The following is a 288,358-nucleotide window of genomic DNA, read 5'->3' as shown; positions in this document are numbered from 1 at the left end:
ACAGCAGTGCAAAGATGAAAAAGAGGACTTATGGCAGTCATACACAGAACCACAGGCTTGTTCTATCAACACCAACGAAACACACAACAAGGCTGGCAGCGATGGCAGCTGTCACTGGAAATCCAGTCCCAGCAGCAGGCCAGCAAAGCCTCCTCCTGCAGGGGATGGAAGACGAGACAGCCATGATACTGTGGGACATCAGTTGAAAGAGCAGGATCAGTCTGGCTGTTTTCCTGTCAGTCCTGACCAGATGAAGACAAAGGAGGTTGAATATTTACAGGCTGAAATCGCCACAATGGATGGGGCAACTGAGATAAAAGAAAGGGAAGGAATGACAGGTTTTGAAGAGGAAATAAGAACTGGTGAGCACGAGAAACAACCAGAAAACTCACCGGACTTTGAGCGAAAACTGCTGCAACAAAAAGAAAAATACACAGAAGACGCAACTGAAATGTCAACTGGTGATTCCATCAGTGACGGGACAGAGGGCAAAATAAGTGAATATGACCACAAATTAACACATGTTGATGACGCATTGAAACATAATCTTGGAGTTTTGTCTGATCACCCATACAATGCTGTAATTGTAGCAATGGAAGGGACAGCAGAGGAAAAGGAAAGAGAAGAAAGTGATGTGCATGGTGACTCAGAGATATTAGTGAAATCAGAGGTGGATCATCAGCAGCAAAGTCAGCAGAAGGAAGACATGCCTGAGGAATGTGTCAGTGAACACACAGGGGGAAACGTGAGTATAAGTGGCCACAAGTTAACCCTCGTGAGTCACCATGAGCAAGAAAACAAGCTCAGTTGTTTCTCTGATTCAACATTCATGGTTGATAATAAAGATGAGCGTTTGGCCTTCACTGACTTCACTTTCAACGGCCGTATGCCAGGGGGGTTCGACACTTTCGAAAGGATCCAACTCTCACTGGATGGTGATGAAGACGGCCTGAGCAGCAGCCCTCTCCTCACCAGCCTCCCCGGGCAGCTGCTGAAATCACCCCAGCAACAACTTCACCACTCTGTGCGGGAGGCAGAGAGCAGTGAGCATGAGGAGGTTCCACAAGAGGAGGAGGAGGAAAGATGTGTTCGTGACACTGAGAACATGGCAAAGGGCTTTTCCAGCAGCGATACCAGCAGTAATGAAGTCCCCAACTTTATCTCAGCCACAGCAGATGACATTGCTCTCGGACGGCCAGAGCAACAGCCTAACTGTGAATCAGAGTATAATTCCTCTGAGTGCTTCCACACACAGTCAGCCTGCAATGTCCCTTCTCACGGTGACTGTCCAGCCTCTGATGTGAACGACAGCCCTAAGTTTGAGAAGAAAAAACTATTCGACATGGTGTTGAAAGAGCTGAACCTGTTTTTTGGGGTCAGTATAAGTGATTTCACAGGAGACAGTAGAGCATCGTCGCCTGAGCAGTGTGTTGATGTAGCTGAAGCCTTGGATGGAGACACTTTGAACTGCAAAGAAAATCTCAGCAGCCCAAAACTAGGATGCTATAGAGACACATTGTCAGGTAACAGTATGCATTATTTCATTTACAATATGAAAATGATGATTTATGGACAGGTTCCAGTATTGACAGCACCCATGAGCTACAGCTGCAGCAGTAAGCACCATTAGAAACAGGCTCACCTTGAACAGTGCCTTAGGGCCCCTCCCTCTCCTAAGTCAATCCTTTACAAATTGTTTAATTTATTAGTGGTTATCAAATGACAACAAAGACCAAAGTAATTGTGTTAGGAGATGGCTCCCTCCATAGCTACTGCCATCCTCAGCTCTGGAAAAAAACCGTGTTCAATTCTCTTCTTTACTAGCCCGACAGGACATTTGACTGGCCCCACTTCAGCGGGCAGTCCTTATTGGTGAGCCCTGTGAGTGTCTTCAGTGAACTCAAAGTGTAACTTAGGTATTCTTTTAACCTGGACCCTATTTTCCAATAGGAACAACAATTATTATTATTATTGGCAGTAACAATTACAATCAATCCTCTTAATCGACACCACGGTGCTCAAACAAGGATGCTAGAAAAACATGAAAACATGTCCTGATACATTCCGACTGCCCCGTGTTGCATGTCTGTTGTTTAGATGATGCTGATGACGACCCCAGCCTGGATCCAGCGGCTTCTTGTACCTCTGGGGGTGCTGACGGCGAGCAGGAGGTGCCCCATCTGTGCCAGGAAACATCCACGTGCACTGAAGAGAGACACAAAGGTTGGTTTTCTTTTTCTAAAAGGGTATTATTTCTTCAGGAAGAAAGAACCAAATATCAATAAGTATTTCAGTAATCACTGTTTATAGCAAGGGTGAAACTAAATAGTACTAAAAAGTAAAATAACGGTTTGCTCCACCAGAAAACTTCCTTTGAAGCACATTTTCAACAGTTAAATTAAAGTCTGAAATACATGACATAATAGTTTAATTAGAGCAAGCTGTTGTGTTGTTTGTTCCGTTGTTTTCAGTGTTGGGTGATAAAGGGTCAGCTAGGTTAAGTCACTGACGAAATACAAATGTTTGTATTGATTTATCTTTTTTAATTGACACAGCTTGCTGTAATGGATGTTCCGATATTCATTTCCCTTCCTCAATGAGCTGCAGTGGAACGATGAATGCAGAAGCCTTGTTTAAGCGTAAACGGAGCAGCCAATGAGACAGAATGAGCCGTCTCTAACTGTCAGTCTGTTCCTCCCAGAGCCCCCGCACACGGAGCACAAAAGGACACTATGGTCTCCGTCCTTTGAGGGTCCACCACTCTTGGAACAACTGAGCTACAGTGAGTTGTGATCATAGTGGCAGACAGCAAGATAAAAAGAGCATTTGATTGATATTTGATTTGTTTCAACGACTGAAAGAAAGGACACTTAAAAGATGTATTTTAATGTCCGTACACATTGTCATGATTGGTGCACACTGGGTCTAGTGATTTATTTTAGAGTAATTGTAAATCATTTGGACTTTATTTTCTACCATATAGTGAGATAAAAGCAAACCGAAGATGGCATAGAAAGACAGAAACACGTCCTAAAGAGAAACATGTGCATGAAGCACAGAAGCTCGTCTCCACTGCATGAGGAACCCAGGTGTCTGCTGGGAGTTAAGTGGGCCGGCCTCTGAATATTTAAGAGCAGAGTCGGTCTAACAACCTGCAAACCTGGAGATGCAATGTGTTCCCCTGTCAGTTTGAGGGGACACATCTGTCTAATAGCATGCATACTCTGTCGAGCACATTGAGAAGCACTTTGTTACTCTTGTCAGCTTTAAGAGAGCTGAAAGCATCAGGAAAGGCAGTACGTCCATTTGGTTTTCTTTCAACCATTAATAGAAAACAAAAGCCAGAATGTGCTGCGTGGCTTTGTGTCTAACCAAATGAAGACTGTTTTATTTTCACATTGTTGTGTTTGTGTGTTTGCAGGACAGCCGGAGCAAACCAGGCGACTGGAGCCTCTGCGAACATGCACACGACCGATCCGGGTCGGACTGTCAAAGAGAGCCAAGACCAAACACCTACACCTTCCACACCCCTACAAATGAACCAACGGCTTGGGGCTTAGAAGCCTTCTTTGTTGCCATGTCCAATAACTGTTGGTGCGTTTCTTGTTCTTCTACGCGTTCTTGTTGTCTGCGAGTGGTTCTGGTTCCTGTACATGTGTACAGCTGCTTCTTTACAATGCCTCGTCACCTTCGTCCATCTTCTTACGGAGCTTCCCGTTTGATCACAGTCTCCTGCTGTTTGTCCACTGAGCAGCTGGGGAGTGAGTGCCTTGCCCAACGACAAACCTGCTTCCTGTCCATATATACCCTGCTGAAAATAATATTCTAGTTTTAAAAATATATTCCCCAATTTTTATGCACTGATCAATCTATTTATATATTTGCTTCTTTCCAACCCAGATTAGGGTTTTAAAAAATGTATTTATGTATAACCTTGCTATGTATTTATACACTACATATTTAATATTTATATGAACTAGTTTTAACATGATTGTGTGTTTGTTCCATGTGATTGTTTCTGCTGTTCCTCACTGTGCGTGTGTTGACACAGTGCTACTTGTTCCTGTAAGGTGTGGGCGCCTGCAGTCTGAATGAGCTGAGGATGCTCTGATGCTGTTGTCTCACGTGTACTCTCTGCAACACGTCCTTGAGCACTTCTGTGGGAGGTTAGCTGGAGTTTAACTGTTAACTGTTCCCCATTGAATTCAATAATATAATTGCATATAAAAATGTGTTTGTCATGTATATGCATGACTCTTCCTTAAGACAAAACATAGATCCAAGCTCTTTATTTTGACAAACGAGGAGAATTTACTCAACACAGATCTTTCCTTCCACAGCTGAACTTATTGTTTGTTCTAACTCATAAATAGATTTACTCTTTTTCAACAACTTGTTCAGCTAAATGTACTCTTTGTTATCGTAGCAGACGAACACATTCCAATTTTAATAGCTGATCATCTGTAAACTGGCTGTGTTCGGTTAGTAGCTGAAGAGCTACCAGTGGAGTATAAATGGAGTTCAGCTCACGAGATGCTGAGCTGAGTTCCCAGATGCAACAGATAGAGAGCTGCTGAACTGGCTGTAGACAGTGGAAGTGATGAGAGTGCCGTTTGGGTTTGTTTACCACCCACGGCTCCCGAAATGTGAAGGGAAGAGGTTTGTTCTTTATTCTGTTTGTTCTCGTGCATGTAGGGAGCGATCTAGTGACAGTAACGAGGAAACCCACAAGACAACTTGACTGCAGCTGTTTAAATGAATAATTCAGCCTTATTGCCAGTGTTTACTTTCACTATCGTATTCAATGCAGCATTGCTCCTAACTGATCAAACAGAAGGTAGCCTGCTGCCGACACCGCCCTGGTTCATTGCCTGGAAGTCCTCTTTGTAAAGGAGCAGAATGAAGATGTTGAAATGACATCACACGTTCTGTTGTTTAACTGGACTAATTAGGAGATTCGTTCCTCTTAAATCTGGCTCCAATTGTTCCCTTTTTGTTCTTCAGTGTATTTTATCAAAGCAATTTGATTTTGTTGTATTCCCTGATGTTTTTCAGGGCTTTGGAATAACACTTGTATTTTATGTCCTGATCACATCTCTGAATTAAAATGGGAGGATTTGTTGTTTGTAAATATCAGCGTTTGTTTGTGGAGCGTGTGGTTTGAATGAGTGAGGTGCCTCAGCTGGCAGTCAAATCAAAAGGAAACAACGCCACGGCATGGCTTTCCAAAAATAATTGGATTCAAATGCTTCACATTCAATCTGCCTTTTTAATCGGGCACAGTGAGGCCGGGGAGTGGAATTACATTGGTTCCCAGTTGATAATGACTTTGTCAGTGCTAGTTTTGTTTCCCCAGTTTGTTTGTGATGCTGATTGTTGCAGTGCTTAATCTTCACGAGGTTATGATATTTTTACCCCTTTAGCTGAAAACATATTTCATTCAGCCATTGGTAGTGACAGTTTATTATTACTACAACAATTTATATTATTCTAACAACGTAATGTTCCATTTATTGTCTTTAACAAGATCAGATTTCCATCTGGAACAGTATTTCATCCTTTTTTTTATTTCTTACTGATTACACACAGGCCAGTAATCTTCTGGTGTTAGTTACACTTCACTTGAAGTGCAGTGGAGTGTGTTACCGATGCACCATTCTTACATAATTGTCACATTTCCAAATGAATTCCAGACAGTTTTACAGTTAATGAACCACACTATTATTAAGAGGAAGCCTCTTCTGTCCTTGGCCTACTTACTGTAGGTATACGTGAAAGTAGACTGCTGCAGCTAATGAAGAAAGATTTGTCTATGATAGAATTAATGGCATTGAATATATGATTGTTTTACAAAGTTGTTTTATATATATATATATATATATAGCATATTATTAACGGTTATTACCATGTGCTCATCAAATGTTGATGATGCTTTCAAATCTTTTGAACTCTTTTTTAGACCCTCATACGATCCCATTCCCAAAGATTGATCCGTTTTTTCGGTTCATGTATGATCTGAATTTCCCCAGAAAACAGGGTGAAATATATTTCCCCTACAACACAGTTCATGCAGTAAAGGGTTCATTTTCTTTTCCCATTAATGTCAGATGTGATGTTGAACTGGTATCTGCTGTCTTTATGTAACATGAAAGACACGTTACAGCTTTAGAAACGGAGGAAACGTCAAAGCTTCCAGTGGAGCCAGAAGTTCTCTCTTCTTTCTTTTAAGTTCTTACTAAATGACTCTTTCATCCTTTTTACAAATGCTTCACTGTATAATTCACTTACCTCTAATTATGATCTCCCAGCATAACCCAGGGATTCAAGATGGAGAACAATAGCAGAAAGGAAACCTGGCAGTGACTTACACTCGGCGGAAGAGAACAGGAGCGTTATCCCAGCATGAGATTCCAAGTAATGTTGTTCTGCTCACGGAGAGACCTTGAAGATGTATTTCCCTCCCTTTATGCCCGTTGAATCATTTGCATGGCTCCTCTGTGTAGGAAGAACCACTGTGGCCTATACTTAGAAAGCTTATTACTGGAAAGCTGCAGGATAATTAATGGGTATCAGCCAATTTGCCTTCAATATTTCAACAGCTAGCAGGAGCAGTTATTATACAGCTTTAAATATCTAGTTCTTCTTTGGCCCGGGCGTCTTGCAGAGTGTGAATACAAAGCAAACAATTCTATCATATATGATGTCTTGTTTCTCCTGTGCAAGGAAAACACAACAGCTTTATCGTCTTCTTTCTGCTGTTACATCCACACCAAAGCTTTAAGGTGTCTGTCTGCATCAAGACGTTGTTTACATTGACGCTGAAGCATCTTTGTGTTTTTATCAAAGGAGAAGCTGTGGTAGGAACCTGTCTGCAGCAGACTACAGCATCTCCACAGCAAACAAGCAGGGCTTAAGCTAAGAGTGTGCCTCTCACACATTACAGCACTGTATGTATACTTGCTCACACACACAAACTAAGCCTGCATTTGCTGCCTTTTCCAGATCAATAGCAATCACCGGGCCACAGCAGAATCAGAGGATCGACCCAGAGACTAAAAATACACCGGGATGTCCATCGCCTCCGCACACTGCTGAGCTAGCTGCTGGATCGTAAAGCCATGAAAGTGACCAGGACTAAAACACTTTTGATTGTACAAATGTCATTCCATGGATACTTTTGTCATAAGTGCATGATACGCTGCCTTATCAATCTGTGGGGATATCGCCAAAAAGCAGCTCTGGCAGAGAGCCTGATGTGGACCAGGACAAAAATAGTGCACAGTGGGGGCTGCATGAATCTAAAGTTGTTGAATCACACTTGATTTATCTCACCCAGCAACTAAAAAGCCCTCAAAAGTGGACAATTTGTGAGCACTCAAAATGTATCGCACTGCTGTGTCGCTCAGGTCTGCAGTAATCTCTACTCTGGTACAGAGAAGGAAGGGCAGCGGGCCGAGAGAAAGGACAATAAGAGGATCTCACAGTCCAGTGTTTTGACACAACTTTGCATTATTGTTCTGCCTGTTCCTGAAAAGCTCTAATTAAATGGACAGGAGACTTGTCTGAGCGCCACAGACAGCAGTGGCAGTGGAACGCACGGGATCCTCGCTGAGTCACGACAGAGCCTCGATCAACTAGAGCAGCGGTTCTTAACCTTTTTGACCTCGGGGCCCAACTTTTCAAGTACAAAGTGTCCCGGGGCCCATTCAAATATGAACACTATTAGTTTAACTAATTGATCTCACTCTTGGTTTGATTTGTATTCAATAACTATATTGTTACCTGTTCAACTCCACCCCTATTTTGGAGCAAAACCGCCTAAAATGACATACCCAAATTAAAATGGCTGTAGCTTCTGAACCACTGTGACTATATGCATCAAAAGTGTCAGAAAACCTGTAGGTCATACAGAAACAGAGCAGTGGGCCTTTGGAGTCAGTAAAAATTGAAGATTTTTGTCCGCATAAAATAAAAAAGTATCTTTCAGTATAAATAACTGCCTGTGGCTGTATCTGTACAGGTATAGGACAGTATAGAGCTGTAACTACACTATCAGTGAACAACTGCCTCAGATTTGAAGAAGATTGGACAAAGTTTGACCATTCTACAGTGTTTCTTCCATGAAGAGATCCAGGCGGAGCTCTAAAAGGATATTTGGAGACCCAAATGGACACATGGTAACCAAATGATATTCTGACACACTAAAGGTGTTTCTCCCTTTATATTTTGATATTATAGTATTTTCCTTTTATTTTTAGCCTTTGCAAATTGCAAAAACTATATATATATGGTCGAAGACGTGGTATGTAAGTAGCGGACTTACTGTGCGTAATGGCTGCGGCCGAGCGCACGATCGAGCATGCGGGTAGCTCAGTTACGCAAGGTTATACGTTGGTTGACGGCTTATAGAAGAGGATGATAAGGTTTGTACTATAAGTACTAGTGTTTTCTGAAGCCACTAGCTCCATGGTAACATCCGCTAGCACATTGTCGGGTCTGTAATGTGTCTTTTTCAGTCTAAATGCTGCAAGATCCGACTTGCAGCGGTTATGGCGACTTTGGACAGTGTGTGTTTGGGCTCCTTTTGTGAAACATCCATAAGAAATTAAAGAAAATCGATGATTTCTTTGCAAAGATGAGGGTTTTGGGCATGCTGGGATACCAAACACGGCCATGTTTTGTGACGTAGTTTGCGCAAGCAAGCTGTAGGAACGGAAGGGGAGGGGATCGAGGACGCCGGCGTCCTCGCGGAGTTGAACAGGCAAAACCCTTGTCAAATAAATGAGATGATACAATGTGATGATCACAAAGACATTTATTTATCATGTGTATGTAAACCTGCATACACAACAAGAAGCCCAACAGGCTTTCCCACGAGCGTTGGATGTTTCGTCGCTAGGTGTCGCTTTATTTTTGAAGGCTTCAGTGCTTCGTTTGATAGCATTAGCCCACATTCCACACACTGAGCCCTCGGCTCTGCCTCGTTGCCTCCGTTCACAAAGCCGTACTTAAGAAAGTCAGGATTGTACTTGCGCACACATTTAGACTTTTGGGGGGGTATGGCACCACTGTGGTCTTCATTTTTTCTTTTTAAAAACGTATCCATAACTTCCGCTACAGGCTGAGTGTCTTCTTCTGCTTATTGGAGCTTGTTAAACAACTGACTGACGCATTACCGCCACCAGGTGGTGGGAAGCTATATTGTAACTGAGCATCTCATGGATAACAGTAATATCTCTGGTGTCTTCAATTGATAACCTATGCGGTCCCGCGGCCCTCGCGGCCCACAGGTGCAAAACTGAAAGTTTTTTGCGGCCCTCTAGGTGGCGGTCGCGGCCCAATCGTGGGCTTCTGATAAAGACAAACATGCCGATGCAGTTTACACTTCACACCAGATGCTGCCCGTTAGATTTAAGAGATTACCGTAACCTTTGAACTCGGCGTGAACTATGGCACTAAACTGTGTCCAAAATCACTGCTTTGCTCAGTCAGTACTGTAGGGTTGCCCCCCCGAAACCCGGTTCTAAACTGGAATCGGTTCCAAATTAGTAAAAGGTCTGAAGTCAACGGTACAGAGTGAGATGAGATCTCAATGGAAAATAACAGCGTCACAAACCTCTCTCTGTCTCTGCACGAGGGTCAGAGTCGTGCTTTACTCTGACACACACTCACCGACTCCGGCTCAGTACAGCGTGAGACACACGTCATGGCAGAAAGAAGACGAAGATCCAAAGTGTGGCTACATTTTACTCCAGTAGATGCTGAGATCTCTCGTTGTCACAAACACAATAAAACCCTCACAAGTAAGGGAGGAAACAGCAGCAGTTTATCACAACATGTGACCAACAAGCAGAACATCAATCCGCACAAATCAGTTCTCTTCTGTTTGGGGAGCTGCCGTCCGTCCTCGTCCACTGCAGGCAACGTTAGTATGGGTGGGGGGGAAAATCGATACAGCATAGTATCGCGATATTTTGTGTGGCGATATTGTATCGATACACGGTACGCCAAGTATCGATCTTTTATTATATAAACTATAAAAAAAAAAAATCAAATCAATTGCTTTTTCAGTCCACTAGATGGTGCTGAGTTGTTTTCTGGTGAGGTCAGCAAAGGTCCCGGGTCAGCGTGATTGGTAGGAAGTTGGTCAAAACAAAGATAGAGACTTCTGGCCTCACAACGGGGTTAAATCTGCCAACAGTAGCCAGGCTCATGGGGAGAGTGCAGCGCATAACTGTCTCTCTGCCTCGACGTCCACGCATCGCAAGTTATACTGAGTTATATAACTCTTATATCCTACTTATATAAGTTATAGTTCATATACTGAGTCCACACGTTTGCATTCAGTTAAGTTGGACTATGTAGTAATACAAACAGTTCAGTTTGTCAGGTGCAACATTTATGACATTGTTGGTCAGTCTGTCTGCTTGACAATCTTATTTTGCTGCAATAAAAATGATTGAAGTGAGATGAACAGACTGAAAACTTTATCTTATTAGATAAAACATGTTGACACAGTTTTCCTTTGGGGACATAATTTTGAAGTTGAAAAAGTAATAAATCGCAATATAGGCCTATGTTATCGCAATACCAATATTGTGATAATATCGCAGTATCGTGATAATATCGTATCGTGACCTAAGTATCGTGATAATATCGTATCGCGGGACCTCTGGTGATTCCCACCCCTAAACGTTAGTGATGTCATATGGAGTTGGATCATAGGAATAAGCTAATAGATGAAAGATAAACACTTAGCTAATTGTTTAGCTTCTTGTATTGCTGCTCAAGAAAGACTATTTGTTTACATACAAGAATAACAAAGCAATGTTGATTATTTTCTTAATTAATTGTCTTTTTTTCTCACAATATAATAAAAAATAACCAATAAGAGGATTGATAAGAGGATTGACTGCAGCGAGTGTGAGCAGAGCACACACACACACACACACACACACTGCCCCGCTGTCGCACATTGACGAAACTCATCAATACGTCTCTTGTTAAAACACTGTCATTCTTAAAGTATCAGTACTAACAAAATGGGGTGTTGTACTATTTTGATTGGGTATTGTAACACTTTTCTAGTACCGGTATACCGTGCAACACTAATACAGTAATAATAATTTAACAAGTTCATCGCATGTCACACTGCAAGATGGCTCTAATCTAATCAAGTCTTGGTCGTAATCTGTGTCCGACTGTACATTATGAATTTGGAGGCATGTCAGATTTGGCCTGTTAATAGCTGAAAGTGAAATGCTTTTTTAGCAATGGCATTACGCTAGTTTAACATTGTATTCTGTGTCATATCAGGTCATATTCTGAGTTGTTGTTGTTCTGTGATCCAACCCTATCGTCCACACTCACAGACTCACAGACTTTGAGACGCATTCCCGTTAAATCTGTGAGGGCTTTGGCCTGTCCTACAAGGGGCTTTAAAATCGGTACAGCAAATGACAAGCCCTATCGACCCTCGATTCGGATAGGGACCCCCCCCCCCAACAAAATAAAAAAACCTTTAATGTGTGCTTTTATAACACAATGCTTTAAAATTCCCTATAGACCCTAGAGCCCTTGCTGTGGTTTGGTGTTCCTAGTTGTTAATACGATTTGAATATTGACATGGGCACTATTGATTTGTGGGAAACTAGTGACAATGATAACTCCAATACGCCGTGAACATAAGGCCACGTCTCACATTAGTTCTTACCCATCATACCATTAAGTGAGCCCTCCTGCCCCGGATGGAAGCATCTTCATTCTTTGTTTTTCGTATTTCTTAATTGAATGAAGTATCTGTATGAAGTTGTGTTATTCAGGAGACAAGTTTGCAAACCATGCAAGCAGCTGCATCTGATTACACATGACAATGATTCAACTTCTACCAGAGGCTGCATCTGAAAGATGTGCAGTAGACCTGCAAAAGTGTATTTTCACCTCTACACACCTGTCAAAAACCCTTTCATGCAGCACCTACCATATACTGCTTCTTCTGCCAACTCACTGCTTGAGTGGCTTAAATGTCAAAAGGCCACATGTGTTACAATTTCCTTCTGTACAGTTAATATTACTGCTATAACTGCTTTTAAGTCATAGGTGGCTTTGGATGGATGGAGTTAAATTATGGATTATTTCTCACAGTAACAGTGTTTTGGCTTTGTAGGTCAGAACCGGGTGGCTCCTGCCACACCATAAATCATCATTAGGTTGCTTAACATCGAATGCTGTTGTGGGCATCAGTGGAATGTGCTGCTGAGCGATGAGGCGGCTGGTTATTTCAGTGAGGCGAAGTCCAGTTGAGTGTGTGGAGCCTGAATCAGGGCCAGGGCCGAAAGAACGTAGGCGGGGCCATTTAGTAATGGCCTGAATTAACAAGTGCCAGAATCTCTCATAATCCATTATGGTACTTCATTACGTGTATGCTGCAGTACCATTCCAACCCACCCACACTCTGAACACTGGCCTTCTGAATCCCAGCTGTCTCCAGAGTTCAGGTTTCAAGCTAAACGCTGTACATTGCTATTCAGATATGCAAAATACAAGAATCATTTATGCAGTTATACATTATGCATTCGTGCGGCTTTTTCCAAGAAGGCTTTGATTGGCACATAAGGTCTCCAAATTCAATACAGATTTTATAACACGCTCACATTGGGCCGATTAAACTAGAAGATATTTAAAGTGTGTGTTATTGCTAAAGCACAGTCGCTGAGCTGACATGAAAATGAGGCTCTGTCATGAATCCAGCGCTCCCAGTGACTAATGGCTGTCTGCCTCTCAGCTAACCCCACAGGCATGATGGGAGAGGGCATTCATCTGAGGACCAGCAGGGGAATTTGTTCCCTCGTTTTAAATGACTGCGGTTTGTGCCGTTAATCTGTTTGAAAACAGCGAGCACTTTAACGAGCTACTAATATTAAATGATGTCACGATATTAAAAGACGAGTCACTTGTAATAAAACAGTCAGGGTAGATCCTGGAGAGGGAATCTGTGCTGGAACAGCTCCTGCAGACTGACTGCCATAGAAAGGTTCTAATGTTCTAAATAGGATGAGCGTTGCTCGTTCTGGAGAAACTGCTATAAAGCTGGAACGTGCAGCACAACCGTGAGCAGATATGCCATCTTTCTCAACCTCGCGCTCCGGAGCAATTCACATTTTCAAGACAGTGTTTTATTTCGTTATATAACGCGGCTGCCACGTCACTGCACCAGTCAAATGACAACTGATCTGTTGATTGTCGTTCTGAGACTATAGGTTCACCAGTGAGAAAACGAAGCTTAGCGGTGCGAGCAAAGTGAAAAGATGAGTTATTTTCTTTCAGAATATAATCTGATTTATGCTTCTTCTCCTCAGACACTGTGAAGCATTATTTTTTTCAAGTGGATACTCTCTGAAATGGCTCGGCACTGTCCTCATTAATATGCCAGGCATGCACCTCATTTCTGCAGGATAATGTTTTGCTTATGAACAGCCCTCGACTCTGTTCTGTGGTGGAGGAAATTACTGGCTCCATCATTGGGTCAAAGTTTCATTTTGTTCAGTATTGTTACCAAATACCTGCAAAACTAATGACATCAGCGTCAGCTGTACGTCTTGTTTAATGCTTATTAGCAAATGTTAGCATGCTAATGCACTTATTTGAGATGGTGAACATGGTCAACACTGTACCTGCGAAGCTGCCTTCACGTCCTGGTGGCCTTAATTACAACACCCTGACTGCCAAGTGGTAATATTGTAATATTTACCTTGATTTAATCGGATTATGAGGCACGAGTGTGGATTTAATATTAGATTAGATGACAGTTAATGTATGACCAAATGTTTTGTCTTGTTGGGTTAATGCAAAGCCCAAATCCAAACAACAGACATTTTGACATGTAACAGCTGGAAAAGCACAGGTGTAAATGATCAAATGAATGATGACTGAATTATATTTATTTGTTTCAGGGCCCTTGTATATATATACATATATATACAGTATGTATATCCAGCTAAATGCATGAAGAAACAGGTTGTTATAGTAGAAAATGTCCTATATTCAGAGGTATGATGTATATGAAAGTGTATGAATAGGATTAATTGGTGAATGACTGTAAAAGTGTTACATAATGTTTCTGGAAGAGGCCGCTGCTGATAGGCTGACAGGACACGCTGCTTATTTAGAAGCACAGTCGATTTCTTTCTGCCATCAGAGGCGATGCATGAGTCAGATCAAAGGAAAGTTACCTTCTATGATCTTCAGTAACATCAGGGATGCCAAAGATCATGCAAGAATCACATATCACGCCATCATGTCAGGCTTCAAGCGACGCGTTTATGTCCGAGCTACTGGCAGCTAGGGGTGGCTGTGAGTGTGTGAGAGGACACGGAGAGGCGACTGTTTGTTCTGAGCAACAATGGCCACTACTGAAGCGGTTAGCATAGATGCTACAGTAGCATAAGTCATATCAGAACTGGAGAGTGTTTCTTCATTTACAGAAGAGCAAAGAACGACTGAAGGCTTTTCTCCATGGCAACGATGTGTTCGATCTTCTCCAGACTCGCTTCCAGTTTAATTGACAGATGGTTCATCCAATTACCTGCCAAGTATTTTTTAAAAGAGCCTGATTTTTACCAAACAGTTTCTAATGACGCCGTTTCAGATGGTTCTGTGTCACAAAACAGGACCGGTTATGCTGAGATGGCACAAGTAAGAAAGACGTGCTAAGAAGCGCAGCATCGATCTGCATCACTGATGTGTGATTTGTTCAGAGCTACACTACACACATTCCCTCATTGATCTCCAGGGTGCTGTTCCACAAAAGTCACGACGAAACGGTTCTGGACGCTGCTTTTAATACATGTGATGATAAAACGGAGCCTCGTGTTTCTTATTTTATTGGTATCCTAAAGTATAGGATAATAAGACGGTGAGAGACAGCGGCAGTAGAACACGAGTTAGTCTGCGGGGTCCTAGAGCCACCCGTTTACACAGCCAACTGGGTTTAGTTTTTGTTTAGTTTAGTTTTATTTAGTTTAGTTTTTATTTGTTTTGTTTAGTTTGTACGGAGCTGGACCCAGCCGCGGAGCAGACTGGACACAGAGAGGTCAGCCCGCATGTCAAGCTACGGCAACCGCAAGGTCGGCGGTTCAATCCTTGGCTGCTACGAGTCCTGTGCCGAAGTGTCCCTGAGCAAGACACTGAACCCCTAACTGCTCCCCGGGCGCTTCTCAGCAGCCCACTGCTCCCAATAAACTAGGGATGGGTTAAATGCAGAAGTTACTCTTGCAGAGAAGAAATGGATACCAGCAAAAGCAACCGAACTACGATACACAGCGGACACAAAGTACAACAGAGCCTGCGACTGTGGCTAAGTAGAGAGCAGGGCCGTCCTTCAATCAGAGGGTCGGCGGTTCGATTCTCGGCTCTGGTGCCGCATTGTGTCCTTGAGCAAGACACTTAACCCCAAAATTACGCCCGTAGCTGTGCCTACGGTGTATGAATGTGATAGATTCTGAATTGTAAGTCGCTTTGCCTATTGACCGTACTAAAGATATAACAAACAGAAATGATGGATGTAAATTGAAGGTGCCTCCCATACAGATGGTTGATTTGGGGTGGCAAGCGGAGACAGACGAGATACAGTGGAAAGGTAGAAATGATGGAATAAATTATTAATATTGCTGCTGAGAAATTTTTGTCGGCCACCAAGAATAAATCTGTGCACTGAGTGGATAATTTAACAATTGCACTTCAGAATGTAAAGCTGAAGTGTTATCTCTGGCTGCTGCAGCCTTTTATTTGAGGGACAGACTCTTTAACACTTCTCTGCTGCCTACCACATAACAGCTATTTCACTCAAATCCCAAAGGTTGAAGCTGCTCCAAATGGTCTGACCCAGTCTGTCCACTGTCTGGTAATTAACGACACAGCACTTTGCAGCTTCATGATAGCATAGAACCAACCTCAGGACATGTAGGCCCATTTCAGTCACAGGCTGAGGCTGTTTGGTTCAGTGTCCAGTTTGGATCATTCAGCTGTATTTGCATGACATATTTTATTCTTTTGATGTGTATTGGAATGGATACAGTATTTTATGGTACAAAGTAATTAGCATAAAAGTATTCAGCAAAGGTAATCAAAAAACAAATACAAGTTGTATTTTAAGTTAAGAGTAATAGCAGCCAATATGCAGAGTGGAAGTCTGGGGTCTCTATGAATGCTCAGTTAAGTGCCTTAAGTGGAGCTGAAACCAGGAGACGATTATCTTAGCTTAGCATAAGTGAGGGAAGGGGCAGCCCGTTAGTGTGGCTCTGCCGAAAGATAAAAAGTCCAACAACCAAGAAAGCTCAATGATTAACACTTTATATAAAAAGAAATGAACTATAAAACCGACAATTAGCTGCAGACTAAATGTGAAGCTAGATACACTTAGTTTAGTATATTCATATAAAACTTAATTGATTGGCGAGCTTGAGAGGAGTTTTGTTTGAGCTTTGGACAGAGCCAAGCTAGCTGTTTTCATTACTTCCTGTCTTTATGCTAAGCTAGGCTAACTACCTCCTAGCTCTATAGCTCTGCACTTTATTCACAGACATGATAGTGGTATCTTCTCATGTGACTCCTGGCAAAAATAACAAATCAGTGTATTTCCCAAACTGGCAAATCATTACTTTAATAAATACCGTACAAATATATTTGTGTATACTGTAAAATAATTAAAAGTCAAGGCCCCAATTAGACGCGAGTCCATTTTACTCTCCGGGAGTGGCGACATGTTTTGACAAATAAACACAGGTCTCAGACGCCAAGTAACTTTTGTCAATATGGATATAGTACACATCCTTAGAGCAGTGGTTCTCAACTGGTTTGGCTGCGGGACCCACCATCACCCCGTGACCCACGACCCAAATTATTTATATATATATATATATAATTTGGGTATATCTATATTCAAGAAGTCTAGCAGTAGTAACGTCTCTGTGTAGTAAACAACTGCCAAATCAAATAAAGAAAGTACACATCAATTATATTTGAACAAATATTAGTCTCATTTTTCAAATTTAACTGGATGGATTATGAATAATACATAGAAATACATAAATAAATGTTCTTCTCATTTCAAGTAAAATAACAGCTGGATTAAAAAATAATTATAATAATAACGAAATTCATTTTAGAAAAGTTATTTTCACTGAAATGCCCTGCAGCTTTACATTCAGTTCATTCAGGGTGAAGTGAAAAAGCCACAATATTATATTTTTCTCATCTACTAAAAAGAGAAATTAGTGTTGGAAGAATTCACCTCTATGAGTCTGTCCAGTCAGAGTCTAATGACTCTGGTCTCTCTGGCAATTCTTCTCTTTTGGAAATCGTCCTATGATTTGACTTCACAACCCACACTTCAATAGTCCTGCTCTGCTCTCTGTATCCTCGTCTCTCCCCTTGTGTCACGGTGTGTGTACATCTCACTCAAGTCAGGAAACTTGTCAGAATACCCATATTTGATTGGCTGAGCTGCATCACCTGATGTGATTCACAACGCATTGGTCGGTGTTTTTCCTGCACTGCTGAACAAGTGCCGTCAATGCTGGAATAATTCCGCTGCATAAAAAATGCCCTTCAAAATAAAATCACAACTTTTTTTTTTTTTGTCAGGCAAAGCCCCGCGACCCACTGAAAACGGATCCGCGACCCATCAGTTGAGAATCACTGCCTTAGATCACTCTAAGAAATGGGGAAATGGGATTTACGGTTCTGTTGGATTACTGCTCGTCTGCCTTGTTAATACCTTTGTGTCGGAGAGCAAACAGTTTTTTTGTTTTTGAAAGTTCAAACACCAACTAATATGGATTGAAGCATCAATATTAGGTTTGATACTGGCGACCGAGACAATTACAGAGACTGTGACTGAGTTCCACTTCACTCGCTGTGTGTGAGCGAGAGAGAAAAGGTTTAGGCTGCTATTAAATGCAATGTTTCTGTAAGTTATTGATAGTAATGATTTGTACATCAACATTATAAATGAAGCTTTGAAACAAATCAGTACAACAAAAAGTAAGCAAGAGAGACAAAAAAAAGTGGTGACTCACTACATTTGAAGCAGTCATCAGGTCCGAACATGTGTCCATTCCTCGATTATTTCTTCTCCTGTAGTCCGTAAGGGTCCACCGATCAAGAATCAAAAGAGCTCTTCATAGAAATCAATCCATGTCGTGGATATTGTCATGTCATTGTTTGTCAAACGAAGACAGCACTTCAACTGACATGAACAATATTTTCTCTTCTTCCTGCACCATGTAGTTGGGTATGCTTGGGTAGGCTTGTTTCCGTGCCTCCACCTGTCTCTGTTTAGTATTCACCCCTTTTCCTTTTCGCTATGCCAAGTAGGCTCGTTGCTGACGGGCAGGTGGGTTTGAAGAAGATAAAGTGCTGTTAACTGTCCCTGAGCTAGATCTTAATGGAACAAATGGAAGCCCGGGCTAATAATTGCAATTTTATATTATAATACAAAACAATGGAACTATATGAAAAGTATTTCAATCTGATGGCTATTGCAACCAAAAGGCTCTGCTTGTATGTGCACACTGATCAGCTACATGCGTTCCTCTTCATTAACCTTTTAAGTGCGACAGCTCCCTAGCCCTATTTTTAGCCCTCTGCTCGAAAATTGCATACCCATACTCAAGAGAGTCTCCAGCTCTAACTACAAGGTCTATTTTAATAATTTTGATGCTAGAATACTGGTAACACTTGTGAGATGTGTTGAATTGTGTAAATATTTTGTATATGTTACTGGTTAATATAGGAAAATAAGACATTACACAGCTGAAATTGAAAATATTCAGCTTCGCCTGGAAAAAATGCACTTTCATTGATAAAAGGTTATTGAAATAATGCAGCTTGATCCCTAAAACTTTCCCAAGTCATAGCATAACTGATCAGTAGTTATTAAAAAAAGGTTAAAGTGGAATAAAGTGGAATAAAGTGAATAATAAGAGGTTTTAGTACAAAGCGGTCAGGCGAGGTCATCATTTTCGAACCAGCTGTTGCAGCTCTTACATTGTACTTTTATACACTATATAACTATATATTTCACTTTCTTTATCACTCATATGATTCAATACATCCAAATACAGATAATAGGAATCATATTCATATTCATAACATCATCAGAGCCAGTTTTGGCTGTCATCTGTAGGATTTTCTCATTTCATGTGTGTGTATGTGGCTTGCCAAAAAAACAGAATCTAATTTAGTCCCGTGGGTGCAGGAAAGAAAGACTCAGATTTGTGCTTTGTTGTCTTCTCCTGTTCTCCGTTCCCGCGGTCCCCTGCATGTTGTCCTAAGGGACCGCACAAGTGTGAAAAGGTTTGACCTCTCTCTGCAGGAGCGTTTGTCAATACTCTGACCCAAGATCACGCCTCCTCAATCAGCCGTCTCACACAGCTCTACGGGGATTAGCTGATTTGGGACAGGAAAAAAAGAGGATCGGGTCAGGTCATCTGTCTAAATCCTCAAGAAGCAGGCAACACCTTCCACAGAATAATATTGATGTTTTTAGAATCGATGTCCATCTCGCCACAGAGGCTAATAAATTGCTTGGATCTGGTCAGAGAAATGAAATGCCAGGGGAAATAGGGGCATTACTGCTACTGACAAAATAATATGTTGAATTAGGGGGAGTTTATTAAAGTGTTATGGATTGTAAGGTGGAAGATTTAAAAAAAGATGGTCGATAGATGAGCAGAGAAAGTCTTTTTCAACCCATTGAGAATAAAATAAAATCTTCTCAACATTTGAATGTCTTCAAAAAAAACAGATCAATCCAGCTGAGAGGGCAATGTGTTGGAGAGGTGTGTTTTAATGCAGGGAGTTCAACTGAGATTTAGACTGCCCTGTTTTCTTTTTTTTTTACTCTCCCTCCTTTCCAGACGGAGGACCATGAGGGAACCACTGCTGCAATGCAGCAAAACAAATCGCGGGAATCTATTAAGCATTTGTGATTGCGAGACATTGCCTCTCCCTTGTTTCACTTTCTTACTTCACTTTGCTCTCTCTGCGGTCAGACATTACAATGAATGAACACTCAGGCATGCAAGAAGATTGTAAGATAAAATAAAAACAACATGCAGTGTATTCTCACTTGTAGATTGTAATTGATTTTAAAACACTTGATAGAAAATCCATTTTTGCCACTGCATGAAAACACGTGTCTTTGTTTCTTGTTTTCTTCCTGTTGTAAAAGGAACTGAAGGCCATTATTGAATAGTCCTGGACACCATTTCAAATCAGTGCACTGTTGCCTCAGCTGCAGTATAGATCAAGGTTAACCTTTGCTCCCTTCAAGGTTCAAGGTTCACATCTGCCAAACACCTACAGTATTCACTTCTAGAGTTGTTGTGCAACCACACTTCTTCGCAGCTTTCAAATACACACTGTGCATACAAATTTATGAAAAACGCTGTATACAATGCTCAGACAGAGAAAGCTGTGACATACTGGAAAGAGAGAATAAAGAAAATATACCGCGCACACCACAGTATCCTTTATCCGCAAGGTTTCCACAAGAGATGTCACGATAACAATGATGGAAAGCTGCGCTGCGCTCAGCTCCAGATCTTGAATAGTCTATCTGGTGCAGGGTCGTGGCAAGGATCAAATAAACAAAATAAAGAGTCTTCTTATTTATTGCAAAACCGAACATGTTTCAGCTAGAGGCCAATGCCATCCTAGTGTATGTCTGTTTTCTATAATATCTCCAATAAACATGTCACACTAAAATAAAAGGGATAAACAAACACGAACATAAACTCACAAATAAAAACTCTAGTTCTACTACTCAATCCTCCACCAGTAAACATGTGAGCTTGCTAGCGACTTCAATCGGCGGACATTTCCAGCAGTTAACCCTTAGATGCATAAGTGGGTCAAAAATGACCCGGTGAGGTTGTTTTCTTGAAATATCTTCGTAATGAAAAATTGTTATCATTTCATATTCCAGGTATTCCTCAAAAAACATGTTTTTGATATAATTCCATTTACATTTTTAACTTACCTTTTATACATTTTAAGAAATTGTAGTTTTTGTATTACTACCCCAAGCTTCCATAAGTGGGTCAAAAATGACCCGCATGCATTTTCTATGGAATCCAATGGGAACCTTTGATTCTTATCAACTGTGGCTGTCAAGAATAAATTAACTGTGGACCACACAGACTATATCAGAAGTGTCACCCCTCAGGAAGATTATTTTACACAGCAAGAGCTGATACGTGTAAGTATTATCTTCATATAATATTGTGTGTGTGTCTTTCATGACTGTTGTTATTATTATTTATCAATAAATTAGCCTACTTTATAACTAGCTAACACTAGCTAGCTAACTAAGATAGCTAACATTACTATACGTATTGTGTGTGTGTGTGTGTGCGTGTCATTCATGATTGTTGTGTGAAAGAGTGTTATTATTTATCAACAAATTAGCCTACTTTATAACTAGCTAACACTAGCTAGCTAACTAAGATAGCTAACATTACTATATGTATTGTGTGTGTGCGTATCATTCATGATTGTTGTGTGAAAGAGTATGTTATTATTATGTATCAACAAATTAGCCTACTTTATAACTAGCTAACACTAGCTAGCTAACTAAGATAGCTAACATTACTACATGTATTGTGTGTGTGCGTGTCATTCATGATTGTTGTGTGAAAGAGTATGTTATTATTATGTATCAACAAATTAGCCTACTTTATAACTAGCTAACACTAGCTAGCTAACTAAGATAGCTAACATTACTATATGTATTGTGTGTGTGCGTGTCATTCATGATTGTTGTGTGAAAGAGTATGTTATTATTATGTATCAACAAATTAGCCTACTTTATAACTAGCTAACACTAGCTAGCTAACTAAGTTAGCTAACATTACTATATGTAGTGTGTGTGTGTGTGTATTTATTTATATAGCTACATATTGATCTATTGAAAACATTACTGTTATATTTCCTCATCCAAGGTGTCATCGCTGCTAGATACACAGCTGAAATGGTCCTACAGATGCTGGATGATGGAGAGGCAGTAACGGGGTTGGACTCCGAGTCTGAAATTTCTGATGATGAGGACCCAGACTATTGTCCAGGTGGCAGTGGCAGTTGTCCACCTGGAAATCCAACTGAACAGGATCAATCTGACTCAGGATGTTCACATTTTTCTATTGCTGTTCTGGGTAATTTTGCTTTTTCAAAAATGTTAAAAAGTGAAAAATAAAGATATTTCAAACATGAAATCATCCTTGTGTGGTCCTAAATATAATACTAAATATTATACAAGTGATTATTCTTAACCAAAATGACAAAAATGGCATAAAAACACATTGATTCTAATATGGGTCATTTTTGACCCACTTATGGAAGAGTGTAGGGTCCAGTCACTCGTGCATCTAAGGGTTAAGAAGGCGGTAGGAATACTCAATATTTCCCTTCTCCTGCTCTGCGCTCACTGTGGCATCCGTCCACACGGTGATGGAGAGCAAAGATGAGAACATAGAGATAGAATAGGAGTAGAACGGACATTGAACCGTTTTTTCCATGGAAATAAGCTTAATTGCTTTCTTGCCGAAATAACAAATGACAAAGTGTGTCTGCCTCCCGGACTGAAACTGGAAGCTGGTTCCAGAGAAGAGGAGCTTGATAACTGAAGGCTCTGGCTCCCATCCTACTTTTTAAGGCTCTAGGAACCACAAGTAACCCTGAATTAATGGAGCGCAGTTCTCTAGTAGGGCAGTATGGTACTATAAGCTCTTTAAGATATGATGGTGCCTGACCAATTAGGGCTTTGGAGGTGAGGAGAATGATTTTGAGGGCGACTGAGGGCGACTGTGGCTAAGTGGAGAGCAGGGCTGTCCTTCAATCAGAGGATCGGCGGTTCGTTCCCTGGCTCTGCCAGTCGCATGTCGATGTGTTCTTGAGCAAGACACTTAACCCCGTAGCTGTGCCTACGGTGTATGAATGTGATAGAATCTGAATTATAAGTCGCTTTGGATAAAAGTGACTTTGCTAAATGACTGTAATGTAATGTAATGTACTTTTAAATTCTATTCTAGATGTTACAGGGAGCCACTGCAGAGAAGCTAATACAGGAGTAATGTGATCTCTTTTCTTAGTTCTTGTTAGTACACGAGCTGCAGCATTCTGGATCAACTGGAGAGATTTAAGAGACTTATTAGAGCAGCCTGATAATAAGGAATCTAGTCTAGAGGCAACAAATGCATGAACTCATTTCTCTGCATCGCTTTGAGACAGGATGTGCCTGACTTTTGAAATATTACGTAAGTTTGTTTTATCTGAGAGTTAAAAGACAAATCCTGATCAAAGATAACTCCAAGATTCTTTACGGTGCTGCTGGATGCAGCGCAATGCCATCGAGAGAAACTATATCATCATACATCATTTTTCCAAATCAACGATGATCTTTATATTAACCCAGAAATATCAGCACATCACACTGCGGCAGCGTAAAACATGACATGTTCTAAACTTTATAAACCACACCAGCTATGCCTGTTTAACTTGTAACATAACTTTGCTGGAAGTGCCTCCATATAAATTAAAATGTGTTCATCTTTTTCTTTATCATGTCTTTTTGAACATCATGAATATCGGGTAGGTTGCTTATAGTAGCCTTAGGGAGCAGATCAAAGTGTCAATGCCTTCAAAGGAAGGTGTTCCGGTACTGTAGGTCCCATAGTTCCCTTGAAACTCTTCCCATACATTCAAGAGTGTGATCTCTACAAGGTGGTTGTATGTCATGCCTTGTTTACACCGGCCACCCGAGACACAATGATTACCAGCGATTACTGCGAGCCCACATTAACTGGCACAGTTTCTGTACACCACATCCAATCACATCCATCCTGTTGAAATTAGCGGCGCTTCCCTCGAAGGCCATTAGAGACAAACAGGCAAAATAATCTACAAACCGCACTGTGATCATTCACTCAGTGGGGAAATAAGCATCCAGCTCTGGGCTGCGGTTCAGCTCGGCCCTGTCTGATCCCCGTGTCAACACGTGTGTTTGGTTTGCTGGGAGAGGGTGAGAAAGAGAGACACCGTGGCAGATAACAAGGGAGAGATGGATAGAGAGTGAGGCAAGCAGACACACGGAGGGATTGTTAATTTGAGGATGTTGAAAATTCAACATCCAAAGGGTGTTAACTCTCAGACAGCAGCGCTGACGGAGAAAGAAACCAGTGTCATCTCCCTTAGATGAGGGTGGCTGTGGCACTGGAGGAGGAAAGGAAGAAGAGAGAGAGAGAGAGAGGAGGTGGAGATGGAAGGTGGTGTGGCACATGGCCTGTTACCATGGCAATGAGTCCCATGTTGACCTGCAGAACATAAATTAATTCCAGTTTCTCTTCCGTTCTTGACATGGAAATTCCTCTCGCTCACTTTCTTTCGCGGATTTATGCAGCCAAATAACAACCCTCTGAGATCTGCTGTTTGCTGTGCGCTGACACTGAGATAATGCTTAGTCATAGCACTCACTTCTATTCATACTGCTGTAACTTATGCTCGTGGAGGCAAAGTAGGATCCTGCGCTGTTGAACCGACCTCGTTTTGGCTCCATTAAACAACCTGCTGACATAATTTGCCCTTCCATAACACGCCCACCGCGATGTGTCTGACAGGTCGATGGCTGTGATTAATGAGAAGAATCGATGCTGATGTTGAGGAGATGAAAGACCTCTGCAGGCGGCGAGGAACAGAGGAGAAGAACAAAAGAGGGACAGAGAGGCAGAACACTGTTTCGTGGTGTGTTGGCTTCCCATTTGTATGTGTGTGTGCGTGACTAGCTACTGTCCACAACGCTTGCAGGTTATTGAACAACAGCAAAGACAGGTAATGATGTTCCTTCAGTTTATATGTTAATAATATTAATAATGAGACAATCTGCAGCTCCCCTCGGCTTCATGGAGCTGTATAGTGAGTTTCAGCTCGTTGTTCAGCTGTTCTGATTCACTCTCACGGTCTCATTGCACCGCTTTCCTTTGCAGCAAGCAGCTGTCCACTAACCTGTTCAGCACAAGACAGCTAGCTGGTGAACATAGTGGAGCATAGCAGCTAAAGAGACACACATTTCACTCGGAAGTTGGTAGAGACCAAAAACAGTAAGTAGATGTTGGACTTACATTTAGGTGGCCAGAAACACAAGTCACAATAAATACTAGAGTAGTTCTACTTTGTAACCACTGGATGTGGTGATAGACTGTGATATGTGTAGATAATACAATAAATATATTACCGCAACAAGCTTAGTCTTCAAGCTCTGCAGGCATTATCTATAGCAGGGATTCCCAAAGTGTGGTGCGCGCACCCCTGGGGGTGCGCGAGCTGCCTCCAGGGGGTGCGCGAGAAGAAAAATGTAATGGTGGTCTAATGGTGTAATAATTGATATTAAATATAATTTTAAAAAATTTAAGTGGGATTTTTCACAAAAACATGAATTATAAAAATTCCCTTTGTAACATTTAAATTAAAAAACTTACAATTTAACAAATATATGCACTTCTGCTCCTGCCGCCAGACTGTCTTTTACGTACACACTAGCTAGCCTAGCTTGTGCAGCTAACGTCAGCTAACAGCTAACTTCATTCATTCAGCAACGTTCATGCAAATATGCTAAATTGGCTGAAATCTGGGAAACTGTCAGGTGGGACATCTGAAGCTGTCAGTCATAAAAGAGGAGAGGGACAGAGAGAGAGAGAGAGAGAGAGAGAGAGAGAGAGAGAGAGAGAGAGAGAGAGAGAGAGAGGAATCGGAGGCGAGAGGAACGGAGAGGTGCGTTGGGGAGAGACCGGGAGAAGAAATCAAACGGGAGTCAGAGGAAGATGAGACGGAGGAGACCGAAAAGGAGGAAGGGATAGCACAGACAAATCGGGAGCACATAGGCCCATCGCGGAGTCAAGGTGAAAAAAGAGGAAACGAGAGTGAGCATCAGACTGGGGAAAAAAAGAGGAAATATGATGAAAGGTATCTGGGTCTGGGCTTCACTTGGATTGTAATGCAGATTGCCCAAAGCCACAGTGCGTGGTGTGCAGTGAGGTTCTGGCTAACAGCTGTCTGAAGCCCTCTTATTTACGTCGCCACCTGAACACCAAGCATGCCAGTGCAAGTCAAAAGCCCCTTACATTGTTTATATCGAAATTGGAGGAGTTACAAAACAGCCCAAAACAACTGCAGTCTCATTCATGTGTTGGGTCTATAAAACACGCACTACGGGCTTCATATCTGGTCAGTTACAGAATAGCAAGAAAGGGGCTACCTCACACTATCGCCGAAGACGTGTGCTTGCCAGCTGCCAAAGAGCTGGTGGAATGTATGATTGGAGAGAGTAACTTTATGTGTGGTTAATTGTAAATTAAATGTGATGCAATCTGCCTCTGAGCCTGTGCGTGTGTCCTCGCCATCCTTATTGCTCTTTAAAAGTGACGCCTTGTGTAACTGAAATGTATTGAAACTTTGTTGCAGTGTTTCAGGGCGTTTTCACACCCGTAGTTCGTTTGCTTTGTTCCGATTCAGGGATTAATATGATACAATGTTGCAGTTGCCCCTTTGTTCGGTTTGTGTTCACACTGCAACATTTAACAGCGGACTAAATCTTGTAAACAAACGCCACGCGCGAGCAAACTGTTCTCTCATTGGTCCGATTGTTATGCGGCTATAAATAGGCTCTGTTGCTTTTTTTTTTTTTTTTTTAAGGTGTGGGGGATTGGGGGTGCGTGAACCCGGTTGGGATGTAGAAGGGGGTGCGTGGCCTAAAAAGTTTGGGAACCGCTGATCTATAGTATTAATGATCTAAAAGGAAATACAAATATTTTCAATACAGAATGTAGGCCTGGTAATCATTTCTGATACAATATATTTTCACGATATATATGTTCATATGGGGAATACTGGCACCAAGGACTGTGTCGGACTACAGGTCTGAGACAAAAGAAATGACTCATGTGCCCTTGTTGTAAAATGTAACATCTGATTCAAGGTGAACCAGCAGAAGGAGAGCTTGTTGAACACAAACATCACTGTAGTGCTAGTGCTCACAGCATTATTAGCAGACTGTAACAAAGTGCATATTGCTGCGAAAAGGAACACAATCAACACATCGCCTAACAATCAAGCAAAATGATTGAAAGACAACTTAATGACAGCAAGTAAAACGTAACTTCCCACTGAGCGCCCTGATGGATCTATTAGCATTTAAAAATAGAACAGTGAATCACTTGATCCTTCACTTACTGCAGCTTCAAAAGCTTTGACACACTAAGCAAGTAAAAACAACAGCACTTCCAGTCGAAAGAAATATTGACACCTGCTTCAAAATAACTGCAAACAATGAACGTGGTCGCAAATAGATCTTTGCCCCTCTGCTTTGCCTGGAACTCTCTAGCTGCTGTTGACTCTGAGGATATTCAGCAGCTGAAACAAAAACCCCATTTGCAGCGAACGTACACAGAGAGTGAGCAGCTATATAAATCCTGTGCTACAGATCCAGCCACAAGCAAGTCCAATTGATTCCAGATTGCATTTACCAAAGGATCCTTTCAAGTCCATCGACAGATTGACTTGGTGCATACACACCCACTGCAGTGGTGTTAATGTTGTACTGGGGGAAGGTCACACCAGATAAAAGCACCACTTGAATGCCTGCATTTTAAAATGTGGCTCTTCTATTATACACTCATATTTTTGTGGCAAAAATTATTCTCTGAACAAGTTAGTTAACCTGGCTAGCAAGTTTTGTTGGCTTGTTTTTTATAATGGCAGAAGGAAATATGAGTGTCTCTCAATATGTACAGTCACCCACTTATTGGGACGGCAGGTGTTACTTGAGAAAGTTAACATGAACCAATGGGACCATAACGCTCAGCAGCTCCTGCCTGCTGAGGTGTTCCCCCAGAGCTCTACGATACCTCATGTTAGTAGAGACCGGACAGAACTATGTGTTTAAATGTATGTGTACAAACCACATGGTACAAACAATGAAAAAGACGCTGCCGTAGTTACGTCTAGATGACAATATTTTGAATGTTGATGGAGCTGCTACAAGGATAGCATAGCCTTGCACGATCCGAGCTCCATTTAGAAAACAAGGATTTCATAAGTTATTTGCTTGTCCTCTTGCGTAGAGAACTAACAAAACATGAATTCTTACAATTTTTACAAATCGGCATTATTATGTAGTTATTTCAGCTTCTCCCTTCATGTCCGTTTATTGCAATTAAATCACAGCAAAATCCACGAAGCTCCTCCGGATGATGTTATGAACCAGTGGCGGGCTGTGCATTTTATACCTGGCCCTTCACTGCTGTCCTGCAGCTGAATAATCTCATTATGACGCCACAGCTACGGTTATTATTTCTTTCGTGTAAGAATGAAGCTCAACACCTACAAATACATTAACTGCAGAGTGCAGATACATGAATATGCCGAGAGTGTGTCTCCTCTCTGCTCTGACTGCAGCTGGGACTGCTGCGCGAGGCTGCTGTGAGAGTAGCCGCCTGTGAGTGCTTTGGGGCGGCTCACGGCAGCACCCGCTGCTCGTTCACGACAGTGCAGAACGGTAACGTCAGAGTCAAAACACTAGAAAAGTCTCCAACAACACCAGAACAAGTCGCTAGATTTGTCGCTAGTAGCTTTTGACAAAAAAAGTCTCCATGAGGGTTTGGAAAGTCACCAGATTTAGTGAGAAAGTCGCCAAGTTGGCAACACTGTCACCGACTAAATGTGTCCCCAGAGCAACATTGGACGTAACAATGGTTCCTATCACATATGACAAAACAAACAAAAATCCATCTTCATCCCCATTCACTTAAACTGCAAAGGGATTCACTTGTGAGTCTGCAGGCCTCGGGCCTCTGTTCTTACCTAGAGACACAGAGGTGAAATCTTATTGGATAAAAGCTCTACTTAAAACAAGCTGCACTGGAAGCAGAGCAACTGAGGAAGACAGTAGCTGTGCAATGAGAAAATAAGATAATGGGAAAAAATGATAATACATGTAGTGTATTTGTGAAAAATTATAAAATTATAAAATAGCTATAAGTTTGTGATTCTGTCTAGGCCAGCAGAGAAGGCCTTCAGGCCCTGACGGCCCACCACTGTTATGGACCCAGACAAGACAGCGTTTAGTTTCCCGGGATGTCTGGGACTTCCACTTCCATGGTTGATGGCGTAAATAAATGGCTTAGTTGTCAACGGTTTCCATGGAGATAAGCCACTCCTCCTCTCCGGCACTTAGCACGAATGAAGCAAATAAACACAAATGTGCTGATGTGAACGCAGCATAAGAATCCAGCTTTCTGCTGGTTGGCTTCCTGGTTCTGCCATGCTTTAGTGCGGTATTGCAGAGGATGAGCCCAACAGCATCTCTTCATCCCTCTAATAGTTTAGCCTGCAGCGGTCTAGCAGCTGTGACGGCTGAGGATAGCAGAAGGCTACGCTAAACTATTCGTGACATTTTCTCTCCATTTCTGAAACGCTTCAATGAGATTGTAGCTTGCTAGAGCCTCCAATCACAGTTTATCATCTCAAATGTACAGAATATCAATTCAGGCACCCAACAACATGTAAGATGACATTTGAGATGTGGAACTTTAGCCCACTACTAAAGGTGAGGTGATTAGTGTTTGCCTCCAGTCTTTTCTTTGTTTTGCCTCCTGCTAACATTGTAACGTAATCATGACGTCTGCTGTAAAAGAGTCCATACATTTCCTCAGCTGAATTTCCAAAGGCAAAGAAAGTTTCTTCCTCTGGTATACTATGTCTAGTTTGCTGTACAGAGATAACCCACTTCATGCGTTCCTTACATTTCTCTCTTAATGGAAACTCACATACCAGAAGAGACAGCTATAAGTGAGTAAGCGAGTCCTCTGGTCCATCTGCTCAACAACACGCTTATAGTCAAATCTCAAGGGGCCCGCGTGTTATTGAACAAGCGCTCGGCTTAACTCGAGAGGAAGGGAAGAGGGAGGGATGAAGAGAAAGAGTCGGAGGAAGAGAGAAGAGTCAGAGAGAGGAACGTTTGTATTTTGGGTCACCGGTGGCATGCAGGCAGGCAGCTTAGAGCCCCCGTCAAGCTTGCTCCGAGACACAATGAAACTTTAATGAAGTTATGCTGCTGCTGCATGGTAATGCACAGTCTCAGGGGCCGTGGAGATAAGGATTGGCTGGAGCACGCCCAGGGGTGCGTGTTTCAACTGTCACTCAGCTAACGTGGAAACAGCAGAGAAGCGAGTCCGTGGTCATATTGTTTAAAGTGCTGCCTTCAGCAGCCAGTGTAGTTCAAGTCCAGACCAAGGAGCTGCTTCCTGACGGAGCTGAAGATGAGGGAAAGGTGTCATGTCAGATTTAGTCCCCATCCTAAATTTACTGATGAGCTTCTCAGGTGCTGGTTAAATAATTTAGTGAGGGACAGAGAGGAAGAGCAGCGTACTGTTAACCTCTGTCTTCTGCAAAGCTCCAGGAGCTGTGAGCCTTTAACTTAGAGAGTAAGATGGGACCTTTGTTAAGTAGCTGGTGAAGTACAGTAAGCTACTTCTGCTAATTGAAAATGTCACTTCCACTTAATTAGCATTTCATTTATTTCGCTGCTCATGACTTTTTCGGGTTGTAGGTACAGATTGTGAACATTAATTAAGCTGCGACTAAAAACTTCTCAGCCAAGGGGAGGTGATTGAAAGTGTTCCAGTTGTAGTCATTTTAGCATTTGTAGCCAACTTGAAAGGTAAAAAAAAATGCTAAAAGAGATTTTAAATTATTCTGATTTGATAAGTGGATGCTATCAAACTCCATCCCAAATTCACAGTCTTGACATTGCTGACCTTTAAAGGATCAGACAGACTGGAGAGTACATAATAGAGGAACCTATTATAGCCTATTGGGCAGTGGCGGCTGGTCAATAGAGGGCGCTAGGGCACCGCCCCCCCTTGAGCCACAAAAAAAAATAATAAATTATACAAATTCTCAATATTTGTGATTTTGAAATATGGAATGCACCCAGTAATATGTGTAAAATATGATATCTGCACAAAATATATTCTTTTCGTGCACGTCCTCTCCGCCTGTCTGCATGTCTCAGCAGCAAGGCGGGTCTATGAAGCAGTTTAGCCAATTGCTGATTAAAGATATAAATGTGTGACATACAATTTAGCCAATCAGCGCCCTCAAATAGATTCAGCCATGGGCAGAATCGGTTTTGCCCTAAATTGCGCGTCCTCGTCAGAACTAGTCTATACAGGCCAGCGCGAGCACTACTCCTCCAAGTCTCGTTTGAGAGGAGAACTTTGGCGGAGATTCTGCAGGCCAAAGGAGCTGATCCCAGATCAGCCTGACCTCACAATCAGACAGCAGACTAGCAGGAAAGGGAAGCAGTACATGCGAAGCTTCTCTACTAGCTGTACACAGACAGGTTTGGCTAGCTGGATGACGTCATGCTAATAACTTATTTAGCTTTTTAAAACAACGGGGACAGATCCAGCATGACAGTTAGGGAGTGAGGGATGAGGAGGTAAGGAAACATGAGAACACCAGGACACACATGGAGAACTCTGTCAAGCTACATATTAGGCGTTCATATTTAGTGAACATCTTCTCTTCTACATAGTTGTCCTCAGTCTCGTCTGCTTAACTTGGTCATGGAGGCATCAACATTTAACTGAGATGGTAAATTAACAGTGAAAACTCATCATAGCTTATATCTATATATGCATGTGTGTTTTATATTATACTGAATATTATTATATGATATATATATTATTATATTATACTGAGCTGCCTGTGAGGGTGACAACAATAAGATGTCCTGACGTGTTTGTCAAAGTGTTATTTACTGCTTTTTTTTCGTGTTGGAATAAATGTTAAATATTTAACTGCAAAGTAGTAATGCGTCTTTGATACCTTAATTTGTTTGCATTAAATCAAACTGGGATGTTTGCTGAAATTGATTTGGATGTGGCACAGCCCTACCAGCCGCCACTGCCATTGGGGTACCGTAACATTCATAGTTACATAACCTTATACTGAGTATAAGGAGACAAGACTTCACTTTAGGTTGAACATGCTGAATAAAGTGTGTTAACGTATTATTGGTTAGCCACTGTGCTAACATTTAGCAAGCCAGCTATCTTAGAACAGCACTAGTATTTTCCCTGCTGATTAGCGTGTTAGCTCAGCGCTACAGTAGCACACTAAGGAGCCCACCATTAGTCTCTACACGGCTCTCCCTCATTCACTAAGTCACTGCTCTCTTTAGAGTACTTCAGGGACGACGTGTTTTTGCAGGCCAATCCAGAAGTTAGCATCGCACTGGTTCCCTCGAGAAAAAAACACAGTGGGATGGTTTCCATAAGATTTTGGATTATTGCAGAAAGGTTTATGATACTTACAAGATTTGTTCATTAATATAATCTTCACAAATGAACACCACCTTTATGATTTTTGAAGCATGACTGCAATCGGCAGCAGTAAAAAGCTAACGTTAGACCAACCATCAACCGAAAATACCCTTTATTTTGATATGAGGAAACCAGAAGTGAAAACTCGTTTCATTCATACAAATCTGTTTCGTGCCAACGTCATGATTGCGTCACGGTGTTAGCTGGAGGCAAAACAAAGGAAAGACTGGAGGCAAACATGAACCACCTCAAAGTAGTCAGTCAGGTGTGTTAATCTTCACATTGAGTCAGAAAGTAGGGGTTGGACAATATGCTCTTGGTGGTTAATGTTGACTTTCTTAAGTAACACTGGAGGTCCCAGAATGTGAGTACCTTTAGACTACATATTCAGAATACAATTAAAAAACTTGCTAATCATGGTTATCTAATGTGTTCAGAGAATTATTCTTCCTCCACCTACACTCCATCCACAAAAATATGTCATTGTGTTCCCTCAGTAGTCTGTAGTGAGAAGTAAATTGAGATGGTGGACATACAGTATGTCAATCATTGTCCTTTAGCGTCAACACATCTGGCATATGTGTAATTTTTACATCTGCATACATTTAGAATTTGGACACTAAAATCAAATGACGGTATATATTGAGCACTATATAATAAATCATTAGTGATTTGAAGCACAGCCCGGGCCAGAAAATGTCTTCGGAAAGATGGAGGGAAGGATGGTTGGGTCATACCTGAAAGTGTATGAATTTGACGAGGGAGGTTGCCATCTTTAGGATGCTAGACTCTTAGCGGTGAGGTTAAAGGGGACTTCTTTGAATGTCATCCTTTACATTATTGCTGAAAGGTCTTGACTAAAGTATTCCCCTCTTAGAATGATGTGGAGAGTGATTGTAGGGTCTAAAGTCTTTGACAGCTGTTTTCTCCTCTTCATTACCCCCCTTTGTGCTCCTCTCTCTTCCACTCTCTTAGCTCTGTCTGTATTTCTCTTTTACTTTTTTTCCTGTAAGGGTATTCTTGGTTTGTACTCAGAGGTCACCTCTTGATCTGTTTCTAAGAGTCGACTAACCATCGATCTGTCCCGCTCTTGCTCGCTCTCTCTTCTTCACTCTCTTCCATCAATCCCCTGGGCCTGAAAAACACCGTCAGTCAGCTCGCAGCCCATCCTAAAGAAGCACAATCGCCTTGAATCTGGAGTCTCTGAACTTGGGCCAGACCTGTGGGCAAATGTTAGAAGCCCTAAGATGTACACTTGTTGGGGAGAAAAGGAGCTGATGGTCAGAGAAAACGTTTTCAGGGTTGTTTTTGCTATTTTTTAGAAAGAGTTTTGTAACTTCAGTGTAAAACTCAAATTCCCTTTTTCAGTGATATATGCAAGTAAGGGTGAACTATTGCATTTTTTCAGACAGAATGACTCGTCTGTCCATTTTAAAAGTAAATAAAGAATCTGCAGGTGTGTCAGTAGTCAGAATGTCCACACAGCGTTTTTAAACCATGGAATTTCCTACGGATGAAGCTGCTTTTACTCACGTGATATTATCATGCTTCTATAAACGTTTTTACAGCCCACGTCATTAAAGATATGCATTCACATGTAGACAACGGAGGTGACGTTTTGTCCCAGCCATCCTGATGAGTTAACAAGCTTTAAACATTAAATTCAAACTGTTACCAGCATCAGAATGTTTGGTTGTTGCATGTTCGGTTGTCATAATCAATATTCCAACAGCGGACTCAAGTTCTACAGAAAGACGACAGGATCCCGATCGTTTCAGAGCAACGGGTGTTTCAGTTTAACGAGTGACCGTGTTAACTGGTGACATCTAGTAGCTTGTCATTTCTATCTTGGTGTAATGTTACACGCTAGGTTTCTCCACTAAATACATGTATGTATTAAATATATGGCCATTAAATATATCAAAATGAAATCAAAAACAACGGTCAATTTTTAGTGCCCTACACAGTAGCTGCTGTCAAAAGGTTTAAACTCACAGTTAATAGGTTTTACTCTCCAGACTGCTGCCATCACTCTGCCATGTAGGACTCAGTTGAATTTAGGAATAAAAAAGTTATATTTAATTTCAAACAAATAATATAAGCCATGACAGATGTAAGTATTATATGTTTAAACAGAAACTAAAAACGTGTCCCTTGTACTTCTAGTCTCGAGGAGTAGAAGATTGATACCACTCTCACGTCTGAGCCAAGAGCATTAGTTTAGCTGAAAGATTGGAAGCAGGGTCAAGGTCTCTTGGCTCTGATTTGTCCCTCTTTTGGTCCATCTTGACCCTCACTTATAAGTTTATAATCTCTTACTCTAGCATCATCACACTGTGAGTGCAAATAGTTTTGATATGAAGTTAATGGCTATGGGAAAGACATTACTTCCAGATAACGGTATAGCTGGCTAGGACATATTTTATATTTTGTTTTGTTGAAGACTGATTACAGTGTAATGGCAGCCAGACGGAGCCAGGATAAGTAAATCATACCCAAAAACACAGCAGCATTTTAAAAAGGTTGTAGAGCGGTTGCCATGGATCCCACACCCCATCTGGGTGAGGCAGCCATTAATCTTGACGGCTGACAGTCGCACAGTAGCGTCACAAACAATGTACACGTTGGCACTGTGGCTGTATTTGTGATCTCTGTGGGCTTTTACTACTTAGAGGTTGTTATCTCTGCTTTTTGTGAGGCGGTGCACTGAGGAGCAGGTTCTACTTTCACCATTGGTGGGCCGTCAGGGCCAGCAAGGCCTTCTCTGCTGGCCTAGACAGAATCACAAACTTATAGCTATTTTATAATTTTATAATTTTTCATAAATACACTACATGTATTATCATTTTTTCCCATTATCTTATTTTCTCATTGCACAGCTACTGTCTTCCTCAGTTGCTCTGCTTCCAGTGCAGCTTGTTTTAAGTGGAGCTTTTATCCAATCAGATGTCACCTCTGTGTCTCTATGTAAGAAGAGAGGCCCGAGGCCTGCAGACTCACAAATGAATCCCTTTGCACTTTAAGTGAATGGGGACGATATTGTTGATTGTCATAGTGTTTAACCAATCAGATCTTTAGTTTGACATGTTGGGCGTATTCGTTGACGTGCCAGAGCCTGCTAGCTGGTCTACAAGTATGTGATTGGTCAGTGGGCTAGCGTGACATGTTGGGCGGTGACAATCCCAATATATGCTGCCTCTGTGGAGCGGACATTTTCAGCCTCAAACGCATTAAAACGTATTCAAGAAATACAACTGGGGAGGCTCGACTGTCTTGACTGGCGTCCATGAATCGAGAAGGACTTCTTACTGGAACTAAAACGCACGGATGTACTGAACAACCGTGAGATTAAACTCTTTGTTAAAGAAAGGAGGATGCACTTTGTCTTTAAATAGTGAACAGCAGCTCTGGTAAGTTAAATGCGTTTGTTTTTACATCTGCAGTAGCTTTAATATGCTTGTTTATATATTATTATTTGTACAACTTGTTTTTATGAAGATGGATTTTTGTTTGGTTTTATATGTGATAGGAACCATTGTTACGTCCGATGTTGCTCTGGGGACACATTTAGTCAGTGCCAGTGTTGCCAAATTGGCGACTTTCTCACTAAATCTGGCGACTTTCCAAACCCTCATGGAGACTTTTTTTCATCAAAAGCTACTAGCGACAAATCTAGCGACTTTTTCTGGTGTTGGAGACCTTTGTGGTGTTTTGACTCTGACGTGAAAGCACGTACAGTTCTGCACTGTCGTGAACGAGCAGCGGGTGCTGCCGTGAGCCGCCTCAAAGCATTCACAGGCGGACTCTGTCGTTTACGGTAAATGTGAGGGGAGAACCATATGGTGGGCTTCTGCGACAACCGCGTGCATCGGGACGAGGTTAACAGCAGCGGCAATTAGCTAGCAAGTGGGACTCAATCACTAAGACTAACGTGCACTAAAAGGTAAGCGCAGTCAGCCCGGCTATGTAAACAAAGCACAGAGAAACCACAATGATTACAACACACAGAGGGGGAGGGACTTCATTCTCTGCTCAAGTAGACATTACTACTATTTAAGATATCATGATTCAAATGTGCTGTTTGTGAGGCGCCCTGCTGGCCAAGAGGCTAAAGCTCTGATCATAAATTACAATCTCCCCAAATTTCTTTTTTTTTACTATCTTTTTCATCTTTCTTGTTTTTGAATATAAAGACATTTTTCAACATTAGTTAACTGATGATCAACTTTAAATACAGTAATGGTAATGAAGAAACTGTTTCATACAAATTGGATCTTACTTTTTATGGTTTATGGCGATATCATTATAAAAAACATTGTAGTCAGCAAAGAAATTGCAAAAATGTTCAACAACTGAACTATTAGTTATATACATTCGGTAACGATATTTCCTGTAGAGATTATGGACAAAGCCACAAAAATTAGGGCCAAGTTGTACTAAACTGAAATTTTCTTGGAACTTTGAATTTGTTTGCAGTATGAGATGAGCATCCCTTATAAGCTTTGTTTAGCGGCGCAAACCACATTTGAGTGCCCTGAAAGACAGAGACCAATGAGAAAAGCTGCTCTTCCAAAGTTTTATTTTACAGCAAATAACCTCACACACGGAAACAAATACACACTCAAACCTACAGACGGCTAAGTAAACAGATGTATAGATTTCACTGCAGAGACAGGAGGGCCCCAAAGCAAATTATGAGTCCACCAGTGTTGACACTGCTGGTGAAGATTTATGGCAGCCGAGCAGACAAACTTCTTTTGTGCCTTCTGTTTTCCTCTCAAAGCGTAAAATCCCTCTTCAGTGCTCGGAGTAGGACAGTTTTCTCTTTGGCGTGCCGTGACTTTTTGTTACGCACCGGCACTTCTCAAAAGCTGCCGGTATTCCTTTTTACCCTCACTTTATCAGCTTCTCTGGGCAATTCATAATCATTCGGCACAGCACCAGCAACATGTGAAGAGCATCTGGACGAGCTGACACACGGCTTGGCACTCGGGAGGGGGAGGGGAACAAGGGTTTTGTGTTTTACCGATACAATATTTACGTCCTTTTTGTAAAATAACTGTTGAACTCTTACTGATAACTTTTTTATTTGGAACAAAAAAGGATGTTATTGAGTTTTAAGAGTTTTTCTCTTTTGATGTAGGGAGTATGATTTTACAGGGCAAACATTTCCCATAGAATTAAATGTCCAGATGAAGGCTGAGATATGTCTAAATAATAAAATAATTATTTAACTATAGCAAGTTTAGTCTTAAGGTTTTTTGGGAAGTTATCTATGATAGTATAAATTGGTCCAAAGTGATGTGAAATTGATTAGTTTTAAGTCAAAGACCTTAAATTTCCTTCAGGGAGGAACCCCAAAACCCAATATCTCCTCAAATATTTTAGTAATAGTCGTATATTCAGAATGTATTGATGTTATGCAGATACTGACCGATACGCGACAACATGTGAATAAGGGGAGTACTGGCACTTGTACTTTTTCCTCTTTAAGCACTGCCTCTGGTCCATGTTTTGGCAGCAGGTGTGTTTCCATCAGATCTAGCAGTGAATGTGTGGGTGCTGTTGTGGGCGGCAGTCTGCTGGCCTGCTAGGCCTAGCACCTTCCCTCACTTACAGCCTCAGATTAAAGATCTATCAGAGGAAGGTGACAGAACTGAACTGGATACAAATACTCAGACATCTGTCGACAAATCATGACATGGTAGACAAAGATTTTCAAATTAAAAGACTTAAATACCTGGCAAAAGTCATTTCTTCTGAGTATGGGAATATTACTAATCTGGATGAAATGCGAGCACAGTTTGCAAACCGCTCTGACATCATTACTCATGTGATTAAAGCAGGAATATCTCCTGGGACCACTCAATTAAGAGTGCACTAATGGTAATCAATAGGAGGAATTTGTGTGAGAAATCAATAAATCATTCAGGCCCTCCAGCATGGCCCCCGGTGCCATCTCCACCAAAGGCTAAAGCATGCACACTTTACGACAAACTTCATTAAGGATGAACTCATCTGCCACCGCTCATACGTTTGCTTTTAGTTACAGCTCACATCCTGATGAGATTTTAATGATCAGTAATGATGTTGTTGGAAATACGGGCTTCGCTAGTGGATGTCAAACGCATAAACACCGTGTTGGATGCTGATAACTAAAGCTCATATGAGTGTTTGATCTGAGCTGGGATCAGCTCCCAAAAGAGTTCAAACATTGTGAATTTCAAAGGCTCATACTAAGATAATTCTAGCCCAAAGTTGCGGATTGCAAATATGCTTTAGTATCTTTAAAATGGACGGTTTATAAGCCATTACCAAGTGTTACTGTAATAACTGTTTATTGGAGCCATGTCATGTTTATTAACAGTGGGAACTTGAGCAGCCTAATGTTCCCCATAATTACTGTGATATATTAAACATAATCAGATGTGTTGATGAGGCCTTTAATTGCACAAATTAGTGCAATAATTACCTCTATCTCTATGTCCTGGTTACCCTGTATAATCCACAAACCTTTCTGTGATTCATTTTTACTGACTAACCAATAAAATGCGTTGTTGCTTTATACGTTTATTTTGCTGGGCCCAGGCGGCACGTGGTTTTTGGCACTTTGATTAATTGCTAATTTGTTGCAGAATAAATATCAAGAATGCAGAATGTTGAATTCATTAATCATGGCCTTAAAGCTGCACTGATCAATATTTTGATGGATTAAATAACTGCGTAACAATGTGTTACTTAAAAGGAGTTGCTTATAGTTAAAAACCCACTTTGAGTCTGAAGGGTGTTTAGCATCTTTCAGCTCATTTTTTTGGTTTCACAGCACGCAACTTTGGTTCAGTCTCACAGCTCTCATCAACCTCATTTCCTACCGTAAAAGCCCACTGTACTGTACTGCCCAGCACCAAAACATCAGACAGACACAGTTCGTGACTGGCTGGTGAACATAACGCAGCATTAGTGGGTAAAGAGTCGGATATGTTTCTGAGGCGATGGTAGGGACCAAAACAGAGCTAAAAGGAAAGTGAATATTTGTCTTGCATTCATCAGGTCAACTCAAACCCTCCTCCAAATGAATGCTAATGTTGCTGTGTGTTGCTCATGTTGTTCATTTAGTAAATGATGGTCCATTTAGAGTAAAATAAGTGCTTTATGGCGGGGCTACTGTGATTGACAGGTCGCTACCACAGCGTCGTCCGGTCTGGGAGTTGTCAGGTCCTGTGTCTACCTTTGATTAAAATGTAGATTGCGCATATTTCTAAATACATTTCTGTAACAAAATAACCACCATCACAGTGTCAATAATTCACTCCTTAGTGGGTTAAACATGCTAATGTGTGCTGTAGATGACAGAAACTCTAATTTTGAAAAGAACTGCTGAATTCTTTAATGTAACTTTTCAATCCCGAGAGCACCACAAACCCTACATTGTATCAGGGCGGAGACAGACATCTCAAAGACAGACGTCTCAATACTTACGCAAATAAAACCCAAACCATCATTTATAGCTGGATATCACTCGGGATAAGTGACAGAATATGTTATAGTTGGTCGTGTAGTTAACAATCATGAATGAAATTGTTTTTAAATGTCTAATCCCGCCCTTTCCCCTTTTCCAGACTGTCTTATACTATAGAGGCAAAAGGCCCAAATAGCAATACTAATACGTTTCATGCCTGCGTCTGATTGGCCGCAGTTCACTATTTCAGCCTGTTCTCATGTCCTTCTCTCGAGGGGTATTATACAGGCTTAGCATAATACCTTTACATGGATTCTGCAGTCATTTATATTCTGAGCCGCTCCACTGAATATTACTGCATAAAACTCAGCTGGGGCTTTTTCTTCTTAAGGGAAATCACGTTAGAGTCCAATAACAATGCAACAGATTTTCAGCCCATTTTGCACAATCAAAGGGGAAATTTTAGATTTGGACGCCCGAAGGCCAAAACAAACCGTCATCGGACATGAATAGCATTCAATGGACTATAGATGAAAAAACAAAGAAATAAATAAGGCTAAGGGCCAAATATATATGGAAATTCTTTTTTAGGAATAACCCCTTGAGATGTACCATCTCGTTTTCACGGGGGTGTATTATACAATTATACAAAACAAGCAAAATTAGACAAAACATTTAACAAAAACAAAAATAACAACAAGATAATTAAACAACAATATGACAAAAATGTAATAAAATAATAGCAAAATATGAAATAATAAGACAAAAATCAGGAGTTCAGGAGGGCATGAAAATGTATCATTCTTTCATAGGTTATACAAAAGCATTAATGTCAGTGATAGCATGAAGTAATAAAGTCATAAGATATAATTATAGAGATGTCATTATGGACATGCACAACTGATCTTATAATAAGAAGAAGACTTTTGAACAGGTGGTTATATGATATGGATCGAATATTTACAGGACGTTTATTCCATTTATAGAATATAATACAATGTGATAAGACTGGTATCATCGGACTGACTGAGTGAGTGGAGTTCTCTTCAGGACTTTGCAGAGAGCCAAGCTGTGGTCTGGATATTTAGCGAGATACGATCACACACACACACGTACACACACATTGAGGAGAGTCTCAGTAAGGTACGGTGTGGAGGTGCTGGAGTGCTGAACTCAGCGGACGAGACTTTGAAGTGAGGAATCTCTCAGGCTACCGATGCAGCCGCTCCCTGCTCGTTTAAGCCGAGTTACTGAAGTTGGAGAAACAGAGCTCTGCAGTGAGGGAATAACAGCATATGTTATGTGTTATGCATTTTATATTGTACTTTCAAATATATAAAAACAGATGAATAAACTGCATCATGTTAACCCAGAGCTGATGACGACGACTCAGGGTTGCAGATTGTCATAGCAATATTAATATAGTTTTCCAGATATATAGATATATATATATATACTGTATATAGAAAATAAGTTCGAAAGACATCTTGAGACAAACCTGAGGCATTAGCTAACAAATATGTTGAATGTTTCAAAGACAGGCCAATGAAAACCACCATCAATCATGGGGGAAAGGGTCACTTTAAAGGGGCGCCGTGGTAGCATTTAGGGGGATGTAGCTGTTGTTTTCATTAGTGTATAATCACCTGAAACAAAGAATGGCATTTTCCTGAACCATACTAAAGCAGACTTAGAATTTGGGACGGTCCAGTGGAAGCAGACAGTGTTCAGACAACGACACAGACTGAGAAAACCCTCTGGTGAACAGGAGGGCTGACATAAGGAGGGGGAGAGACAGCACTGTGTGTGAGAGGACGGGGATATTGATGAGACAGGCAAAAACAATCTTCATATACAAATTGTTCAAAATGATATCAAGGCCATGAGGTATTTCTCTAATGTATTGTCTTATTGAATCCCCCCACTCACATAAATCTAAGCATTGGCATGTACTCTGTTGTCCTCTCTTGCTCCTGGCCCTCCTGAGCTGCTTTCACAATAAGAGCATAGCAGCCTGTAGCTCCAGTAAGGATCTACTCACCCTCCCCTCCACCCCCCACCCCCCGTTCACATTCTTCATGTAAATGTATGGCTGTGATGTTTTTTACCCACTCCGGTCCGTGTTGCGTTTTGTATTGAATGCGTCGTGTTCAATGAATATTAATGATCAGGAGATCTTGGTGCGATTGCTGCTGTTATGAGAGGTAATTTCCACCCCGGCAACATCAGCAGCCCTCTCAGCCACCTCTCCATCGCTTCCCACCAACAGCCCTACAAGTACTAAAAATCACAGGGCCCTGCCAATTACATACAAAGGCGTCTTGGAGAAAACAGAGAGGCGATGCATAAACAAACAGTGTTTAGAGAGAATGCGCCTCTTCAAGGCATTGCAACGCCCACCTCCAAAAAAGAATGCAAGGTGCTGCTTTTGTTTTATTTTGGGCAGGAATAAGCCCAAGGATTTAAAGTGTTTGGATCTCAGAAAAAGAAGTTTAGTCTGACTTTAACTTGCCTCCACTAAAAGTCTATTAGAAGGTAGGTGTGCGACAATTGTCAACATCGATACTGTTAGAGCCAAATATGGTGTTGTAAATACAAATGTTATTCTCTGTGTATAGTATACATTGGGTGGCGCTGTACTAATGTCCTGGGCTCAGGTATATAAATAGGTCTTGAAATCACCGTAGTTGTCAGGTAACAGTTTCATGTGTTTATGCAAATGCTGCGTTTAATGTCGGTGGAAAGAACTGGACTGGTTTTACGTTGTTCCACGCTGAAGGAAATAAACGGACTCTCATTCTACAAACTTGTCTGTGGATGATGTACCTAATGCAACGCACATCAATTGTAACTAAAGTAATTAGACATACAACCAGCGCGTGAACCAGGTCACTCCAGAGGGAACGACGCCTCATTAGCTTACAGTTCAAGACTGGGCTTCTTTAACAGATACCGTATAGACGACATCATCTTTAAAATACACTTCTATTTTGAAATACCCTTGGCACGTCTGTTTCACCGTTTCTGTCATAGCGCCTGCTTCTGAAACATTGAAACAGTGCTAGCAGTGCTAGCGGCATGATGTTAGCCAGCTTGCGGTTTGAGAGAGAACCAGAGACAACTGTTCAAGACCCAGGCCAAGTTCCAACGTTGTTGTCCATGATCACTGTAGCGGATGCCCTCGCTGGTATTATCTTTATTTTGTGCTCCTGTTACAATCAAAATCATGCTCCGGTAATGGGCTTTGTAATCACTTATGAGCAAACTGTCAGGAAGACTGTTTAGAAGAAAGACAGTGTGAATGAACCCAACAGCAGGTGGAACAGTAAGTGTTCCCTATGTGGCACTGAGTCCTTATTTGTTAGGCTTTACAATGCTGCAGCAGAATTATCCTAAACGTAAAAAGGCAAAATGATAAACCATTTATGGTGTAAAAACAAATTACAGCAAATACATGTGAATCTAAAAGTGTTTAAACACTGCTAGACCAAAGCAGATGGATGTAGATATCGCACACAGAACTACCTCTGCAACCCAGCAGAACTGAGTCATCACTGCATAGATTTTTCTGTTAAATGTCAGTCTCAGTATTTCACCCTGGGTGCTGCAGCTATGAGTCTAAAAACAAACCCCACAGCACCAATAAGAACGTGTTCCTCACTGACTCATCTGTTTGAGCAACTTAAATCAGCTTTAAAACTGCCACCCACTGGTGGGCTGCTTTATCAGCGGTGCCGGACTCCTGGGTGTCTGCGACTGTAGCCTCTTCAGAATAAACTGTGTGTATCATTAAAGGGGTCAAATCGATGAGAGCTATTTTGGATGTGCCTTGTCTACAAAGAGTGCCCTACAGAGTGGCCTTCAGACTGAGGTTAGGTATTGTTGCAGAGCCAGGTAAGGGGACAAGTTTTAACGCTGAAACAAGTCTTGATGCATTCGGCTCATTAACTTATGTTTAAGGATGTGAGCAGACGATGTCTGTCAGTAAGGCCACCAAAGACAAGTGCAAAACAAAGGGTTAATCCATCTCTTGATCTCAAAGCTAGGGTTGGTAATCTTGAGAAACTACCACGACTACGCTAGATTTGACTAAAAAAGTAGCTAGCAGCACTAGCTTTAAAAGGTGTTAAATCTAGCAAGGAAGTCACCAAGTCATCAACACTGACAGTCCCTCTTAGCCACTCCCCCAAAATTATCATATTGAAGGTAAACTGAATGCTGTCGGGATGTAATAAGAATTTAAACAAACATAGCATACATGTTTTTGAACATTACCAACCCTGCCTTTAATCTGTTTCTCCTAAAAAAGTTTCCCTCTGGTCGTATGTTATTTTAGTTTTGGTGCCGTTGACTACATGACCTTTTTAATACTATCTGAAATATTTTTAATTCTGTTGATCAATAACAGATGTGCTGAAGTTAGTTATATTCATTTTCAATGATGCATGTAATATAGCCTAACATTGACCTCAGCTGGCATGTTGTGCATCAAATATATCGGGCTGTACTCAAGGACAGCGGTGCTAACCTCACCCAGCTAACATGCTCACAATGGCAATGTTAAAATACTGACGTTTGGAAGTAAATGTTGTCCATGCTCAACATCTTCATTTAGCTTGTTAGCGGGCTAACATTGGCTAATTAGCAAACAAAGTACAGCTGAGGCTGATGGGAATGGCGTTGGACCTACTGGTGGCGCTAGATATCAAGTCGGGGGGGCACCAAAGAAATGACAGTTCATCCTGTGGGGACTATGTCACAGGAAGTCATCCAATAGTTGTTGAAGCCTGACACTCACTGTCCCTCACAAACAAGGCAGTGATCTTCATCATTTCCTCTAGAACTGGAGGATTTGGACGAAACATGCTGTTGGTGACACTTCAAGTACTATGGAATATGGAGTGAAAGACAAGGGAATAAAAGCAGGACATTCATTTACTTATATGGTTACAGAAACTCCAACAATTCCACAGGGATTATTATTATTATATATACATTTGAGTTCATTTGATTTTCCTCTTAATGAACTCATCCCAGTCAAAAAGTAGGATGTTCTTCTGAACTCTAAAACTTGGTATAAAACTGATCCATCATCAGTCTAAAAATCTCACTGTTGATCCATCAAGCTGCTGCTGATCCTGACTTGTTTTAATAGGGCACCCCATCAACAACAAAGACAAACCTCCCATTAAAAAGATTTCATGATGCATCACACCAGTTTTCATTTGTGGAGTTTGGCTTGAATATCTTTCCTCACATCTCACTTGTACAAAGTCTTAACTCGGATTATAAAGGTTCTTTGGTTAATGCGTACAATTGATCCTTTTCATATAGTTAATTCTAACATCTTATACCAGTCTGAGCTACAGAAAATAAATCTTCTATTGATTACCTCTTCACACTTGTTGGGTGTACAATAGTACACTGTTGACATTTCTTAGTCTTTAATTGCAACTTTATACTCAATCATCTCCACATCTGTCTCAAAAGAAGAAATGTCATATTTCATAGTTCTTAAACGTTATATAACTGACAGCAAGAGCAGCTGGTTATGTGGGGAACATGAATCGTGTACTGTAGAGCTTTTAAACGGCATGTAACTGCATTCATACAGACCTGTCAGGTTGTTAAAAAACTCTGGAAGATAAATCTTTAAATAGGTTTTCAGCTCCAGTTGAAGCTTTTAACAAACCAAACCAATTTAGGGGAAGTTATGTCAGAGAAACTTTGATTCCAATGATGTTATTTCTATACTTTCTTCCTAATAAGTTCAGGTTTGTATCTACCACTCATTTGCATTATATATTCATTTGTTAATATTCTTTATTATGTTATGTTTTGGGGTTGTGCGTCTGTTCAGTCCATTCTCAGGAACACCTTGAGGAGTTTCTTATACTTTGGCACAAACATCCACCTGGACCCAATCATTAACTGATTATATTTTAGAGGTGAACGGTGACTGTGACCTCACGACCGTCCCAATCTCGTGATATCTTGAGCAAATTTCTTCAGATTTGGCACAAACATCCACCCGGGCTCAAGGATGAACAGATTTTGGGGGACATAGGTCACTGTGACCTCACGAAGCACCTTTTTGGCCATAACTCAATAATTCATATGCTAATTATAACAATTGCACACACATGTCTGAAAGGATATGAAATGAAACATGAACATGTGATGACATTTTGGACAGACGTGGATGTAAACTGCAACAGGACGTGTTGGCGGAGACATACAACCATGAGGCGTTCATAGTTTATCATTCAGACTGTAAACTTTTATTTTGAAATGTTGAGGCATTCTCAGACTTTGCCGAGCATGACCAGCATCCAAAAGTATGTCATTTAATTAACAATGGAATATATCAATAATGAAATAAATAAATTGAGTCAAACCAAATCTGGTGTTAAGTGTTCTACCTGTAATAATCTGTATAAACTGGCTGTGCCTAGTATTCCAGCTGGAGGCCTGCCTAACATGCATGTGTTTGACCCACATGTTGCTCTCTTAGCACACTGGGCTCATTACTAACGTGAAGTGGAGAAAATGTGGAGAAGACTAGCGAACCATGCTGAGCAGAAAATCAGGACACCAAACCATCTGAGACGTTATATGTCGAAGCATTTTAGATTTGTCATTATAGATGGAAAATCATGGAGGAAGGCAGGGCTGTTTTCTGAACTTTGTAAAACGCAACTGCACTACGGTAACGTCAGCTTGTCTTTCCAGAGAATCGGTGGAGGCCCAGAACTAATGCAATATGGTGAGACATAATTTACTTGCATGCTAAGGCAAAAAAAACAAAAACAGTTGGGATAGGAAGTAAAGTTTACAGTAAGGTTGTAAAAATCAATTGAGAGAGCTATCATGGATAGCGCGCTAAAAAACAATATTCCACAAGTTGAAGAATGATACAGCTTTTTAACAAGCACTGTATTATCTTCATGTCATTAACTTTGATGAATGTCCTTGTTCACTCACTACGGCTTTGCCTTTTACAAGAGTCCTGCACAATTCCCCACATAAGTACCTTTCTTTATCTCTCTGTGTCAAACACAGATCACACATACATTTAACAATCAACAACCCTTTGTGTTGGCCACACATAGCCGTGCATGCTGAGAAGGCCAGGCGTCACTCTGATTGATCCTGACAGCTAGTGTGTGCTGCGCCACACCGCCACATTGCCAGATCTAATCCCACACGAGTCTAATTTGACGAGGAAATGTGAATAAGGGCTCTCATGAGAGTCGGTCCCCCTGAGAGCCTGCCTGGCTGCTGTAATGGCAGCCAGACAAAAAGAACTAGAGGTGGCTGGTGATATCTAGACATCATGTTCACTTCATGCAAATGCACCATTCATCCATCGTTACTACATTGAATTGTATATTGGGTACATATATATGAAATATAACCTCTGCATTTAACCCATCCCTAGCATATTGGGAGCAGTGGGTTGCTGAGAAGCGGATGACCCTCTCTACCCCATGAGCCACGGCCGCCCCTATTGACCCTTCACTAAGTCCCGCCCTCGGACGCACTTAGTGGGTTTGGAGCTCGTCATGGTTAATAAACATTGTGTAATAGTGATACTCGTTACACAGAGAGGTTGGAAGGAGATATATGTTTCTAAAAAATTACGTTTCTACATGAAAACCTGTGGAGCTAACGTTAGCAGAGTGTGTTAGCAAATCCTTAACGCCATGCTTTGCTAACTACTCAAGGTATACTGAATGTATACACGTGCTGCTTTAGCTTTTTAATGATTTCCAATATGTCAATTGTCATTGTCATCATCCTTTTTCCTGCTGGTATGATTTAGAAGAAAGCCAGACATACTGCCATTTAAACATTTAACAGCGTCACTGCTCATCGCTTTGATGTGAATTGACTGTGAACCTTCTTGAAATAAAACTTCACACAATCTCACATTGGTATGCTTTCTTTTCATAATCCTAGTATAGACAGTGGAATATGGAGTCAGATCCATCTCAATACTACTCAATGCACACAGAAGGATTCACAAATGTATTTTTGGATTTATATATAGATAACTATTATTGTGTCCATTGAAAAATGTTCTTGTGTAGAGTTATAAATGTATATATTGCTGTATATAAATAAAAAAGAAGAATAATAGTAAGGTTCACAAATATATTTCTAATGCAAACTGTTGAACCTGCATTTGTTAACTGCTTGTGATGTGTGAACTTAATCGCATTTGAGTGTAGTTTTTTTTAACTAACCTGACGTCACACGACACTTACAAATACAGGCTGATCATGTCTCCTCCAGGCGGCAGCCTCCAGGTCTGAAAAGTGAAGACAATGCTTCAAGTCTTAAAGCTGCATTCTCTCTACTGACCACCAGGGGGCGACTCCTCTGGTTGTATAGAAGTCTATGAGAAAATGACTCTACTTCTCTCTTGATTTATTACCTCAGTAAACATTGTAAACATGAGTTTATGGTCTCAATCTCTAGTTTCAAGTCTTCTTCAATACAGCATGATGTTCATTTAGTAAACTATGCTCCATTTAGAGTCAAACAGACCATAAAGCAGGGTATGCTTTTGATATTGGCGTTTGTCAGTTGAACAAGCTAGTCTGGTATTCTGTATAACATCTGAGGGTAACAGCACTCTAGCATTCAGGACAGAGTCACAAATATCACCTTGCAAACAAACACATAGCTAACATTAGAGCAGAGGTAGCCAACACGGTGCCCGCGGGCAGGGACCATGTGAGTCGCCCGCAAGGCATGTTAGAAAAATAGCACTAGTCACCATGGAGCTCCGTCTAAAAATTTTAGTTGCTGTTCATTTTTAATCAAAAATGCTTGCATTATTGTAGATTTTAAAATGACAATATTTCTTGTCGTAAGAGAGTTGGGTACCCAGAGGCGCACGGCGGACAGCCAGGAAGAGGCTGCCGTACCGCACTAGGTTTTCAGGTTACGAATGGCGGGCGCTTCCGTTGGCGCCAGACGCGCGCCGCGAGCGCACCCCATCGTCAGGTCCGTAAATCCTCGGAACAGGCCGTGGGGAAACAACTCTTGGGTGGCGGAGGTAGAGGCGAGGCAACGCAATCCGACTGAAAAGGCCCAGACTAGAGGTGTGAACGCGGGCGCCCGAAGATACTAGTTTCTTCGTGGAGAAAAAGGTACCATTAGAAATGGTGTCGGTGACAACAAACGGGGCTCCCGCCATGACGGGCCGGCATGCAGGCTTCATTGCGCAATGTAAAGGTGACCCAGACTTCCCAAAATTTCTACATTACCACTGCATCATTCACCAACAGGCGCTATGTGCAAAAGTAACCGGCTTTGATCATGTGATGACTCCTGTCGTGAAGATCATAAATGGCATCCGCTCCAAAGCCAAACAACACAGGATATTCATAACTGATCATTTGTATAAACATGTGACAGAGTTGATTTGTTGATCATGATTTGTTCAAAAATGTTACAAAAGTGGTGGTTAGTACAAACGAGACATGATTTGAAGATATGACAGTTAATGATTTCATAGAAAATGTTAGAAGTGATCATTTTTACAAAAATATAACAGGTATAAATACAAATGTGCTTATTCATACAAAACTGTCAAGAAAGATATTTACTAAAATATCAGAGATGTGATACTTCTGACTTTCAAATGTTGAAACAGAATAACAGAAATAAATGTTTAAATATATCTGTGTTTCCTACCATCATGTTGTGGAAATCATTGTTAATAATTATTCTGAGGAATAATTAACATTGACATGTGATCAGACAGTCTCTTCACACATATTATTATTATTATTATAAGGTGATCTATGCAACTTTGTTATTCATGAAGTTTGTATCAAACAAGTAGCCCTTCGTACTACTCGGTACCCTTGAAGTAGCTCTCAGTTTCAAAAAGGTTGGTGCCCCCTGCATTAGAGTTAGCCAAAGTCCGTTAGAAATATTTGTGTTTGAATCAGAAATATATTTGTGAACCTTGTTTTTCTATATCTGGATTCTTTTTTATTTTACATTTATACACTGCAATAAATATTTGTGTGTGTATTAAAATAGTTTTTGTGCAAAGAGTAATTTATATAAACCACTAAATACATTTGTGAATCCTTCTGTGTGTTACATTAAAAGTCAAACGTTTTGCTTCCCTTCTCCTTTCGGCAAAGAGGGATCACAGACCGTGTGCTGTTTTTCTTCTAACTGTAAGAGAAATGTGAAATGTATAATGTGTTTGCTGACATGAATATGGTTTAGTGGAGCTGTTAAACTGTCAGCAGTCCAAATCTTCCTTCACAGCTGTTTGCTGATACAGTTGTTTTATTCATTTCAATTATTTGGCATTTAGCATATTTGTCAAGAATTGCTAATGAGATATAAATATTATTTGAGCTGCAGAAGCTATATATGAATAACTGTGTGTATTCATGGGCAAACTCAATGATAGCCTTCTTTTAGATCTTCCTCCTGGGCAGCTTTGGAAACTGCAAATATTCTCTTATAGAAGGCCGATCTTTAATGGATGAAATAGATCAACATTAAAGAACCCCTCCGGCTGCAGGCCAGTGCACCATTTATTTTCATTACCGCTGTGTGTGTGTGTGTGTGTGTGTGTGTGTGTGTATATGAGTGCATGCATCTATTACCCCATGCATGTGTGTAGGCAGTAACGAACCGAGTGACCGCAGAGCAGAGCAGCAGAAAGTCTAGCCACCAGTGGTTTTGATTGCCGGACCCCCATCCCTCTCAGACCTCCCTCCATTACACCAGACAACAACAAACACACACTCCCTCTCTATATACCAGAGGGTGGTGTATATACTGTGTATATATCTCTTCATTTGAGGTTCATGGCAGTAACAAAAAGGCACGCTTGAATAGCATAGAATGGAACGGATGTGTTAACACCCTGCAGCAGAGTTAGCGTTGCATCTGTTCTCTTCCCCCTCCCTCGTCCTTTCTCTTCGCTGCTCATATTAAAATCCTGAGCAAGCCTCTCCGTGTGATGGTTTATTTTCAGCACAGGGAACAGAAGGACACACACACACACACTCACTGCAATAAGGAAAAAAAACTGTTCTTCCACTCAGCAGCTCGCTTGGTGCTGAGCGTCAAAGCGAAATGCCACAGAGGAGCGCCTTGTCACTCCAGTCCCTGCAAAGTGGAGGGACATGACGGCTGCCTACACAGAAACTTGAGGGATGAAATCATGTTTCTGCTTTCCGGAGATAAAACTTGACAGGCGCGTTCGGGCTAATGAAACAACTCGCTACTGCAGACGTAATGGGCGTTGACGACACATTTCTGCATACACCATGCCTCTTTTAAGAAGGTGCTTCACCTTTACCTCTATGTATTTAAGGAAAGAAATGATCCCTGGGTGCTCTTAACGGCTATGATTCATCAATCTGTGATGCTCAAGTCACTTAGGTAGGTGGAGGGAGTGATAGCAGGAGCATAGTAACAGCATTTGTTTTCCTGAAGAGTGAAATAAATGTTGTGGCTGCATTGAATTTACATCTATTTCGACTTGCACAGCGCAGAAATTGGTTTCTCTCACTCCTCTGCTGTGAATATAATCATGCTTGTGGCAAACAGATGTAGAAGCCCTTTATCTTGGATTCTGAGGGACTGACATCAAAATCCGACGTTTATTGATTGTTTCGATGCCAAACAAATACTGTCATGTCAAAATGAATTGATGCTTCCAACAGCATCATGTCTATCTTTGGCAAGATATCCACCAGAAGATTAGAAACATAAAAAAAAAAACATTATCAAAATAAAAGTTGTTTAGGTGGAGTATATTAACACTAACTGCTGCGTCGCCACCATGAATACAGAGTAAGATGAAAAGATAGAGGCCACTCACATGTATGGAGCAGACGAGGATGCAGTTAGCCTAGCTTAGCATAAAGAGCGGAAGCAGAGTACTCCAGTGGTACAAAATGTGCCCACCAGTACCTCTGAAGCTCACAAATGAATTATGATATATAAAAAGAAAACAATTTGTCGTTTCAGAACAATTTCGTGACGAACAACAATGTATCCATCCACCAAGCTAATTTATAATAATTCTATTTAGTGTCAGATGTGGTTGATGAGCACAGGTTTTAGTAAAAGTCTTTGTCCAGGCTTAACGAAAAACCTGCCAAAACCTGCCAATTCCACTGCACTCCATGAAGTCACTTGACCCAGTGCTTTGTCGCTAACATCTTCTTTCAGCACATCCATCAACTCCCATCATTTTTGCATTTTTGTTTCGACATATTAAATAAACGAGAAACAGCATATTAATTAGTGAGCTTAAAAGTTGTTGTTCGCGGTATTTTTTAACCTTGGAGAGAGCTCGAATTTTCCTTCTGCTTCCAGTCTTTATGCTAAGCTAAGCTAATTGCCTCTTGACTCCAGTCTCGTACTTACCACACACATATGAGAGCAAAATCAATCTTCTCATCGAACTCTCGAAAGAAAATCTTGTATACATATTACCTTAAATGTTGGATTTCATTTAATTTTGTGATATTTTTAACAAGGAGAAGAAAGAACAATAACTGACAGCTCAGTGGGCAAAAAGTTGAGGTATTAATGAGCTTGTAGGCTGAAATGTAAGATGGGGAGCATTGTTCGAAGACTGACTTTGTTATCGTTATGGCCGTTTCACACAGTCAAGGTGGGAAATTGTACCAAAAGAAATGACAAGGCTTGGGTTTAGCAGGGGACTCAGTCAGCTTCTAAAGGTTTACTCTGGTCTGAGTTTTTGGTGGGAATGCCTATCATGGTAACCGAACAGAACCGGGCTTTGCTGACTCTTTGAAGGGATTTCAAACCTTGAGTGTTCCTCTCATGACCGCGCATATCCCCTTTCAAGCTACGTACGCCAACACCCCAACTGGTATTTTCTTAGCACAACACAAAGCATGTTTAACATAATACCCACTTCAATACAAACTGCTCTTTTGTTTCTTCAGAAATGGAATTTGAAATGACTCTGTGTCATGTGCAGCTGCTACATGCCAGTTGTTTTCATTATGCTAATGCTGTATCATTATTCTGCAGCACCACTACAGACCTCCTGCGCTCTGGTTGACTAAGCTGCTGCCCCTTTAAGTTGTAGCTTCCCTGAGCTTGTTGGGAGCAGGTAGCTCATTTACAAGTCAGAAGAATCCCCTGACATATTCTAGTGGGAAAAAAAAGAAGTAAATATGCAGAATGTATTCCTCTGTTTGGGTGCTGTTGGTTTGGCATTTATCAGCAGTGCACAGGGTTTTTTTCTGAACCACTGAAGGTTTCACAGATACCGTAGAAGCACATTGAAGGAGGAACATCTCACAGACCTGTATTACTTTGAATACATGAGAGTGGCGTATTTCTTTATTGATTTAGGTGTAAAGAAATGTTAAGATGAAGTAAAAGCTGCACTAATCTCCATACTTTTTTTCACCACCATCCCGATTTTATTGTGTTTCTTTGTTATTGTGGTTATTTGCATAGAAACACGCAATTCAAATGAGTAGGAACTAAAAGATTGCATTTCTATTGATAAAAACATCTTGTCATGATTAGTTTTAATGATATATAATAGGCTGCTTAGATCTAGTGTTAAGAAGTTAAATATTCATCTTTTATATCTATTTTATATTAATGTGAAAACATCTCCTTCAAACAACTGAATTTATTTTACATAATGCAAGTCAATGCAACCTCCATTAACGTTAGCTGTTAGCTGGTCACCAGTCATGGCCGATCAGTCGATGTGTGCGTCCCTCCCTACTAAAGTGGACAGTGTGTTACACTGCCCACTACACGGCAGAAAACAAACCAATGAAAATCACTTAATGCAGCCTTAATAGAGTTCTGGCGTCGACTTTTTTACACTTCCATCCAGAGTGACCATCTATCACTCATTGAACAGTAACTTAATGAGATGATTAAAAGTACAGCAGCAGATTTTGGTCTAATGTTCACCCACCAAACAACAAACAAACCCGATAAGAACAGAGCAGGAAACAAACTTGTGCCAACGCTCATCACCAGTTGTGTGCGGTTGTCAAAGTCAAAACAGAGCTCCCTCTTTCACTTTCCTGTTATCGCCAGTTTCAGCCATATTACTTATAGATGACAAATGTGACACCACATTCTTATTTTAAATGATTTATTACACTTTTAAATGCAATTATCTTTCTGAGTTGGAGTTTCTCTGTTCAGTGGCAGCAGGAATATGAATGTGCTTTTTCCTGAGGCTTTGGCCTGAATGGAAAGATGTGTGACAGTCTTATGTAACTCTGCACTGATGCTGCAGTTACTTTAGTGCTGCATTATTACTCTCTGCTGTGCAGTCAACTACAGTCACTTCTGCTCTCCGCCAGGAGAACATCAAGAGTAGCCGACCTCTTGTATTTAGCCCGTCTCTGTCCCTGTCAGTCATTTTATTGGACTTCCTCTCATTCTCTCCGACCCTCTCAATCTCATTCTCTGCATCCTATCCATCAATTTTTCTGCCAGTCTCACTTTTTCACATTTCATTTTCTTCTCCTTCATTCTTTCTGTCCTTCTTGCTCTCTTTTTTTTTAACAACAGTAGATTGCCTTTGACAAGATGGGAATAAGGGTGTATTTCACTGGATGGAACGCACACAGACACACGCACACACTGTACACACGTTTATGACATTGTATACCCGCAGAGGAAGGGATAAATAATGAACACTGTCAATGCCACTGTGTGTTGATATCTCGTCCTGTCCTTTCCCCGCAGGAAAGCGACAGGTTTTAACATTTTCCAACACAAAGCTAGATGCTGTGCTGACAGCTGGATTACACAGCTGGAAGGGTCCAGTGTGAGCTCAGCAGGCGATGACCTGCAGCAGGGTGACGCTGTACAGGTCGACATAAGAAGTCAACTTCCACCGCTTGTTGCTGGTCCGTGACTCACTCGCCGCTTTGCTCGCTGGCTCACACACTCCCTTCCTTTTCTGTTCCTGTTGTTGCCTCTCCTCGCTGGCTCACTTGTTAAGTCATTTATTAACTCGTTCACTTTCCGAACCCTTTCTACAATATTTTCAAATACATCAGATTGACCTTTATTTTTTATCTTCCCTTGCTTAAATAGAAGTTTTCTTAAAATGTGTCAGTTTGTGCTGTTCTTTGTTCTGCTGGCACTTAATCTGTCTCCATAAATACAGGACAAGGTAAATGTCCTCAACGTCATCTCCATCAGTAGGCAAGGCTGCATTATTTGTCTGCCACATTTTCATTCACATTCAAAGTGCTTTACTGAATAAAAAAAAGACAGTACAGGATTTTTAATTATAAAGTACAGACAAGAAATACAAAAGGACAGAACCTCATCATCCAGTAAATATGATAATTTGAAGCCATTATAGGGTAGAGTAGGCCGTGTAACATAGAAAGGTTTCAGCTTTGGGTTGGGGCTTGTCTTATATAATGTAGGAGGTTATTCCAGGTCTGTGCTGCATGATAACAGAACGCTGCTGCAGCGCGTTTTCTGCTAACTCTTGGTACAGCCAGTGCACATGATGTCCTGAGGACCCTACAGCAGGGGTCTTCAACGTTTTTTCAGGCCAAGGACCCCCAAACTGATAGAGAGATGGAGCAGGGACCCCCGACTATATATATTGTATAAAATTGTGTTTTATATTAAACTGGGCCTGGTGCCATGTATAAACATACCTCTTTATTGTGCATTCAATACTAAGCTATTCAAATAATACACAGGTTCATATGTTCATGTTTTTATTTTAAACATGTGCAAGGTACAGTGAGTAGGGAGGCCGTGCCACTGCCATTTATAAACATACCTTGTCAGCTGATACCAATGCCAATATCAACATTGTCTGTCAATTACATGATAATCATGCATACAAGCTATTCAAATTTATGTTTTTATTTTAAACATAAATGTGGAAACGAAAATGATTGATGGCCTATTAGTGGCACTGCCATGCATAAACATACCTGTTATCCTGCATACAATACTGAACTATTAAAATAATGGACAGATTCATGTTTTTTTTAAACATAATGGGGGACAGTGAATCCTCAAGCCATGTGGATGGCACACATGGGCCTATTCCCACATTAGTGAGATGTCTGACCCTGATGAGCAGCACACAACTTATCTATCCTTGGATGGACGGAGGGTGCCAGGCAGAGGGTCGTATCAGCCTCAGGCTGCAGTCTTGACCTGTATTTGTTTTTCAGGTAGGTGAGTGAGGAAAATCCACTTTCGCAAAGATATGTTGTTACAAAAGGCAAAAGGCTCATCATAGCTTTTGCTGCCAATTGTGGAAGGTTTTTCTGGCAAGAGATCCAGAACTGGGTGAGTGTTTTAGTTTGATATATGTTTCTGAACGTGCTGTCAGTGGATAGTTTGATGAGCTGATCCTCCTCTGTCACTGTCAGGAATGCGTCGTCTGCTTCGTTGTCTCTGAATGAAAACTCTATCCATGTCTTGTCCCTGCGCCAGGAGTCAGCCTCAGAAAAGTAGTTCCTAAATTGACCGTTGAGCGCCTCCAAGTGCACAAGAATTGCACGTGTTATGGGAGGAGAGAGCACAGCAGGATATCCCAGCTCATCCACTGATGGAAACATGGAAAATATTCCCTCCCCGACGTGCTCCCTCCATCTTCTGATTTTTTTGAGAAAGCCTTCCATTCTGTCATACAGCTGAATGGCATGTGTATTGCGACCTTTCATATAACTGTTAAGTTTGTTTAGCTCAGCAAAAATGTCAGTAAGATATGTAAGTTTGGTCACCCAGACATTGTCACTGAAAAGTGCAGCCAGCTCTGTGCGCTTTTGGAGAAGTAAAAACTCCCGAATAGACGTGCGCAGTTCCAACACACATAACAACACTGTTCCACGTGAAAGCCATCGAACCTCAGAATGGTACAGTAGCGCAGTGTGTTCTTCTCTCTCAGCAGCACAGAGATTAGAGAAGAGATGCATTTGCAAAGCACTCTTCTTGACTATATTGACAACTTTCACGACCGAGTCCATGACATCTGACAATTCAGCACTCATGTCTTTGGCAACAAGTGACTCCCTGTGTAGCATGCAGTACGTCCAAATCACTTGTGGAGCCACATCCTCTACAAGCGTGATTAGTCCACTTTTTAAACCAGCCATGGCTCTTGCACCGTCGGTGCACAGCACAATACATTTTGTCCAATGGAATGCAATTTTCTCTGTAAAAAACATCAATCACTTTGAAGATTCAGGAAGCCGCTTACAAAACAAAAATTCCTCCTGCATTTAATTTTGATCGAGAAAGCGCACAAACGCCAGAAGCTGGGCGTCCTTTGACACATCTGTTGATTCATCCAATTGTAATGCAAATGCATCTGCCAACCTCAGCTTCTCTATCAGTTGCACCCTCACATCAGATGCCATCTCGTCAATACGGCGAGCAATGGTTGTGTCCGACACCGGAATAGTTTTTATTAATGTCAATATCATTCCCATACATTGTTTTACACACGTCAACTGCTGAAGGCAATATTAAATCCTCTCCAAGTGTGTATGGCTGTTTCTTGTGGGCAATCCGAAGAGCAACTTGATAAGAGTATTTCAAAGCTAGCTCACCAACTTTGGCTGATTTTCTCATCGATGTCTCGTCTGTTGACCTTGGAGGGATTTGAGACTTGGAAGTATTCAACAGGTTTGTCTTTGAAGTGGCTGTGGGTTGTCTCCAAGTGACGATGCAGCTTTGATGGCTTCATAGATTCGTTTGACAGCATAGCAGAGCAAATGACACACATTGGTAATTCAATGCCATCTGTCTCCTTGAAGGTAAATCCAAACTTCAGATAATTATCTGTATATTTTCGGGTCTTCTCTCGTTTGGGCTTACCCATATCAGCTGCTACATCAGCAGCAGGTGTCGCCTTGCCACTTGTATTTTCAACGGTGGTTTCTGAGGTGGAGGGTATCTCTCTTGTGCTCGAGTTACAAAACGTTCCATTTTCACTCATAACAATGTCCATACACTTGGCATGATAATATACTGGTCTCAGTAGTTGGCTGTTGTGGATAGGAGCTGCAGTGTTTTAGCCAGGAATATCTTGTTTATGATTATGAAATCAGTTCTCTGAGGTACTGGTAGCCAGTGTAAGGGTTTTATAACTGGTGTGATAGGGTTATATTTCCTGGTTTTCATCTGGACCGTGACAGCAGCGTTCTGAATCAGCTGGAGTTGCTGAAGAGCTTTTTTTGGACAGACTATTGCAGTAATCCAATCTAGTGGAAATAAAGAGGCAGGAAAGCCTGATGAGGTCTTGTTTGGACATTATTCCTCTGACTTTTTTAGTCTTTTTGGACATTTTTTAGGTGGGGGTAAGCTGATGATGCTCAGGATTTGAAATTTAAATCTGGGTCCAGGGCAACACCAAGCTTTCTGGCTTGATTCTTAGTTATGAGAGACAGGGATCAAGGTGAGAGACGATCCTGTCTGTGTTTCTCTCTGTGCTCCAAAGACAATCATCTCGGTCTCCTCTCTGTTTAGTTTCCTCCATCACTCATGCCTCTGCTGTAGGCTTCTCTATGCTTGTCTTCTGCCATCACACTCCATCCATAATCATTAGCGCTGCCGCACACAGTGCTCAGAGCTCAACTTCAAGGCTCCCACGGCTCCGACAAGTTGTCATGAAAGAAATTCTGTGCTGTTATTGATTGCCGTATTACAAGATGGAGTTGTCTTATCACTAACTGGTGAAATGTTTTCTCCACCAAAACCTCAAAGAGGGCTAATTAAGACGTGAAGTCACTTCTGTGAGTCCGACACATGAAACAGCAGCAATGTAACGCTAATGAGGAAACTCCTGAAACTCTCACTCCACCAATCTGTAGCTACAGTTTGGATCATGTCACAAATACTCCATCAGAATCTGTGTGAAAAGTTCTAGAAATCAGCAGACGCATACACAGAGAGCCTTGGTTGACCTCTCCGTCTCGTATGTACACACACACACATTTGATACTTGTTTACCTGGGCCGCAGTACAACGACCAAAATACTGCAACGCAAACAAACATATCAGGAGAGATAAACAGGACATGTGTAATAAGAACTCACAGGGAAATCAATACTGCATCTCTTTGTACTGACACAACTCTATTGTCAACCTGCATGTCTGTCAGCAGCTGAACAGCTGGATGTTTAAATCAGTGGGTTCACTAACTGATAGTGTAATCTGAATTTGCCAGAAAGAAAAGAGACAAATGAAGTGCTAGCGTAAGTTCAGACAGGAAGACTATACTAAGCCCATAGTTTATTTCTCATACATCTGCCTATCACTCCTCATGCATGCACGCTCAATATTTCCTTGATGTCATCGTTTGGGGCTGTCAATCATGATATCAGCTGTCTACATCAGCTGGTCTCTCTAGCCAATAGACACAACGAAACAATGATATGGTTAGCATCATCTGGCTGCTGTCTCTTTTAAATATGATTGTCTCTCTACCTTCAGTACGTTAATGCTGCTGTTACGCATCCCTCCACCTCCCCATCTCCGCACAATCTTTGCAGATTCATCATCTTCATCAACTCATCATTCTATCAGCCTCATCAGCCACCATCACCAACAGTGTCTGGACTCCACGGGGTGGTTGTGCCGCTCAGGGCAATCACAACTCAATCACAGATCTCCTTGTCGAGTTCAAGCGCCAAAGAATTTCCGTGTAACTCATTAACGCAGCACCTGTCGTAATAAATGTTAACTACTAATCAGTCACTTGTCTCTCCTGATTGAAATATATTTTTGGATCCCGTTTGAATTGTGCCATGAATTACACATATGATGTTTGCACATTTTACAAGATTACTTTCAGGTCAATTAAGTCGCATTTTGTCGTAAAACTACACCCAAAAGTGTGGCAAGTGCCGTCTCTCTCTGAAGCTACGATGTGTTTACCAGGATGTTCTCACACCGACAACCGGTGTCAGTCCTTCTTTCTCTCCCCGGCTGATAAAAGGAGTCGCTGGAATAAACACATCAGGTAAGATAATGTTACATTTGTGCGTGCAACATAACTAAGTTAGCTAGCTAGCTAGCAAGCCAAGCTAACGGCCGTGTTGAGCACATACATTAAGAGAGGAGAGATGACGTTCAATGAACGGTTTCAAACACAACAAAATTTTACTATGACAAACTGCTAATTCCTTGACTTACAAGATGATCTTTTAAATAGACGAACATCAAATATGTAGTTCGCGGCATAATTCATACAGCCGTTGACGACCATACTTATTCTTTCTGAAATAAGGTCCCATGAGCCACACCGGAACAGGCGGGACTTCGCCTCTTTGTAACAATATGATCCATATTTCACAAGAAGATAAAAGAGTTTTCGGACACATTAGTGGCATCAGTTGACTGACATTTGAGGACTGGCATTGCTACGAGACACGTTGTCAACTTGTGTGGTGCGCTACTGGAGCAGCTCATGTTAAATGGGAGCAACAGGAAAAGCTCTCCTTATTCCAACTTTAGAGCACTCCCACATTATTCCACAATGGTTACTGGATTTGCCAGCCATGGAGACTTTGCCGCCACACTTCTGTAGGTATTCTCCCAAAGTGGCTGATGTCGCTGTCCTAATATATTGCCACCTTGGAATTGCAACTCTTAGGCTAAAACGTGAAAGATTTCACATTGTGTCCGAGTGAGGGGCCCGCGCCAACGAACATTGACACGAAACCTTTCCCCCCTTTTTTAAAACGTACAAATAGCATTGTTTATGTATCGTTAGTGACATAAGACCTCTGTCCTTTTACACTTGTACATTGGTCTTTGCACAGGTTTATAGGTGCACTTCTTGTTTTTTACTTACATCTGTATCGGTTAACGTGCATGTCTGTGCTTGTGTTTGATCTGAGTCCGGAGCTGGCACGGACCCACTCTTGTCTGTTTCTGTGGCCCAGCCAGTGTCTCCCGTCCCTGGGGTTTGCGTGGCCGCGTGCAGGCCCTGGTAGCCCCGGAAGCCTGGCCCTCAGCCAGCTGCACTGAAATAGATAGTGCTACAAATTCACCAGAACAAGTTGTCCTGGGGGATTAAGCTGTGTGTATGACTGTGTGTGTCAATTGAGTGTAAATGGAGAATGTATACTAACTAGGCTTGTGTTTTCCTGCATGGAGGCTGATTTCCCCTACCGACATCCCACTGTGGCAGCACTGGTACACAGTATACACTCTCTGTCACATGAGGTAGTGGAAGTAATCTCTAGTCGTGGACAGGTTGAGTTATTGCTTTAAATGCAGACCTAGACAATCAAAATTGACTGCAGCCCCCTGATGTGGGCCCTTGTCCTGCAGGCAAATTAACTTAAAAGGTTTGATCAATCAGAGAGGAAAATATATCCCTCACTGATATATACAGCCTGATATAAACATACATAGTTATGTAATTAAAGGAATTACATATCAATGTCTTTCAAAATGACTGTATTTTGTCTCTCTTTCATGAAAAGATTGTCCACCAACCTCCGGACTTCTGTTTCCGTAAAGACAGTATTTATTGTAATTTAGAGCCTTCATCCTGCCTGCTATGAAAGATGAGGACAATAACACACTGCACTTAATTTAATTTGCATGATGAATTTTTGATTTGTCGGTGAAGGGAGTATAAAACAAAAGAGATGATTGTAAATTATCCTCTAGTCTCCCGAGGTTGTCCAAAAAGGAAAAGTGACTCTCCGTGCCAGAGCAGACAATTAGCTTTGCAGCAAGAAAGATCGACACACGATAAAATAAAAAAGCCTTTCTCTGACATCATGTGATTATAAGTCTGTATATGAAGCAACATATGGAAAAAAAACTACAAAAGCTTCTGCCATGTTGTGAAAAAAGAGAACGCTTAATTCCAGTCACAAAGCATTATGACTATCACTGGAGTCAAATAGGGACAGCCCATTAGTAGTAACGAACAGTCTGTCCACTGTTGCCGATGATGTCACATGTCTCAAACACGTCCTCTGTCTCCAAACTATACAATGCTTACACTGAGTAAAATATTCAAATGGACCCCATCTTTTTAGTGGCTGCACCATTCCATCAAATAGACAAAGAACAGGTTCAACCCTAATAACCAGAACCCTGTAGAGTTTGTGTGGGTTTGTTTAGGGGTTGTCTAAAGCAGCAGCTCCAAGCAGACAGCAGCAAGAGACGTGAAACTTGGGGCGATTGTGGCTCAGGGGTGGAGTGGGTCGTCCTTCAATCAGAAGATTGGCGGTTTGATCCCCGACTCCGCTAGTTCATGTCAATGTGTCCTTGGGCAAGACTCTTAACCCCAAAATTGCAATATTAATTTGGTGACTATGGGGCGAAAGAATTGCTCATAATCTGTGTTCATGTTCGCGTCTCCTGTTGGAGTTAATAGACTCAGGACCTGCTGCTGGTCTCCTAAAGGGGCGGGGGCAGTGGTGAAAATCACGTTACATGGATACAGGAAACTGAGTCTTAGTGCAGCGTCTCCGTTCTGAACTTCTGAATCTCTGGTCTCGCTATACAAATGCAAAAGATGAGCGTGGCACAACACAAATCAGACAATAAATCAGAAATTGTTTGTCAAATCAATAAAACTACTTTGAAATGAGTTTGAACATGGTTTGGCCGCACCACATGTGTTTTCATTGGCTGTCCCACCAGGGGTCAGTGAGGTTTAAGGGGTCAATTTGAGAATATGTGTTCTTCTGTGTTTGCTTGGTTCAGTCAGCTCTGTAACAATCAGGTCCCTTGGGGTAAACGCTTGCATTTCAATGAGACATGTGAAAAGTCACACTTCTTAGCCTCTGTTATGGAAGTAATCAGCAGCTTGTGATTATCTGTTGTGATTTTACTAATGTGACAATACCAACATTTGGTCCTCATATTGCTCATCCAATAGATATGCACGGGTTGTGGAATAGAACAATCAGACCACAACAATGTACTGTACATTTCCTCAATGATCTGAATATGGGATACAAATACTTTATTCCTGAATTTAAGGAACACACAAAGTGCCTGACTCAGCCTTTGTTCTGCAACTATGAACTGCTACTAGTATTACTACCATTCAACCATAATAAACATAAATGCATGGGAGCAACGTACATTATATGCATATGATGTGTCCTGATATGAACAGCCAGGTCTTTGTCCAAGATCTTGAAGACGTACATGTTGTAACTTTTGCACCACATGTGTTGAGATTAAATAATTTGGTGCTTAAACTCACTGTGGCTTGGATGTGATTTAGCTTATCAGGTGACATTAAGGAGAATGAAGGAGGATTATGGGGTGGAAGCCCCCTAACTTGCCTTCTATTAATCAATGGCTCCAGGGATATCAAGATGAATGGTGCCAAAGCAAGTGCTATGCTCTCATATAGCTACTACTGATAAGGTCAAATCATGTTTTAATAAGATAAACCCTTTGGGAAACACTGCAGTGAATGCTGGAACTCAATGGCACTTATCACTCCTCATTCATTACTTCATTACTGCTTCAACCTCACAGCACTTCCCACTTATAACTGCACATGTTTATAACTGCTGTATTCGTTCAATTTATCATCAGCTGTATTTGTTTAGTTCTCTGAATCTCAATCTATGTGGAAGCTTTATTCATGTCACAGGTATGGCCACACGGTCACGTCTGGTAATAATACAATTACATGAATTCATACGTGTCAAATACGTGGTTAACGTTGTGAATTGTGAAACAAAAACGCTACAAAAAGTTATTGGGTTGGCTTAGAAAAACGTTTGTTTTGTAGCTGAAGTTACGTACATAACGTTTAACAATTTACTTCACGGTAAAATGAGTCAGCGTTGACTTTTCGTTTCACACAGATCTCCTGGGTGAAAGTCCTGTGTTTGTTTGACCCATCCATCCACCTCGACCTCCTCCGTGTGCTGTCTCTTCCCCAGACTTTGATCAGAAACCTATTTGAGATACGTCGGAAACAAACCAGGAATATTTGTCTCAAGGGAAACATATTGTCAAATGCAGTTTGTCTGGGAGTGATATGTTTAGGAGACCAGGCTATGAGCACACTGCAGTCAGCCCTGCTTGTATTCTGTGCAATATGCTACACACCATGTGTGCATTACAAATTATGGGTGCAATTATCCATCACTGACATATTTTTAAGTCTAGTTTCAAATTTTCATTTTTCTTTATAATAAAATCCCTTTTCTCCTTTCGACTCTTGAGCTGCTGCTACAAGTGAAATTGGGGATCAATAAAAGTTCCTATCTTTCCATTGAACATAAATCATGACCTAATGTCTTTGCAACTCCATCAATTCCAAGTGAGCAGTGTTGCCATGTGGAGTCCTCTCATAGCTGAGGCCATAATGTGGATCCACATTAGTGTTTGCGCTGGACACTATATCTTACATCAATGCAGCTCTTGCAGGGGGGGGGGGGATGATGAATGGATGGATGGCAGAACAGGGAGCATGGAGATGGAGGAGGAGGATGCATCGTTCAGTGAACCGTCACGTCTCCATCCATCCTAACCGGCGAGAGAAATGCACGTGTGTGCACTTGTGTATGCTCATTGCTCACAGAAACGGCCACATATGTAAATACAAGCGATATCTATCTACACTGTTGTGTCATTAGGAGACACAGACTCATGCTGCAGCAGTGTACTGTCTGTGTGTATGGAGCCTGAAGATCGTTCTGAAAGGAGTAATTCTACACATGCTGTCCATTTTCTTAATTCAACTCCTTCCACCTCCCCAGCCTTCTCCTGCATTAGCATTTAGATTTGTGTGATTGCGTCAACATGTTCCTCTCTTTGAGCGTTCATGTCCATTTAAATGTTGCATATGTCAGTCTCTACCTGGGGGTTTCACCAGCTCCGGGGCCGTCTGTGTGCAGCTTGTGCAGATCACCCTGTTAGTGAGTGATGCGGCAACAAAAAAAAACATGTGCATGCTGCATGCAGTAAATCATTAGGAGCTTGATGGGGATGTCCTGCAACAGTGAATGGGAAAGTGTCCATTACAAGGTGACATACTCTAGTAAAACTTAAACCTGTATAAAGGAATTTGATCTGGGCTTGGGCGTGTAAACAGGAAGCAGAAAATGCTGCTGGACTCAAATGCACATGTAGGCAGTAGTAGCATTATATAAAACACACAAACAGCAGCTAGCACAGACAACAAGGTCGGCGACGCCTATAATTCGCTATCCATGTTGAATTAACCGCTGGCTGTCTTCTTCCAGAAAAGGGTCACGTGATAGGGGCACGACAAATCAGAAAAGGTCACAACGTGACTGATAAGACCCAATTAGCAAGTGAACGTGGGTGTCCACGTAATCGTTCTCAAAAGTCTCTGTTTCCACCCCATCCAGACTAAAACGCAAATCCAGTTTCAAACAAAAGTCTCTGGGAGTAGTGTGGACACTAGGCGTAAACGTAGCAAATGTTATGCGCAGGCAGCAACCTCCAGTTCTGCCGAGTGAAGTCAATGCGGAAGTGTCTTAAAACCTGCATTCTCTCTAATGTCCATCAGGGGGCGACTCCTCTGGTTGTATAGAAGTCTATGAGAAAATTACTCTACTTCTCTCTTGATTTATTACCTCAGTAAACATTGTAAACATGAGTTTATGGTCTCAATCTCTAGTTTCAAGTCTTCTTCAATACAGCATGATGTTCATTTAGTAAATTATCGTCCATTTAGAGTCAAATAGACCATAAAGCAGGGGATGCTTTAGGGCGGGCTTACTGTGATTGACAGGTCACTACCAGAGTCACTCCTCCACATTCATAATATGGTAACTTCTGTTTATCAGTTGCAACATGGCGACGGCTGTAATCCAAGATGGCGACGACGAAATCGTCAAACTCGAGGCTTCAAAACAGTCCACAAACTAATGGGTGACGTCACGGTGACCACGTCCACTTCTTACATATACTACGGTTATGCGTTGTGCAGCATGGTGGAGACCCGCAAGGCATCTGTGGGTGTGAGCGCGTCGTCTGCAACAATTAATGTGTTCACAGTGGCGTAAGTCCCGCTCTCACCATCACTCTCCCACACTCTAGTGGGCGCTGTGGATTTATCAACAGCCAGCACAGGGAAGGCTGCTCTCAGTGTGCACGTGGTTCAGACTTTTACATTGGCTGTATGTTGAGCAGCATGTGTTGCCGGTGTGTTTTTTGAAAGAGGCAGTGATTGCATCCAACAGACAATGTTTCAGTTACATAAATGTGGAGGGTTGAGGGTGCGCTTGTTTGCAGAGCTTGGTACAAGAAGCATGCAACAGGCCTTAGTCTAGTTACTCCCCCGATGCTCTTGAACTTCAGCCTTGTTGTCTTTTTTGCTGTGATTCAAAACAATTTAAACAGTTTTCAAGGAACATCCTCAAGAATCTGTTTTAGAAACAAGCGTTATCTATTTTTGTACATATTTTCTTCCTACTGGACCAGGAAAGTCTCTCTCTCTCTCTCTCTCTCTCTCTCTCTCTCTCTCTCTCTCTCGCAGGCTGAATTAAGCAAGAATCCATTTGGACAACCACCTGATAAACAGAGCTTCTCAAAATAAAAAATAAAGATGCACCATCCCTCCAACTCTGAATCCAAAACACAGTGATGATGGTGTGGTCACAACCTTTGGATTCTGACATGGTGCCGCCACACAGTCAGTCAGTGTGTCTTTTCTTTAGTGGCAGATGAGGCTGGATGAGCGTTAGGGAAATAACACATGAGTGAACTGTGCTCAGTGAGTATCCTCCAAACGTCTACACCTCACTGTCATCCCCCATTCATGCCAAGCTATTACATATCTGTTGTTATGTAACTAGCTTCCCATGTGCCACAGTGCACCGTGTGTGTGTTTGTGTGTGCTGATTCTCTTTACACACACACACACACACACACACACAGCCTCTAACCTAAACAGAAGCTCACGGGTGATCATTATTTAAACAGGGATCCATTAAACAGAAGTGTCCCACTGACACCAGGCTCGTCTCTGTCAGTTAGACCTGCCTGAGGCGCTTTATGGAAAATGACAACGGAGCCAGATTACTAATTTCATACAATATCACCTACGTTAAAAAGAAAAATACACTCATGTCAACCAGCCATCTCATCTTGGCTGACTGCTTTTCTGTCAACATCATGCTAATCAAACATCCGTGAAATTATTAATGCGCAGAGAGCCAGTAAAGCACATCTGAGAGCAAGAAAAGACAAAGATGCAGAGTAGCATACGTCATTGAGTTGTACCACATAATTAATTACAAGTGAATTCATATACACCCACAGAATGTAACACGAGGCACCTTCAGCAGGATTCGTCTTTGGTGAGGCGGTGAACGCAGCAGTGAGTCAGACTGTGAACCCCTCCTCTTCTCTTGTGTGTTTTTTCTTGGGTGTTCCCACGTGAGTCCGGGCTCTCTTGTCCGCTGGCGCTCCTCTCTGATGCCATCAGGGGCCGCAGCGCTAATCCCGGTCGCCCCGGAGCGTTAACACACACACCCCTGCAAGAGAACACACACGCTGCGAGCCACGCAGTACATGTCGGCATGAGCCGTGCTCAAACATGGGTGTGGAGGGCACCTGGGCCATCTGTCTCCATAACGTCTGTGTCAGTGTACGCTCACGTGCACAGCACACGCAGACACGCTTTTTACATGGACACACTTTCACACTTTCACACTTTCAGTCACAGACAAGTCAAGGAATTGACTATAGCAAATGGTTTACAGTTAGATGTGTGAGAAAAAAGAGGCTGCTCTTTGAGAGAGCTCTGAAGGAGTCCAAGTAAAGAGGATCTACAACACCACAATTAGCTGTGAACACACCGTTTGGCCGTTTAAATACATCCATATGGAGCTGAGGTACACGGGTGCACTATCATTTTAGTGTTGGCAGACGTGATGAGGTGGATCCCAGTTGGTTCCTTATAAAAAAAAAAATGTTATGCCTCTGTGTTTGGTGGTCAAAGGTCACTGTGACCTCACAGATCACGATGTGGGCCTCAAAAAAATGCAGTAATGACAAGTAATGACATTTTTTCCAAGTGTTCTAGTGTTTTTCTCATAAGTTTCCCAACTCATTCGTAGAGAACATCTTAGACATTTTTCTAACAAATTAAAAACTTTAATCTTTTATATTCAGAATTTTTTCTCAGAATATATTGGCTCAGTTTGTTGATGTTTTTTTTTTACCTACAATTGCTCTTATACGTCGTCGTATGTGAATGCCTAACCGAAGCATAAAAAAGGATTCATCAGACTTTCTTGCTATGAGCAGATATCACATTGCAACGTTGGACTCTGTAGAGACAAACACACAACTGCATCAACATTTAGTCACTTGAGAAATGAGTTAATTATTGTTTCCTCATTATGTTGATAGAAAATGTAAAGTGGTTGACATTAAGTTTCTTTCATAACGCATTAGCTTTTGAAAATGAGTAGTACATGTTGATATTCAATCTTTTCTTTACTCACGGCAGTTTTATACCCATTTCCAAAGCCTCCGCTGACGTTAATAATCATTAGAACAAGAGAAGCAGGTATTTTTCTGATCCCTCATCGGTGAAGTTATTATCCTGCCAATGACAAAGCCCACAGGCCCTGCTAGCATGTCTCTCATCCTGGCATCAGGTTCTCTTCAGTGGACTCGGGGCTGTCATAAATGCAGCAGATTAAATCCATTCAAATCCCCTCCGTTGCAACACTGAAGGAGGCGTTGATAGATTGCACTTCCTATTCAAACCTGTCGTTCATCCTGATTGTAAAAAAAAAGGGGATCATGGTCTTTGATTGCTCGCCCGGCTGTGTGATTGTAGGTCAAGTGCTGGCTGTTTGGCTGCGTCTGAGCTTGATTAGGGTTTTATTGTTCAAAAACAAACCTTTTAATCAAGAGATTTAAGACTCAAGGGGAAACCGACGACATGCGAAAATTGGGGCCGGACTTCCAAGCCGTGGTAAAAGTTGGCAGTTTAGCTTTAAGCCTGATCCCCTCTCATCTCAGTAGTTGTTGCAAATATTCTGAAGATCACGGATCCCTTTCTCTCCCCCACAGAGTTTGACAGGACGAGCCGGTCACCACGCAGAACTGGAAATCCTCTCGCTCGGCTGGGAGTCTTTGATAGCTGAGGGCGGAGCAGACGCACCACCACAGAGTGACAGATGAAAACAAGTGTTTCCTTCTCAGCTTCTCCCTCTGTGTTCCTCTCTGTCACATCAACACACACACACACACATTGAGACATACATGTGCTGTACGATGACACACACACACACACACACCCACACACGATGCTGCAGATGAGAATAGGAGAAGCTTTGAATTATTGAGCCCAGTTGATAAAAATAGGTGTTCAGAAGAGGCCCTGTTAAATATTCAGAGCCGTATCTTATGCAATTCAGGGCGGATATTCGAGGGAGTTTTTCTCACGGATGTGAGGCCTGAATGAGGATCTCCCCCAGGAGGAATATGATTTACATCACAAATTCTGTTTCCTAATGTTTGGCCCCCGAAAATCTGAAATGGTATAACGGATACTCTGAACACACCACTGACCGAAGACACAGTTTTGGGTTGCTTGTTTGGGAGGCGTAATCAGAACAGTTGTGATTATGTGTTTGCTTTGATGTGGGGCTCGCTGATTACACCAACACGCGCAGTAAATCTACATAAACAAAAGTTTTATTGAAGCCCCTAAAAACCTTTCTCTATGACATTCAAAATAAATACGCTTCAAACTGGTGAAATTGAAACAAAAAATATTGAAGTAACCAACCAGTTGTTACTTTGGCAAACATTGCAGTCATGTAGGACCCCATGCTCATTGTAAAAAGTTGATTGAGAAGATATATTTTCAGGTCCTTTAAAGTAAAACCTGCCCTATTCCACAGATTTGCTCTCAGCTAGATTGTACCTCCATTAGGACAACAACATTTTGTTTGGATATGTTGATCAGATTCTCTACATGCAGACTGATGTGGTTCTGTTCAGTACACACACACACACACACACAGCTGCAGTATAACACAGTAAACTGGTGGGCTTGGAAGGCCAGAGTAAATGATGGTATCCACCTCACAGTTTGTGTTCACAGTCAATATATTGTCTTTTTTTTCTCAAACACATGCTGAAGCTGGAGGTTTGTTCACACTGCTGGAGGGCTCAGGTTGTGACCCGATTCTGTAGCTCCGGCTTAAGACTGCTTACAGTCAGTCTCACACATACGGTAGCGTGGGCACTAAACCAGGACTCACTATATGACTATACTTGTCTATAAAGTGTCTTGTGTATAATCCACTTCCTGACATTTCTTTCTTCAACCTGTATTCAGATACCAGAGAAGCTCACCTTATTCGATTTACTAACAATCAACCGACATACTCAAACTTGGCATTCACATGGACAAAATGACTAATATCACAGATCAATTATATCAATGTCCTCTAGTTCCCTTTAGGAATGTCTCACTGGGACCCCATCTGCAGTTGGCAACTCTGACCCTGAAGACAAACGCTGCTGGAATCAATTAATCTGTCTCATCAACATTACACGCAGCACTGCTGCTGTTTCGGAGGTCAAGAGTTTCATAGCTTGTAGATTGTTGCGTTCTGAGAGACATTTGTTAGGGAATTAATGTATATTAATCTGTGGTACAAACAGGGACGTACTGGGACTGAATGAGATGGAGAGGCCTTTCACGTGAGCACTCTGCGGGCGCAACCCCAAACATGTTTGTCACTAATTTGAACACTAATTCAATATTTAGTGGTGTCAAGAGAATCTGATGACGCTGAAGGACGCCTGCCTCCTCAGTTAGTATAAGCATGTCACCACAAACCTGATCAGCCAGATGGTTTTTTACACTGAACCATCTGAGAAGCCGTCTTTGGAAACTGTTTGGAAAAGGGCAGTAATTCAAAAAATACTTGGATGAACCATCTGTCAATCAAAATCCTGCCAAAGCCAGTCGGGAGAAGAGCAAAACCATCTTTTCCAGACTTATAACGGCTCCCTCTCACAAAGGCCCTGCTCTCTCAGATGGTTTCGCTGTAGAATGAGACTCCTGCCTCAGACCACCAGCAGCCACAGCACAAAGGAAGCTGCAGTGCTTTATATAAAGTAACTTCCCTGACAAGTCACATGGACACAATAACGACGGGGCTACCAACATGTGCACTTCTTCCTGTTTCAAGGACGAGGTTGCCTTAGAGAAGTGTTTCTGTACAATCTTTGAATTCACTATCAGGGATCTGCTGCATAAAGTGACTGAACTACTGCAGCTTTTCTGCTTCATCTCACTCAGATACCATCAGGGATCTCAGGGTTTGCTCTCTTTTCGGTCACAAGAAGGTTCAGAGTTTTTATGGAATGGCATCATGCTTCCGGTTTACCCGTCTTTCCGGTCCGTTTTCGTGAACACGGAATCTCAGAAAATGCTAGTTTGGCACAAACGTGCACATGGACTCCATGATGAATTCATTAGAGATGACCTCACGAAACACGTTTTTCAGCCATAACTCAAGAATTCATTTGTTCATTTTGACAATTTCACACAAATCTAAAAGAATAAAAAGATGAAGTGGTGACATTTTGAACAGACATGGATGTGAGCTGCAACATGCTTGGTTGGCAAACAACTGTGAGTCGGTCATTGTAGTTGGTTAAACTACTAATCTAGCTAACTTTGGCAACACTACTAGTACCTGATTGGGTTAATACATGTTTGCAGTTACAACCCCGCTGTGTACCATTTAGTAGGAACAAAGTCAGACCAAGATCATGAATATAGAAAATATAAGCAGTCAAATAACAGCTTCTTTAGATGTTTTCAAATAACACGTTGCGTTTAAACCATTTAACAGCCTGTGAGACTGAAAGGAGACCAGTTACAGATGTCTGTCTGAAAGCAACACCTACTACACTGGTATCCTATTTGTATGACTTGAACAGATCATTGTTAGACTTTAGACTCAAATGTGAGGGAGAACTGAGTGGCTCTATTCCTCTTCACATATAGGAGGAAGGGCCTCAACACAACCTCTGTCAAATACTGCACAGACTCTCATGTCCAGCCCTCAGGAGCAGCTTTCTGCTTTGTTTCTTTTTAGTTGAGCATTGTTGACATTCGGTTTGATCTAGAAGCAGGTCCTTTACTTATCCTCAGCTCATCTGAACGATCAGAGAACCTTACTTTAGCTCTTTCTCTCTCTCTCTCTCTCTCTCTCTCTCTCTCTCTCTCTCTCTCTCTCTCTCTCTCTCTCTCTCTCTCCTATTCCCTCATAACAGTAATACGTACTGGAAGAAAACTACATTCCCAACCTTTAACCTTTGCCTTGTTGTCTAAATGAAAACCATGTAGAAAAGAATTTCTTTATTTTATAGAATTTGGCAAATATCTTGAAATTAGAGGACAATACATCGTGCTCCTTTTTTGATATTTTAGAGTATCAATCAAGTATGTGTGAAAGATATAGAGGGAAAATGGGTGATGTCTTTGATGTCTTTTCTCCTTATTACTGTCTGTTCCTGTTTCTTTACTCACTGACTACACTTTCATAACGTCTTTTGGCCTCAAATTGAGCAGCAACTGAACTACCGTTAATTGGATGTGATAAAAGTCGCTCAATAAAAAAATGTTTGAATTAAAATCTAGAAATATTGCTCTGCTGCATATTTGACTCGAACGCAGGATAGAGACAAGATGACTGCATTACGGAGAATGATCATGTACTTATACTTAAGCTCATTCTGCATGCATAGCATGTGCAGGGAAGGGAGTATTCCCTCATACAGAGAAATGCAGCAGACAGAATTAGGCTAATTTATGCTTATTTCAAACTGCTACTGCTACTACCACCTCTGCTTCTACTATTACTAATAACAGTAGTATTCCATTACAACAACCAATGCAATATATAGTTACAGAAAGAAATCCCAAGAAAGACACATCAGGTCATTCCTTTTTAAGAAATTGGGAACAAGTGTACTCATCTGTGGACACACTGTATTTAAATAAATAAGTTATTTCATTAGCGATCTTCGTGTTCTCTGCAATATTCTGTGAAAAGCACTAGCATGCAGAGGAGGGAGGGCTGAAGGCGCATGAGGAGAGATTAGTGTACTTGAGCTAGTGAGACAAAGACACATGATGTGTCAAGGACCCTGAAGCGAGCAAGAAAGATTGTAGCCGACCCCTCTCACCCTGGACATGATCTGTTCATGCCCCTTCCATCTGGCAGGAGGCTGAGGTCCATCAGGACCAAGACCTCACGACACATGAACAGTTTCTTTCCATCCGCAGTCGGGCTCATTAACAGAGCCTGGTTCCCCCACTGACTCTGTCACCCCAGGACAAATTCCTACCGGTCACTCCCCTGCACATCCCTTCTAGGTTCTTATTTAAATACACTAAACACTTTTACATTACACTTACAGCTCACTTGTTTATAGTCCTGTTATCTGTTCTTTTGTGCACTTTATTTTATATTCTACTTTATTTTATATCTTTCTGTAAATTTTAATATGTTTCTACTTTGCACTGTGTTGATTGTTGTTGATTGTTAAATGTTATGCACCTCCCGTCATGTCAAATTCCTTGTATGTTCAACATACCATGTCAATAAACGGTTCTGATTCTGATTCTGATTCTGATGATGGAAGAAGATGAGTGTAGTGGGACACATGGAAGAGAAAACAAGGGAGCTATGATGAGGTGATGGTGGGACAAAGGTCTGGGGTGACACAGCGATAAGAGGAGAGAAAGGACAGATGGGGAGGAGGAGGAGGGAGAGATGAAGGAGAGAGGGTGGGAGAGCATTAAAGCGAGGGAGCGTGGGAGCGAGGGATGGATAAAGAGCGAGAGAAAACACCGGAGCAGACGAAGAGAGAGAGACGGGAGAGACGGTGTGTTGCAGTGGAAAGAGGGTGAGAGATAAGAGGAGAGCGTGAGGGGGAAAGCCCGGCAGATCTTGTCTAGAGAGGAAATTGCATTGCTAAGGATTTATTGCTTCAAGTGTAATTGGGTTCAACCAGCGGCAGGAGAGAAAATCCATTGAAGCCTCCTCTCCGGTGCAGCAGAGAGAAGGTTGTTGATCCGCTGTGACTCCCACATGTACTGCTGCCGCAGAGCAAGGCATTACCGTGCACATGAAGCAGCCCAATCACCCCCCCACCCCCCGGCGGGAACACACCTCAATAGCATTGTAGCAGGAGGCGGGCTAATAAAGAAGCCCGGTAATTTTAGATACTTAGCAGCTCAGTGTGCCGTCCTACTCTGCTTTGTCTCTGATGGTGTTTTGGTGCCACCCCAGTGCATTCTGGTATTGTGGGCTAGAATTGATTGGTGCAAGAATAAGTCCTACAGGCCAGACATGAGTCAGCATTTTTGCACTTCCTGTTACCTCGTCTCAAAATCAATCAATCAATCAATGTGAATGTGTTTTTTAGTTAGATGCTTGTGATAACACAAGCTTAAGAGAATTTAACGAACCCCTAAATACCCCTCTCATGGTTTGCTTTTTACCAGCTTAAGTGGCTTGAGGAGACTTCTAAACGTCTTCACACTGACTAACGTTCACAGCCATGTTGTGTGTACTCGCACTCATGGGGCAAAGTGTCTTTATAGCCTATATGTTAGCGTTTTAACTTCTGGTGATTGAATTCAAGCTTCAAAACTCGTAAAAGTGGAGCTCATTTGTGAATCCTAAACAAAACATGTAATGTATCTTTAACTTGTGTTTGCCACACAGCTTATTTGATCAAAGATCCAACAGAAGAATCCCATTGGCTCTTTGTGGAGTGAACCAGTGAGATGCTAGCTTGGGGGTTGGCCTCCAAAAATATGTTAGCCCTGCACCACTTTACATAACTCTCCACTGTCGAAGCATATTGTTTCAAATGGAAGAATGGTGGATAAGCCCCCACCACTGCAGGTACCTCATTCTAAAGCCTAATGTAGTGCTCTCCCTGGAAATGTGTCCAGCAGATCCTGAAGAATTGGTTATATGTTGAAATATAGTTATCTACTAGAATATTTCTGTATTATTGTTGGTCATTACTGTTAAAAATAGAAAAGTATCCAACTTAATGCTAACATTAAACGGTAGTCATCTACTGCCCTGTTCAAGATTGGTTGCTTCATTTTAGTTACACTTTTAAATCACACACTGTCACTAACGACAAAAGAGAAGCTTTTACTCCAGATATAAATATATAATATATCATAATCTTTTTTATTTCATGGTTGCGCTGGCTCTTATTGCCACTAGGTGCCGCTAGCGATAACTGAGTGTGCTCAGTTTTAGTGTTTAGTATCTTTCAGCTAACAGCTAACGGAACTACCAGTACACACACTGCTGTACATCTCCGCATATTCTGGCAATATTTTCCAAACTATCTTATACAACGACTTCAAGCCGATTGCCTGCGTACATTGCTGCTATTATTTCAGTTTGAATGAAGTGTGTTTTATGACGCCTTCCAACCCATCAGTGTAGAGGGTTAGCCAGTTGTGGGTTGTATTCATTCAACCACACAATACAGCAGTGGTTGTTGCAGACACACCTAGCAGAGTGCACCTTTCTAGTTCACCATTGTATTTCTTTCACACTGAACACACATGAAGCCCGGATATTTAGCTTTTGTTTTACTCAACAGAAACATTAAAGTGGCATTACTGACTGTGAAGTCTTGTGCAGAGAAACATGAGCATTTTCAAATTGGGTTTTAAAAAAATGAGGGGAAAGATTTAGAAAGCTAACGGAAGTGATGCATCTCACTTCTGGGGGACACTAGACGCACTTCAGACCTGCAGACACAGCTCTCTTCCCATTGGCTTGCAGACGTGGGTTCCCCAGACCTGAAGTCCACATTATCTATTCAGCTGCACTGCAATACACCAACAGCCCATGCTACACCAGCATGATCTCTCCACACCAGTCTCTACATAGGCATCCTCTACATAGTATGCAGAACACTATGTCATTCTACACTATTGCATTGGAAAATATACCACATACCATAATATTTACCAAAGAAATACAGTAATCAATACATGCAAAGGCTCTATTTCAGTATGGGCAGAAAGAGAGATGCACATCTCTCATTAACAGAAGCATGACACAGTCAGTGCAAGAAGGGTTTCCTAGTGCAGCACAGGAGGGGTTTTGTGTGTGTGTGTGTGTGTGTGTGTGTGTGTGTGTGTGTGTGTGTGTGTGTGTGTATGTGTGTGTGTGTGTGTGTGTGTGTGTGTGTGTGGGTGCGTGTGCGTGCATGTGCGCTCACCCCACCCGCCACTGCAGTGCGATTCCCCCTCTCTCCCTGACATGCAGCGGCGTTCACAAACCCACACTGCAGAACAGAGCGGGCCTGGCTCTGCATACCAATCAGAGAAGGCGAAAGACAGACAAGCTAGTGAGCGAGAGAGGAAGATGGAGAGTGAGGAACACACAGAGAGAGAGAGAGAGATGCTGTAACACAGGGAGACAAAGAGCAAGAGATGAAAGGAGAAGAAAAACCTCTCATCCACTCCCGTCTTCACCTCTGCAGTCGGCTTGTCATCCCGCCCGGCCGAGCAGGCTACAGCTCTGAAGTTCATACAAAGGGATTCTCCTTCCCAGGCTTTCCCTGCTGGGGGGGGGGGGGGGGGGAGCTGCAGACGCCTGACAGTCAGGTGGTGCATTGTCTTGATAATGGTATTGGCTGCTTCTAAAAATGGAACATTGATTGAAGCTCGGGGAGTGTGTCTGGTGTAAAGGGCTGGGGGACCGGAGCTAAGGACTGGAATAATGACTTGCTTAATTCGCTTCATTTGACAATGTGAGAACAATGTCGGGTGGTTTCAAACACCTGAGAAATCACAGCTTTAATATTCTTTTGCAGTGAAAAACTTAACTGGAACCAATACAAGGTCTTATGTGCAGAAGGAGATGGATGTTGACATTTGATAGCCGGCAGTTATTCATGCTTGGAAAGCCTGGAACAATAATCAGTCAAGGGTAAACGGCAGTCTGGACTGCAGCAGATATTTCTGGTTTAGAAGACCAGAGAAGGCGGATACACGTCCATCATGCTTGGCTGAAGGACTGTTTTGATCACTGCTGTCAGAATCTTTAACCTGACGAGTGCACCTCCCACAACGTTAGAGAAATTGTTTTCAATTAATTTGCAAGGGGAGAGTTCGTAACAAGCTTCGGAAGTACAAAAATGAATGTTTCCACTGTGTCCATTACTTTCTTATATTGGCATGTTGGAGTGCATTATAGCATTTAAACCATGGACACTTACAAAAGGTAAACAAATAGAGGTGTGGTGCCAGCTTTTCAGCTTAAACTATTTTTCTGTTTTAAGGGCAGCTCATTGCTAACAGTGCAAACAGCGACACAAACGTCCACTCAGACTTTAAGGATGATTTGGTAAAAACGAAACACATGTTTGGCCATAACTCAAGAATTAATATGCTAATTTCACACAAAAGTGTAATAGGATCAAATGATGATAATGACATTTTGGACATGGAAGTAAACTGCAACATGACTGGTTGGTGGAGGTACACAACCGTGAGGCGGTGTTTCTACATGAAGATATGTGATCAATGTCATTTTTTCAGGTCAAGTGGAGAAGATCCACTAGACCAGTTGCTCCCAAGCTTGGTGTCCGGACCCCTGCAGGGAGACCCCAGACCAGATGATTAGAATAGGAAGACAGAAAAACCATAATTTCACTACACCAAATTCTGTTCAGACTTTATCTAATTCTTGTTTTTGCTTTTGTAAATTACAGGATTATTTTAGCACTAAATCAAATTAAATTAAAGAAGGAAAAACACAGTTTGAACTGGTCTCAACTGGTGGACATTACTTCAGATTAAGGGGTCACAAGCTGGAGAAGGTTGGGAACCACTTCCTGTAATGTAGGTGTTTGGTTCAAGAAGTTTTACTTCTTACCCACCTATTTATTTCTCGAAGTGACCGGGGACCCGGGAACATAAAGCTAAGTGAACTCTTTAATGAAACATACAAATATAGGTTACTAGTTCCTTACAATCACAAGAATAACAGAAAAGTAACCAATCAAGGCGTGTACACACCGGGGAACCAACATAATTTCATATAACTTAATAACAATTGATAAGGAGTACCAATGATCAAATATATAGCCACTATCCTGACATCTCTAGCACCAGACAAAAGTTCTGATGATTCTGTCTACAAAATCCTGGGATCAAACTAGGACCAGATGAGAAGGTCACACTTTCTACAGAAACCTAGCTGCATGTCACATTCACCCCATTCAGCGTCCTATTAGTGGAGTTCTAAATGGAGGACATTGAGAGAAAGGTATTGGATACATACTTGGTAAGCAGCTGTAAGCCACTGGTTCAGTTATATAGAGGACATCTGGGTGCAAATAAAAGTCTGTGATTTTGATTCTCACCGCAATAAATTGCTTTTTGTCCTGATCCACACTTGACTGCAGACTCATCACTATTCATGCTTTGGAGCTGCACAGCCCAGCAAAGCTAGTGTTTCAGATTTCACCTTGAGAACAAGGACATTTGCACGTGGAGACGTTTCCCATAAAAACATTTATATCGGCCGCTGGAGTCTCTCATAAAGAGGCATGAAAGGAGAGCGTTGGTCTTGTGTCCAAATGCTCTGACACGTTTAAGAGGAGAGAGGGCCTCCGCTGGGGTTTGTAGTCGAGAGGCATTAGCTGAAGGTGCTCTTTGGTTTGGGGTTGTCAGTTAATGAAATAGAGGCCGTGTTGTTTGAGGGAATTCTCAAATTAGGTTTTTTATTTCAAAAGAAGGTCAAACTCATTCAAATTAGGCAATGCTTTGGCTTTGACCAGACCAGACTGTGTGAAACCTGAAGATGAACAGCTCTCTAAAAAAAAGGTCACATGGACATATAGACCACAAATAATAAGTTTCCTCTACTGTTAAACCTGCCTTCAAAAGAAAAGAATGAGATTTGTTCTCATCAATATATATTTTCGTCATCAGCACAGGAAATACCATCCCAAAATAAGAGGCAGACTTTTGCTTCACTGGAAGATACATTCACCCACTTTTATTTCATTTTCTGATTAAACCTCATATATAAATATGAATGACATGAATGTTCAGCTAACTCAAATATCAAAAGTGATTTAAGTCATTAACACATTTTCTTGTTGAAAACCATTTTGGGATATGAAATCACTTCCTGTCGGAAAGGTGAACAACGACACAAAGGCTGCAGTTGATGTCTTTTCCTATAAGCACTTTTCCTTGACATCAGAGGGTTGTGGGACTAACAAAAGATTATCTTATCTGAAATGTGAAAAATATGACTTCATTATCAAGGTTTAAATTCAAATTATGCATACGTAGTATTTATTTATGTTGATGCTTTATGTTTGTGAGATCTAGTTTGTTTGTTATTCACAGTGACTGTTCATTTCATTTGATATTCTCGTTTTGTTTTTCACTTATTTGTTACATGCTCAAAATAAATAGATTGTTGTCACCGTCCACTCATATTTCTCAACATGAATCCCATTAGTATATGACTGTATGAAAATAACATTGAAATCTCTGACAGGCATATCGTTTGTTTTCATGGCTGGCTGAATGCTGCGTCGCTTCAATTGTTGGAGTTGTGGGACGACATTATCTCTTTATCTTTCTTAGAGGGTGGTCCAGTCTATCCTATGCTATAGGAAATAAGAAATGAAGGATTGAAGCACCTTTCTCTAGCATTTAGAGAATTCTACCAGCTCTTATCATGGCTGACCATTGGATTCTTCCTGTGAGGATGGAAGTGTGTTTGTGTACATTGACACATGCAAAGATAAAGCTAGGGGGACATGTAGTAGAGTGTCATAGTTTGAAGCTTAACGCCACTGACCCAGCTGTTATTTGACTCATTGTCGTGAGAATGTTTTGGTTTGATGGCATACCACTCTAGCTTTGGAGGAGGGATCTCTTACCAGTTATTTTTAAAGCCAGGAGTTTGTCTCGGATAATAAGAGTATAAAAATGGGAGCGATATCTGATGTCACTACAGACATGTCCATTGCAGTCTCTCTCCGCTCTCAGACATCTTTGTCAAAGGGTTGACCGTTCATATTGGTTGCATGCGGAGTGGGGACACATCTGCTGTGGTTTCCATTGTATGTGCAGGAAATGGAAACAGGGGTGTAACTAAAGCATTATCTCCATCCTTGCGTGTCACCTTTCCCTTGGAGATGGAAACTGGGCGTGGCGCAGCACAAACCAACCGTGGGTGTTTGTATGATCCTTTGCCAATCATGCGTCTGCCCTTGGAACAAGGGGCTAAATCTGTGGGGATCCTCACTGATGGAAGATAACACTGTCATGTCGAGATGGCGAGAGAGAAAGTGAGGTGAGATAAAAAAATAAAAAAGACGCTTTCCAATTCATTTGCCCTGTCGGCCAAACCCGGGAGGAGGATAATTCGACGAAGAGCCGCTCAAATAGGGGGTGGGGTGCATGATTTAAACTCCCTCGGCAATGAGATCATTCTACCGTTTTATCTGTAAAAACGGTCATCCTCACTTAGCATCAGAGGGGAGAATCATTGTCACACCATCGTCTGAGCAGACGAAATGTGAGCTGTTGCTGTTTCTACTGAAGCGATTAAAACCTTCGATTCACTCAGGAGAAAAAAAAGGTTAATTTGTCCTATTGACTGAGTCGCAAAGAATAGTAATTCTAATCATTACATGTGAGTGAGCTCCAGCAATTCTCCCCAATAATACCGTCGCTTGATGGAAAGGCGAGCCTATAATCTAATAATCTGTACATTCAGGATGCTGGAAGACGTTCACGCACCAAAATGACCTGAAAACAGACACTTAAGCACCAATGTGCCGAGGCCCGTCTTGGTCCCGTCAGAACAGGCAGCAAACTGAATCGGACGCTTCCAGCCGCTGATTGCACGTCAGTCCCCGTCAAGCTAAACTCAATGCAATCGGCGGCGTCTGTCTCATTTTTGCAAAGCAGTCTGTGTGCATGGGCGCATGCGGGGGTGTTCAAAAAGGAAAAGAACAACAGAGACAACAGAGACAGAGAATGGCAATTATCTGTTTTTATATAATATGGTAACAGCTGCCACTGTTTCGAGTAAGGGGAATGCTGCTTGTTTTAAGTAGAAATAATGATGATGCCCCGAGGTCTTTGACTTTTATCTTGAGTGTTACACAACCCCAACTCTGACTGAGACTGGGAGACGTTAATAGAGCCCTGGATTACATAATTCAAATGCAGAGTGGAAACTTTCATGTATATTTCAGAAAATATCCATTATTTACCAAAGGAAAGTTGGCTTCCTCCGTCTCTGACGCTGCTTTTTTTTTTGGAGTTAATGAGAACATCTTCTCAGAGAAAGTGAGCAGAATTCCCCTATGGCATTCCACAACCGACAATATTATTCGCCTTCAAAGATTATTGTGTGCGTGGACAAATAACAGCTGATGGCAGAGCTCCAGTCAGAAGATCATACTTTCTCCCTCTGCAAACAGCCAATCAGCAGTGCATACACGGTCTGATGAAAACAAACTCACGGAACAGCAAGGTCACGGCTACAAAGCAGCAGCATCCGCAGGCGCATACAAGAGAAGTCCGTTTTTGAGACTGCTTCCTTTTTTTTTTGGTTTCATGCTTGAGTTCAGACACACCGAGTGAGCAGCCGGGCTCCCGAGGGGCCGACGTCGCTGAATTAAATTCAGAGCCATGAAAGACTGAAAGGGACAAGAGACTGCAAAATGCCTGTGATGGAGTAAGTTGCTTACCATTTAGGAGGCTACAGTCGGAGATTACAGTGAGGAAAAGGCATCTGTGAAGTGTAAAGCTGCACACATTTGTGTTCAGGTTATATCCAAGTAATCTGTTCCAGGGTGCAAATATTTGTAGCTGTTTGTATCGTCTTCTAAATGCAAATGGGACCAAGCAATACAAGTCAGAGAAACACACCACAAAGGGATTATGGGAAGGAGGCAAAACTAGAAACAAGAAGAGTAGAAGAAGCACTGAGGGAACTTTAAATCAAGACGACCAATAGACTCCAGACCCATATAAAGTAGAATTTAATTCACTAAAGAAAATCAGTTTAAACAAATGGTAAATGGACTGTACTTGTATAGTGACCACTCAAAGTGCTTTAACACTACATGTCATCATTCACCAATTCACACCCATTCATACACTGATGGCAGAGGCTACCATGCAAAGTGCCATTATCACCCCTCAGCTCTACGGTGTTCAGCTCAAATTTTACCGGTTTGACAAGTCGCATCATTACCGAAAGCATGGTTTCCAGTCAAAGAAAGCAGACGTTAAAAGCTCTAAAAGAACCACTGTACTCTACATGCCCACCACCAAATCCCAGGCAGACAACTTTAGCTATAGCTGAAGAACATTTTAGCAGCTAAAAAGCCAGATATTCTTCTCAGGAGCTGCACTAAAGCAGAGTTCAAAAGCAAGACTATGTAACTTTTTACAACGTTTAACGTACGCAGTGAATGTCAGCTACACAGAAATATGTATATAAAGTTTTGTAACGTTAGCTGTGATGTTCATACCAGACCAGGTGAAGCTGTAGCAGCAAAACCACTAAATATTTTGTTGTATTTCTGTCGAATTAAACTTTTTCATTTGGAAGAGGAAGAATTTGATGTTGTTGCAGAGTTTTTGGTCATTGCACAAAAAAGTGTTAAGTCTTAAATTTAAACTTGTGGTTAATACAGCTTGTGAATGCTGGGAGAGAAAGAGTTAAGCTGTCAAGGTTTCTCTTCTTTCACACATCCTGAGCCTCCCATCAGCCTCTCTCTCTCCATCTGCCTCCCTATTTAAGTTTTCTTACTTCATTTACCTCATCAGTGGCAGTGTTCCAAATCTCATAATGCATACTCAGTTTGTATGTACTGCATACTGCCTAAATGAACAATTAAGTTTGACATACTGGCAGACTGTTCACACTGAAGTATACACGAGCAATACGTCCTCTGTATCACATGACACATGACTGTTTCCATCACAGAGTTATGGGTCTGAGCCACTGTTGTATGAAACTTGTTTATCAAAAATGAGTGTTGCATATGTTTTCTATAAGTGAGCTCTTAGGTGTACCTAAACGTCACTCACCACCATTTGGAATAATTTTGTCCAACAGTTAATTATGTAAGCGTCTACCTCGCAGTCTTCCATTACACAGTCTGAAGAGATGCGATGCATTTTTAGGTAGAGTATGTCCAGTGAGCTCACGTCTCATACTCAGATATTCTTGCTAACCTAGTATACATCCGGGTATTTCTAGCATACATAAAATCCAAATACTATGCAGTAGGAACAGACAACATACTCAATTTTACCTCATACTTAGTATGAATAGTAAAAAAAAGTATGCTTGTATGCGATTTCGAACGACGCCACTGTCTCCCTCTGTCTCTTTAGGCGCCTCTTTTTCTGTTCTGTCTCTCATCTGGCTGTCTCTCCGTCCCCCTCTATACTTCCAAAGCATACATAGGAGGCTATACATAGATTCACAGCATCATTACCAGCAGCAGCCACCAGTAAACCGAGCGGCACCACCAAGGTGATAAAATGGGAGAGGAGAGCCCTGAAGTCTGTGATGGAGGGCATAAAGAAGAGGGTTATTAGCCTCATAAGGAAAATCAGTGTTAGCCGGGCTGGTTCAGAGCTGCATCAGGATGTATGACTAAACTGAGGTCAGGTCTTGCTTTATTTTAAAGTGCTGCCATTTCTGTCCTCTTTGCAGATTTTTTGAATGTAAGTACTTGACAAGGCCTGCTAAAATTAGCATTAAACCCCCACACACATCAGGGGGGCTTCTGTAATCTGACAACTTCATTGTAGTCTTCAGAGCGGGGCAGCTATTAAGTGAGAAAGGAAGCTGGCATGGTTCAGTATCCACTGCCAAGGAGCAGTTCTTTATGGAAGATTGGGAGCATTTCTATTGCATCTCAACATGGAGACGACCGCTAACCGCAGCTAACACCGTGCTAATGGTGCTAACGGTGCAAACAACGGCAACAGTGCTGACAGAGCTGGGCGCTACGCTAACCAGCTTTAACTGCCGTATGAGAGCAGTACAGAGCGGCGGCCATGAGCTATCCAGTGGGGCACGCTCACGTGAACTAACATGCACTACAAATTGCCCGTAGGTGTGAATGTGAGAGTGAATGTTTGTCTGTCTCTACATGTGCCGCCTTCGCCCAATGTCAGCTGGGAACGGCTCCAGCGACACTGAATAGGATAAGCGGTTTGGATAATGGAATGGAATGGTATTACTCCACTATATCTTTACATAGATAACAGTTCGCGGCAATATTAATGCTCTGAATGTCGTGTACTGCACCTTAAAGGCAGGGTGGTTAATTTGTTTGAATGACATATATAAAACCCTGACTGGATATTTTATTGGACGGATGAATCTTTCGGAACTAATCGCGCTGCCAGAGGAAGTGAGCAAAGCCAGTTTTTGTAGTTATCATTCTTCACTGGCTTCACTATTGTTGAATACTGAGGTTTCTAGGTTACAGAATATTACTAGAAGAGAGAACATCTTCTGAAGAAAATGTATGTGTGCTCGCTGCTGAAAATTCGAAGGCTGTCAATGTGGAAGGACTTAAAATAAGAAGAAGTTTTAACTTACTATAAGTGGAGGCACTGAATGAGGTGGAAATGTCAATATATAAGTATCAGTGCTGAATGAAATTGGAATGTCAGTTGAAGTGTAAGTGATGAATAAAGCTGAAGAGGAGGTCCAGAAAGACATTAGTGCCAGCTCAAGTGTATAAGCTGAAAGAAAGATGTCAGTGTCAGCTGAAATGTAAGCTGTAAAGCTGTTGTGAAAGAGAGAAAGTTTTTTTTCAAGATTTTGTCAATTGTTTCTTTTAATCTGGAGTATCTTCTGGCTGAAGAATGGATGCAAACTGTCAAAAGGTCTACATTTTGAATGATTTTGATCATGAAGACTGAATGCACCGCATGCCAAAGAGGGAAAAGCAGCTCCCTGAATCTCTGTTCTTTCTGTCAAACAGACTGTAACCACAAAACATCTAACAGTGTTGATATGCAGAATAAATTCACTAAAGGGAGACATGATATGGAAAATGGAGCATTTCTGCCTGCAGAATGAAAAGTCAAAACTTGCAAAAGAAAGGATGTAATGTAATTCTATAGTGTATAGGAAGGATTTATATGTTGTTACAACTATAACTTCTTCAGTTTACTACATTTTTTTATGGGACGGCTCAGGTAGCAACTTCCAGGTCTGAAAAATGAGGCCAATGCAGAAGTGCCTTAAACCTGCATTCTCTCTAATGTCCACTAGGGGGCGACTCCTCTGATTGTATAGAAGTCTATGAGAAAATGACTCTACTTCTCTCTTGATTTATTACCTCAATAAACATTGTAAACATGAGTTTATGGTCTCAATCTCTAGTTTCAAGTCTTCTTCAATACAGCATGATGCTCATTTAGTAAATGATGGTCCATTTAGAGTCAAATAGACCATAAAGCAGAGTATTCTTTAGGGCGGGGCTACTGTGATTGACACGTATACGGTGTCTCTACGCCACTCCTCCGTATTCCAAATATGGCCACTTCCATTCGTAGGTTGCAAAAAAAACGACATGGTCTCGGTCGTTGCCTATAAATGTCTTATTCAGCATTGGGTTGTACTTAACTCCACTCTGTCGTGTCATTTCTGGTTAAAAAAAAAAACAAGATGGTGACGGCGAAATCGCCGAACTTGAAGCTTCAAACGTGCACTCCACAGACCAATGCAGGACATCACGATGACTACGTCCACTTCTTATATACAATCTGTGGTAGTATTGCTATTACTACGATGGATTTGTCTAATAGGTTCAGGCTTTAGTTGTGTCGCTGCTCATCTCTATTCATATTTGTATTTCCTGAGTTCATTGAAGTGAGAAATGGTAAGTGAGGGGAAGAAATAGGCCACAGTGCCCCTCTGGTAAAAAACCTTCAACGTTTTAGAATTAGAGTTTATACCCAAACCTTATGGGATCCGACCGAGCACACTGGATTCAAGTTCATTCCAGCTAAAATACTCTCTTGTTCCTTTTTCTAGCTTGAGATCAAAAATCATTATTACAAGTCATCATCAGAGAATTAGGCATTATTTTGTTTGAGCCAGAACATAAGCTGCACTTTAAGAGCAAGCAACAAATGCCTGTCTACCTATACACACAGTTCCCCCGCTAATGTCTGACACTAATCTGGTGACAGCCTGGGGTGTGGCTGCACCGTAGCTTGAGGATGCTGTGGGTTTAGGTGTTTACTCTGCTATTCTCTAATGAATGATTTCTATCATTCTTTCTGTCTCACAGATGCATTCACACGGACTAATCCGTCAGCGCCCTCATGGCTGCTGCTCCTGTTTTCTGAACATGTGTCCGTGCCAATAACCTCTGTCCATCGATCGTGACACAAAGGGAGACGTTGTGGCCGTCAATAACCATGGAATCCTTTGCAGGGAGCCATCCAGAGCTACTGAGGTGCAGTTTTCACTGGCAGATCAGCGTGGAAAGGAGGGAGAAGAGAGGTATAAAAAAGAAAGAAGAAAGATGGACTCACACGATGGACAGAGAGCAGCATCCAACTATCAGTGCAGCCGAGGTCTGGAGGCCGCAGCTTTGATTGTGATTGAGTGAGCTGCGGGGAAACAGGCAGAAAGGAGGAGACAGAGGAGAGTGGACAGGGGTTATGACCAAGCTAATTAGATCCAAATGCTCAGAAATATCCAACAAGTGCCCCAACGTCTGGCAGATCTGAGAAAGGCTGTTTACTGTCAAGATGTGTGTGTGTGCGCGTCCACAGCGTGCTCACAGAACAGAAGCCAGTTAGCATGACAACACTGCAAGGCTCATGGGTGTTGCAGTGCAACAGGCGAAATTCAAATGTAATTTTCTTTCGAGACCCCTCGAATAGCTGTGAACTTGGCGATGCATCGTTAAGCTTGTTCGTGGTGTTTTTTCCTGAACATTTAGGCAGACTGGGTCAGACCGGATGGTGTCAAAGTAAAAAAAACGGGTGGCTGTGAGGCCAGACGCTTCACCTGGGCGGTTCAGTGAGGTTGCATCTGTTCTTTGAGCAGATACATCCCTCCCTGTGATAGTTTTTACAAACTGAAAGTGCAAACAAGGGGCTCCCGACAAGAGAAAGTCAAGTGTCACCAGACCAGAGAAAAATGGAAGAAAGGGGATCTCCCTGCCGTCATCCTGTCCTCTCCGCTCGACTCGAACCTGGCGTTTCCCACAGCCCTGACATTTGGACGCTTCTCGGTGCGGGGACGTTGTGAGGAGGTGGCACTTCAATGCTCCATCAAACAGCAGCGGTGGCATTTAGAATTCCTACGTGCTCACATCTGTTCTGACCCACAAAAAAATGTAAATGTTGACATATCACTTAACATTTTCCTTGCCTCTGTTTTAAACCAAAGCGTTTGGAACAGGGAAATCAAACCCATTAACAAGCTTGAACACAGTTTAGGTTTATATATCAAATACATTTCACATGTTCTTGTGTGTGTGTGTTTTGTTAAGTGTGTTGTTGAACAGTCCACGCAGCCATTGGCAACAGCGCGCTGGCATCCTGCCAAGCATGGACACCAGGAGATGAGAGAGGGGAAGCTGTTGTTCTGCGCTGCCCGGCACCAAGGGCAAACAGAGAAGGGAGCGCAAACATGGCATTTGTTTTTTGTGTTTGCTTCCACCTCCGGGGCCTGAATGTTAATATCGCTGTATGTATTATTTTGCTCTCCGTATGCATCTGAAGTCAACTCTCGGAAAACAGCAGTCAATTGCATTATGTCACCATGTTGAGCTCACACCGGTCCCTGGTTCTGTAGATTAGTGTGGATAATAAACAAGGTTTGGGTGTCCTTGCTCGGGGCCACATACTGGCTCCGACAAGCCTTCGACTTCTGGACTTTCTAATCTACCCACCAATATCCCATTACATGACAGTCACGTGCATTCAAATCCATGTAAAGTAGTTTTGCTGTATCATGCCTCAAACAGCCTCAAGAGACAGCATAAAGTCCAACCACCTCGTTGTACACGCCCCCCACCTGTCAGCGTCATTAACACGGTCTCCAGGGGATCATGGGACTCGTCTTGGTTGTGTCACAATTAAGGAGACATCACACTACACACGAAAGAATGTAACATACAGTTGCAATTTTACAGTTGCGGTGTCTATCTGTAGCTTATGTGAAGATATGGATTTCTTTTACATTACTAAACAGCTAACATGATACGACATCGAGCACTTGTAATCCTATAACACAGTAGGTGGCTGCTCACAATCTCCGCCCACAAGTGATGCACTGCGTTATTAAATCATCAAGCATAAAGTATGATAGAAAGAGAAGGTGGCACGATGAACAGGCACTTTAATAAGTGAGAACAGTTTGAATAACACTTTTAAAGAATGCATAGATCATTCCTCTAGAAGTCTAGATGGTGCTTTCCAGAGCCTTATCAAATAGACTTAAGGCCATCCTGAACTTAGTTGTACATTCAGATCAAACTTATTGTGTACCTGACAGGACAATTATGGACAACATGTTCCTCATGAGAGACATTTTTGATTTGTGCAGAAGAAATGTAAACTTTGGTATCGTGTCATTGAATCAGGAGAAAGCCTTTGAAGGGTGGATCACTCTTATATGTTTTCTGCACTTAGGGCTTTTGGTTTTGGTGATGGTTTTCTGGCTTGGGTTGTTTTATTGTACAGTGGTGCTCAATGTTTAGTGAAGACGGGGGCAGGGCTGAGTCGGCCAATCCCTGTACAGTGAGGGATAAGACAGGGTTGTCCTATTCCAGGTCAACTATATAGCTTAGCTATTGAGCCCTTGCTGTGCAGGTTGAGCGGTCGACTCAGCGGTCTCTCTCTGCCGGGGTCCTCCAGTCTTGATCGTCCTCCGAGTATCTGCTTATGCAGATGATGCATGTGTTTTTGTCTCTAGTCAGAAGGACGTTCAATGTCTGCAGGATACCTTGTCATTGTATGAAAAAGCCTCATCTGCACGGGTGAACTGGGCCGAGAGTGAAGCCTTGTTATTGGGACAGTGGAGGGACCGGTCAGCGCCCAGTCTGCCTGGTGGAGTTGAGTGGGGGAAAGAGGGAATGAAAGTCCTGCGAGATTTTTGGGGCAACGAGGGCTTTCAGAATTGGAAGGAAGTGAAGGAAAAAGTGTGCGCTCGGTTGTCTAAATGGAAATGGTTGCTACCCCAGTTGTCCCTAAAAGATAAGACAAGTTATAGAGCAGACCTGGGCATTGTACGGACCGCGGGCCATATCCGGCCTCTTGGCTGTTACCGACCGGCCCGCGAGGTGTCAATGGGAAATAAGGAATAAAATGTAAACACAGAACATCTCAATTTACGTACATTCGTGGATGTGTGCCAGCAGCAGCGTCACTGCAATCCCAATAATGACAGTGTCGGCAGCCGGAATCGGGCAACCGGACTCGGCCCGACGTGTTTCTTCCGGCATGCCGAGTTTACGCCGGAGTTGGGCCAGGTCATTTTGGTTACCTGGGATGTGTTGGTGATGCAGAGCGGACACGGACATCTGAGGCTTTGCTAGCTAAGCTGCAAAAGCAACATACGCAGAAGATGTTGGTTCTCTGAACTGAAAAACTGAAAATGAGGACATTGGACAACAAACAATTGTAATAAAAGTACTAATTTATCAGAAACATGATCCCTGCCAGTGTTTTACTATTATATATGAATATGGATATTACAAATATATATTTGTTTGGATCATTATTCCTGCTGCAGATGTTTCAGGTGGAGCTAATTTTCACTCGTTTATACACTCTTGTTCAGTTTGGGTAGTTAGGAAAGGTTTGAAAAATTATATTGTGCAAAGTAACTAGCAACTAAAGCTACCAGACAAATGTAGTGGAGTGGAAGTACAAAGTTGAATAAAATAGAAATACTCAAGTGAAGTACCTTGAAATACCTTGAATTACCTTGCTTAAGTACTGAACATAAGTACCTGTTATAGAGTCATACTTAAAAAATCAGATGAACAGATTATGTATTTATCACAACATCAATTTTGATGATAAGAAACAAAATGATACCCATCTTTTCCTTAGAAGGGTTCACACTTGCCCTCCACCACCTCTCCTCTCCATCCCATCTCCTCTCCATCTCCTCTCCATCTCCTCTCCATCTCATCTCCATCTCATCTCCACCTCCTCTCCATCTCATCTCCATCTCATCTCCACCTCCTCTTCACCTCCTCTCCATCTCCTCTCCACCTCCTCTCCATCTCCTCTCCATCTTCATCTCCATCTAATCTCATCTCCTCTCCATCTCCTCTCCAGATAAAGCCCCACGTTCCTCGCCCACTCCGGCTCAGGGTGGTCCCATAACAGGCGACGCTCACCGGGACTTACCTTTACAGGTTCACCAGGTCCCTGGGGGGGGGGGGGGTTTAGGTGGACTTACCTTTACAGGTACACCGGGTCCCTGGGGGGGGGGGGGGGTTTAGGTGGACTTACCTTTACAGGTTCACCGGGTCCCTGGGGGAGGTTTAGGTGGACTTACCTTTACAGGTACACCGGGTCCCTGAGGTGGTTTAGGTGGACTTACCTGAATAGATCCACCTTGTTCCTGGTGCTTCACAATACCTGGAGGTCTAGGAGCCTTGTTGCACCAACAACTTGATGCTCCTCCACTCCGGATTAAGCCTCCTCTTCTTTGGACTTACCTTTACAGGCTCACCGGGTCCCTCAGGTGGTTCAGAGAAGCTTTGGAAAAACAACAAAATAAGTTATCATAATTAAGCAGTTGACACACTATGTTACATAACCATATCACCAGAGGACTATTGTCCAGTACAAGCAAAACTGAAAAAAAGACAAAAGTGAGGTAGTTGTTTTGAAGCCAAGGACGAACAATTAGAAGTCAGTGCTCTGCTTAGATTGACAATGTTGAAAACCAGAGACCAAGCCAGAAATCTAGGTGTAGGGACTCTGAATTGCAACAGCCGCATGAAGACAATTACAAAGTCAGCCTACTAGCACCTTCAGGATAGATTAAGGATTACATTACATTATATTACAGTCATTTAGCAGACGCTTTTATCCAAAGCGACTTACAATAAGTGAATTCAACATAGGTATTCAAGAGAACTACTAGTCACCAGAAGTCATAAGTCATCTCCTTCTTTAAACAAGCATCTAAGAGCATAAACCAGAGCAAAAGTGCAGAAACAAACGAATGCAATAAGTGCCACATACTAATACGAATACAATAAGTGCCACAAACTAATATGAATACAATAAGTGCTAAGTGGAAGGCTCAGGGTAGGCCTTCTTGAAGAGGTGAGTTTTCAGCCTGCGCCGAAAGATGGGCGCAGGCTGTCCTGACGTCAGTGGGGAGTTCATTCCACCAAGGATTAAAGGATTTATGTCTCAGCAGGATTTATAAAAACGTGTCCATACACCATTCATCTGGAGTAAACTCCCAGAAAACTGCAGGTCGGCTACAACTGTCTCTTCCCGTCCTGTTTTATTTTAGCTAGTCTTAGTTTTCTGGTCTCTTGGCTCTTTAATGCTTTTAATTGTATTTGAATGTCATTTTGTGGTGTGTTCCTTTTGTCTTAATGCTTTTGAAAACTTTGAATGGCCTTGTTGCTGAAATGCAGTGGCGGGCCGTGGATTTTATACCTGGGCCTTCTGTGCCCAGGTATAAAATCCAATTTAGTGTATTAGTTAGTCTATGTTCATTTTGTTACCCTCTGTTAGCCCTCGTGGCGCTCATTGCTTCCCCCCAAGAAATGAATCGTGTGATTGGTGGTAGTTTTCTTTGCACTCCCTCCACTGTGTGTGTGTGTGTGTATGTGTGTGTGTGTGTGTGTGTGTGTGTGTGTGTGTGTGTGTGTGTGTGTGTGTGTATGTGTTGACCCCTTATAGCCTCCACTTTCACTGCCGGGTCAAATTGACCGGAACATCATCTCTGTAATATAAACTTGCAGGGGGGTTGCAAATACATGATATGAACCATTTTATTTATTTTTTAACGTTGATTACACTAATTAAGGCAAGCAGAAGAAGTTTTATACAGAAAAAGTACTTTAAAATATTTTTTCTCGATTTTCAAACTTCGAAACAGGTCAATTTGACCCGCAAGATAACAGGAGGGTTAAGGCCAGTGCGTGGGACAGACGGATAACCTAACAATATTGACCAATCAGTAAGCCTGCCCTAAAGCATACTCTGCTTCATGGTCCATTTGACTCTAAATGGACCATAATTTACTAAATGAACATCATGCTGTATTGAAGAAGACTTGAAACTAGAGATTTAGACCATAAATTCATGTTCACAGGAGACAGACTTTTCATTCCTGGTGAAGGTACTGGACATCTGTATATATACACACATATATATACGTATATATACACACTCACATATGTATATATACAGTACATATATATAGGAAGATGTGACATATATATAAACATATATACATATGTCTATACATACATATATATATTTACGTGTCTGGATATGGATGCCCCGAGCTCTTTGTTCTTCAACCTGGAGAGATCAGTGGCACAGAGGAAGCAGATGACCTGCCTTAGGCTTCCAGGAGGCAGGATGACCACCAGTCCAGGAGAGATGAGGAACCCTGCTGTGGAGTTCTCCTGTCCGCGAGCGGTGCTTTAATTGCCTGCTGCCAAAGAAAGGAGACCTGGCGTTACTCAGGAACTGGAGACCAGTCGCCCTCCTCTGTACTGACTATAGACACATTGATTAGCTGCTGTGCATAATCCACTGAAGCAAAGATTATGCACGTTATAATAAATGCAGTTGACATCGGTGCAGAAACGGCCAGAGGCAGCTGAGTCAGCAGTGTGGTGAGCTACTGCCACCTAGGGGTGATTCAGCAGAGGTTCTCTGCTTCGAGGAGTGAGCTGGTGATGTTTACCAGCTATTTTTCACTGCATGAATAATTTAACTTTAACATAATTTCTTTGTTTGAAGTCAATTATCTTTGGTTAGCGTCTTTATTTCTTATTTTAGTTGTAGTTTAGTTGTGACTCTGAGAGCAGTTTTCCTTGAATCAAATAATTGTAAAAAGTTTATTTTTGCTGCATAGTTGAAAGCCATTAACAGTATATATATTTTGTTCATTACTGCATATAGGTATGGCATCATTACAAGCAATCGCCACCAGGTGTCACTTTTGAACAATTTTACACAGTTGGACAATCTGCATGGCTATCAGTATTTTGACATGATGTGTGACAGACTAATAATTCCCAAAGAACACATTTGACTCATTGTGCTGTTCAGTCTGGCAGCAGGCAGATCATTGGTCGACTCTTCAGCTGAGATTTTCCAAAGCACCAACCGTGCCGTCAACAACAACAACTTCAGTAAACTATATGCACATAGGTATCCCATTGTCCTAAGTTGACCTGTTGGACAGACAGGATAGTAAAAATGTCTTCCTCGTCCCACACGTTTCTGTTTCTTTTCTATCACTGTCTTTAAGTATTTTACATAGTTGTAACTCTGTAATGTTTCCTCCCTTGGGATCTACAGTACTGAAACACGCAGTGATAGTTTCAGTGTTCACTTTCACTGACCTGTTTCCAGCATAAGATTAAATGTGGTTTCATAACTCACATGATTGTAATTTGTAGCATAACTTCAGGACAGAGTAATAAACTTGCTGTGTGTGGGTGTGCGTAAAGGAAACTTAACTCCATGACAACCGGTGGTTGTGGTAGTGGAAGACGTGGGTGTACTCTGACCCCCATCATCTAACATAACTGGCCCTTATAGTCCCGTGGAGGTGTGTTTACCCTGCACATACCTTCGACCGCACTGCTGACAACAATGAGCTCCAAACCCTTCACACAGACTCAGGGCTCCAGCATGCGTCGTGGCAACCTGGTATGGCAACACGCACAGAAATAGCATCAGCGAGCTACATGAGGCCTTGCACTGAAAAAACTGTATGTTTTCACTGTAGAGCCTTGACATTCTTGAAGGCTCTGAGTGTGTGTGTGTGTGTGTGTGTGTGTGTGTGTGTGTGTGTGTGTGTGTGTGTGTTCCTGTTGCTTTGTATTGCAGCCCCTCAGGGCCCAGTATGAAAGCCCCCCACTAATGTTCAAACATGCATTTGACTTCATCCGTCAATCTTAATGCTGGCTAAGGCCAGCCGTTACAAGCAGGACGTTTACTGTGATGTCCTCCAGTTTGCTATCTGAACCCCTGACCCTGTTGTGAATGTTAGGAGGTCAAAAGAAAAGCATTTCGGTTGGATAACATAAATAGCTTACTATTCATGTATGACAAAGAAAAGCAAAAACAAAGATCCTCACATTTGAGAAGCTGGCATTATTATCTGTAGACTGACACATTATCTAATACACTAATCATTTCACCTCTACACTTATTTCCTAGATTTATATAATATTAAACATGCTTGATACATGAAACACTGGCAGGGGTAAGATTGAAATGCAACTATCAGGAATCCATAAAGAAAGTACAATTTGTAAATAGCATTAAAGGTGGTAAAGTATTATAACTATATGGACCTAAAGCACACGTGTTACAATCCTTAAAGAATAAGGATATTCTGGAAATTAAAGCACTGGAACATTACAATAGATACAGTTTCATAAACGTGAAGTGTTTTCATCATAAGCTTCAATATCGGTTTGAAGTTGAAGACACTAAATCTTTGCAACGCACTGCAGATAAGAAATAATTTGCTGCATTACTATTGCGCAAAAAAAAGGAAAACAATTGTGGATTTAATTGGCTCATTTTGCACTGTCCCTAATATTGACCAATTACAAATGTGAATAGGCGGGGCTTGAATGTCGACCCTTTTCTTCCTTCGTTTGTCTGGTGGCAGAGGGAGGGGTATGCGCTGACTGTTGTTGTCTGTCGCTGCTGGGGACAGAGAGCTGCCAAGGTCGGTGAAAGTACAGCTGAGACCAACATTACATCCTCAAAAGTACTACCCCAAGAGACATACAGGTACGTGTTTGTGTTAAACCAACTTTTATTCGTGTTTCGTGGACGTGGGAGTTGGATTTACTTCACCTGGTGTTGTGCCAAGTTGTGTATCCCCGTCAAATCAGTGACTGTCAAACGAGCTCACATGGGAAGAGATGCCGGGGGAGGACTTGCTAGCCTTGCTAGCTAAAACTAGCCGCTTTTGGGCGCTGAAATTAGTTACGTGGTGGTATTAAACGTTGTGCAAGCGTGTGAAGACTTGTATTTAGCACTACGTGTACCCTATTTATTCTGTCTGACTATTTCATTCAGGATATATTCTTTGCTGGACGGCAGTGCCCCAGCTAACAGGCGGACTGGCTAGCCAGCAAACTTAGCTTGTAAGTAGCAGCCGAATTGGAGCCACATTTGAGTTTCCCCGTTTTCAGTTTCCATAATGATTTGGTTATTGCTTTATTTCGACCCTCAATCGCTTGAATGAATGAATGAATGAGTGGGTGGGTGAAGTGAAATACTTTGAGACCCCGGTTTGCTTCAAGTTATAACAATTTAACAACTGTTTCCATCCGCTATCACCGTGTTCGAACAACTTTGTAGACTAGTGTCAACCACAAACTGACATCGAGGTGCTGTTCACTTACTGGCAGGTGGTTGTAACAAAATATGAGTTTCCCTTCTGCTCTTGTAATGTGAGATTTTCTTAACGTGTTTTACCAATATAAGAGATCTTTTATCCTAGTGTAGTTACTGTTGTTGTGTTCTCGGTTGTAAATGCCCGACAGCAGCAGCTGTTTCTTTCTCTTTTCTTGATATGAGTCAATGAGTGACTTTTTTTTTTGCCCCATGGGATATTATTGGAGTACATACGTCATTATATCCAATAACAGCAACACATCATTGGCCATGGTTCATTCGGTTCAGTATTATGAGTCACTGCAGTGCTGAGGAGTGGTGGTAACGTTACCCAGCTAAATTCAGTATGTGATGGAGGAGGATACAGTTACATAGTTGTTGGTATTGATTCTTTAAGAAATCAGTCATGACTAAGGATTTTCTCAAAACAGAGTCCACATTGGTCTTAAACACAGCAAACCAATGTGTTCGAACCAGTTACCTATCTAATCTTAGGGGTCTTGGAAAGTGTCAGGACTTACAATTAGTAACATATTTGTTGCCAGTTTTACATTTAGCGTCAGCTTGAGACACCAAATGTTGGTGGTTCTGAGGAATGTGCTTTATTGTCACTCTCAATGCACTGAAATGGCGCTCTTTTGTTAGAGAGGACATACAGCGACAGCTGCACTCCTCAACAACAGTGTGTGTGTGCGTGTGTGTGTGTGTGTCTGCACATGTGTGTTTTGTCTCAGTCGGTATGCCAGCCCGTGCTTGCAGCATTTCTGGAATGCTGCTTGAATTGTGTGACTTAAACATACTGGACAATGGCTGTTGTGGATGAACCTGATCTCTTATTGAGGAATTTGAATTGCTTTGCATGGCCTAGTCTAGCTGTGCGCCTCAGTATTTACTTAAACACTGTGGAGACACGTTAGGGCACGTAGAGCTTCGTATAGCCCCAAAAGAAGAAAAAAGCCAAGTCGACTATAAGCAGCGATCACATATCATTTGGCACAACCACGTGTAAACGTGTCCCAGCAGACTGGGTTTGGCAAGGATTACTGTACTCACCTGATAATCCTTTGTTACAGGTGTACGGCTAATGTGAACTGACTAATCAGTTTATGTTGGGTTTTGCGTGGCGCGTGTGAACCATGTAAAGGTGTCAGATGCTGCGCTAAAGCGATGTGGTGCAGCAAATGAGAGAACACTGAAAAGAGCAAAGACATGTCACACTTTACAAATGGGTCTTGGCAGAGTGTGTGTGTGTGTGTGTGTGTGTGTGTGTGTGTGTGTGTGTGTGTGTGTGTGTGTGTGTGTGTGTGTGTGTGTGTGTGTGTGTGTGTGTGTGTGTGTGTGTGTGTGTGTGTGTGTGTGTGTGTGTGTGTGTGTGTGTGTGTGTGTGTGTGTGTGTGTGTGAAACTCTGCTCGACCATTGCTCTGGCAGAGCAGGAGCTGTTGGATTGCAGTTTAACGTCTTGGAGTTTTGTTCTCTCGCCGCTCAGTGTTTGCGTCTGTGACAGAAAAACAGGATATGACATCACACACACCCTCTCAAACGCTGGCATTTTTTCACATTGTGGTTTTTGCATTACAGGTTGCCTGAGGCAAGCACGGGGGAAAGTCTTTGTGTTGCATCGCAGTGTTTCTATTAAGTACTGCTAGGCTGCCACAACTTCTGCAGAATATACACTATGAAAGGAATGTATAAACCATAGACAAGAAGATGTTTAGCATTATTATTTTGATCACTATAAGGCACGGGCGTAAAGCTGTAAAGTTTTACCACTGCAACCCCCACACTAATCAAAACAGAACCAAAATATGTATTGATGTCATACCTAAAACAAAACTACACATAAATGCATTTAATACATCACTTTTGGTGAATATGCCTGCTGGCTTCAATGCTACCCTTCTGATGATTGAATCATGGTGACTGCATTACAGTCGTATCACACAGAGGCATCCAGCTGCTGCTTTAACGTCTCACCAGGCCAGATAAAGGTAATGTGATATTCACACTTAGGCTGTGCTCAAACTCCAAATGCTTGCAGCAGCAGTTTTTGTTTGTTAGGGTCCAACTATGAATCACAAGCTGCTTTGTGACACTATATGAGAATTTCCAAAGGATTTCCTTCCAGCGCTGCACAGTGTGCCAATTCTAATATCTGATTTTAGGTTTTAGCTGAACAAGCAGTGTGAATCCATTTTATATCATTATTTCTCTTTTGTTGCCAACTGAGGTGATCCAGCAGCACGGCAAGGCTGTCTCTGGCACATTGGATCACACATTTGTTTATGCGTGTCAGATTATAGTTCCTCCTCCTGTGTTCATTCAACTGAATGACAAAGTCTCTATGTATCAAGAGAAAACAATTAGAAAGTAACAACCGTTATTTTTAAGCAAAAGCAAGTAAGGCAACCGTTTACAGGTACGGCAAAGTCACGGTCTCAACTGCAGTGACTAAAATGAAATATGTGAGGCCTCAATCATCTTGACTTTGTTCATTTGTTAGTTCATGGCTTTCAGGAGAAGCTCTCATTACACTTATTTGAATCATTATTCCATTCAGATGAAACAAACTGGCTATGAAGTCCCTCTGCTAATAGCTCTTAGTGCTCGGCTCCTCTCCTGTTGTCAACGACTAATCATCCAGTTTAGTGTGGACCACCAGCCACCGCTGACTCAGCCAATCCTGCCATCTGGGGCTGGAACAGAACACACAACAGACTTCTCACTGGCTCTGGAGCTTCAGATGCTCAGCTAACTGTGTGTGTGTGGGGGGGGGGGGAGTTAAACTGTATACAGTAACGAGAAGACAGACAGAAGAAAAGGAGTTTGAAAAATGAAGGTAATAAAATTATTTATTCTGCAACATATCGCTACAACCATATGAGGGCATTTAATTTCAGTCAAGAGGGCCAAAGTGGGTTGGACCTATGCTGGGGTGTACTAATAACAATGGATGCACTTGTTATGACACGCTCTTTGTTTTTATTTATTGTTTATTTGTAATATGGACCCAGGACTCTGGAAAGCAGTATTGATGCTCAGTGGGATTATCCTGATGAAATTCAGTTAACTAAACTATGCACATCAATATGGCTGGGTATCGTTTAACAAACTACGATGCCAGTACCAATACAAGTACCCTTAAATCAGAATCAGAATCAGCTTTATTATATGCATATAAAATCAGGAAGTTGGTTATGTGTGTAGTCAACCATGGCTGTGTCACAGTACAGCACCAAATCAATCTCTGTCTGCTCCGAGTTCCTGTTTCACCTCAAAACTACCCGTCTGTCTCCCTCTCTATCTGTCTGTCAGTCCGCCTGTGAGAATAAGTGTGTGTGGAACTGTGCTGCTTTATGACCCCGTACACTTCCCGCTCACGTTTCACTTTCTACACTCGCATCCTGTCAGCGGGACAACAGTTCTCTGTAAGTCTGTGTGCTGTTTCACTGTGCTCTCACTGGCTACTCCAGTCCTGTTCAGTTTATTTACCCTCAAGTGCTCCAGTATTGCTGTTACTATCTTTTCTTTGGTTTGTGGTAATGTTTGCTCGTGTAACGACATAGACTCTCCACAGAAATCATTTAAGCTTGTTCTATTATAGGAAGCGGTTTTCTTTTGTTAACTAAATAAGAGGGATTCAAATCCTCTTTTAAAACATGTGTGGCAATGTTTAAGGTAGTTTTCTTTCAAGATTTATACATTTTACAGTGGCTGCTTTGAATATGGAAGTCCCTGTTCTCCTTGTTTTATCACTTTCATTCTTATTAGCCTTGTAAGGGCTCATGCTGCATCTTCTCAGATAAGTAACCTGTTGTTTGTGAAACCTAAATGGTGGTGCGACTGGGTCATTTAACATGCACACCATCTGTCCCATCCATTTCAAACTACTTTGATCAAGCGGCTTCTTTGCTTTGGTTTATTTATGCACAAATGCCCAGAGCATCATGCTTTCTAGGCCACTGGGAAATTGGAAAGCTTTGGAAAACGTGTTGCTGTACGAAACTGTTTGAAAGTTAAAAACTACAGGACGAAGAGATCCACAGATTGAATTAGTACCCCCCTTTCACTCTTTGTCAATTATTACTTAGTAATCATATTTATGCTGCACAGGCACTACCAATCAGAAACGTTGCTCATATTTCTGTTTACAGAGTTGACTACCTTTTTAACAAACGGTCAATGTTGTCGCACTTCTGCTGTCACGCTTTATGGTTTATGAAGTGAAATTACCTGCAAGCCACTTCTCTTTTTCTGGCACGATGCTACCGCCACATTTAGTTGGAATGTAAAAACATTTTTGATACAAATGTGCATTAGAGGAGCGCACTAGGGCAGCTCAATTATGGCAGAAATCCTAATCACAAATATTTTGGTTGATATTGAGATAACGATTATTTGGCACAATTATTCAATGAACTTTGGAGCATCAAGCATTTAGAAGTAACTAAAATCATTTTAAAGTTAAATGCATCAATCTGGTGCACGTAGAGAGCAAAATGAAGAGGCTAGATGTATGAAGAACTTTGTGCTCTTTCATACAATTTTGTCAAGCGTAGATATTAATGACGAGACGAGGACCTTGTCTTAAGACGGGTCAGGTGGGTCACCGACAGCCTCGGCTGATTGCACAGCTCTAGAGTGCACCAGTAGCTGAACGTATAAAACACGATATTTAACCTTGACAGAGATCGGAGAGCTGACTGTGTGCCACCTGTTGTTTTGCATCTCCACAGCTGGCAGAAGGATCTTGGCCTCTGCCTCTGACTGGCTTTTTCTTTTCTTTTTTGCAATTCAGCAGCACTCTCACTGATCTCAGCAAGTGCAGGAATCCAGAGATTTACAGCTGTTTATTGTTCATGACAGGGCAAGTCTGTGAGAGCAGAAATATCAGGATGTTTAAGAGGACAGCCGTCTTGCTTTAGTGACACAGAAAACCAGTGGAGTGAACAAAACAAACAGCAGTGTACTCAGGGCTGGGCACTGACTGTGTCCAAACTGATTTTGTGTGTGTGTGTGTGTGTGTGTTGCAAAGTAATGGCCTCAGCTCTCATCCTGATCACTGTGTGCTGGCATTGTGATGATTAATGCAGATTTTTAGTCCTGAAAATTTGACTACATCATTATTTGGATGTGCGAAGGGTGTTGCATATGTGGTGAAACTACAACATATAACTACGCATGATGTTAAGATATAAATCTTCAGTTGTTCCTGAAATAAGTCACATTTGGCAAAGATTCACACTGTCAGTAGTCAGAGTTCCTATTCTCTCATTGTGTGTGCTGCTTGTGCTTTGTACTATGTGTAAACGAGTGTGTGTTGAACTAGACTTTAACGTAATCTACAGCATGCAGACTCAGAGCAAAGGTAACAAAGTAAAGCAGTGTAAGGAGGCCCTGATATGTTGCATGACTCACTGAGCGAGTGCACTTGATCTTGGCGTCGGTCAAGCCAACAGACTTGTCTGGTGACAGAAACCAAAGGCATGGCCTGTAAAGGTCAAGTATCGTCTACTAGACCAATGTGAAGTGATTAGCACTGAGCCAGAACGCCATAAATAGGTCTGCTTTCACAAGGAACACCCCTACGCCCCACTCTGCGTTGGTATAGCCTGTTTTTGCAGAAATGACCTGGAGAGCATTTCTCTGAGCTGTGAACAACATTGTCAGCATCTTGCATCCCCTTTCTCAGGTTCACACCTGTAGCTGGCTTCATTTGTTGCATTTTAGTTCTGGTTCGGTTCCTCTTCACACTCACTTCTTACAGACGAACCAAGAAGAGTTATTCATGAAGTTATTCAGACTGGCAGGTAACTCATTAATTTTGGCTATTGTCATATTGCTTCAGCAGGGAAATTGAATTCCAGTGACTGACAGCGGTTTATGCAGCTGTTTCTGATGTATATGCTTATAGTCTTTGGTGTCATTGAGAGCTGATGAAGAAATAAAAGATTGTAAGCATTCTTAGATGCATCGCGATTCTCTCTTGAAAGATTATGACTCGATACACAAAATTCAATAATCGGCATTATGATCGCCAGTAACAATTCTGTGACACTGGGCTGCCCCAAAACGCAGCAGATGTAATACGTGTAACTTGTTAACTTTCTAAGCTGGGCTAAATACTAACAGAGTTTTGGTGAGGGTGGCTGAGCTCGAGCTGCTGAATATGGATGCGACCTGACCGGCACCCCCTGGCTTAAAAGCTAAGGTAAGGAATCATTTAGCTTCTTCTTCAGCCTGACTCGGAGAGGACGAAGCAAATCACAAAGTGATCGTGTAGGATTTGCACCCCTACTGAGTCATTGAGAATCTGAGCTTTTGCGCTATGTTGCACACTTTGGAACTGAGATGCAACATTCACGACGACGTTTATACGGACACAGTAATACTCTACAACCAAACCAAAGCTAACGTCATGGAATCAATGAGGAAAAGATGGTAGTAACACGCTCTGTGTGACATCATGTGTCACCGCTCTTTATCACTGTATGTATAGTTTTACCACATGTTCCAGAAAGTGTTATTTTTGTACCAGAGCTGAATGCTCATTGCCTATAACAGGGGGATTTGTTTGAAGAGAAGTCTTTATTAGTGAGTAAGGGCAGCTTGTTCTGTCATATGACTCAGAACATGCTGACTTCTGCCTTTTTACTGCAGGATGCTGCAGCAAGCCCCATTTTCTTTCTTTTCTTGTTGGTTCTCTTTGCGATGCTGGAAATGTAACCCTCCAGTTGACAAAATAAGTCGCGTATCAAAAAAGTTAGATATTTTGATAACGGTTTTATAATGGCTTTGTAGCGATCTGAAGCAGAATCGAGTTGAATCGTGATGTGCCTAGAGATTCCCACCCCTAACACACATGATGTTTTACTGTGGGATCGCAGCCATCTTTTGACCTATTAATCAAAGAAAAACCCATGTTGCTTTGTATACATGGCCCGATAGTCCACAGATCAATAGATTGCTTCCTGAACATCATGAACAGCAGATGGATTTATTAGTAGTTCAACTTTTGAAATCTTAAATCACAAATCCACTATCATAAAATGCTGTGGTTAGTTAGTTTGCTTACCGTGTTTGAACCGCACCGTGACACTCTTTTAGGCCCACTCGGTTCGGTTGTTTGGTCTCCTTGAGGATTCAATGAACAGCTTTTTACAGCAGCCCAAACAAACCGTACTAACGGAACCAAACCTCAGTAAAGTTGTTCACTTTAATGCTCGACAATAATTGCAAAATCAAATATCACAATATTGATGATATTAAGCTACTCTACTTCTATGATATCCAGACAAGAAAACAATGAGTACTCAGTATTAATCATGCTGATAATGAAAATGCAGGTAAATTAATTCATTGATTCACTTAGCTTGAACAGGCTATCAAAGGAATAGTTCAACATTTTAGGAAATTTGTTAATTAGCTGTCTTGCTTTCTTAGTTTGATAAACTTGAAATATAAAAATACCAATTAATGCTTGCATGAGGTGTTGTGTGCCAGACTGTCTCTTAGCCAGGCTCAGTGACTAGTTCACCTCCTTCCAATGCAGGAATGTATCCACCTTTGAATAATTTCAGTTATTAAATTACCTTTCTTCTAAAAACATCAAACCAGACTTCATTTATCTGCAAAAAAGTCAGAATTTGTTGATGGGATCATATTAGGTAATATTTATGGCAGTAGCACATCTGTCTGAGTATATTAGTTAGGGTCCTTTTGCTACCAGGGTCACGGTGGCTTCTGTTAGCCAACAGTTGTGTTAGTCCACCCAGCTAGTGGTGGACATTGCTTGATGCTCTCGCACAAACACTCGGCAACACTAGTTCCACACAAGACTCGGTCCCACGCAGACATGGTTCCCTTTGTATCTGCTGTGCTGTGGACATGCAGGGCTTGGCAGAACAGAAGTGGCATTGAGCAGAGACGTAGGAGGAATTCCTCCGCCCGGAGTCCCACTCTACGTAGCAGTGGCTGCTAGCAGCAAGACAGCCTCCTCCTCAAATACCAAACGCCCTCCTTAACTTTCCTACTTGCATTTCGCCTTGATTTCTTTTCCCCTTGTATTGTTCTCGACAGTCCGTCTCTCTCCATCCCACCCTCTCTTTCTCAGCATTGACAGAAGCTCTCCGAGTTGTTTACTACGTCTCCTGACCCCCCCCCCCCCCCTGTTGCCATTATCGGCATCCCGCTCTCGCTCCCTCTCCCTCCACCATGGGCCAGATGTGGCGGAGGGATAGTGGTGAGTCTGTAAATGAGCAAGTGTAAAGCGAGGCAGCCGGCCCAGCTGACTGCACCAGAGGGCACGCGGAGCCAGCAGCTGAACAGACTAGACTCAGTGCTGTGTGACTGTTTGATATGCTCTGGTTTCAGCGTTTCAGAGAGCAACCAACTACTTAAAAATGAGCTGTGCTCGGTGTACGAGTCCTAACAGCGAAATAGTTCTTCAGTGTGCGTAGAGTGCGGCCAGTGGACCAGAACAGTGGACTCCTGTGCTGGTATGTGAAGTAGACTGTAAGAGGGAAGGGTAAAGAGTGTCAGTGATGCAGCAGAGGGAAGCAAGGCTGCCATTGTGGTGGCAGGTTTCCCCTTCTCCACCCAGACCACCCTACCGCCCCCCAGCCCGTGTCCATATTAGGGCAAAACTCAGCCAACCTCCCCTGGAGCTGAGCTCAACCCCCCCAACATGCCCTGCTGTTACATTTGCTCCAGCAAAGGCAGCCTGAGGCAGCTCCCCTAACCCCATTTGAAGGCCTGTTTTCCTGGCCAGTCAAAACGACACACGGGTTTTAAAAATGGATGCAGGAGTCCGAGGCCAATCTTGTTTTATTTGAAAGTGGCTGCCTGGTGTGTTTGTTTTTGAGTGGCTTGTAGTGTTTGGGCTTAACTTGAGCAGAGCTTGACCATATGCCACTTGGTGATCCCTTCACTCTGAAGTGCAACCTGGTTTCATATGTGCATACATCTTTAGTTTGTTTTCCCAGGATAATAGAATCCATAGTCCTGGCTGCGTAAGTGCCAAGCTCTACTTATTCTGCAATAATAAGTTATCTATTTTAATCACAGTTAATTCTACTGACTAGGGTTGGGCAATATTATATTGATATCGTGATGCGAGTCTAGATATTGATTTTGGACATCATAATATGGCAAACGTGTTGTCTTTTCCTGGTTTTAAAGGCTGCATTACAGTAAAGTGATGTTATTTTATGAACTCATCAGACGGATCTAGCTGCTCTATTATTTTACCCACGTAATCATCGGTAATGTGGATATAATGACTATCTATCAAAAATCTCAGTGTAAATATTTTGTAAAAGCATCAATAGTCAACCCTACAATATGAAACTGACTTTATATAACTACGGTTATGGTAAAATCGGTGATTCCCATCCTCCCTAATCATCACTTGATACGTCTTTCATGATTGTTTTAAGATTAAAAAAACTTTCTGCAGCACTCACAGATTCTACGTGAGTAGATCTTCAGTCCGTTGGAGGTAGGGGCTCATTTGTATAGAGACTCAGTGCCAACTTTATTCATGTATTTGAGGGTGTAAATGCTCACTAACAAGACCAAATAACTAGTGAAAACAGAAGCAGTCTGTATGAAAACATTGGCGGTGAGAGGCACACTAGTTAAACAATTGGTTTGTGCTTGCCAGTCATTTTCCTAGAGATTCCCAAACAAGTTATTTTGGGTCATTGGTGTTGATTTTGGTTTCCTTTGGTTTATACAAAGTCCCTCTCAGAGGAAACGGGTTGACTTTACAGACATAAGAAGTGCTGGCTTAGTGCACAGACATTTTAGACCGAGAACACATTCACTCGTTTAGCTGTAACCTAATCACACATGAACACACACAGTGACCAAGGATCTGTTGAACTGAGTGTTAAAACTGTGTGTTGAAACGTCCACGCCTCCATTATTATGCTTTTTGAGTCAGACGTCCAGTCAAGCATCAATGTGAAAACCCAAATATAGGGATTAACGGCAGGGTTCAATACTTGCATCACTTTTTGGAGTCACAGTTCAATGTGTTTCTGGCACAAAGATCTTTTCTTTGTTTTGGGCCACAATTCACGCTGCAATGGTAAAGGCAGAAGACTCTCAAACATGGAATTATGATCAAACAACAAACTCAAATAGAACTTAACGCACTGTGCTCTCTAAAGTATGGTTGTGCACCGGCAATGGTAGAAAACATTAGAGATGCACTGATCGATCAGCTGCTGATGAGAAGCTGACAGTTTTCAACACACACACACACACACACACATCTGATCGGTGTGAAAGTTCTACAGTTTGAGTGAAAAAGACAAAAAGCTGCAATTTGTCACAACTGCAAGTCCAAAATAAGCTGTGGGGGAATAACTGTAAAAACATTTGGAACAACTTAATCAGACACTTATTATACTGTAATTCATCCCCAGCTCAGAGACAGCTACAGATAACAGAGATTATCATGATGTGTTCAAGCGCCAATACGTATACATTAGTATTGAGCAGAGCTGGATTATAATGTGTTCAAATGTAATCTTGTAAAATGTAGTTTTTCTGGGACAGTAGTGAAAACTAGTCTGACTGGATGTCAATCATAGTTCTTCATAATTGTCAAAAAACGTTCAAATGGAAACCGTAATCGGCGAAGAAATTGGTGCATCTCTAGAAAAACGTTAATTATTGCAATCTGAGTGGCTTGTTTTCGATAATAGTCAACAATTGACACACAACTAATGGTGCCTGTAGCCTCTAGTTAGATGGTATTCATTTGTAATTACTCTGTTTAATAAGGCATACCACAGAAAGTCCAAACAGTTCATGGCCAGTATGTGTACCTTTACACTCCTAATAAGGAGAGGGGAGAAAATGTACTGAGCATGTTTGCTTGATTGACAGATGTCTGGGCCTATCACAGTCAGTTGTGGCGATTGCTAGTTGCTTCAAACTAGCTGCAATAAAGCTTTCTCCGTTTTCCTAAGACTTGGAATCTGTTGTGGAAAGCGTTGAACTCAAATCAAACATAACTTATTTTGTGAGCTGGATCTGCTTCATTCCCTTAGCACTGTGATTTTTCACTGGATCCTGAGCTACATTTCAAGATCTCCATATCTGGTTCATCGCCAAAGTAGCTTGTTGACAAACTCCCAGACTCAGCCAAAATGTAGAAGCATTTGGCTGGTGGTCCTTTTCCTCCGTCTGGGATTTACTGTGTTCGACCAGCACCACGAGCCTTTTATAAATCTCTGTATCTGACTGGCAGCTCTTCGTCCCTCCACACCAACAACACTGAGATGTCTTTTCTGTGTCATCGGGTTCCAGGTTCAATGGTTTATAAGCATGGCCGTTTGAAATGTGTGCAACAAGATACAGGACAGGAAGTTGACTCGCCTTATTACATTTGACCTTAATAGTCACATGTCACCATTATTCTGGTCAAAATCATTGATATATAATCCATGTATCTCGATAATCATTAGAATATGCTTTAAACCGTTAAAATGGCACTTAAACATACATTTATCTTATATTTTGTTATGAAACAATATTTTGATTATAATTGGGACATATTTTATTGTAAACCTCTTCTTTTTTTTTTTTTTGTGAAAAACAAACAATCTTAAATAGGATGATCATATGTCATGCGGTCCCTTGCATAAATAAAATAGTGTGATTCTGTTATTTCTTCCTGTATTTTATAAGATGCAGCTTTTTCCTTTTAGGGACCAGGTCACATCGCTGTCTGCTCTGCTCTCTGTCTGTGTCATGGATGGATGTATGAGGAGGTGCAAGTCTCTTTGACAAACACACACACACACACACATATGCAAGCAGAGCAGAGAGGCCAAACAACAAATGATTTCACTGCTTTGTTGTTGCTAACGCCACTCTCTCTCTCTCCTTATTTACTCCCCATCATCCGGCCACAGCTCTCTCTCTCTCTTGTCGACTCGGGGGGACGGGACTACTTTCATTGGTTAGTTTACAAACACAAACAGACAAAGCTGCATAAATACCTTTAAATCAAGCTCTATTTTTCACTTCTTTACCGTGATGGCGAGCTAGACAGCTTTTTTTTAGTCACTAACGATTATCCCAATAATGGAAATTCACCCCAATGAACTTATTGTGGGCAGGTCCTCACATTAAGCTTTTTCAATTTCTAAAAACATAGTTATTTTACTTCCCCGATAGCCAAACGTACTTGTCCGAAATACATCAAATCAACAGGGATTTGGACAAACAGATACCTATCCTTTTACCTTATTGTCCTCTGGAGTGGTTATTTGCATAAAAGCACACAATTCAAATTCTTTTTTAAATATTTGTTTTTAATTTACATTTTTGGGGGCATTCTGATTTTTTAGTTTGTATTCTAAGCTGCATAGAACTAGTGTAAGTTAAACATAATCATAATTTATCTATTGTTGCTGTAAAACATCGCGCCTCATACTTTTAGAACTACTGCCCTCGGTTATGACAGTATAGTAAATTAGGCTATTAGTGGTGATTATGTTGCTAGACATTGTGTTTGGAATTATTAATCAGGATTATTCTTGATTTGAGGGAACAAAACACTTAACTTTCATCATTTCAGAGCAGCAGTTAGACTCGACCACAGCAGACTTTCTATAAATCTCTAGTGAAGAGGAACTGTACTGTTTTACAAGCTTTGTAATAATGAGATGGCAGTAGCTCACACGAAGCTGTGCAGCTCCACCTGCATGAGATAAAACAACCGAACACAGTTCCCACACTTGAGTTTTTCTTTTCTTTCTTTTTGGTGTGCAGAGGGCGAGAAGACAGACGCATTTCCTGTTCAACGGAGCATCAGTCCTGAATGAAAGGTTTTAGTGTGGTGCAGTGTGAATTCTAGCTCTTCCTGTTTTTCATTTGGGTTACGTGCATCACTGTCACAGTAGTATTGAAGGATTTTGATGTTGTAAAATCAATGCAAAGTGAATGTGGGCACTTCCTACCATACAGCGCTGTCAAAAGAATGAATGTTAATGGTTAGTGATGTCCCTGTCTCCCCCCCCCCCCCCCCCTTAAAATCCCCAAACCCAGAGCTCACTGGTGGGTTCTGAATCCATCTTCCATTCATCAGCTGTTGCCATGCAGAATGGAAGAAAGAAGCTCCAGAGTTGTCACAAACACGCACGCACATTCATTTACTCACGGGAGGGTTGCAGTCTTCCAGCCCATTGAACCTCCATTGAGTGTTCACCCTTGTTTGAACCCTTAGAGGCAGATCGTCCCGAGCCAGATGTGTCCCCCTCCCATCCCTCGCTCTCCACACTACAGCTGAGGACTTTTCCCATCAAAGACATGTGTAGTCTCCACAATACACACACATACACATAAAGGCAAATAATAGAACTGGAACAGTCGGGTGTGTTCAGAAAGTTACATGACTTTACTGTAATGCAGCCTTTAAAACCAGGAAAAGACAACACGTAGCTCATAGTACGATAACCAAAATCTAAGACGACATCTAGTCTCATACCACGATATCGATTTAATATCATATAATATTGATATATTGCTCAGCCCTAGTCTCATCTATGTCTGCTTACTCTTTACTCGCTCACACATTTGCACATCCACTCCCGTTGCGTGACCTGGAGCAGTCTTGGGAATGTGTGGTGGAGATGATGCTCATCTATGTAAATAATTGATTTGCAGGTTGAATCCTGGATGTCTGTGAACATCAACAGCTGTCACACCATCCAGGCTTTGTGCCATGGTCTCCGATCGCCAGTTTTACGGAGGATGTAATGGAGCAGCAGCAGCTGATCTGACTCGGAATGCTCGTTTAATGCAAACGAAACAAATACACATTTTCACAAAAAGTCCAAACCCATGTGGAAACGTTGGCGTGTGGCTGAAGAAGCTCAATGCTGAGCCTTGAATTAGGATACTTGAGTGATAAACGCCCTGAAAAACCAACAGAGTAGAGTTTGATCATTCAGTTCTGGAATAAAGTTATGTACACAAATAAGTAATATGTGCTTATAAATTAATTCTTTATATACATTTTTTTGTATTGTACATACTAATCCCACACACTGGGTGATTATTGAAACTGAATGAGAGATTTCGAACGCATTATTTGGAATGCGAATAGCTGTATTTAATTAAAGATTTTCATAGTTTTTAAATATAATATTTTAAAGTATCCAATGAGAGAAAATCCCTTGAAAATGTCTCCATCTTCTATTAAAGTATTTATGTTTGCAGTTGTACATGGTAGTTCTCTCATCGACTTCCCCCCCATGTGATACAATCGATGTTACCTGGTGGTTGATTTAAGATTAGTGAGTGCATTACTGATGACTGTAATGAGCTCAAACATAGCTGTGGTCTGTACAACCTCTGCACTCAGGGATGCTTCTCATATTTGTAGCCCAGGCTGAATCTGAATTATAGCTCATTTTGATTGTGGAAACTTAAATGTAGCATTATAATCCAAAGTAGGTCAGTGCCTGTTCCTCCCCTCAGGACAAGAAAGATGTTTTGACCGACTGCAGTATGCGTCTCACTGTAAAGTCAGGAACCATAGTTTGGTTTGGTCTTTTCTTGGAGCCAGTTTTCGGAGTACGGTCGTGTGGACCTTGACAAATGCTCTCTGACTGACTTTGTCTCTCTGTGCTCATCACTCTCCCATCACTGCGAGCGACAATACTCAGGATGTTTCTTCACTGAACTGCTCCGTTACACTGACTGATGACTGCAGGGAGAAAATGTGAAGTCGCATCCAATTGCCCTGCAGTAATATCCACCGTTTTTCTTTTTGTTGTCAGAGGTGTTGGTCTTTTTTTCAATGGCCGGTTCATAGTTGTGTGAAGCACATATCCTGTTAGGTGTCAACCAGTGTCACAGGGTTCCCATGCAACAAATAACATAATAAACCCAAGACAAAAGAAAAAGTAAAATGTCCTGGAAATGATTTCAACATTGTCTTCGCTGAGAATGGGCTCCTAAGAGCTAAGTTATGGTCAGGATCATATTAACGTTCACGTGGTAGTTTAGAGTATTTACAATAGGCTGTTATGTTGTGGCAATGTTGTAGTTTTTATTATTATATTATCCAATGATCATTTAGTCGTAAATTCTAAGCATGTAGGAGACGATTTAATAGAGAAGTTAAAGCCATAGACTCATGTGTTTAACATCAGACTCGTACAGAGAGGAACATATGAATGTATGGTGCGATTCCCGTCTGTCATAGCAGCTTGATCAACACTGGAGAAGTCGTGGAAAATGATCTCTTGAAAACTGGGAAGCCTGTTTGTGTGGCCCAGCAGTAGTCACTGTTTGCCCATGCAGCCTCCTTTGCTGGGTGTACATCAGGACAGTTACTGAGGCAGAGAGTCATTCTCCAGTAATTCCGGTTGCTACCGTAAATCACAGCCACAAAGGCATTTACAAATGTGAATCATTTCAGGTTGAATGGCAATCAACGTTAGATACGCCTGGCAGTTGTCATATTTCCCAGTAACAGGATGCACATTAGAGCTAGAAGAGCACTTAACACATGAAGAAAGCTTCAAATATGTCACGTTTACAGACTGTGGTTTTGGCTTTAGGATAACCACACTTCAGACTGTGTTGGACATATTTGCACTAGATTATGTAATATGTTCTTTCTGATTAAATGAGTGGGTTGAGGGTTTGTTGGGCATGTAAACACTCAGTGAAAGCCCAGCTGGTATCAGAGCCAGATAAGAGGGGCTCGTGAACGTTCACTACTGTGGTCCATTGAACCCAGAGGACTGTGGGAGATGGAGTCTGTGGAGTAGGACATTCGCTAGGCACTGGCACCTTTCATGTTAATCATGCGCCTCAAATAGAGCCACTTCAGATCTACTTTAATCATTGAACTTTCTCTAGTCCCAGTTCATTCCCTTGAGCATCGTGGAGGCACTGTCACAATAATGATGCTCTCTTTCTTTAGATTTTGTTTGGATGCTCAGCTCCTTTTTCAGGGGTGTTTTTCTTCTTCTCCCCCTGCGATTTCTCTTTTGGGATTGTTTCTGGCATGTTCTTCTCATCTTCATCACCCGCCTGCAGTCTGTCACTCTCCCTCTCAGCAGCTTTTCCAGGCATTCAACCAGAAGTGACGGCAGCTTTCATCACACACACCTTCCCCTTTTTCTTCTCAACAGTAAACCGTTGAAGAACAAAGTGTGCGTACATGTGTGTGTCTCCTCCGGGGTTCCACTCTGTCACGTTCACACGCTTCCCCTGTTTTTAACGGACGGCTCTGCTCTCACCATGGAAACAGATAGCTTTAGACACAGCCTTGCAGCCGGAGAGTGTGGTTGTGTGGTTGTGCACGAAATGCACAGTTAATATCCTCCTGCATCTCGTGTGTGAGTGTTTGTACAGGGCATCGCCTCGGGGTAAGTCGATGACTTTAGAGTTAGAGGATCAGACTTTCTCCTTTGCCTTCATTACCCAGAGTGAAGAGTGGGCATGTTAGACACACATCACAAACTGCCATCATAGTGTCCACAAAAGAGACGATGTGCACTCAAAGACTGAATGCTGTTGCTAGAGAGTAAATGTAATTTTATTTTTTTGATCAAGATTAAGTTGTCGATACTTTAAGATTAGGTTAAGCCACCAAAGTTAGATTCTTAGGACCCTGGCTGCCAAATGGATAAATGCACTGATATGTAATAGAAATGTAATCTCATCCACAACCATATGAGAGGACACTGAAGTCATGTGATGAAAACACTGATGTTTGTGGAAGGTCAACATTTTGTTCGAGGTCAAAGAACATTTCAGGCAGAGAGCAGGTGAGAACTGACTTTAGATGTGAGGTTTGATCCAACATGGTATCTGAGAGGAAAAGGTGACGCATCCTGCCTGACATACACGGTTCTCTTTTACATTTCAGCTAATACATTAGATAACCTGCTCGAAGTCTGGTTAGCAAAAAGATATTTCAAGTTATACTTGAAATATTGTTCAATAGATTGTTAGGGGGAAATCACCCTTACTACAGTCATATTGTTCAGAATGGGCCTGTATTATTATTATTATGCGTGTTATTCCTGTGGGGTCACTGGAAAATTCCATTCTGGCTCTCGATTGATGTTTCCTGAAAAACATGTTTATTTTTTAGTAGTCTGCACGCCCCCCCCCCCCATCTCTCTCTGTCTGTCTGGCTCCACCACCTGCTGGGATGATTGACAGATGTAGCGACTGACTCATCTGCTTACTGCCTAGATAAATGTGTGGCTCGTTTCCTGAAATGCTGGCTCATTGAGGGGCTGAATGGATGACCGTCTGTCTGTCTGGCTAGCCAATGGCTACTTCTTTAATCTGGAACAAAGTCTGCTGGCTGATTTAGTAAATTGACTTGCCGGATAACTGAATTAATCAAATTCACTGTCATTGTGAAGATGAGTTAACAACTGTTTGTCTTGCCGGCAGAGGGAGGGAACAAACCAATCCACTTATGTGTAACTGAAAGAGGAAGCAGAGAAGTGAAGGGGAGGAAGAAAGGGAAGAAGGGAAAGAGAGTAAAGAAGTTGCCGTGCAGAGAAAGAGAGAAGTTGGATGTGTGATGGTGAAGTGTCTGCTCTCATTAGCGCTCAGTCTGTGCTGTCCACATGGTGTTTTGGCAAGAGAGAGAGAATGTGAGTGAGAGGTCCAGAAGTGACACATGAAGTGTGTCGTGTGTGTCTGTAGACCTAGCATAATGCTGAGGTGAAGTCCGCTCATGTGTCAGACCATGGGGAGTCACCACACCCCCCCCCCCCCCCATGCCCTTATAAGGAGTGTCTAGTGTCCCTGTGGGGCCTCCCTCCATCCATCCAAAGCATCCCACCTCCTTTTGCCTCACTCTGTTGCCATGCAGGTTCTCCAGAGGAGGGACGGGGGTCCCAGACTGATGAGGACTATTTACTGTGACAGATAGGACTGTCTGTCTACAGCCATGTTGAGAGCCGTTGGAGGCAATCAAAATGCTCCAATGTTTATGTATGAATTATTATGGGACTTAATGTCTGCCACCTGTCCTGTAAACTGCATTTATCAACATAATCAATCAATAATATCAGGTAAAAGCCGCTCCTCTTTTACTGTTAGCCCTGTAAACCCCAAGCCGATTCGGGGTGTCTTTTTGCTCCTGTCAGTGGCCTTGGTTTTCACTGCTCCTCTCTCTGCAATCATGGCTAGAAGTAGAGAGAACTCACACATGTCCTGTGTGCAGTATAACACATCTACAATGCCATGAATCACAAAAAGAAAAAAACGCAAGTGGAATTTCTTTGATAATTGATTTTACAAAAATTTGAATCCAATGGAGTCTATCTATCCAACATTTTTCCAAGGGACGACAAGTGTTACCAATGTTGGAAAAAGTGGAGGCTCCAGGTGATGTTGAACCATTAATATTTATTGAACTATTAACAGCCTCTCCTGTCCTCTGTGTTCAGCAGCCTGCAGTTCAGTCCAAGTTAAACAGATCTTTTGTCAGGCGAATCAATCATGGCTTCATAAAAATGTTTTTGATGAAATATCACAATTTGAAGCTTCGTTTTTGTCTGCTTTTTCTGACTGAAAGTGTTTGTCACACATGATGTGTTCATGGGCTGTAGGACAGATTAAAGTCTGGCCATAATGACATATTTTACAGGTTCTGGCTGTGATAAGTGCTGTAGTCTTTTGGGGTTCAGAGGGTTAAAGTTATTGTCGGTCAGCTGACAACAAGTTGGTGTCAAAAACTGTTTGACATGTGACACCAATACTTTGACTTAGCATACCTGGTGTCCCAGGTGCTTATCAATTGTATCAACATTTTAAACACTGCTGATAAAGAGTTGTAACTTTTACTTATGAATTGCAGAGATTCAGCTGGGTTCTTCATGTCACATTGGACGTGCACTGCCTCCTGTTTGTCAGAGTGCAACAGTGCCATCTATTTCTTTCTCCTCTGCTGTCACCCTGTACAGTGTGTCCTAGTGACCATTAGCAGCTGCAGCTCGTCACAGGACATTTAATCCTCCAATGAGCATGCAGCAGACAGAGCCTTCATCAGCTTTATTTTGCCTATAACAGACGAGGGTGTAGATGTCGCTGTTGAATAATTCAGAGTGTGTTTAGTGATCTGGAGGGCTGTATGTGTTTGCTGTATGTGTCAGGAAGAAAAGGGAAGTCTGTTAATGTGTAAAGTCGATACTCTACCTGTCTGATGAGCAGATGTAACATGCACACAGACACATGTTTCTAACATGCTGTCTGTGAGATTGTTTGTATTTCCTCTCAGTCCAAATTGATTTTAACCCAGATTCCTTCTTTTCCCTTCTTCCAGAGACAAAGAGAAAGCGGATGATATAGACAGCAACCCGAGCTCCTCCACCAGAGAAGGTGATACGACTCGCATACACACCCACACACACACACACACACACTTATAAAAGCTAGTGTAGTCATGTTTGAGTAAGACCACACATCAGCCCAGCACCAGCGCTGTGGTTTAGATGATGACAGTGGGGATCGGCCTGAACTTGTTGTATAAGAATAAAACTTTCTCCCTTGAAGGCTGTTGAACTGTTTGTGTTCAGCGCTGTTCAGGAGAAAGATATCATGTCACGCTGTTAAAGTCTGATACAAGTTTGTCCTAACAAATGACAATTAAAAACACTTCCGTTGCCCTTGTTGTATGTGGAAAGAGCAAAAATGTAATTAGTCACGGCATTCTTTAAATGTCTCAACGTCAAAGTGAAATGACTGTGAATTGAAGTAACATTCAAGCAACTTTCATAATCCGTATTTGACAAACACTGCCGATGCCAACACATGATGAAACATGATTCAGCAAATTGACGAGCTTTGCTCCCAGACATGAATCTGACTCTGAGGATAAAGCATTCCTATGTCATGGAAAAGAGCTGTGATCTGCTCATACATTGTTGTACTGGCAAATTAAAATGATTGTTAATACAGCATAATTGAGCAAAGTTGTCCGGATGAGGTGAGAAACACCATCATAGCATGTCTAGCTGTATGTCCTGAAGTGTCATGAAATGATGGATGCTTTTAGGAGAACAGCTGCAGGTGTTTCTGTTGGCTAGGACAGTTCTGGCTCTGGTTCGTCTTTGGCAAAAGAAAATGCCCTGCAGAGTTTTCTCGTAAACAAAGAGAAGAACGCTCACGTCTTCTTCTTTACTGCCTTTATGCTGCTGCGCTTCTCCACGTTACAACTACCAACTGTTGAAAGTGGGAGCAGTTTGATACCAGTGGCAGGATGTGAACCTGCTTTCTATTTACAAAACAACGTAGAAAACTCCACAGGGTTCCTTTAATCAAGGACTTGCATGAAACATGGATCCCACTGATTGAAATGAATCCTATTTTCATGCATTTGATCATTTGGATGCTTGTCTGTCCTGGTTGATGGTTGAAGGTTAAAAGCACCAACGCACTATTAGACGTGAGAGTGCTGTTCACATGGGATGATTGTATTTGTCAGACTTTCTTTCCCACTTTCCATGTAAAAGACAAATATGAATCCTTGTAGTAAAACTAAATGCTAAATAAATTCACCTCTCTACAAATGATTTAGTTTGTAACAGCAGTTGTTTCACAGAGCAGGGAAGGGCAATTTAAACGTGTCGCTGCCTCGAGCTAGCTGTATTTATAAAGGAGACTGCTGCACGCTTTCACAAACATGTTTTGATGCAGGAGAAATGTTTAAATTGAGGTTAAAGGAGGACAGTTTGAGTCACTGCAGTCAGTGATGCTAGACCAAGACCGACAAGCTGACTGACAGGGTCATATAAAGTATTTTAGCTTGAACACCATTTGGTTGACTGGAGGGGTTTTAAACTTTGCTTTATTCTACAAAATGGATTTGGTCAGAGAGAGGTCTCAGTACGACTTCTTTATATATATCAGGACCTTCTCGTCAACAGGGTTATAAAGAGAAAGATGTGTAGTTTGTGGTAACACCCTCGGCACATTCTTCACAAAAGCATCCCTTTACATGGCACACTACATACAGATATTAATTCAACGCACGTCAGCTGATGGTAAATACTACAGGGAAGAGGAAAGTCGAAGTTTCCACACTTTCAGTCCAGGCCATAGGGATAGTGGTTGTGAAAGAGGAACCGAGCAGACAAGAAAATTCCGAGTGTAGTTTCTGTTTCCCTGTCTGGTTTGAAGACGGGCCGGTGACGTGTAACAGATTGCTTTATGGTTCTGTGGAGCTTTATGGTTCTGTGGAGCTCTTCCTTCTACGTTGTTCAGTTGCCGATGTTCAGTTAAATATGCGATCAGGACATCAGCATTCATGCTCTTCTAGTCAGCGATCTGATAAAGTTACACTGAACAACCAAACAACCAATCAGAGTTTAAACTGACAGGAGGACGAAGGTTCTGTTCACTTAAATTATGATGCGTTCAGGCTCTGCTCAGTGAAAATGAGAACTGGGCGAAGGTAAATTATAACGTTATCGTGATGTGTTCACATGTAATCTGTAAAATGTAGTGTTGGTGAGAAACTTGAATAAATCCAGTAGTTTGAAGGAGATGTTTTCAAACAACATAAATAGATATTAGAGATGAATTATGACTTGTTTACACTAGCTCTAAACAGATTATAATACATCATTAAAACTACTCATCCAAAAAAATACAATCTTTTATTTCCTTAACATTTGAATTGTGAGTTTTTATGAAGAAGAAGAAAACACTATAGATGACTAAAACAAACATTTAGAATTGTTGATGCTTTACAGACTTCAGAGCAGTTTAAATGATTTAGGAGCCTTGTAGACCAGCTGCTATAATCAAACAACAATATGGATCATCAATGATTGGCATTTAGTATCTCACGTGATCAGGGATCTCTTAAAGTTATATTTACTCTCTTTTTTTCTTTTGTGCTGATCCAATCTGTGACTCTGATCTGTGTTATGATCCGGTGCACTACTGTTAGCTTCACCTGTTCTTTCCTTTGCATGGGAAAATGTCTGTCTATTCACTGTGTAAGGTCAAAGCAAACAATCTGTACTCCTGCTAGACACAATTGGTTTAATGGCATGTTGATGAGGAGAGCAGGAATCTAATGGGTTAATCTAATCTAAAGCTCATCTTTTTCATTTCCTCTTTGGCTTCTGGAGAAACACGAAATAGAGAAAGCTGCTGGTGGAGCTGGTTTGTTTACCTGGGGGGGGGGGGGGGGGTTTAACTGTCACAGGACATAATCGGAGCTTGAGTGTGCATATGCATTGGGAGTTTTACTAGCTTAGAATTCTGGTTAAAAGTATTAGTGAGTCAGGTTTGTGAGCTGCAGTATTGCCTATTCTTCACTGGATCTGGAGACTGATCAGTTTGGGTCAAAGTGTTGCTCTGAATCACTGCTTTCTCCATTAACGGGAGCCTTCGCGTACCAGAATGCAATGCTGCTACATTTTGAGTGACATCACCACAATCACATGCACTCCACAGTGTTCTCAAACTAATACCTGGGCTTGCTAGCTATGTTAATTGTGCACACACACTCCTATGACGCAAACATAAATTAGTCCAACAGTGTGTCTTTACCTTGAGGCATCTCTTAAAAGCTTGAAAATGAGGGTGTGTTTCTCCCTGACACACTTTCTATAATGAATGAAATGAAAAGACATAGAACACCTAGAATTGTGTCTGGACTGTTATCGTCACGTGGTCCGCAGAATCCCTCCCTGTGGAGGTCCTTGGATAGCGGTCCTGATAGAAGTGGCTCTGCTAGTGGTTAGCTGCTACCTGAGCTCTGCTGGAGAAGAAGGAGAGGGAGTCTGCTGAGGAACTTGTTGTAGCCGCAGGTCACGGTTGTTCTAGAAAAAGAAGGGTGGACTGCTGCGGCACATGTACCAACATGACAGCATTTCAGCACAACTCTAATCCCTGTTAGTGAAATGTAACGTAAACCAGCACTGCCCCCTTCTGGTGCAACCTCGTGTTTCAACCACCACCGCAGGAAAGTCATTATCAGACACATTCTAATATTATTCTAATTTAATCATTTCTCCAGAAGCAAAGCTGTGACTGTAGGAACTGTGTTCCCGCTGCCACTCGTATGCATACACGAGCAGTGCAAGAAGAGGAATGGATACCATGATTGAAAATAGTCGACAGCTTGCCGGAGGCTGTGTGTAAAAATGCAGTGTGATTATCATGTGCACGCTGCAGCACAGTGTCTCTTTTGTTGTCTCTTCACACCACGACTTGTGAAGAGGTTGGATGTGTGTGTGAGAAGATACGACTCTGCCCTCATAGCTTCTTCATACAGTATGAATCTGTAACTTCATGTCCTTTGTAGACTAAACCACAGAAGCTGTTAAAGACAAAAAGTCAGATTTTAGAGTGCATCTGCTTTTTTTCAAATTCAGATACCAAGTTTTATTTCCCAGCCTGCATGAACACAACATCTGATTACATCTTTTCAACCCAACAAGGTCATACTCTTCCCAATAAGCATGCCCATGGTGGGCTGTGACGTGGCCTCACATTAAGCTGTAGGAGTGTGAGGCCTGCTGGGATTACTCCCTCCATGGCTGAGGAGGTAGACCATTCCCTGTTAAATTACCACCTAGCTTCTACCTTCTGCGTCCAATAAAACCTTTATGGAGCGTAGCTGCCATTTAGGACCACGTCCCTGTGTTCGGCCACGTTTGAGAGGAATCCAAAGCAGCAGGGAAGTTGGTTCAGAACCTCAGAGTTTTGTACAACGAGGGTGGGAGGACTTTTTGCTTTGTCAGCCTCTTCACTGACCAGGAAACACACACACAGGTGCACAAGGTGAAGGCAGAGACTAAATTCTTTCTTATAAAAACACACGGTTAGAAATACCGTTTCCCTTTTGGTTTAAGTTATGTGAAATGACATTAGTTTAAAAGATGAGGTCATTGATTGAAGACAATTGTAGAGCTCAAACAATACATCAGTAGATCGACAGAAAAGAGAATCAACCAAACTGAATAATTTAAGTCATTTTACCTAAAACTCTCAGTTTTCTTCTTCTTTCTCAAGTATACTGTTTCCTCTTCTGTGAACTGAAGTGTTTCTAACCTGTTTTTGGTCGAACAAAACAAGGAATTTGAAGAGAAGACATCAACTTGTGCTCTGGGAAATTTGATGGCACATTTTCTATATTTTCTGCCCACTAATTGAGAAAACAATCAGCAGATTCATTGATGATGAAATCATTGTTAGTTTAGAGAAAAAAATGTTTTTGTTAAATGTGAAAATGAATGAAAAACCCTACTTTCAGCACTACCGTGACTTGCATCTGAGAAAATGTTATTATCTTATGCAAAGTAAATGCTCACAATGATCCAGTGGTCAGACACACAGGGATCTAGATTGAATGCCTTTTCATTAAATACTTCTCATACATGCAGACATTTGCATCTAAATCACAACACACACTGCATGTGAAAGCCTCAGCTGTCTTTGACACCTGTTTAAGTTGGCTGAGTGCTTCCTCTGTGTTGCCTTACAATGCTCCAGGTCGCCCATCGTTGTCTACTATGGAGCACGAACTCTAACTACTCAATTAAAAAATTCATCAGAATTCTATTGAATATGAGTCACACATGGATGAATGTCTCTGTCACATCAAATACACAGTTGACTACACATGTAATGTATCTTTTCTCCTGTCTTGATTTTCACTGCTGTATTCTACCATCAGGTTTGCTGGAATGGGTAACCTGCTAAAAGTCCTAACAAGGGATATAGAGAACTATCCGCACTTTTTCCTGGACTTTGAAAGTAAGTCTGGCCGAGGAGTGGAACAAAGGGAGAAAGAGATGGATGGAGAAAGAGATGTGGGGGGGTTTGTTTCTTTTCTGTCAGCAGGTCTCTGCCCCCGATGACCATGCCTCGATGAGTCTGCTTCTGCTCCTCTCTTTTTCTCCTCCCCCCTCCCTCCGTCTCCTCTCACTCGGTCACGACCTCCTGCTCTCTCAGCTCTGATCTGCCTTCTTTGTTCAAATAACTTATTGATGACTTTTTAACACCATGCGTACTTTCCTTCCTTTCTCTTTCTTGTATTTCCTCTCTTGCAGAAACCAAATGGGGAATCTGTTAAAAGTGCTCACTTGCACAGAGCTCGAGCAGGGGCCAAACTTTTTCCTTGACTTTGAAAGTGAGCACAGCTTTACCTGTCCTGCTAGGCCCCTCTTAATCCCAGCGTCATTTTTCTTTGACCTCTCAGTAGCTGCTCTGACTGGTCAGGGGTCAGCCTATTCAGCTATTGCACTGTCAACCTTTGCATGTATTATAAGTCATGATTCATTTCAGCATGTTTTTGAAATCCATTCACTGCGTGCCACGCTGAAGAAGAATGGAGCTGACCCTTGACCTCTGCCGTCTGCTTTCACTAAGTCATCTGCCTGCATGCCCCTGTATGTGCACTGATAGTAGGACACCTTTGACACATGCATATGTGGCCTAATGTAATCACTAACTCATTATCATCAGCTCCATTAAGCAGTGTTTCTCTTCCTACATAATCTGTTCAGTAGTTATCATTTCATTATGTAGTCAGTGTTGGTTCAATATATAAGAGATGGAAAACATTCCTCCAGCCCTGCAGTAGAATATAGTACATCGACTACATTACTGCTCTGCTTCCTAATGCTCACATAGAACAAATACATCAGCGTTGGTCTCTTTCCAAAACACAATGGGCCTCCACAGTGCCACTCTCACCATGTAGCCGACCTCGGGCTCTGTTTATTCAGCTAAGAGGAGGTGATGGGTTCTGAAATGTTGTAATGTCACAGATGCTCTGTATTTAGAGCCGCTGTTCTTCTCTCTGTGGTCATGATGGGCAGAGCTTGTTACCTGAGAATCTGTAGCAGAAGCATCGTGATCGTTTCTTGTGTTTTAGACCTTACATCGACTGCCACGATATCAAAATATGTGCTGAACACTGAAGCAAACCAAGCTAACGGGAGAGATGTGGCTTTGCAGTTCACTGTTCCTGTTGTAACCAGACAGGACATATGGGAGAGAACAGTTGGCCTCTCTGTAGGTTGCAGACACGGCAGAGAATTCATATTCTAGTACAATTAGTAGATAACTTTTTAATAGATTTATCGTTTAGTGTAGCAGGTTGCAGTAAATGCATCCCGCTCCAGCGGATTCAGTTCCATTATGGATACTTGAAAACTCATGAAACTGGTTTGGAGCCACTCGGTCTACAGCAGAGTGCTTCATTGTTTTCTAGACGACTCCAGTCTTCTCAGTGTAGTGGACTCATGAGGTCTGGAGTTTGTTTTTGAAATTGAAGACGTCCCTCTGGCGTCACGGTTTGGTGACAGACTGATGCTGTACCTGCTAAAGCTAAGACTGTTTAGTGAAGTGAAACAATGCTTTTAGCTTTGACACAGTTCATCATGCTGAGTGTCTTTATCCTCATCAACCATCATCTCAATGAACGGACTGTGATGAGTGAGAATAACACTTGGCACTCATGCCCTTGTTCCCCCAGCCAGTGTTAAACACTGTCATTACTTATTTGATCAAAGCCTTTTCAAATCAAGTTGCTGTGTAAAATTTCAATCTGAAAATGAAAGATGAATTTAAAATGTAAAAAAGATTAAGTTGATGTGAAAAGGCACAAATGATCAGTTTTGAAATGTTTGTATTCACATTGACTGCTTAGTAGCTTAGCAAACTGTTGTCAGACATCCACCTGATATACACACACACACACATTTACACCTTTGTGTGTTTGTGTGTGTGTCAGATGCACAACCAACAGAAGGAGAGCGTGAGGTGTGGAACCAGGTGAACTCCGTCCTCCAGGACTCAGAGAACATCCTGTGTGGCCTGCAGGCGTACAAAGGAGCCGGCCAGGAGATCAGAGATGTGAGGAACACACACACACACACACACACACACAACAAACGGCCTTCTGTTCTTTCTCTTCACCACACAATGCGTGCGACTCTACATGTCATATCTGAACCGTTAGCAGTATAGAAAAGGGGAGAACAGCTGAACTGACATCAAGTTTCACTGAAACGCGTTACGATCCCGTTAACTCTTCTCCCCAGCAGACGGTACTCATGGTGCAGGATGTTGATGATCTGACAGTAAACCAAATATCTTTGAGTTGTTAGCTGATTACAATTTGGTGGTCAAAGGTCACTGTGGCCTCACAAAACATGTTTTTGACCACAACTCAAGAATGTATATTTTTACAGATGTCTAATAGAATAGAATGACAGATGTGGATGTAAGTAAACTGCAGCATGACTGTTTGTCAGAGGGATACAACGGCACGGTGTTCATTCTATTCATTTGTTTTGTTTCCAGGCGATTCAAAACCCCAACGACTTCATGCTGCAGGAGCGAGCCTGGAACTCAGTCTGCCCGCTGGTCATCAAACTCAAGAAGTTCTACAGTTTCTCTCTCAGACTAGGTATGTCACAGTGGAGGAGCTTCTCTGTGTTTGTCTTTTGAAAACGGCTCATGATCGAAACCTTTTCATCTTATTGAGTCACCTTCTTGGTCCAATAAAGGGAAAGTAGCATTCCTTGTCTTATTTTGAGGAAGATTTATTTTATTTTCAAAAGGCTTAAATTTCTCTCTTTTTCTTTTTTGACAACAAAATGTGTCTTTATATACAGAAGTCAAGTGAATGATACATAAACCTAATGTTCATGTTGCACATTTGACAACTGGTCTTGTAACAAAATGAGTCGACTATAAAATCAAGCGTTCAGATCTTTGCTTCTCTTCTGTCAAATCTGTTCATGTAAATACATTCTCAACTGGACCTGAAAGAGGTTTTCATGTGTAGCAGCTGACGTCTTGTGCGTGTGTGTGCGTGTGTTTGCAGAGGAGGCTCTGCAGAGTTTGCTGGAGTGCCTGACATGTCCACCCTTCACGCCTACTCAGCACCTGGAGAGGGAGCAGGCTCTGGCCAAACAGTTTGCTGAGATCCTCCACTTCACGCTGCGCTTCGATGAGCTCAAGGTCTGCTGGAAACTTAGTCCTCCTTCATTTCTTTACTCAGTGACACGCAAAGTACACTTGTGATGGTAAATGTGTTCTTTCTCCTCAGATGAGAATTCCTGCCATCCAGAATGACTTCAGCTACTACAGAAGAACCATCAGTCGAAACCGGATAAACAACATGAATGTGAGTCACCACCAGTTGTTTTATAAGAGCAGATCTACAACAAATCCACTTGTTCTTACTGTGGTCTGTGATATTTCTATATTGGAGTTAGTGTGAGGGACATTCAACTGGTAGTGAAACGGTCTCAGTTTAATACAGATGTAGTGCTGAAGCACTGCCACTTTAGTCCACAGGGACCGCCAGAATCAACACAAAATAAAAAGTTCCTCAACGTAACGTGAAGTATCTGCAGTGCTTTCTCTGTTTAAAAGAGGAGACAATCTCAGAACGACACGAGAAAAGATGTTCACTGTGTTTTGATGTGTTTGATGTCACATCAGAGACCAGAAAGAGGCCAAACTAATCACATCAGGGGTACTGTAGTATTAATAATGGACTAAGTGTGAAAAAGTTACAACTATATACAATAAAGAAGAGGGAGATGCTCGTGCATTGGAAAGTGGAAACAATTGTGGTGAAACACACCCTCCTCCACTGACACCTGTTTGTTTATGCACCTACAGTTGGACATTGAGAGTGAAGTCAACAACGAGATGGCTAACAGGATGTCTCTGTTCTACGCAGAGGCCACACCCATGCTGAAGACACTCAGCAATGCAACCACAAGCTTTGTGACAGAGGTGAGAGTGCTGCCACTGTAGTCAGTAACCACACAGTGACTCAGCAAATTTAAGGGAAACTTAGCATTTGTTGCATCCATTGTCATCATGCTGTGGCTGGATGAGGAAGTCCAAAAAGACTAAAGGAGTTACACGTTGTGTCAGAAACCATATTATCATGTTGTAACAAGTTATTTTGGTTTTCTAACAACTTGAACAATTAATGAACTCATTGTTGCATGTGTGTTGTTTGCGTGTTGTGTAGAACAAGACGCTTCCCCTGGAGAACACAACGGACTGTCTCAGCACCATGGCCAGCGTCTGTAAAGTCATGCTGGAGACGCCGTGAGTCACGATGCTTTTCTCTACACACAAAATCACTTTCGCTTTGAGAAAAGAAAGAACACATCAAATCAAGCAGCACTCGTTTTTCCTATATTCTCACAGTGACAAGTCACATCCTGTGATGGAGGTTTGTGTTGATTCAGCAGCCGTTGGGTTATTGTACCATCCTGTCTTGCTCGATAGATTGTCAGCATTAAGTGAGACAGGTTGAGTCCATGAATGTCAAGACAACACCTTGAGACTCTTGAATTTGATGCATATTTACGTGCGGAAAGGGATATCCCAGTCATCCACACAGCCTCATGGCACATACAGTATGTGCACATGTATTTGTCCAACTGCGCACCAACAAATAATGTACCGAAAGTGCCAGTATTGATTATTTGGCGTTGAGTTGATGCAGATTGTTAGTAAAGACTTCAATCTTTCTCATTTCATAACTCTTTCCCTGTGCAATCCTCTTCCTCCCTCTCTTCCTGTGCATTCAGGGAATATTCTAGTCGTTTCAGCAGCGAGGACACGCTCTTGTTTTGCATGAGGGTCATGGTGGGAGTCATCATACTTTATGACCACGTCCACCCCAATGGTGCCTTCAACAAGTCCTCCAAGATAGACGTAAGAGGCACACACACACACGTGTACAGGACTGAAGCGGTGTAACAGCATCACTGTGCAGCACGGATCTGTGTGGTGATGCAGCTCTGTTCTTTTCTCCTCAGATGAAAGGCTGCATAAAGGTCCTGAAGGACCAGCCAGCAGACAACGTAGAAGGCCTCCTGAATGCCCTCAAGTAGGTTCACTGTGGATCCATGGTTAGACTTTCATAAAATATCTGAGACTGGCCAGTAATCTTTATTTATCCATTCTGCCCAAGAAGTTCTGGAAAGTCGTGTATTTCAGTGAATGTTTTATTTTCTAATGTATTCCACTTGATATAGTAAATTTATCAGCCTCTTAATTTGTCAACTAAATATTGCCGCAAAGTTGTTGCCAATGTCAGCTTCAATATAAGTCCAAAAACCTAGTTCCCCTTTACCTGTACTGGTGTGTCACAGTGTTTTGGGGCTAAACTCAGAGTTGTATTAACAGACAAGAAGGAACAATCTACTTTTATAAGAACAAAAACTTCACCAAGATCCAAATCAGAAAATGCAATGGACAGTAAATCCTGCTTGTTTCTCAAGATTACCAACCCTATCATTAATGTTTCTGTGTAAATGTTATATGTCAGGCTGAACCATGTGCCGTCCTCTTTATTTACCTTTATTTTTACGCCTCTGGGCCTCTCCTGGTAACCCCATGTTTAACCTCACAACGCTTTGAAGTGACCTCAGTAGATCCATACTGTCACCAAAGTGACCTCAGTAGATCCATTCTGTCACCAAAGTGACCTCAGTAGTTACATTCTGTCACCAAAGTGACCTCAGTAGATCCATTCTGTCACCAAAGTGACCTCAGTAGTTACATTCTGTCACCAAAGTGACCTCAGTAGATCCATTCTGTCACCAAAGTGACCTCAGTGGATCCATTCTGTCACCAAAGTCACCTCAGTGGATCCATTCTGTCACCAAAGTCACCTCAGTAGATCCATTCTGTCACCAAAGTCACCTCAGTAGATCCATTCTGTCACCTCAGTAGATCCATTCTGTCACCAAAGTCACCTCAGTAGATCCATACTGTCACCAAAGTGACCACAGTGGATCCATTCTGTCACCAAAGTGACCTCAGTGGATCCATACTGTCACCAAAGTGACCTCAGTGGATCCATACTGTCACCAAAGTGACCACAGTAGATCCATTCTGTCACCAAAGTGACCACAGTAGATCCATTCTGTCACCAAAGTGACCTCAGTAGATCCATTCTGTCACCAAAGTGACCTCATTAGAGATCCATACTGTGACCTCAGTAGAGATCCATACTGTGACCTCAGTAGATCCATTCTGTCACCAAAGTGACCACAGTAGATCCATTCTGTCACCAAAGTGACCTCAGTAGATCCATTCTGTCACCAAAGTGACCTCATTAGAGATCCATACTGTGACCTCAGTAGAGATCCATACTGTGACCTCAGTAGATCCATTCTGTCACCAAAGTGACCTCAGTAGATCCAGGTCTAATGTAGGCCAAGAGGAGCTGGGTCCAGTCCTCGGTGCTGACGGGTGCTGTGGATCCTCACTAACCTCCCCGTTGTTTCTCCTCAGATTCACCACCAAACACCTGAACGACGAGTCCACTCCGAAGAACATCCGGACGATGCTCCAGTAGTCTCTGCTCTTTCTTGTTTTAATATATATATATAAACCGATATGAAGAGGATCAATGCTCTGACCTCAAAGAAGATGTATATGTTTACATTATTTAAAGACTCGATGTTAATACTTGTGTGTATTTGCATAGTCGTTCCCTCCAAGCTATTGAAAGCTGCAGAACATTTAGCTTCTGCTTTGCAAAAACAGTATGAAATGATCACATGAATGGCCTCTACTGCTCACAGCTGTCTAAGCACAAATGATTGAAACCTGTCAGCCTTACGTACCTGAGCTTCACAAGCTGCACTGGGTCTTTATGGATCTTCTCAATCTTTTATTTGACAATGGAATTAGTTTGGTCTGCAGCTTTTAGACAAATTCAACTTTGGTTTTTGAAGCTGAAGTTGATCTTTTTTTGAAAGAGTGAACATTTTAAATTGTGACAAAGGTTCTCGTTCATATCACGACGACAGAGTCTGTGTCATGTGTTAAAACAAGTGAAGTTGTTTCTGTCTTGACCTACAAAGAGTGAGACTAAATATGAAACCAATCTGTGTTATGATGGACATGTGTGCTGCAGTGAAGGGCTCGTTACTGAGAGCAGATGAGGGATCGGTTGGTTTGATGTACGTATTGCTAAAAGCATTCGGGTTGTTTTCTGTTTTTATAGTCAGCTGTTGTCTTTGTCTCTTTTTGTTTTTCACACTCCAATCTCATGCAACTGTTGAAATAAATCCACTGTGAACATAAAGAGTTACTTTGCACTTCCAGTAAGATCCCGTATGTCAAGGTTTGCTTTAATGTGGAGGTTTGAAAAAGGCTGTGATGAGGAAACAGGAAATCAAATCGCCCACCTGATGTTATATTGAACCGCTCAGTATGTGGCCACGCTCTGAACGACGCCTGTTTTAAGTGACTATTGTATGAAACAAAGAAAGGTTTTTTTTTTTTTTAGGCCTTTCATCCTGAATAATTGATATGTGCTTCTTGTTAAAAAGAAAGCTTCTCTGCTCTGTGTGTAACTCTCTGGCTCTATTTCCAGAGGGATTAAAGGAATAGTTCAGCTCGTCTCCACTGCTGACACCAATGTGACCCGCCTTATTTTTTACAATGAACTTTGATACGTTGATAGTGTGATGGTTGTCACTGATCGTAGCCGATGTGGGACTCTGTTATGTGTTGCTGACGTCATGGCTTCATCTCCTCAGTAAGTGTCTGATCAGCAGCTCCTCACACACTCACCAGGTCGGACAATCTCCTCATCGGTGACCGTCGTGGTTCATTTTGACTGTCGTCTTTTAAAAGGATGCAGCTAATAAACACAGATCAGTCGTGAAGACGCATTTTATTTTGGGTAAAACTGACACAAATGTTCTTAGAGAGTAACCGAGCAGATTTCAATGTGACCGTCGTACTATAATGATAATTACGACTTCACCAAACCATCAACAGCCCTGTGGTGTTAGGACATGGAGCACCATGTGGCCTTAAACAGTCGCACAAGCTGACAAATATCAGGAAGAACCCGGTAAAGATAGTACTTTTTATGACATAATTCCTTTGATTTCATCCATAAGCCATGGAGACACTGCTCCATACACACCCTGCCCTTAGAATTAACATTCAGCTCATAACATTGATTTAACATGTTGGGTATCTACCATTCATTTAGGTCTGTTTGGGCCGCCTGTGTCTAGTAATTTATATGCATGTGTGAGTGCGAGCATACTTTGAATGCCATGTTTTTATACACGATGAGGTAAAAGTACACGGAGCAGACTTGGACCGATGTGTACGTATGATGCTGATGTTTGCAGTTCAAAAGAAGCTTCTCTCTCTGCCCAGCTGTTGCTACTGTGTGTTGAATGCATGATGTTCTGAACACTGAGACAAAATCAGCTGTTTGTCTTAAACTCACAGTTATTGTTTTAATATTTTTGTTGATAAAGTGCTTTGGCTTTGTTCTGCGTTATGAATGGGATGTGTGGATTGGATAATAAAGGTGGTACATTTCTTATACGGAATATGTTTCCTTTGCTTTTCTTACTTGCAGGAAGTATTCTGATCTTTTACTACAGTAAAAGTACTTCACTACAAGTAAGAGTCCTGCTTTGAAAATATCGCTGAAGTGAAAGTATTATCAGGTAAATGAACCATGAGTATTAAAAGTCATACTTAATGCAGATAGCTCCAAATATTCATTGAACTTATTTATTATTCAAACAATGAAAGGAAAAAGCAATAAATCCTCAGTTTTGCACAAATAAGGAAAAAACATGTTTTTTTAGTTGAATTATCATTCGGGCTGTAATTAAGTTATAACAAAAAACACTTTATTCGCTCTTTGTATGTAAAAAAAAAAAAAAAATCTTTATTTGTAAAATAACTGAAGTTATCAAATAAAGTAGTGAAGTAAAAAGTACACTGTAGAAGTAGAAAGCATGAAAAGAAATGCACAAGTAAAGTACAAGTAAAAATGTGTACTTGAAAGTAACTTTACTTTGTTACATTCCACACAGACAGCCTATACTAGCTTGAAATGAAAGAAGTGTTCTTATTGTAATCATCATCAGGACTGTGTGAGGACCAGCTCATCCAAACAGCCACAGTGGACATTTAAACAATTACATCTGCTCAAAGTTATCAAAAACAAGCACCGTTAAGGTCTTCACATACCAGGGGGTATTTTGTGCGATTCATTTGCAAGTTGATACATTTTTGCAAACTGTTTTTGACATACTAGAGTGGTTTTGTTCATACCAGACGCTGCAAAAAAGTGGCGTGATTTTTCTTTTTTTAGTAATAAGTTACATTTTTTCTGAGCTTTCACATTGCAAATAAAGATATCAACCAATCACGTTGTGTTAAACAGACATATTGAAAACATACAATATATTGTACAACAACACAGAGGCTCAGTAGTCCTGAACCAGGACCTTCCAATCTTTACAAAAGCAGCACAGACCAGATCCACTCATCCTGTTCTTACCTTTCACAATAAAAGCCCTAGACATACACACTGTGTAACTGCTTACCAGAGGGAACTCATGTTCACTCAGAGCATTCTGCTAAAAGTAGAGTCATCAATTTATTATCTTACAGTAGTTCAGGTTATACAACAGTTGAGCTCAGACAGACTGACGGACGCTGCTCTGATCCTCGTTGGGTCTCTGGCTGTATGAGTCTATTCAAATCTTTTACTGAAAAAGTGATGCAACTGTTGCAATATTTCACATCAGTTTTGATGTGAAATATTCACAGACGAGTGTTTAGCATTTTCGTGTCATCCTATCCTTTATACGCTATGTTTAAATGTGAGACATCATTACTGAGCAGAACTGTTAAAATATTCTATAAGATGCCGTCCTATAATAACGACGAGGCTATTAACTTTATTTACAGCTTGTGCTAAAAACTCTCTTTAACAAAATCTTTCCATGTTCATGAGTGGTTTTCTTCTTCAAGAAGCGTTTTGTTCCTTGTGTGAAACCCTGGGAACTTATTTAAAGTTCGACATTAGGAGTCAAGTCTACTCTTATAATAATGACATGAAACATCAAGATGTCATCAGAATGTCTCTCCTCATCTCCATCCAGTGCGGCCTTTACTCAATAACATGCACATGAATAGTATTTGTAGAATGCATTCCGTGTACAAATATACATCAAACTACACCTTCCGACTGTAGAGCTGTGGCTGTGAATCTGGTCCTGAAGCTGTGGTTCTGACGTCCTGCTGATGTGTGTGTGGAGCAGACCCAGTCCAGGACAGTGGTGTAGCTGATTGATAGAAACATTCACCTCATTAGTGATGTTTCCACTTCAGGTTGTAAGTCCTAAACAGAAGCATTAGTATGTGGACATGTCAACTTCTTAACTTTAAGGCACGCTCTCTGATATCACTTCATTTTTCATTTCATTGTAACTTGAATTTGAAACATTTTTGTTCCTCTTTGATGATGCATATTAACGCATTTAAGACTTTATACTGTCGGATTTGAATTGTCATGTTTTGTTTGACTTCATGAACAAAGATGTTGATATTCTATTAAAAGAAGATATAAAAGAAGAAACAGATGTCCCGTTATTACATATTACCCGTTAGATGCCTCCTAAACAAATCTTCTAATGCTTTGCTTTAAATTTAAAAAACAACTAAAATACTCAGAATCAATAATTTAGCTCCACTCAGGAGTTAGTAACAAGACATGAAACATTTTAATAGGGTCACAAACTACACTCCGTCTGCGACTTTTCTTGCAGAATCAGTCATTTTAAACTCCTGAATATCTTGCCGTGTGGTTACATCATACTCAGCCCAGAGGAAGTGGAGGAGCTGGGATTGCTTACTGGGAGCACTCCGGTGGGAGCGCCGGGACGCCCTGAGCGCCTCCACGCTCAGCCGGGGCACCGCCGACCTCACCGGCCCCGGACGGATCCCGGCGTTCCACCGGGTGAGGCGCAGCATGGCCATGGCGGTCTCCTTGGTGACGGGGAGGTCGAGACTGTGAGACGCCCAAGGTGGTCGCGATTGGGTCTCAGGAGGATGCTGAAGAGGAGGAGGAAGAGCAGGATGATAAAGAGGAGGAGGATGAAGAGGAGGAGGAAGAGGAGGAGGAGGAAGAGGAGGATGTTGGGGTCTGCAGTTGGAGCTGAGGAACATCTGAAGGAGGAGAGAGACAAAAGTTATCAGAGAACTGGAGTTACTTTGATAACCAAAATTCAACATGATTCCAGATGTAGTGAGTTATATTTCATATTAGTTCCTGTATCCAGGCAAAAAAAGTATGTATGAAGATTTCATCAAAGTCTGAATATTAAATGCCACAGTGTCCTCTATCTCACCCCCACCCCCTCTTCCCTCGAACCCCATCATCAGCATAATTTGGTTTCAGCTCCCTCTCTGAGCAGCTCCTCATTAACATGCTTTTTCTGTGTAAACGCTGCTCCATAATGCATGATGCCTGCTGGTTGCACAGTCTCCAGAGAGTCCCCCCCCCCCCCCCTCCCTTTAACTGAGACAAGGGGGTCACAGTCACAGAGGGGTTGTGTTGGCGGTGGTGATGGATGGAGAGGTTTACCAGCGACTTGGCTTTGCGCAGCTTGTAATGCGCCTCAGACAGTGTCCTCTGGCTGCCGTCGCCTGGCCTCCATGCGTTGCTGCGGCGGGTGGAGGCTCCGCTGTTCACTGCCCTGCAGAGAGACAGTAGAGTCGGTGAGCAGCTGGAGCTTCGGTGGGTCTGCAGAGAATTCACACATATCAATCAGTCACAAGGAGGGGTCAAAGAGCAAAGTGTGGCCGTTGTTCTGCAAATAATGAACCAAAGAAAGCCCTGAATTAATGCTGCACCTTCATGTTTCATATTTCGGTTGTGTGCACTATGAGCTACACCTTGAGCTCCGTTGGAGCACCAACCTTTTTAAACCCTCTTTGGACTTTTTCTGTCTATTTCTTCTGCTGGAAAGCAGATTGTTTCATTCCTCCTTTCTGCTGCGTTTGCTGGCGCACAGTTCAGTTGAGTTGTAATATTACTTTATAGTAAATGTGTACATTATATCTGCTGCACATGATATACTTTATTATTACATTATGTACCTATAGTGTACTGATTATTACACATAGTGGCCTCAACCACTGGACCTCTTTTGTACAATATTTGCACAATTTGCTTATAAACTCTATAGTATTTTAATGGATATATTGTATATAGCTTTTTAAATTTCATTTTTTTTAATGATTTTACTAAAATAGTTCTTTGTCCTGATACCTCTCAGTGCTGCAGGGATAGAAAAAGTCTGATCTTATAGTTGCATATTTGGATTTCTGTTAAGTTATTTCACATATTTCAACACTTCTTTGGGTTTTTTAAGTCACTGTGGAACATTACATTTGATTTATTCACACAGTTGTCTTTTCTTTTCAGCTTATTATGCATTGTTAGAAACAGAAATCCTAGTTTTAGAATATGTAATGCAAACACCAAAACTATGTTTCTACATTTCTTATTATCTGAGACTCACACATTGACTTTATTGAGCGTCTGGAGAAAAACAGACTGTTAAACTCTACAGAAACTTCTCTTTGGCTAAAGTACTCATATATATATTCAAGTCTCAGAGTGCTAATGTTATGTCCATAAATGAATAACACTACTTAATAGTAATCTTCCTCATCACATCCATTAATAACATGATGAAGTTCAGCAATTGGTAAGTTTGTTTTTGCTTAACATGATCTTTTTTTTCCTTCAGGTTTTGTCTAAGTTGACCAACTCTGACGGCCTGTTGGAGAAGTGCAGCCTCACGCTCTGAGCGCTTCTTCACTGGGGTCCAGGTTGTCCAGGTAGTTGAAGCGTAGTGTGTCTGTGGGACGTCTGTCAGAGTCTCTCCACGGCTGCTTCTCTCCTCTTGATCCCGTCCTGGAGATGCCTCCAGCTGATGGGGTGATGGGCGCTGAAGGCTCCTCACCCATGAAGGCCGGTCCGGACGGATCTTCACGTCTCCTGCTGACGGCGGAAACGTGTGGAACCACAAACTGCTGCTGGGATGAGGCGGCCTGGAGGTGGACATTACACTGTAACATCGCTCTGTTCTGCATGAGGGTTTGTCCTGAGCCATAGTACTTGATATGTGACCGGTGAGCTGGCTCTGGATCTGATCTCCTGACCTGCAGCGAGGTGAGTCGCAGCTCCTGCACAGTCTGGATGTAGTGTCTCTTCCAGACGCCCTGCTCCAAAGGGCCGGGGGAGAAGCTGATGCACCAGCCCAGCCTCACACACTTGGGCATCCACAGCTGGTCCAGTTCCACTATGCTCCTCCAGTGCCAGCTCACCTGCTCGCAGAAGAAGAAGAAAAAAAAGTGAGTGATTCTCAGCTGGCTCCGTTGAGTCATCCATGCTGACAACTCTACACACACACACACATATATATATTATGGTCCGGTTTGTGTACCCGGGCACATCGACAGAGGCTGCGTGGGTCCAGGAATGAGAAGAGGTAGAGGCAGAGGGCTCTGGGCAGCAGGCAGGAGAGGTCTGCGGCCTGCAGGGGGAGCCGTGTGCTCACGCTGACGCTCAGGAAGCTCAGCTGCTCCACCGAACAGCTCAGCACTAAGTCCTGCAGCACCGCCTTCCTCTGGCCGTCAGACCACCTGTCGAACTGACATAAAGACGTGAGAGAACACGGACGGAGTTCCTCCACATGGACCGTGTCAGGTGAAAGGAGCTGGACGGACGATGGACTCCTCAGAGACTGGTTTCTAAACTCACACTGAGCTCACTGCACAGTCAAGGATTTACATTTAGTGTTTCTCTGTTCATCATCATCATCATTTTAAAGGGACAGTTCACCCCAAAATCAAAAACATACATTTTTCCTCTTAAATGTACTGATATTTATCAACGTAGATAGTGTCGGTGTGAGTTGCCTGGTGTTGGAGAGATCAGCTGTAGAGATGTCTGCCTCCTCTCCACTATAACGGGACTATATGACACTCGGCTTGTGGTGCTCAAACCGCCAAAAACTATTTTCTTTCTAGCACAGTTCCATAGCGCCGTATAATGCGATTATATCGGAGAGGACATCTCTAAAGCTGATACCTCCAACACCAGGCAACTCACAGCAAAACTATCTGGATTGATAACTAGCACGACAAGGAGGAGGTTAAATATGTATTTTTGATTTTAGGGGTGAACTGTCCCTTTAACTCACCCACTTTGCCAGAAGGTTCCGCCTCTCTTCAAACACCTGAGAAAGAAGAGGAAAGTGAAAAAGGTTAGTGATCACATCGAACTGCACTGTCAGGAACAACAAAGGTGATGATGGTGGTGCGAATGAGACGAGATATTTTAAATGAAGAGCAAAGAGATGAGCTTCTGGGTCCTGCTAGTGACTCACAGCGGTTTATTAAGACCTGTTTAAGAACTCTGAAGATGCAGTAAGACTTCCTGTCAGCCCGTTACTGACGGAGTCACTTCATTCTGCTCGGGTTGATGCTGTGTGACGGCTCTTTCTGGGCTTTGAGGCTTAATGTTGGTCTTCCTCACACTGACACAAATCTATGACTCATCACAATGTAACTTCTCGAGTTCACTTCACTCAATATTTCACAAATACCAAATCTTTTAAGGAAACACTAAGTGAACTTGGTTAACTCAAAAATGCTTCTGAATAAAATAAAGTATATTTATTTCCGAGGCTCTTATGGGGGAAAGGTTATCTAATATGTCACCACAAAAAAGAGAAAAGTCTAAAGATATATACAGATTTGAGGTGAAAAATGTTTTCTTCTTACCTGCATAAATTATCTTCTGATTTATTCATTTATTTATAAAGTAGTTCAAAGGAGCTCCACTTTGAAAAGCTGCAGTAAAATGCTGCTTACATATTGATGCTCTATTATTAATAATGTAATAATGTCATATATAATAATATGTCTTTCACAGAGGCCATTTACGTTTACTACTTTCACTTTTGATACTCTTAGTACATTTTGTTGATGATACTTCTGTACTTTTACTTTAGTAACATTTGGACTGCAGGGCTTTTACTTGTGATGAGTATTTTTACACTGTGGTGTTGCTACTGAAGTACTTATCAGAGTACTTTTTTCCACTATTCACAAGATGAAAGCTGTACTCTATGACTATGATTGTGAGGAACATGTACAGTATTTGTCTGAGGGCACTGGTGCAGATGAGCGACCGTACCTTGCTGTTGGACACCGGGTGGTTGAGAGGAGTCCAGGTGCTCCGTGTGGTCTTCATCTTAGCACAGCTAGCAGATGACCTCGGTGGCACTCTGGCACCAAGAGGCATCTTTGCTGGTTAAAGGTGACGCACCCAAAACTTTATTCACATGTTTGATACTAGTTTCTTACATGTTGTGTGTATGTGAAGCATGCAGCATCTGCCAGAGGGCTTGAAGCCTAATGTTCATCCTCCTTCTAACAATATTAAGTTCAATAACATCCCAGCTATTATCTCACTTAAAGGGACAGTTCACCCCAAATCAAAAATACATATTTTCTCTGTTAGTGCTATTTATCTGGATTGTTTTGGTGTCCACTACTCCTTCGCGTCGAAAGGAGTCAGCTGAGGTGGTTCGGGCATCTAATTAGGATGCCTCCTGGACGCCTCCCACTGGAGGTTTTCCAGGCACGTCCAACTGGGAAGAGACCCCGGGGAAGACCCAGAACACGCTGGAGGGATTACATCTCCCAGCTGGCCTGAGAACACCTCGGGATCCCCCAGAATGAGCTGGAACATGTTGCCGGTGAGAGGGAAGTCTGGGTCAGCCTGCTTGGCCTGTTGCCACCGCGACCCGACCCCGGATAAGCGGAGGAAAATGGATGGATGGATGGATGGATGGAATTGGTGTCCACAGAACAAGGTCTGTGGACTATCTTGAGTCCTTAGTCCTGTTATATTGTCGGGTGAACTGTCCCTTTAAAATGGATAAAGTCTACAGTAAAACAGTTCCGAAGCCTAAATGAGAGAAGTCCAGCTGACACACGAAACACTGCAGTGTTTAAAGAGTTAACATCAGAACTGCACAACACACTCCTCTGGTATTTCACTCACCATCAGTTCTCCTCTGAAGGAATTAAACCCTACACACTCTCTCTCTGAGTGCAAACTCCTGATGGCCTTTGTGTCCGTACACCCAACTCTTCTTCTTTTCTCCTTCTTCCCCTTTCCCTGTGCACAGTTTACTTGTTCCCATAGTAACAGTGAGCGTACTCTCCTTACAAGGACTGGCTGCCACAGCCTGTCACACACAGGGGGGGGGGCAGCAAAGCAAACCAGTGGAGAGTGTGGAGTGTGCAGGCCCCACTGGCTCTAATGATGACAAACAGTGGTAGTGCAGAAGGCCTGACGCTGCAGCTATGGAGACCACCTGCCTCTGATACACTGATCCTGCAGAGAATACCTGTTACAGCTTGGGCCTTTAAAAATGAATTCCACATTCATTCACTATGTGTGTTTTAAAACACTAAATACATGAGACATGTAAGTAGAAAAATGTCTGTTATTAATCATTTGTATTATCAGTAGCAGTAGTAGTAGAAGTAGTTGCAGTAGCAGTAGTAGTAATATAACCTTGTGTAAGGCGTAATAATGTAGGCGTTTCCCATAATGCGCCTGTTGCATTGAGTTCAAACCGCTGCTGCAGGCCAATATTAATAATGAAAAATGTTTCAGATCCATTTTACAGACGAACAGCTCGAGCACTCAGCCCCACCGGTCTGAGAAGTTTCCCATTCAAAAGCAGAAAGCCCTGCTCGTGCTCGAATGGGCGGTGGCGCGCAAAGAAGACAGAAAACCTGCTGCGAAGAAAGACTGAAAGCTGCGTCAAGTTAAACAAAACACACACGGAGCCAGACCGGAAACCAGCCATCGGGCCTCCAAAGTAATAGTGTAGAATATACTGTTATTCGGATTTATATTCATCTGATATGATTCACACGTCACAATATTCCCCCTGTTAGTGATATTACTTACATTAAAATTGTCAATATTGATGCATCAGGGAATATTAAACAGGTCTACCATTTTACTGTTGAGGCTGGCAATCTTTATCCATGCACTATATTTTATAGACTTGTTAGTTTTATGAATAATGTTGAAATGTAAATAATGTGTGGCTATAACTGTAGAGTGATAATACATGTAGAGGAGTCTCTCCTCCTCCTCCTCTCTCCTTCTGTATGAATTCATGTCTCATTAATGCTCATTACTGACTTTACTTCAGAGTCTTTGTGCTTTCTCTCCTCACAGGTTTCCAGGGATCAGGGATCGGGGTTCTATCTGGATCGGGGTTCTATCTGGATCGGAGTTCTCTCTGGATCGGGGTTGTATCTGGATCGGGGTTGTATCTGGATCGGGGTTCTCTCTGGATCGGGGTTCTATCTGGACCGGGGTTCTATCTGGACCGGGGTTGTATCTGGATCGGGGTTGTATCTGGATCGGGGTTCTCTCTGGATCGGGGTTCTATCTGGACCGGGGTTCTATCTGGACCGGGGTTGTATCTGGATCGGGGTTGTATCTGGATCAGGGTTCTCTCTGGATTGGGGTTCTATCTGGACCGGGGTTCTCTCTGGATCGGGGTTCTATCTGGACCGGGGTTCTCTCTGGATCGGGGTTCTATCTGGACCGGGGTTCTGCCTGCTGCCGAGGCCCTGCTGACACTGCTACTATCATTATTATTAGTCACATTTCTATTACTATTGCTGTTTTATTATTTATTTCCATTATGTTATATCCACTGCTGCTGTTATTAGTGCTACTACTGTTACCACTCATTTGCATCGTTTCATGACTGTTCTGTAATTGTATTATATTGTTCATTCTGTACACATGACATCTATTGCACAAGTTTGTGGTTCAAAATATTGGGCTATAAAAATAACATTGAATAAAAAATTGAATTGAAAAGTCGTAATTTAACACTGATATTTATAGTGAAGTAGATATAATAAGGTGTAAATACTTGCTTCAAAAATAGGTGCAGTGCTATACTACTTATTTTCCACTACTGCTTACTGTCTTCTGTTCCTGGCTCTCGTCTCGTTTGTCGTTCATGAAGCTTTTATTGTTTAGAGTCTTGTCTGGAAGCCATTTTTGAAATATCGCGGGCTTAACGCTCGGCGGAGAAGGGGGGAGGAGGACAGAGGAGGGGGAGGACAGGAGGAGACGAGAGGAGGAGACGGGAGGAGGGTGCTGGAAGGGGGACATTCACTCATTGTTACCAACTCGAGGAGCCGCGGAGACCCCGTTGCTACACGTGAATTTCCGGCACAATATTCAGGTAAAGTTGCCTTTAATTTAACAGCTAGCTTACATTTACCACCGGACTGTTTCTCACGAGCAGCCCGGCTCGGTGCGGTGAATTAACGTTAGAACACCGGTCCGCTGGCTACATATGCCACGGTTACTATCATTTAGGATCAACTAACCGTCATCTTTTGTCTCCGCTGCGCTGCTTGCCATTGTGTTGTATTGAACCTTTTTTTCTGTAGTTTGGCAGAGACAAACAAACAACCGCGAGGAGGTCGCGGTTAACTAGCTACACGCGCATTTATGAGGAGCCGTTCATTTATGGAGCTAAAGGAGGAGCCCGGTAATGTGGATGCTCAGGTGGACTAACGGGCGCAGTAATGCACATATACATATATTCCTATATATATATATATATATATATATATATATATATATGTATATGTGTATATTTAGAATACTCAACCTTTAGAATGCAGCGGGGCTTGTTGGACAGGTGTACAAGATATTAGTATTTATTGATTTGTGTTGTAATGTATTGGGTTGTTGTGGGTGTGTACTGTCATGTCAATGTAGCAATAACCGAATGGAACAAATATAGTTCAAATAAAGAAAAAGAAAAAAGGCTAAAAGAAAAAAAAATGTCTACAACTCAAGGTTACACAACTAAAATACACCAATACCATAAATAATATCATAAATTATGATGTCACTCAATGAACGACCTCAAAAACAGCTTTAAATTCCCATGTAAATGTTTATTTAGCTATTGCCCTGTGTGTAGTGGTGTTGTTGTAATTGGTAGTCTCTAGCATGATATATTGCTGTTAATTAATTCTGTTAATGTCATCATTCATCTACACAAGCACCCACCACAGTGAGAGGAACACCAACCCTCTGCAAACAGCCTTTTGTGTTCTCCAGTTGCAGCCCATTCTTTCTCTAGTTTTCATTTAAAAAAAATACAACCTGTTCTTCTTTATGACAAAACATACAAGAGATTATGAATAATCCGCTACTGGTGACCTGATACAAAATATATTTTTATTTTACAGATTGCAGGTTGAACATCATCTTCATCGGTGGTCATCATCACTATTCTCTCCAAAGCCTCACCGCTGTCCGTCGAGGGAGGAGAGGGAGGAGTGCCGGCGGTCGCGGCGCAGCATCTTAAAGGACCGCGGCATCTTAAAGGACCGCGGCATCTTAAAGGACCGCGGCATCTTAAAGGACCGCGGCATCTTAAAGGACCACAGCATCTTCCCGGACTATGGAGGTCTTGTGACACTGTGCTGCCGCTGACCGTATTCCCCACGGTGATGGATGCAGCCAGCTTCAGTCATGGCCGTGTTGGACTCCGCCGCCCGACCCACGCGGTTTCTCTGTGAGCTGAAGAGGAGGAAGAGACTACCAGACAGTCCCGGACGCTCCTCAAGCCCTGTGATTTCCCCATCCTGCTGAATGAGCCAGTGGCTCACTGGGTTCAACCCTTCTTCCTCTCTCCTGCTGTACGGACCGGTCATGGAGCTCCTGTGGGTGCTGTCGGTGTCTATGTTGACGACGTGCGCTGCCATCCCCATGGATGCGGTGGAGGAGAGCCACAGTCTGTTCACCTGTGAGCCCATAACCCTACGCATGTGCCAGGGGCTGCCCTACAACTCCACCTACATGCCCAACATACTGAATCACTACGACCAGCAGACTGCGGCGCTCGCCATGGAGGTAATGTATACCGCTGACCTGTTTTAAAGCTCCAGTTTGTGTTCCTGGAAAATGAGACCGTGAGGCAGAGTACAGGTGTTTGCTGATATATGTTGTGCGAATGATCTTTAGTGATATTCATCAGCACATTTAGAAACACATTCAGACGGAGCAGTGAGACGTAGTGGGGACTTCTTGAGACACACCTGACTTCATTTACTACTGTCTAAAAAACTAACATAATGAAATGCTAGGAAATTTAAATATGCAACATATAGCGGCTATGAATTAATCTTCTATTATTAGCACCCTCTTTTATTTATTTTTATATGAATTTATCTATTTAAAGTGGTGTAATTTATGACAGGAATAGGTAATTCCCTGATCAAAGTAAATTCAATAATTGCAGTATGTCACACTTGAATACACGCAATGTTTTATTTGAGTCATAGGTGGTAAAACGTGGAAATTAATTCATAACATATTGTGTCTAACACAGAAGTGTTGCATCTTGTTTCTGACGCGGTTTCTTTTCCACGTTCTTCCTGTCGCTGACCTTTCTTGAGCTCAAACAATTAGCCATTTGGTTGATTAGTTCATAATCAAATGATCAAATGATAAGCATTTTGATTCATCCGTTGAGTCATTTTTAAACATCTGCTGCTTTCAGCTCCTACAGTATGATGATATAAAACTGTTGGTTGAGCTAAACACCTCGGGATCTGAGAAATTGTGATGTTTTTTCATAAGTTTTTGATATTCCATTGGCTATATTAATAATGGATTGTGAACTTTGATTTGAGATTTGGACTCATTTTAGTTCTAATTTAAGCAGGAATTTTATTTTGAGTTTGCCGTTGTTTTAAATGATTTTTAGTAAAGACATGGATTAGGACATGAATAGGTACCGGCCTACATAAGTCAGGCTTACACCTCAACAAAATTATTAATAAATCCCATTTTGAGAGAAATCATTTCATATTTTGGGCATACCTAGTTATAACCCCTCGATTAGTCGACTAATCGGTCGTTTTGGTCGACTTAGATTTCTTCAGTCGAGGACCGTCCTTGTAACGACCCAGATGTTTTCAGATGTTTTCATATCAGTCTTCGAGGGGTTAAAAACATATTGCATCTGGTGCAGTCTGAAAAATGTGCGTTTTCCCCCCAAATACTGTATCTTTTGGAGATGACGTATTATGAAAAATTGGGTACCTTCAATTTTGAAATGCGTCCTTTTCTCCTGTCCCCCCCCCCACCAACACACACACACACACACACACACACACACACACACACACACACACACACACTGTTCCCCTCGCCGACCTCTTCTGAGCATTTCCTTCTGGTCCTTTCACTCTTTCTTTACTCTGTTGTCGGTGCCTCACATAGTTGTGACTCTACAGAGGTGAAACTGCACAACACACACATTGTGAGGTCAGGACAGTCTTCCTCACATGCTGATGAAGAGTTCAGTGTGCAGACACCAGCAGCAGTGATATCAAAGTGCTAGCCTACTTTCATTTGGCTGCTCTCGCTCCAGGGATTGGGAATGCATTACCAAAACATTAAGCAGAAAATTAACTTTTAATACTTGTCCCCAGAGGCACAGTGCATTATTAAATTGTCCTTAAAATGGTTTCTGGCCACCGACTGGCATGTTGACAGTGATTCACCACAACATGTAGGGACTCTTCACATTTCACATAAGCGGCTTTTGAGCAGTTAGCTACTTCAGCCTGGGAGTGAAGACCCCAGATGGTGGTTCAGATGATGGATTAAGGCTCAGGCTCCTGTGTTTAGTCCCTGTTTATTCTTCTACCCCTTAGATCATCTATAGATGTACCAGCCACAGCATCGGACTGTTGTGGCTGTGTTGTCCTCTGTGAAATGACGAGTTAGGCATTTACACACAATCATGGAGCAGATGCATCACCTCGTTAGCTTAATCCCGCCTTTGCATAGGCTGATCCCTCTGGAAGCGCAATCTATCTAGCAATTACTGGCCAAACTGCACCAAAACATTAGTCTGGCTGCAACATCTGTGTGTGTGTCAGTCAGTCCATCCATCTTTATTTACCTCACTTTATTCATTCCCTCCATCACTTTTACCCTGTGACACCTGCTCCTCCCCTCCTCGCCCGGCACGGTGGTGATGTGTGCCCAAGCCCTGGCGACCATCTGTGCCTGCTGCACTTCACTGTACGAGTGAGGGATGGAGGGAAAATCCTGGGTTATGTAATCTAGTCCGGACAGGGCCTGGCCGACCGCGGTAGCACACAGCATCACAGCATCACATCACATCACATCATCACAGCATCACATCACATCACATCATCACAGCATCACATCACAGCTGCACTCGCGTTCGGCGAAGATGCAACTGCTCCCACCTCTCCTGCCCGCTCGTACTCACCGTGTCCAAATATTCACTCTCATCTCCTGGATTTAGTTTAGACTTTTGATGGATTCTTTAAAGAAAATGCATTTAGAATGTTTAGCGTGTGAATGCGATAGATGTATGTGGTTTAGGTAGAATCGTTTCCTCATTGACGGAGATGTCGCTAAGTCGCTGCTGCGTTCGCTTTTTGCGCCTACTTCGCAGTGTGTGGGTCGCAGTGAACAGAGAGAGGCACTTCTGGTTTAGACGGTGTTCACTTTGATTGGTCATGGATCCACAATTAAGTCTCTTTTAGAGCTCATAAATGGTAGTTGGGTTTTGGATGCAAACCCCAGTAGGTTCCAAACAAGGAGAGACCACGGCTCTGCTTGGCTCTTGTTTTCCAGATAACTCGCCCTAGATCCAGTTCATGGGAGAATTCAAAGCCGGTAAGATGTCGAGGGCAGCCAAATGAGAATTGACAGTTGATTTTAAAGGGAATTGGGTCCGCTGAATAGCCGTGATAATGATGATGAATGCCCTGCACCGTGGAGAAACTGGGAGTTGGACGAGAACCAACGCCTGCCGTTCTTTCAGTTTTGGTCCAAACCCCCTGAAGTGGTGTCTGTCTGAGTCCCTTTTTTCTCCCGTCTCGCTTCTCAAGGTCTTTTCAAGGTTTTAATTTTTTGGGAAAGTGAGCGCAATTTGTCACAATATCGTTATAAACTTTCTTGTTTATTTTGTGAGGTTTACCGGAAATATTAGCATGTAGAGATGTTCATTGTAACTCTGCTGTATGAGAAATAATCATCAAACCACAACAACACATTCACAGGTGATCGTACAAACAGGACTTCCTGTGTCAGTGTTGACCGCCGAATGACCTCACAGCTGAAGTGGGACAGCGGCCTCGGGGCTGTGAGATACGGCCTGTTCCTGTGGCACAATGACACTGCGCCACGCTCACAGGAGATAAGAGCGTGGCGGATTTCACTGGCATTACAAAAAGAAGAGCGATTGGGGCTAAAATCCCTTTCTTTAGAGAGATGCACACTTTAATGTATGGCAGCGTGGGCTCACCACAGTAAATCAGTTGGAATGGTATGAACCGTCTTTGGCATTCAAGCGGAGGCCCTTTGGTTCAGTATGATACCAGCATTGTCTAATAGGGTCAGATGATAAGTAAGCAGATAGATTTGCATTTCCTTTAGGGATTTCTTTGGTGGAGGTAAATGTCACGATATTGTTATAAACATTTCTTTGTCTTGTGAGAAATTATATTTCTAAGAATTGCCGTGTGTTGATTTTAGGTTGGCCCTAAAAAAAAGTTCTGCAAAACACAGTACGTGTTTACTGGATTTACATAAAGAACTAAATGAAATGCTAAATCAAATGTTTCATTGTTTTTATAGTGGAAATCTGCATTGCCTTATTCTACAGCCAGTTGATGGAAAATGTGTCCTGAGCTTTACAAATATCTTCCAAATGTCCAGAGGAGAGGACTGTGTTTCTATAGAGGGCCGAGGTGATGGAGGAGGGCGGAGACGTGACTGTGGTGGTTAGTGTTGAGATTCTTCAAGGCCAGACAAGCGAAGGTTAATTAAATTAGATTTATTAGCGGGGTTTGTTTACATGAAGCCAAAGCCAAGCCGGCAAACCTTTTTTAATGACTGCAAGGTATGAATGTTGGGAATTCAGTGACGGTAAACAAGCCCTAAAATGTCCTATTCTGTCACAATGACCAGGTTATTCTGCCTATAGAGGCACAATAGCATCATTGGTAGTAATAGGATGGAATTTAAAAAGTCCTTTCTTGATCATCTAGATTTCAGCTTTCCATGTTATTTGTGGCGTTTTGTTCTGTTTTGTTCCGTGTGAAGGGTGAGCAGGGACACACTGACTGATCAATAGTCTGCTCTGTCCCACTTCCACTCATGTCCTTCTCCATTCAGCTCCTTAAACCAGCCTCTTGTCTCAGCTTTACAACGCATTCAGATAAACTGTGTCATGTTACAGCTGCTGCGTAGAATAACCCAGTTACTCCACCCATGCTGTGTGAATGGATTTGTAAAGGAGGTGTGTGTGTGTGTGTGTGTGTGTGTGTGTGTGTGTGTGTGTGTGTGTGTGTGTGTGTGTGTGTGTGTGTGTGTGTGTGTGTGTGTGTGTGTGTGTGTGTGTGTGTGTGTGTGTGTGTGTGTGTGTGTGTGTGTGTGTGTGTGTGTGTGAGAGTGTGAGTGAGAGAGAGTTTCAGTAAAGTGCTGATAACGCTCTCTGATGGCTGCAAGTCTGTTAAAACGGGCTGCAGTGAACTAAAAAGTACACCATGTAACATGCTCATAGTTTAAAGTAGTGAAGATGTTTCCCGGCTAAGCAGACACAGACACACACACACACACAACATGGTCTGATAAATCCTACCCAGCGTGACCCAGGCTATAAAGGAGCCTCTTGTTTTATTTAATGTCCAACACCGTGTTTATTGGCAGTGGACTGAAAGAGAGGCACATCTAGAGAGCAAGTCGCTGGTCCACAACAACCTTTCTGTGAGTGTGTGTGTGTGTGTGTGTCTACATGGACATTGCACACTGTCAGAGCACAAGGTTTTCAAACATTTCTTAGCGGTGAATGACACGGTTGACTCAGTCGACCCATCCCTCTTGTCTCGCTCACTCTCTCTGTCTCTCTCTCTCTTTCTGTCTCTCTGTCTCTCTCTGTCTCTCTCTCTCTCTGTCTCTCTCGCTCTCTGTCTCTCTCGCTCTCTGTCTCTCTCTGTCTCTCTCTCTGTCTCTCTCTCTCTCTGTCTCTCTCTCTCTCTCTCTCTCTCTCTCTCTCTGTGTCTCTCACAACCCTGCCCCCCCTCCTCCCATCTCTTTTGTCCTCCCCCTCCCCCTGCGCAGGGCTCTCCCGTTGCCCAGGGAACAGTCCCAATTGTGCTGTTAACAAAGGGAGCGGAGGCTTTCTTGCCTCCCGGGAGGTGGTCCCCTCCGCCCCGCACCCTGACCTCCTCGAACCCTGCTCTCCTTCCTCCTCCTCCTCCTCCTCCCTGGTGATGCATCACTCGTTGCCATGGCACTGAGCTTGGAAATTTGGAGAATTGGAATGGCAGCAGAGGAGAAAGGAAGATAGAGGGGGAGAGAAAATGCAGGAGGGAGGGTGTGTGTGTGTGTGTGTGTGTGTGTGTGTGTGTGTGGGGGGGGATTTCTAAAAGAACAAATCCACACAGACCAGTTGGCCACGGTGGGCTTCTTTGTCAGCAATTCATCAGTCGCCGCATCTTAGCAGCAGCCTCTGAGCCTTCATTAAAAGATTACTTTAGCATCAGCACGCTACACACACACAGCCACCCTCTGATGACTTCATTGGACGAGGCCATATTAGTATTTCATATCACGGCTACCTGATTGAAAACTTGCTGGAGAATCTCAGATATTCATGGAGGGGAAACTGAGGTCAAGGCTGTTTGTCTCAGCTCTTCAGAGGCAGACTGGTTTTCTCCTAACGATGCAGAAATATGCAAAGTCACATGTTAAGTAAACAAGTGCATGTTCACCACAGTGAACTGGTGATATGAAGATCATTATTTATTCTAGACACTAACTTTGGTTATCGTTGGTTTTTCTTCACTTTAGTCTTCCTCGTCTCTTGACTTTTATGTTGTCTACTTATGTATTTTTTGTTATTTATGGAGATTTGGTGTTGAGTGTTTCAAACATTTAGAGTTAGCGTGTGAGAGCTTTCAGGAAACACGTCTCACTCCTGCAACACTGGACAACCTCCCTCTCTGCTTGTTGTGACAATCTATTGTGATAGATATTTTAGACAGTATCTCACACTATTTCATTTGAGCAAATTTAATTTTACAATATAAATATATGTCCATCGACAGGTACTGAACACAGCAGCAGTGAACGAGCTGACTGTGACTGTGTGTGAGCTGCATATTATTCCACACTTTCACAGATCCAAAAATCCCCTCACAAACTCTCATGAATACGTAATGACTGTGGCGCGGGGATTGAAGGTGAAATAACATTAGCACCCCCCCCCTTCCCACCCCAAGGCCTGCACCAGAGTTGTGTATTACACGCTCGATTCTCCTTACACGGCCGGCTCTGGGGTGGAAAGCGCCATGACAGAGCCCTGGCCATTCATCGGTCCAGTGGTTCACCAGCTGTTCCCCGTGTGCCCATTAACGTCAAATCCCCGTGGAGAGTGTGGAGGGTCCACAGGGCCTCAGATCTTGGTGGTTGGAGCTGTTTGGGTAAAGCTGCCACGAGCCATATGTCCCATCCACCAGCAGTGAGTCCTGCCCACACTGACTCGCATGATGGGTTGGCTGCGATAAAATGGCCGAATAGAGATACTGAAGAGATGGAGGAGGGGAAGGATGCTGGAGGAGTATAAAAATAGAAAAAAGGGAAGCATGATGAATAGGAAGAGGGATGACGATGAAGAGAATCACATTGTTTTCCCCCCAGCAGATCATCACTCCCTGTAGCCTATATATTTATTCAACCGTTCCCCATGGCATCTCTGTTTGTAGTACAGTGTAGTACAGTGTAGTGTAGTACAGTGCAGTACAGTGTAATACAGTGTAGTGAAGTACAGTGCATTGTGTTCTATGGAGCACATCGGTAGCCTGCGGGAGTCAAAGCGGAGTGGAGGAGTGAAGATGCAAGCTCACTTTAGCTGCATCAGATCATGTTTGAGTGGCCAACCGACTCCGATGAGTCCTCGACTTCACAGGAGGCACAGTAGCACCCAGCACTGACAGGGGGGGGGGGCTTCCTCTCTCTCTGTTTGACCCTGACTCTAGCTGTAATGTGATAATCTAAAGATATTATTGTGAATGGCGTCTCTTTTAATAATCCCATGAAGCCCTTTTAATGCTTTTCCAATAGCAGCCACTTCTCTGTCCAGCTGTACCCACAGTACTGAGATCAGGTGTTCAGGTGTCTCAGTCTGGCTTCTCTGCTCGTACTAAAGAGGAGCTTTATTGTTTCTGATTATTTGCTGGTTTTCCTAATCCAAGTCATTTCATACTGGGTCAAACTTTGTATTGCTTCATGCGCCCCTGAGCAACTGTCATAACGGGGCCCCGCCTCCAACGCTGTACCCAGTTCTCTTCATCCATCCATGGAAGGAACATTGGTCACACACCTACACCACGGCCGTAGCAACACGGACTTTAGTGTGATGTCATCACCAGACTGCCAAGAGTATAACTCTGACTCTGAGGTTAGACTCTGTGTGTCGGCTGCCTACATGTTTGGAGAGCTTTAAATAGTCTAGTGTGATTGATGGCGTACATCTGCAGTAATAGACCATCATAACGGATGTGTCAATGCTTTATCAATACCTCACAGCATGAGTCCTCGTGCAGTGGTGCTCAATGAAACGAGATGACTCCATTTGTACAGAAATGACACGACCGACTGCTTGATTGATCTCAGCTGTGACAGGCGTGTGCGGATGAACTCTCCGCCGGGCTAAGACTCGCGTTATGTGAACACCAATCCTCGTCATCACCCATCCATCCCTGATCCCTCACAGTGGAGGTGACTAACCAGTCTGATTACTCCACTGAACATGTGTTTGTCTCGTGATATGAACAGAAGCTGCATGGATGTGAATGCTTTGTGCTTTAAGGGCCAAGCCTAGCACCCATTCTAATCCTGTTTACATGAAGACATCCCATGTGGGTGGCAGGCAAACATGCTGATGTGGCAGCCATATGGTGGGTAACGCATTGCAACAGCCGCTCAAATGTGAATGCAGTTAAGGTGGCGAACAATCGAGCAGAGCAAAAGTCTCTGAAATAATTTATTTCTGCATTCTGAGCTCAAATGTTCGGGACCTTTCTAAAGCTCAGTGCTGTGTAATATGGATTAAAGGGATGAACTGTGTTTCCAAATATCCATGTTCAGCCTCAATGACCAGTTGTGTAACAGCAGCCTCCAATTCTCATTTCATGTTTACGTTGCTTAATAATCCCATTTTGGGGTTTATTGCTATGTGGCTGAGATGCGTTTTGTATGCTTAAGGACCCAGATGGGTCAGAACAGAACTGAGCCTTATATGTTGGATACACTACTGTGTGCTGCTCCTCCTTTGACTCCGTCAGTGTAGCAGCTTTTAAATGTGGCACAAGTTCCGTAGTTTATCTCTGAGGCTGCTTTCACACTCGTAGTTGGGTTCATTTATTCCGGACCAAACGGGATGAAATAATACATTGTTGACTTTTAGTTCTGGTCCGGTTCCTGTTCACGCAAACTTCTTACAAACGAACCAAGAGGAGTAAACTTTATCGGTATAATTAGACTGCAGATCAACTGCATGTTATGAAGAACGAGTGACCGGTACAGACGGGACTGTACAGAGGACGCTCTGCAGTAATGATTCTGGGCTTTTTGACTTTTCACCTTCACACACTTGTTCACAGACTAATGAAGTAACAAAGTACACAGAGTCGAGCACATGTTGATTCATATAAGTGGCCTCATACAGATCAATTATTAGATTGATTCCTGAACAGATTTCACAATCAGAAGATTGATTTATTAGTAGTTTAGCTTTTGAAATGATGCTCAAACACGTCACCAGCTCTCATACAACCCTGGGACAAACGAACCACACCAGAGTCCGGTGGGAAGCAGACCGACCCACCTTTTCAGGCGGTCTTTGTTCTTGTTGTTTGGTGCCCACCAGGGTCGACGGACCCGAGTTAGTCTTAACCAGACCAAAGCTCTGTGAAAGTGTCACTGGTAACTTCACGTATTCCCAACATTCTTCCTTCAACAGACATCCGTTAACGGTTCACGGCTGAACGTGTTTCTACCACAGAGACAAGTCCTCGTTAATATCCACCCGTCTAACAAACACTGAGACAGACGGTCCCCTGCCTCCCCTCCCCCTGCTTGTCCCTCCGTCTCTAAATGTTGGGGGATGGCAGGTAGCATTAGTCTTACTGGAGGCTTCTCTGTATCACACACCAGCACCGAGGTGTTCATGCATACAGACACATGTAACCGTGCGCTCTTGGACGTGTGGGTTCGTGTATGCTTTCCCTCTCACCGACACACTCTGTGCATTTGCATGTTAACAACTTGCCCCACAGATGCTTCCTGCGCTCCTGCCTCTTGGCTCCGTTTATATGCGAGAGGCCATTATGTTGCCGGTACGTGGGTGTGTTAGCATGTAAATAATATACTTCCGTCAGTCCTTTGGCTTATGCGTGTGTGAGTGTATGCGCGTTGCCGCAGTGTGTCAGTCAGCCACAGCGTGGTCCTCCCTGTAACACAAAGGTCCTGTCAGCGTGTGTGTGTGTGTGTGTGTGAGAGAGGTGGGGGTGGCCCAGCTTGTTGTGCTCCTCCTGTCTGAAGGTTGGAGGGAAGGATGAGAGAGGGGATGGAGGAGGGGGGGGCTAACATCATGGGGTGGAGGGGATTATTAGGAAAGAGGCCAGAGTTGTTTTTGTGGGCTCATCTCCAGAAAGTGTCGGAGTCATGCTCCACTGATCTCTTTGTGCCTCTCTCTGGCCCTCGTTGTGAAGCTGGGGCCACACTCCGGCTGTGTCTTCCTAAACTGTTTCAAATAACAGAGTTTTATTCTTGAGTGCTGTTGTTTTTATTCACACTTGCATTGCTTTCCCCTCCGTCTCCACCTGCAGCCGTTCCATCCCATGGTGAACCTCCAGTGCTCTCCGGAGCTCCGGATGTTCCTGTGTGCACTCTACGCTCCGGTGTGCACCGAGTACGGGCGGATGACTCTGCCCTGTCGCCGCCTCTGCCTGCAGGCCAAGAGCGACTGCTACAAACTCATGGACATGTTTGGTGTCAGCTGGCCGCAGGAAATGGACTGCAACAGGTTGGTAGAACAGCAGTGATCCTTCTCCCCTGGGTTAACCTCAGCAGCAACAGCCCGGCTGCATCAGTAATCTCAGCAGATTGTCTTTGTGAGGAGTCCAGCGAGTGTGTGAAAAGTAACATGTCTGAACCATAATAATGAAGAGCCTTCGAGGAATACCATGATCTCCAGAAACTGGTGATCTGATTTTGAGAACTGGCTGCTAAACACTTCAACTTAATTCAAACTCTGTTTGAATCCCAGAGGGTAAACCAGATAATTGATTCAGTCAACCACACATCAAATTACACACATCAGTAGCAACACGCCACACGGACTGGTCCAACACGTCACACGGACTGGTCCAACACGTCACACGGACTGGTCCAACACGTCACACGGACTGGTCCAACACGTCACACGGACTGGTCCAACACGCCACACGGACTGGTCCAACACGTCACACGGACTGGTCCAACACGTCACACGGACTGGTCCAACACAGGACTGCAATGCCAAAAACAACATCGCATTCACACATCGTCACAATGAGAAGAGATGACGTAAAAAAATATGATGAAGGAATTGAGCAAGTAAGCATTTTACAAGAGTTCTATATTTCCTGTTAACCCTTAGGCACCTGGCTGGCACGCACGCACAGTAAACGCTCTCTAGAATGGCGTATCTGTCTCAGACTAGTTTCAAGGCTCTGCCAGTTGAATTTCTTCTCCTTTTTCCTGCACTTCTGTGAGCGCCATAGAAGATGAATTCATCAATCTTAAAAAGCTATGAGAGGCTTTTGAACTGGTTGGCAGTAATTTAGTGTTGGCAGTAATCTGAACAGTGAACTATCCCTGAGATCATCCCGTCTCATCTCCTCTCAGGTTCCCAGACTGTGACGAGTCGTACCCCCGTCCCGTGGACCTGCTGTCCGGCTCGGACACGACTGAATCCCCCATCTCCGTCCAGCGGGACTACGGCTTCTGGTGTCCGAGAGAACTCAAAATCGAGCCCGAGCTCGGTTACTCCTTCATGGGGGTCCGCGACTGCTCCCCCCCCTGCTCCAACATGTACTTCACGCGGGAGGAGCTGACGTTCGCCCGCTACTTCATCGGGGTGGTTTCCATCGTCTGTCTGTCCGCCACCCTCTTCACCTTCCTGACTTTCCTCATCGATGTGTCGCGCTTCCGCTACCCGGAGCGTCCGATCATATTCTACGCCGTGTGCTACATGATGGTGTCCCTGGTGTTCTTCCTCGGGTTTCTGTTGGAGGACAAAGTTTCCTGTAACGCAGCGAGTCCCGGGAGGTTTAGGGCTTCAACAGTGACCCAAGGCTCCCATAATAAGGTCAAAATACATATTTTCCTGACTGTATGTTATTCGGTTTGTCTCCTGCCTAGATATTGATATTGATCCTCCACCTGTACATTCTCTCTCTGTCCCAGGCCTGCACCCTCCTCTTCATGGTGCTGTACTTCTTCACCATGGCCGGCAGTGTCTGGTGGGTCATTCTGACCATCACCTGGTTCCTGGCGGCTGTTCCCAAGTGGGGCAGTGAGGCAATAGAGAAGAAGGCCCTCCTGTTCCACGCCTGTGCCTGGGGCATCCCCGGCGTCCTCACCGTCACCCTGCTCGCCATGAACAAGATCGAGGGAGACAGCGTCAGCGGGGTGTGCTTTGTGGGGCTGTACAACCTGACGGCCCTGCGCTGGTTCCTGCTGGCTCCGCTGGGATTGGACGTAGTGGTGAGGAAGAGTAGAACAAGAGAACATGTTTTAATTGTGCTGCCTCACCTTGACGGGAGCAGAGAGATAATGAGGGTGTAATGTATGAAAAGCATTCCTGAGAAGTGAAAGCATAGCATTCAGTGCTAACAGATGCAGCCGGTCAACACTGATCTGGTTTACAAGATCACTGAAAACCATGAACCCATCCCTCTGTCCCATCCTCCCAGGTTGGTGTGGCACTGCTGCTGGCAGGCATAGCAGCGCTGAACAGAGTCCGCATGGAGATCCCACTGGAGAAGGAGAACCAGGAGAAACTGGTGAAGTTCATGATCCGCATCGGCGTGTTCTCCGTGCTCTACCTGGTCCCTCTGCTGGCCGTCCTGGCCTGCTACCTTTACGAGAACAGCCACCGGGCCATCTGGGAGACCACCTGGGTCCAGGAGAAGTGCAGAGATTACCACATCCCCTGTCCCTACCAGGTAATGTACATAACTCTGTCAGGGCTCCCACAAGTCCTGGAAAACCTGGAAAACACCTGGTTGACCAACTTTCTAGTCATGGAAACCATTTTCCAATGAACTACTAGTCTATTAGAGCTCCCCAACACAGATGGCATTGCCGTTATATTTAGGCTAACATTAACGTTAAATTGTAGTTTATGGAACAGAGTATTTTGAGGAGACTTAAGAAGATGTGCAGAAATCATTAACACATTGCAAGTTGTACTGGTTATGACTCCTATTTCCCTAGATAATTTGGGCACAAAACAAAGAATATTTTACCTGCAAGTTAAAGATATGTATTTGTAGTTTCTTTGCTATAGGCTAATAATAGCTAAGCTTGTCTGCACGCATATTTGCTGTCATCAGATCTCCCCCTCTTCTGTGAAACATGCACAGAGATGGAGAACAAGTCACAATCTGTGATTTCTGCTGATGTCTAACACCATATGGTCATGACACACATTATCACTTATTACACATGCAAACAGTATATGTAATTATTGCAATATAACATTTTGCTGTTGCTGAAATATCCCATAATCCCACTCACTTCAGTTTTATAACCCTACGTATAGTCCCTTGGAGGTGCTGAGATACCGGTGCGTTTACTCACAGACGTCTATCACAGTGTGCACAGATGTTTGTGCACATTACATGTACAACTGGGACTTTTGCAAGGAAGCTAGAAGACAGAGCAGGAGCTAACAGCTGGGAGGAGGCTGACAACTGCCAGATGTGTTTGCACACAGAGACATTAGAGAGCAGGATGCTCAGTGAGTGTGTGTGTGTCCTGGATATGACCAAACACTGTGCATTCAAACACTACACACACACACACACACACCGTCATATATGAAACAAACGAGTGCTTGTCCTCCGTAGCTTGCTTCACAGAGCTGCTACAGTCTGCAGCATCAGTGTACACACACACACACACACACACACTCCACCTGATAGAGCTGTTAATAATTCAAACGATGCTCTCTCTCCCAGGTATCACCTCCCATGTGAGCGTGCCTTAGCACATCCGCTTTCTCCACTGCATGTTCAAAGTGGATAGTGATCGTTCTAGAACAGGGAGGGAGGGAGTGCTGCAGGTGTGCATCTACTGCACACCTGCAGACTACAGGTGTGTGTTGTATTGTTATCAGGGGTTCAGTGCTGTGCTGCAGTAATAGTCTCTCTCTGTCACTGGTATTTATTTTCACTTGATCTGGGTCTCAGTCAGAGACTCTGACTCTCCTGTGTACTTGTTGTGAAATAGGCAGTGACGTTGGGTTCCGTGACTTTGCACCACTAGACGCTCACTAGAACTCATTCGATGTGTAGAAATGAGCTGAGTTGGCGACCCGAAAGTCGCAGCATTGTGGTGATGTAGAGCTACAGCTGTGGGCAGAGATGCATGAGCATTGTGTAAGATCAGAGTGGTGCTCTTAATCTGTCACGTAAACACTGCATTGTGTGTGTGCAGTGCAGTAATCCTCTGTGTGTGTGTGTGTGTGTGTCTGCTGGAGAGGACGGGTCAGTGGGGTCAAACTGCACCATGTACAGACTGTAGTTACAGCAGATCTGAGCACAGTTCTCCTCTTACTCCGTACAATAGTGCACTGTGGAGATGCCTCTAGGGCCAAAATCACACAAAGTTTCAACGTAGTTTCCACCCCTCCCCCCAACCCTGCTCTGTTCATACGACAGTACGCATCCACACACACAATGTCAGTAACGTGCATCAGTAGATAGCTTAGACTCAAAGTGCCTCACTATATTTATCTTAAAAGCCTTCCCTGAGGCTCAGACCTCCACTCTGCTGAACACACACACACACACACACACACACACACACACACACACACACACACACACACACACACACACACACACACACACACACACACACACACACACACACACACACACACACACACAGAGATTGGTGATCGAGCCCTAAGCTCCTGTGTAGCAGCAGAACGTAGTCCATACTGTCTGTAATGAGGACGTTGGTTGTAGTCTCATCTCTCTGCTGTAATGAGTGTGGATCGCTGGGCCTCAGGGCCCACTCATAATGAGTCCACTATGACTCCGTCTGTGTGGGACTGCGTGATAGTGAGCACATAATGAGACGGAAAGAGAGGAGGAGATCCTGATTCTGGGCTTCAGTGCAGGCCAGCTGGCAGCAGGCAGCAGTGTGGTGACTCGGCACGGCGTCGTTACGTCTTCTCTACTGGAGATGAAAGACTTCACAGTCAGCGTAGAACAGTATTTACACTGTTTGTACATGCAATGCCTTGTTATGATAGTTGGATCCACACTGACCTACAGTTACTTCAATCCTACATCACCACAAATATGATCTGCACTGGACAGACTTTAATATTTATGAAGTGAACATAAAACCTGTTAGATGTTAACCTGCACTGGTAAATACCGTAGAATGACCATGAAAGAGAAGTGAAAAGACAATAAACACGTAGGAAGCAGCAGAAACTACTACTAGGACTGTCAGTTATCAGCTGTTAGAGTATGTCTGTCAGTGATGGTATCGAACACGAACACACACGAACACACACACACACGAACACACACACAAACACACGAACACACGAACACACACACACACGAACACACACACACCAGAGAATAAGCACAGCCCTGTGCATGTCTGTGCCCTGTAGGTGGAGCGCACCAGCCGTCCTGACCTGGCCTTGTTCCTGATCAAGTACGTGATGATGCTGATCGCGGGCATCCCCTCTGTGTTCTGGGTGGGCAGTAAGAAGACCTGCTTCGAGTGGGCCAGCTTCTTCCACGGCAAGAGACGCAAAGAGTACGTTCTGAATGCACACCGATGTCCTCAGGCTGTTTACTGTCACACTGCCAGCTGATGGGCAGTTCATTAAGCTGTACACATGGCTTTAGAGATATATTTGACTTCTTTTCTCACTTTTTTAGAATTACATTTTTATGATATTTCGACATATACTCTGTTATACTATATTATGGATTTTAATGCCTTTTTTAAACATAGTATACTATGACTTGTTTATGCCTTTTCTTCGACATACTATAATTTTTTGATGACATTTTGAGACATATATTATATACTTTATTCAACAGCAGCACATTACTTTAGCTCACAGTTACTCACCGTAGGTAATAAAGTGGCTCTGGATAAGTGCCTCATACAGTAATATGAGACAAACATGTACTGATGCTGGTCTCTTCTGCTGAGGTCAAACACTGTCCTGTACTGCTGGTTGTCTAGTGACAGTCAGTGTGTATACATGTGTGTACATGTACATAGATGTATGTAGCTGTACATAGATGTGTGTACATGTACATAGATGTGTGTACATGTGTGTACATGGCTTGGTGTTGAACACTGGCCCTTCTCTGCGCTCACTCCCCTCCCCTCCAAACTCAGAGCATTAACCCCCTCTCCCACCGCCTGCTCCACCCACTCCTCCATTCTCTTCTACCACCCCCACCACCCCACCACCTTCCCCCTGTCCCTCCCCTCCCTGTTGCGTCTCTCCCTGCCCTCCCTTCCTCCACTCCCCTCCTCCTCCTCCTCTTGCTCCACTCCCTCCCTGCCCTCCTCCTTCACCTGCTGCAGCGGGATGGTCAACGAGAGCAGACAGGTGCTCCAGGAGCCCGACTTCGCCCAGCTGCTGCTCAGGGACCCCAACGCGCCCATCGTGAGGAAGTCCCGGGGGACGTCCACCCAGGGGACCTCCACCCACGCCTCGTCCACCCACCTGGCCATGTTGGATGAACCGCCCAGCGCCAGCACCAGCCGGGCCGGCTCGGTCCGCAGCGCACGCTCCAAGATGAGCAGCTACCACGGCAGCCTGCAGCGCCCCCGAGACGACAGGTGGGTCTCATATCCTTCAGAGGTGGTTTGTGTCTGTCCTGCATTGGTCCACAGAGAGCCCGGCTCCTGATGCTGCCGTTTGTCTTTGTCCCAGATATACGGCCTCCAGTTTCCGGGCCACAGACGACCGGCTGCTCTACGGAAGCATGTCTCGCCTCAACGACCAACCGCAGTCCAGACACTGCAGCACCAACCGCCTAGACAGCCTATCACGGCACGGCTCCACCCAACGACTGGAGAGCCAATCACGGCAGAGCAGTGTCAGGGACCTCACCAGCACCACCCAAGCCGTCTTTGGTGTCCCTGGAAACGGGATTCACAGAGTCCTGGAGGAGGACGGAGCTACAGCCTGAAGAGGATCTGAGATGCTTCTGAAGATGGAAGATGTGACTGGAAGGGAGAGGGAAAGATGACTTCTTTCTTTTCCTAGAGAATTAAAGAATGCGTGAGGATCCACAGTAAGCCTGACAAAATGCAGAGGAGCAACCACTGTGGAGTCCTCTCCTGTTGAATTTGGGAGCTCAGCGCTGAGGCACAGTTTACTGACGACGTTAGCTAGAACAGGGCTCCATCCAGCCAGACCAAGAGGACTGAGTGTGGATCGATGCCTTAAAATGTCCTCTCAGCTTTACTCAACCCACTAGCTGATCCTACGGTCCTGATGACGACCTGTGGATAACCAACACTGGAAAATGACTGTTGGACCTACTTTACTGAGCAGTCGAGAAACACTGGACTGTTTGTGACTTGTACTGCACTTGTTTGTATAAAGGGACTGAGTGATGGTTAGACACGGTGCTCGTTAGCAGTCGGGGGGGCGTGTTCTTTTTTTCAACACTTACTGGCTACGTTTGAAATGTGTTGCTGTCTCCACTCTTTTTAGTTTTAAATAGAATTTTGGGAACTTAACCTGCTGAAAACGTATTTATAAAGGACATTTATTCACAGCTGATTTGAAACTCCCCGTGAGGGGGAACACATTAGTTTAGAGAACCACCTCTGGGAAGCACTCTACAAATGCTGTATATGACTCCTGAACTTTACTGTAAAGCATTGTCTCATTCAAAAAAAATTTTTTTTTTACATATTGAGGTACTTCATTGCTTTGCTGTGATGTAATAAGAGGAAAAATGTTTGTTTGCCAGAATGCAAGGGCTAAAATACAGGAAAAGCTGAATCCAAACTCCTGCCTTATGACCGAACAATGAGCAGATTCTACTGACGGCATGATGACCGACCAACTCAGTGGAAAGAAGAGTCAAAGGCTTCTACTTCAACATCTGCCTGTTAGGAGCTGAACAGCTAGTGTTTCTGCTGCTAGCTAGCTAGCAGCTAACACAGTGGGTACGATGTCTGTTCAGTGGTTCTGCTTTGTGTGAACACACCTTCAGTTTGAATAGATAGAGAGCCCTTAAATTAGAATCAGTAGTTTGTCCCGTTTCAAATGTGACCTTACATGTGTGGCTACTGTCAAATGTTAGACCAACATTTCCTCTAGTGGCAAAACTTGTATAGATGTAAAAAGGGAACTGTTGTAATAAAGTTTTTGTAAAGAACGGACAGAGAGACGTTCATCAGAAGTAATGACCACACGGCGACACACTGGTTTGTATTTGTAACAGCCCTCCGCTTTATTGAAATACATCGGAGTCAGGTTAATATAATGAGTTCTCCACAGAAGTGTGGCAGCCAGTTCCATACATTATTTTTTGTTTCGACCTTACACCTTAAATATTTTTTTTTTGTGCAAAAAAGAATCTACATCACCTGTAGTGGGTTATCCTCAGTAAAACGCCCAAACCGTTCAAAAAGGAGCAAGTCCAAGTAAAACAAACCGAAAAACAAAAAATGATTACATCTATAACATGCAAAACTGTACAAATTATTACAAAGCAATCCTAGAAAAAAACAAAGTGTAATATGATATGAAAGAGCAAAATAATATCGAAGGTACTGTAGATAAGACCTCACTGAAATGCAAAGGCGTTTGAATTATTTATTTTGTATTATTTTCTTCTTCTTAAATGTTACCACGGTGGCACCTCAGCCATAAGTCACCTTCTTCTTCCTGTCCTCTCCACCGGGTCACATCTACTGCTCACTACAGCCAGACTCATCTCTATCTCTCTCTCTCTCTCATCCATCCATCAAACAGACTCATTTTCATCAAAATGAAAAGAATTCATTGGTTCTGACATTTCCTGAGTTTCTCCGCCCCTCTCCTTAAACTGGCATGTCTAGGGTCAGTTTTTCTGTACAATAATGGCCAATAATAAAACACCTGGCTAAAACAGCCCGCCCCCCCCCCCCTCTAATACATTCTACAGACACTCCAGACTCACTAGCCTTACAAGAGGTGGTTGTTTGTTTGGAATAAAAGCAGCTGCGTCACACTGAGGCGTTCCAAACCTCCCGTCTCTCTGCTTAAAAAATGGCTTAAAAAAACCAAAAAAAACTTGGAATGGGTTTTTTAGCACTGTGTTCAAAACCGGGGAATCGGCAGGAATGAGCACCGACGAACTCGTTTCCCTTTCTAACAAACAAGAAAAAAGTGGAGGGTTGTGACCCAGGAATCTGTTCGGCACATGAAGCTCTCAGCCTGTTCCTAAACACAGCATGTGCGCTCTTCTCACAGATAATACCACATTAGAACCACATTGTAGTTAGTGTTCAATGTCGGGACACTTTTCAGCCCCGTGCTTATTGTTCCCTTACAGTTTCACCTCATTCTGCCCTATGAGCGACTCCTCAAGTCAAATGCTTCTTCTATGGGTCTGTCAGCAGAGGGAGATGAACAGAGGTAAGTGGTTTTGGCTGTGAACGCCCCGCTCTCCTGCCAGGAGCTGCCACGCCGTAAAATGCTCTTTCAGAGGCTTTTCCACGCTGCCAAAAAAAAGCCGCCTGGAGGGGGTTTAGAGATCCAGCCCTGTGAGATCTACAGACAACAGGTAGCCCTGAGGTCATTGTATCTGCGCTTTATCAAGACAAAACGGTGCTAACTCTTAAGTGTTTACATTCTCATTTTAGTGTTGTTCTCGTTAATCAAGAGCTCTTACAAGTGTTGCTTTGTAGTGAACAGATCAACCAAAACTTCAGTATATGCAAAGGCTGTGAGAAAGACTAAACAGTGTCCAAGTCTCCCTCTTTTTGGTTAAATCACGCTCAGTGGAAGGACTGCTCTCCCCATCCAGGCACCACAGCCCGTTCACAACACACACACTGACTGTTGATGAAATGATCAGAGCAGGACAAGGCATTGGCTGCATAAAAACACCACCTCAGTGTGTGTGTGTGATAGTTCACGTGTTCACTCTACAGTACGGCAGCAGTGTCCATCCATACGGGAGGTTTCTTCACTCAAACCGAGTGGGGGAAAAAGTGAAAAATCAAAACAAACACACAATGCGTGTCGTACATACGATATAAAACAAACCAATCTAAAATCAATCGGTAAAAAAAGAAAACTGGAAAGTGGTTTAAAATGGCCTTTTTGTGTGAATACAACCCCAAATCACTCAGAAGAAACAAAACATGGAAAATAAAAGCGAAAGAGGATTTTGTGTCTTTCCCGTGTAGTTCGCTATAGTATTTTCCTTATCATATATTACTCTCTACTTTGAACCTATGTACATTATTGTGGTGGAACCCGCGAGCTGTTCAGTTTGGTTGTACAGCAAAGTGGGACGTCAGCGCTACGATGGAGGACACGTCCAGGGGCTGCTGGATGATGTCACTCACACTGGACCAATGAGGGAGAGAGTAGCACAGAGGAGCTGTGGTGATGTCACGCTGCTTGTTGCTGATGGTCAAAATAAAACAATATTATAAAGTCACTGCACTTAATATCATGAGCAAAAGAAATAACAAAAATCATTGCTTTCCTTTCTCTTTTTTTTTTTTTTTACATTTTCAATTTTTGCAGCACCCAAAGAGAAAGCAAAGGAGGGAAGAGAGGAGGGGCTAAGCTCCACCCGTCTGATTCAGGCCATGAAGCAAACCTAGCTTTCCTCGCCTAAGATTGATAAATAAATTAAAATATTGTCCCCTAAAACCCAGAGGGTCCTATGTACAAGTACAAATCACCTTCTCTCCATAATAATCCTCTTCTCTTTTTGTTGCATCGTGAGGTTTTAGAGTCTAGAGTGAATCTCAACAGGGGCCAAGGACAGAGGGGCCAAGGACAGAGGGGCCAAGGACAGAGGGACGACGCTTCGCTTGGTAGCTGAACTGAGCCGAGAGCTTCCCTTTCCTGTATCATACGTTCTGAATCCACACATGAACACATGCCCAGCTTCTCTCAAACGCACACACACAATTTGCACCCTCAAACATCAGCGCCCACGTGTCCACTACCACTCGTATTTCAGAACGACGGACTCTCTCTCAGTGTCCTGGAAGTACGACGAGAGACAAACTGAGGTTGTAAAAGTGGGACGAATGTTCGTTGGGAGGTGCAGTTCTCTGGGCAGTGAGGGGGAGTATTCAGAGAGGATGCGAGAGGCGGAGGAGGGTTTTTTGGAGTCCTGTGCTGTCGGTCAGATCGGTGGGGTTGTTGGGGGGGGGGGGGGGGAGGGGGGGCTGACGGAGGCTCATGTGTCCCAGCCCATGCGGTCTGTGCTCTCCAGGGACAGGGACTTGGCCTTGTGTGGGGAGGCCGGACTGGGAGGGCTGCTGAAGGTGGAACTGTTGGAGGCTGTGGAGTGACGGGGCGAGTCCGAATCCTGGAGGAGGAGGAGAGGAATGGAGAGAGAGAGAGAGAGAGAGAGAGAGAGAGAGAGAGGGGTGAAGAAAGTGGGTGAACAGGGGTAAAACTGCATAAATCAGATGATGAAAGCAGCAATTCTACATAAACATAAACTACAATAATTCTATGTGTCAGTCCTCTAAAGTAACTGATTCTGTGTGGACTTGTGGGGGATGAAGGCTCCCTGCTCTGCTCTATGTAAGCATGCAGATTCTGTCTCCCTGTTTAGGGGGGAGGACAGATGGAAACGCAGATTGAATTCAATCATTGCTCCCCCCCCACCCCACCCTCGTCTTCCACTACATTCCACATCATCAGCACATGAACAGCTCAATTGACCAGAAATGATCAGCTGAAGGAAAACAAACATGCAGCCAGGCCAGATGAGGGGGGGGTAACCCTTCATACTGTACAGCACATACAGTATGACTGACTTATGGGAGGACATTAAACCAGACAGGATGCCTGCCACTCCTTCCCTCTAAGCTCCACTGCCACTCCACCATCTACGGCTGCAGTAACAACACACCGTAGCTATGAAGCATCACGCGTTCACACACTCGCACTGCAAAGTGCCATCAGCCATCTATTCCTCACATCTCACACGCAGGAGCCTTTCACAAGTCAATGTAGATGGGCAGCTGTCTGTTCTTTATGTGTTGACTGCAGAGGCTGCAGAGTTTGTGTATTGGGAGAAGCACTGCCCAGCTACATTTGTCTATGCGACACCCATATGAACCAGTCAGTCATTGTCTTTTGAACCAGAGATGCAATCTCATGAAATCAATCACTTTGATGTATTTTCCCTTCACAGAAAGAGTGATATCCTGCAGGGAGCTGAGTGGAACCCTGAGCACGCTCATTGTTGGGTATCCGTCTGGCCTAGTTGTGCTCTGAGCCGGACTGCTCTTGGTTAGAAACATGGGGCTGAGTGGAAGCAGACATGCTCTGTGATTGTGGGACGACGTGTTCAGAAGCAGCAGCCTATTCAAATCAGAAAAGGGACACATGACACAGGCCAGGCGAGGGCAGACTGATGCTCTGGTGAAACAGATGCTGCTGAGGTGACGGGGCTGAAATGGAGCAGCGAGAGCCGTGGCAGGGCGGAGGCTTGGCTAACATGTGACTACAGCTTCAAACGCACCTCGTGCTGATGTGTTTGTTTGACAGATATTGAAAATGACACAGTGTGTTCTTCGTGCTCGCCGTTGTGTGTTTGGGTGCAGCCGTGGCAGCTGTTGACATTACCTTCATCTTACTAAGCAGGGTCCTTAAAGCCCTTTTCAGATCGGGGGTCTTCTCCGACGGTGAGACTGCCTGCCACTGCAGAGGAGAGTTCAGAACTCAGCGCCCGGCCCACAGACAACATGCTGGGGCGGGAGGGGGGGGGGGGGGGGGCGAGGCACAGCTGAGTGGGATGGGCCAACAATGGAGCTGACAGTGTCCAGGCTTATGGGCCATGAGGATGGAGGAAGGGGGGGGATCACGGGGAGGATGGCAGGCGGTCTGGGTGGATGGGTGGGCGGGAGGTAGAAGTTGCCGCAAGAGCTGATGTATTTATCGTTTGATCCATTGTATTTGTAAGGAAATGTATAAAACCGATGGTGCTACGTGAACAGGAAGCGACATAGGGGAGGATGATTGACGAAACGCCACCTCTGTCTGACTCCACTTACATCTCAGGTGTTAAAGATGGGTTCAAACTGTTAATCAACAGTAGTTCAATTCAGTCGTTTGAGGCAACAACTAGCCCGAGCTAAAGCTAAAGCAGGTACCATTGAGAGGCTATACAGGGAGAGAAGGGAGCCAACCAGTGGGTCAGAGAGGTGGATGAGGTGAGAGGCCTGCGCCCAGAGGCCGGGATGTTTGTGACGGATGGGACAGGGAGGAGTTCTTTCAAACACTTGATAACGTCTAGCTTCTACAATCATGATGTGCATTTGGATGACGGCCATCCGTAACAAACTCTCTTTAAAGACAGTGTTTCACATAGACTCTTGTGATGTGTACAGTGACGGTGTATTTACGGACCTCTCTGTCAAACTGGGAGAGTGGAGCGTCACCACAGTCCATGCCTCCACCAGAGGACAGTGAGCTCTCAGAGGGAGAGGTCATGGTCTGCCGTTTGGATCCGTAGCTTCCGCTGGACAGCTCTCTGCGCAGGGCGCTGCCGTTCTGGGAGGACGAGCCTGGACGGAGAGGACGGAGAGGACGGACGGAAGAATACTTGAGAAAGAAATTCATGCCGCGGGGGATGGAAGTTACTGAAGTGACTCTGGTTCTACGAGGAGCGACGGGGTCCTGTGGTTACTCACGTATGCCCAGTCCGCTGCTGGCGCTCATGGAGCGGCCCGGCTCGCCGCGGTTCTTGGTGATGGAGGGGATGCTGACCGAACCGCTGAAGCCCGCGCGGCTCTCCTGAACACGAACGTTCTGGTTTAAACACGCACAGAGCAAACACACACACACAACACAGAGTGCAGTGCAGGGGACAGGAGTGAGCAGCGTGGATGGACGACATGCTCTACAGCTGAACACAAAGGTGGCGCCGCGGGTGATTGGCCACTGAGGTTTGAGCAGAGAGGCACATGCATGGTCTCCGTTAACGCACAGCCGGTCAGGAGGAGCAGCATGAGAGGAACATTTGAGGGGGAGGAGGCTCATCGTGTGACTCAACCAAGCTTTTCAGGTTCGTTCACAAAACAGGGAATCATTTGGAAACTGAGACTTTCTCTGCTCAATTGTTGACATGCTGCAGGGTGGTGGTGGTGGTGGTGGTGGTGGTGGGGGGGGGGGGGGGGGGGGGGGGTCTACAAAAGCCGGTCTACAAACACACACATTTCAAACAGTCCCAGTGTGTCTGTTTGAATATGTACCTCTATGTTTGTGTGCTCCAGTCTGCCTAAACAAGTCTTTAAGAACAGTGTGTGTGCACCTGTATGTACTTATGCAAGTGTGTGTGTGTGTGTGTATGCATGTATATAAATGTATGTGTGAGTGTACCATGGGTAAGTCTTTAAGGATCTGGATCCCGTCTCCTGGTCCCATGTGGGCCACGTGGTTGAAGTTGGTGGGGTTAGAGATCAGCTTGTTCCTCATCTCTGGATCTCGCAGCATCTCTCTGGAAACACAAAGAGAAGATAAGTCGTTTTTACTGCTGTCAAATATCTACAACATGTAATATTGGTTTTGGTTCCCCTGCATGCTCTTCAACGAGAAGGCAGCTGTACAAGCAAGTGTATTTGATGACTTAAGTGTTGAAAGTGATTCGTTTCTACTGCCAACGTTTGCATTTTATTAGCTTTCCTCCAGTCTTAAAACATAGTGATGATGAAATCAGTGGTACCAGTGCTGTTACCAACTGGTCCATGGATATGCAATAAGAAGCTCATTAACTTCTACATGGCAACACACAGGCTGCACAAGAAGCTGAGGCTTAAACTGGTGACAGGATTGCAAAAGCAGAGACAAATCTCGGGTGATGCAGAGCAAGTATAAATGTGCCTCGTCCTGCAGGTACCGACCTCCTCTGCTGAAGCCGCTCTTCCTCCGGCACCCTGAAGGAGAAGCGTCTCTTGTTGTTCATGCTGCGCACCATCTGCTTCCTGCTGTTGTCTGACGTCTCCGGGACGACCAGCTCATCGCCCTCTGGAAGAGCGCAACAAAGCCGCAGGCATGTTTACGTGAACGACTACAAAGCGATGCAAATGTGCTTTGGTGATTTAGAGTGGCAAGTCAAACCTTCTGCTGTTACTCAAGCTGCTTTTGTTGTACAGAACATGTTATGTAAGGAGCAGATGAAGGGTTAAACAGTGAGCAAATAAGAGCCCATCCGTTCCAAGGCCTGCAGCTACATCTCCTGCTGGAGCTAAACACCCTCGACTTTACAATGGAATACATCTTTCAGAATGTACTCTGTCATCCTTGACATTTTTGTAGTTTTTAGCCGCGTGGTGTTCTTACCGGCCATCTTGTTTCTAAAGTAGATGAGCCGGACTGTTTCCAGTCCCAGCAGGTTCAGAGAGCCGTCAACGTTCAGGGGGCGCACCTGAAGGGGAAGTAGAGACATCTATCATTAAGCAAAACGGATTTCTGATCAGTAATCACAAATCTGAAGTAAAATCTGGAGTTATTTCATCTATCAATATGCCGGGGCGGCAATCATCTGGTTGCCATGGTGAAAGAGGCAAATAGGATTCATTCATCTAATCCACCAGGTGGAGCCAGAGATGCATCCAGGTGTCTGGAGGACTCAACACCATAGATAGACTATCGAAGACGTGGACAAAGTCACCGAGACATCTACGGTTTAGAAACAATGAGTTTTACATTTGAGCCGTCACCATTTTGTGTTTCTGTAAGCAGAAGTGACACGAGAGAGTGAAGCTAAGTACAACCCAACGCTGAATAAGACATTTAGAGACGACCAATATCTAAAGCATACTCTGCTTTATGGTCTGTTTGACTCTAAATGGACCATAGTTTACTAAATGAACATCATGCTGTATTGAAGAAGACTTGAAACTAGAGATTGAGACGATAAACTCATGTTTACAATGTTTACTGAGGTAATAAATCAAGAGAGAAGTAGAGTCATTTTCTCATAGACTTCTATACAACCAGAGGAGTCGCCCCCTGGTGGACACTAGAGAGAATGCAGGTTTAAGGCATGAAGCATTGGCTTCACTTTTCAGACCTGGAGGCTGCCCCCTGCTTTAGTCGTGTCATATTCACAACAGAACAACATCCACAGCACTGACCTTCTTGAGAGGGATGGTCTGAATCCACTCCATGGTGTTGACATCAAACACATCGATGGCGTTCTCGCTGTACACTGACAGGTAGGGGGCGTTGTAGCCTGGACAAAAGGAAAAGTAATTTTGTTCAGAAATCTGCCTCTTCATTTCATCACCATGTGACTGAACAGGATTCCCTGCACTCACAGGCAGAGTTGGGAACAGCTGGCCACATCAGCTCCTGCTGACGTGACCTGCGGCCCTGGGAGTCCACGTATACGCCGATGGCGCTGAAGCACAGCAGCAGCTCCTTGCTGGAGATCTCCACAGCACAGAGGGCCTCCAGGTTCTGCTGGGGGATGAAGGCCAGGGTGTGGTCCTCGTGGTGGAGCAGGTTGACAGGGGACATGTCACCATGGACACTGTGGAGGTCATCAGACTCAGATTCACTAAGATAATTTAGTTGATAGATATATCAGACATGTGATTCAAATCATTTGGTCCAAGTCTTCAGCAACTGCAAAGTCATTTTTTCAGTCAGTCAGTTCAAATCAAGTGGAGACCTTATTAAGTGACTCTCGTTTACATCTCTGTCCATTATTTCAGCAGGGTAAATGATAAGGAATAAACAAACCGTAACATATGGTAACAACAGAAACAGACATTAGAACCATTAAAATAGCATCTCCACTGTATCTAGATCAGTCCGTGAGCAGGTAGAGTACCTGTAGCGGGTGAAGCCAGACTGGTAGCCCACATAGAGCCGCTCGGTGAGCAGACCCATCCACTGAACGGGCCCCGGGGCCTGCACCTCTCGTAGTCGACGGTGACGTCCTTTACTCTTATTCACCTGGAGGTTTTACAGCAGAAAGTGATATCAATTAGATAAACAAAAAGCTAAATTACACAGCACTCAAGTTAGCGAGAAAGAAACGATTAATTCATTATTAATTATTCAGAGAAGCGGGTCTGTGTGTTCTGACCTCGTAGCATATGATTTGTCTCTTCATGGCCACGCACAGGCAGGTGAGCGAGCCGTTGCGGACGGGGCCGGAGACAACGGTCTGGCAGCCTTTTGTCTCAGCCAGCTTGTAGGACTCGGTCTCACGGCCGTCCAAGGCCTGCGTGGGGAAGAGACGGACGTGGCGGTTCCTGCCGGAGATGACCGCCAGCAGCTGCTCCTGGAGAATCAGGTCGATGTGGTGCACCTTCTTGTTGTCCCCCACCCGGATTATTTCTGAGGACGGAGTGAATAAAGAAGTGAGGACAAAGGAGGGAGAGAAAGGAGTACCGTATTTTCCGCACTATAAAGCGCACCGGATTATAAGGCGCACCTTCAATGAATGGCCTATTTTAGAACTGTTTTTATATATAGGGCGCACCGGATTATAAGGCGCATAGAATAGAATAGCGTCGTAAGCGTGTCTCTTGAAAGGTGCCATTTTGGGGTCTTTATACACACAAGTGGTGTTGGACTAGGAGTAAGCACAGTACCGGTGTTTACCGCGGTGCGGCTTTGTAGTTTACCAGTCGTACTGAAACATTTTGACAGAGCGCCGTGTACAACCAGTATGGATCAACCAATTAACCAATTGATCCATATATAAGGCGCTCCGGATTACAAGGCGCACTGTCGTTTTTTGAGAAAATTAAAGGCTTTTAAGTGCGCCTTATAGTGCGGAAAATACGGTAACAAGAACACACAGTAGCACATTTACAACCGCAAGAGGGGGAGGGGAACAAAACAAGTGAACAAGGACACAGAACAGATCCTCGAGAGTGGATCTTACCATCTTTGGTGACATGGATGACGAAAAGGCCTTCCTCGTTGCCCAGAGCAACACGCTCGTGATCTGAGGGCAAAGCAAATGAAGCAGGCGTCCATTTCAGTGCCAGTACGGAGACAGAAAAGGTTCCAATCTGCTAGTTTCTATTTTCACAACACGATGAAAACCAAACGCAACAGGAAACTAATTGGTTCTCCGTAAAGAAAACAGCTGTACCTGGAACAACTACACCCGGCTGCAAACACACAAAGACAGAGCCGTCTATTGTTGAGATAATTACTGCATAGAAACCAGACAGAATGTACATCTGGGATCCTGATCAGCAGGGACGTATCATGTTTTCTTGTAGTACTGTGAGTGTTGAAGGCCCACCGATGATAGCAGCAGACTGTGTTGTCTTGATGAGCGGCAGGGTGCTGTCGTAAGCCTCCTTGGGGACGTAGACGAAGCGCTCCTTGAGCTTGTTCTTCTTGAGGATGCGGTGGAGCTCGTTGAGGAGGCCCACCCATTTGTTCCTCTCCTGATCGCTGTCGGCCAGGATCAGGATGGAGGGCTTGTGGTTGCTGGAGTGGGAGAGCTGGGACGCTGTCACCTGAGGAGAGAAGAGGTGAAAGGTCACATCACGTGTTGAATAGTATTTCAGAATTTCGTGGGATTCAGGTCATTTGGAAACTTTAGGTTGCTAAAAATAAAACAATAAAGAAAACTTACTCTGAATATACAAGGGATATCTTTGCGGCTGGCGTGGATGACATCAGAGGCCAGGACAGAACTGACTGAAAACTCTTCATCCCTGGATGACAGGAATGAGATCGAAGGTTAGACATCCAGGACCTAGAGCTGCCACGATTGGTCGAATATTCTACAACCTCAGAATCCATCGCCCATCCATTTCATGACAATTAAAGCCTCTGGGGGCAATGGAGAATATTTCTGTGGTTCCGGTGAAGCCAGCAGTTATCCGCCTCAGAATTTATTCCCCTTGCACGATGAAGATGAAGATGAAGATGCGAAAATGAAGTTGGAGTTGGAGTTGAGAGACGACCCGATTGTTTCATGTTTCAATGCAGATAATGTTTTAGTTAATAAAATGATAAATCATCGTCAGACGATAGCCAGTGTCCCTAGATTGCATTTCGGCCAGTGCGGTCCGCCTCTTTAACTCTCCTCACAGATGTTTACCTGCATTCAACCAAAGCCCGCTCAAACGTGATTGGTCGATACTACTCAGACTACAAATGGAATGCAAACAGAAACCAGAACGCTTCCAAAACCAAAATCTTGTGTACAGGTTCAGATGCAGATAAAGATGTTTATAGAGATTATTAATACATTAAATGATTCGACAGAAAATGAATCTGCAACTATTTGATAATCTATTGAGTCATTTTTCTAGCAAAAATGTCAAACATCTTCTAGTGTCAGCTTCTGAAATGTGACTATTTGCTTTTTGTCTTTGTCACATTTATCAGCTAAACCAAACCACCAAACTATGTAGGACAGAATAGAGTATTCATTAATGACTAAGAAGAGTTTCCACACTTCTCCTACCTCATATCTATGACTTGGCTGACTACTACACTTGGTTGCGTGGCTTTTCCTTCTCCCAGTTCATAGAGGAACAGTTTGAAGTCACACACCACAGCCATCGCTCTCTGCCAACCTTTCTTCACTCCTGTCGGTTTGGGCACCTAGGACAGACACAGAGACATGGGTGAGTGAAACAACATGGACCTACACCAAAGCTCGTAGCAAAAATACCTTCTACAGTGTTAGAAATGCAAAGGTAACAATTCAGATTGAATTCCCACTTGGGGCATCTGCACTCAAGTGTGAGCCGTCATGGTACTGTAAGACACCTCAAATCCAAGTGTAACCAAAACCTACAGCTCGTGTTAACGTTTGTGTGGATTTGGGAAGAAAGCAGGGAGACTGAATGTTCAATCTTGAAGTAACTATCTGAAGGCATAGACAACCAGGGCCTGACTTACCCTGACGTGTCCTTCGTACGCAGTACCAATACCCCTCTGAGGGTCGATACCCAGTGGGCCCTTGGTCTGGTCCTGGGGAACGGGACACACAGCCGGAGCCTTGTCCGCACAGGTTACATGGCAGGAGAAGTTACACACTGGACAAGGAGAGAGACGGAGACAAGATGAGGACGAATGAGGTGTTTAACTGGTCATGTATCAGATTTTAAAATCAATGGAAAAAGGCGAGCTAGCTTTGTAGTTTTAATCTTTAAATTGGGAATTAGTTGAACTTTAAGATGAGAATAATATAAACTGGGATCATTGAGGCAATATATTATGCAGGTTTTGGGTGTGTTATAGAGATTTAATGGTGTCTACGGGTTAAATCAGAGTTGGCAGAACAGTTTAAATCACAGTTTCGATATTCCTGTCCTTACCTTCACAGGTGCAGCCTTGACGTATGAGCCCCACCATGAGGGAAGTGCACTGGTTACACTTAGTGGGAGTGCTGAATGACTTCACCACAAACTGATGTGCTTTGGGCTGTGGAGTGCATGAAGAAATGATCGAGCAAGAGAGACACAATCAGTGGTTATTAACAACACATGAAGTCTGTTGTGGCAAAGTTCAACAATGAAGTGTGAGCCTACAGAAGAATGTCTGACCTTGGGAGAGGAGCGTCCAATGCTGCCGTACCCTCCTGAGCGCATGGTGGGGGTCTGGACTGTGCGAGGAGGATGGTCTATCAACTGCACCATAGAACACACAAAAACACGCAGCAGTGAGACGCTGTGTTTGTGATCAATGTACATTAAACGTGATTACTGGTCTTCTAGGCCAAAGCTTCCCAAGAAACAAAATGCTAGAACAAGACCTTCTGTGAAGTCAGAGCTAAGGATGGAGTTAGAGCTGGCAATAAATTCAACAAACGCAGTATTTCAAATTGATCGCCACGGTGCACGGATTTGGAGATCAAAAGTTCTCTTCAGTTTCTAACAGGCTTCTATTAGCAGAATATTAGCAATGATGCATATTCTCTGTTCACATCCATACAGTTCAACTAGCTTTAGGTTGACTCCATTAATACTTTTTTAATTTGAGGAACTTGCAAGTCATATATCTGCTCCTACATGCACCACGAGTCCCAATTAGGACACTGAAGTCTACAGACTGAAGTCTACTGCTGGCCTCAATGTTCTCCTTTTCAATGCACGGCTCACATTTCTCTATAATTGAGTTACTTGCAATTCACATGGGCTGACCTATTTGACAAATGTGGTATTGTGAGATGCTGAGTCAGTTTCAGCTGCTTGAGTTGGTATGAAGAATATTTGGACGCATTTTTTTTCTTCCTCCACATGCCAGACATACAGATCTGCCATCAGAACTATACCAGTCTCATAATCTTCATTATTCCAATGCACATCTTCTAAATCAGACCTAACTGGGGATAGGATAGGATAGGGAATTACACCCGACATAAAGTCCTCTTGTACTCAGACATCTTCTACATCTATGTTGCTGGTAGGATACCAGCCTCGATACAATAACAGACTTGGAGATTGTCTGACCTCTATGGGCTCCATATCACTAGCCATGGAGGGTGACCGCGAGCGGGACTTAAGGTGGGACTTGGGGTCATCTTCCCTGGATGGAGTGTTGGAGCAGGTGAAGTTATCAATAGAGTCCACCTGAGGAGAGAGAGAGGCAGGATGGAGGAGCGGGAGAGGACACAGGGGAAAAGTGAGAAAGGATAAGTGAGAAAAGAAGGACAAAAAGAGAGAGATGGAAAGGAGTTTTAATTTAACAAAACAAACCAAAGAACAATATGCTGCATTCAAACTTAGAGAGAAGTAGCAGGTGCCATGATACACAAATGGGAGACAGTATACACAAATATTGTCAATATATGTCGTCATAGTCACTGGACTTTAAAAGCCACAAAGGAAAACCACCACAACTTTATTGTACCCCATGTATTGTACCACACGGGAACACATCACAGCCCAGGGACCATGCTAATTTGAGACACCACAAGCATACGCCATACATGGCCATTCATAAACACCAATGCACACAGGCAGCACAAAAAGGAATACCCAAATAAAACAAAGAATATCAGACACATTTGCCACACACACAAATGTCAAAATATATTTCTCAGAACCAATGCCATGCAATCAGACAGCCACAGTAAACATACACAGGAGATCCACACACAAATCAAACATCAATGTGACGAGACAGCACATTTAGAAGGGCTCAATGAAATCACAGAGCGCAGTGATGGTGCTTACGCGTTTGCCTTTGCTAGATGGGCCAACGGATGGCGAGCGCTTCAGTGGCAGGAGAGGCAGAGAGTGGCAGAGATAGAGAGATGAGTGAATATCAGAAAGGCTGTCTAACAGAGCTGAAAACACATAGCTAAACAGACTGAGGGAGAAACATGAAAATGGTAATATATATGCCTGTATTACATTAGTTCAGTGGTTCCCGACCTCTTGTTTTATAACCAACACAGCCGTTTATCCATTACTTTTAGCTAACTATTTCACCCATTTATCCATTACATTTAGCTAACTATTTCACCCATTTATCCATTACTTTTAGCTAACTATTTCACCCATTTATGCATTACTTTTAGCTAACTATTTCACCCATTTATCCATTACTTTTAGCTAACTATTTCACCCATTTATGCATTACTTTTAGCTAACTATTTCACCCATTTATGCATTACTTTTAGCTAACTATTACATTTAGCTAACTATTTCAACCATTTATCCATTACTTTTAGCTAACTATTTCAACCATGTATCCATTACTTTTAGCTAACTATTTCACCCATTTATCCATTACTTTTAGCTAACTATTTCAACCATTTATCCATTACCTTTAGCTAACTATTTCACCCATTTATGCATTACTTTTAGCTAACTATTTCAACCATTTATCCATTACCTTTAGCTAACTATTTCACCCATTTATGCATTACCTTTAGCTAACTATTTCACCCATTTATGCATTACTTTTAGCTAACTATTTCAACCATTTATCCATTACCTTTAGCTAACTATTTCACCCATTTATGCATTACTTTTAGCTAACTATTTCAACCATTTATCCATTACCTTTAGCTAACTATTTCACCCATTTATGCATTACTTTTAGCTAACTATTTCAACCATTTATCCATTACCTTTAGCTAACTATTTCACCCATTTATGCATTACCTTTAGCTAACTATTTCACCCATTTATGCATTACTTTTAGCTAACTATTTCAACCATTTATCCATTACCTTTAGCTAACTATTTCACCCATTTATGCATTACTTTTAGCTAACTATTTCACCCATTTATGCATTACTGTTAGCTAACTATTTCACCCATTTATGCATTACTTTTAGCTAACTATTTCACCCATTTATCCATTACTATTAGCTAACTATTTCAACCATGTATCCATTACTTTTAGCTAACTATTTCCCCCATTTATGCATTACTTTTAGCTAACTATTTCACCCATTTATCCATTACTTTTAGCTAACTATTTCACCCATTTATGCATTACTTTTAGCTAACTATTTCACCCATTTATGCATTACTTTTAGCTAACTATTTCAACCACTTATGCATTACTTTTAGCTAACTATTTCACCCATTTATGCATTACTTTTAGCTAACTATTTCACCCATTTATGCATTACTTTTAGCTAACTATTTCAACCATTTATCTGACTCAGATTGATTGGCAGCTTACTTGCTATATCAAATTAACTTAAGATCACACTAGTTTGTGATTTTTTTTTGTTTATTTGTCTCCACAACAAAAATTGTAGATGCATTTCTTCAATTAAATCACAATTTCTATATATTGTAGTTGACTTAGTTTAGTTCAGATGAGTTAATTAGTTGAGCTTTCAACATGCTCCCTGGCAATTGCTCAAGTACAACCTGGGGAACAGTTCCCCAAGTTAGGAATCACTGCGTTAGACTACTGTATGTCCACCAGAGTTGAGATGAGGACAGAGGCTGGAAAGGGTGGATGGGTGCAAATGGAAAAAATACACATGGTGATGGGAAGTGAGCTGGAAAAGCAAACATGGAGCACAGCGACAACTCAAGTTCTCTTTCTGGCTACAAAAATGATAAAACAATAGAGGAAAGGGGATTTAGAAAATGTACGTAGTGGTTCTGTTCTAGCACCAGAAAGCTAATACAAAGCCATTCAACTAGCCCACTGGCCTAAACGAACTAGCAAGCAACAGAATAAAATGGCAGCATACTGCAAAAAAAACAACACAATCTTAACAAGTATATGCACTAGAAGCAAATTAATTAATGTGAATTAGAAGCACATTAATTAATCTCATTGCATGTATTTTGTACTTGTAGTAAAAAAAATAAGATTTAGACCTTGTTAAAATGAAAGGACTGACAGTTTTTGCAGTGGTTCTGCTCTCAGTTACACTGATGCACAGGCACAAACTCACAAGACGCAATATGGAGACAGAGATCTATCCTGTCTTTCGTTTTTCTCTGCTAATAAAATACTCAGAGTCCTACAGCATACAGCTACTGCTACACACACACACAGACCTCTGCCTAATCAAGAGAAACTTACGTCTTCCCAAAACTCAATTAAAGAAGATGAGGATGAGGAATAAGAGTCCTGATGTACCAGAGAATGAAGCAAGGAAACAACCAAAAGGATAGAACAAAAATAAAGATCTCAAGAAATGTATGTGAACAAAGAAACCAACATAAAAGCATGAAGAAAAAGCACAGATATAATTTTATTTACTGCAGATTTATGATTTTGAGGTTGTTTATGAGCATAGATTTCAAATCTTTAATTGCAGACAGATTTAGGGTTGATCACATATCAGCCTCTGTTCGGATTTTTTGTCCTGAATACTTACATCAAACTGGTCTAGCGCTGACGTGGGGGCGTTGAGAAAAGCCAAGAAGGAATTCTGGGAATCCTGGTGCTTGACACCTACAGACACAGAACAAATAACACAATCGTGGTGGTTAAGTAGTGATATTAAGACATCAAAGGGTGACTTAAACAAAATGAGTCACAGGACCATTTCTCAGACGTGGGGGGTGTTTCATATGACCTTAGTAACAATACATTTCATGTACATAGCACATGGTTGTATTTCTAAAATAGGGCTGCTGACGCAAAACCCTCTAATTTGGGTCCCTGGTGTAGTTATCCCTCCTTTTACAGAGAATCTCTCACGAAAAGTTTCAGTGTGCCGTGTCCATTCAACCATCAGGACGTCAATATAACGTATCCTTCCATGTATTTTCAAAGACCACTGTATTTGAAAAATGTATTATAACAATAGCAAGGGTATGTTTTTGTCTGCATCAATGGGCCATTAGCACTTTAGGGGCCACAGTAGAAATTATAAATATATACATCAACACATTTGCCACGTCATTCTTTGTGCATTATGGTGACTAGAAAACGGAGGTTGTTTGATATATTGTCAGTCGTACCTCTTCGTAGCCGCAGCTCCTCCGTCTCTTTCTTCAGCCTGTCGATCTCGGCCAGCAGCTCCTGGTTCTTACTCTCCACATCCTGCAGTTTACTGGTGGTTCACAGACAACGATGAGTCACATACTATCCAGATTTTCACAAAGATTTTTTTCTTTAAGAAACAAACAACAAAACTAATGTTTTTCAGTGAATTTGTTTTTGAATAATTCATGTTTTCACTGATGTTACAAAGTATCCGTACCATTCTGTGGACATGTTGTTGGCCTTGACCTTGTTCAACTCATCCTGGATGCCCTGCTTGGCTCTAATCTCAGCGTCTAAGGCAGACTGCAGCTCCAGACGGGCCGACATGTCCAGCTTGGCGAAGCGCCGCATCTTCCACGGCATGTCCTGGAACACAGAGGAAAGAAAGTTAGTAAATGAAACAAAAAACGGTAAAAGATGGAAGGAGAAGTGAGAGAGGAGGAGTACAGGAGGAGGACATTCATCATCTCTATCTTAATTACAGCCTGCATCTAAATAATAGAGGATTTTTCATTTGACTTAACAGCCTCTACCGTAGTTTGAGACAGAGAGTGTGTGTGTGTGTGTATATGTCACCGTGGCTCTCGCTCCCAGGCTGGTGTTTCTCAGTCCCTCCAGCTCTTCTGTCATCTTAGTGGCCAGAGCCTGCAGGTAGCCCCGAGCATCCTTCTCATCACTCACCCTGCAGAAAACACACACACGCACGAATGCACATATTTGCATTACTATACATGCAAAGACATTCCAAAGACATACTTTCACCCATAACCATTAATACTGAAGGCCTGAAAAAAGGACCTCATAACTGTTCAGACTGTTAACGATAAGGACTACGTATAATATACCACCCACTAACTGATCCAGTTTGTCCACTGCAGCAGCACAGCTACTCCACCAGGGGGCAACATGCATCACTAAATTCTTCTAAAAATGCATTCCAGGCTCAGCATTTGTATGTGCATGTTTGGAATGTGAGTGTGTGCATTGGTGTATGTGCATCTGAATGGATGTATCGTGTGTGTGTGTGTGTGAGGGATTGTGTGCTATGTGAGGACTGCGGGGTTTGTCCAACAGAAAGAAGCTGAGCAGCTGGCGAGGTGTCAGTTGCAATGGGAAGTGATCTGAGAGGAAGGGAGGGTCAAGTAGCACTAAGATCTTTGAAGGCATGTGAGAAATGCTGCAGTTATATTGAATGGAGGTACCCAATACCCTACTAAACAGCATGGGAGTGTGTGTGTGTGTGTGTGTGTGTGTGTGGCTGACTGAACATAGCTGTGTTTCAGCTTGTGCTCAAGCATTAATGGGAAAGTATGTGCCTCAGCAAGTATTGTGGTCGTTGGAGAAAGTCCGTGCTTGTGTGTGTGTGTGTGTGTGTGTCTCACCATTGGATGATTTCCGTGATCTGGGCCTCCCAGTGAGCTACACTCTCCTTTTTGTCAGCCAGCTCCCTCATCTCGTCCTCCAGCTGCCTGTTGGAGCTGCTCACCTTCTCAAACATGCTGGTCAGCTGAGGGGAAAACGCACATACACACGAGTAATGAAAACAGATCATATTCAACATCATACTAAAAAGCGTAGAGCTGTAAAGCTCTCTAGGAACTGTGACATGTGCTAAATGGATTAATTTATATAGAAATAGACTGGCATTACATCACGGGAACGTACTACTGTGTAATGAGTGTAACAGGTGTCGTTGCTGCATGACTACAAGTGAAGGTGCTCAGCCTTGAACATGATGACTGGTTCAATATGGAGGATGAATCATTGTATTGTTGAAGGTTATGACAGTTGGTAGGAATTAACTCCCAGGTGCTCAACCCTGCTAGACTACAAGGCTGCTAAGGAGGTGTGTGGACTCCCAGACACGCACACGCACTTACACAAAGAAAAAGGTCATTAACCTCAAAGAAGTTGTGTCATTACAAGTGTAAAACTGCCCCATTGTTTGCTGGAATACCTGCTTTGTGGGCACATTTTCTTTTTTAGTGTAAGGCAACTTTAAAGACTGATGTAATGTGTATGTTAAAATAGTAAGTTATTTTTGTTTTGCAATGGCTTTCCAATCCTGGAGCTGGTCGCTAACGTTTGGAATATATGTGGTCGGTCACGGTCATAAAATAATGTCAGTGTTTTTGGGAAAAAGCCTTCGAGCCGCTGTAATGAACACAAACATGGAACTGAAATAAATATTTGCTTTTTTGGCATGTGCTGTAAATCTTTGAGTAGGAGCCCACTAAATGACATATGCTGCATTCCAAAATGGACTCCCAGTAATGATGCTAATAGAAACACAGACGCCACACCTCATCAGAAACACCATGGGCCTCATGCGGGAACCCCCCCATGCCAACAGATTCGTTCTTAAATAGCTTGTACGAGTGATTTACGAAAACTTTCACCAACTTCTTGGTATTTTGTCATATTTTCTTAGGTGGGAACCCATGTCATTCCTCGCATTACGAGAAGTCCTTGAAGTGGCACACTCGTACAAAATAATTAGAGAAATGTTCTTGCATAAGGTCCAATGTATGTGGATTTGATTTATATCTGCAAATATATCAACAACATCTGTCACACAATGAATCAAGTACATCTTGACTTATTTGGTCTGTTGGTTTTGGAGTTTGACTTGTATCAAAATGTCACGCTAGTCAGTGGATCGTGTTTGAAAATGAGGCTCTAGTGCACAGATGTGATGGAGTATCACACGGATGTCTGCACAGGTTTGGAAATGACCATCAGACACCAGGAAATTATTTTGCAGCGTGATGTACATCATGGCTTGCCAATTTTATGAGAGCCTTAAAGATTTTCTACTAATATTTTACGGGCAGGTTTGTGGAGTTTGGTGGATCTGAATTGAAAGACTCGTACGAGCAAACAAAGATTTAGAATCAGAATGCAAAAACATTCTTGCAAGAGGAACTTATCTAAAGCTCCTGTTCACTTCTAAACACGCAGTGAAAAGAGTCTCATGTCTGGCTGAACTGCTACAGCAGAGCTGGACTTTCTGCGTTATTACTCCACACCCATCACCAATTTGAACTTGTCAACAGTGAAAATTGAACTGCAGAGGTTTCCCCGCTCTGAGAACATGCACGTAAAGACATTCTGAATTGAAGCCTGATTTTGCTACTAAACAAACAGAGTTGAGCTTCAGCGCCTTCCTTTGAAAGATAAGACGAGTCAAACAATAATATTTTCACGCTCTCCAAACGTATTCAAGGACTGTTTTGTACTGAGAAGCAAATCATACAGAAACATCTAATCTGTGCTAATCTGAGTTCTTAAGCTTTTATAAATATCGTTTTTCAGAATATGAAATAACAGAATAATGCATTAAATATGTAGCGTGACGTGTGCTTTCACTCTGGTGGCAGCCACATCCATACTGGCTCCATTTCATCCAGATACTTTCCATTTTATCAGTTGCAGACTTTAAAAACAACACTGACATTTTATTCCATATGTCAAAATGCCTCCCGCTCCTCAGACATTGTTTAAATTCGGAGCCTTCTTGAACTTCCAACAGCTAATTCCAAAGTCAATAGAGAGAAATCCAGAGAGCCATTCCATCTGCATGTGCAGGAAGCTACAGAGTGCTTTCATGTGGGATATTGAACCGTGATTTCTTTGGCATAGCTGAGAGAGAGGAATGTGATGAAAGGGTTTGGGCCGGGTTACTTGGGGTTAGGGAATTGTATTTTCTTTTTGTGTGTGCATGTGTGTGTGTGTGTGTGTGTGTGTGTGTGTGTGTGTGGTAGAGAGATAAGAGATAAACAGATCACTTCACAGCTTTTAACCCGAGTGATTTTTGTTTTACTTTGTGTGCATGTAAACAAATCTCTTACCTTATCCAGTTCACTGGACAGCTTCTTATTTTCCTCAGTGAGCAGGACTCTCTCCCTCTCGTACTTCTGCTTGTACTCGGTCTCACACTCCTCCCGCTCGCTTTGGCTGGAGGAAGCACACACGCCGATTGTTAAGCTCGTCACACTGAACACTTACAACTGAAAACTACCAATCTCTTAGTCTACCTCCTCTGAATGCCTCATCTGTCCTACATATGTTGGTGTGTGGGCCTCAGACTCCACACATTTCCTCTAAGACCTAAATCCACGGCTTGGTGCTAAAACCAGGTCACCGTTATTCAGCCCAAACACATTAATGCAGTTAGAATCTGATACGGCGGTGTGTTATAAAACTAATTAGAAAGCAGTGAGAATAATGTGTCAGTAACACCAGGCAGGGAAGTTATGCTACAGGGCACAAAAACAAAGCTCGAAAGCTTTCTCCTTAATAACAACATCTTATTAAATGTGATTAATCCAGCGGTTTTCAACATGGGATCAGGTGCCCCGAGTACCTACCAGGGAGTCTGCAGCAGAATAATAAGTTACTCATTTTGATTTCTTGGTATTTTAATATCCGAGTTGGCACATTTTGACAGATTTTTCTACACATCCAACCATTTTCATCCTAATTATACCATTCAAATCTACACTTTAAGTCACAATAAGATATATAAATTGCCATTGTGTTTCAATTCAGAAATAAACCCAAGATTTACATAAACATGTAAAATGACGATGTATCATCTCGACAGCACTGTTACTGCCTCACTCGGGTATTTGCTTTCAACTTCAGCTTCCTGGCTCAGGATGTGACCCACTGAGGTAAACATCAGCAGCTCACATTCAGAGGCTTGACAAGAGAACTGTGTTAAAATATCCATCATATCAGCAACCATTTCATCAGTAGACGGGTTCTCTAAAACAGTAGAAACCATCTTTGAAATGGCACTCTTGATCTAAATGCACCTCCTGAGAAACAGGGGTCAATATGGAGCGTTGAAAGTATTTGAAAACCCTTGCAAAGAGGTTACCTGCATCAGGATGTATTCTCTGGTTGGGTTAATATTATAACCAAATATAACTATTCAAAAGAAACAGCACTTCACAGTTACTACACATTAAAACCAGACAGGGACTTGTTGATAGGATGGTAATTACCTCACGCAATCATCACTGGAAAAGACAATAAAGGAAACAAAAATAACATCATGACAGCCCAGATATTGGACTCCACGAAACCAGAAATACAGAAGTAAAAAAAACATAAAAGACATGTGCCTTGATCGGATGAAAAAACAGAAGGAAAAGAGCACCTCTCACGGCGAGTCTTGTCCAGCTTGTCTTTGAGCATCAGGATCTCTTTCTGCAGCGCCAGGTGTTGGCCCTCGGCGTCCCGCAGCTCCTTGCGCAGGGCCTTCAGCTCGGTGCCGTGCTGAGTCTCCCTGCGTGCCAACTCCTCCTCGTACAGGACCGTCTTCTTCTCCAGGTCCCCCCGCAGGCGGCCCACCTCCTGGGTCTGGTCCGCCGAGGCCGGGCCAGCAGAGGAGCCGGCCTGCTTCACCTGGGTGGTGAGGAGATGCAGAAAAGTGGAGGGGGCGGGGTGAGATGAAGATAAGTAAAGTATGGAGAAAGGAGTGTGGAAGGATCAATAAGTACAGAGCCAATCTCAGAAGCCATCAACCATTGGTCTGATGACAGATAAGCTTCAGGGGGCAAGGGGAAACCAGAACCTCCAGACTCTACATGAGAGTACTGAATCTCTTTATAGAGATTAGCACAGACCAAACACACAGCTGTCTAAAGCTTCTGGTCTAAAGTGTTATCTTTTAAGGATGCACAGAGGCTCCGTAGACGGACAGGGTCGTGTTCAGCTGTGTTTGTTGGCACACTTACCTTCAGCCCTTCCAGCTCCTCCTCCAGCTGTCGGCTGTACTGCTCGTTACGCTCCCTCAGCTTCCTCTCTTTCTGAGCCTCCGCCGCCCGCTCCTCCGCCTGCACCTCCATCTGATTCGAGCAGAAAAACTCTAATTTGGAGGCGAGCATAGACGATACACCATTTCCCATTCTACAGTCACCGCGACATCGTTTCTAATCTACCGTCTAAATATTCATGGAGATCTGTAAATATTTCTACAACACACAGAACGCAGTAGAAGCTTGAATTGTGCACCAACCAGTGGATGGAGACAGAACAGGGTGTGCTAGCAACCACAGGGAGACTACTCTACCTCCTTCTTGCCCCTCTCGGCCTTTCGCACCTCAAGGCGGAGAGCCTCGACCTTCTGACCATTGCTCTCCATCTCCTCCTCCTTGTCGCGCACCTGGCGAGTCAGGCGCTGCTTTACCGACCTGGGAGAAATGTTCAGTCAAAGGTGAGGGAAAAACGGAAATAAGGAGAAACTCTGAGCAAGTATATGACCACCTAGAGTAGACTAACAAATATGGCATTCAAAAACTAGTGTTTGTTTTGAGGAAGGGTCTGGAGCAGTGATCCTACCTGAGGTCTGTGAGTCTCTCGTTAAGCTCAGAAAACTCCTGCATGGCCAGTTTCCTCTGGCTGTGAGCTTCCTTCAGCTCTTTGGACTGAGACTTCAGCTTCTCATTGGCCTCCAGAAGATCCTGGCCAGACAAAAAAGGAGGATGTCAACACACATTTAGATTCTTACAGTGACTCCTAGGACAATTAATCTCAATCCAAGAATGGTTGAATTGACCCTTTTTTTTTTTTTTTTTTTTTTAAATCAAAGCTGAGCAGTCTGGTTTTTATATTAACATTGATGGTGTGTTTGTAGGAATCGCTTTAGTTCAGGTTCTCTTTTTAAGTGCTCATGTGAAGAAAAGTGTTTTTGATTACAGAAAGTACTGCAGATACTTGAACTTGCAAATCGGCTGATACACAATACCAATCTGATACCAGTGTGTTAAAACAAAAAAGTTACACAGGTCATCATTCCCTCTAATATCTATTTTATATTGCTGTGAAAACAGCTCCTTCAAACAACTGGATGTGTTCAAAATATTACATTTGAACACATCTTGATAAGGTTATAATTGAACTTTGCCCAAGCGTTGAGCTTGAACACATCACAGTGTAACAGAATGCAACCTCTGTTACCAGCTGTTAGTTCCAATATTTAGCTGAGCAGGACTGTGCTGCTAACGTTAAGTAGCTAGACTTGTTCACGATGTATTACTATGAGGGAAACATAGGGTGCATGAGAGGGTTTAACTACAGATGTGTAGTACTGGTTCCACATGTACAGTGGCATCACTCAGGATGTACGGATCGGGTCGCCAGTATTATAGTTGTTTTTCCTCTGTAGCATAAATTAGCTGATAAATGATAATATTACGCAAAATTGCATCAGTGCATAGATTCACATGCTCGCTGATACCTGATCCAGTATTTTAGGCTTTATCGGATGCCTTTCAGTTACCGGCACAATTCTTCAAAAAAGTTTAAAAAAATAAAATACCACTGAAGTACTTTTTGAAGCATTGTTGTCCCTCGAGACAAAGTGCTACATTTTTGTTACTATAGATAATTAGGGCACAGTATTTAAATAAATATACAAAACCCATGCACAGACAGAACACTGCTGGTTCTACCTTGTGCATGTCATCCTTCTCCTGTGCAACGCTCTTCATCCGTCTCTCCAGAGTCTTGGCATGTTTCGATGAGTCCTCCAGGTCCCTGCGGGCCAGCGACACGTCCTCCAGCTGCTTCTCAAGCTGGCCCGAGTCTGACACACATACAAAGGTTTCAAACGGAATGAAACGTTACTTTAGCTTGTAACATAATTTGACTGTGGCTGTGTTAGTTTGTTTCCAAGGTTTACAAATACTCCACAGTTTTATTAATCTCAAAATCTGGCGGAGCGAATGTCCCCTTCGGTTAGCGGGTGTATGAAAACTACTGTACTACTGAGCTGAACTAAATATGAACAAAAACAGAAACATCCTGACCAGCGATCTGCTTCTTGAGGACGTCGATCTCACTCTTCAGACTCCTGATCTCCACCTCCTTGTTGGCGCTGGGAGGGCCCTCTCCTGTTGGGTGCTGCAGGGCCTGCACCGTCTGAGTCGCCTCTGCAACCGGTCAGGTAGGAGGCATCAGTTTCGTGCCTTGTTATACTTTTTAAAAAGTTGCGCTAATATGCGATTAAACTTTGTCTGCATTCCAGTTAGACCAATGAAAGTACAGTATGCGTCTCTTCTCTCTCTCCGCCTCAAATTGCAAAGACGAGCCGTTTCGTCAGCCTCACCTTGCAGTTTGCGGCTCAGCTCCACTTTCTCCTGCTCCAGGCGGCGGATCCTCCTCTCATAGGCCTCTGTGGCCAGGCTGTCCTCCAGGCTGCGCTGGACATCCAGGTCCAACTGGTCCTGGCCCGCCTTACCCGACTCCCCCGCCAGCTGTCGCAGGCAAGCCCGGTCAGATAGGGAACTACAGGGGAGGAGGACGGGGAAAAGGTGTAGGAGGCATGAGAACCGTACCGGTGGGAATGGGTGATGAAACGAGTGGGGATAAATGAGCATAATGTGGTTTTAACAGTATACAAACATTCAATATGAAAGTTAAGGGAGGGAAAGAGACCGGAGGGAAACAGCAGGAGAGGGGAAACAGGAAAGAGAAGTGGACGACAAAAGATGGAGACGAGTTGAACGTGGAGAGGATGTTGAGTCATGGAGGAAGGGGGAGAGGGAGGAATGACAGCGACATAAAGGAAGATGTGTGAGAGAGAGACAGAACGGGGGGAAGAGGAGAGAAAGAAAGAGTGGAAAAGGCCGTTATCACTGAGCCTTGAAGAGATAAGAAAGTAAGTGGTGGGTTTGTTGCTTTCTCACGGGTAGCCTTCAGTGTGAACACCACCTTATTAGGGAGGGAGGCTACTTCAGCACTCCTACACCTCTTTAGATGGATGAGGAGCAGGCTGACCATTTAGAATGGCTAATTACATTTCATGCTAGACTGTGACAAGGTGCCACACTTCTCTATTTATTAAAGGGGAGACCCTACAGGTGAATATGGTCAAACTTCTAACTCAAAGATATTACCATGAAACTTTCTTATTTTTAATAATTATTTTTTTGTATTTTTGTATCATTTCCAGAAGAGAAATCTGATCATTGGATAAAGCCAGGTTCAAAATGATTGTTTCATTGCATTGATATGTTCGAGTCAAACATTTTTACAGAGGAAATTTTGGATATTTCTTAGTAGCATTAAATAAATCAGAAAATACTGTACAGACATAAAAAAAACAAAAAAAAACTTGAAGAATACTGGAGCAGAACGGTGCCTTTGCTTCATTTCATCTGTCCACTAAAGATCCACTAATCATAATCATGACGTGTGGAGGACGACTTCCCAAAAAAGAAGACACCAAGTCTAAATTTAGGCAGTGGTTAAAAATAATCCTCTATATATAATCTATTTTGGCACTTACCATTTACTGGTGTAGGTGAAGCCCACAAAGGGCAGGTGGTGGCCAGAGAAGGCAGTGTGAGAGGGAGGGGGCATGGTCTCCTGAAAGATTATTAGGAAACATGAGAGAGAAGTGAGACTTTTAATTCTAATATATATATACCGTATTTTCCGCACTATAAAGCGCACCGGATTATAAGGCGCACCTTCAATGAATGGCCTATTTTAGAACTGTTTTTATATATAGGGCGCACCGGATTATAAGGCGCATAGAATAGAAGCTACTACAGTCAAACGTTGAAATTGTTCAACTTACGTATAAAACGAGTTTTAACTCAGCGTCGTAAGCGTGTCTCTTGAAAGGTGCCATTTTGGGGTCTTTATACACACAAGTGGTGTTGGACTAGGAGTAAGCACAGTACCGGTGTTTACCGCGGTGCGGCTTTGTAGTTTACCAGTCGTACTGAAACATTTTGACAGAGCGCCGTGTACAACCAGTATGGATCAACCAATTAACCAATTGATCCATATATAAGGCGCTCCGGATTACAAGGCGCACTGTCGTTTTTTGAGAAAATTAAAGGCTTTTAAGTGCGCCTTATAGTGCGGAAAATACGGTATATATATATATACACACGTGATAATGAACAATATGAATAACAACCCCCTCACCGAGTTCTTCAGGCAGTCATCATCCACATCAAAGTTGGAGGTATCAGTAGGACTGCTGACCTCTGGGATGTAGGGGGCCTCGCACGCGAGAACGTTTTCCCAATCAATGCCTGAACACAAGAGCGGTCACACTTACAACACAGGATGATACACAACTCCTTTATTAATAAGCACAAAATAGTGGCAAAAATCTATCAACGCTAAATATTGATGCTGGAAATGTATTAAACCTTTTAAAAGTCAACTTCTTCTGATTTTATCATCTTTGTCACATTCTGTTGAAAAGGCATTCTTCAATATACTACAATACATGCAGTACATCACATGAAGTTCAAGTATACATCTATGGTTTCACTTATTTGCACAAATAAGACACAAAAAAATGCAATGCACAAAAAGAGGATTTAAGGATTTAAGAACCCCAAAAGGGCATATTAATAAATGTTAATGGAAAAGGAAACAGCACTCAAATCAGGGTACACATGGTGACATTTGCGACGTTGGACTGTACCAATGAAGAAGGGGTGGTGCTTGAAGTCCTCAATGCCGTTCTGGCCCAATCGGTGCTCTCGACTGCAAATGAGCCTGCGGATTAGATCCTTGGCGTCCTCCGACACGTCTGTTATCTGCTGTGGGAACTGGAAGCGCTCCTGTGCCAGACGGGATGTGTGCATTAGAGGCAGCAGAGATCTGACTTGGTTTTTTTAGCCTTCACATTTCTAGACAGGGGGCCTCTATCCATGCACGCCCACTGGTCACTTTGTTTCTACTTTATGATCAGAAACTCCATTACTGCAGCATTGATATGTCATGGCAATGGTATTAGCATGTCATTTACACCTACAGAGAAGCAGCGTAAAATCAACTGTACGAGCTCACCTTGTGGTTCATGATCTTCCCATAGGTCTCCACCAGAGACTCTGCGTAGAAAGGAGTCTCCCCGTACAGCATTTCATACATGCAGACGCCCAGGGACCACCAGTCGCACTCAGGTCCATACTTGCCTTTCCCATCCTCCATGGCCTGGAGGATTTCTGGGGAGATGTAGTCGGGAGTCCCCACCGCCACGGAGGACTGGACCTGGAAGAGTGGACAAAAGCAAAAGTCAAGACCTGATCCTAAAAATCCTACACACGAAGATGCAATAAACTTCGATGTCCAGGTTCAGCACGCTAATGAAAGTAATGATGATGATGATGAGTTACAGGCTGAAGTCCAGGAAGCATGCACGATGAATACCACCGCCAAACAAAGAGCATATTGAGCTCTCAGCCCTCCACTACAGGATGATTGCCCTGGTCTACAAACTGTTTTAAGAACTCTGTTTTTATTTTATCAAAGCAATATTTAGAGTGCACATTTGATGCTGAATCTGGAATTAAAATCAAAGCGGTGCCACAGTGGAAGAGAAAAGGCAGATGTTGGCTCTATATTATTCAGGAGGTTGCAGATGAACTGCATTCTTATCATGATTCAAAGCTTCAATCTAGACGTTTTAGTCCGAGACGAAGCGTCCAACAAGCCCTACATTTATTTTTCCAAATGATCACATAACCTCATCACTATATTAACATCGGAGGGACATACTCTGCTCATCTATTTCATCCTGTCGTTCTTCTCTTGTGCAACACCTGAGGGGAACATTTCTTCTCTCTGTCTGAATCATAAACTGCAGGCACAGCCAAGCAGCTGAACCACACACTCCTCCTGGGAGACCCCCGGGGGTTGACGAGGAGGTCAGTAAAGCTCTGGTTTGTTTGCTTTGGACCGGAGGAGGAGGCATCAGCAGCAGTGTGGTAAAAAAAGAAAACACGTACCGTCCCGTCCTCCATGAGCTTGAGGCAGGAGCCGAAGTCGGCCAGGCGGATGTGGCCGTTCATATCCAGCAGAATGTTGTCGGGCTTAATGTCCCTGAAGGAGAGAAGACAAAGTGAGCAAGCGAGTCCTCAGATTAGAGGAAATGTAGAGATGTAGTTATGATTCAATTAAGTGTAATTTCACCCCCTTGCCCATTTATCAGCGGCGTGACAAATCTAAATTGACCACAGGAAAGAATCAACACTGGAAAATGTTGTGGGAATTAGCAGTGCACAAAGTGTGTGCACACGGTACGCAGCTTTTAAAAACACACACAAACACACTCCCACTCACGAAAGAGACTCCCCAGTTTGTGAACAGAGACTGACAACACATTCTTTCATGTGTGCACACAGCAGCCACTACAGATCTCCCCCTCAACATGCATGCAGGGATGCTCTGCATCACTACTGTTTGTAACGTAGGTACAGACTCTGGCTTGACTCCAGCTGGTAGGACGCATTGCTACGCTGTTAGCTGATAGATTAATCCAAAAAGTAGCTCTGTGCTAGTTTTGCATTATTTGCAACATTATGAAACATTTGTTTACTTCCTGTAAGTAACCATCGCAACTTCTCTTTCTAGGTAGCAACAAACTATTAGGAAGGTATCCTAAAGGGAATAAGGTGCAGGAGGCCCTGCAGTGTGTTTAACAGGTGGTCGCTGACAGGTGGTTTGTGTCGGGCTGCTGGTGATGTTGTCTAATGTGGGTGCTGGTGTAGATCTCTGGTCTAGTCTGGTCTCTGGTGGGGGGGTTCTCAGCTTGTGCTACTCGAGTCAAAAAAAGAAGAAGCTTTGTTTGCTTCCGTTTCATCTGTGACTGAACTCATCTGTGGTTTGAATCCATGTTATAATATTTGTTAAATCACACTAAATGTCCCCAATGATCGCTGGCCTGGACTGGTATGAAACAGAGACATCACTGTGTCTCACCATCGAGGCTAAATATAGCCTCTGTCTTTGCCTGCCCATTCCACTGAGGGCAGACCCCGTCCAGCCCCGTGTCTGAGGCCCTGTTATCAACACAGAGGACCACGATGCGGCTCAATACACAAGGTCTCTCACACACACACACACACACACACACACACACACACACACACACACACACACACACACACACACACACACACACACACACACACACACACACACACACACACACACACACACACACACACACACACACACACACACACACACACACACACACACACACACACACACACACACACACACACGAGCTGCTGCTATTTCTGTGCAGTAATGTGAGCATGACTCTGCTTAAAATAATAAACCTGATGCCCAACACAAGCGTGCAGCCCCACACACACACACCCGCACACACCCATCGCATACTAATAGATACGAATCACAAGTGGATGAAATAGAAAAGAAAGAATTCTTGAAGAATTCAAGGGATAAACAGTATAACACAGGGTCATTCTGTTGGTACGGTCTTCCTTTAAAGCTCATGAAATTCACACATTCTGATCTGAGTTTTCCTTAAACTCTTCTTAACTACTCGCTAAATACTTGAGACAATCACAAGAGTTTTTTTTTCCTGTAAAAGAGTGAGCAGACAAGAGCTGTCTTTGATGTTTCTGTCTTCAGCTAGAGACCTCTTGAGAGCCAGATGTGAAGGCAGTGTTAATAGTCCCATCTCATGGGGCTGCAGCAGGGGCCGGCTTAGATATCACTGTAGATACACCACTATGTCACCAACCTATAAAACCGCAGATTAAAGGAATGTGTGCACATATATGACTTGAGTAGACTCATAAAAGTCGGGCTCCAAAACTATTGACACTTACTGTTCCCAAATCACTGCTTGCATCATGGGTTACTTTTTAAAGACCTTGACTGCTCACAGATGACTTCCAGATTAGACATCGCTTTCCAAAGCAGATACTGTAAATAGCATTTTATATGGAGACCCCACACACACAGTACACGAGTGCATACATTCACGCTAAGGATCTGGAGTATGAACTTGGCAGGCGCTAACACAAACAAACGACCGGCGGGACGTATGCTGACCATCATACTATCAGAGCGAGAGATGAGTTTGAAGACAGAGGACTGTTATGTTTCTGAGAGAACGGTATCTTGCTTTCTGCACATAATGGAGGGCTTGGGACACACACTTGGGCATTCTCGCTGCGGAAAGAAAAGCATCTTTTGGTTTACAGTCTAATGTTGTAAACAGAAGCTTTGGAACATGTTCAGCCTTTAGAAGAGCCGTCCACTCGGTCTCATTAAATGCAAACAATAAGTTAATGGTCCCCTGTGGAGTGCTAGACTTCTTGCAGTGCTATGATTTTATGAGTGGGTCTCTGTTTTTGTTGTTCTTGCGCATGTGCACGCGGACGAATATGCGCGCGTAATATCATGCTGGTGACCCAAAATACATTGACCCACAGGTGGCGGTAATGTGCCCAAAAACATGCCAAAACACCAGAAGAGGCTTAAGAAGAAGACAAGTAAGCAACTTGACCGCAGGTTTCAATATTTTTAGTAGCTCGGCTTTGCAAAAGTTTTATGAGGACAAAGGCCAGTCGGCAGGTGAAATAATTGGTTTTAACACACTCTCTAGTGGGTCGTGTGATGTTGCTGCTTATTTCACTACGGGTGCTAGTGTTGCATCTGTAGTGTTCTTACGTGTTGGATTTTATCCAATGTTATTTTATTTGTTTCATGCTTTTGCGATTATTTCATGGGTATGGTTATAACCGGTTTAGTTTAATGCATCATGTGTTTTATGAGTGAGGGGCTTTACTAGTTCTGTCTTTCTCGGTCTTTGTTTGAGCTCACTAAGATCAATCTTACATTTTTACAACTATATTTATTTACATACTTTCTGATAAGACTACAAACTTCACTACAGACTTTAAAGCCTAAACCCCATGTTTTTAAAACAGTATAACATGCATATCTTCTATAAATAGACCATCTTCTATCACAATTCATAGCCACATGCGCAGAGCCGGTACTGGGTCTGTCGAGTTACAAAGGCTAAAATAAACACAGAGGACTTGATCAGCTCATTTTTCTATTTCCAAGATACCTAATACGTTAAGTAAGCTTAACTTGCACAGTGACAAAGGATGTGGATATAATTTGTTACTTCAATAAATGTGGACTCATTTCACACAGGACTGTGTGATCACTAGAGTGGCTATCCATCACCAGGCACACACGCAATCCTGACGGGAAGGGTCGACCTTACAAATCATGAATGACACCCGGAACACTTGGACTAGACTGTGAACGTGTGTGTGTGTGTGTGTGTGTGTGTGTGTGTGTATATACACGCATGCACTCACAGGTGCTTCAATTGCTGGAAAGCCTTAATCTGTTCCAGAGACTTGTGGTTGAGTTGACCCTCGCCTGTCCGTGTGTGTGGAGGACTAGCAGCACAGTGGGTGTAAGGGAGAGGGGTACTGGTGCTGCTGATAAACCATTTAGAACTCTGCAAAGCCCCCGTCGGCCCACTCCCCCTGTTTAGCAGCAAATGTGTCTTTTTCACCTCCCTGAACCCTTTTTTCTCTCTCAGACACCAAACGTCAACGTTTTTCCCCCGCTGCTGCACTTAAAATGATCTTTCCTTTAATGTGCCTCACACGGACTGTTGGGATGAGCCCTCTGTTCATCAGTGCAGCCGCATACAAGCCCCCAGCTCACACCGCCGGAGGCTGACAGCACAGGAGCTGACTCACGTTTAGCCCTCCACACATGGACGAATCCCAGAGAGGCGGCGGTGCTAAGCTAGTGCTAGGCTACGCTGGTTAGCGTAGCTAATTGGGCTACTGTGTCACAGGGCTTCCGTGGTCTTAAGGAGCAGCGCAGAGACGAGAATAGCGGGAGGTAATCTCCTCTTAAGACCGCGGCCTCCATCTGTGAGGGCCATCTGGACGCCACCTCGCAATACGCACACTAAAGTGGCCCCGCAGCAACACTGGAGACTGCACAGACAAGGCACGTCCACATGGCTCCGGCCAAGCGCTTGTTGAGTAATGCTTCAAAGAACTACTGTGACATCTGGCATCACAAGCGTCCATTTCTATACAGGGGGAGAATACCTCCAACACCCAAGACATCAGAAAGACCTGATCTCTCTTGAGCCCCTTTTCCTCCTTTCTCATGAACAAGGACCCTTTGAGTGTTCATAGTGTTTTGACCTCAGGGACCAGGGTCTAAATTAAGTTCAGGGGACATTTTACCCCCCAAAAAGGCTGTGGTAGTGGGGTAGCACTTTCTGAAAATACAGCAACATTCATGGTGGGGTTTGCAGGGATGACTGTCACTGATTGGTCAAACACAGACAGTGCTGCTGCTTCAACTCTTGAACCGCTTGAGGACCATTTTAGGACATTTTAGGACAGCATTTCACTTTGTTTGATGACAGTCAAAGTAAAGTTAGGCTTTGCCGTCGGCTTCTTTACAAATTTTTTTTTAAAAAGAGAGAAAAAGAGAGAACTCGTGCTGTGGATGAGAGAGAAAAAAGTACGTTCACGGAATTACTTACTAAAGCACAAATAAAGAACCATCAAACACTCGACAGATGATTTACTGTGGAGACACAGGCTCTTCATTTCCTTTTCCTCCTCATTACATTCAACATGCATTACTAAATACTATGCAGCAGCTTTCAGCAGTCTCCAGATCGCTATAGAAACACACACAACACAACAAGGCGGAAGGAATCTTCTAGTTCCTCGAAAAGTAGTCCCGGGACTAAAATGACCAGGAAGTTCTTGGTGGAAATGCGGCTTTAGCTCACTGAACTGTGAAGAGACAATTGGCCCTGATCAATATTACACACACAAAGGCTGCAATCAATAGGAAAACACACACTGCAGCACACGCATACACACTCTAACAAAGTATTCTACAGTAGTAAGACCCCCCTCAACCGTCAGCCCCTCTCAAGACATCTCATTTCATTTGTTGTCCCTCCTCCTCTCTCCAGGATCACATCTGTCCCTCTACACACACTGTTGTCCCTCTTTACCAACCCCCCATCTCCACTCTCACTCCATCAGAATCCCCCTATCTCACGCAGTGTCACTCACTCACACACACACACACACACACACACACACACACACACACACACTCACACCCCCTCACTCTCGGCAGACAGATGTGGTGCTCGGCAGCACAAAGCCATGCTGAGTTGGCCTATTGATACGTTTGTCCGGCCCCTCTGGGAGGCCACGCGGATCACTGACCACTGAATAAATTAACACACACACAGTCTCCCTTTGCGTCTGACTCACACACGCCAGTTCTCATGGGACTCTGAGGTGGACAGACGGTTGACCCCGAGGCTCTTTGCTCCTCATTTCTTTCACTTTGGGATCTTTTCAACTTCATCAGCGTCAACATGACTGCAGATATTCATTTCAAATGGGCCAGCATTGTGGCGACATGAGAAAAAAGCACTCATTAGGGGAGCTAAAAGCATCATTTGGACCAAAAGGTTAGCTGTCTGAATAATATAACTTATGGTGAGGCAACATGATGATAAATACCATGAGACCACAAATGTGTGTTTCTACACTTGCCTTATTCTTTAATTCTCTAATTTCATTGGGGCAATATTGCATAACCATAAGCATAGCATGTACATACATATACACATCTATCTTATGCACTATGTCTGGATGATACTCGAGTACCTCAGGAAGAGTCCTGGTGGGGAGCTGGAGTCGATGACCAGGACTGTGAAATATTCCTCTGACTCTTTACTTATGACAGGAATATGTCAATGTTTATTTATGTCTCATTTCTTTTTACAGCTTACAAACCAAATGAAACATTCAGTCCCATCCAGGGACCTGGAACATATAACTCTGGCAAAGTGGGTACCCGGCAAACATTAGCTCCCGATCCATTTTAGATCGTGACGACTTGATGAGCACTACATCTGGTGAGCATAATGCACCATAGAGAGCTGCAGGGATGACGTATATCAGGCCAACCACGAAGTTAGCTTCACACTGGTTATCTCTACAAAAAGCCGATGTGATTCTTCCATTGCATTTTGGATTATTGCTAGATTAACCTCTGTGACAAACATTTATGAAAGTTACACGTTTTGTTCAGCAAGATAACCTTCACAAATTAACACCACTTTTATGGTTTTAGAAGCGTGAATGCAATTATCAGAAGTAAAGAAACTACACTACAGTCACATGACTTCTCATCCACCAGTAAGCTGAAGGTGGTCGAGTCTTTCGCGTGATGATGTTTAGTAGTCTCCTTTAACTACTTCTTAGAAACCGCCTTTTTTAAGACTCGTAAGAACAGCTAAAGTTACTGATGTATTTTATATCGTAGAACAAAACATTAACATCTCTTAAAATTGGGTTAACCACTCTTACAAAGTGACCTGTTACGTCAGCAGAGAGTTGCATTGTGGGTAGTTTGTAGGCTTAATGTTGCTAGGGTTTCGTCGAGTGTGTTTAGTGAGAAAGTTAGAACCGGTCAGCACGATGAGTGTTTAGTTATCCCAGTTTAACAAAGAGGAGCTACTTGTGGTTTGTGTAGCGTGTTTTGCTACAGAACAAATCTTCACAGCTGAAACAGACGAAGAACAGAATCTTCTGACAAGCAACCAAGAATTTTCCAGCGTAACTGAATGTCAGGATGAGGAACTGGAGAAGAAAATGCTAATCTGCCAGAAAAAAACAAGACAAATGAAGTGAATGCCTGCTAGCGGCTCAGATTTGGGATTTATGCTGACTCCATACAGGACCAGACTGATATGGGAGCTCTTCACTGGTTAATGCCGATTGTCTTTGAAATTCTAACATGGATATTTAGAAAGGCCAAGTGACTTTAGTTTGAGTTTTCTTCTATATGTTCATGTAAATGTGACAATGTGTGTGTTTGGTGGAACTGAAAGCGAGCCATGAATTGAGGGCGGTTGGTTTTCTCTTAATGGACATAAGAGTCTTCAATTACGGGGTTAATGCATTGTACTCCAACTTCATCAGAGGCAAAGGAAACGCATCGAACTCCCACATACACACTATCCCTGAGCTAACACACACCCTCATGCACCCAAACACACACACACCCACACAGAGATCACACGGGACAAGCCAGTAGGACACGCCCTCCTCAGGGGACCTGCCTGGCCGTCTCCACCCATCTGCAAAGCAAGCATGCAAATCTCCCACGAGCGTGTGTGCAAGTGAGAAAGAGAGCAAAGGGGGAGTTGGGGGGTTGGTACATGGGGGGGAGGGAACCGTACCACACCCCCACCCACACACCTCCCATACCCCATCATTACTGTCCCAAAGCGTCCACGAGGAGAAGCGGTGCCGTGTCCTCTTGCCAGTCCCTTTTTTTTTTTTTTCTTCCTTCCATCTCCGTCTCCGCCGCCAACCCCCACCCACGGCCCCCAGATAACACCATGCAATTAGTGGCTCCCTGGTCCCTTCTCATTCACTCCCTTTTTCTTTACTTATACACTTCTATCTACATCTCTGTTTAGGTCTGTTGTCGTCCCTCAGTACGCTTTTTTCCGTCTGACTTTCCAGTGGCGTATTAGAGATCAGAGCGACTGCAGACACATCCAAACAGTCTTCCCACCAAGCAGCGCGGCCTTATCCTACTCTTTCTGACCCTCCCTTGTTCTCTATCCATCCTTTCCTTTGCCCCTTGAACTAAATTGCTCTGACGAGCGCACCGGCGAATGCAGCATTGTAATTGTGTTAACATGCCGATGTGACCACTTCCTGTCTGGCAAAGCCAAACTTCCTGCTCCCAAGGGCATCCTCTGTTGGCTGAAAAATGCTTTTGCCATCTATGTCGTTATGTTTTTAGGATGCTTCTTACTTTAAAGCTGCAATACGTGGTTTTGTTTTTGGGTCACTAGGGGGCAGCTGAGACAAGCTGTGAGGGGGAAGCTGAGCAAAACTCGTAGGAGTTGCTCGTCTATAAAATAAGAATAGCTGGTCCACCTTAAAAGCGGGACCATCTTCAGAAGTTGTGGCTAACTCCGGGGCTAACCCTCTTCACATTAATCAGCAGCAGGTAGCAAGAGAGCCGGGAGAAATGTCACATTTATTTATTCACAGAGATGGTGGGGGGGGGGGGGGGGGGCAGACTGGCAGCTGAATAAAGTCATGCGGCTGCTTTTGTAAAAAGACTAAACCCAAAACACAAGTCGCCATCTCTCTGAGCTCAGCTGCCGGTAACACCAAAGAGACTCTGGTGGCACGTACCGTGCACTGCAACACATCACATCAATACAGCATCGTAGAACGCACAGCGTCTGTATTCATGACGGTGTGGAAAATCCCACCATGCTGTAGTGGTGTAACGGACCTTTGTCGATCCGTACGCTCCCCATTACATTGTGAACAACTAATCAATTGAAATTGAAAGCAGGAGAGCTGGTAACGGTGGCAGCACCTCGGCTAACGGCTACCGTACGTAGGTTCCAATCAGTTACATTATGATGCATTCATGCTCTGTATGATAAGATTTACAATTGTTGATGGTTGCGGTTGAAATTATTTTTGGGACGGTGGCATGGCTGGTGAACTCCTGAGGGAGGAATCTGTCTCTTTAGCTGCTAAATGCTCCACCAGCTAGTCTCTAACGGAGTCTGTCTGCTGCTCAGTGGCTTTTTAGAGCTTTTCACCTCGTCTTCACATCGTCATTGGAGAGATTGTTATTATACAAATACTGATTATAGACACTAAGTACATCCAGGTGATAATACTTAAGTAGGATTTAGAATGCAGAATTTGTACTTGTGGTGACATGTTGTATTGGTCGTTGTATTTAAGTAAATGATCTGAAAGCAGTGATTTTTATCTCACACACACACATCACCTCAAATGTGAATGTTCACACAGGAACCCACACTAATAACCTCTATGATATACTCCACTCAGTTGTATTGACTGTCTTAAGTGACGACAAAGATATGCACATACACTCTCCACTATTTTCATTCAGCTGCAGTTACTCCCACAGCTGGAAAACTGCTCACACGGCAAGAATCATGTCAACACACTGCACCGTCCATCATCTGTTCCTCTGCACTAATAGTACAGACACACACATTCTGCCTGCTCCTCACCTGTGGACGTAGTGTAGCCGGTGAACGGAGTCGATGGCCAGCACCATCTCAGCCAGGTAGAACTTGGCCATCTCCTCCGGCAGCCGGTCCTCAAACTTACTGAGCAGAGTCAGCAGATCTCCACCCACATAGTAGTCCATGACCAGGTACTAGAGAGACCAGGAGACGGACAGAGGGAGTGAAAATGAGACATAAATGTCTGGAGCCGTGTTTCCATTAAATTGTCAAGCAAACTTCTAAAATGTTGCAAAAAAAACAAGTGAATTAGGCGAGTTTATTCAGCTGGTTTGGAGATAATAAACTCTGCCACAGCATAGTTTGGTCAGAAGTTGGCGCTACAGGCTACGCGTGTCTGCCAGTAAACAAAGAAGGAGAAGTTGTCATGGTCATCTCACCATCAACGAGAGAAATTCGTTTTTTGTTTTAATTGGTTCTTTCATGCAAGCTAGTATTAATCATGTTTTATGTAGTCGGGAGATGAAGACAAGCATCCGTACGTTATGGGAACGTCCAAGAAGATGCCGACAGCAGAAACAGCTGATCGGTCAGGTGAGATAAACATTTGCTAAGTTTGAACCCAGGTGGAGGGCGGAATACTCTAGTTTAAGCACAGTGTGAAACAGTGAGATGATTGATGTAGAAACAATATAAGGAAGTCACACACACAAGGAAAAAGTCCATCCTATTGTCATTGCTGCAGAGGGCCTGTGAGGCAGCCAGCACCTAAACGCTTCTTAACTTTTGAGGGTTTTGCTAAAAATAGACGGCTGGACGGGCAGTGGTGTATATTTTTAAAGCCTTTGGGGAGAGTCCCGGGTAAAGCATTTGTTGTGAGATTGTGGGAGTTGGAATGATAAGCAGTCCTGGCATTTGAACTCGAGGTCACACAGAGAGGGAGAGGACAGACTGTCAGGCTAGAAAGCAGCCAATGAGAGCGAGGCAGAGCTTGGCCCACAACCAGTCAGCGAGCTCCAAAGTCATTCTTTTGGTCTTTTATGTAAATGTTATTTTGGACGTGTTCGCTTCTGTTGCCCAATCTCCTGCAGTTCCATTCTACGTGTTGTGCTTTGTGGTGAGAAGTGAATGTGGTGGTCAGCGTCTGGCAGGTCCCCAGCCATCATGCAGAGGTGGTGCTGTTCTCTATAAACCAACTGGCAGGTGGAGCTACTCAGTGGAGGACTGTGGTTGTAACTTTGGAAAGTACCAAAGTATGAATGTGCTGAAATATATGAAGTGAGGCGGGGTGATCGTCGGATAAGTAAAAGGTAAAAAGTTCACAGAGAAAGGTTAAAAACCTGGCAGAGGAATTCCTGGAAATACACTTATGAAGGTTGGTGGAAAAAAAACAACTAGCTGCTCATGAGGACACACACATTCAGAGTGGAGGAGACAGAGAAAGCTCTGTTACCAGATTATTGTCGTCCTGGAAGGCGTAGTGCAGGGTGGTGATCCACTGGCAGTCCCCGTTTACCAACACGTCCCGTTCCTCCCGGAAACACGCCGTCTAAAGAAAGATGCAGCGAACACGTTACTTCATAAACAAATACTTTATAGTAACCATCTGAGGTGTGGATTCAAGTCACATGACTCAGACTCAAGTCACAAATTTAAAGCCTAATTTCAATGGAACGCTTTGTAATAGAAATCAACACCACATCCAAATATGGCCCCCTGATCTTGTACTGGGAAGGACAGAATCTGAATGGCAGTATTTAAAAATACTTTATGGGACTTTGATGTTCTGACAATTACATGCTTAGCGTGCACCGGCTCCAGTGCATCTGCTGCTCTACATTGTTTCCCATGTCGAGGCGTTAGCACACACACAGTTTTAGCCTGTGACGTTTGAGGCATGAAGATTGAAAGACCCAAGGGAGCAACAGGAATGTCAGACTGTCAGGAAGAGGTCGATGAGAAAAACGGCAGCTCGTGCAGCAACATGTTCTGCAAAGCATTTAGCGATGAAGGCCTGATTTGAGTGCGGATGGTTAATCATAAATCGTCTTCATCACTTTCTTTACAGGTCCCCCCCCCCCGTATCGAAAAGCACCCCAGCAAAAGCTTTTAACCGCCTGTGAGCGGCGCTCACCTCAGCTCGCTTCAGCATCTCCCACTTGTTGAGGATCTTCATGGCGAACACCTTGTCGGTGTTTCTCACTTTTACGACCGCAACCTGCACAGAGGAAAGAAGAGTTTGGCGTGTTAATGACACGTTTTAGTCGTTTGTGTGACAGCAAAGTCAAACAAAGAATGTGACCCGTGTTAAAACCACAGACCAGCAGCAAAAATACCAGACTGATGCAATAAGCTCCTCCCTGAAGCAAGCAGAGATGGACACGATGGTATATCACATGTGATCATATTTCACAGCTCCAAAAACAACAAGCATACAATTTAGAAGTGAAACAAAAAACCCTTAAATCTTCATGAGTACTAACGATACCAAACTACAAAAAAACAATACAGATTACAATTTTCCTTCTTTGAAAAAGCTGTGTTGTAGTAAAACAGTACAAGAACCAGAGATCATCTCAGGACACCACCCTGAATGAAAGAAGTTGAAAAGGAAGAGTAACAGAAGAGATGATTGGAAAAGGACAGGAGGAGAAAGAGGAAACGAGATGGGAGGAAGGAGACGCGGAGGTGAAGAAAAGGACAGAATGTAGAGAAGAAGGGGAAAGCAGAGGAGAGCCAAGCAGGGGACAGGAAGTGACCACGGACACTAAAGTCCTGCCCTAAAAGGCCAACAGATGCGCTCCACCTGGATCCACATCCACACTCTTAACGCACAGCGCTGGATACTTAAATGTGATTCATGCTTCCTGCTAGCAAAGTCTGCATTATGAGCGGAAAACTAGAGCACTGGTCTAATCACTGTGTGCAATCATTTGTAAATGAGGACGAATCCCTAGTGAATGGACAGATTTGGGGCAATACATGGGTATTATCTCCATGACATGAGACTAGATATTGTCTTAGATTTTAGTTGATTGGTCAACTTGTTTTGGTCCTAGTTTACTAAGATGTGTCCATTAGTCGTTCTTTATGCTTTTTCCACGCTGAATGACTAGAAGCACATCTCTGGAAAACACAAGAAACTTTCGTTAAACAGATCCTTTGATTAAATCAACTAATCTATTAGTCAACAAAATCATACGATTGTTACTGGACTAACAACTTCTTTGGTTGAGGGCAGCCCTAGATTTTGGATTTTGTAATATGGAAATATGGCAGAAGTGTTGCCTTTTCCTTGTTTTAAAGGCTGCATCACGGTACAGTGACGTCATCGTCACTCACCAGACTTCTAGCTGCTCTATTAGTTGCTTTTACCCACTTAGGCCCCGCCCTGTTCAGAGCGAGACGCGTCGCTAGAAACGCGACGACCGCAAAACCATTGTTTTCCCTTTCACACTTTCAAACACATCATCATCACACAGGACCCATACATCCTATGTATTTAGTATATGTATTATATACATTTAATACTGGCCACATTTCAGACCTCCTCTGGCTGAAGCTGGAGAGTTGAACTTGAACCCACGATGTGATGGATTTGCAAAGTGAGGTAAATGCTGGAGATTTACGTAGCTACAAGTGTTAGCCTGTCGGTTAGTTTCTCACCTTCACCACCTCAGACCGCTCAGCTGTTCACACTCTTGTGCTCACCCTTGTGTTGTTCATCATACCCTTCTTGTTCCGTCTTAACATCATAACTGCCAGCTCTCCCTTCACTGATAACTGCCATGACGAACTTCCCCAGCTCCGGCTTCACGTTTGGCCAAAAAAGGAGCTGCACGAGCTGCTGTGACAAAGCCCTGCAAGCCCACAGCCAAAGCACACGCTCATGCAAACTCACATCCTGGCTAATTTCTTTTAGCCTCCTTCATATTCTTGTAGGATTCTATTCATTCTCAAAGGAGATGCCCATTTTTCTTTTATTTGGCCTTTTTGATGGTTAATTAGAAAATATGCATAAGTTGGAAGGGGAAAAAAGCAACAAAAAAAATACAAGCAAGTAAACAGACAGGAATTTGTAAGAGCACTGCACATGCACACGCACACCTACACGCACACGAGAAGCGAAACAAACACACACACAGTGCAACAGAGGGGTCTGTAGTCTATTAAATGAGCTGGGGAATGCTGCTAATGCAATACAATGATAACATTCCTGCAGTGTTTGGATTTCCCCTAGTGATCCCTCACCAGAGGAGAGGAGGGACGGAGGAGGACAGGGGGGCTGTTTTTGTCTTTTTCTCCATCTCTCCTTTCCTCTCTCCTTCTTCATCTTGTCCTTCCTGTCCAGCCTGGTGTCTGCTGCAGAGCTCAGGAAAGGACTAAGTGAGAGTTTACCTCACTATTCATGGATAAAAGTATTGTATGCTTTTACTTTGTGTTGTGGTTTCCGTTGTTTTTTTTGCCAGCGGAGAGGGTCAACTGAGGCTTCAAATTTGGTTTTATCAGTTTGGAAACAAACCACAGCAGCTGATCTAACTATTCCACAGGCCAAGTACTGAGAGTACACCAGCTATCTGCTGAAACTGCTACAGCACCTAGACACTTACAACAACAATCATCAAGGTGCCATACACCTCAAGCAAGGCTAGCCTTTGAGAACAGAACCTCTAAAGGCCGGTTTAAACTCCCGCATTGAATCGGTGTAGATGCATACCGACGAGCACCAAAAATGTAACTATGCGTCGAAGTGACCACGACAACTGTGATTGGTCCTCTTGGTAGCATCTCATTCCCTCCTCTATGGGCTGCTCCTGTACGCACCGTCTCCTCCGACGGCTTCTCTCCTGCAGTAATGTCAGCTAAAGGACCCACCGGGCCGAGCACCACTAGGCCCTTTTGCGTTGGTGAGGAGGCGACCTAGTCCTACTGGGGCCGGTCCTCTCAGAGGCAGGAGGGCGGTACATTCATCGGACTTCACGCGCCCGTCTCCCTGCCTGCTGCTGACAATGGGAGGATGAAATCAAAACATCCTGCACTCCAGATCTGTCTCCTCCCTCCCTTCTGACTCAAGTATTTGTTCTGTACTTTGCTTTCCTGTGTCTGTCCATCTGGGTTAGTCTCTATCTCTGTCTCTGTCTCTTTTCAACTCTGTGTCTCTCTGTTCCCATGCTTCAGGCTCAGGTCTGGGCTCAGTTTTCTTCAAAATCTCCAAAACTGACGACACAGAAAATGTTATAAATTTCCACGAGGCCTTCCCAAAACACCGTAGGTCAGACGTAGAGGTGTGGAAAGGACTTGATTCTATGACGCATCGCGATGCGGACGTGAACAACTCTGCATCAACGGACTGACGTTTGGTTTCATTTCAGCTCAGAGTGAGTCTTCACTGTGTTTTGCTTTCATTTAACATTTATTTTTTACAATTAACACTTGAAATGATGAAGGCACTTGCAAAGGACAAGTTAAATAACGATTCCATCAGTTCTGGGAGTGTGTGTCACACACTCTCCGTATTATGTTTTGTGTTTATGTACTGAGGAGGCTCACATAGATGCCGGTATTGAAAAGACTTTTATATGATCGAACGTTGGAGTCTGCTGTTGTTGAGTTCAGGTGATTCTGACTGCTTGTATGAATTTTAGAGAACGTAGCCATGTGTGCAGTGATATGGGATGAGATGCATGGAGAACCTAGTGGAGTCATGAGGCCGGTGAAGATTCACACCTCTGGTCACATGGCTGTTATTACCGTCATCCAACTAGAATACAGTAAGCCTTCCTAACTTTATGATCCAAACAGCCACGAAGAATAACTTGCTAAATGTCATTGGTGGTTTTCAACACTGAACTTGTTCTGTCAAACTGCTGCAGAGAACAATTTGAGCAAGTCCTGCCTTCATATCTACGATTAGCCAAAGGAAAGAAAGATAATAAACTATAAATGCAGTCAACAATAAGAGCAAAAAAAAAAGAACTTGTCTTCTGTCCAGATGCAGACAACTCTTTTCAACTACATCGAGCTTTGGCCACAAGCTCCTAATTCCACCCGAGTTATTTTTCTTTCTGTTTAATATGCCATCACATGAACGTCCACAGTACAACACGCTGTGAGAGTATCCTCAACGCAGAGCCATGGGGAGAACGCACAAATGTGGCTCTAGCACAGCTGACTTGGTGAGAAGGCACTGGAATGTTACCACAAGGCAGCACGGTTCATAGAACACACACACACACACACACACACACACACACACACACACACACACACACACACACACACACACACACACACACACACACACACACACACACACACACACACACACACACACACACACACACACACACACACACACACACACACACACACACACACACACACACACACACACACACACACTTCTTTTTTCTGATTTGGTACTGCAGCTCCATGCTGGCAGGGCAGGTGTGCCCAAATCTACCTGCATCCTCCTCTGTCTCTCTCCACCTGCGAGTGATTCAAAACAACTCAGGAATTCGCTAACCTGTTTGTACAGATGAGGACTAACACTTTGAGAGACTCGGTGTTTGGAAGGGTGTAGCACAGGGTGATCAATTCAGTGCTGAAACACAACAAAACCTCTGATGAAGATGGGACGTGCGATTGTCAAGACGATTCTGCACAATGGTGAAAAAACTGGCAGTGCGAGGACATGATGTCCTTGCAGGACACCAACTTTATGTAGGGGTCTTGGCTGCAGGAGCACAGTACCTGTCCCTCCGACATTCCCCAGCTTTGACATTACCTGAAACCCAGTGACACATGCATGCAAACCTCCCTACGGAAGTGCATTGGAGCAAAAAGGAAGTAGCGCAAACTGCATGATTTCACTGGCACACTGTTCCTGGATTTAATGTGAAAGAAGAACTACTTTGTTTGTTTTTTTCAAGCTGCAAGTAGAGTCATGCTCATGCAGCAGAGCAATACGACTCACTGCTGCTGGAATGCAGCAGAAAGTGATCCACCATCCAACACAACACCACTTGCTCTTCATAACTCGGGTATTAAGGTCTAAGGGTACAACACAATACAGCCGGTTAATGGCAGCTATTGTCACAAAGATGTCTCCTGTCAAAACAGACAAGTAGACAAAAAGAAAACACCAAATTAACCCTTAACACCTGCTTCTTGTCCCAAAGAGAACAAGAGGAAAAACCAAATTGCGGGTTCTCAATGTGTTAGGTAATGGATTGCTGCTTGGTTAAGGAGAGTGTAAAAACCAGAAAGTACAGTACCTCTCCGAACGCTCCTCGCGTCCAATCACCTTCAGGATCTCAAAGTCCTCCTTGTGCAGGCGCATCTGCTTCACTTTGGAAGTGAAGGGTTTGGCTGTAGGGAGAAGAGAGACACACTTTAGGCAAAGAGGACAAATGTGAAGTCAGAACACAAAAGGGCATCGATAGTGAGATGAGATGCTTCGGGGTGATCGGTCGATCACATCGTACGTTGGTTTAGCAGCGGGAAAAAAGAAAACCTTCGGTGTCTTTACAAGTTGGTGGAAAAAGAAAATCAATCAGAATTGGGTGTTGATGTGTGAGAAAAGAGCATAGAGCTGCACTGCAGGTCAGACACCAGACTGAAGTTACTTTGACTGTCACCATTGAGTCAAAGCTCGTTTGATGGTCATATTGACCAGCTGGACTTGTTTTATCAATAGCTGTGATCAGACAGGAGATGGAGGTCAGTCAACCAATTATCACAAGCTTCATCACGGTACTAAATGCATTCTTTGGACAGTGATAAAGTATTTGCTGATCTCATAAAGTCTGCCACGATACATTTTGATTTATTCAATTTAATTCAGAGGCCTGTGATCGATATGAGACAATACCATATGCCCAATTTATACATTCATATAAACTCACAAAAAGCATCTAAAATATGATTTGACTATTTCATCACTGGGCTCTTGTAGACATTTAAATGAATAACAATCTATTCTTCTTACTAAAAAACTAAATAAAAATAGTCCTGTTACTGGTGAAAGCTGGTGATGGGCTCGTCACGAAAATGAGAATATAAACAGGTCCACCTTAAGTAAGCAGCTGTGAGCCTGGGCTGTTGTCGCCAAGTTCGGGGCTAACCCCCCCTTCACTTTAATCAGCGGGTGGCAAGCAAGACACAGGAGCTTAGCTTGGATCTGGAAGGTTTGTAACATTCATTCGCCGACAAATACATTGTACACACACTGCTGCGTTCACATTACATGGGGGAAACCCTGAATATAATTTACACGTTCCTCTTATCAGCACATTCCTCTGATCCGTCAGTGGACTCAGATGGAAGGTTTTGGGCATTTTCTGTGTCAGGAACCCAAAATGAAGAAATGTCCCCTAATCCTATGAGCCAGGCACACGGAAACATGCTTGTGCTAGTCACGTGATCAGCCTCTATGGAACCACAATATTCCCGTACCTCGCTAAAGGCTGCCATGCCATTGTAAATGCACTTTATCAAAGTGTTAGTGACCACCTGGACCCCTCTGTGTAGCACGAGCACCGGACACAGGGAGGCTAGATGATAAAGCTAGCTATTGTTACGCCTCAGGTTGTGGCTCCTGGTGGGAAAAAAGGGACTTGGGAGGGATCTGCGAGAGTCGCCGGCGTTCTCTCACAAAGCTCAACAGATTCCATCTACGGCTGACAAAGTCAGCGTTTCCCTCATTTGTGGAGAGCTATTCAACCACTTCCTGGTTTACATGATCCCAGCATGCCGAGGACAACCTGGATTGGCTGCAAGTTCACAGGGTCAGCATTCTGGTTACACCGATACTCCGATCGTCTGACAACAAAGAGAAGTACACCGTAACGTTTTGAAAAGTATGCTGCCTGTCTAGAATTTAGCATTGTTAGCATACAGACAAACAAGCGTTCACTTACACATAGTAGCTCTTTTGGTTAACAAAATCTCCATCTGCCATACAAACACACTTTTGGTTTTCGGTTGCTGCTTCGGTCTGTGTGTGTGTGTGTGTGTGTGTGTGTGTGTGAGTGAGAGCTGACCACCAGTCAGGCTTATCCACACTCCCTAACTGGCCAGACATCATGCTAATCTCATCTGGTCGTCACGACTTTACAGAACCTCCAGTGTTGAGGAGAAGGACGTTCTCCCGCTGTGACACATGCAGAGAAATTAAACACACAGGTCACTCAGCTCAACAACCTCCCGCTCTCACACTCCCTTACCGACTCCGCTGACAGCTGGCCCCGGCCTGCTATGACCACAGGGCAGGGGGGGAAGTAGTGCCCAGTGCAGTGTGCCACCATGTACGCACGTAAATACACAGTGGTGTTCAGAGTAAGGTCAGTTACAGAAACATCAAAACTGTGTCTAACGGTAGATCAACCCTGAGTGATCCAGCTTCAGACATCGCCACAAGTCCAAATGATGAGGAGCCAGGCTGTAACAGCTAATTGTTTCTCTCTCAACGTGTACTTGTGTTTACTTCCCTCTCTCTTTCTATTTAAGCTCCCAATTTAACAGGGTACAGCAGTCACAATTCTCCAGTGGGCAGCGCGGCTCGGCTGCGTCGCTTCTCGAGATTCGAGGCCTCTATCAATTCTTTCTGCGTGCCGTGTGGCTGACGGTGAACATGATCTTTTGACAGTACATCGACATCCCACCAGCAACATTACTACACTTTCAATGTGTGTATCTGCAGCACATGTCACAGACAGGAAAAAAAGTTCTTATCTATTTTTAACTCAACACTTGTTTTTGTTCCAAAATAAAAAGCCCTGCAGCGTCTTTCTGTGCACAGAATCCCTTCATTTGTTAATGCAAGGCTTTTATTCTGAAATATTTACAGGACAGATAAATTAATAGAGTTCTGGATTGTTAAAAAAGAGCACATAACCTTTTTCTTTCTAAAATAGATATAAATGACATTTATGATGAAATTTAATTATTGACGGACATTATGAAAGAAACTATGTAGAAAGAAGGGCTGGCCGTCTGAGCGCACACCACACGGGTGCGAGCTGCAGCTGCTCAGCGAGGTAGCCGTCACGCAGACAAGTGCGTCCCGTACATTCTCCAACAAAAACACTAAGTGTGGGACAGACGATGATGTACGGCGTGCTGACCTGGAAAGACCTAAGATGTTAGAAACAATGCATCACATCCAAACAGATGGCTGGCTGGCAAAACACATTCTCTAAATTCGACTTACTGCACAACGCCAACCACAAAAACCCACCTCAAGACATAAAGATGTAATCTCTGTGCATGCGTTATTAAAAAGATTATCAATTTGGGATTGTTTGATTTCATGATCACGTCTTTGATTCAGGACATTCTGCCAAAGTGTCTGGCAGACAAACTCGTAAGAAGTCAGATTTACCACTGTTTGGCTCGGTGCTGGTGGTCATTTCCACCGCACGTCCAATTCTTCTCACTGAATCTCTGCCAGAGTTCCCTATCTCAGCCAAACCTGACATGGCATGTTTGCCAGGGGTAAAAGACAATGTCAACAACTAAATCCATCTGGATTCATATTAATTCATGTAACAAAGCCACAAAACTATGATAGAGGACTAAACCAATAGGCTAGATTAAACACATTGAATGAGGCTGTTTTTTTTACTGTTAAAGTGCAGATGTTTAGATTCTCAGGTTAGCTTTAAAAGGTAGGAGCAAATATAGAACACAAACAAAGTAAATAATAATAATAATAATAATAATGCCATTTATTCAGCACAAACTCTACAGTCCTATTTGCCCCATCGCTATCATCACAGAGGGCATTGTTTGTCCTAAAGGGGTAAAGTAACTCATGTGGACTCATGTGTATTTTAGAGACACATTTCTGGACACTGCTGGTGCTTCACATTCAGCTTCATCCCGATTTAAAGGTGTTTGTACTCAGCAACAAAAGAGCAGTTCTGTTTGGGACGACAACGCGTCTCTCAGCTTTGATTCTCACCAGGCAGGATGTAGGATTGTTATTTAACTATATAGCTAAAGGTTGCATGTATCCCGTTCACTTCTGGTTTAACTGTTGCTTGTGCGAGTCAGAGCTGGCAGGCCGAAGAGTAGGGGGAGCGGAGTCGGGCTAGCTGAGAGGGAGAACACAGTCTGATTACTAGCTGCATGCTGACTCAGGAGCTCCACTAAACCAGCCACATGAGAAATGTCTTTCATCTCTGAGCCAGGAGCCCACAGGCCCCGTCCACAACACAGCACACACACAGCAAGATCTAGTTCCCTACATCTACAGCTGACACATAACTGGTGACTATGTCTCGCCTTGGCCTTAGAAACACCACAGCCAAACAGATTATCTATAAATTGCTTTTCTGGAGAGGAAAAATAAATCATCAGCCATCACTCCGAGGGCAGGTGGTTTACTGAAGCACACAGCGGCTATTAACCTGTTATTGTGGCCTGTAATTTATACATGGAATTCAAGTGAGTGTTTTGTAAATACCGGGCCCATATGTCAGCGTGCAGCGCCAACATACAGTATGAAACACCCCGACTCCAACAAGAACGGCCTGTCCTCGCTGAGCTCGTTTACCCAGGGATCAGTGTGTCTGTACTGTTCCTGCTGCAGAGATGGATTCACAGTGACGTGCTGCATCCCTTTTTTACAACAGAAAAATACCAAACAGTGGTGTCATACATCTGAACTTACTGGCAAAATACACAGGTAGGCCTAAACATAGCAACCGTTGCTATGACAAGGTGTGTTAGGAAACCCCTGGCAACGCTTGGGAAAGTGACTATCCAACTGGAGCTCTTTGTCTGCAGAAGCTTTTGCAATGTGCAGGGCAAGTGAGCCACAGATGACAGTTACATTAATGTACAACATGCTTTGTGGGGGAGACGACCATCCGCAGACACTGTATGAGTTCATAGACACACAAACACACTGGAGGACACATACACGTGCAGCACATGTTGGGTAGTGTGGGCCTTAGGATGCAGTGAAACTGGAAAAACACGAGTGACGCCAGCTAATCCGCATAGCCAGACTGGTTCAGCCCCAAAACGCTGCGTGCTTATCAGGCCCATTTTGCTCCGTACCGTCTGAGCCGCTCTTGTGTGAAACTCGGTAACTGCAGGCAAGTGTGTTCACTTAGCAGCCGACCCGCAAATGACATGCTCGGTGCTCACAGCGGGCCTCGGAGCTGGGTCTCTTCCATGCCGTGTCTCCTGGGTGTGTTCGTGGGAAGCTCGTCCGTGTGTCATGAGTGCAGCAAGGATTACAATGTCTCCAACATTGCCATGTGTGTGATTCAGCGCCAGGCGGAACTACATTGTTTATTTGGAATAGTCGGAAACAAGTCTTGTTGTTTTTTTCAACCAACCCTAAATTTAGTCACCGTTTCCCCTGCTGTCATTTTCAGAAGAGTGAACTATTTAAAGTATTACAATACACTGCGAGCATGGCAAGGGATTGTTGCGTGTCGTGTTCTGTGTTCTTAAGTGCAAAATGGCTCACAGGAAAACAAACAGTCACCCGACGCATACAGTCTGATTCCTTCCCTCAGTCCCAGAGCAGATGTACGCTGCAGAGGACTTCAATGTAAAGTCTGCATGCAGAGCGAGCTCCACACAAAGCTTTTAGATGATTTCTCACAGAGAAAACTGTAGACATAACTTCAATCTTACTCAAGCAAAGCAACCACAGGGCATGTGTGCGTTACCGTGTGTACGTCAGAGAGGAACCGTTTGTGTGCGGCTACGTTAGTCATGCCCTTCCAGGTATCTACATACCAGGGTATGTATTCCATGGCTTCCCGCGGTAGTTGATGCAAGTTGAGTAGACATGTGAATCAGCGAGGGAAAATAAGAAGAGAAATGAATAAAGAGGGGCAATCCACACCCACTTTGTACTTAAATCGATTACACTCAAACGCTTATTTTGCATTTTATTTTATGAATGTATCAATCCACACCAACTCTGAGATGCAGAAGAAACAAAATAATTTATTTTCTTTCAGTAACTATCAATTTTTGAGAAATGTAATCCCCATTGGAATGACCCAAATCTCATACGTCCTAGAGATGTCCCTACCACGTTTGTTTTGGCCCAGATCCCGATCCGAGTCCTCTGATAATGGGTAGCTTACCCAGATGGAACATCAAATATGTATTCGACACATTGAAGTAACAGTGGAGCCTGAATCAAAACTATAAAGTTGATCATTTTAAGGCTGGGGTTGTTAATCTTGAGAAAATCTCATCTGACCTAAAAACTAAGTCTAGTGTTACCAACTCTTTTACAATGACAGTAGCTAGCAGCACTCGCTCCAAAAGTCGCTAAATCTCGCAAGAAAGTCGCAACGTCGGCAACACTGACAGCCCTCCTCTTCTGGCTTTCCCTCTAAGCCACTCCCCCAAAATAATGATAAAGAACATGGATATTGTTAGTACCGACAGCTGTCATGCTAGCAGCTCGTGGAAGACTCCAGTGACTCGCATTGAGTGCACAGGCCTATTACAGTCCTGCAACAGCCACAGATACCACATGCTTTTTTTGTCAGAGCATTTGATTTATTGATTGTTGGCGGAATTTTATTAGAGTTTCAACATTTTCATTTTTTTAATTACCAACTGCACCATAAAACCTTTGGGATGAAAGTTTAGATCAGAGACTCTGACTAGAGACGAGCGTCAGTGCGCGGGGCTGATCAAAGAAAGGAATCAGTAATTCTACCTAAATACAGCTCCTGTAGTCTTGATGAAAACTAGTTCAGTGATTTTGGGTGGTATGATATCAGATGTTAGTCTGTCTGACTGATAATACACATGGCCGGCCGCTGACTCCTCTCTTGAGAAATAGAAACGAAACGAGAAGAAGAGTGGAAAATACAAATCAAATCCAGCTCGTGGGAACTTGGGCAGGACAGGGAGACGAGAGACAGTGAAGGCTTCACATACTTGGACCCAGTCGGCAGCTGAGCCGGTTACAGTAAGTGTCCGACCCTTACAAACCCTCAAACCCTCAAACCCCATCCCCGATTCCAGAGTGGGACGGAGGACCATCTGGAAGCCATAACGGGGATTATTTACAACCACAGTGAGGTAACGTCACAAAAATGCCGCTCGCAAGACAGAAAGGGGAGATGGGGGGGAGGGGGGGGGGGGGGGGGGGGTTCAGGATATGACATGAAGAGGGAGAATGGCAGAGAGGAGAGTAAGAGACCCTGTGATGGCCTTTGCTTCCATCCGACCGTGGTGGGACGGCTGGAGGGAGCGAACACCTCAGCAGCAGGCTGGGAGCTTTCCTCGACCAGAGTAAACTTTGGCTCCCCGTCACAAAAAGGGACCAAATGATAGGTCTGAATAATTGTTTTTTATTAAATGTTTTTTATGATTTAGTGTGACAACCGATGAACACAGCGGATGGAAAACATGCATTCACTGCCTCTAGGAATCTGGAATGTAATGATTAGAAAACATGTTTAGAAAAGTCACAGAGGCAGTTTTCCTGTGAGATCATATGGTCGCAGCATAATGATGCTGAGGGCCAGCTGTCTGCTGCATTACCTTCCCATTCAAAATGGCTACGTATGCAACATGACAATGCCACTGTGTCAAGCAAATCATCTCATCATTCCTGACACTATCCCAAAATGTGCTTATTGCTTACCTCACTCCATGAAGGAAAAGTATTTATTTGTTGTAGTTTTTTTTATTTGGAAAAAATACCAAAGTTAAAAACTGTTCCATCGTGTCGTACTTCTTATACTTCGTGTCGTACTTCTTATACTTCTTACAGCTTTTGGTCTCCTAGAAATAAGAGCTGCCTTATTACAAAAGTACTTCCTGTTGAATAAAGGCCAGAAAACAACGACTGAATAAAGAGCACACCAAGGTCATCAAAGGCAATATTAAAGCTGTGTGATTCTAAAAGCTAGTCCTTTAAAGGGGAGGGAGGCTCGCTGGCAGCAGCACTTCAAACACGCAGCCCTTTAAGCGATCCAAATGAAAGTAGCTTGAAAACATCCAGTAAATTAGCTGAATTACAGGTAGAAATAGAAGCAGGCCCCTTTATGTCACAGCCAGAGCTTCTCCTGACAGATGTGTGTGTGTGTGTGTGTGTGTGTGTGTGTGTGTGTGTGTGTGTGTGTGTGTGTGTGTAGACCCGACCAACCCCAAGAAAGGGCCTTTCCGTGCCTCGCTCTCTCACACCCACAGGCGGTGCCAAGGGGCAAGGACAGCGGCCCGACGCAGGTTCTGCCACATAAGATGGACGTCAGCTGACAGGGAGGGGGGGTGAGCCATTAAACCAATGATAAGCACCGGAAGCTCACGAAGGGCAAACAGGGAATCACTTACATAGCGCGTAAACATGCCTCGGAGCATTAAATTGCATTTAATGCTAGGCTGCACACCAGCATCACCAGAATTCCCAATGCTGTCTGTCTGTCTGCATTAACGCCCCCCCCCCCCCCAACCCCAAGTTCCCCTCACTGCTGTTTTCCTTTCACCGTCATCCCTACCCATCTCTCTTTCCATCCCTTCATCTCTTTTTCCTACATGTCCACGCTTCCTCCTCTCTTCTCTCATTGGGCCGCTGGCCTCAGCCCCTCCCCCTCTCTGGGTGTTTCTGCTTCGGTCTGTCTTTCTTGTCCTGTCGCACTAATAAGAGGGCAGGAGTGGTCAGATGGCTTTAAACTAAACAATCTGTGCCCCACGGCATTAAGCACACAAACAGGATGTTCCCAAAATATTAAGAAACCACAAACACCAAAAGAAGAGGGGGGAGGCGGGGCTTGACAAAACAATAGGTCAGGCATAGTGTGTGCTACAGTGCAGAGACTGCTGCAGTGAGCATACACCCGGGCCTCGCTGCATCACTTTCTGCTGTCTGCACAGGAAGTGTTCCCAGTACTTCAATGAATCCTCCAAGCCCGCACACGGACCTGTTCAACCCACATGGCAAACAAGTCCATTGACACAACAAGGCATCCCGATACCATCTGCAGATAAAGAGAGGCTATGAAAGGAGCTTGGCTGGGTTTCCCTGCTGTCTGCCACTCTGGAGGTGGCAGAGGCACCAGGTGCTGCATTGTTCCTCTGCTGGTGGTAGTAACACAAAGATGGCTGGGATAAGACAGTGGGATGGTGCCACACAATTCAAGTCACATAGATAATGCTGAATGCATTGAAGACAATTTACTGACTGAACTGCGAAAAAATGTTATCCAAAATAACTTCACTTTTGAATGTTTGTATTGGTTGTAGCAGAGGTCACTCAGATGAGGGTGGGTTGAGCAGTGGTAATAGCTGTTACATTTAAGAATAATGGGTGTGTATTGTAACGGTTCACTTATTTTAACCTTTTTCTGAATGATAATTATGAAGGTGATGCTACTGTAACAATGCTATACGATCACTCCCTATAATTATATTGGACAACTATAAAGCAAGGAATTCTGTCTGTGTGTCCGTCGTTTATTCTGAGAACTGTTGATCCGGTCTACTTCACTCTTGGCGGGTGTGTTGCTGGAGACCCAAGGACGAGCAGTGTCCAAGTTGCTGCAACTTGCACACGCGGCATGTTCAATAATAAACGTTGAACAAACGAGTGATAGCTCTTTGTGCACCAGTGGAGGCGGAGCTTTAGAGCTCTGCAGACTCCAGCATGACGTCCACAGCCAGCAGTTATAAGTCACGGCTCATTGACTGCAAATCATTTTCGCTGCTTGATGCTGGACATACTAACGTTACAACCGGACTCATCTTCACCTCCGTGGAGTCAGCAAGTGATGACTCAATGGCAAACAGGAACTGCACGAGTATCATTACTAGAGATGCTCCGATACTACTTTTTCCTCCCCGGTACAGATTCCGATACCGGTGCGTTAAAGACAAAAAGGTTTATATTCTATTTTATATTAATGGCTGTTTCTCAACAAAAACACAATTTTACTAAATTACATTTGAACACATTATGGTAACCGCTGTAATTTACCTTCCTTGAACGCATCATATTGTAATTCAATGCAACCTCCGTGTGTTCGGTGTCAGCTCCGTTATTTAGACTAGCAGGACTGTGTTGCCTGCAATGAATAATACTTTCAGCTGCCATCAGTGAAGTTGGATGTGGTGTACCAATTAAGTGCCAAAAATGGACATATCACACTTCAAAGTGGCCCTCTGTGTAAAACTTAAAGACATGGTGGATAAATAACAGGGAGGTCTGCTAATGAGGTGACACATTTAAAAATGTTATCCAAAAAGGATCCATTTAGAAGGACTTTAAGATATTAAAAGTACAAAGTGAACTATTTTTTGTACTAAAACAGTCCTGACTGCATTATCTATAATATGTGACGTTTGTCCTGACTCCATCTTCACTCCAGCAGAAACACTTGCTGCTCCATCCAACAAACATGACTTTATGGCGGCCTCTGAGTGCCTTCATTGGCCTGAGAGGAAAAACACTACAGGGCGGTTACAAGAGCCAGAGCTAGCAATACCAAGACGTCCTGTGCTGTGGGAATGTTCAGCAACCCGGACAACGTTTTCCAACAGCGAGTGCGTAAAAATGGAGCTGGCAGAGTGCTGGAACAAGAATGTAGCCGCTCGGTGGCTCCTCGTCAACTTCCAGCAGCACCGTACGGATTTAAAGAGCAGTCAAATGAAAAAGTCACCCGTCACTTAAACAAAAGTAAGACTTTACTGCCAGTGGTGTTCCGGCACCATGTCACAACATCCCGACAGATATCACAGAGCGAGGTTCCTACTGCCTTTTCTGGGCTCATCCTTTCTGATGTATTTCCACTCTGGATGGAAAATGAGGGGGGGGGGGGGGTTACTAAGCTACGGCTCGACTGGTACGGCCCAGCACTGACATTGCACCATGTAAGGGTTTGATTCCCATCGGGACCACCCATGCTATAAATGAATGAAAGCATCCAGCAGGCATTTGTTAAGACCTTTAAAGCAACAGTGAAGTGGATAACAATAATAAGGAAACTTAAATGGATCTGGCATGGATTAAAAAGGGGAATGACAGGTCGCAAGTAAAGGAGATGAGGAAAGGTAAAAGGAGGAGAGAGGGGAGAACAAAAAGGGAAGGGAGAGAACAGAAGAGAAAACAAAAAGACGACAGAGAAGAAAGAGGAGGACGGGAAGAGAAAAGGGAAGAGGGGAGGAGTAAAGAGAGGAAAGAAAAGATGGAGTGGAAGGAGGGACATTTCAGAAAACACTGAAATGTCCATGACAGTATAACTACACCGCCTACTTATACACATGCAAAGGTGTGTATTCACAGGGTGACGTGCTCATTTTCTCTCTAAAAAACTGATATTGGATTAATATATGATGCATGTCTTGTTTTGACGAAATGTGTATGATGGAGAATGAAGTACGAGTATGGGTCAATAAATAAAACGTAATTTAAAAAACTCCTGCTGGACAACCAGTCCCCATCGCTGCAAAAAACAGAAGTAAATAAAAGACAACCAGGCTACAAATTATAACCTGCAGAAGAAAGGTGTCAGTGCTGGGACTTGTAACCAAACGTATCCTGAAAATATGCATCTGGCAACAGCTGGGCGTGTTAGGACGGGCCTTCCCTCAGAGCAGGAGGGAGGCACACATGTGACCTCAAAAATAAGAATGATATTTCAAAGCGATGATACATGATAGACAGGCAGAGAGCTGATCAGGGCAGGGCCTGCTACTTCTCCATGCTGTTACCCAAGACAAACTACCCATGTTTATATCACACACACAGATTAGATAAGAAGCTGTCTTCATCTATGCTCCTCCGCCCTACACAACAACTGGTAGGAAGAGAGGCAGAGCATCTTCTAAAAGCACAAAATCAAAGAACCCGCACTACTACCGTTATCCATTCATGAATTGACATGGCAGTAAATCCATACATTTTGATTCAATTGACTGGGCGACCAATTAAAGGAGCCATCCAAGAGTTAATCAGGCAGGGGAAACTCCAGCCTTATCCATTTAAGACTTATCCATGAGCTCAGGTCCAGCGGTGTAAGCTGCAGGAGCGGGCGGACACCTAGATACCAGCTAACGCCGCTAATGACCTCAGCGATAAGCAGATTGAGTCAGCGTGGGAGGCTGCAGCGGGACGGGCCCGTGTTTTGACGAGGACGCGAGACATCGAGATGATGGCGCTAACCCACTCTCTCTGCAGGCTGATACACCACAGGCTGCACTTCCTCCGCTCCCACCGACGTGTGGACACGATGTTTAGTAGAACCAAGCCACTTTATTACTGAATGTGGGGAGGAGTACACATGTATAACAGAGCTTCACTCAAGGTGCGCCATCCAACCTGTAGAAACTGCTGGAGGAAAAAACTGTTTTCAGGTCCAAATTTAGTTTAGTCCTCACTAGTGGTGTAATCAGTGTGAAATAAAGTTCTACTGACGATCGTTATCACACGATGTTCAGTTAAATATGCGATCAGGACATCAGCATTCATGCTCTTCTAGTCAGCGATCTGATAAAGTTACACTGAACAACCAAACAACCAATCAGAGTTTAAACTGACAGGAGGACGAAGGTTCTGTTCACTTAAATTATGATGCGTTCAGGCTCTGCTCAGTGAAAATGAGTACTGGGCGAATTATAACGTTATCATGATGTGTTCACATGTAATCTGTAAAATGTAGTGTTGGTGAGAAACTTGAATAAATCCAGTTGTTTGAAGGAGATGTTTTCAAACAACATAAATAGATATTAGAGATGAATTATGACTTGTTTACACTAGCTCTAAACAGATTATAATACATCATTAAAACTACTAATGATAAGATTTGTTTTAATCCATAAAAACAAACTTTTATTTTCTTGTGTGTTTAATTAAGAAAAAATAAAAGCATAACATTCAGAATTTCTGATGGTTTACAGCAGGGGTGTCAAACTCATCTTCACTCCGGGCCACATCAGCATCATGGTTTCCCTCAAAGGGCTGGTTGTAAATGTAAGACTGTATAACTGTAACTACTCCTAACATATTGGTAAATAACTGTCTCTGCATTTGATTATTGTTTATTCAAGTGTAAAAATATTGTACATGCAGTTATATAAATGTAAAAATATATTTAAGCACATTTCTGTTATAATTTAAATCCTTTTAATTTAGGGTTAATAAACCCACATTACTCTATCAAAGATCAAACTATTAAAGAAACTAGCAAAGACAAATATCAAACAAGTTATTACAATAACTTTGTTCAATGCTTAAAATCCTTTCAAGGGTGTGTTTGCACAATCCCACGTGAAGTATTTCATGTGTTTTAAAGACACGTTTAAAGTAGTCTTCAATGTACTCACAATACATTTCCATTCCAAGTGTACAGTAACCAGCCAAAGAGCTGCTTCTGTGACTGTGTTTAAGTATCTCATAACTTCGACTTTCTATCTCATAATTTCGACTATGGGGATATTTTTATTATCAAGTCTAACTTTAAGTTATTATTAAGTTTTTTTTTTTTTTCCGAAGTTATGAGATAGAAAGTCAAAATTATGAGATAGTATGTTTGACACCCCTGGTTTACAGACTTCAAAGCAGTTGAAATGATTTTTGTGAAGGTGGCAAAAATAATAATCTGGAGCAGTGTAGACAAACTGTATAATCAAACAACAAAGATCTGTATCTGCCAATATGGATCACAAATGATCGGCAATTAGTATCGCAAAAAAACGTGACCAGGGATCTCTAAAAGTTATATTTGTTCCTTTTTCTTCTTTTGTTCTGATCCGATCTGTGATCCAATCCTTGATACGATCTGAACCGTGAGGTTCATGATCCGTTGCACCCCTAGTCCTCACACAGAAATATAGATACTATGGTGTGCACATAAAAAAGAGAAATGTCTAAAATGATAAACAATGAAGGAAGCGCCTCCATCCAGAGGCACCTTCACACAGTACAAAGTCAACGGAGAGCGTTTCTATATTTAATAACCCTTTTACAGTTTCAAAACAAGTTGGCCAGAGAAATTATGGAGCCAACTATAATAAATTATGGATCTTTCCAAAAATGACTGTGAAAGCTTGACAGGCGTAGCAATAGTAACTAAGGGGGTGGGACTTATCTGCTGTAATCTGCAAACATTCACACTTGCTTGTGCACCAATATTAAATCCTTTATTGATGTATTGCTGCACTTCTTTTTGTGCAGTGGGTGATACAATCCCATAGAGCATGTGGTAGGTAATCATTACCTAGTACAGAACACTATCAGCATTATCAGCACATGACTCACGTTCACAGTTTGTTAGTGACAGATCATTGGTAAGGAGATGAGTGTGTGTGCACATCTCTCTGCTTGTGTGTCCAACTGCTTTGTTGCACACGAAATATCTTAAATTTGCTGTTCAAAGAAATAAAGCTTTTCTAAACCGAATCCCAACAACCCCTCTCCCTGTTCACTACTACACAATCTGAGCAATCGATGAACAGGAAGGGAGCGAAATAAATGAAGTTACTGTGGCACGGATTATTCTTAGTCAAAACACCTGAGGGGGGAAAAATGGATTTCGGGGGTGATGAAGTTTACTCATCAGCAATGTGTCAAATTGTTGTGTCTGTATCGTGACCTTCAGCACAGGAAGGAAGCCGTGTGAGGCCGCTCTAGATGTGCATAACAGTGATGACAATTGAGCGACCACAGGATTTCCCCACCAGAGACATCTCAGTAGAGAGGAAAGTGACAGCAGAGTGGGGTGTGGGCTGGTCCAACCACATTCAAGTCTCTCAAATGGGCAGAGGTACTTTCATAACACCCACAAACAGGTATTAAGCTCTCTCTCAGTTGTGCACATAACCAGTCACAAACTCACTCTCTTCCCCTTCAAAACCAACACCACAAAACCACTAAATCAGAACGTAACAACGCTAAGGAGGAAACACACTCACGAGTGAGTGTGTGAACAGATTGCCGGGCGCTGCACAGGGGCTTCATTTGATCACCCAGCATCCAGCGAGACAACACAGGGACCTCAGCTGAAGGACCGGGGGGGGGGGGGGGGGGGGGACAGTCAGATCGGTTGCACGTGAGAGCGACCAGCGTCATATGGACGCCATTCAGGTGGAAGACGGATGAACGGCTCTGTCAAGCCCATCGAACATTACTTGAGTCATGCGTCTCCACTGTGCAGACGGGGAGGTCGGAACAGTGGGTACAAGAGACATGCGCGCTGCAGCAGCGTAGACATAGATGGGCCTTAAAATAGATCGGGTCACCGTCAAATTTGCCACCGCACCACGAGCCAAGGTCAATGCTCCATCGGTGTCAGCTGCTGTGAGCAGCACTGAGGCAGAGGAACAAGGGCAGACTACAGCAGATACATGAACTGACTGCACATATGTTCTTCAGCAGATCCGAGCCAACAGTGAGGGCTCCTCAAATCTATTTCAACTATTTCTCCCCATGAGGTTTCACTGATAGAGGTTGGGGGGGATAAGAGTATGAAAGTCTCTCTGTTAACGTTAAAGGCAGAATTAACCCTTGGCTAAGCCCCCCCCCCCCATTTTGCTCTTGGCATGCGTCCATTGCTGTATCACAACTCTCAAAACAACATGGGAACCCAAAAATTCTGGATACTTGTATCCGATCTAAATGCTGCATCGGTGCATCACTATTGATGGGACGAATTTGGTGCTCGCCCACATATTCTGTCTGCTTGTGTAACCTGTAGGCTGCTGCAGCACTGTTCTGACAGCTAGTGTGCAGTCCTTACTTAGCCTCAACCAATTCAAAAGGGCAAATGCCTGTCCTTTTCATTTGGCATGAAGGTCCCTCTACAAGTATGACAGCATCGGATAGAGGATCAAAGCCTCTGCGTGTGTGTGTGTGTGTGTGTGTGTGTGTGCACAGCAGTAGAGCTTTATTAAGGATGCAGCTCAGCTCTGTCAGGACTGACCGCGCTGTCTGATCGACTCAGTCTCTTCACGTGGGTCTCTTTTTGCACACGCAAACGCAAAACATAGCATGCAAAAATAACCCCAAAAAAAGAGGACAAGTACGTACACCCTCGCACACGATAGGCGCACCCACTCGCACACTTCTCTGTCACTAGGCAAAGCTGGGATACAGCAGGAACAAGGGAGGAGCTGCTAGAGGCAGGGAGGGGAGGGGGGAGGACAGGGGGGGGAGAACAAACCGAGGAACTGAAGGAGGGAAAGAGACAGAAAAGAGGAGAGGAAGAGAGAGGGACGACATTGAGACAAGGATGGCTAAGAAACCAACAAGGTGTGTGCAGTGTTATCAGTGCACACGAGCAATGAAGACTGAGTGGAGGAGATAGGGAATGGAAGAAAACAGTGACAGCAAGAGACATACCAGGAGCTAGCTGACAGACAGAATGGGGCGGGTGGCTCTAGTGGACAGACAAAGAGGCAGACCTGGCCTCATCTAAACAGCTGCTCTCTCTCTCTCCCCAACATTGCACCTCTGCTCCAAATTCCACAGGCTATGAAGGGCTGGGGCCTGAGACACACACACAGGTTGGAGTTGCTTTTTCAGACTTCTGCGTCTCAGTCATAAGATATTTTAACAATTAAAATATGCACCTGTTTTGTAACAAATATATAGACGTTAGTTGGACCACTAGAGTGGATGCATTCAAGGTGATGCAGAGGTATGATAATGATCTTAGTGAAAGAAAGCCAAGGCACAACAACAGATGGAAGCAGAGCTGTTGCAGGGAGGTAAGCATCATCCCTATCAACAGAACACCAGTACTGACCTAGGAGGACGGGCTGGTTGGTATGAGCCATGCTAAAGCTAACGGGAACATGCAGACACAACAACAGAAGTGAGATAGTAAGCAGGAGCAGATTCCCCATGGCAACAACATTAACCGTACATCCAAACAACTGAAATAATTACATGAATTGGCATAATGTCCGTGCTAAAATGCCCAGCAAGCACACGTCTAAAGCAGACACAAAGCGGGGGGGGAATTGGATTCCCTGGTGACTCCTGGTACTACCACAGCTGGGGTGTCGTGCCAACCTGCCTCTCTGAGAAACATCCTGTGATAGAAACAAGCGAGGAGAGGAGACAAGGAACCAGAAGAGAGAAACTTTGTGTCATCATGAAAACAAAGATCCCTGTAGAGAGGTGGACTATACTGCATCCTGTGGACCTTTTCTTCTTCTTTTTTTGTATACGACGTGACTCGTGGTCCTCATTTGAAACCTGTAACTCCGGGCTGATTATGTCTGAAATTCTCTAAAAAGGAGAAAGCTACAAACTTTTCAGCGCCACCTTTCAAGCCTATAAACAAGTGTTTAATAATAAGTGTTTAAAGAGACAGTGTTGATGTTTCCAAGTATGCTTGTATGAGGTACTTCGCCATACTGTATCACTACAGGAGAGTTTGGAGCAGACAGGAATACCAGCACAGGAGCAAACCAGTGTACTGCTGTGGACCTATTTCAGACACCAACAAGAAAGGCTCACCAAGAATATCCAGTCAGAGCATGGATGATCTGGTCAGAAAGAGCTGTGTGACTGGAAGGTAACGCAGTACAAATATTGTAAATACAGCGCACACTTAAACTGACATTGGTTTTTTTAAGGTGCTTTGCTCACGGGCTGGTTTCTCCATCTACACAGAGTACAGAGAAGTACTTTAGACAAGCAAAGTGTAAACATCACAACCATCCCTCTCATACTGCTGGCGACCTTGTAAGCATACAGTTGCCTATTTAAACAACCAGCAGGTAAGAAGCAACACACAATTGGAGACCGGTTTCTGGCAAACAAAGTCCAATGTTCCCTCTCCTTTAAGCTCCGGTTTGATCTCCACCAACTCCTGACTCTCTTTAGCTGCTAACGGCTAATGTTCACCGGCTAGCTGCTTAGTGTGTGTGTGTGTGCTGTTTGGTGCTGGCCAGTGGGTTTCTAAAACTCTTTTAAAGTGAGAACAGCTGCCTGCTGCAGCTGGAAACGCTGCAACGAGAGCGATGAGCATGAATCATAACAATAAACCAAAATAATTAGTGAATAGATGAGTTGAGCTGCAGAGTCCGGTGATGATTATCTGTGGGTTCCTGGTTAAGAGCGAGATAGACATTTAGATCCATTCTTATTGAAAATTACAATCTATGTAATACAATGAGAGTATTCCTTTAATGTGATGCTGGAACTATTATGGATTCTATACAGTTTTTATGAATGAAGAAATGAGAAATGTGTTTTTTGAATTTTTCTGCCGTTTATTGACTTGGCTTTTACTTCCATCTTGCTCAGTGAGACCACATACACCCCCAATTCAGAGAGTATGGGAAGAGACTAAACTATGCAGGCAAGCGCCTCCGCCAGTTGGCTGCGGGGCCGTTTTGGCTTAACGGTGGAGGGGCGAGCAGCTTTCCCAAATTCACCCTTTCACAACATAAAAAAAATCTTGTGAGAAAACAATGTTGCTCTGTCTGTGGTGTCCGTGTGTGTGTGTGTGTGTGTGTGTGTGAGAGAGATCGGTGCAGACTGAGCTGGCATACGAGGAGGAAGACTTGCTAATTGCTCCTCTGAGCTGAAGAGTCATGGCAGGAAGAGCAGACCGACAGATTTCCTTCAGTGTGTGGAGAGCGACACACTTGCCAAATGATGAAAAGTGGTAGAAGTAGCGCTGAAGCCTCTTGGAATTTACCAGAAATGAAACTCAACAACAATTGGGGTAAAAGCAGTTAAATTAACATCAATACAGATGACGGTTTACAAAATCTGATGCCGATTCCTAATGAGACAGAATTGATGACGCAACTTGTGCTAATGCATGCTTTTTTGAGCTTCAAGCTAACATAGGTCCACCTAGCGAGGGACTCGTTTTGAAAGAAAGCTGCAGTAGAGAAAAAAAGAAGCATAACATTATAATGAGCCGACGCAGCCAACCGAGCAGGTTCATTTTCATTTGGTCCGTAAACACTGGACAGACAGCTGAGCAGAGGTCAGATGAACCCCAGCTAACGGGCACTGCAGGGTGGAGAGAGGAGATGGGAGGATGAGAGGAAGTGAAGGTGAAGTAAAGAGGAAAGGGGGAGGAGGAGCAGAGGCCGTTTGCAGTCAGATCCCGAGGGTCCTGAGAGGCGGGCTAATGACTAGCGTGTCCTCTGGGAAATGAAGACAGGAAGCCCACCCTTCCCCTGCCACTTTGTGATGACACATCACAATTAGCAGCAGGCATTTCTCTGCCTACAAAAGCTCCCGGACAGATGGACTCAAGTGGTTTTAAAGGCCACGTAAAACACCCAGATGCTGAAAATGAGTACCACAGTATCACGTGTGGTACTCCGGTACAGCTCCAGGTAGACCTGAGCATGGACCGCATCCCATCACATACCTACACCTCCCCAGTGGTGCCGCGACAACTTAAAATGATACCAACCTAAGGGTGCACTGATCCCACTTTTTCAGTCCTTGATACCAATTTTTTTTATTATTATTTATTTAACAAAATGTTAAAAATGTAACAAAATGCTAAAAACGTAACTTATAAATGCATGGATATTAATTTACTGAGTTGTTTATTATTAAAATACTGTATCGTACACCAGCAACTTCGTAAAACAAATCTTTATACTAAACTAATTAGAGGTTTTTTTCAGTGTTTGTAATGCAGCAATAAAACTCAAAACTTAAAACAGAAATATAAAGTAGAGTGTATGATGTATATAAACAGAATTCAACTGAATAGGTCGTCCCCATTGCCACAGATACCAGATATTAAAGTCAGTATTGGTCCCATATCAGAGCCGACTAATCTCAGCCATACTTGGACTCACTGCAGTAAGTTATGGATACACCATAAGGAGGAAAGTTATCAATAACCTCAAATGAAATGACGGCTCAAAGCTACAATAACTCATGGTTAGCCAGCAGCCCCAGTATATTATAATGTGACTTTATTTAATGCCATTTATTTTCCTAGAATAGAAGTTGCCTTTTGCATTGTGGGAAAAAGGATGCCACTGATTCTACACATGGAGGTGGGTGTATTCTTCATGTGGAGTACTACCCAGCCTCTGTCCTCTGTAGCTGCATGGGGAGCTTTACAAAGTCTGAGAAGAAATAAATAACCTTGGTTGTCATCAGTGTTAACAGAAAGCATGCACTATAATCTGAGACATGGACTTTGAAAGAAGAGTGACTGTTCACCAGGCAGGAGGATGCTACTGATTTCATTAGAATTCAAAAAGCTACCCATGTTTCTGTATCCTTATATGATCTTCTGTTGATATTCGTCTGCTTCTTTTGGCCGGCTTGTTCGGAATACTGCTGGGTTCATTTAGAGGAAGTGAAATGTCGAGACAAAAAACTAAACGAGCATTAAAAAGTGTCAGTGGCTGCTGGACTGCTCTCTTTGGGACACTAAACTGTGGTGAGAAGCAGCGGACACCAGGAGAGGATCTACATGGGCCCCTCTGCTATGTATGATTGTTTGCAAGTCCACTCTGGACAATGGAAAAGGCTGTGTGTGTGTGCGTCTGTGTGTGTGAGACTCAGGGAGCATCCGAGTGTTCAAGAGAGCAGACTGTCTGCATGTGAGAGGGGAAACCACCAGCGAGGAAATAAACAAGCTGGTGACCTTGCACCTTCCCAACAACGCCAAACTGTTGGGCCAACGAGCGAGCACAGAGCACACAATGACACAATGCCATACAGCTGTCCCGCTTCCTGGTATGACATCATGTTCCCGTAGGGGTCCGCACCAGCTAACTGAGTCCTTGTGGTTCCTTCCTGTTCTCTGGGCCCCGCCGTAACGACCGGACGGCCAGACGGGAAACGGCAGAACAACTTGAGGGGCAAAAAGGATGTCCTGATAGAATCCGGCCCAAACCGGATTTTCAAGTCCCACACCAATATTGACATTCGGGATATTAGTGATAGTGATTCATCTTCGATGCCAACATGCATTTCCCTGGCATCGATCGCATTTGAGTTGTGATTTATAAACTATGACTGTCAAATACCGGATTACTTTCTATCTGAACAACTAGTTTATCAGCACATATTTCAGTTACTTCATGTCTTCATGGATTTATTATCATCTAAAGTCCTAACCGTGACCCCAACTCAATAAAACACTGCTTCACAATCATAGAAATAGAATAGGACTAGAAGGGACATTGAACGGTTTTCAGTGGTCATTTGACTAATATAAAAGAAAATGGTGATTGTTGTTAGTTGTCATGGTGACAACACACGTCAGCGGGGCCGTAAAGTGTTATCGCCGCTCACCAGAAGGAGCGGACGCAGTTCCGGGGACGGATAGCTGGCTAGTAAGCTAGGTAACGTTAGCTTGAACTTCCCCGGAGCGACAGGGAACGAGGCTGAGGGACCCAGCTGCCACTGGTCAAGTGCCTTTGCAAGCTAGCTAGGTAAGTTTGCCAAAAATAAAAGCACTGGAGGACACTTCCTGCTTGGCTGACCTCTCCCTAAACATGGCAGTGGTCTTATCAAACTCAGCAAGATCCCTGTATTTCTGCAGCTGCAATCGGTGCTAGCCTTTTATACAGCCTGGTTTGTTCTTGGTGGGGTGTAATGGCATCCAAACAGAATTTAAAACCATGACATTCTTATAGGCGTAGTGGCAGCTCTTCTGGTCTGTGCAATGATGGGAATAACAGGGAGGAACTCCGGTCTGTGAACTATGAGATAGTCTGGTTAAGCAGAGCCACAATAATAAGTGTGTGTGTGTGCGTCTCCTCTGTGAGTGGTGTGTGAGGCATGCTGCCAATGAAAGCCTTGCAGGGTGGAGCACACATCAGCTGCAGCTGAACAGCTGGCCACTGCAGGCTAACATGGAGTCTAGATTGAGAAAAGGCTCGGCGTCCTCCCCCATGTTTGCCAACTGTGGGCTGGCATGGCCGCGCGCTTTCATTCAGCTGCCCGGCAATCTGGTTCCCAAAACAGGGACGGAGATCGGGACAAAAAAAAAAAAAAAAAAAGCAGGGAATGATGGGAGAAAGTATGAGATATCTAAGACAAATGAATGCAAGTCCACAGAAACCCTTTCCTATTTAGAAAACTGTAGGCATCCATGAAGAGCACAAAACACCTACACCAAGAAATACAGATTTTCTTTGCAGTAATTAACTTCATTCAATTAAAAACAACCGATGACATTACAAACAAGGAAGGTGTTGACATAAGTTGGCTGGCTGGGGTTGAATGTGACAAGTGCAGGTGTGAGCTGGTGCAGGTGGTGGACACAGTAAGCTGCTGCGGTATATACAGTATGTGAGGAGTCAGGATACAGCGTACTTTCCCCTCTTCATTTCTCCTGTGGCTGCAGGTCATGCCGGGGTCTCTATTTCAGCTGAAATGAGGTCACCAAACAAGAAAGAAAAGCCCAATACAAATGTTTGTCTTCTTCTCTGGCTCATGTACATTCTCAGGGAGAACCGGCTGTTTCAATAAAAAGGTGCACAGGTACGCTTTCTTTTCTTTACTGTAGCTGCAGAGTGGCTGACAAACGCAAATCACTCACAAGTTGAAGAGGTCTTAGATTTCACGAGGCCCATCTTGAACCATTTTTCTGTGTGTAAGATTAAACTGTGTTTTGAGTATGTGTTAACGCTATCCGTCTGATCCAATCTGTTCATTGTAGGCCTCAATCAGTCATGTGCACTTTGGCTCTGGGGGGGGGGGCATTATATCACTTCTTCAGCTAACATTTAGCTGATAATCTACAAAACACTAGAAAAAGCGTTGCACGTGTTTTTTGACAGACAAATCAAGAGCATATTTCCGTTGATGGCTTCACCACAGAGGACGTGATTTATCTCAATGCAAAAAACAAAGTAATTTCACCAGGACCTGTCACAATAACTACTTTTGTTGGAGGATATATTGCAATAACTGATATCATTGTAAGATAATTTTGTCCTACTGATATAATGATTAGATAATCAGGGCTCACCACTATCTTTAAAGTGGTTGCAGGCTGTTGCAGCTGGAGATATGGTTAGTAATCATATATTGTCAGTGATTAAGATACTATGCAGTTATACATCAGCTCAATAATAAAAATGTGACAAAAGGATAAAAGCTTCATTAAAGTAACTGAACGGAGTTCCTGTTTTATCCAATACTTAATACAGAATTTTAATTTGAAGTGTTATCAGTTAACAGATAGTTACACACAGGCAGCGTCATCTGGTTCAGGCTCTGACCGCAACAGCGAGATCTAAATATCACGAATGCAACGAATGTTTCAAAATAGATTAGTTTAGCTCTTTGCTGTTGATTACATGTTGATAAGTGGATGCATCACATAAAGCAACAGCAGATATGAACGTGCCATCTATGTTCTCATCTAACTCTCGGCAAGAAAGTGCATTAGCAAATGTACCTAAATGTCTGTTCAGTTAACTTAGAACACATCATCCTCTTTGAGTTCATCCATCTTGATGACACCCTCTACATTTGATTTGGACAAACAGTTGAAAGTCAAAGACAGCCAACACTAATGGTGACACTTCTAAAACACTAGATCACCGACACCACAGCGGAGACATCAGAGGATCTCGCTATGTCTCGCTGGGTACCTCCACCAGGAGCCACAACACGTGTCTGATAGCCATCTTTAATTTTGTTACAGAGAGCAATATGTGCAGTCATGGTAAAGGGAGGCGAGTGAAGCATCATGGTCCATCTGTTTGGGCAGGGTTTCCCTCAGTTGTGAGTAGTGGAGGTCCGCTGCATTTCCTGTTTTGATGGCTGTGTCTGCTAATGTTAGGAGTGGGTACAGTTTTATAAAGTAAAACTAAGAGCACAGCATAGCAAAGACCATTTATTTAACTGTTTGTCGCCTTGTCTCTCGTGTTTGTAGTGATAACTCCTCTATAGAAGTACAGGACTCTTTTGGAAGAAGACAACAAGGCCTTTCCATCAGCGCCACCTGATTAGGACAATCAAATCATTTTTGTTGAGTACTTTCAGCTTCATTGCCCTCTTGGGAACAAACTCTGCAACTCAATTAAATTAATTGATACTAACTGAGGAAGCTGGAGGAGTCTCATTCAAATCCCTCTGAAGTGAACCACCATAACAAGCAACGACATGGGACCTCGACAGGACTGCGACAGCTCGGGCACATCTGCACGCTGTGTGCCGCGTCTGGCCGAGTGTCTAGTGTCGACACGGGGAAATGTCAGGGTGAAGTCACCACTTGGCACCCCCAAAGCCCACAGCACCTTTCCTTAAAGGCCAGGGCATGCCGGCACTGCTGCAAGGCCAGCTCGATGCAGCAGGTCGGTTGGGGGGGGGGGGGGGGGGGGGGGATGCTCTAAAGGAAGCAACACATGATGTGTAATGACTAAACACAGTTTGATAAAATGGCTTTTAGGCAGGCAGGAAAGTACCTCTTCAGATACACAATAATAACAACAACAAAATCACAAAATTCCAGCCACTTCCAGTGTTTACTAGCCAACGGAGCTCCATCTTTAGCACAGAATAGGTTGTCCAGATGGTGGCTGGTGGGGTAAACCAACTAAGCAGCCGCAGCCAAACTTAACCACCATTTGACTGATTTAACTGCCATCCTGTTTGTCTGCCTCTCTACAGTGGGCCAAACTGCTGCCTGTTTAACATTGTCATTTCAGAAATAGATAAATAAACAATACAAGATGCCAGCAAATGTGCCAAACGGCCCTTCTTTCCAGATACTTGTGTTGCCGGCTGAATCATAAATGTGTCTCGTTTCAGGGGCGATGATTTGCTCCTGCACGGCCTCAGACCGCTGCAGCACGACTTTCAGGGCTTTAAGAGACATGCAGGCCAGCCAGGCGTGCTCCGGCAGCTAGCTGGGCCTCTGCGCCAGATAATAAATAAATAAATAAATAAATAGGGGGAGGGGGGGGGGGGGGGTCCTCCTGCGTGTTGTTTTCTCTGACTCTGCTTTAACCAGGGGAGTGGGGAAAGTTTTAAAAAACTATTCAAAACATTCTGGGTATGTGATCTCTATGCTGCTGCGCTGGAAACAAAACACGGATCTTTACCTGATTATGACAAAGTATGTCTGACAGACAGCTATGTTAGTTATCAACAAACCTTCACATACACACTCCCATAAAAAAAGGAAACCAATATGGCATGTGAAGTGGCTGTGAAAACAAAAAGTGAACCAAAGAGGGTTAGGTGCACTGACAGAGAGGCTGATTAATGTGTTTCTTGCCACTTCAACATGCTGTCTTGTGTGTTTCATTTGCAAAAACACAAGAATAAAGTGGCCTTGTTTTTAGTTTGAGGGAGGAGAGAGCAGGCCAGCTGAGCCTCACTACTACTATAAAAGGAATGTGATGGGGAAGGGAGGGCCACTGCACCACCAACACGATCAGCCTATCATCTGACCAGAACAACAAAAATAATAAAGACAGGGAGGCTGATCACCGGTCAAACAAGACGAAATAAAAGAAATAGACTTGCTCACCCCATTCCAAAAACTCCAGGATATTCTTCTCTCTTCTGATTGGGGAGTTGTTGCACTCGTCGTAGAGGCAGACCAGGATGTCCAGGAGCGTCTCCACACTCAGACACTGGCCGTTAGACTGGGCTGGCCCGTCCAGGATCAGCTTCTCCAGCTTCTTCAAACGCACCTCTCCCGACATGATTATTCCGGCTTGCTGGTTTTTGAAGTGATGGTGATGGAGGGGAAATGAGCGAGCACCTCCTCGGCCTGTTAGTTAGCACACAGGGCCTGTAGAGAAGTTCTGTCACCTTGAATGTCTCGACAATTATAAAACTTTAAGTTGAGGACGAGCCGGGGGATAAATCCGCGTCAAAATCGCCCAATTCATGATCACCCTCGAGAAGACCCAGTAACTAAGACGCTTAGCACTTCCCCATTTAGTAATGCGTATCCCCACAGGGCATTTAGGAAAAGAAGTAGTTTATTACAATCACAGACCCTGGCTGCCCCGGGCCGGCTGATTTCGATGAAATCCCAACGTAGGCTGGCAGTTTTCTGGTCTTCTGTGTGAGAAATGGAGAATAAATGGAGTCGAGGCGGTTCAACAGATCCCCCTGAGTTGTTGTGGCAGATATTTGGGATTCTCCATTCTTGCAGCAACCCCCAAAAAAATGCAGGGCAGATCTGCAATGCTACAAAGCCCCAGCGCCCCTCCTCTGCTCCAGGAATGGAAGGGCGACACAGGCTTAGTTAGCAGGCTGCTAGGTTAGCCCTGTAGCTAGCCAGCGAGCTAACGTTAACGTTACTTTTCCCCGTTCCTAAATGCCATCGTTGCCCCTTTTCCCCGTGAGTTGACAAACAATACGCACAGTGTTAACGCCGTTTCACTGAATGTGTCCCCTTTCGACAGTATTGGTTATTTCCCATCCAACTGGAAAATATTCCCTTGTTTTCACAACTCAGTGCTGGCAGATATGTTCTTTAAATCCCATTCTTCGTCCAGAAAACCAAATGTCTCTTTAGTTCCTTCACAGTTCAAACACAACGATTAGCTCAAGAGTTCCGACAGCCCAACAATAAGTTAGCCGTCAAAAATCCAGGTCCCTTTTTTGAAGGTTACAGAGGAGCTCGTTTCACGTCAAGAGCAAAACTGTAGTCTAGTCTTGCTTATTCCGAATACGGGACTCAGCCTAAATTACCCCCGTCCTCTCCTTTCCTTTCCTTTCCTTTGCTTTGCTTTGCCTTGCCTGCCTCCCCCGCCGGTCGGTCGCTTCGCTTCTTGTCGTCTTTGCACAGTCAAGCTACCAGCAGCCTGCTGCCAGAGACTTTCGACGGGGAAAGACAGCCGAGTAGACAGCTCTGTCCGCTACGTCGCACTGGATTGTGGGAAGTAGAGCTCGGTTGTAAAATATGAATGAGTTACAAATGGACGCTTAGCTCGCGACACTACATGTACACATTGAAAACAAAACGTAAGAACCTTCTCAAAATACTTAACCTCTTCCTTACTCAATATATAATGTCTTAGCTGCAACGCCATACGTTTCGAGACCGCCGTGTTTTATATACCGTACATTTTCAACTTTCACGCATGCGTAAAGCGCTGAATCTTCAAGCGGCCATCTTTGACGCGCCATTCCTTGAACGCCTCCTTTTCCTTTAGAGCTGGCAGCATATCTTCCCACCATTATAGCATCTCTGGTTGCTGCTGCAGGCAAAATCCCAGATCATCATCATGGCGCCCGTCACAGCATCTGCTGTGCGGGAGGGGTGATCGGGGGGGGGGGGGCGCTGTCAATGTTGTGAATGGAAACTGCGGGCTGTCTGTCAGTCTGCTGGTGACGTGGTGCGGAGAGGACACATTTTCTGCAGAACTGGGACAACAGTGAGTGCTGTCCCTTTAATTAAACCTATGCAATGGTGTAGTCTGCATCATTAATGCAACCTGTGCTGAGACCTGATAGCTGTTGCAGTGGGACACATTCAAACAACCTTCAGACAGTAGTCACACTTTGTGTGTGTGTGTGTGTGTGTGTGTGTGTGTGTGTGTGTGTGTGTGTGTGTGTTTATATATCAGTATAGCTTTGCATCTACGTGCACTTTTCAGGCCAACATGGCATCAGAAATGGTAACTTTGATAATTATGTGTGGTCTCCACAGGCAGTGACGGTGGCTTGTGTTCCCAATTTCATTTCATTTGAAAATGAGGAAATTATTATTGCATCTCTCATACTTCTGACTGCCCCTCCCATCTCTCAAGGTGTGTCTCGTTAGTCCAGCTGATCCTCTGCCCCTTGAACTGTTCTCACTGCGAGAGAAGCTTAAAAACTCTCTTTATATAAACAAGCTTGTGTAGCTTTGAGTTGTGTTTTCTGATGACCCTGTGTTCCTGTAGGCTGTAGACTGGCATAGAAGCATAGTGTCACACACCAGCAAACATGCCAACATAACATAAAACACTTCTGAATTTCAGAAACGGTTTAAATGGATTCTTGCTGCAGGCCTCTGTAGTGCCAGGCAGAATGAAGAAATTAGATTTTTCATCATTATTACATTTATCTTTAAGTTTCCTTTTGAGTAACCTACAACTACAACAACAATACATTTAAAATACATTCAAATGAATTTGAAATATAATGAATTAATGGTTTGGAGACAACACTGCACACTTTAAACATATATGGGGACTTTACTGAGATAATAGCCTATTCTGACTGAAAGCAGGGAGCCAGATAATAATAATAATAATAAAACAATTTGCAACATCTCCAGTCATATTATACATATAGATGTTATTTATTTATTATGTCTTTAAAATGTATTATAAATAAGGTGAATAAATGAATGAATAACAATAAAAAAAAAGGAGATAAAAACAATCAAAATAGAATGTTTAAAAAGTAGACGATAACATAGATCATTACAGTACATGCAGTTATAGTGGAGTTCAGGTGCATAATTCAAAAGTGCAGTAGAGAAATTATGTGAACGGGTGACGTATTGAGTGTAGTTTCCGGTTTGAGAAGAACCTTTTTTAAATCGTTCCTTCACTGTCCCAAATTACACAACGCAAACAGAGTGTTTAGGGTGGATGTTCCCTTTAAAGCTGCGTATAGCGTCACTAGAGCGCCCTCTGCTGTTGAAACAGCCTCCATGCAGCTGTTAAACGAGGGGGGGGGGGGGCATTTACTCTCTGGTATTTACTATACATGTTTTATTGTGTGCGTTTTAGGGTCGTTTTTTCCTTTTGCGCGTAGCTATTGATCAATTTCTAATATTAACAGACTATATTTTCGTTTATTTTGTGGATTTATGCAGAACTTATACAGACATATCATCCACCAGAACCTAAATATCTAGATGTCATTTTTTTAAACTTATTTTATTGGTTGGATCCGGTTCATTATCAGTATCCTGCACACTAAAAGTCTCGCCTATGTCGATTAATTAAAAGTTAATGCTAAATATTAATTGTTAGTCCTATCTAATCACGTCTGATTCTATTTGGCTACGTCTGCGCTAAACCCTCCGTCTCTGCGCTGATTGTCCGCCATCAGCTGTGTGAAATGCAATTAGATGCCCTGTACTCTGTCTAGCTGTGGAGGCCATTGAGCAATACTTGTATTGTCCCTGCACAGGTCTAGCGCTTTCCCCTCTGACAGACTGCTCGATGATTATTGGCTGCCGGCTCGATGGATGGATCCAGACTCGGAGTGCGTCTTTATGACGTCTGCAGCTGCGGGGGAAATAAGAGGGGGTCTGTGCGAGCCATTAAGGTGCAAACTAGAGCGCTGGTTCATGTCCCCAAATATTTGATATTGAGATAAAGGAGGCAATAGCAGATCAGGAAGTCGGTGACAAAGCAGCCACGTGAATAATGAGGAATTTGCGCTGACCACCAACACAAGTTCAATATTGACTCTTTGGCGCAGCCCCGCCTTGTTGCCAGGGAGACGCCGCACGAGATGCTGATGTCTAATGTACAAACAACCAAACTGAAGCCAGCTCTCGGGGGCTCCCGGTAATATTTGTCTCAAGTAGAGTTTAATCTGGGCCCTCTCCAAACAGCAGCCCTGCCGAGCAAAGGGGATGCCATGTTTCACAAATGGAAGGGAATGACCTATAAATTGGACCGCTTTTGAATGCAAATGCCTGGATGTTAATTAACACCTGAGTTGTTGATTGTGGGAAGCTTGTTGGCCTTTGATTGAAAAGAAATGGCACCTGGGAGCATCAGATGGAGCTTTGAACTGGGCAACTTGTCTTTGATTGGCATGGGAAGGAAGAAAGACTGAGAAATATCACACACAGGGCATCTTAATTTCCCGAATTAGGGGTTGTAATGTGAGGGAGAGAGGATAACGCAGGGCTCCTATAACAGGAACTTCGACTTGGCCCTTGGCTGGACTGGACAATGAGTGTGCTCTGAATTTACATGTCTGCACCGATGATTCTGACTTCAGGCGATCCGGTGGAGCAGTTTGGACCTCAGCTGAGGGCTTGGACTCTGTGTTGTGATGATGTTCATATTCAGGGGTCTACTTCTTTATAACCAAATTAGATCATTTAAAAAAAATAACAATGAGAGGAAACATTTTTCATTCATCAGTATTTGGAAAAACCCAGATCCTGCCTATAAAAAAGCTAGTGAAAAGCTTCCATCATGGATGAGACCAAGGATTATACAACATGCACGATTGCAAATAGCTGTTGCAAATTTCATTTGTCCATTCAGTCACACAAAAAGAGAAAAACGTTTGGTGTGCTTGGTTAATTAAAACACAAATGCAACAGCACCAAGATCATAACTCTGCAATGAAGTCATTAGTCTGAACTCTTTGCACACACACATTTGGATATTTGTTTCATACTGTGAAGCATCGCTGCATCCTGTGATTGTAGCACACACGGGGGTTGCGTTGTGCGGTACCAGGCCTACAGCAGATCATAATTTGTCTCGCTTGTAAGCTGCAGGCAGTATAGCTGGAGCGAGCGGAGGTCTGGCAGTCATCTGTCATTTGCTCTTCCTGTGTGCCCCTTCAGTCTGTCTGACATCTCTAAGCAAACACGGCCCAATACACAACCACAGGCCGGGCTTTCTGGGCAGCCAGCGAGAGCACCCCTCTTCTAATGTTTGTGTGACAAAAAAGGCAAAGGCAAATCCTCGCAATGGAATCAGATAATCACCAACCTGTGAAGAGCCTGCCCCAATCCACATCCACCGCCGGCCCCCCTGGATTAACTGTCTGTTTGGCTAATAATTTTAATCTGCCCGAGAGGGCCAAGAATGGGTGACAGGGCTCGGAATAAACATCTAATCCGCTGGTCCCCCCTCCTCCCTTTTTAGAGCTCTGCACCACTTCCTCCTCGACCCCCTTGTTATACACATGTGCCAAAAAATGAACCGACTGGAATCGCTTGCTGCTATTTTGCCCGATCTTCAGTCCACTTTTTTGCTGGACAAAAATTGCTCTCCGGCCACCCAGACAGAGATAAGGCCACTGTGTGACAGACTGTTGCCAGACTGACATCGTCCAGTGGAATGTACACGTCAGAGTGTGAGGTGTGTGTGTAGACAAGGGTGCTACTGAAGACAGAGGGCACTTCAGGTTCACAGGGTCAGGAGATGTCTGTCTGGGACGCATGTGTAGCAGCACAGAACACACTTCAGACAAACCTTTGGAGAAATAACCAGCTATGACTGCTCATAAATTACCAACACTATTCAGATTATACTAAATTGAATGGACACAGAAGTGAATTTGGGTAATCCGACAGATGGGTTGTTGAGATTAATAATCATGTTTGTAGTCAGTTATATTTTGTTGATCATTGTATCATGACAATAACAATAAATCCTGCCAAATAGTGTTCTCCTTTTCTCTTTTGGGGCAGTGAATTCCCAGAAAGAGCATTATGAACAATCATGATTTGAACTTTGTGGTGCATTTGGCTTTCAAAAATACAGTTGAGCAAGTATGTAAATACATAAAGTGTACAAATAAATGGTGATTTGATTGTCTGATTTCCCACAATCCAGATGAATCTTAATGACTATTTATTTACGCCATAAAGAGCGGATTTTTAGATCCTCATTCTGACATCAAATGCAACACAGGCATAGTTTTTAGTGGAACTATGGTGAAGTTACACCCACAATACTGATGGCACTCGAGTCTAATTGTTGCTGTTTGAAGTATGGCCACTTAGATATCCTGTTTAGGATGGGGCTGTATTGTCGCACCTTTGTTCTGATAAGGGCCCCTGCCCCCATTGACAAAGTGCGAACGACTGGGAGGGCCGCAACAATATAAGGGGCCGAAGGAGTGTCAGGGGGACACTTTCTATCTCTGGGTGACTCGTGCTACTGTGCTGCTGTTTATCACACTGAAGTTTCGACTCATGGATTTCCTCCGCGCTTGTGTCCTCTGCACCGCTCTCCTCGGTCTCGCCGAGGCTTTTACGCACCAGGATATGAAGGACGCGCTGCTGCAGAAACTCGGGTTGGATGAAGTTCCAAAGATCCATAAGAGGGATCTGGAGAATCTGGTTGTTCCAGCGCATATCAGAAACAAGTACACGTCCATGCTGAAGATGCACCAGAGCAGGAGACGCAGATCTCTGCCCAGTCTGGCGGGCATCCTCAGAGGAATCCCCGGTAATGCAGGTATGGCCCGTTTCCATTTTTTAAATGCATAACATGTAATTTGTAGCAATTCAAATGGAAATAACTTTGACACAGATACCAGTTAAAGTAAACAGTTATTTACGTGCGTAATTATGACACAAGGTGCGCAAAGACTATTTTACGCACAAAAATGCCTTTACCAAACGGACATTTTAAGCTGCTCGGAAGAGAGAATCGCCCATAACGCTGACATTGCTCTGTGTTTTAGATATTTCCGGGGAGTATGTGTATTCCGACACCACTCGGCAACGCATAGTGTTCGACATGGAGGCGAGGATTCCGGATAACAGCGAGGTGACCATGGCGGAGCTGAAACTCTACCAGCGGGCTTCCTACCACAAACGCTTCGCGGTGGAGAGGAAGAACCACCGGGCCGTCAACAACGCTCGGGTCAGCATCTACTGGGTGGAGGTGCTGCCCAACGGATCTAACCGGACATCACTGGTAGATTCACGGTAAGGGATCGTTTCCTCACGGCGGATTTATGTAAATATCTTAATTGTCGAGCAATTACTGGGGGACATCATCTCAGTCTAAGTGGCTTATTTTAGTAATAATAATTCAATTGTATTCATCTCCAGGAAATATCCGTTGTTTTTTATTCTTTTAACTCCTTTTAATTAATCGCCCTTATCTCTCGTGTTCACAGGTTGATCCCCATTCACGAGACCGGCTGGAAGAGCTTTGATGTGACACAGGCGGTGCACTATTGGTCCAAGACCCAGCAGAAGACACCTATGCACATGGAGGTGTGGCTCGAGGGCGAGAGACCCGGCAGCTACGCGGCAGAGGTGGCCAAGAGTGTTCGCTTTACCACCCAGGAGCAGACGGACAACACCTTGGGAAGGCCCGAGCTCATCCTCTACACACTGAACCTCGAAGAATACGGGTAAGGGCGCGAGCGTTTGATATACAGGATATTGTATCAGCGTGGTAATTGGCCCACACCCTCCATTTTTTTTAACCTGTCATATTTGCATTGCAAGTTAACTTTCTCATGGTTTGGAGAAATCATTAAGAGTAATGAGTAAGAGTCCAAAGAGCACATGGAATTAATTCAAGCGTTCTCCCAAATTGTAGTGTTTTATACTTCTGACTCTTTGTGCTGAAGTTATAATGGAGTTCTAATAAGGTCTAATTGTGTAGATTCACCCACTAAAAAACATTAAATAACATAGTCGGATAATTGTGGCAAGCAGGGGCGTAGCAAAGAGACTCCGGGCCCCCAGAGAAAAAAATAAAAACAGCATGAGACTTTCTAACAGCGGCCATCTAACTGTTCTTCATCCTTTCCTCCTCAGTTCTCGCGGCGACTGCGACATCAACCGAAACAAAGATACCTGCTGCAGGGAACAGTACTTCATTGACTTCCGCGCACTCACCTGGACCCAGTACTGGATCATCGAGCCGGCGGGGTACCAGGCCTTCAGATGCACCGGAGGCTGCAAGCAGCCCAAGCGCAACTACAGCTTTGGGGAGAGGCGGTGCACGGTGTCGGAGAGCGCCCCGTTACCCATCATGTACCTGGTGAAGAAGGGGGACTACACCGAGATAGAAGTAGCCGAGTTCCCCAACATGATTGTAGAGAGGTGCGCGTGCACTATGGACAATGTCTCCATAGTATGAAGTCATAGACAGCTACTATAGTACTTTTGTAATCTCAGACTGTAAGTACTACAGTGATATTATAGTGTCTTTTCATTGGGATGTTGATATGTTTAATGCTGTTAAACAACACGTCTAGTACTTTATATTTAAATGGACATTTATCGGGAGATTTTCACACGACATGGCAGTCCTGCCGCCATAAACTCCATCTCCTTCCATCAGCACTTTTATATATTTTGTAAATTTGTTATATCTTTTTTGCGTTGAATCTGCAGCAATCATTCAAATTCTGTCTGATGTGTTATATTTTTTTCAAGCTGTACATAATATGGATGAGTTTATGTTTGGAAAATAAAATATTTAGTTTCACTCTCTGGTCCCTCCTCTTCCCTGCTGTCGAGCATTCGGCTGTCTGGGCCCCCATTCGCATTCATGATCACATTCACATGCGGGCCTCCTCCGCCACCTCTTCATTTACACTTATAGGAAACTGTAGAGAAGAGCAAATCATTTGCCTAATGACTTGTAGCATTTGTCAAGCCGCGGGCACACCGCTGTTGACAAACCGACTCATAATGCTTTGTTTGCGGTGGGAAGGAGCTACATGGCCACATACGGAGAAACGTGTAGTCACTTGGCATTAAGCCGGAGAGAGGGCTCTTTGAGTGTTTACATCGGACTTAGACCGGCCAAATCAGGGCCAGTAGCTAATGCACTGTTTGCTGTCTGAATGGGGGGTCTTGTCATTCACTAATATGCTGCTGATGGAGGTAAACATGCTGCCCTGCCAAAGACAAGCAGCTGTCTGTCTGGGAGGGAAGTGGATTCCCAGCATGCACCTGGAAGCTAAAAGAGACATGATGTGATGTAAAGAATGAATATCACACATACTGGTACTCTTATTAAAGTATTCACCCGTCACACATACTGGTACTCTTATTAAAGTATTCACCTCTCACAAAAGTATCTGTAGTACATATACACCAATATCTGTGGTATAAAACACCAGTATCTGTAGTACATATACACCAATATGTAGTATATACACACCACTATCTGTATTATAAATATACCAGTATCCATAGTACAAATACACCAGGATATGTAGTATATACACACCAGTAACTATCTGTATTATAAATATTAGCAAGTATTAGAAAGTCTCATGCTGTTTATTATTCTCACTTTAACAGATGAAAATAAACAAGTGAGATGGGAACATTTTTGTTTTTCATTTCGTTGCATAATAATTGTGCACACATAGATATTCTCCTAAGAAAGCCAAAACCTCACTTTTACTTTCTTAAATATTCAGGTTTGAGGTTTAATAACATTTTGGATTGACCGAGAGCTCTGTAGTTGTTCAATAATAAAATGAATCCTCAAAAATACAACTTGCCTAATAATAGTGCACGCAGTGTATGTGTTTTCTTTTGTGTATAATCACCTGAAAACAAGATTTGTTGTGCTTTTGTCACCGTAGATTAGAATGAGCCCTTTATATCTACACACAGAGCGAGTCCTCTACACCACCATACAGAACGCACAAAACAAACACAGGTTTTTTTGGTTCCAGTTGGATGCACTCTGCAACCTCACCACCAGATAGCGCCACATCCCACACACTGCACCTTTAAAATATGAAGACAAAGAAACACTCCAACCAAATCAGCGTAAAGATTATTAAAAGCACAAATTAGCACATGCGTGCAACAACATTTCCAGGTCAATGAACCAACACTGGAGCAGAGTTAATTGAATATTTTTCATCATTGACGGAACTTTTTTAACAATGGTGGAAAAATCTGATGGATCGGGAAATCCCACGTTCACAGAGTCTGGTAGGTTCAGTCTCCCATGTGGCAGCCATGAGAAGTCGTCTGTCCGAGGCAACAATGGGAAAAAAACATTGATCTGCTTCGTGTGTGTTGACATGAAAAGTGACCGTACGGTTGGTGCTGTTTCTCCACTTATCTTTTCTCTACATACCCTTCCAGATACACAATCTATGAGCTTGATCTGTATATTAATGATTCAAAAAACACACGTTCAGTATCAAGAGCGCTGCCACCGCCTGTGTGTCAGTCGAAAACTCAAATTATGTTGCAAGACAGATGTAATCATTTCCAAAATTCAAAACTAAAACTGTGTGTGAACACCAGATCTTTCATCATGACTCACACTGAATGGACAGCTAGCGACGTTCACTGAATTCATCAAAAGGTCTATTTGATTAGAATCACAGACTCCGAGTAATAATAGATTGTGACAGAATTTTTACAACACAGTTTGACGCCTCGAGCAGGCCAACAGTTTGCTGATGTGCTTCAGCGGTCGCAGCTTTACGGAGAGTGGCAAAGAGAAAAACACTCTCCAGCCTTGGCTGCAGATCTGTGAGGCTCCACTCACGCACAACTTTGAGCTAGATGCTAACATCAGCATGCTAATGTACTCACAATAACAAAGCATGTGGATGTTCAGCATCTCAGTTCAGTGTGTTAGCATGCTATCATCACTCAAGTACAACTGAGGCTGACGGCCGTGCGATTAGTTTTGCAGGTATTTGATCATAAAACATGTCGATTTTGATCTGGTGATGGAGCTAGATCAAAGGTCCCCGCGTCAAAGTTCTAACAATTCATCCTCTGATTTCCGATTGTCAAGATATTTTAAATCAACCCATACCAGCTTGAGGAAAAGTCAGAGGATCACCAAAGTTTATCCTCTAGAACATCTGTAACAAATTTCTTGTCAATCCATCCAACAGATATTTCACTCTGAGCCATAGACTGTATTTAATAAGAAGTGGACATATTTACCCTGACATCACTCATTGGTCTGTGGACTGTCATTTTTGAAGCCTTGAGTTAAGCATGTTGCCCGCCGCCATCTTTGTTTTTGTCCATCGCCATCTTGTTTTTTGAACTGAAAACAAACTGTGAAAGGGTTAAAGTTGTTAACTCCCAGACCAGACAGCATAGACAACCGAGCTGTAAATCACCGCGTAGCCCCGCCCTAAAGCATCCCCTGCTTTATGGTCTGTTTGACTCTACATGGACCATCATTTACTAAATGAACATCATGCTGTATTGAAGAAGACTTGAAACTAGAGATTGAGACCATAAACTCATGTTCACAATGTTTATAAAACCTGTTTAAAGCGATTTGAAAGTTTTGTTTTCTAGGAAGACAGTGAGCCAAAGCATAAAGGCAAAGCTACACAGTAATGGCTTAAAGTTCCCATATTGTAGAAAATGAGATGTACTTGTTTTTTTCTATTGTAAAGCCAATTTAGTTGCTATATAAATACTGTGAAAGTAAGCTTCAGTAAGGTTGTGATGTCAGAATGACAGTCACCTGAAGTGACGCAAAACTCTGCTGCAGTGACGCTATGAGCGCTGGTACCGCTGACCAATCAGAGCAGACTGGGCTTTCTTCCGAGAGAGAGCTCTTAAAGAGACAGGCGCTAAAACGAAGCGTTTCAGAATAAGGCTGACTACAGATATATTCAGACAGACCGTATGAGAAAAATAAAAATGTTTTTTGAACATGAAAGCATGTGAACATGTTCCAGTAGAAACCTTAAATACATGGATGAACCTGAAAGTGAGGATTATGTCTTCTTTAAAAACGTTAATCTCTTGGAGTGGATCGGTTTAAACCATATTAAATCTCCACCAATTTAATGTTGAAAGATGATCAAATCTGGATATTCCCAATGCAGTGAATACTTTTCCACTGTAACAAACCACAAAGTCAGTGTGTACCAGCTTATTTTACTTTAATAGAGTTGAGACAAATTAAAAAGGAAAATACAGTCCCAGTTTTTAAAACACAAATATAAAAACCGTAAGATAGAAAAGACAACAAATCTCTAAAAGTCTCAAAGCTTTTTGCATTGTTGGTTTAATAATAAAAGACCTGATATACAACCTGCAACATAAAGCGATAAAAATATAGAGTCTGTTGTGTTATAGGTTATACTGTAAACTCAAAAGCTTGCATTCTGCTTGATGTATGTATCCAGAACAATAAAAACGGGAGGGCACAAACTCTCCACACATTTAAATATAGTTGACAATTCATCACACAGCAGTACTGGGGCGAACTAACACTTTCCTAATCACAATACAGTTATTACTCCAAGCCAATTAATTAATGAACATTCGTGCACGGGTTGAAATAGTGGTGACGTATTTACATGTTTATTAAATGTCAACACAGCCAGGTAAAAAACAAACAAAATAAACACACCACTTGTAATCTACGGTGACGGTCTGTCCAGCTCTGCTGTTCTAGTGTTGGAACACAAGCAGGGTGTCCTCTGCCAGGAGAACTTGCCGGGACACATTATGGGCTGCTGGACGAGGAGCTGCCATTATTGCTGGGGCCACACAGTCACCAACTAGGAACTCTGGGGGAGCTTCAGCGCAACAGAACACCTCTGAGTTGATAAAGAGTTCCTCTGCTTGGTCAGGAACAGGTCCTCGTGATCAGCTGGTGGCGTTAATAGGTGGACGGGTTGTGACACTGTGTAGCCCTTTAGGTTTGCTGGTGAAAATGAGTAACCCTGCCCGCTTTCTACCACGTTCGTGCCGAACTAGCATTGGCAGAAATTTGTTCAAAAATTAAATAGTGGTGAAAATATACATTAAAAAAAAGAAGAAAGTCTATTGTGGTTCTGGTTTGAGATTATTTGGACCGATGGGCACTTTCCATTTTAACATCATAACCAAGTGTCCTAGTTTTTAAGCATGTAAATAATAAAATGGCTTACTTTAGTCCTTAAATGGCTTGGTGAAAATACTTTCTCAAAGTGATGTACACTAGAATACCTGAAGGACATTTCCAGGACAACTAGAAGGAATACTTTCCTAATGGGGTGTAAGGGGGGGGGGGGGGGGCTGCTGTCCTCACTGTTTGAAGTAGCAAACTAGGACATTGCCCATTCAAAGGTCTTTTACACACCTTTGAACCGAATCAAAAGTCACAAGCCAAGAAGAATGTAAAAAGCCAACGAGTTGTTTATTGTAGGTCTATGGAGTTTAGGTTACAGGTTGGATACTGGGAACAAAAGACAGTTCATCTGTTGCTTCGGTTTAACTGCGGACTCTATTGACATGTACAGCCTAACAGCAGAATCAGCTACCATGCTTCTCGCTAACAAGCCACGGTTCCTTTCAATCATTACCGTTTCTTTGCACTTCTCATACAGACTACGCAAAGGAAAGAAAAACAACAAATATTTACAATTTGTAATAAAAAAAAAAAAAGCAACACAAAAAAATAAATCACAGCACAGATAAAATGCACAGCCCTGAAAAAAGAAATCTCGCAACATCTGCCCCGGGGCTGGCAAAAGGTTTTTTTTTTTCCTTTAAAAGCACGTCATTTAAAAGTGTGAAAAAAGCATAATGAAATATACAACGAAAGAAATAAAAACAGATGATTGAATGAGACTGAACCCACGTTGTACCCCATGTGTAGATGGATGTAGGAAGCCTCGATTACACTCGGGTATCTGGTCTCCTCCCTGATGTGGAATGTTGTTGCTCCATATCGCGTTAGTCTTCATTGTCAGTTGGTGGGTTAGAGATTATTAAAAGTGGGTTCTAGAGAAAGTAAAATCAAAAGAGCGGCGTGGAGGGATGTTCCGTGGCTAGCGGTGGGTCGGCCACCACTCCGTTACAACAAGTGTCTTAGTAATATCCAGGCTGATACTGCTGGCTCCACGGCTTCTGGTTCCAGAACTGTACGGGACACAAGAGACGCACAGCTTACTTTGTGTTTGTATCCAAGTCAAACGGGCTTTCTTCAGTTTCTACTCATTTCAGTAAGTATATCTACATTCTGCACTGGTAGTAACGGTTTATGGAAGTATTCGTTATTCATGGGAAACTGGGGCAAAATGAGATGAAATATTAAATGCTTATTGTATTTTTCGCTAATGAGGGTAATGGAATCATTAATATCACACAACATGTGGCCGTGGGTCAAGTGATTCCGTTGTATTCACATCTACATGTAGTGTTTGGGTATCGTGTTCAACATCGACAGTCTGAAGTCTGCTCTTAATACTGACCCCTTGCTGCCAGCTCTGGTTGAAGGCTTGGGCCTTGTCCATGCCGTTCCTGTTGCCAAAGTTACCGCTGTTCCTGTTGTTACCGAAGTTGCCATTCTTGTTACCAAAGTTGCCAAAGTTGCCACGGTTACCACCTCTCTGCTGGAACTGCTGTGGGAGAGAGGCAGGACAATGATGACCATGTCGCCACCCACAAACAAAACAAAAAACAGATCACATGACAACAGGAAGAAAGAGTGTCATTATCAAACCCACCTGGTTGTGATGTCCCCTGGATCCACCGCGATGCATGTTGACTCCTCCTCCTCCGCCTCCGCCTCCTCTGCTCATGTTTCCTCGGTTCATTGGGCCACCTCTGTTCATGTGACCCCCTCTGGGTCCCATGTTACCCCTCATTGGTCCGCCCCTGGGAGAACCGCCCAGGCTGGGGATGGGGCCACCGCCCCGGTTGAAGTTGCCACGGTTATGGAACCCTCCCCTGAAGGCTGGGGGAGGCAGGAAGCCGCGAGGTGGACGGTTGAAGCCGCCACGGGGGCCAGGGGCTGCAAAAACATCAGGAGCAGTACAAGTTAGCATGAATGCAATAAATGGTCTTTACAACAACAAGAATACATATATTCTATGAATAAAATGGTGATTACATCCCAAATATAATACTACCTCCTCTGAAGTTGCCTCTGTTCTGGAAGCCTCCGCGGCCACCGCCTCTCTGTCCGGGTCCACTGCCACGGCCAAACTGGTTCTTGCCCCCCCGGCCGCCGCCGCGCAGGCCGCCACCTCTTTTTGGTGTTGTGCTCCCCTGGTTGGGCTTCTTCTCGGCCGGCAGAGCCGTCTTGCTCTCTTCTTTGTACTGTTCCAGCAGCTTGCCGGCCTCCTCCTTCTGCAGCTCGGCAAAGACGACGTCGCTGAAGCTCTCTCCCTCCTCAGGCAGAGAGTAGAAGCCTGACATGGAGGGAAAACAAGGGACGTGATAAGGAGGAGAGACTCACCTGAATCAGACAGAAAAACAAAGAACAGTAAAGGTTTTATTGATTTCGACTACCATGTATTTTTACCTTTCATTTTGAAGACAGCGTGCTCAGGCACTTCTTTGCCATCACTCTCGACCTTCTTCTGGACTCTCTGCTTGTAGTCGTCGTCAGAGGGGCAGACCACCACAGCCTTGCGCTGGAAGCCTGCAAACAAGCACATCTTTCTCTTCTGGCCTGGGGCCGACAGGTTGGTCTGGGGGAAGAGAAAGAGGCTCATTGGTACTGGGTTTTTATAGCGTTTGATTTGAAGGTAATCTGTAGAACTAAATAAAACAAATCCAGCACAAGCCACTTACATGATCCAGGATGTAGTTTCTCTTCTTGCGGGCGGCGATCTCAATGAACTTTCCCAGGAAAAGAGGTGCTCGCTGGGAAATGGCGCTCAGTTTTGTGATGTCTTTTGACTGGCGCTTCAGGCTGTTGATCTGTATTAAATGATTGGACAAAATACAATGTCAACATATTAAACAGTAGAGACAGTATGAACTAATGAAAACAGCAGCTGCATCAGGACTGACCATCATCTTGTCCACAATGGTGTCACTGCCCAGGATGTAGTACTTCCCAGGGTTTTCCTGGACATGGTTCTTCACCCATGTGGTCTTCCCTGAGCCTGGCAGGCCGACCATCACTATGATCTACATGACATGAAAGGCCAAATTACATAAAATCACTATACATTCTGCTGAATATTAGTTACAAACATACTCCATGACTAATCAAAGGAATTACATTACTATGCCTACCTCGCAGTCAGCCTTGGTCTGGGGCCCCTTGAGCCCCCGGACTCTGTCGTCCACGGGGATCTGCTGCATGAAGGTGTAACCCTGGGGCAGAGGGAAGTACGGAGTCTCCATCTGGCCAAAGTTGAACTCCACAGCACAGTTGTGGCAGATGACGTGGGGGAAGAGAGCCTGGCCGTTCAGAGAGTCCTTCTTGACCTGGAAAGCAGCGGCCGGCTCGCCGCCGTTCTTGGAGAAGGACAACACCGCCTCCTCCCCCTCAAAGTCCTAAACAGAGAAAGCAATATGAGAAATTGTGATGAAGACGAGTTGAAATGTGAACAAATGGACCAGCCATTTAGACAAATAACACAAAGTAAAAGTTGGCAGTTCTTTCACCTTCATATTGAGGTTTCTGCTTTTAAGTCCATTACGCTGGCTTGGTTTTCATCTACTTTAATAAACTGACAAAATACGAGCAGCATGCATGTCTTACAATAAGGCAGCAGATGACATCATTCTCCTCGTAGGTTTCTCCAAAGTCCTCTGTCACACAGTTGGTGGTCTTCTTGCCTTTCCCGGAGTATGCATAAGAATGTTCCTCCTCACCTAAACAATTAATGGGAGAAACATGAATTGACAAAAATAAAAAAAATATATAAAAAAATCTATTAAAAAAGCCTTTTTGAGACGTCTAGCAGAAGGAATCTCAGTCACTGGGACTCTTATTATGGTGTGTGAATCATGTGTGTTGGCAATAAGCCAGCCACCATTACCATGATGCAGCCTGAGCTGGAGCCATTTTACATGGCCATGTCATGCTGCTTATGAACCACTAGAGGGACCTCAAGGAAGACCACAGAAGCCTGTTTTTGTATTAATATAAATATATAAAACAGATACTTTGTCAGAGTTTTGCTGTCTTCCAATGAATCCAATGTTAAGTCCATTCAAGATACTGCACAGTATTTGGAGCACTGCAGAATTCTGCATGCATGAAACATATCCTGCACTGGCCTGGTCACCATTTTGTGCATCAGAAGTAATGATATCCCATCATGTTCCAGATAATACTTGAACAGTTAGCTGTGCACCACATGTGTGACGTGACAAAATGATTCTGGAAGAGAGTGGAAGAAACGCTGCCACGAGTAAACGGAAAGTTACTGCTGGACTCAACACTTCATTCCACGCAGCCAGCAGTATAATATACAGAAGAGTGTAGAGCTAGAGCATACAGAAGACACTGACCGAGGAGGAGGGTGCCAGTAGACAGGGACCAGCCGACCTGCACATCATGAATCTCCATGTTCTTGCTGGAAATGTGCTTCACGGGAATTTTCTCTGCAATCTGTTGACATGAAGCAAAATACACAAACAAAATGTATCAGGACTCGTTTCCACTAGTCCGCTGTGCGTCCATTTTACACAACGCTTGTACACACTGTTGAGTTCTACACGAGTGATAAAACATTCCGGGATGCATTAGGAATGAGAATGTGTTTAGGTCACTGTTACTGTACCTTCATCTCAAAGCAGGCTTTGCCTTTGTTCACACCGTAGGTTCCCTTGCCTCCGGACCAGAGGTAAGCAAAGCTCTCCATAGTGAGAGATGAGGCACTGTAACGGTCCCGTGACACCTTAAAGTGCAGGTCGCAGTTGTCTAGAGCACAACAAAAAAAGAGCACACTGATCAGTATCTGTATCCAGGTAAATGGGCCTCCGATGAAGAGTGTGGTAATGTTTCAGCTAGTCATCTTTGACTTATAATATTGGATCTTTGAATCAAAGTGGCTTAAAATATTCCTTTAAACCTGTCACTCACAGGTATCCAGGCAGACTTTTGTGTCATCAAACTCCTCATCTTCTTCCTCCAGGGGGGGCACGGGAGACTTAAATGAGGCCCTGAAAAGAGACACCAACCAGTCAGCGATAGGGTTCACATGTCGATGCAACTGCATGGAACACAAAAGATGTCTTGGGTACCACTTGCTGAAAAATATTTGGGGAGAAAGGTGGAAAGACAGACTAAGGGAAGCAACACAAAATAGGAACAGTAAGTGGGGGAAGCGAGTCTCCAAAGTCTTTATTTTTGGCCTTGGCAGACAGCACTTACCTTCTAGTATCCAGTGAAATCTAAAACGTGAGAGATACACAGAGAGAGAGAGAGAGAGAGAGAGAGAACCTCTGCTGTCCCTAGCACTCACTGCTATCCACTGGTCAAAGTGATAGAAGACCTTTCCCCTTTCAGATCAGTGTGTTTATGATCTCCAGGATTGCTGTGGGGTCAGTCAAAGTGACAGCAGGTACAGTTTATTTAACTTCCCATATGTGGAATCCTAAAATGAAAAAGGTCCCGACCGACTCACTATTCTGAGTGTGAAGGACATGCTTGGCTGCTTGAAATGAGTCATGTGAGCTACAGCAACTTACCAACTCTGTAGCTTGAGATTAGGTACACAATTCCACTACGGGAAGTTTAAGAATCTAGTTCAAAGTTGTAAAGAGTTGCACATTTCAATAAGGCTTCTGCATTGTTCCACCTGATGCAATGATCTATGTCCAGTGGAGTAGTCATTATTCAGCAGGAATCAAATCAAAGATTTGGGCTGATTATCCGCAGCAGTCTCAACATCTCCGGAGACATCTGACATCGTAGTTCTTAAAACAGCCTTGAATGCAGCACGAATGGCTGTGGGGGGGGGGGGGCTTTATGGTGGCTCTGGAGCAAGTAGCCTGAGGTGGAGTGTATGGTCAGTGCAGTCAGTGAGTGCTGCTCTATAGGCCTATGGCTGCCCAGGGGCCCCAGGCGTCACAGAGTGGATTAAAGCTCTAATAAAAGATATGGTATTGGGGAAAAGACAGAAAATCGGGACTTTCAAATTGTAAATGAATGAACACTTGCAATAAAATATTTAACTGTCAGATAGGAAGGGGCCAAAAAGGACCTAAAGAGGCAGCACTACCATTGCGTTGAAATAATTCTCCCAGACTTTTCCCGAAGAAGAAAAAATAAATAAAATAAAATTAAAAAAAAAAAATCCTCAAAAATAATTTCTGTTTTCTGACGTTGGATTCTTTAAAGTGTGTCAACAGCGCAATGACAACAAAACACTGACCAAGAAGTAGGTACACGTATGCACACATAAACATCCACGCACACCATGCATGAAGTCACCTGGGCGGGGGGTAGAAAAGAGTCTTGCAAGCACACGTCCACGCTCTCACACCATGATAACAAACAACACATGATACATGAGACAGAAATAGCAGTTTGACGGCATACAACCAGTGAAATAAAAAACAAAACGATAAAAAAAAAAAGACCATTGCGAGGTAAAACGATGGACGGTAAATGACGAGCTCCTCCGTGGACGTTCCAAACACTTTGGACATTTTGCTACATCCTTGTGTTCTACTCTGCAGCACTGGACCCCTCCTCCCACGCCTCTCAGCTATTCTTCCCCCCTCCCTCCAATCATTCATTAAGAAGTGCACATCTGCTACTTTCCTCTGGGTTCTCTCTTGAGCAGCCTGGCTTCACCTTGAGGACACAACTGGCTTTCCAAAACAATAAGTGGCATGAGGAACAGATGTGAAAATTCAGAGACTTGATAGTTGCACTTCTGCTACAGAATGCAGTCCATTTGAGACACAAATGTGAGTGGGCACTGTCAAAAGTAAGGCTCTTTAAAGTAGTCAGGGATGACCCTCAAAACATGTGTGAAAGTGAGGTAGTTAATAAATAGTATAATACTTGAAAATGAGGGTTTTCCTCATGCTAATTATATGTGCATTGGCACTTAAAGCCAATACAGTTCAACAAAGCTATGGATGGCGCTTCAGGGATGCTAAAGGCCATTTTTGCTCTGTCCCATCCTTACCAGCTGTATTTGTTCTCTTCAATAAATTCAAAGTAGCCCCTTCCATGTTCCTCCCGGCGTCTCTTAACACCCTTCTTATTCTTCTGATCAGCATTCGTGTCTTTGTCCGCATCCCCTTTGAAAATAGAACAAAGATATAGAATGAGGTGTTCCTTTTTGTGAGAGAGAGGTCGGACTGGCAGTGGGGTTCTGACCCACAAAGCCCGTTCATTAGTTACATTGTGTCGACCATAATCATCAATAGTAAGGTAACCAAAGAGGTAACACCTCACGATTACACTTTAATATATATATATATATATATATATATATATATACACAATCATACTACATGAATTGTAACAGCTCTAATGACCAGATAATAATTACAATATAGGCTGGTCCAAATGAACATTGTGAACAGTGTTTGCTGGGGCTGGAAAAACAAGTCTCTGCAAAGTAAAGGGGACATCAACCCTGGTATAAAGGGCTTGGAATGTATTGTGTTCAATACGATTCAGATGTTAGCCTATATTATTAAGGAGGACAGATCTACTGCTGTCTAAGGACGAATGCATCATGCAAGGAAATGGGAATGTCTATTTAGACCTGATTGGCACCCCCCACATCTTACCCTGAATTGCCTAGGTGAATCTCACGGTAAACCGACATTTTCTAAATTCTTCTAACAAGATGACACTTTCTATCCAACCCACGGCCTAACTAACCACGTGCTAAACAAGCAGTTCGACGCCTGGCCCGTCTTCTGCACAGCAAGTGCAAATGTTCCCAGTCTTTCTTTAGGCAAATGCGCTTGGACATAAACACCGAAGGAATTCGTAAATAGAGTTTAATTTGTACTAAACTTGGAACTGCCCAATTGTGCCTTCGGAGCTTAGAGTAGCGTAATTAGTATGATAGAAGCGGATGCCAGGCACCCTGCTATCACCGCAGTGGCATTCCACTGCTTTAAAGTTAGATCTTTATTTAACGTGGGCGCCCCAATTTATTGTGGGTTAAAGAGTAACGTAAAGTGATCATCTTGTTTCACCGCCACCACACTACCAACCAATTTAAAGCCAGACTTCAATGCGGGAACCACTGAACTAGCTAACCGGCGACCGCTAGTTATCACTGCACCAAAGACACAAAGAAAATGACGTTAGCTGGCAAGCTAACACGCTAACCAAGCGAATCGAAAAACCAGACTATGCTACGTTAAATCAATGTCTTGTGTTTAACTTCATTCGCATAACGTTTTCAATTGTGACGAACGATATTCTACCATTACATAAGAATGATAAAGTTAACATTTGTGAACTGGAATATCGACAATACGTTACAAAATGATTAGCGTTAGCTTTAGCCAAGGTGGGGACCGATGCTAACTTGAAATTAGCATGAGCAGCTAGCCGTTTCAGTTTGTGGCTAACGCTTGCTAGTTTAGTGAGGTCACGCTATCGCTCAACATGGACGCTCTGTTGTATGGTAACGGATTGGAATTTAGTCATTCCCAGCCGGCTCCCTCCCGCGGTAGCATTAACGCTGTAGGAAAACCTGACACCCAGCAACAGTCCATCCAGCCAGTCACATTTTCATAACCAATCCGGGTGACTCACCCTCAGCAGCCTGGTCCGCGGGCTCACCATCCTCCGTGTCTATTTTCTCCATGTCGTCGACATCTCCCTTGAGCATGGGATCCATCTCGTCGTCCTCGTCTCCCTCCTCACCCATCTCTTCGTCTTCAGCAGCGCCATCGCCCCCATTTTTAGGCGCTTCTACTACTTCTTCTTCTTCTTCCTCCTCCTCCTCCTCCTCCTCCTCGTTGGCCTCCATACTTTCTTCTATCGGGCCCTCGCCTTCTTCTTCCTCTCCCATACCCTCCTGGTCGGCGGCCTGGCCGGAACCCTCAGCCGCTGCAGCTTCTTGGTCTAGTGGGGGGTTTCCTGCAAGGGCCTCCTCGTCCAGCGCGGCCTGCAAGCGGTCCATCAGCTCGGCCTTCAGCCCTTTATCCGAAAGATCACGCTTTTTCAGCTCGTCCTTCAGCTCGTTCACTTTCAGCTTTTTGACGTTAATTGAGCTCATTGTGGATGTTTGACTGCAAAATGTATTAAGTAAAATTCACAAATACGATAAATAAATAACTGGACGGGCTTTGTCGACGGATGTAGCTCAATATACTGCGCCAAATGGCACCCGCGCTGTCCGACCAATCTTTCACCGGCAAAAGAGCTGTGCTTATCCCGGGGTGTGGGGGAGGAAGATGACGTCTTACCGTAATTACCCAGAGAGCAGCGCGGCTGGGTTATACAGCCCGCCGACCATCTGTCGCTGGCGTAATAACAAAACCAATCTCATAGAAAGCGGTGATGTGGAAAAAAGTGGGGCAAAATGTGGAGGAAAAATGCAACACTTAGGACACCAAAGATTATACTAATTTTGTCTTTGTTTGCATGATTCACATAGGCCTAGCCTACGTTTGGAAAAAAGTAAATCTACTGCATAATATGATAATAAAGTTTAGATGAATAAAGGGGCGATAAAATAGGACGCTATTCAAAATAATAGTCAATACTCTTAACCCTATTTAATTTAAATTTAAAATTGTTCTTGTGCGAGTAGTCTATAATGTATATCTTTCCATGGAGTGAAACTCATGAATTCATCCAACTACACAGTTCGCTATTTTACATTCAATACTGTTATGATTTAGGGTGGCTATTATCTACCACTAAGCCAATCAGGTAGAGGAGGTTCACTTTAATCAGCCATAGTATAACTTTTAATTGATTTGAATCTGTAGTTTCATTTTATCTGCTCAAACATGATGACAGAAGAGTTGAGGACTGTTTACAACTTCTTGTCTATTTCGAAAATACCAAATGATCAAGTCACGAAACAAATGCTGTAATTTTAAGACGTTTTTTCAGTCAATGTGAAAAATGTTGATGCAAAAATATAACAAATAAAAACAAATGTCTCTGTGCATAAAGACACCATGGTGATTTGTTGTTTTGTCAACGTTTTAACTAAACAAAATATTCTCAATTTAAAGGGGCACACCATTCACCATTCTGTCAAAACGGTTGTGTAATTGTGACGATCAGATGTATAAATGTAGGCTCCCGCGTTTTAAGAGTTTAACCCTTAAAGTGAGGATATCTCGCCTTCCGCTGCATCAATTTTGACCGTTCTGTGTTTACCTGTCTCTTGCGAGTCTCCCAACATCATCGAGACACAATACTAAATGTCTGTAGTATCCCTTTAATCTATTTTTTGCCTCTGCCTCTGCTATCTGACATTGTTCTGCATAGTTCAATAACGTTATTTAAAAAAAAGCCTTATACCACACTATCTTCTCTTTTTACTTACTATTACTGCAAAGGGTACTTCTATCCTTAACAGCAACATCACCAGAAGGCATATTATAATAATAACTTTATTTCTAAGGCTGCCAGTTGGCTCATAAGGGGTCAACATTTCTGCTATATGTTTTGGGGCCAGACCCAGTGCTTTAAAAGTGATCAGTAAAATGTACCTTACAGTGATGCATCATGGGAGCAGTGTTACAGTGAGCGCATGTCTCCACGTCCATGCAGACAGCTTTCTCTCACTATTGTGCTGCAAGAGGGTTCACGAGGAACTTGTAGGAGAGAGAATTACGTTTTGAAATTAAGTGAATTCCATTTAAAAAAGTTTATTTTGACTGTTTCTGTGAACGCTTGCTCTTTACTGCCTCCCGGAGGAGGTCATCGTAAATAACCAAGTGAATTCATGAAGCGTTTCCTCAGTGCGCTCACTCCTCCTCCACTGTGCCACTGGTCACCACTCCTCTGAGGACAGCGTCTCCAGCCTCTTAGTTTGTCATATTTTGTTTTTGTTGACGTACGCCAATACTATGAGTGAAATGTGTTTGCTTTTTATCCACGGAGCTTTGGTGAAAAGAAATGAAAAGCGCGCCCTGCCTTTGTTCGGATATCTTTTAAAATATTAACAAGTTGTCATGTCATCTCTGACTAGAAGAGGAGAGAGATGCCCTGCCTCGGTGAGAGGTACACACTGGGTAAGTCAGATTTACTCATTATGAACAGGATGTGGTATTTGTAACATCATTTTATGGTCTTTATAGAGTTTCATATAAGAATAACACTTTAAGACAAAACAACTCCCAAACATTTGGGTGTGGTAACAGTTATCCACGTCGATTTGACATCTAATTTCCCGCTAACGAAGCCCACGTACATCCTCCTGATGATTTATCTCTCAGAGCTCACAAGTGCAGCATCACTGTGAGCCCGTCGGCTTTTCTGCAAGTATCACCGAGAGAGACCGTCAGCCCAAGGAACGTCCCAGTCCTGAGGGTGCCGGAGGGTCCAGAGGCGACCCACATCGGAATATGTGCCAGAGAGCGGACGCTGTCCCGTCATACAAGTCCCTCCCTGGAGCCGTCGGAGACCGCGTCAGGAGCACCATGTCCTCTGGTAGTGGGACTATATGGAGAGGCGCTATGTCCGCGAATCCGGGCTTTGGGAGGTCCGACAGGAAAGTTGCGTGCTGCGAGAAGTGCTCCGCGACCCTTGTTGCCCTGAAGAAGCAAGCTCTGAGCCTGGCTGTTCACCATCACTTCTCTTGCAAGGTCAGTTCACCACGGGGCTGGGCTCTGATGGAGCTGCTCAGGGATGTGGCGGAGCAGGAATGCACTTAAGATCAGTCTGCTCACTTTTAGCTTGATAGGAATCCCAATGAGGAAATGTTGGCATATGAACAAAATGCAGGCTGATGCAAGTAAACACATCCCAGGACTTTTCAGCAGGTGGTAGTACAGGGTAATAGTTGACAATAAACAAAATGTAGAATGAGTCCTGGATGGTCTTTATGCAACTGATGGAGTAATAAGGTCATATTTAATCACCCCAAATAAACTTATTCACAAGGATGCCTGTATTTTATCCCTCATATTTTCAACAAATGAATATGTAATTTAGTTTAATAATATTGGATTTAATATAATATAACTCAATATAAAATAATATCAGAAAATCTAGAGCTTATTGATAACCCAATTAATCAATTTGTTGATTGACGGAAAATTAATCAGCAGCAGTTTTTTATCAAGTAAATATCTAAGTTTATAAGTAAAAAGAATCGACTGGTCCCAGTGTCTAATGTGCTGGTTTTGTTAGTCTGCTATGACAGTGAATTGTTCATAATTAGGGTGTGGAGTGTTAGTTAGACAAAACAACCAATATGAATATGTCAGCTTGGGCTCTGGGAAAGGCAAACTGTTTTTGTTTTGCAGACCAAAAGATTAACTGATTACTTGAGAAAACAAAAACAAAAATCAAATTGAATCAATACTGAAAATAATCACGAGTCGCAACCCTCACATAATAAAACACATGTAGCTTTTAAAATAAAGCTGCCACTTCTAACACATTTTCTGTAGTGCTGTATGTTGAAGTCAATTAGAAAGTGTTTTAATGTCCATGTGGGCCCATCAGTCTCGACAGCGCTGCCCCTGAGAGGAATGCACATTTCTGCATCCAGCTGTACATCTGTCACCACGAACATCCATCAAACACACTCCAATCGACAAAGTAAACCAGTGCCATTCCTGCGTGAGTGGTTCCAAATGGGCATGAATATTTCATCTTGACATCCCTGTGTCATCTCCACAGACCGCTCCATTGAGAGAGGACTCTTTATTTTTGTCCACCTAAGTGGGATGGGGCACAGCTATAGCGTCATGTGTTTTGGAGAGAGACCACAGAACAGAGCAGTAGAGCAGGAGAGTGACGGTATCTTGTGGCCGCAGACATGGTCAGAACAAAGAAATCTGATAAGCAAGCGAGCTCCTTGCAGGTTTATTGATCCGAGCATGATTTTTCAAAAGCATCTTGTCTCTGTAATGTCATCTTTTTAGTGGGGCTTCCAATCTGGCTGAGATGGAAAGTACAGTCGCCTATCTGGCTACGAGAGTACATTTAGTCCTTTATATATCTGTCATCATTTATATATGAGTAATGCAAGATGCCCAAACCTGAAACAAAAATTTACTGGTGGTAGAATTAGCCTAGTTTGCCAATTTGGTGTAGAATGAAGAAGATATTATGGCATATGTGATTTAATTAACCCTGGATATGGAGATTTCTGGAGACATTTAATGCCTAATGCTTTAGTACTTTTGGAATTTTAGTGACTTTGTTTTACATAATAATTGATGTATAATAATTGCTCTTACAGTACTCCTCTTGGGGAATATGAATCACTAGCAATGTGCTGAGGGATGGGATGAAGAAGGAGTGTGTTAGATATTGGTGGGTGTCAAGGGCAGACTGAACAGGATGTGACACAAGAGTGTCTTTGTCGGGATGAAAAGCAAGATGATGGTTTCATGTTCATTTTGTTAGATATGAGTCAATGCTGGGGACTTTAAACGGGACATATCATGCTCATTGTCAGGTTCACGTATTTTGTTGCATGTTTACATGCTTTAAAGTTTAAAAAACACAAAAACATTCTAATATACTGTCTGAATTTTCAGTGCACCCTCTGTCTGAACATGCTCTGTTTTAGCGCCTGTCTCTTTAAACCCCACCCCTTTAAACTTTTTCAAGCATCGTGTCAGAATTTAACAAATGTTACTTTATGATTATCGTCCAGCTTGAGTTAGGGTTGGGGTCAGCAGGGAAAATGAAAATAAAATTCTGTGCCGTGACATGTTGTTCTCCCTGAATTGGTGGTTCACAGCAGAGATTCATTACATTTGTGTTCACTTTAAGTAAGTAAGTTTTTGCTAACTACTTTTAATGATTACAGGGGTATTAATCAATACTACTGACTCCTTGATTACTTTGCTAAGTGCTAACATTGCTTGCAGTGCCCTCCCACGACTCCATTTCCATATGCACAGTGATCAGTCATGTAATCCTCAAGCCAGAAACCAAACAAGGCAAATTAGCTTTGTTATTATGTCTTCACCAGAAGCTTTGTGCTGAATCTCTGATCTCATTATCTTATCTGTAACAATACCATTACAGGCTACTTCTAGTAACCTTAGTGAGAACTTCAAAGCATTCACTGCCAAGTTTACCTGCAATTTTTGTTTTTTGCAGGACTCTGGTGACCTGTCTGTGTTTCTTCACGACAACCTTCGCGTCCATAGTCGGTCCACCACCGAGTCCAGGGACCGAGAGAGGGAGCAGGGCGAGTGTGGGGCCTGCGGCGTGAACCTCAACCAGCTCAAACAAGAGGCGGTCCATTTGGCTCTGAGCAGGGGTCAGCCATTAGCTAAGCCTCCCTTTGAACCCAGCTTTAGCGCTGGTACACTGCTGGGCCTAAGTGAGACAAAGCATGGAGACAGGGCTCCATGGGAAGCTGCCACGGCTGTGCATCATCCCCACAGTCGCACCCACAGTCCGCACAGCCCAAGAAGCCCGAGGACGCCTCAGAGGACCCCTCAAACCCTCAGACGGAGGGGGCCCAAGCTGCCCAACCCCGATATGGGCCGCTGGGTAGAGCAGCAGCAGCAGCTGGTCGCTTCTAAATCTGCATCCAGCGCTGATGGTGTCACCATGTACCCTTACCATAAGGTACCCCTAAAAGCCTTCTCTCACCACTAAATCACACATAACACATCCCTATAGTGTGCATTCCCCTTTTAATGAGCTATATGGGTAAAGTACGTCTTCACGGGTGCTCATGTCAGCAAAGCAATGATTCATAGTGCCTAATCAGAGACTATTTAGATCTCATGGTCGTTGTTTAAAAGTACTTTTGCTAATGGAATGGAATTGGGTCATGATTTACCCAAGTCATAAAAGCCAGCCAGTCAAAAGCACTTGTGATCAATAGGGGGATGGTCATATTTAACAGGGTGGCTGGTGAAATATGCATTACTGTGATGGAAGCCGCACCAGATTGAGCCCGCCCTCCCCCAAGTCCCCAATGTCATAAACCTGAACAAGGTGAGTGAGTGTTTTAGAGTATTTTATACATGTTGGTTCAACTTTTTAAATGTTTCTTTAGTTTTCCTCCTGATCCATATGGAGAAATAGAAAATATAAGTATCCAACCTTTGACATACTACTTGTAGATATCATGTGACCTGGTTGACAGAATCTTCACGGACATCACAATTGACCATTTCCCAAACACCAGCTTGGAAGAGCAATCATCCAATTATAGCTTAGCAACAGTAATTACGCACATGATGGGGCGGTGCGTTGTAGTAAGAGCGACACTCCTTATATAAAAATGTGTAATTTTTTAAAACACAAGAGCAAAAGTACAAAGACTTGATTATACAATGTGTTTATCTGCTCTAACATAAGCTCCGAACAATAGCATGTCTGGCTAGCTAGGTTTCCTACTGTAGTAACCTAACCTAGCATTGCTTACAAGGACGAGGCGAGTTTCATACCAAAATATCTTGTGGAGTTACAGGCTAAATACATAAATAAATCTGTTAACGATAGCTCATGTGTGGGAGCTGGTCCTGGATGCTATCAGAGTGTAGGAAGTTTAGGCTGTATTCCATCCACAGCTAAACCCGTTATCTGTGATAGCGTTACGTTCAAAAACACATCAGTTAATGTTAGTCCTCATCTTAAAAGTTTTTCCTCTTGAAAAGTAAAAAAACGGGCAATAAACGATAAGCCTAACCTCTGTCTTCTTTATCCAAGCAGCTTAACCCAATGTAAGCCTATGTTAGCCGAAGGCGAATGGAGCTAGCATTAGCTTAATTAGCTAGGTGATAAGATCTGCTGGCGACAACCTGCAAAATAGACTGCTTTTGTACTTCTGTCTGAAATCAAGCATACATTGTTTTAAAAAGTACTAAGAACCTTAAGTTGCAAAGCTGCCACCACTATCATTCTGTGCTCTGTGAGAACGGGACGCTGGACATAGCAACAGTAACTGAAGGGGGTTGGGGTGGTCAACTGGACTGAAAAAGCCTTGAGAGCAATATTGTAATAAACCTCTTGTTCTTAATCGACTTGTCTTATGAAATTGGACAATAACAATGCAACATGTTACTCAAATTAAACTGTCCTGAGCTTTGCCAGACTGCATTAGAAATTAGCGAGGCGTGCCCGCTATAAGAGCAGATCAATACAGGTTCATGAGGTGGAATAATATGAGACGAGTGAAAGTGGAGGACAAAGAGTAAGGAGAGAGGAGACAAAAAAAGGAGGGTGGAGGAAAAATGGATTGCAGAAGAAGAGAAAAGGAAATTGAGTGTTGTAAGATGGGAAGAAGGAAAGGAACGATAGAACGAAAGGAGAGATGGGCGGGAGAGGAGAAAACAAGAGATAATGAAGGACTACAAATACAGAGAGAAATCAGAGCAGAGGGAAAGAGAAAGCGAAGATAAAAAAAGGTTATGACAGATTGTATGAGTCAACAAGAAGACAAGAGGAGGGGCGGGGGAGTATCTATACATTATCCACATCAACTATGGCTTCATTAATTCACTTAGCCCTGTCTTTATTCTCCACCCAGTCTCCTTCCAAACCAACTACTCCTGCAGTTCTTCCACGGCTCTAATTGGCAGTTTATGGTTGAATATCATTACTAGAGAAAAAACTGAGCATTGTTATCTTGCCCCAGAAAAAGGCTCTGACGTTGATGAGACGTGAAGCTTGAGAGCGCTGGAATACAAACATGTTGAGCCTGCGGCCTGCGACGAGTCCCGGTGACTTTATGTTGAGCAGCAGCAAACGCATGTTGAATAGGTCATGTTGCATACACACGGTGTACAAAACACACGCCTTGGAGCTACAGCTGTGTAAGTAATGCTTTACATGAAGCTGCTTGACTGTGTGTGTGTGTGTGTGTGTGTGAGTCAGAGGCAGTGATGTTGACTGCTCCTCTTCCGAGTCATGTTTTAAATTCAAGACAGCAGTCACTAGAGCCATCACAAACTATTCATCGCGCTGTAAGTGCAGCTAACCAGAGCCGTAATATGACTAATGGTTCCTGTTTAACCTACTGCGCTCTCGGCCTAGATGCCCTAGACAGACACGCCCCACAATTATCCTCCCCAGAGTAATTCCTGTGATAATAGCCCCTTTTGGAGTGGGTGCAGGAGTGCAATTACTGATTTTCATTTTTATAACGAGCTCTCTCCCTCCAGCAGGCTTCAGATGATGCTGCACTGGTCCGTGGTGACGTCGGGACTGTACAGACGAGCTCAAAGATCCCTCACATATCCAGAGTGGTGACCATCGCCAACACTGCTGCTATGTCCCTTTTAGCCAGGTAAATATATATATATATATATATATTATATGTACTGTATATATGTATATATCAGAACAGCACCTGTTGTGTGTAAAATGTGTTGTATTCCCAGCATGTCTGCACTGGTTACACCCTTTAGATTTAGTGGTATGACATGGCGTTCATTCTTCCCTGTAGGGCTGCAGAGAAGCTCAACCTGACATCGAGGAAAAAAGGCCAGGCCTCTGATCCAGCTCCTGCTCATTTCTCCACCTGCTTCAGGGAGTTGATCCAGAAAAACCCACCACCCGTCCCCTCCTGCCTGCTCCAAGCTGCCACTAGAACCAGAGACTCACCCAGTGTTGCCAAGGTAGACCGCTGGGCTCCAAATTCCAGTAAATTTACTGTAGGAACACTTTGGTTTGGGTGCAATTTGTAATAATTAGAGTAATTCTTCACAACTACTTTTATTCTAATTAAAATTGGATGAATGATTAATTGTAGAAATACATTTAAGCACTCATATTCACGTCCAATTATCAGTATTACAGTGAACATTTTACTTGTCAGTATTTGTAATTCTTATAATAATAACTAATTGTCAAATATTATATACTTAAAGGAGTAGTTTGACATTTTGGGAAATACACTTATTCATGTTCTTGCTGAGAGTTAGATGAAAAGATTAATACCACTCTCATGTCGTACAGTAAGTATGAAGCCTCAGCCAGTAGCCAATTAGCTTAGCATAATCCACAGAGGAGGTAAGCAGCACGTAATTCCCTGTACAACCACAACTTTCAGTTTGTATATGGATTAATCAAATGAAATTTGAATGTTTTTATTGGTAAACATTTGAGGTCTCGGTGGCTGGATTTGTATTTGAACTTTGGACACATAGAGGTTAGCTAGTTCAACCTGCTTCCACTCTTTATGCTAAGCTAATCGCCCACTGTCTCTAGATTCATATTTAATTTAAAGACATGAGAGTGGTATTATTATTGTTCTTTAACTCTCAGCAATAAGCATAATAATCAGCATATTTCTCAAAATCTCAAAGCTATTAGCGAGGTGTTAAAACCAATCATGATCTGTTCTGTTCTGGGTGAAATAATTCTTTCAAAGATCTAAAGGCTTTAACGTTAACGTTGCTAACAATCGTTACATTCCTACGACTATGACTCGAACACTGTTTCTATATCAAACACCTAAAAATGAAGGCAAACATTTCACCCAATAATAAATGATGATTTATTATCACAAAGTTCAGAAACACTTATTCATAAATCTTCTTTCTTTAAAGGTGCTCAATACAAAATTCAGAGCATGTATATTGCCTCCACACTGCTCTCAACATGGAGACGGCTGGCTAGGAGCTAACAGTGGTAACAGCGCAACAGTGCAAAAATGGCCACAGTGCTGACAGAGCTAACAGTATTTAGGGTAGACGCCACGCCTCAGGACGGCGAGCGACGGCTTTTAGCTAGACAGCGGGGCACAACAGAGAGACTCAAATGCACTAAATGTGCACTCATGAAGACCAGTGCAGCTTGGGTTCAAAGTTCAATGCATTTGAACTCTAAACAGCTCTTTGCATCACATCACATACATCAGCGCAGGACAGTTTAAAGGGGAAAAACACACCATATACTCAATAATGGAAGCAGCACACAGCCTGTTTTCTGCTAACGTGTGTTGTAAAGAGAAAGACAGCATGCATTCTCTAATGTGTGCTTACAGTATACACACACATTCCACATCCAAATAGAAAAAAATAGAAAATAGAAAAAAGTTCCCAACAGTCATCTTACTTGAAGTGTCTTCTTAAGACAAGTGTACATGCAGTACCAGAAGACAATGGCACTGACTTGATGAAGATACTGTGTAAATACTTAAAATAGGTCTGGACTGGTGGTGAATCTTTGGAAGTATATACTACCATCCTCGCCCACAACCACCATCTTGGAAGTGTTTTTACTACCCCTGTTGCACAGTAAAGAGATCACAGTCAATTTGGAGGAGATCCTATATCACGCCTTCTTATGATACACTGTAATGTGGTGCTAATGTCTCCGTCTTGTTCCTCCCCTCCCTTCCACTCCCCTCCTCTGGGAGAAACTGGGGGGATCAATATGGCTGCCTGCGCTCCCCTTGTCTCAGATAGACGGACTCTTGGGTTGAGTCTAGAGTTACAGATAAAGGCTGAGATAGACCCGACCACCACCCACACCTGCCCGAGCACTCAGCTCTGTGTGCTTCTGCGTGCCAGAATATATTTACAAGTGTGTGAGAGCGGAGGGGGATTTTCTCCGCTTGTAAAATGGGTCTCTTGAATAATTTAACCCTCATAAATAGAGTTTGACACATGTTCAATAGGGTTAGGGAGCCACTTCTTGCTTAAGGTATTATAATTATGATTTGGAGAGAGAGGAGAAATACAAATCCTTTACAGACACTGGGAAATAATCATGTGGCAGATGGAACATGGCTTTCAGATATTCAAAATATCAATGACGGATGATGTCATCGTGGTGTAATGCAGTCCTGGACAATTTCAAGAAAACCGCATTCGACTGGGTGTCATGGCACACAGGGCTATTCACAATCTTGCAGACCTGAATCCTGATTAAGAATCATTTTATAATTGGTTTATCAACCTTAATAGAGCTTATAATCTTTTGTGAGGTAAATGTTGCCTTGTCTTCCTGCAGACCTATGAGCCTTGTTAAATGGCTGTCAGAGTCAGGATCTAACTTAATTTAAGACCTTAAAGCCTCTAAATCCGAAGGCTTGCTGTAGAGAACTGCATAAAGGAATTAATGTCATGACATGCAGAAATATAGCGGGAGGGTTTTCATATGTAGCCATGCAGTTGTAAGTGGTTTCTGCACTAACTGGATGAACTGGCCGTCGAATGCAGCCTAAAGAAAAAATGTTTTTTTGCTTTTTTTTTAAATATCAGTGAACATAAAACAACATACAGCTCATTTTTGTGTTTCCATTGATGGCTATGAAACAAGAGCACAGATTGCCAGACATGTTAAAGGGTAAGGCAAGGCAAAGTGTATTCAGCCTATATAGCACATATTTAGCAACAAGACAAGTGCAAAAGAAACACCTAAAAAAGACATTAAAATACAATTAAAAACAGTCTTTAAAGAGCCAAAAGTAAAAAGCTATAAACTACAAGCATAAAAGTAACAGTGTAGTTTAAGGTTTGAATAATTATTTGATTTGATAAAAGGTAGTGGCGAACAGAAACGTCTTAAGAAGTGAGAGTTGCAGCAGACTCAAGGTTTGTTCTATGGTGCATAAAAAGTGAAAGCTGTTTATCCACGTTTAGCTTTGACTCTGGAGACAGAAAGCAGACAAGTACCAGACCACCTGAGAGGTCTAGATGGTTCATAATTTAGAAGAAGATCAGAGGTAAACCATGCAGTTATTTATAAAACAAAAGTTTTAAACCAAATTTTTAAATATTCTTTGACACAAAGGAAGCTGGTGTAAAGACCTCAGATCTGGAGTTATGTGATCAGCTGCAGCTAAACGTTTTTTAGGGAGTCCTGTAAAGACATCGTTACAGTCGTCGATACTCTGTGACTTACTTAAAACTAATTTGATAAAATCTTAGAAAGTAAGGAGGTGAAAGGGAAATACCAAAGTATGCTTTACGTTACGTACTGCCTTGTTGTTGGCCAAGTGCCTTCATCATTTCAAGTGTTTATTGTAAAAACAAAAGTTATTTGTAAGGGTACAATTTAAGTGAAGTCAGTGGGAAACATTCAGCAGATACACTATCTTTAGCTCGCCGTCCCAATGCTTAGACCTAATCCTTTTTGACATTTAGTTTGTTCTGCCAAGGCTTCCCTTTCCAACCTTCGTTGCATAAAATAGTATCTTAGCCTCCCATGGCGGAGCAGCAGGGGCTCAGAGCTAAAGTCTCACTATTACTTCTCTCTATTTGATGTCAGTCTTCTGAGTTAAAACCCTGTTTTGGTAAACACAAACATTTCAAAAGTAAAAAGAATGCATTGCAGCCGACAGCGTAACAGGAAGCTTTGCACAGCCAATTATAAGATTTTGTGGCATATATCTGAATGATATATTTTTCTCACTCTATTCTGGAGTTCGGGAAGTCTCTTAGATGGCTAAAACTCCCTGAATTTGATATAAAGGTCTTTTTTAACCTTGCTGTTTTGAAGCTCGTTCTTTTTCCCCCATAAGTTTGCTGTTGGTATTTATTTTCAAAATTTAAACTTACTTGCATGCACAGGCTTCTTCTGAAATCACTTACATAGCTACATGTTGCTCTGTAACAGCAGCATTCAAGAGTCGGTACACCTAAATTAAAACAACACATTTTCAATGTGTTTCAAGTATACAGCCATGCTAGCAGCTCTGTGAGGCTGGACTTAGGCACAGTGGTGCTTTGAGGTAAATGCTAGTGTTAGCAGGCTCACATTGATAATGCTAACATGCTGAGGCTTTAGCCTACAACCATGTTTGCCATGTTAGTTTGGTATTTTACCATGCTAACATATGCTAATTAGCACTAAATTATGATACAGCTGAGTTTGGTATAATGTCATTAGTTTGGTAGGTATTTGGTTATAAACCAAAGACGGCTATTGGAAAAATAGTTTTAGTTTTACCTGATGATGGCGAAAAGACTAAGGGTCTAGCAAAGATAGTACAATTCATCCTCTGGAAACCATGAACGTGTGTACCAAATTTCTTGAAAGTCCATCTTAGTTGTGTAGATATTTCAGACTGGGCCAAAGTGGTAGAACTACAGACAGATTATGTTTAACCCATCAAAGTGTTTTACAGTTCATAACCTAATGCAATTTTCAACATGCCACCATCTCCTTCGGTGAACAGGTCAAGGTCTCGCTGAGGGTGAGCCCAATGCTGTCAGAGGGCCAACCACCTGTTCTTCGTATTGACCAGTCCAAGAGAAGAGTGACCATAATGGAACCAGTCAGCAAAGGCCAACCACAGGCTACAATGACACTAGGCAGGGATGGCAAAAACCAGCTGAAGACCTTCAACTTTGACGCTGCATATCCTCAGGACTCAAGCCAGGTTTGGTTCTTCATCCAACATTCGTCCGGCACATTCTGTGTCTTCTCAAATATTCAATGTATATTTCCCCATCTGTACATTACACACCACAGTTGGTTTTCTCTCTGTCTGATGACCTGAAAGCTGATAGGGCTTGGACAGCCACCACAATTACACTGTCCATCAATTCTATTCAAGCTCTGCTTACAGTATCTAGGCCCAAGGGAATCTACTGAATCAGTGTGCTTCTTTCATTTCATTGGATGTACCATCTCAGTGCAGTAGTGAATCATTATATGCTCGTCATCCTTTGTTCTCCCTGACCAGGCCGAGGTGTGTGCGGGCGTCTTGGCTGATGTCATCCGCTGTGTGCTCAGTGGCAGCGATGGATGTGTTCTGGGTTTGGGATGTGCTGATGTGGGTAAGTAATCGGTCGCTGTGAGGGGCCACGGGTTAAAATCTCAAGATGAGAGTGGGACGCTTTTATCTGTGCTCCCCCGCGCCCCCCTCCTCCTGCTCCTCTGTCCCACTCCTGCTATCATTCACTCTTTCTTTATCACTTAAACTCCCTTTTTACGTTTCCTCTCTCCGTCCTCTTATCAATTATGATACACATTTCCACATTGTTTTTTTTGACAGAAAAGCATTGCCATTTAGTCATTCATCTTTCACCTGTTACTTAGTAAATAACAGCCTATTCATAAATTATACAACACACATGCTTTTTCAAAAGCCTGATAGGCATTTCAGCATACTGCACAAAAAGACTGCTGTAGCACTGTGCTCAGAGGGGACTGTAAACAAAATGGACTGTAATACGTTGCTATTAGAGAGATGGAACCCTGCACTTAGCGTCCGTGAAGGAGTTTAATAGATTTGCACACACACACACAGACATACACACACACACACACACACACACACACACACACACACACACACACACACACACACACACACACACACACACACACACACACACACACACACACACACAGGGTAAGGACAGGGTCTCCTTGGAGCTGCTTTTTCACATGACGCCACTCTCCGTAAATCTGATTGAATTAGTTGGCCAATACAAACTACATGTGGCCCACAGGCTGGGGATATCAATCTCCACTACAGAATACTATTCTCTCTGAATAACGGCAGCCAGCTTGGCCTTTAATTGGAGTAAAACCAATTATCTTATCCTCATTCAATTAGAGTTTGGATAAGACAAGAATGGTAAAACAGGCCCATATAGCTCAAAACTAATGTGGGGCAAATGTGCACTTGGAGATACAGTATGGCATCAGTCCACGAGGAAGTGTTTTGGGGTGTTTCTGTGAATCTGCTCCATCTTTATGGAGTTTATGTATTTTGTATTGGGATTTGTGTAAGCTAGTTCACCTCCACTAGCCCACTTTACTTTAGCATGAATGTTTGCCTGGAGCTGAATGTCTGTGAACCTGTATGCAAGTGTGTCCATACAGGGCCTCTGCTGGCTATTTGGGGGTCCGAAGTGTAAGTACTTTGTGGTGCCCCAACCCTGGAAACAAAGGAAAAAACAGACACACACGAATATTTGGAGGTGCAAACTTCTTCAAACCGAAAAATATATTGTCATCACCAATAATATTTTTTGCCCCCTACCTAAAAGACAGCCTGAGTCAACCATGGATTTGTACCATAAATCATGTAAAGACGGTTGTTCTCAGAGTGTATATTGTATGATGGGGCGCCCGTGTGTTTAAAGGCCAGCATGTTGTGCATGTACAGTATATGTACTATATGTATGTGTGTCTGTATGTAGCATGCATACATCGGTATGCTTTGTCGTCTGCCTCAGGCTCCTGGTCCAGCATGGTGGGGAGTGGTGAGAGCATCCAGAAAGTCGGGCTGGTTCCCTGTGCCATCTCCTGGCTGTACAGCGCCATCGAGCGGCGGAGGGAGAAGACCTGGACCGATCTGACTGTATCAGTGTCAGCCATAGAGCTCTGCTGCGGAGAGGAGGACACCATGAGGGATCTGCTGGGGGAGGTCGTCCCCTCATTAGGGAGTGTCCAGGACAGCCCAAAAGCCCATATGAGACTCCAGGAGGACCCCGTCTATGGGATACAGGTAAAATAAATAAAGGGCTTTTATTTGGATAAAGCAGGCTTGTTAATTTAACTGCTGCTTCTGCTGTGTCTCTCCCGGTCTGTCTGTTGTTCCTGTTAAGAGCAAGCACACAAGGGTCAAACAATTAGTTATTGTTCTTTGTATGATTATGTACAGTCTAATCAATCTTTGGAAACAGATAAAAGACGGTTCCAAATCTGGAAAACCAGAGAGCCAAGGCTGTATATTTTGTTGCTGACATGTGACAATTTTTTGGCTCTACTTCTCTGCCATTGTATCAAAGGTTCAATAATTCACAGACAAGTGTTATTTTACTAACTTTTGTTTATTGCTCATTCATTTCCCGAAGGAGGTGTGTTATCACAGCTACTGCTCTAGATGTCTTGGTTGTTTGGTTTTAGACATTGCCCTCTAGATATGGTAGGATTAATGTTAATGTTTATTTAGATAGTCAATCTAGATAATGGTCTATACTGTATGTGAGGAGATTGTACTGGTAGTCAGTGAAGTTTATTAGATTGCATACAAGATTACATCTGATTGCATTATGATTGTGCAGCTATCTTTGCCCTGGCATTTCTGCAAGCCAGGACCTCACTAGTGTAGCTGTGCATTTCTCTCTATTTCTTCATTGAATAGGAAAATGAAACGTATGAATGGAGCTGTCATTCCAAAATATTCTCAAATGACAGTTGTTTTTCATTTAAGGGGAGACACCACAGGCAAAAATATGTTTTTTCCTGCTCTGGTCAATTTTGAGATTTTGGTCTATATTACTTCCATAACATGTTTTCTTTCAGACTAGTGGAAAAGAAAACATTCAAAATACACTTTTAGGTGTTTATTTTAGATTTCACCTTAATTCACCACAAGTAAGCATTAGATAATGCCTTATTACATACTTAAACATAACGTTTCAGAAAACTTGCAATGCAATCAATGTAAACCAATGCAAAAAATAATTGTCCTTATGTAAGTAATAATGGTGATATCTATTAGCTATTTTCTTACCCTATTCACCTGTAGTGTCTTCCAAATGGAGGACATTTTCCGATATAAATCTTAAAAGGCCGTTTCTCAAAATCAGTTTTTTCTCACTCTGAGCCGGAAGTGGCACTTACACACACCAAGCTTTCCAGTTTCCTTCTTTTCTATATTCCAAAGGATTTCGTTAGAGGGTTTTGTTCATATATTGTTCATTTTGATTTATAGAACATTTTATTCCTAAAAATATGTAGACAATTTTAAAATTTTCTTTATGGCTGTTGACAGTATTTTCTGATTTATGGAGTGATAAAAAAACGAATCCTGTAAAAACCTTTGACTCTAATATGTTTGTTTTGTTGTAATGTAATGTCTTATGCATATTTTATTTTATGTTTTTTGTAAAACTTTAATATTATATAGGTGGAGGCTTCAAATAAGCCCAGTTGGCTTTCTGCCTCTTCCTATACTGTGATATTCATTTATCTCTGTTATGTTTGTTTACCTTTAATTTTATTGTTTGAATTGTGCAAAATAAAATAAATTTAAAAAGTTAAAAAAATAATGCCTTATTTGCATATTTAAACAAACGTATAATACAATAAATAATAGTTGTAATGTAAGTAATCAACTGGATACGTTTCATGGTGATATATTTTCGTTAATAGATATTTATATTGGTGTCTCTCCTTAAGTATTATATGAAGAGATTCTACGTGAAATGTTATGACTATGAATGTGTCCCCTTCCTCCAGCTACGTAACCACAACCGGGTGAAGGCCCCCACTGCTGAGCGGGCTGCTTCCCTCCTGGACGCGGCCATTGCAGCACGTCGGCACAATGACTTCATTACATACCTGTCTCACAGCTCCATAATGTTCTTCACCCTCCACGTCCAACCCCCTCGTACAGAGAGCAGCACCATTGGCAAAGGTTGTAATGAATTATTCACTTACCAGGGTGGCCTTTCCCTGGTGAATTTGGTGTTTCCCCATGAATTATTTGCCACCGTTAACCCTAAATTCAATGCTGATTTAATGCTGTTTCATATATATCTTTATATAATTCATGTGTTCTTTATTTGCATATTTGAAAACATGCTAAGCTTTTTGCATTTACACTCTTCTTTGTTCTCCGACTTCCATGCATAGGTTCACGTGGGCCCACAAAGTTGACCATGATAGATGTGTGTAGTGGTATAAGGGGTATGAGCAAGAATAAACCTCCATATTCTGAACTGGGCCCTATTGTCTTATCTCTACTAAGTGGACATAAAACCACCCCCATCAAGTAAGTACCTCCAAAATATGAAATAAACATGTATGGCATTCATTGGTGTAGAGTGAACTGTGGTAATATTTTGACACTGAGCTGAAGTTAATTCTTGCTGTTGGTTTAAAAAAAAAAAAAAATAGTAAGATATTTGCCTGTAAACCCATTTCATAGTGGCATAAAACGAAGGGACTACAATAACAACTACACTAAATTGTCGGAAATTGATAGTCTGCTTGGAGATCAAAATAACTGATGCATCCTTTGATTAATGTCTGGACATTTGCACTGCCTCTGCATAGGGGCAGTAAGTTGACTCTACTTCTTCGAGAGGCCTTGGGTCATGTGAATTGCCATACCACAGTGATCGCTCAGGTGGATGACTCACTGGTACACCTTCAAGAGACCCTGTCCACCATCCAGCTGGCTTCTCGCATCCGCAGGACACAGAAGAGAACGAAGGTATTGTACATGTCCTGTAACGTCTATTTACTCATTCACCATCTCTTAATGGCATCGCAGTATAGGTGCCCTCTTTGCAAAGGAAGCGAGAGTGATTGTTTCCAATAAACCCCAGTGATTTATTCGTTTTGGGTAGTCCAGTTCGAGAACTAACTCCACAATACATCTTTATCCAACAGCAGTCCACTTCATGTTCTCCTTCCGGGAGGAGTCTGACTAAAGAAAAGAGAGGGCCTCCGTCTTCGTCCCTGCGGGCGTTCCACTCCACCGATGAGGTAGACGTCGACATCCCTCGTTTCCATTTGCGTGGTGAACTAGATGAGCGCTCCAGTAGCGACCAGTCCTGTGACACAGTCATCCAAATAGACACGGATGGCTTGGTCCACTCCAAAGGAACCTCAAGACTGGTGCAACCTCAATTTGTGCCTATCATACCCTCTTTGCATCCTAACAAGGCTGACATGGATGACCCAGAGTTTACCGCTCTGCTCCAAGAGCTTCTGAGAATTCCTCAACTGCAGGGAGAGAAGAAAAACGAAGAAACTGTTCAAGGGAATATTGAGGTGTTGAAAGCAGACATCAAGCAGCCAGGGAGGGACTGTCTTAAATGTGACACATTTGCTGAACTTCAAGAGCGCTTGGGTTGTATCGATGGAAGTGAGGCAACAATGGATGCGCTCAAGTCTTCCTCAAAAGGCCCTTCTGTTGACAACGTCACAGCCAAATCACAACCCCAGAAAGACACAGGGAAACAGGCAGACACCGTATCATCAGAGGCACCACAGAAATTGTTGTTGAATCAGGGGTTTGGCTGCAGTCAGGCCTCTGTCGGAGAAAAGCAAACAGATGGTGCCTTCCCGGGTGACAGTTTTCAGAGAGAGGATTCAGGCCTGTATGACTGTGAGGAGTGCAGTGCAACCAGTTCCAGTGAAGAACTGCTAAATCAAACTCTCAGTCTTAACATGACCTGTCGCTCTGAGCTGCCCAAAAACGGAACTCTTAAGTCAGCTGATAAACTCTCTTCTCAGAACTTTAATGTGGAAGCTCAGGGCATGGCCGTCACCAGTTCTGCACTTCTGCCAAAAGGTACACAGGAGAGTCCTGAAGCTGCTGATTGGTTCAAACCAAACAAAAGGACCTCACCAGTTGGCAAGAGCTCCCCCATATCTTCTTCCTCCTCCTGCTCCTCTTCACACTCCTTGGCTACCAGTGTTATACTCGGAGATGTCTTACGTAATCGCCCAACAGAGGGCGTTAAGGAAATGAAGGCCACTATCACAGTTACCGTTCAACAGCCACTAGACCTGAAAGGTCAAGATGAACTTGTGTTCTCTATGGTGGAGGAGGTGACCATCAGTGGGGTATTGGAAAGAGGGAGGACAGGTGGAAACATTATTTGTATCAGAGACACTGCCCAATCACAGGTAAATGTTCAAGGCTCTACCAGCTCTCAACCAATCAGGATAATCAGCAATGTTAGCGAAGAAACTGTAGCCGCAGGATCCTCTAATTCAAACAAAAGCTCTGTAGCTCAATCTGTAGCTACAGAGGCTAGCACTGACAAGCCCCAGTATCAATTCAGAAGGGAAAAGAGGTTCTTACCTTCATTTATAAATCATATGCTGATTGATTCAGATGTGGATTGTGAATTTGATGGTGTGAAAGAAAAAGAAAGTCCTTGTGATACTTTTACAGAAGTCAAATCACAGTCTGACCTCCGAGGGAATAGTGTAAAATCTCCAGAAGATAGGAAGGCTCTTCAGAACAGGAGTGGTGCTTTTACTTATGAGACACATGCCAAAAAGTCTGACAAAGTATGTGACGAATTGTTTAGCCAAAGTTCTTTTGACCCAATGGTCTTGGAAGATTCAGCTTTCTGCGATGAAACAGCAGAAAACAAAATGCGTGGCAAGAGACCGAGACAATCAGACAAGAGCCACCTTAGAGACAAGGAACATGTTTATTCCACCAACACTCCAAAGGGCTCGGAGGGGGGCGAAATCAGTTCCAGACGTGTTGGGAATGCCCCTAAGAGAATTGGTGTTTCACCTGGTTGCCAGGAAACCGCCACTGCTTCCTTTAAAACAGGTAGTTTGCCTAGAGGCTGGCAAAATGCCAACCACCAGGACAGCTACCATTGTGGTCACATGGCAGGCAACCACAGAGACCCAAGGGGGGTGACATCATCCACCCCGTGTAGCCCAGGAGTAACTCTAGAGAGGAGGCAGGGCAGACAGCACTCCCCAGCAGACCATAGCCGCCGTGTCTCCTCTCCTCGGAAATATGGAACAGAGTACAAACAGCGTGCTAGTAGTGCTCCTAGAAAGGGCGTTGAATCTTTGTTTGAGACCTCAAACCTAAGACTGAAACATGATCATATGATTAGGAGGCCAAAGTCACCCATTGAGGACAGCAGCCGGCTTTTCAGTGCCAAACTGGAACAGCTGGCTACCAGGACTAACTCCCTTGGGAGAACCCCTAGAGACTTCCCAAATCTGGATAGAGGCAGTAGTAGCAATTCCATGAGTTCTAAGGGGAGCTCCAAGGGAAGTACTGAAGGGGCTTATAAAGGAAGTATCGAGGGAGATTGTACCTTAGCAAGGGCTAGCAAGAGCACCAGGAAGAATCCTCGGACTGACCGTAGTCATCACTTCTTTCTTTCTGAAAAGCCTGTAACTCAATCTGCTAGGTATACCCATTCCAAGCTCTCTGCTGTGGGGAAACTTAAGATGGCCAGCCCCAAAGTCCGTCGACTGTCTGTCCCTAGCATCAAGAACCTCAGTCTCCCCCACAAAGGCCTGCAGCAGTCCATTAACCGCAGTGCCAGTCTTTCTCCAGACTGTAAAACTGTTAGCTTTGAGCGGACATCCTCCTTTCTCTCCTCTTCCCCTCCGCGGTCTTTTCACTCCATCAGTCGCACTCCGAGCCAGAGCTCGACATGCTCATCCACAAAATCTGCCATCCAAGGGTTTGTCAATGGCCGGATCTCAGACCTCCTTAAGGAAAGGGCTTCCAGCCCCACTTCAGGAGGACTGGACCAAATGACCACACTTCCCTCGCCATACAGCCGGGTGACTGCTCCTCGAATGCCTGATCACCTGAGTGGGCACGCTAGTGACACCACCAGTGTGTTGAGCGGAGATTTGCCACCAGCAATGGGGAAGACATCCCTGAATTTCTCGAACAGGAACAGTATGGTGAGCAGTGGATATGACAGCATGGTGAGGGACAGTGAAGCCACGGGAAGCACCATCTCAAACAGAGATTCTGTCAGCAACAGGAGCAGCTCTCTTCTCAGTGTGGCTCGTAGCAGTCGATCATCTCGGAGGAGAGGCAACACAGGTAAAACTTTTGTAACTGGCCTTTTATGAACTGATCTGGATGACTTCCTCTTCTGGAAAGATCAGAACCTCATCCAAGTGTCGAGTCTCAATATATGTTGTTGGTGTTGCATGTTAGATTTACAAGTGTAGTCTCAAAGAAGTCTAAAGCTAGCACACAAGTTCAGCCTCTCAACCGGCCATGACCATTTAAGACCGATTCATATATTTTTCTTTACTTAAAGCAACCAATTGTTTTTATTGATTTCAGTACAGTATGATTTTATACTGGTGATTTTAATGTATGCCATGTTTTTCTTGATATTTGTCAGTTGTTTATTATTGTTGTATTGTAAGGCAGTTAAGGAGACTTTTATGATCTGATGTTTTGAACCTGCAATATCCCAATGGAGTACTGGCACATTCACACCAATCCACTTAAATGCAATACTTTAATTGTCAGATTAAAATACAGAATCATGTCATTTGAAAAAGTGTAATGGTATTTCTTATGGAAATTTCAATCCAGTTCAGTACTTTTTGCAGAAATATGCCATATAATTTCTTCCCTAGACATAATCTACAATACAAAATTTCCAAACCGTTAACCACACAAATTTTATGAACAACACTGTAGTTCCACCATCATAGTTTGTAATCTGACCACGTAACATATTAATGTGACATAAATTGGAGATGACACACATCTGTAGAATGCAGTCATTAAAAGCCAAAATTATGTAGGAGGTCACATTATTAATACATGAACCCGGTGACGGCACTTACTAATGGCAGCTCAAGAGCAGAACATGAAGAGCGTTTGGCTGGTACAGTGAATTATAAAGATGTGTGTGTGTGCATACTAACAATACTCGCTAATGGAATCATACATTGAGAAACGCTAGGTCGACACAGTGGAAACTGCTAATGGAGCAATAAAAACCGGAGACAAATCTTTTTCAGAATTTATGAATTTAAAGTCCTAAAACAAATTATACTGTTAATTGGAAGAAGTCTGTACTTAATTTCTCCTTAAGTGTCCCCTGACATATTTAACTCATCTCCATTCTGACAAAAGCTGTACCCATATCATTAGTGTTAAAACATAGAGTTAAAACATATTCTTAAAGTTACTACAGGGAACTGGTACACCTGCTTATAAAACAGTCTCAATTTAATATTGATGCCTCACTATGACCTAAATTGGCAAAAGAGACCATCGGCGAGAAGATTGGCTTTTTAGTTATTCTTAATGCTTGTCATAGTGTCTTATTCCCCACGAAATCAGACGAAACGACTTAGGTTCACCAGCTCAGACTCCAGCGGAGCCTCCGTCAGCAACCAGTCCACCGTGGACAGACCAATATCCGGCTTCTCTGCCACCTTTGACCTGCAGTCGGAGCTCCGGCGGGAGGTGGAGAGCTCAACGCCTGGCAGCTCCTCCTCCGACAGAACTTCACCTTGTTGCTCCGCCGGTCCTAGCTAGGAGCCAACACCACGCTGCTGGAGGCCACGGGAGAGCCGGAGCCAGCACTGACCCTGGACTCCTATGATTGGAAACACTACCTCTTTAGTCCACCAAAATTAACACAAAATGAAAGTTCCTCGAAGTAGCTTTAATGTCTTAGGATCCCAGTCACACAAAGCGTAAACTATATTTTCCTGTACTGACAAACTGAGTCAATCCAGACCGAATTACAGAAACCATGTCTCCTGTCTTGACTTTTATGAATAATATGGTAGCCCTGGCAAGCTGTGTTTGGCCTCAGGCAAACTGTATTCTCTGTTCCCCATTAGAGCACATGGCCTAGGCCCTAGGCATTGAAAGCCACTTAGGGACAACATCCTTCATTTATCAGGTGTGATGCTTTTAGAGCAGAATGTCAGTTGACAATATTAACGTACCAGCTCAGTAATACTCTGATTTCCAGCATTAGCCACCTTGTAGATCTATGAGCACCACAAGCAGGCTTATTCACTTATAAAATGATGACCTGAGAACAAAACAACATAATTTTACTCTGTGCTGCTGAATTTAAATAAATGCCATGTATACTGTACATCTATTGCTATAACTTTAAATCCTGGGCCAAGTCTTTAAATTGAGCAAACAGTGCCTTTTCTCCGTGCCAGCACCGGCACGGAGCTGACATCATGACAAATATTAACAACATAAAAAATCAACTGAAATGCCACCCTACCTTAAATATAGTTTGATTGGGTATTTTTATAGTGAAGAATATCTCAACAGTTTCACTGTGTATATGCAGTAATACGTTTCAGAAACGGAAGAAGAGAAAGAAAACAAGTCAAATCAAGATACAGCGTCTCACTCTACTCTGCCTCGCCCTGCTGTAGGTACTCACCAGCGCCGCCTTTCCCATGATGCCCCCCTGTCCCTGAGACGCTCGGCCAGTGGTCTGCAGTCTGGCTGGGTGGATCGGGGAATCCCCGAGGCCTACGAGATCAAGGTGTATGAGATCGACAATGTGCAGAGGATGCAGAAAAGAGCAGGTGCTGGCAAACAGGTGCTGTGTTTATTTTGATTTTTAGGAGGTTAAAGGGCATTATGTAAAATATGACCTTTATCAACCTCTTTTTGAAACCAATGGAAATAGCAACATTGGTCGAACATATCTCCACACAGCCTTTTTTAAGGTCTCTAAAGCAAAGCCCCCTTTCTTGTTATTGGCATCAGGTTTGAAAAACAGCCCTCTGCATTTTGCCATGAAAGTCTTCTGACAGCTGGTTCCGAGGTTATCAAACGCTTGTCTCTTCGCCCCCTGGATTAGCTATTGAAGCTAATTTATAGGGATCTACCACAGGGGCAACTTGCAAGCTAACCAAACCAGTTCATGAACTTAATGGTTAGGCACCTGCAGTATGTAGCTTGAGAAAAATAAGGTGTAAATGTTATATTGTTCATATTTTCTGCTGCTCATCTCCATTTTAGGGTTCTAGCTACAGGTTGAGAACATAAAATTAGACTACCACTAAACACACTATCAGTCATTCCTTTTTTGTTATTCTATAGCAGAGCTTTTTTACTTATATTATCTTTTATCTTAATGTCAGTAAACTAACTAAAGCAGCCATTTCAAAGAGATAAAGGTTTGATAAATCACAACATCGTTTCATGCATGTGTTATTGAAAATATATACACATGTTAAACACTTTAAACTTACATTTTGGCAAAGTTAACTGGCTATCTCATTTTTTTCACTTCCTCGTGTCAGTTAAACAAACAGAATGTAAGCTAACCTTTCATATTAGATTCAATGTTATAAGTAGGCTACAAATATCAAAAAGATGTGGCCAAATGTGTACTGCAGATATACATGTTAAATAGAAGTCTACCAAAGAAATTCTACAAATTTATTTGGAAATCCTAATAAAATAAACTACAACCCACCTGTGGGTCCCGACCCATTCTTTGGGAATGACTTATCTGTATATTTAGTTACCTCGAGACGTTATTGTTGTAAATGGGAGATCAAAATGTGAACTAAAAATATTACTTTATTATTAGAAGTGTAGCAGGTTCTGTGTATTCCACAGCCTGTAAGTAGAAAGTCATGCAGTGCTTTGCTTTAAGAATCCCATATTGGCAGCTACCATGTCTCATGTGTGAGGTATAGAGGTAGAGGCAGCATGTTGCTGAAAAACAGCATGCTCTGTGAACTGACCCTGGGTGAGTAAAGGTTTCATAAAAGATTCTTTGCCTTTGGAGTTGAAATGGGCATGAAGACCAAATGTGAAACATGTGCTGACGTAATGTCCCGTTGACAAGAGAGGTCTGCCCTCATGAGACTACACTCCCCGCCTCCACCCGTCTCAGGTACGGCAACTTTGATGCAATTTTAATGACCACATGGGGGAAATTGGGTCAATGCTGCAGCAAAGAACAAAGAAGGACACTGGATGTAAAATACATAGATTCTAAAAGAAATATAACTTATTTTTGTTCATTGGGCATCATTGACAAAAAAAACAACAAGTTGTAAATATAATAGTAATGTGTAGTCCTGCTGCACCCCATGCCTTATATTTTGAGGCTTTCTTTTGTCCCCCATTAAAATGTGCATGTATTAACCTTCCAAACTGCCTCTTACTAATAGGGTTAGAGAGTAATTCTGTTCAGGAGTCTCACTCCCCAGAGGTGTCCTCCCAACCCTAACATGGTGTTTATGAGTGTGTGGAGCGAGAAAGAGAGAGCGAGAGGGGAGGTGCTGTTTTTCATTCAACTGCTAAAGCACTGTGTGTGTGTGTGTGTGTGTGTGTGTGTGTGTGTGTGTGTGTGTGTGTGTGTGTGTGTGTGTGTGTGTGTGTAGTGTGTATGACTCATGTTGTGGGGACATAAATCTGTTTAGACATTGAGGGGCCTCACCTTACTTTTGAGACAAAATGAATGTCACCAAACCGTAAATCATTTTCTCTTAGGGTGAGGGCTTGGTTTAAGGTTTGAGTAAGGTTAGGTTTAGGTTAAAGTTATGTTATGGTAAGGTAAAGGTAAAGGTTAAGGTTAAAGTTAAGGTTAAGGTTAAGGTAAAGGTAAGGGTAAGGCAAGTAGCGGTTATTAGGCTTAGGTTCAAACGTAGCGTTTTAATCAAATGCTAGGAGGCACACAGGACCGTACATTTAAAATAATCTTGAAACTTCCTCATTAATACCATTGTGGATGGTTAAAAAGGTGTTGCAGCCATTCCACCACATTATTATTTACATTTTTTAAGAACAGTAGTAGTACGTTTTTAAAATACAAGCTTTTCATCAATGATTATGTGCTGTATCAACCTTAATAAAAGTAGTGAAATGTGTGTGTGTTTTCAGGGGCCTGCATGCTTCAGTGCCAAGCTGAAGTTTTTGGAGCACCGTCAGCAGAGGATCTCAGAGGTCCGAGCCAGATACAACAACCTGAGGAGAGAGCTAGAGCGGGCCAAGCTACACCTCATGCTGGAGCCCGCCAAGTGGAACCAAGAGTGTCAGTCTGTTTTTTCTTCTTTTGAGGAAAAAAGCATGTATAATAATATTTGTTTCTTTTACATTTTTAAAATAAATCAATGTGAAGTTGTTTTAACATATTAGAACAATTTTAAGATATGTGGTAAGTGGAGTCACAAAAGCTTAGATCAGGAAGAGAATGAAAGAAATCTCCAGTGATCAATTAGGGCGCCAATTAATGATTATTACTGATGATTTATTTTAACAATTAATTAATGAATTTTGGTAAGGGTCCATGGTAGCGTCTCATTCTAAGGTAACAGAAACAAAACAATTGTTGTTTTTAGATGATTATACGCTACAAAAATCATTGTAATATGATATTCTATTCCTGCCAATAGATCCCAATAAATGCTAAGCATCGTTTAAGCTCTACCTTCAGTCAATGAGCAAATAATAAGCGTGTAGTATGACAACATTTCAACAGGGGGCAGCATCCTGCCATTACTGCAACAATATCCACAATCCTCATTACCATCATCACTTTGAACTTTACCACTGATTGTAATTTCCTATAAAGCACATTATCTGTTATTGTACTCAAAGAGTGCGGCGCTTTAACCTCATCGTAAATATTGTCTAAATACAATAACCCCATACAGTAAAGTAGACATGTCCCTATCAATATCCAGTGTCTGCTGAATTATCCAATAATTTTGGTCATAAAGGCTGCTCTAATACAGCCACAAATTAGTGAAAGATAAACCAAAAGGTGAAATACTCAACTACGACAGAGTATTAGGGCCACTGTTAGAAAATAATAATCAGAGATTTAATGGATGAAGTCATAATATTATAATAGGCTATAATCAGACCTGTAGCTCTGTGTTGCTGTCTCTGCCCCCCCCCATGAGAGACTTTTGCAGTCCTAAACAGGGTTCAGAAGGGGATTCCACCATCACAGCACAGCAATAACATATAATGCACAGCAGACTAAAGGTTACTGTAGACATTTTAATTTTTCTTATTAAAATTCCGACTTTATTCTCGTAATATTACAACATTTTATCAAAATATTACAAATTCATTCTCGACGTCTCAGAGAACCGGATATGTGGGATTTGTTTAGAACATGAGCAGAAATCCTACTGGAACACATATGAGCTATTAATGAGCTATTAAAGAGCTATTAAAGTGTAGGGGTTTATATATGGATTTAAATGATGTATGGTGCCATGTGTACATTTAAAGAGGTTGAAGAATAAATCATGAATACATGTGGGTTGACTCAGCAGAGATAACAAAGAGTGACAGAATAAATATTTGACTTACTCCATCATATTGTTTTATTTTGACTTGTCACCTGAATTCAGTATTTTACTTTACATAAATAAAAACTTTTCCACCATAGATTGGTGCATAAAAAAACGTTTGCCGCTCAAAACTCCCTGTCCTTAATAACTTAAGTGTCAAACCTCACTGTCGTCCTCCAGTCGACCTGTGGCAGACCTTCGAGGTGGACTCCCTGGAGCATCTGGAGGCCCTCGAAGTGGTGACGGCCCGGCTGGAGGACAGGCTCAACCTCTGCAAGGCCGGCGTCATGATGGTCACCTGCTTTGATGCCGGCACCAGGAGACGGCAGAAGAAGAAGCGGCGGCGGAAAGGCGCGAGAGCAGAGAGCCTCGAAGGGAAGCTGAGATGAATTATGGCGTGGACTGGTTCGATGATCTTCTTTCTCTCAGACTCAGAATGTTTGGGATGACAAATTCAAAATGTGCCACATGCACACTTGACGTTCTCATCTACCACGTTACCTCTGGTCCCTTTGAATGAACCAGGTGCTACACACTGTCTGTCCTCACAGGGAGGTTAATGGTCAGAGCCAATGGCAGAGCTTCATTCTTACACCTACAAAGGGCTCAAATGTGCTATGCAACCGTTCTATCTGACACATTTTGGAATCTCAAAAAATATCATGACCTTAAAATAAACTCTTGTTCTGTTATCCGTCATTAAGACGTGTTTCTCCTTTAAATACATTTATTTATTTAAGCATTGTACAGTATTTTAAAAGCAACCAGTTCAGCTCAGTGCAGCAGTCAATGCTAACAAGACCTTTCAGTGTAACTACAGGGAAAATATTGCTCTTCTGGCAAAGAATCTGCTGAGTAATCAGATCACAAAACAATCTGACTCTGCATTATCGGTTCTCTGGAGAAGCCTCCGGGCTTCTTAAGGGGTAAATATTTGATAGTACACTTGATGTTGGATAGAACTACTATAGATACTTAACATTTGTGCAGGGTTACTCACTGAGCGGTTTTGTCTGATTTCACTTGTTTGAAGCAACTCATGGAAGATTATGGTGCAAAGCCTCTTTTTAACATGCATCTTTAGCTCGCAGACAAATATTGGAGCACCTTGCATTACTTATTAAACATGATTTTTGTTTTTGTTTCTTATATTTCAAAAGAAGAAGTTATGAAGCACTCTCAGACTAATGGACTGACTAGTCTGCCTTAAAGTTGCTCCTTGTTCATCTTTGATGAAGAGGTTTGGCCATCCATTATTCTTAAATGAGTGTTCAAAAAAGGGAATATGCCATTTTGTGTGTAGCTGAATACAACTGTGAACATGAATTTGTTCATTTTAAATCTTTTTGAAACTTGTGTGTAAAAGGATGCTGGGTTGAGGCGATTCTTTAGGAGACAGAGCAGTTTCTGTCTGGATGAGCGAAGGACTGAGGGACCAGCTTTAAGTAAGTTGAAGTAACTGCCAACCGAAACACCACCGTGCATAATTTAGCGTCTTCAGCAGTTGAGCAGCGAGTGATCAATAAACTGGAACACATTAGTAAATGTTTAGGGCGTAATGAAAAAATGTAATGGAGGAGTAATTAAATTAGAGGAATAACGTCATCGTGTCTGAAGAGCCCGTGGAGTCTCTGAGCCAGTGAGAGAGGATGGACGGATGCACATAATCAATAGACTGTGCTGGGTTTCCTACCTGGATCGATGCATTCTAATGTACAGGGAAGACGCACACACACACACACACACACACACACACACACACTGGACATCTGTTTTGTGCATGTTGTACGTCACTGTTAATAAATGACCACATCTCTCTGTTATGTTCTGTTTGTAGACAAACGGCGTCCTTTGATTTGCAAGAATTAAAATCATGAAGCTGTTCATGCTTCCATCACATGTTTTTTTTTGTTTAATTTGTTTGTCTCTGTGTGAGTGTGTGTGCAAAGAGAGAGAGAGAGAGAAAATTGTCCTGTTATTTTGTGATGCAACACAATATCAACAAGGCTGACGTGTCATGCCGTCTGCAGCGAGTGAAAAGGTAATGAGGGCTGAGTGGAGCCCTGCAGCCCAATTATGAAGCCAGACTCATTACAACACACACACACACACACAGCAATGCTTGGATGTTTAATCAAATAGTGTGAACTGGTTAGACTCAGACATTAGATTATTTGGAGCAGAAACCAGAGCCCTAAAACAGACTAACAAATCTTTTTAGCCAAAGTGAATGGCTGTTTTCTGTGTAATTGGGGGAGAAAACACTTGATTGGATTTCTTTATTCTTTCAAGCAAACCCTCTGCAGCCACACATTTCACAGACTTGATGCTTCCTTAACCTCTCTTTCAGCTCCACTTCCTCATTGTTTAACCTAATTTATTTCAAACTCACACTCGCCCTTCTTCTGAATAAGCCTGCAGAACATCCATTGGCCTTTTTCAAAACTGTGAATGTATTCTAAATATGAAAAACAAATTAATATATATTTGTCGCTTCAGGAAACACAAATTGAGCTTGACTCAGCCAGTTCAAACAGCTGAACATCTAATTGCAGATGAAGTTTGGGCAAGTTGCATCGTCTTATGCATTTGTACAATTTAAGAAGAAATGTTAGTAAAAATAAGGACCACTTCTGCCTCTGATAAAAAAAAGATCCAACTGAAAACTCAGCCCAGTGTTACCAGCTCTTTCCCAGTGAAAGTAGCCAGCAGCACTAGCTCCAAAAGTTGCTAAATCTATCAAGAAAGTCATCAACACTGACACCCCTCCCTCTAAAGCCACTCCCCCTAAATGATCATAATAAACTTAAATTACAAACATGGCTGTTGTTAGTAGTCAAGCTAGCTAGCGGCTTAACCCACAGGCAGAATACGATCATGAAGACAGACAGGTAGTTTGTTTAATCATTATGTTCGAACCGAATGAAATGATCAAACTTTTTACAGTCCTGCTACAGCCACAGATACCAGATTTGTTTTTGCGTTTTATTCATTGATTGCTGACAGGATGTAATGAGATTTTCAACAAAGAAATATCAAAGATGTCACCCTATCTATTTTTAATCTTTTTTATTTTGCAGCAGTCATTGCTTCCAAAGCTGTAATCAGTTTTGTAAAACTGATGGCTGACGTATTCATTTGGTACATTCTTCCAATTCCTTCCAATTTCTGTACATCACATATGATGACACTATACGTCATATTATTACTATTATTATATCCATGATTTAAACATCTGGTCTGGGATGTTAGCATATGTGATGCATTTATTATTATTATGCATGAACAATGATCATGACGATTATGAAGAAAATGCTTTTGTCTCGTCACATCCACGTACGTAATACTAACAATATAACCCAAAGACGGTGCGCATGCTCGCTGTTTCCCTTGTAATCCGGCGCACGGTTTATCACATCAACACCCTGCCCCACGACCGCTTCATCGGCTGTTACATAACCGCCAGCAGCCAGTGTATCACATCTGCCACAAGATGGCGACGTTCCACCACACGGTGAAATAAATAAAAATATAAATAAATGAATATGACATGTGAGGATGTATCTTTTGCAATGAGGGGACGCTGCGAAAAAAGTCCCCGGATTGGACCGTAAACAAGAAGCACGAGAGAGGGTCGGAGACGGACAGATGAGACACAGACAGAGAGAGGCTGATGTGGATCCTGCGGTGGGACCGACAGCACGACGCCGTTTGAGAGACGACAAACTGCGAGACACATCCTCCAGCGGTGAGTGCAGCTCTCCATCCCGCGGCAGCCTCCGTCCTGTGTCGTGTATTCCGTGTGATTCTGTGTCGTTAACTCACATGGAATATACTAACGTGAAGTACAGAGAGTCTCGGGTGTTACTCTGCTTCACCAGATGGAACTGTAATGACCATAGAGCGGATTTAAGACGGATGGCGCAGCACAATAAAGGTGCTATAGTGCCTTTTGTTACTGGTAATGTCCAAGTGATGAGTGTGATAAAAAAGTAAGGCTCATGAAAACGGCAAAATAACGTTTAATTGAGCGCGAGGTTTCGTAGCGTCAGCTGCACGCGCCACCGATGCACAAGTTGACTTTCCCAGCTGACACGTGCACGTGCACGCACACTCGGCCACCCACTTGTGCGACATTTTTTTCCCAACTGTAGAAACAACAGCAGGGACACATGTTTTTAACAACAATTGTAATCAAGTGTTTGTAGTTTTCACATTTCAGACTACTGGCGACTGGTCGTGAATGCATCCTAAATGATGGGCGGTGTGAATAGAAGCACGAGCTCACAGAGTTGTTGGAAAGCTCGACTCAGAGAGCGACATAGTCATAGTTTATGTGCAATGAAGGTAGTTTATTTATCTCAGGAATAATTAATGAATTATTATCATGCATTTTTATTCAGCTTGTTACTTCGTGAAGGTGTTTATGACACTTTGTGATGGAAGTGTTACTTTCATGGCTGGTGTTCTTATTTCAGAATATTGTTAAGGTGGTCTACTCCAGCATGGTGAACCATATGGAAGATTCCAAACTCTTAAAATTCTATACCATACCTATACTTTCTGTTACAATTTTAGCAGTATCGATTTCATGATTGTGTCTGTGATTTACACATAATGGCCATTAATAACACATTTATTTAAAAAAGCAATATGAGTACAATTAAATACAAAAATAAGCAAAAGTGATGAAAATGTTTAGAAGTGATGCAGCCACTTATATCATTTTATCATCAATATTTTTTTTTAAAGGAACTGATACCAAATGAGTAACGTGAGTACCAAAGTATTGATACCACATATTGTACTGCCCATCCCTAGTGAACCACTGCTAAAACCAGAAATGAGTCAGCATATTAGCACTTCTGGTTCTCGTCTTGAAGTCAATGTTTTTTGAATGTGTTTTTGGTTAGATGCCTGAATTACAGTCTGTGGTTAACACAAGCATAAGAGATTTTAACGTTTTGTTCTACGATATGAAATACGTCCATAAATACCCCTCTGATAAAGAATTAAAGAATAACGGTTTTAAAGGAATAGACATTTTTGGAACTATGCTCATACAAAGATCAATACCACTCTCATATCTGTACTGTAAATACAAAGCCAGCAGCCAGTTAGCTTAGCATATACTGTATACTGGAAACAGAGGGAAGCAGCTGGCCTGGTGCTGTTGAAAATCCATCAGCACCTAGCTTACTAATAACATGTCATATTCCGTTTGTTTAATACACAGCCGAAGTATGAGAAGGACAAGTCATGGCTTTATAGCGTAGCATATCCTGGACTATTACCCGTAGACAGAGCCAGGCTAGCTGTGTCCAGCCTTTATGCTAAGCTAAGCTAACCGTCCGCTGGCTCAGACATGATGGTAGCTCCTTCTCACATAACTCTCTGCACGACTAGCGACTAGGCTACGTGTAAAGTTGAGCTATTCGTTCTCTGCAAGTCTCTGCACAGTATCTGTCATAAAGCAATGGCTGTCTGAAAGCTAGAAGAAAAACATTTCATCTGAATCACCGCTTTGGAAAATGTTTTTTTTAAGTAAGGTTATATGTAATTTGTAGTGAATAGGCTGAAAAAAAGTAAAACCCTGGTATGAATCAGGACGTTTACCAAGTATTGATTTGGGAAAAAGGTAAAGGTTTACAAGTCACAGGAGAAACCTCACAATAGCAAACTGATCTTCATCTTTAGCCTCACCACCATCATTCCTAATTTCATCCTACACATCCTGTGAGTCAGCCTCTCTGCGCTCCCAGCACTTGTACTTTTGTGTCACATTCCATGCTGCGGAGTTCACAGCGTTCACATGACTGCCGCTAACGTGCTGAGTGAACACATAGTGTCACACAGCGTTCATGCCCTCAGAACAAGGCTGAAAAAATTCCTGCAGGTTTCACGAGGCGGAAATAGATTCAACTACAGCATGTCAGCCATTGTCTATCCAACCTCTACTGACTAAGAGAGGAATTCATGGTGTTGGTCAGCTGTTGGATACAATTGCACACACTTGTAATGCGGTTCCCATGACAGATGGACGCAGGTGTTTACCTGTAGCATAGAAACAGTGAACCACCTCTGAAGCCACAGTGCATGAAGGAATACATGAAAGCAAAAGATGAAAAAACACAAGGCCTTGACAGCGTTTGGTATCTCTCCACAATAATTACAGTGACAGGACTGGTTTAAGGTGGGAAAGAGTGCCCAGTAAAAGGTCATTCATCCTGATGATGTCAACCTTTTGTCAACAGCCACAAATAAACCCTGGTGAACTGCCCTTAGGCAAGGAACTAAATCCTCACCTTGTCAGGTATTATTCATCTGGATCAGCAGCACCAGAATGAGTGGCAGGGTATCCAGCCTCAGATGACTGGAGCCAGGAGCTTTTTATTTGATGTTAGTATTTAGTTATTTTAAATTGTAGTATTTAGTTATTTTTATAGTTAGTATTTATTTATTTTAAATTGTAGTATTTAGTTGTGTTATTCATATTGTTTAATTATTCTAGACGTTTGCTTATTTAGGTTAGATTGTTTGTTTGATATATCAACATTGCTTTTTCTTTTTAATAGTCATTTGTTTAGTTGAATTATTTGTTGTTGTTGTTTAAGTCTCTATATGTGCCCTGCGATGAACTGGCGACCTGTCCAGGGTGTACCCTGCCTTCGCCCAATGTTAGATCGGCTCCAGCGCCCTGCAACCCTCAACAGGATAAGCGGTTTGGATAATGGATGGATGGATGGATGGATGTTGTTTAAGTATACTTCGTTTTGCGGTTGGTTAATGTGCTTATGAATTGGGTAACACTGCAGGCACCTGTGGTTATTTATAGGAGTAGGCAGGTATAGGACCAGCATGCACCGGGGTGGTGGCGCAGGAGAGGCAGCGACAGCAGTTTCTTTGATCTTTTATTTGTTTGCTTGTTTTGGTTTGCCAAATAAATAATGAGAAAAACGGAATCCTGTATGGACAGTGAACTATTCAGCCAGCGTTAACCACAAACCCACGGTGCATCAGTGGCCCTTTGTTTTTTGATTTATCGGACAAATGGCCACTACAGACGTAACCACAAGTCCCCGCTCGGCCCATAGATTTTACATTGTATTGACGTCATCTTTTTGCTCTGCTCAAGAAAAATTTTGCAAATATAAAAGCTCCATACATCAAAAAAATCATAATAGAAAGAGTGTTTGCAGTTGGAGGTGTCCTGACAACAGTTTTAATAATCTTCACAAATGAACACCACTTTTAGGATTTTTGAAACGTGAATGCAAATTGGCAGACGGAAAAAATCGTCAAACGTTAGCTTATAAACTTACTACACAACGGTTGCATGAGTGTGAGTATACACAACACTACACTAATGGCTTTAAAGGCGGTAGGGATGCGGCGATCAGACTTTTTCCTGGGCTTTGGGTATCGGCCGATACCCAGTACCGTTCTGATACCAGTGTTAAATTGATAAGCTTGGAATGTTTCTGGGACTGGGATCATTTTTTTATGTGAACATCGGGCTTGAGCTAATAAACATGGCTTTACTACAAATAAATACATGAATATACATGTACTGAATTGTTATTGAAATATTGGCATCTGATGCCAGATCGGCCTATTACTTAGGCCAGCAATTTCAGTCAGTATTGGGAACATATCCGAAATCAGTGACAGTGAATCTCTAACAGGCGGACATGTAAAATCTTCAAAATTCACGAGAGAGAGTGAATTTACTGACCTATTTTACATCATAAAAACAAAAAGTCAAAATCTCTTAAACTCGTGTTAACCACAGACCTTATTTTAGGTAAAAACCCACTCAAAAAAAACATTGACTCTTTTCATTTCCATCCACGACTATTTCAAGTCAACTTTTTGCATTCCCTCTTCTCATCAGGGTAATACACTTGTTTTGCAGTGTGCAGAGGTCCACTCACGCTGCTCACTGGCCTTCATAATCAAATTTGATTGGATGTCAGATCATTTGGATTTCAATTGAATTCCACAATGGTTGAATGATTCGATAAAGGTCAAACATTTTAGGCTTAGACGTTATCACCGTCGTTCTGTGACAGTAACACCTGGCTTAGATGTTACCACTTTATTACCATAACACCTGAAAGTGTGGGGAGAAAAAGTCTTGTTGTCCCGGCAAATCTGGTCCCAGTGATCTTAATAAAATATAAGTAAGTGGAGAGTTTTACCTTCATATATAAACCACTCTACTCTATGCAACATAGGATATATGATGAGGTGGCATATTAATACGCTACACTAAAATGTGAACATAGTAAATGTTAAGCGTGCTGAACATCAGCATGTCAGAATTGAACTAGTGAGCCTGCTTGGCGTTAGCATTAAGCACAAAGCACTGCTTGTACAGTCTCACAGAGCTGCCAGCATCTCTGTGGAGTATTGGTCTTGTTGGGCACAAGGCCGTATCTGTAGGGCAGATTTATGTAATTGACATAAATGACATCCACAAATGCCGAAGTGAATTAAATGAATAAATCCCCCTTTTCAGTTGAAAAAAACTACAATATTTAATAAGAAATGCTGGAAAAATGTTGACCCTCCCGTCTAAAGCTCCCTGTCTGGTAGAACAACATGTAAGAATGGATTATTGAGAGTATACACTGTGCTGTCTGTCTGCACTGTACCACACTCATTGCTAATTATTCTACTCCACAGACTATTATGAGAGTATTTTACATCCGCGAGTTATTCAGAATGGAGCCCTCTGCATGCTTCAATGGGCAGTTACGGTTTAGACACAAAGGCGACCCTTTCCTTTAGGGACCTAACTGCCATTTAGACAGAAATGCTGCATCTCTTTGCATTCAACTCTCTCCTTGTTCTCTGTCTGCGTGTGCCCTCCTTCTCAGAACATACTGAATGCATGAGGCATACATTATGTTCTCTTTTTAAAGTACACTTATTTTTTTTGACAGCTTGGTGGTGACAAAGAAAAGGAGGCTCCGCTGAATTCTGCCTGTAAGAGAGAAGAGGAAAAGCACAGCAAAGAACACAGCAGATTGTCTGTAGAATGTAAGAGCATCATCCTCCATTGCCCAGCCTTCATAGACTATGGTGGACATTTCAAATCTCCCTTTTCTTGACCACCCAGGAGAGGCGATGGAGGATTATATCACATGCTCCGTCACGAGTGATAACTAACCAAACCTGCAGAAACCTCGTTGTCCAGGTCTCGAGACGCCCCTAAATCCTTTCTGGGAGCTTAGAGCAACACAAACTCTCCCAACTCATTCTCTTATCTCACTCAAAGGAAACACAAAAGTCAGAAACATTGAATGTTTCTTTCCAGTGAGGGCTTGAAACAATAGACCAAGCCACGGCCCTCTGGTCCCAGAGGAGCTTTTGGGGAACGTCGACTTGGAGGACAAGATCGCCGCAGTGACGGAGGTGATGGGGAACAAGAACGCCATCCCGCCGAAAGCTCCCGACACTGGGACAACGCAGAGAGAGGAAGGGGTGTGCATCGACAGTGCCACAGGTAAAATAACTTTTCTCCATCCTGTTTTTATCTAATACATGACGGCTGTGTGATTTTTAAGTTTGTGCACCTCAGGTGATGTTGCTTTTTCTGCAGTATCAGCTAATTTGGATGGTTGTGGCACTCAAAAATGTAGTACTCATTCCTTACAATGCCTCTCAAAGATAGTTTATCATCTTAAACCAGCCCAGACTGACTGAAGATAACTGCTGATTGAAAGCCTTTCAGAACAACTCAAGGCTTATCATCCATCTGTGGACCACAGTTTACCACAAACTGCTCTAGAGCGCCGGAATAAAACAGAGTTTAAGATGATCAGGATGATGCTCAGCTGTAAGGAAGCCATGGCCAATAGGCTTGGATGTTT

At 42.9% G+C, this 288,358-nt stretch overlaps 7 protein-coding genes across 11 annotated transcripts; 4 read left to right on the top strand and 3 right to left on the bottom strand.

The window, feature by feature from the left end:
- The first annotated feature begins 94,845 nt into the window (after positions 1-94,845).
- On the top strand, positions 94,846-128,971 carry fam49a (family with sequence similarity 49 member A). Of its 4 annotated transcripts, none has more exons than XM_076084369.1 (12): positions 94,846-94,978; positions 114,919-114,974; positions 120,289-120,368; positions 122,353-122,474; positions 122,925-123,030; positions 123,451-123,587; positions 123,676-123,753; positions 124,257-124,373; positions 124,618-124,697; positions 125,198-125,312; positions 125,417-125,487; positions 126,900-128,971. In XM_076084369.1, the coding sequence occupies exons 3-12, from the start codon at positions 120,299-120,301 to the stop codon at positions 126,961-126,963; spliced, it is 960 nt and encodes a 319-aa protein (XP_075940484.1). In that variant the 5' UTR covers positions 94,846-94,978; positions 114,919-114,974; positions 120,289-120,298; the 3' UTR covers positions 126,964-128,971. The 4 variants fall into 4 exon arrangements, with proteins under 4 accessions (XP_075940484.1, XP_075940482.1, XP_075940483.1 ...); XM_076084367.1 differs by having other exon boundaries at positions 125,186-125,312; XM_076084368.1 differs by lacking the exon at positions 94,846-94,978 and adding an exon at positions 98,940-99,016 and having other exon boundaries at positions 125,186-125,312.
- A 2,209-nt stretch (positions 128,972-131,180) lies between these two features.
- On the bottom strand, positions 131,181-135,750 carry fbxo16 (F-box protein 16). Its single transcript, XM_076084735.1, has 8 exons — positions 135,655-135,750; positions 134,657-134,692; positions 133,898-134,104; positions 133,614-133,778; positions 133,252-133,502; positions 132,028-132,139; positions 131,555-131,609; positions 131,181-131,485 (listed from the first exon to the last, which is right to left on the bottom strand). The coding sequence occupies exons 1-8, from the start codon at positions 135,709-135,711 to the stop codon at positions 131,181-131,183; spliced, it is 1,188 nt and encodes a 395-aa protein (XP_075940850.1). The 5' UTR covers positions 135,712-135,750.
- A 4,494-nt stretch (positions 135,751-140,244) lies between these two features.
- Positions 140,245-157,103, top strand: fzd3a (frizzled class receptor 3a). Its single transcript, XM_076083553.1, has 8 exons — positions 140,245-140,445; positions 150,477-150,673; positions 151,537-151,999; positions 152,098-152,397; positions 152,607-152,858; positions 155,555-155,703; positions 156,493-156,750; positions 156,845-157,103. The coding sequence occupies exons 1-8, from the start codon at positions 140,245-140,247 to the stop codon at positions 157,101-157,103; spliced, it is 2,079 nt and encodes a 692-aa protein (XP_075939668.1).
- A 1,253-nt stretch (positions 157,104-158,356) lies between these two features.
- Positions 158,357-230,164, bottom strand: cdc42bpab (CDC42 binding protein kinase alpha (DMPK-like) b). Its single transcript, XM_076083552.1, is given in 45 exon segments — positions 158,357-161,471; positions 162,743-162,817; positions 163,526-163,683; positions 163,810-163,912; positions 164,498-164,615; positions 165,019-165,142; positions 165,458-165,542; positions 166,255-166,352; positions 166,438-166,652; positions 166,956-167,080; positions 167,214-167,467; positions 168,021-168,083; positions 168,390-168,609; positions 168,729-168,810; positions 169,569-169,708; positions 170,009-170,145; positions 170,428-170,533; positions 170,656-170,739; positions 171,562-171,681; positions 172,288-172,326; positions 174,617-174,664; positions 174,915-174,991; positions 175,504-175,595; positions 175,746-175,894; positions 176,105-176,210; positions 176,911-177,035; positions 179,380-179,485; positions 180,696-180,943; positions 181,276-181,386; positions 181,611-181,731; positions 181,880-182,001; positions 182,992-183,125; positions 183,349-183,471; positions 183,648-183,826; positions 184,830-184,909; positions 185,480-185,589; positions 185,991-186,129; positions 186,359-186,559; positions 187,297-187,390; positions 196,443-196,591; positions 197,851-197,946; positions 198,532-198,615; positions 203,675-203,692; positions 203,695-203,768; positions 228,824-230,164. Coding segments are annotated over 45 exon segments (5,442 nt in total). The 5' UTR covers positions 229,002-230,164; the 3' UTR covers positions 158,357-161,339.
- Positions 230,165-235,204: 5,040 nt separating this feature from the next.
- On the top strand, positions 235,205-237,116 carry lft1 (lefty1). The gene is made up of 4 exons (XM_076084796.1): positions 235,205-235,469; positions 235,699-235,945; positions 236,140-236,379; positions 236,792-237,116. Exons 1-4 carry the CDS (start codon positions 235,205-235,207, stop codon positions 237,114-237,116), a joined length of 1,077 nt encoding a protein of 358 aa, XP_075940911.1.
- Positions 237,117-242,099: 4,983 nt separating this feature from the next.
- hnrnpub (heterogeneous nuclear ribonucleoprotein Ub) lies at positions 242,100-251,052 on the bottom strand. 2 transcript variants are annotated; one of them, XM_076083578.1, is made up of 14 exons: positions 250,416-251,052; positions 248,818-248,932; positions 246,759-246,838; positions 246,457-246,596; positions 246,185-246,284; positions 245,430-245,542; positions 244,958-245,221; positions 244,730-244,849; positions 244,508-244,636; positions 244,236-244,404; positions 243,841-244,122; positions 243,436-243,722; positions 243,181-243,327; positions 242,100-242,848 (listed from the first exon to the last, which is right to left on the bottom strand). In XM_076083578.1, exons 1-14 carry the CDS (start codon positions 250,879-250,881, stop codon positions 242,798-242,800), a joined length of 2,463 nt encoding a protein of 820 aa, XP_075939693.1. In that variant the 5' UTR covers positions 250,882-251,052; the 3' UTR covers positions 242,100-242,797. The 2 variants fall into 2 exon arrangements, with proteins under 2 accessions (XP_075939693.1, XP_075939692.1); XM_076083577.1 differs by having other exon boundaries at positions 243,181-243,330; positions 250,416-251,051.
- Positions 251,053-252,799: 1,747 nt separating this feature from the next.
- kif26bb (kinesin family member 26Bb) lies at positions 252,800-279,130 on the top strand. The gene is made up of 15 exons (XM_076084334.1): positions 252,800-252,859; positions 253,064-253,432; positions 255,912-256,388; positions 258,938-259,059; positions 259,219-259,390; positions 263,902-264,105; positions 264,412-264,505; positions 265,916-266,187; positions 267,927-268,104; positions 268,323-268,461; positions 268,746-268,905; positions 269,085-272,247; positions 274,584-274,753; positions 277,057-277,205; positions 278,635-279,130. Exons 1-15 carry the CDS (start codon positions 252,800-252,802, stop codon positions 278,867-278,869), a joined length of 5,964 nt encoding a protein of 1,987 aa, XP_075940449.1. The 3' UTR covers positions 278,870-279,130.
- Positions 279,131-288,358: the final 9,228 nt, after the last annotated feature.

This window comes from Anarhichas minor, unplaced genomic scaffold, assembly GCF_050575085.1.
Source record: "Anarhichas minor isolate MPS153535 unplaced genomic scaffold, ASM5057508v1 ptg000136l, whole genome shotgun sequence".
NCBI classification, from domain to species: Eukaryota; Metazoa; Chordata; class Actinopteri; order Perciformes; family Anarhichadidae; genus Anarhichas; species Anarhichas minor.
The sequence above is the reverse complement of the archived record's forward strand: the minus strand, read 5'-3'. Positions and strand labels throughout refer to the sequence as shown.

What these genes read in the sequence shown, in the direction of transcription:
- fam49a (XM_076084370.1), top strand. Translation starts at nt 120,618, where the DNA reads ATGCGTACTTTCCTTCCTTTCTCTTTCTTGTATTTCCTCTCTTGCAGA. An exon ending in CCGGCCAGGAGATCAGAGAT is followed by an intron (nt 122,475 to 122,924) that starts GTGAGGAACACA and finishes TTTTGTTTCCAG; the next exon opens with GCGATTCAAAACCCCAACGA. An exon ending in CAGTTTCTCTCTCAGACTAG is followed by an intron (nt 123,031 to 123,450) that starts GTATGTCACAGT and finishes GTGTGTTTGCAG; the next exon opens with AGGAGGCTCTGCAGAGTTTG.
- fbxo16 (XM_076084735.1), bottom strand. Translation starts at nt 135,711, where the DNA reads ATGAAGACCACACGGAGCACCTGGACTCCTCTCAACCACCCGGTGTCC. An exon ending in ACCCGGTGTCCAACAGCAAG is followed by an intron (nt 134,693 to 135,654) that starts GTACGGTCGCTC and finishes CTTCTTTCTCAG; the next exon opens with GTGTTTGAAGAGAGGCGGAA. An exon ending in TCCTCTTCCTCCTCCTCCTC is followed by an intron (nt 131,486 to 131,554) that starts TTCCTCCTCCTC and finishes AGCATCCTCCTG; the next exon opens with AGACCCAATCGCGACCACCT.
- fzd3a (XM_076083553.1), top strand. Translation starts at nt 140,245, where the DNA reads ATGGAGCTCCTGTGGGTGCTGTCGGTGTCTATGTTGACGACGTGCGCT. An exon ending in ACATCCCCTGTCCCTACCAG is followed by an intron (nt 152,859 to 155,554) that starts GTAATGTACATA and finishes TGTGCCCTGTAG; the next exon opens with GTGGAGCGCACCAGCCGTCC. An exon ending in CACGGCAAGAGACGCAAAGA is followed by an intron (nt 155,704 to 156,492) that starts GTACGTTCTGAA and finishes CACCTGCTGCAG; the next exon opens with CGGGATGGTCAACGAGAGCA.
- lft1 (XM_076084796.1), top strand. Translation starts at nt 235,205, where the DNA reads ATGGATTTCCTCCGCGCTTGTGTCCTCTGCACCGCTCTCCTCGGTCTC. An exon ending in ACATCACTGGTAGATTCACG is followed by an intron (nt 235,946 to 236,139) that starts GTAAGGGATCGT and finishes TCGTGTTCACAG; the next exon opens with GTTGATCCCCATTCACGAGA. An exon ending in CTGAACCTCGAAGAATACGG is followed by an intron (nt 236,380 to 236,791) that starts GTAAGGGCGCGA and finishes TTTCCTCCTCAG; the next exon opens with TTCTCGCGGCGACTGCGACA.
- hnrnpub (XM_076083577.1), bottom strand. Translation starts at nt 250,881, where the DNA reads ATGAGCTCAATTAACGTCAAAAAGCTGAAAGTGAACGAGCTGAAGGAC. An exon ending in TACTGGCACCCTCCTCCTCG is followed by an intron (nt 245,543 to 246,184) that starts GTCAGTGTCTTC and finishes TTAATTGTTTAG; the next exon opens with GTGAGGAGGAACATTCTTAT. An exon ending in ACCAGAGCTGGCAGCAAGGG is followed by an intron (nt 242,849 to 243,180) that starts GTCAGTATTAAG and finishes TGTCCCGTACAG; the next exon opens with TTCTGGAACCAGAAGCCGTG.
- kif26bb (XM_076084334.1), top strand. Translation starts at nt 252,800, where the DNA reads ATGTCATCTCTGACTAGAAGAGGAGAGAGATGCCCTGCCTCGGTGAGA. An exon ending in GCTATGTCCCTTTTAGCCAG is followed by an intron (nt 259,060 to 259,218) that starts GTAAATATATAT and finishes TCTTCCCTGTAG; the next exon opens with GGCTGCAGAGAAGCTCAACC. An exon ending in CATAAAACCACCCCCATCAA is followed by an intron (nt 268,462 to 268,745) that starts GTAAGTACCTCC and finishes GCCTCTGCATAG; the next exon opens with GGGCAGTAAGTTGACTCTAC.